The following is a 254,592-nucleotide window of genomic DNA, read 5'->3' as shown; positions in this document are numbered from 1 at the left end:
TTGTATTCAAATAGTGTTTTTGTTCTAGTTTCACTGAAGGGCACGACTAAAATGTGATGTTGCGTATCGGTGACATCTATATAATTAATAATAAATACTTGAGTGAATTAAGTATAATTAATAAGCAAAACAGGTCAGTTTTTAATAATAGTGAATTTTCATAAATAAAAAATTAAGTTTGTTACAGGGGCCTGAACTTACGTTCTCTGTGTTACCATTCTAGGCCATACAGATTACGTTTTTCTAATAAAATAAATCGAGATTGTTTTTATATAAAACATTAAAAACATTTGCAAAATTATGCTTGATCATCAAAAAACCAGCACAATAGATGAGTGGTGTCGGTTCCTAATACCTGAAAGACTTAGATTTTAATATTATTTAAAGACCTAACGCTTTGCAATTTTTATATAATTATAATTCTTATTGAACATCACGAATTAGTTATTTTTTTAAATTTGACTAATCTTGCGAATGAATATCATAATGAATAATTAAAATTAAACTAAACTAGGTATATAAAGTGACATATATAGTTTGTAATCAATAATAATGTCCTTAATTTACAGACTTTAATTCATTATGATGTCTCACTGTTATTCCGTTAATTTTAAATTGTTCCGTTTATTTCATTGTAATTGTAACGCATTGCTCAGCTTTATTTTAACAAGGAAGGACTAACGAAACTAGTGAGTGACGATGTAAAAAAATTATTAAAACTGAATTTTACGTTAGGAAAACGACTTTTGAATGCACAATTATATAAACACACAATTTAAATAAACGATACTTTCTTTTTACTAGTGTAGTTACCAGCGAATAGCGGTTATTGATTTTTTTAATATCAGTGTATATTATATTATGGTAGGGCTTAAATGCTGCTAATGATAATGAATTAAAGATTGCATCGAAAATTTTTCCGCTCTGTGAGAAATTTATCAATGTTTCAACAATTTTTTTAATAAATAATTATATTATTTAATTTGGAGTAACTCACTTGTTTTTGTCATCATTTTTGGAATCACAATAATTATTATTATGCTTCGTGAACAATTCGTCGTCAAATAAGTCTTTTAAAGACTTCGGTGTTTGAAGAGTTGTTGTAGTGTTACGTTTGTCGAACGAATTGTCGAAAGCAGTCGCGGCGCGGCATACCAGAGTACTTGCCAAACTTGTGGAGGTACGCACACATTCGCACATATAGTGCATAAGTGTGTCCGTGCGCCTTTGCTTGGTTGCTTGTGTGTGTGCGTGCACACGTTATGCACTCGGATGCATAGCACGGCACCGGGTGACCGCGACGCCTTTTCCCGAACGAAGCCTTTTCGTTTCGTTTTTTTTTCGTTTTCATTCACTCTCGCCTGAACTTTATGCAGCTTTCAACCGCACATGGTGTGTGGATATATCACGTGAACTGTTGAGGTATAAAGCTTTATTTTTGAATTCTGATATAATAATTTCTCGACTAATTAATGAATGAGCTTTGGTCAGAACAATGATGTATAAAAATAAACAAAATATATAAACATATGAATAAATATTTTTTTAAATAAATTTGACCCCCGATAACGGAAAAGTACCTAAAGAGCTCATCTTTTAATTCAATAATTATTAAAAAATGATGAAATGAAGGATTTATTAGCAAATTGTTGTGATAACAAAAGTTGATGTAACCAATTTACTTTTACATCAAACCTCCATATAATATAATTTAACACGGAGTTGGAAGCTTTCTAGGGTCATTTTTTTATAATACACAAATGCTTATTTTGTGTGTTTCTTCTCGAGTATTTTTCAAGAAAAGTGCCAAATTTAAAATTCTCATTTTTCCAAAAAAACTGCTGATGTTTCAAAAATTTTTATGGAGCCTTTTTTGTTAAAAATAAATCTGTACAAATATTTTAGAATGTTTTTAAACCGCTGCATTTTTTTAATACAGCTGCACAAGAAAAAATATGTCTGTGCTTGATGCTTTTGAAGTATTTGATTGGCAAAAAAATCTTTACGATTTTTTTAACTACATATTTTAAATCGGTCTTACTTAATAATAATGCTTTAATGATCTAAGAACTACATTAATAATTAGATAAAAAAAGACATTAGGAATTGTATTAGGGCTTTTCATAGAATTACACTATAAAATTTGCCTGTCGGAGAATTTAAATCTCGTTTTATCAACTACCTTTATCTTATTCCTAATAAGGAAAATGTTATTGACAATTTTCTCTTTAACTATATGGGTATTCGATTGTTCTGATCCTTTGATTATTCGCGTTCATTATAAGAAATCATCATCTTATTAAAGTTTATTTCCTCAAATGACCATCCAATTCTTTGTTAATCAGTAATATAGGATATTTACAATAATTCATTTTTTTTATTATTTTCACGTACATATATTTTTTATTAATAAAAAAATCTCTAGGATTCTCAAAAAAATCAAGAAAAGAAAGTAAGAATTTTAATTTCTTTAGAAATAAAAAACATTGATAAACTAAAATGCTTCTTATGGTTTAACAAAATTAAAAAAAAATATATTACAGTAATTCATTTTTTTTAAATATCATATTTTTAAGATGTAGAAAATTACATTTATAAAATGTAGGATATATATTTTATTGTCAACTTAAATTTAATGAATATATCTTAGAACTTCTAGACCTTGTGTCATAAAAATATGTATAGACTAAAGATATATATTTAATATAAATAGCGCAAAAACTAGACAAAAATTTAGTAAAGCCTTTGAAATAATTTAATTTAAAAAATAATAATAAACAACATTTATCAACGATTAAAAAGCACACTAGAAAATAAATATTTAGCGTAACCGCATTAACTTATTAATCTCAAATATTATTAAATACTACGAAAAGAAGAAAGAAAGGGAAATTTAAATATAAGCGCATATTGTTTTTGAAGTACATAAGTGGCTAGCAAATATATCTTAATAAGTCCTTTTATCTGTTTAACCCTTTTATTGTAACAACTATTTTTTCTTTTAAATATCATTATTTGTAATAAAATATTACAGTACCATCTTTTTTATTTACATTTTATTTATATAATAATAAAGTAACCTTTGATAAAAATAGAAAAACCATGGAAATTATTTTAAGGCTAAGGGAGAAATCTGGAATTACTAAAAAAATGAGAAACTTATAGTCAGCTATAGCTGGTTTAAACATCACTATAGTAGGCAAGTGCAGAATAAATGAAAGGGATAGAAAGCTTTTTGACTGTTCTTGCAGGCAGTTCTAAAAAAATTATAGCTTATAAGAAAAACGCTATTTCTGTGCTTTAAGTGAAAAAGAAGAAATTCTGTAGATCTATCGATTTAAATACTAATCCCCCTGTGTAAGACAAAGTTCATATTCCATGCTAAGGTACAATACCTATCTAACGATTATTCGCTTCAGCAATACTTGTGAACTTTGATCGTAGAAAAAACACCTTAGCATTGAAACATAACACATTTAATTTAACCAATGGACGCATATGTGATTTAAAAATTCAATTTAGCTATTCTTTTTTTGTCTTTTGAACAGTGAGATAAACATTGCATTCTTATTAATTAAAAAAATTCTGAAATATTTTATAGGCTTATTTTAAAATGTAATATTCATCATTAATTTAATTGTCGTTGCGGTCAAAATAGACGCAGGAGAAGCTGGTTACAGTTTATTTTTTAAACATATATAAAATACCACATGTATATAGATACATGTATGGGCCCCTATTAGGCGGTGGAATTGAAATGGCAGGTCTTGGAAGTTGTAGAGTCTTCGCAGGCGTGTCGAGTTGTATTATTATCGACTGTGATTTTGTGGAGTAGCTGGGATCGTTATGCTATGGATCCAGCCACGGAGATATGACAATCTCTCCTAGTACGTTACGTTTCTCACCGAACTTCTGTCTTTGTGACAAAGTATCACATATTTTATAATACTGATTCGAGACAACTCTAGCAAATCGCAGATAAGAATATTTGTGAGACAATTTCTGTATTTATACCTTCAAATAGAAACCGTGCAGATGACCATTCCGGTGATCAGTAACCAAAGGGCCGAAGAACAATATTATGCGCAGGGTAGAACGCACTGTCTAGCGCGCATCCTTTCCAAACAAAGAGTAATCTTTTAGCTGTACTTATAAGTGTTTACCATCTTGGGATAGATATGCTATTAGGTGATCTGTGAATTATTTCCAATTATTAATAAAATCGTAAGTCACGATATTTTATTTCCATTGCTGTAAAAATACTGGATGTGGCCTTAGAATGACCTCAAAGTTATAACTAGTTGTGCGTGTGGTTCAGACACACATAATATCATGGCATCTATTGCTTATAAATTATATTACACATATTTTTTTATAATTAATAATATACGTATATGTCACCGATTCACAGACTTTCAGTCTGATGGTTAATACTTACTTGTAGGTAATCATTATGATTGATCCAGTTAGTACAGATTTACCCCGTTGTAATGCATTGGGCTTACGCCTGTCAAATTAAAACGGAATATTATATATATAAACAAACACAACAGCAGAAAAATGTAAGAAAAAATGTATACAGGCGTAAATTAATAATAATTTCACAAGCCAATTAATGGAGTGAATAACTACGTATTAAATATTAAATATGCCTAAAATAAGGATCAAATTCAAACAGTAATTAAATTGTAGTATAAAAAGCTTAAAGCTAGTAATAAGTAAATCTTATGTTCTTTGTTTTATGTTTGCCTTTATTCGGTTTTCGTATGGTAGTGTTTATAATTTATTAAGGTACAACACATTGCTCGTTAACTATTTTTTTATTTTAATTTAACATGAAATTTTTAACATTTTTGTTTATAATTATAAGAAGAATTGAATTGTAATGTTATATCAGCATATGATCAATAAGATTAATCTAAATTAAATCTTGATGTGTATATTGAATAATAAAAAAATAGTAATAATATAGAGAGACAAATAGGTATGGGAAAATAAATGTTTTTTGAGGTTGAAGAATATTACAAAATGAACAGGGATTGGCACACTCAAGTAGTTTATCTACTTTGCAAAAAACAGGTGATACTTTTTGGAGTTTTTTAGACATCATGAAGAGTATACGTCAAAGTCAAACACATGTAATATGCATCTCTTATCTGCCTTAAAATGCAATAACTGACTCAAATGTGTTTTAGAATAAGCTCAAAATAAATACATATATACGTATCAATAGTATGCACTAAAAATAATAAGTTGTTTGTGGACATTTTAAGCGAATCAGAGTTTCTGGATAAATGTGTTAGATACGACACAGTTATTTGCGTTCCCAAATTATCTAATATTATAAAACTGTTCAAGGTTTGTATTAGATAATTTTACGATACAGCTATACTAACTGTAGGAAAAATTTCATTGTGACTTAAAAAGTATTACAACTAATTTTGCAAGTTTGTGTAAAATATTTATTAATTACAATTAAAGTTATTTTGCTATACCGCATTTAAATGATTAAGAGATATCGAATAGAGAGGGAATGATTATTAATTTATTCGAAAAAATTAAGAGGCGACTTTGTGAACACCGAGTGCCAAATAAACTGCGAATTGAGTACAAGTTTCGGAGGGCCAAAAGGTGTATCCACGTCTGTCAGTGCATTCACACTAACACGCGGACCTCCGTCACACACACAAACTTACAACAACACACACATACACACAAATACAAACGTCTGTTCCTCCGGACAGGCCCTCTCAACCTCGACGAGTCCTTTAAACAGGACAAACCAGGATACGTAACGTGAGTGTATCATCAATTATGTCAATCACCGCCACAGATAGGGCCAACTCTTTAATGATTTCGAACTCTTTTGAATACCTTTTTTATTATTTATATATTCACTGGTGGTATTTTTAATCACACGTAATATTTTATTAAAACAGATAATATTTTTGCGAAGGTATTATAATGTAATATATTTTTAGGTGAAGTAATTATAATAAGAACACATTTGTGTTTATAAATAATTTATTAAAAATATAAAAAATAATATTCAGATTAATTAAACACCTCTGATTGATGAGAATGTGTGCTTGTGTAACATAACCAATCCTATTGCATAGAATCTTGAGGTGAAATGGACGTAAAGGGTTAACAACGCACATTTTTTTGGGAACGCATTAAAAATTTAAGAAATACATTTATACATACGTATAATAGATTAGATATGCAGATATATATTATGCAACATTAAAAATATATATTTAAATTAAGGTATATTAATATGTAGAATAATAAATATAAAAAATATCTTTGGCTCATTAGATAGCATTCCAGCTCTCCAAATGATACATCAAATAAATATATCTGTATAGTTATCTTGTTAATGAGTCAGATGACTTTTGCTAAAGTTTAATTTATTAGTATACTAGTTCTTAAAACTTTTAAGATAAACAATATTTTATTAGGTGATTATAGAAAAGCTACGTGAATCGTTGATATTTAAAGGGAAGATAAAATAATAAATATCAAAAATATTAGGTAATCCCAAGATAAATTACGTTTTTTAATGATTAAAAAAACACATTTGTGTATCTATTTTAATTTTAATAATGCAAAATATAATTTATTTCTAAAGACTCCTCCAATTTCTCGAATACGTTTTTATTCCATTAACATTAAATTTTGAAGGTGTTGAGATTATTTTCCGATTCTTTTTTACACCGCCTGCATTTTGAAGTAGTAGTCGAAAGGAGCAAGGTCTGAAGAATAAGGTGAATGCAATAAAACCTTACAGCCAAGTTACTCTATTTTATCGAAAGTCAATTTTGCCATATGGAGGCGCGCATTATCGTGTTGACAGATTCAAAGCTATTTTTAATTTCTTGGGTAAAAAAAAATTATAGTGAATCTCCCACATCCAGCTAACGTAACTTCTTATATATATTTTAATATTTGGATATGGAGTCCAGATTTAACACAAATATAACAAAATACATACTTAGGTATTAACGGCCAAAATACGACTGACAAATATTTCGGAATTACCGAATAAATAATTACAAACATTTTATTAAACTAAGAGAAAATTGTACAAAATTTTAAAATGTCAAATATTTTACAGCAATAATAAAAAATTAAAAATACAAACATTAAATTAAAAAATAATTCAATGATATTGTATTATTATAAACTTTTAGGTTTACCTAAATACGGAAAAAGTGTGGTTACGATATTTATTAACTATGCTACACTTTAATTATAAAATTCAAGAATTACTGTTCAGATTTTCACAGGTAGTATAAAAAAGTTACATCGAAAATAGTTATGGGTTATGATATTTAAAAATTTATATATGTAATAAAATAATATCACCAGAGAAATTCAATATCGCCACTTCCTTCACCTACTAATTCATCAACATTTTGTTTTGATTTGTGAATTCCGTCCACAGGATGTAGATCTTCTGAATACAGAAGTTCTTCAACATCTAATTTTTGTAAATCTTGCATTTTATGTTTTACAGGTGCTTCATTTCCTGATGCTGAAAGTTTTTGCCATGAAACTGAATTTGCTGTTTAAATACAAATACATAAAATTATAAGTATATATATTTAAAAAAAATACAATTTTAAAGGCTGATAAATTAAAAATAAAATAAAGCGAAAATTATACACGTTTCTATTTATATAGAGATACATACCCAAACTTTTAATCAGTAACCTTTCGTATGGATTATAAGTATTTGCTTTACTTAAACCAATGAATAAAGCAAAAGCAAGTAAAATTTTAAGTACACCCATTGCAAAATAATGATATATAATATCAACAACACAACACTGCTATTAATATAGTAATGATTTAGATCATAACATCTCAATGTCTTATATAGCTTACATATTGTATTACGCGTAGTATATATATTATATGATATATATATATATATATATATGACGTCATACTAATCTACTCTACATCAATTAACATATTAAATCATGTATATCTAGTAAATAATGAAATAAGTAAATGGCGATTTACGCCTTTATACGTTGTCCTGATGTAAATATTGTAGAATGACGTATTATAAGGTCAAAAATGCATTTAAATTAACAGTGGTACCGTAAGTGGTAAGTAGTAGTAGATCTTAATGCGACGATGCAAAAATTAAAATAATCCTATAGAATATGTATGGGCTGCTTAACATTTTAAAATGCGACCAGTATTTGTTACGTTTTTCACGTTTGCCTTGAGCGTTGATATTTTACTGTTATATATTTTGTAATCTATTATATATCTTATAATTATTATTGAAATATATCTTTAAAATTATTATTATAAATAATAAAAAAATATTTTTGTAAGTGAGGGTTTTTTATATTTAAAATAATAAAATCATATTTTTTAAGCTTCGTAATTTCTTATTATATTGAAAATATTGAAAATTTGTATAGGACAGATCAATAATAGATATATAATAATAATACATTTAAAGAATTTAATAATTGTTAGAAAAAAATAATTATTTTTTTAGAAAAAGATACTGTTGTTTGTGAGTTAAAGTTAAGACGTGATTTTTACAGTAATTTTGTAAATTTTCAATATCCTTTAAAACTTATAAGCGTTATATGAAAAGTCACATTGTTTAAAAAATAATGTTAAGCTTAACCATTAAATGCTTTACAAAAAACTAAAATAAAGTTTAATTTTAGTTATACAATATTTATCAATGATTAATTATGTATTAGTATAATAGGTAAAACTTGGACAGTTGATGATAATACAAATATGTAATCATACTTATAAGCCCTTAAAAATATTTAAAAAAATACGTATATATTTTTGGCAATAACGTACAATTATAAGTTAAAATAGTTTTGAATTAAGAGCTCAGTTTTTTAACAGCATCAATTACATTTATCAGGTAATACCGAAATGAATGTCGTTTTTATTTATTTAGGTCTTAAAAACCAGTCGTGTCGTATGACCGTTGATACCTTAGTACGTATTTTGTTGAATCAGAGTTGATACATTCTGTCATTGAGAAAAAATAATTATGCTCTAAAATTTACAATGGCAAAATTTTTACCAAATAAATAATTAATACAAAATTGCATGCTATACGAGTTTCTTAAAAAAATCAGCAACTAACACCACTAAAAATATTTGTGAAGTATTCATTAGATATCCTTTAATGTCAAAGATAGGTTAAAGAAAATCGAACGGGAGATTACAATATTAAAAATAGTCCTGAACGTGAGATATCAGTAAAGATAGGCTGCAGAAATTGAAGCAAATCTCATCATTTGGTCGTAACAGTACACAAACACTTGAGAAGGCTTGGAAACAATGTGTATGTATTTCCCACGAATTGAGCCAAGAAAACTAGTAGGCGTATATCGACATATTTTGAATCTTGTTGCCTTTTCTCGATCATTTTTTAACCGGAGATGAAGAATGGCTGTTGTACGAAAACAATCGCTTTAAAAGACAGTGGTTATCCACAGATCAAGTAGCAAAACCTAGTAGTCAAGGCTTAATCATCTGGATCATTTGCATGAGGTAGTAAAAAATGCCTGTATTTGTCAACAAAAGTCGAATAGTTTTACAACACGACAATGTGCTTTCTTATTTTGCGAATTGACTCTTGATAAAATCAAGGAAGCTCGCTGGAAGGTTTTTTCTTATCTACCTTATTCTCTAGCCCTCGCTTTTTTCGATTTATTTATTTTGATTGATGAAAACGATGTGAAAAGGGACTATTGGAATATTTTGCATCAAAGCCAGAAACATTAAATGCTAATGGAATAAAAAAGTTGACCGAGAAGTGGTAAAAGTTTATATCTTTAAAATTAAATTATATTTTCAATCGTTAAAATAATAATAAACATTGAAAGTGAAAAAGTTGTTTTTTAGTCAATTGTGTATAAAAATGTCTATTTAATATAATTTTATATAAATTTAATGTATCAATTTAGAAAAGAAGTTGATTATTTAATTCATTAGATAATTTTAATATTATTGTAACTATTTAGCTTAAGAACAATATTTCAAATGAAACAGTTATTTACTACCAATTAATTAATATTATTATTGTACAAGTTTTAGTTATTATTATTAATAGATCAATTCAACATTGTCTATATGCATCGTTTATATACTCATTGTTGCGTATTATTGCGAGCTAAGTAGAATATTTTTTGCATCGATCTCGAGATGCGTGCAAGATTGGTAGTCTCTATTGAGGTAGAGTAGTGTATGAAATAAATAAAAAACGAGCAAGATTCGTCTCTGAATGGAATTCTATTTATGCCGGTTCCAATTAGCAATAGGCTCTTTGCTATAAGACCAAAGAGGTTCGCTTTGTCCGCATTTCGGTTCTATTGTTTGAGCAGCCCGCCCGTCTGTCTGCCAAATGTATTTCGGTTTTGTTCCGAAATTCTCTCACATGCCCTCCCCTATGAGGTTTTGCCACTGAAATCAGACGTTTTCAATTTTATTCGCACAATAAAATATTGATCTATGGGATTGGTCATTTAAAAAACGTCTGTATAAACAATTATTGCATATCGAATTGGCATTGCTTACATATTTTTAAGGGTGGCAAAATAACGCCAATGATATTTTTACTACTAATAAAGGACTATGGAGATATAATTAGGGTTTGAAGTACTTAAGACTTTTAATAATAATAATAAAAAATCTGTACTTTGTGAATCGATAGTAATGTTTAAAAATTCATGTTATGCATGTAACAAATTTATTTAAATTAACCAAAAGTTTTCTATATGTATTACACAGCAAAAATACTTTATTTAAAATACATAATTTTACTAGTATAAACTTATTTTAATGATTGTTTCAATATCAAGTATTATAGCTTAATTCTAAGCATTCTGGTTTCAATGTTTTTTATTTCTCGAGAAATCAGAATTCTTATTTTCTATATTTATACCAGAATCGTAGAGAAATTTAACTATTATAGCTATTTCTACTCTAGATTTATTAAATTTTGAATAAGATACAAATATACAACCTCTTTAAATTATTAAGAAATAAGATTTTGGTTCGCTGACAGACAAATTATATGGTGTAGCTCTGTGGAAAGCCCCCATATATTTTTGCAATCTGCCGATTCCCACGCGGAGTGGAAATCGGCAGAGATCTTATTTTGTTACTAATATAGATTTTAGATTACCAAATAAAAGTGATCAATTAGAGTGGTTAAGAAAATTGTACATAATTTTGCCATTCTTTCAACCTCTATTAAAAAAATTTAAAAAAGCATGAATATTTTTTTAATTTTGGCATAAACTTTATTATTTAGTGGTATATAAAAATACAGTGGTAATAAAATATTTCTAAAATTTTAATTTTTAACAAAATAGAGCTCTCTGAAAATTCTTAATATATATCAGCAAATTTCTAGATATTATTTAATACAAAAACTAGTTCAATCCATCTGAATGAAAAAATAATAGCTGCTTACAAAAATAGTGATAATATCTTTAAATTAATTGAACATATATTGTTTGCAATTATATATACCTAATAATATGATTGTTAGACTATAGATATGGATTGTAAAAATAGATACAGTAAAAATTTTAGTACAAAATACAGATTTTTTAGTATTGTTTTATAATAAAATAAAATTAAAAACTTATAATTATACATTATTTAAAGACAAAGATTTGTTTTATTTGAGAGATAAATTAATTAATTACTAAATTTTTATATATTAAACTGGCTATTTTAAATTCATTTACAATTACATAAGAGTCAAAAATTTATTGACCGTAATAAAAAAAATACTAGCCGTTTATAATTATTAACTGACCACACAATAATTACATTACTGATAGTTTATATTTTGCATTATTAATATATGGTCAGTTACTAATTCTATATGTTCGGTAGCATCGTCATAAATTGTCAGTAATATTATAAAAAATGTTATTGACTAACCATAGAAATAATACTAAAACTTTTTTTACTAAATATCATATTATTATTAGAAATATTGTGCGTGATTTTAGTACACAAATATCTTAGTCGAGTCCATTTTTATGGATCAATTTTTAATCGATCTTAGTCATAAATTTGTCATAGTACCTATACTAAATATGTTTTATTTTTATATACATACTAACAATTTAATTAAATAAATATTTTGATTTCTGGTTAAATATATTTTATATTTTATTTGTACGAATCATTATATTTATTGTATAGCAACGCAAATTATTATTCTCTCTTAAAACACCCCATCTGGTCAAAATATAACTAAATATATAAATTAAAAACAATACCTGTATTATTAAAAAATATTCGATTAATTAAGTTACTGACCCAATATATACAAGACAATTAAAATGCTTGTCAAAGAAAAATTGTTGATAAAAGTACCATTTAAAAACTGATTTATCTTATCTTTATTTATTTCGCATTTTAAAGTACTACTTTTTTCTTTAAATCTTCGATTATAAATTAAATTTATTAACAAATATATTACGTTTATAAACTCACACGTAATATGCTCATTAAAGTGCACATATGTACGTATTATGTTACACGTAACACTTCTCAATGAAGCTATCGCGTGATCTCGCAATATAACGGAAACTCCTGAAACGGCCACAAGATTGAGCAGTCATGGTCGGAACCTTGAACCTGAAATAGGTTACCTCACGGCCAAGGAGGAGGGCGAGTATCCAGCAGCGCAGCAGCAGCCCTAAGCTCCCTTTCGCGGGACCTATTGTGCGCAGTCTGCAGCAGGTCCCCATTGTTTGTTTTTCGGGAGACCTCTTGCAAACATCGCCGAGCTACTGACAAATGGGCCTCGGTTTCTATTGCTCTGCATACTAATGCTATGCTTCTAAGCAAAGCTCTCTTTGCAAAAAGCTCTGGCTCTCGACCTTGGGCATCCGAGCGGAACTCGTTCAGGAACTATGTACTGCTGACGCGCTTTTTCTCCAGCCTATGTGAAATAAAAAAATGTATTATATGAATATTTTTTCACATACATAGGTCGATCGTCGCTTGTTCTCGTTCTTGTACAATAAGAGAAGAGGACTTTTGTATGTTAACTGACCTACTCAAACGTGAATATATTTAGAACATTACAATAAATTTTGCAAAAAAATATAGTACTGCATGCTAGACATTGTAAATGACAGAAACGAATAAATAATTACACTTATCAAACCCCTATTAGCAAAAGAGATGCTTTTTACTAATTTAAAAGAAAAATAATACCTTTAAAGATAAAAGTTGATATAAATGAAAAGCTTTTAAAAATATATTGTTTTTAAAAAAATTGTAAAGGCAAAACTATTGCAAAATCGTTTTACATAAGTCATTATGGATTTTTATTATTTTAACCCTTTGAGTGGTATCGCCGTACATGTACGGCAGTCGATCTTTCATTGTTTTAAGGTACCCCAGATAGTACAAAGAAATAATAAATAAAGAGCATTATATTATATGTATATATTATTTTTTTAAATTTGGTTTATTGTAAATAATTACCATAGAAAGTAATATCATATAAAAATAAACATTACAATTTTTATTTATTAATAATTTTATAACAAATATTTAGAGATTCTAAAATGATATAAAAAAATCCACAAAAGTCGAATAATATAAAGAAAAGATGTAAACTAAATTAACAAAATTTAATATTAGAAAAGTGTTAAAAAAAATATTAATAGATAATAATAAATCAAAGCAATAAAACGTTGAAAATCGCTAATCTTTTTTATAATTTACTATAAGTGCAATATAAAACAATAATAAATAAATAACAACAGAAATATAAACGGAAAAATACGTAAAATTAACTCACTCTCAGATGTATATAAATTAACTCAACGGATTAAGAAATCTAATATTCAGTATTCATTAACATTAATCACTGTTTGTTTACTTTATTTTTTATTTTATTATTTAAAAATTGTCGGACCTCGTTTGCCGGATGATTTAACTCGGTTATTATCGGGTTATTTGAGCGATCGTAGACAGTTTGTAGCACATAGTGACCAAATGTCATAATAAAAATAGTAAGTTTCATTAATATACGAGTGGCAAATTTGATGGGCAAATGTCACTCAGAATCATCAACTATCACAGAATGTTCACACGAAGGTAAATAATGACCACTAGCGCAAGATTAGATCCAGATGATATTAGAGGAGGGTATTTTTTCTTGCATGAATAAGGTTTGGGGAGTAAATTAAAGAATTATGCAAAATATTTGACGCTAAACAGCGTGGAAAGGGTCGGTTTGCAAACAATTTGCATAATGGACAAACGCGCGATGCTACAAAACTCGTTCTATACAAACGGACAAATGCGATCTCGTTATTATATACACATAGTATAAATGTGTATAGTCTTTTTTCAGGCTCTGGGATGCTGGGTTCGATCATTAAAATATACATTTTTCGCTCATCTCCAATGTTACTTTTGTGCGTTGTCGGTGAGATAAGCTTTGCTTTTTCGACTTTTAGAGGGTCGTCGAGAATATTTGACCACAAAAGAGTTTAGTAATCCAAATATTATATAAATGTATGTATGTGTAAGTATTATCTATATATGTAATACAGCTGCTTAAGCACAAAGCTTCCACCCTCATGAGAGATTTGAATTATAAAGTTGTTTTATAATATATTATTATCAATTAAACGTAATAATAATATATTCAATGAAATAAATATTAGTTACAGATAAAAAAAACTTAAGATTGACATATTTTGTAGCAATAACAGTTATTAAACAGAAAATAATGTCCTGTATTGGTCGTTTTTAAGCATAAATTTAATTATACAGGTAAACAAATGCAATATGAGACAAGGCTAGATAGTTCATTGCAATCTATTGTGTGGCACATATTATTTTCCTTTCATGTGCTAAGTTTACTGAGCAAGTAAATATACATATTTAACCAAGTATCAAGATACATTTTTTTCTGAGTTATTTCCTGATTTGTTATATAGAAACGCAATATTACATATCTCGTTTGTCTGGAAATAATGGAAAGTGATAAGATAGAACTGCCAAATAAACTGTGGGATTTACTAAAATACATTGTTAACAGGTTATACTGGTTACGAGCAAAACTCAAAAATATTAAATAAAAGTTATTTATTAATTGATACAGCTGTTTATAATATTTATTTGTCCTAGACGTTGATGAATATTAAAATATGCCACACAAGTATTTAGAATAGGTATTTGCTTATTATCTTTATGCTTTAACCTTGTAATATTATTGCAGTTATTAATGCAGCTCCATTAAATCAATCAGTTCAAATCAGTCAATTATTTTTTAGATATGCTAGAAGAAGAACTAAATATAACTAAAGACGATACAACTGTTGAGTTAAGGGTTTTTAATAAGTTAAAATTACCATTGTCAGTGTCCTTAATTTTAATTTTAAATCCATCGTGGGTATGTCCAATCCTTTCCAGTGCATCAAAAACCAAGATGAGGTTTATTCCAACAATGCATTAACAAGCTTTGACGATTTCACGCCTTTAAAATGCATTCATTCATCGACCGAGCGACATGATACGCATATGAATCTCATCTTAACCCTATATTATTGAATTAATGATATTACCATAACCTGTTGCCTTGCTGCTATTTCGATTCCGAGGGTGAAGACAACGCCTGACCCCCGATAGCCAGGACCTTGCGTCTAATTAATATGCAAATGTCCTGGGATCGGGGTCGATGGGTTATCGCCTTTTTCTTCGACCATCCCTAAATTTGACATTCACAAAACGATCGGGGGCAAAATGACCCACGAATAGAACGAGCTGGTGTGCTATTGTTAATGGGTCTATTTTATAATAGTACAAACGCGACAATGCAGCTACATTATTGTATTTTCAACGTATTGTAATTATTGTGGAGAAGATGAAAGTGAGATGAGAGGTGAAAAAATGGTATAACTGTTTAAGTTATATAATTTTTTATTGGTTTTATTTATTATATTATCGCCTTATTATTTTTTTTAATTTATACTATATTAATTTGATGACTTTGTTTAAGAAGTTTGACAATCTGTTATTTATTCGCGACTTCTATGACACTTTGGTTCGCAGCATTTTTAAATCGAGACCTTGAATTAGGAATCCCCGAATAATCAAATACTCACTCTTAATCAAAAAAGGTTCTTGAGATACTTTTATAAGTAGACTTAGTACCATAATATTTTTTTCTCAAACCGAAACAATCTTAGGATTTTGCTTAGTCTTTTAGTTAAAGTACTAATTTTTTTTTAATTTTTAACGAAAGAACGCAATTTCAAAATTTCATAAATTTGGCATAGATAAATCAATTTTAAATTATATTTTTCATATAAATAAACTTCAAATCATCATCATTATATTTTTAGAAGTAATCAGTAAATCAGTAGTTTTGCAACAACTGTCGTTAACGGGCGTGTAAATTGTTTCGTTATATTTTTCTCGAAAAAGAGTTTTTGTTCATATTTTTTTATAATAATATCCCTTTCAATGTTTTTAATTATTGTGCATTATAAAGTGACTACATATAATGAATATTTAACCATTTCAATAGTGCTTAATTTTGTGTTATTATTCTAGTGTTTTCATTCATAATTTTAAAATAATTAATTCATTCCTTTATTTTAAATTATTGTGTATTAAAAAGAAATTTTAAATATTATCTAACCATTGCTATATATATATATATATATATATATATATATATTTAAAAATACGTTAGGGAATATATGATTTTTGTGATTTCGTCTTAATTTTATTAAATAATATTTTCATTCGTACATTTTAACCTTTTGTGCTCGTAAGTCGACAATGTGTCGACATCGTATTTCAAGCGTTGCACTCGTACGTCGAAAATATGTCGACAAAACTTTGAATGCATTTATTCGCTTTGTGTTCAAGCAAATTTTGCCAATTTTAATTTATTAATGGTAAAAACTTCTGTTAAACACATTTCAGTAATATTGAATTTTTAACTTATGCAAATAACTCAATAATATTAAATTTACGAGTGTAAGTTTATTGTAAAATTTTTCATCGGTACATGGCCAGATCGTTCGGTATTAAGACTACGACGCGCAATGCTTGACAGTTATACGTTGTCATTATTCCGCTAAAACTGATTTTTTTTGCCTTAAACTCTTAAACTGAAAAGAAACAATTTACATGTGCAAAAAATGTCAAGTTCCTTTGCACATCGGGGAGTGTTTCTCAGCATATCATTTAAACAATAAATATTAGTATTTTGTGCTCTAAATATAAACAAATTTCAGATGTGTTAGAATTAAGCAGTGTATAATTAAAATTAGTGTTTATAATAAATTTTAGTGTATATAACTATATAATTTAGTGTATGTGTTAGAATTAAGCAGTGTTTAATTAAAATAAGTGTTTATAATAGTGTTTATACAAATATAAAAAGTGTTACAACAATTTGTTATTTGTCTACTACGTACAAAAATATGAGGCGCTTCTTTCTGGTGAGTGTCAAAATAAAAAATTTGCCTAATCTAATGTGTTTCCAATAATTCGTTGGTTATAATATTTTATGACTAACTTCAGTACTGTTGAGAACCGTTGAATAAAAACGGAATTCAATTTTTGTTAGTATTATTAGTTTAGGTTTCATAAGTTTTTTTTATTTTGGATTTTTTTAAATAACATCTAATTATTATATCCACTCTCGACGACTAAAATTTTTCACCAAACATCCAAAACAAGTTTATGTATTAGTGAAGCTAAAAAACAAATAAAAAGTTCGATTCGCACGTAACGACAATTTGAAAGTGTGAATGACTCGGGTCAATCACACACCAACCAAAACCGACAGTCAACCAACCAACCGCCTTTTCAGCTGTTCGGAACGTTGAACCACATGTCGAGATGTAACAGCCGGCCCCGACTCGGTGCATTGATAAACGAAATTGTCACGACCGATTTATGTACTGTAGTAACAAATTATACACCACCATACGCACTCACACACTAGCGAGGCTAACTAACGAAAAAAAAGATTCGGTGATGCAAAATATTGCATCGGCTATGGCCGCAGAATGTCGTGCGTAGGCCAACGTAGATGCATTCGAGACGCGTAACCTAAAAATTTGCCATATTATGCCTCATAAATTATTACAATTAGAATTTATATTTCCATTGCTTTTATAAGTTTTATAAATAGTTGTCAAAAAAAATAAAAAAAATACAAATCTCGGATTTCAGCAATTATACCTTATAGGACTTGTCTCGAAGTCCAATAGTTCATAGGCCATCTGTAGCTTACCATAATATGATATCATAAAAAAATAGAAATAAAAACACTTTTTATAAATCATTGAGCATTAAAAGGATCTGTTTTAAACCAAATGATTTATGTATTTTTTAAGAAACAATATAATCAAAATAATTGCATTTTCATGGTTAAGATATATATTATTTAATTTGAATTATTAATCGTTTGTTAGAAAATTGTATAGTCAGTTTTAAATTTGAACGACATTTGCTCAGTATTTTTTTTATAAGTGTGTTTGCGATTTGTGTGGCGTTTGTGTGTATGTGTGCGTGTTGCAGTTTTTCGACCGAGCTCTTTGCTCATATATGTAGGTGTTAGTGCGATGGTGCAAAAATTGGTGAATGCACTTGGTGCGTCTGTATTGGTGAGTGCACGCAACTTGTTTTTTGGCAGTGCATTGGCCTAGCCCACTAGTTGCCTGGCAGGGAATGCTGGCCAGTGCCACTACGTAGGTGCATAGCCGCCTTTTGCATCGTTTTCGGCATTATTAGCAATGCTTTTTTGCTTAAAAAATAATCAAAACAAATTAAGTTTAGTCACAGTGTTATTAAAAAGTGATCACTTGTCATGCGAATGAGAAATTATCGACACTGTTTTGATTATTAATAAAAAATATTTTTCTTTCATCAAGGTCATACTTTTTAGCGTATTTTTTGTTTATACACAACATTGGATATGCATTAAATAAAAATATTTAAATTTTTGTTTTTTATCAGTTACATAAATAGTAAAGATAACAACTATGATTGATAGTTTTTTGAAGAGTAAAAGAACGGAATCTATTAAAATGCATCAACGGATCAATGTTCAGTATGATGATGTATGCCTGCCACACTCCAGCAAGTGTACGAATGGAGTGTGGCAAAAACTTACCAAATTACATGAGTAATATAGTTAATTTATTTCTACCAAGCACTGCAGCAGTTGAAATCCTCATAATGGAAAATCACTGTTACTCTATATATATATTAGTTTTTTATATAATTAATCAGCGTAAACGAAAATAACTAACAAGTAATGGCATTAAACCTTCTTACTAAAACTGTATACTATTTTTTACGATTATCTGAGAAAAAGAGTTTGCTGATTTTATTTTGAGATGATTGATTATTTTTTGTATTTTTTGATGTCGCAGCAGAAACGCTAGTTAACCAGCGTACCCACTGCGCCGGCACAATTTTATTGCTTTTGACGTGGATTTTTGACTTCTGAGAAAGGATAATTGGTTTTTGCGTCTTCCTATTGGTCAAAATTTGGTTTTGACATGCTAAGTAATAAGCAATATATTGATATTAGTCTCAATATGAACACTGGATAACCTTGCGTTTCCACAGTGACGTAACGATTTTATTGCTCTTGGTGTATATTCTAATAACGGATTCTCTTAAATTTTGTCATTCATTGCAATTGTATGAATCCTAATGTAATATAAATACATAATAAAAATGACCAATGAGGCTAACTTTAGTCCCGTCTCTCGAAAAAGCTGAAATGACGTCCCTGCACTTAAGTAGAGAAATGTAAATGCCGTTATCAGGCAGTGGAATTTAAATGGCAGGTCTAGAAAGTCAGAAAACTTTCGCTGGAGTGTAAAGCTGAATTATTGTTGGCTGTGATCTGTCGTGATGTAATATTGTAATGCTGCTGATGTGTCTCGCGTCCATGTTTTTGTTTTTGTCGTGATGTTTTCGGGCAAATAGCATCGCTTCTTGGTCACATAAATGGTTTAGATGGCTACTCTGGTGATCGTCAAGCAAGTAATATTGCCTAGCTAGCATAATGACACATAAATATAATGATCTTTCATCCATGAGCTAGCATCCTTTCCAAACAAATAGTAATTTTGAGGGGTACTTATGCGTGATTAAGTAAGTAGTCCGTAAAATATTTTCAATTATTTACGTAATTGTTTAGTCACGAGATCTATCTTCCATGGTAGTGAAAAATACACTGTGTAGCCTAACTTTGGCATTGATTGAGACATTGTTTGTATCTCTTGTCGTTAGAATGGCTTCTTAATTATAATAAATCGTGCAGGTGGTTGAAACCATCACATAGTAGTATTAATTTTAATCACTTTCATATTGATCTAGAAAATTAGCGAATTTATTTATTTAAAATTTTTGCTTTGTATGTGATTCTTCTTTTGTTCTCTTAGTAGTATTTGACACTAGCTATTCAAATCAAGTAGCATTATCAGTATACGAAATATATTTTTTTAATAACAAAATATAATTTTGTAAATCAAAATTCTTAATTTAATACAACAGAACTCTTTCTTAGGAACTTTGTTATTATTAAATTTAGTTTAAATATAATTATTATAAATGCAAACAAAAAATATCTAGGATTTTGACTCATTGTTTCAATGTGCTGATTGTTATAATATTCCTTGTGCGGATTTTAACCTTTATATAGACAGTTTTTCAGATATCATTCAAAAGTATTTGTTATTAAACTTAGAATATAATGCATGTATGTATTTATGTGTATATTTCTTAATTACTTATTTTTTTTAGTTTTTGGAAATGGGACCACAGTTAATTAAGCGTTTAGTGAAAATAAATTAAAATAAAACAGGATTTTTATCATCGTTTTATATCGAGAATGTCGACAGGAAGGTTGAACGCATAAAACTGGCGATAAAGACGCCTTTGAAAACTTCCACGCCGTTTGACGATAGCGTAATTTCACGAAATAATATAATGCACGGTCGTCCGCTCTCGAAAATCTCACTGTCGTTACAACCGAGATCCATTGTCTGAGTTTTGGTGACGTCACTGCCGAAATTATTCTATCAGCGAGAAAAAGAATCCCACGGCCAATGACTGCGTCGAAGGTTTTAACTTGTGCACATATAGACAGAGAGATGCGCGGATGATGCGCTAATTGCGCGTCCGGTGCATCAGAGGCGCTACTTTTGGTGGTCTTGCGAAATCTCAAGGACATACCAACTAATGGATCAGATTTCTTATCACATCCTGTATACATATCTCGTATCATAATGCATCCTGTATATGCAATGGTCTAATGGTTTTGTGAGGTAGTTTCATACTACTTAACAAAAAAAAATTCTAAGAACATCTTGATAATATTGTAAATTTTTTGTTTTGAAAATAGAACTTACAATAGTAATACTATATATTATGTTTGTAAGTTTCATTTTTCATTAAAAAAATCAAAAATCACTCTTTTAACTGAAAATGTGTTATTATATTTAATAGACTAAGTTTCACAGGTTCTTTCATATCAACTAGTATTGTTTGAAAATGGCTAGAACCATAAACCAGCATATAAACAATATGTTAATCGTACTTTTAATGGGAGCCAAATATATAGGGATTCATTGTCGTACTTATAACAAAATTAGGTGTACTATATTTTATTTAATTAATGATCAAAATTAATTAATTAATATCATATTGTTATTAGTAGTTTCATAGGTAATGTATAAATGCGGGTTTAACACATAGCACAACATATAATATGATTAATTATTAAAAAAACCACTCCCACATATACGATCAAAGTCATAAAACTATTAATCATCAAGACCCTTGTCTCTTTAATTGACAATTTGAGCTAGTTAGCAAACCCTTCCGTTAAAGGGACCGCAAAAAGTTATCCGCATCCGGTTCGTCTATTTTAATATTTAACGACGTCGCGTTGTCAGCTCTTTGGCAAAAAATCCGTTCAATTATTAATCGCAATCGTTTAATAGACACGTCCTTGCGATTGCGGTTTTTCCTAATTACCTAACCCTTGTAAGCGTATTTTTGCAGCCATTGCGCGAAGTTATCAAGAATATGCTAAACACTGCGGCTGAAAGCGTGAAAAGGGTCGTGTCCCTATTTGCACGGCTCGGCGTTGATTTTTGAATAAATTAAGAGGACGAAACCGGGATCCCTCTGCCACATTACAAGGAATTATCCCGACATTAGGGCGGACCATCTGGCTGCCGGCGACCTTGGCAACCCTTCGAATTACTCCCGAGACCTGATCGGAATACGGTGGCGGTCCTAATTAATTCCTCCGCTTTTGACTTGACACAAACACGCACATGAGAGAATGTTTTGACTTATACTCAAGAAATCGTAGGGATTTGAAGATTATTTTCGTCTACAAGCTATGTATACTATTTCAATTACATAATCTAAGGATTATAAATTTAGCTGTACAACGATGTTGTATTTATTTGGGTCACAAAATTAAAATACTGCAATTAACATATAAAATTATAAGTTTATTTAAAACGTATCTGTAGTTTTTGCAGTTGTTGATTTTATTTAAAAAAAATATAGGGTTACAACCCGTTCTTAACTGCTTTTTCCCCCATGATAAATAATTTGCTAATTATATTTTTATAATTAATTAAAATATAATATGATACAAAGTACATATTAAACTAAAGTTTGAACCTATGTAGAAATAAACATTTATTAAAATTATTTATTTTTATATTTATACATTTATAAAAATAAAATTATGATAGGTTTTTGCCACTTATATATTTTTTATTCATATGTGCGCTGATTTTAAGTCTTTTAATGAGTCCCTTTAAAGAAAAAAATACTCAAACTAGCAAAAAAACAGACAATAGTTTTTAAATTAGGGTAAATATTCACGTATAAATTTGCTTATTCATTACTTTTAGCAAAAATGAAATATCAATAAATTTAATTTTTGGCACTTTAATTAATTTAATAAATATTAAAATTAGATTTTACTAAATTCATGAATTTAATAAATTCCTAATTCTTAAATAAATTATTAACTTTGATAAATTTAATGAAGTAAATAAACTTTAATAAAATAAATTTCAATAATTTAGCCAGCACTACGTAATACGCTAAGTTTTAATCAAAATGTTGAAAAATAACATTAATAAAAAAGTTATAAATGCTAGCAAAAAAATAACTACAGAAGTAGACTATTTACATAAATTATATTAAGTTTATAAAAAAATTTACTAAACAATTTTTTATCTTAATTTTAATGCTAAAATATTTTTTTTAAGAAATAAATAGATAATGTAACTTAATTAAATTGTGTTTAATAAACACTATAGTTTTATCAAGCAGTTATAAAATGCAATGAAAAATAAAAGCAAAATCATAAAAGTTATTTATACATAAGCAGCATGTAATTTTACTTTATCTTCTATTTTATTATCTTATTTTCATGGCAAAATGTATGTATGGCTTTTAACTATTATTTGTAAAATTGTAAATATTAAACACAACCCATTTTTTATATTGTTTAGTTTTTCCAATACACTTAAGATATTTTGTATGAGCTGAAGCAGCTCATTTTTAGTGAATTTTCAATACCTAATATGTACGACATTTAATTTTTTTCTTAAAAATTATATATATAGCTTTGCATTTTCAACGTTTTGATCTTAAATTCCTAAAAAATAGATGTGATGCTACATATGGAGATTACATAAGAGCACATTCTTATTATCAAAAATTGTGATTTTATTATACTCTGAAATGATTGATGATGGAGACTTTCGTTTGGTTTTTGTTTATAATTAAATCAGAAAAAACTGTTTTCTAATATTCAGATGTTGCTTGTTGCTAACTAATTTGAGTACCAAAACCTCTAAAATAGGATCAAATACTGGAAAGTGGTACAAAATAACCCTATTCAAATTTGAGTGTAATTAAACTAAAAGTTACTACTGTTTATTGAATATATTAAATTTCAGCTACATATTATTATTGTTTAATGAATGGTTTAACTAATAAGAATTTTGGGGTTCAACTGTACCCCGCTTAGGGATGGGAGAATTATTTAACATATTTTTTATTTTTATAAAAATATTAAATATTATAAAAAATAATGTCAAGTAAGTGTCCCTTAAATGGAGCACGGAAATCAGATATCGCGAATAGTCTTCGAACATCGCGTTTTGGCCAAAAACAGGGCCCTTCACGCTCGGCTGCTTGTCATGTCTAGATGTCGCGATTGTTGGCCGCAGACCTGCCTTTAGTCACACTCGGCTGCCGAAAATTCGTCTACCTAGACGCCGATGCACTCTGCAAAGGTCAAGGGAACTGCAGCGGTTCCGAAACGATGCACTTTTGCAACGAATCGCGTTTTTTGGCAAGCACCAGCGAAAAATCATAAAAATTAAACAGAATTAAAATTATAGTAATAAAAATGATAATCTTTTACAAAGCATTATACTGTATAACTGAATTTGCTGAAGAATGGCAAATAATATTTCAGATAAAAAAAAACTATATTGATCAATTTTTGGTTAGTAAATTTAAATATAATACGTATGATTAAAAATATTATTTTGCCAATTTTATTATTCAGAAATATTTACAACTTAAAAAGTATATTTTTGAAGATACTATCACTCGATATTACCATAAAAAATAACATTTTATATAAGTTTGGTTGATACAGCAATGCTAAATAAAACATGATTTTGAGATCGGAGTTAATGATTATTATATAATTGTAATTCCGATCGATCATCACATATTATGGTCTACTTAGATTTTCCTGATCTCACGAATGAATATTGTAATAGATAATTCAAGCTAGATTCAGCGGCGTAGCTAGGGTATGTGTCGCCCAGGGCGATCCTTAAAATTGCCGCCCCCCCCATACATTTTTTGCAGGGTCATAAAATCAGCATTTCTTAAAATAATAAATAAATTATTATTAAGTTCTTGTTATTCGTGGATTAATATATGTTTTAGTACATTCAGGGTTAAGAACCGCACTAGACGATCCCATCGCGAATATGCCGCTCCCAAGCAAGTGCCGCTCGGGGCTCTGGCAAGATTTTACATATACGGTATTAAAAAAAAAATCTCTAATAATTTGCTACTTTAGCTAATAAAGAATATTTAAATGTATTAAAAAATAAAATAAAAAGATCAATTTAAAAAAAATCGGAATTTGAATATTAACGATAATTTAGACACCATGATTTATAAAATGGTAATTATATAATTTTTTATTACGTTCAAGTTGTATTACTTATAAAATAAAAAATATGTAAAAATTCAGATTTACTGATAGTGTTTCTTCTGGAAAATTTCTCGAGAAAATGCAAAATGAAACGATTTTTGATAAAAATTTAATTTATATAAATAATTTGCGATTTGCAAACAAGTAGTGGTTCCATGAATTCACAGCTGCATTCATTGCAGATAGTACAAAAAGGGACAGAGATTTTAAACAACTTAATATACCATTTTTTTTAAATTAGAAAATATCGAGGAATGAAAAACACTAATTACTAAACATATATTGATGATATTATTGACTGTTTTTTTTAAGTTTACTATTTAATAAATATGTTGGCATTCATTATTCGTTTTTATGACTTTTACAAATCCCATATAAGGCTTACGAACTTATATAATCTTATTTTATAGGTACGATAAATTTAGTAGTTTATTAAAAATGGCAAAATGTGCCATGTAGTGTAATGCTTACAATTTTATATATGAAAATATTAAAATAAAGTTAAAAAAAAAATGCCATATTAATTTTTTTTTAATGTACTTTTTATTAAATGTGGCACGAAATCGAAACTATTTTATTAAAAGATACAATATTGACGGAGAAGGCTTGAATATAGCTTTTGATGTAAATTTTATAGTAAGATATTAGCATTTAAATTGTAGTTCTATTTTTTGCCCAACTCAGTGTATAAACATAAATTAATTGCCAAATAGTTTTTAGATTAATATTGATAAGATGAAACACGTATTTTTGGCAACGATCATAATTTATTAAAGTATTTTTTTATGAATTCAATTGCTTAAATTTGGCACAATATATCAGAGATAATTTATTTATTGTAATATGATTTTCCTTAAAAATCATGTTTATTTTTTGTAGTTGTTTTTCCGGTTTGAACAGATAATATTATTCTTCAAAAAAATTAGTGCTTATTGCAATATTAAATTTTTATTAAACTAGATAAAATATGCTAAAAAAAATTCATTATATGATATTAATTTTTCGATAGCATCAAAGAAAATTACATTTTCATATACCTTTTATGCATATGTTATTTTTTTAATAACAATGCATTGTAGAAAAAAATCCATTAAGCATATTGAGCGTAAAAAATATTTTGATAAATAATAAATTAAACGCTAATAAAAAAAGAGATTTTTGTAGAATTTATTTTTCGTTATTTTAAAAAATAATTTTACTAAAAAAATATTATACATTTAACCTAACACAGATTTTAAAATTATATGTTTATTTAGCATTTAAATTGTTAGTCATAATAGAGGTGATGTTATGCGTTGGACACATCAGATTTTTTAAGCATATGCTAATCGAGTAATCTTCCTGAAGCGAAAGAATGCAACGACTCATATTCGAGAGTGCATTAGCCCAAGTGCACGAGCTATAAATCATATTGATTCATTCAACGACCGAAAAAGTCGTTCGCCTCTCGCGTATTGAATTTGTCATTATTTACATTTGAAAAAAAAAATGGTGGTCGTTCGCCGAAGAGTGTTAAAAATCTTTATAGAAGGAAGAGAGAGAAGAGCAAAAAAATATATGCATGTGTTTGGAAGGAACAAAAGGCGAGCGCGGAGCGATGGGATTATGTACACAGCCAAGTTCCTTGCCCTCTAGGGCCGAGTTCAAAATTCACCAAATAAAAACGAACAAAACGAGCGCAAGAAGGAGGGAGAAGAAAAATAACACAAAAAAGAAGCAAAACGCCAAGCGTCCATCGCCAAACATCACGGTCCGCGAAAGTTGTTCTTAGGCAACTACAACACAAAACGCACACACTTACTAGAAAGAGTGTGGTGGTGTTTGCTTGCCGAAAAGTCTTCATGTGTGTGCGTGAGTTCACGTGTGTGAGCAAACGCCTTTTAGAGCTTGAAAATCCAACATGGCGGATGAAAACGGCGGATGAGGTTTCGCGCTCGCCCGCCCGTCGAAAGCTTTCGGTTCCGTCATTGACGAAATTGACATTAATTAATGAGGACCCTGCGTGTTTTTCTGATTGGGGAAAAAGCGTAAAGATACGTCGTGTATTTATGATAATCGAAATAATTGATATCGTTGTATATTAAGTGAAAAAATCACGCGATTAAATTGCTGCTTTACCACTTCCGGTTAACGATGATGGAAAGGGTGTATTTTTTATAATTGAATAACAATAAGATGCAGTGGTTTTGAAACTTTATTTGAAACAATTAATTATTTGATAATAAATCTGGAATACTATAAGTAATTAGTTATCGAATTATGATATCTTAAAGTAGGTAATCGTATGATTTAGTGTTTCAGGATAATTTTTTTACTGACTATTTATTTCAAACACCTTTTACTAAGTCTATTAGATGTCCACACATTTTTTCATTCTTTCAAATATCTGTGTGAAGTAGTAATTATATAATAAAATAAAAAGGCTCTCAGAAAAAAAAACTATTGGCGTAATATTCCAATTTTTTAACTGTAAATTAAAATGTTAATATATCACGAATTGTTAGTTAAATAAACTATAGCTTAATTATATATTTTTTAATTAATAGTAAAGAAGCTAAAGAATAAGAGTAGGAATATATTTCAGGACATTTTCATTCAATCATCTACTATTATCATCTAATACAATACAGATTTTTTCCTTTTTTATAAAAAAAAATATTTTTCGATTCAAAATATATAAATACCATAAATATTATAAAATTAAGTACGAATTTCTGTTCTAATTTTTCTTAATTAGCTATAAAAATGTAATTTTATTTATTTTATTGTATAACTGATTATATATACATACATATACATTGGTATACCAATAGATACCATTACTTTATTTTTATAAAAAATACTTCTTTAATTTTTTTAGTTCTTAATTCAATATGTATAGTATATAAGCGTTATCAGAAAATATTAACAACACTTTTGATATTTAAAAATTAATATCTTAATGGAAAAATATTATTTAAGATTAGCATGGAATTTAAGCATAAATCTTATTTGTGGAAATATTTTGACCTTGAAATTAAATAAATTATGACAAAGACTAGACATAATATTTGTAGAGTTGACTTAGGTACAGCTTTTGGAGTATTATTTTTTTTATATTGAGAGATTAGCATTTAAATGGTAATTCTATTTTTCATACATGTATATTTTCTGCTGAATAGTTTTTAGTTTACTACTGATAAGATAAAAAACATACTTTTAGCAATGATCAGAGTTTATTTTTAGTAGTTTTTTATTGTCTTAGTTTGATTTAATATAAACATATATATATATATATATATATAGTATGTATGTTTATATATTGTTAAATATTTTAAAATTAGTTTGCTTATATTTGTTATTGAAATTCAAAGTTATACCCACTTGGAAAAAATAAAATAAAAAATTACCTTTAATAATTTAATAAGGACTATTTTCTATATTAATGAACACACACTTTTCATATGCTACGCTTAAAAATATGCACCAAAATTAATTGACATGCGATTTACACGATTTACGACTTTCTACATGTACTTGATTATGCATGTAATAAGAGAAGATATTGAATGCCTAATAAATGGCATTATCATTAATTTACATACTATTAAAATAATGTATCACTTTATAATTAATATTAATAATCACTTAACAGCTTAACCTTTGTACAAAATATATTTGAAAAACACCGTCGTTTATGACTATCGGCACAAATTATTTATCAAAGCCTTTACAAATAATCATGACCTCAAGTCACAGTGGAAAACCGGATGACCTAATCTCAGAGATGGTCCTCTGTCTTGAATTTGGCCACGAAAACGATCGATGTGCCCACGCTTTTGTACTTGTTACTATTATCAGATCAGGTTTTTTGTTTCTGTATGCGTGCGGGGAGAAATCGTCTTGCGGCCATTTATTTGGCCATAAATCATTGAAACTTTCCCATTCGCCATTTTCTCGTGCTAAATTGTCTGTGGCGAACCGATGCGATGCAACGACGACAGTGCTTTTGGGTATTGGCATTTACACGTTTGTTTCGGCACAGTGACACTGCCCCGTCGTTTGGGGGACACTGTCATCTGTGGTTAAACAGGGTTACCAACAATGAATTATAAGGTTCATAGGATTATTAAACCGAAACGAGAAAAGTATTTTATATAGATTATCTGCTTGATCTAATAATTGCATTTGATCCTCTCTATTTGGTATTTTACAGTTTAATCAGAAATCAAAACTAGAAACATTCTGCTTTAGCCAGTTTTAGTTTAACACTTTGAGTAGTGAGTTGCTTTAACACACTTGTTAATTTGTTAGTATACACCTGGGAGTGTGTTAATCTTTTGTTATTTATTTATTAATATTTTATATTGCATTTGTAGTAAATTATAAAGAAAAAAATTAATGATTTTAATGTTTTATTGTAAGATTTGTTTTACTACTTTTTTGTATTAGTATGTTTTAATAAAATTTCTTAACGCTTTTCTATTATTAAATTTCGTTAATTTATTTTACATATTTTTCATATAATATTCGACTTTTTTGTTTTTTTTTTATTAATTTAATAGTTCTCAATATTTTTTATAAAATTAATATAAAATATGATTGTTAATATTATGTATTTTTCTTCAGTAATATATATGTAAATACATAGCTCTCTGGGGTACCTTAAAATAGTGAACGTTTGATCGCCGTACATGTACGGCGATCAAACGTTCACTATTTCATCAGTTTAGTTTCGTTGAAGACAGTAAAAACTGCTCTATTTCTTAAGCATAATGTTAATTTTATAAGTTTAAAGTTATTTTTATTGAGCAATAAATAATATATTGCAAATCGTATTTAATTTTAATTTTTTTTTGTAATGTTTCTTTCATTATTAAAAATATATTTTTTTTTGTTACTAATTTATGGCCAATTTAATGTTTACATTTAGTTTTTAGCTACAATTTAAGTGAAAGAAAAAAAATTGGAAATAACAATAGATTAAGTAATAATTTAAGTACATTTATATAAAGATTTGGAACCATTGATATGTTGTCTTTAGGCTATAAAACAATATGTGTTTTGACATTTGGGCTTATATTTAAATATAAGGTCGTTGTTTTTGGTTATATTTGGTATGAAAATAACAGTGTTCTTTAATTGTTGGTATTGCAATGCAATTATGATGTTTTTTAAGATTAGTATTTAAAAGTGTATTTTATATTATTCTTATAGCTTTATTTTGGATGACATATGTTAAAATGCGTCTGAAAAATTGTATATATATATTAGATTATTTTTTGTAGTAAAAGCGCTCTTTCTGTTAGATATCGGTCTAAGGATCGCAATGATGACAAGCCCTTTAGAGCAAAGTACTAAAGTATGTTATTAAATTTAAGCTTAGAGTCTAGATGTGAGCCTAATATTTAACGCTTGTTTTTCATTCTAAGTTACTGCTCGGCGTATTTAAATTTAATTGCTTAATTTTTCTGGGAAATTCTAATTTTCCACCTCTTACAATATTTATTTAAGATTTTAGAAGATTTATGTAATAGTTTCGCGGTTAATTAAAGATAATGAGCACTTGATAAAATTGTCAACAGAACCCTCATTAGAAATGTTAAGTGACATACAAATATTTGCGAGAACTCAGTGAATTGCATTCCTTCAAACCTGGGATATAAAAACGGATAATCACAAAGGTATTTCAAAAATCTTTTCTAAACTTTTCCAACTAAAAGTGAGTATTTGGTTATTAGGGAACTTCAAATTATAGATCCCGATTCAAAAATCCTGCAAACTATAGCTCTATAGAGGTCACGAAAAACTGATGGATCATCAAAGTAAAACGCGTTCTTCATAACAAAGCCGAGCACCTTGAATTTTTTTTTGCATACGTCGTTTACGTTTTGAGAAAACCTCTACTCAAAAGTAATTCAGGAATCTTTAATACAAGTTTCTCTAGCCTAAATGCTTACACCAAGATCGTAGCAATAATACTATGGCGAATGAGATAGAAAAAATTACACAATATGATACTTTCAGAAATTAAAGGGCAGACGGTTGATGGAAGCATATCTCCATAGAGAATCTAAATCATTCTGTAGAAGTCCGCAGTAGATCTAATGCATTTAAACAATTTTAAAACATATACATACGGAAGAAAATGATTTGTATCTGCCGAATATATTTCAGTAATAAATAACGTGTAAATTTTTCATAAAAGGTTGCCAGACCCATTTTATAAATAATTAAAATAAAATTATTTATTTACCTGATATTACTTTATCTTAGACAGTATATATATTTTTAACAACTCGAATACACATAAACAATTCTTACATATTTCTATTATTGTTTCGAGAAGAGTATACAAAATATGAAATACTTTAAAAAAATAGTTTATACTAGAACTATGCTAAAATTTTACCTTATGGTAAGTTTTTAAGACTTGAAAGATTATATTGAATATTTCAATATTTCGATTATTTTTTAAGCAAGATTAAGATATGTGTATCGACTCTAAAAATACTTGTTTATTGTTGCATGTTTTCAACATGAAAAAAATGTTTATGTGTACAATTTTTCCGCTCAGAGTACGTAGAACTTTTGTACGCAGAATTTTAGATCAATGACCACGATGAGTTGATAAAATTTTCGTAACTTTCAATTGGCGCAATTTGTTTATCGTGCACATAAATAAACCGTAGGGTTAAACGACAGTTTAAATATGTACGTATGTGTATGAATAAATAGCAATTGCTCATCGCAATTTGATATAAGTATTAAATGATGAGTTTGATGTGTTAAATAACATTTCTCTCTCTCTCTCTTATTTTTTTAATTATATTGTTATCTATATAACTTCGCGACAGTTATCGCTAATTGAAATGAGAGGTCAGAGAGTCTTTATCTTTGAAATTTTATATTTAAATGACCAAGACTGTTTCGTTCGATTTTGCGCAGTGAATCATCTCGAATTTCTTAGACAGGAAAATTAAAAAAAATGTTTTTATTTAGTTGATTGAAAAATAATACTATACAATTTTACAACTATAAAAGAACAATATTTTAACAGTATTAAAAAAAAAATTTTCGAAATTTAATTTTATAAAATTATAACTGCTTTTCATAATGAAACGATTGTTGTAGTTTAATGGTTTTATACCTTTTTTATATTTTCATTAAAATTTCTGTGGTATATAAGGGTTAGTTTTGTAACTTAGCTATTTATCCCTATGACTTAATTTTAATATATAAGAAACAACTAAACATGTTAAATAACAACCGAATTTAAGGCTTTACATAGCAACAAAGATGATGAAAAGTATTTGAAGTAAATAATTTTCTTTTACCATGATTACGCAAAATAAGAAACAAATAAAACACTGGTTCTCAAAAATTATCATCATTTTTTTATATTATCAACGTTTTTTGTGAATACTGAATTATTCGTGTGTATACTAAATTTTCTCAAATTTTCGTCGTCGACAACCCTGTTTGGTTCTTATCCACGTCTAGTTTTTTTAGCATTCGAACACGCAGGTGTTTGCTAGCTCCCTAAAGTTTTGCAACGAAGGGAAGAGCAGGAAAGGGCTAAGTGCACACAACTGCCTCATATCTCGTTTTTTGCAATCTTTATTGCGCTCCAAAGTCCCGTGCGAGCCGGTGCTCGATTTGACCTCAACGGAAGCTTATAGCTAAGCAACCTCATGGGCGCATCTGTTGATTTCACATCTGAAATTCTATGCGCATAGATCAAAGCGATTATAATGCGATCATTATTTCTCGTGATATTTTGTGGGTTTTTCGTACAAAAGGGGATGAGAGGAGTTCCGCGCGTGAGCTACCGCACAGTGAGCTGAACATTTATATCGTATCATAATCTTAGCATTAGCCATATATATATACTTATATATATATATATATATTATACATATAATGATCAACTTTAATAAGTAAGAATAATAAAAGCTTTAATTATATTACACCACATTTTTCTAGATTAAAAATATGTAGAATCACACGCTCATTTTAACTGTGTGTTTCTTGAAAAGTCATGTTTTCAGAGTTTTGACACTAAAATTCATTGTGCTTTGAAACTTTGGCTTTGACAAGAGACATAAAATTATTTTTAATTAGGTTGTATGTTGTATACGTTAAACTATTTTCAAGTCTGTGGCTTAATTTGTTTTTACAATACAAAAAGTGAGTTTTCTGACACATATTTATTTACCTAATTTATATGTTAATTAGCAATTGATTGATATTTTTTTTGTCTTTTTAAATATGTATTGTATTTTAAAATATTTTTTCTTTATGCTATTGGGTGAGGTGAAGGGTGAGGGATGACTTATTAATAAAAATGGCGGAAAATTGAGATAACAGTCGCAGTTGTGCCACATATAATAACTAAAAACATTTTAGAAAAAGATAAATACTAAAGTTCGTGGGAAATTTTTTTTTTTAAATAAAGTAAATATATCTAAGAAACAATATTTATATCAGCATTTAATATCAAATAAAAAACTAGATTATTTGACTATAAAGTGTTATTTTTGGTAAAAGATGAGTCATTTAAAATGGAGAGTAACTGATTTGCTAAAATTAGTTCAGCTAACTTTTGGAAGACTAACCATGCCGAAGAATGAGGAGTAATACAATTTCAAGTTAAGTAAAGTAAGAACCGTTTATCTCAGGATATCGGCTGTTTTGCCACACTGTGCCCCAAGCCGACAAAAATATGAGAAATAAATAATAAGGTCACTAGACCTCCGGAAACGTGGGGGCAAGCGGGAGCGATTCGCTTTGATCGCATTATATAAATCCCGAGAGCGAAGGATAACGCCGGGATACCTGCGCGTTTACAAATGTATCGGTATTAATAGGGAAGCTGCGGGTTTACGGATGATAAACTCGCGCGAGATGAACACAACACGAGCGATGGGCGGGCCTCGCGTGGGGGTGAGTAAAAATAAACAAATTCAACTACCCCGTAGATCCTCCCGAACCACAGGGTGGAGGTGGTTGGGGTACATAATTCTCGGCCAGCACGTGGCAAAAAGTTGCGATTTGTTTGCGTGGAAACGATTAAGATTTTAAAGTTTTTCAGTGAGAATCAAGCGGAATTTGAATCATTTGACAGAGTGAAAAGTTGAAATCTTAGTTTCGAAGAGTGTATTGTTTTTAATTAAAAACAAACGTGCCGAATGCTAATAAGTATATATTGTATATAAGGACACCGATTGCAAATACAATTTTAAAATATCAATTTTACATTAAAATGTGCTACAAGGGTAGATAGTTATACTACATAAAAAATTCTTATATAATATTTAAAAAATAGTGTTAGTTTTAGTTATGTGTATAAAGTATTGTCAAAGTTTTTAAATTTAGCATAATTTATTAATAATAATAATTAATAATTAGTTTGTCATTCTGTTAAAGGCTTATTTTTGTCCTTAAAAAAATATTTTATTGTAAAACTATTGCTTAATTATTATTATACCTAACTATAAGAGACATAAGTGTGTTTTATTTCTCAAAAAAATAAAATGTTAAATTTTTTAACCTTTAAAAAATAATAACTATACGATTACAATAGTACGAAATCTATTCTTATATCAGGTATTGTATTAAAAAAGCTTTGAAACTACGTTGCAGTCTATGTATCTTAATTTTTTAATGATAAATTCATCTACTAGCTATTTATATAGATTGTCCAAAATACCAAAATAATGTGGTTTATTTAAAATTTTTTTTAAATTTAAATATTACAATCGTCTGAAAAATGTTAAAAAAATATGTTTTTTTTTTTTATTTAACATTTACATTTTAAGAAAATTTATAAATGTTAAAATATACAAATACCATACTTTTAGTGTAAAAATCACTATCATTTAAAAAATATTAATTTAAAAAATATTATTATATTATATTAATCCGTTCAGAAGCTTAAGTAGAAATAATTGATAAGAATATTTATTATGTTACTTCTATGATTAAATAAATACCGAGATAGTGAGAAAAATTAGAAATTACTAATAAGCTTTATTTTCAAGAAGATATGTGGAACAGATATTTTAATTAAATCAAATAAAGTTGAGCACATTTTCAATGGCAAGCAGCTCCAAAAAACCGCTCGCTAACTATGCGCAACTAGTTGGGTAGGAACCGGCAATTGCAGTTTTCGGTTTTTGCCAATGTGTTGGTAAGTGCATTTAGGCAATACCTGTTTTCGCACACACACATTCACAAGTAAGGAACACTCGCATCCGCTTCAAAGTTTCTCTCGTTGTTCCGACGACAACCTTCGACTAGCCAAGGGCGAAATTCATATTTGCCCTAACGATTGCGTCCGCCTTTCGAGACTTCTTTTCCCAGGGAATTAATACGATTTTAATGATACATAGTATTAAAGGTCGTTGAGCGGCTTCTTATTTTGGCTACGTACGAATTTTTCGATGTTTGCTTTTGTGCACTTGAGTGTGTATGTGTGCGAGTGATTTGAGGAGCTTTCTACTGCACCTACACCTGTTTGCTTCAGCAGATTGCAGGTAATTTGCAAAATAAGTATTACACGTCGTTTATTACAGATTATTGCTGTGTTTAATGAAATTGTAGTTTTTTATGCAAAGTGACATTATTCATATTTTTATAATAATTTTGCTACAATATTTTTTTATTACGAAACTCATATATTGTACTTCTTAATATATAAAGCTTTGCGCGTTACTTTTTTTACCTAATAATCAGTGTTTCTTAATGTATTTATCAGAAAAAAGATTAATTTAATTTAGCGTTTTTTTCAAACTTAATTTCAAGTAAAACTTATAAAGACTAATAAAGAATTTGATCTCGTTTGTCTGAAAAATATGAAGCGGATGTGACAACAAAATTGTAAAATAATTCTGCACTACAACCAAATAAAGACAATTAACTGACCCAAGCTTAATATTGCGTGATGTCAATAAGAATTTGTCCCATTTAGGATGCTTATGAAAATCAAAAAAAAATTATGCACCTTAAATTATTGACTTTCAGACAATATTTTTAGGTGCATAAAATGAAAGGAGTATCGTAGCCAAAAATAAATATTCATAAGCGTGTTAGCAATAAATCTGGTATACATCCTCTGAATAGCAGTAGCATTTTTCTAAAGTCCGCGAGTTAAGAGTAAAAGGAAAGACCTAGAATATTCCAATTTTAAAACAATTTTCTGAATAAAAATTATTTGGGACAAATTATATGTTTTCTTGCCTTAATAAAATATCTGTTACATTATGATATAAAATTATCTTTTCATATTATTTTATACTATAATTAATTTTATAATTCATAGAAAAAATATCAGTAATTTTATAAAGTACTACTATTATTAAATTGAACTTATTTTATATATTATATTCAGATGCAAAAGATGGTAAAACGACAAATTCTATTTTGTCTAAAAATCAATAATATATTTGTGTTACAAATTTTGTTATTCTTGAGAATTTCTGCATTTCAGAATTTATGCTATAGATGTATTTAATATTTACTTCTTATTTTTTGTAGTAATGTGTTATTTATAAAAGGTGAAATATTACAAACGTACTTTTGGATGAAATATATGTTGCAATCACTTAAAAAAATATAATTTTTTCGTTTATAGAGATATAATATTTATACAATTCATGAGATTTTAAGCCCTAACACACCACAAGGAAGGCTTAATTAAGTCAACAGCAAATTTAAAAAAAATCAAAATATCAAAAAAATCAAAAAAAAAGAAGACAAAAACAGAGCTTTTGGTCGAAATTGCAGTAGCAAGAAATTCAAAGCAGGAAGAAACAGGAAGAAGTCTTCGTCATAATTTGCAATATTTTGATCTTTGATCTACACATTCGACTTCGGTTGATCCTTTAACTATATGAAGACAGTTATTTAAAATACAGTACGGCTAAAAATATGTTTATTGAGTAATTATAAGCGATAGCTTCCGAATAATGAAAAAAAATAAAGATCTAAAATTGGAAAGAATCAACATTTAGGAATAGATGGACAAAAAAATTCTCAAACAAAATTGTGAGCAAGTAAAATTTAAACACGGTATTTAACAGTAAAGGGTTTAAAATATATTTTGATGACTTATTTACGCAATGAAAATAATGGATTAAAGGTGCTCGAAGGAGAAAAAATAATATATTCTAGAAATAAACGTTTAGAAAAATATCAGAGTGAGTTATTGCTGTTATAATATTTTTTTTTTCATTTTTAACCATTAAACATAGTAACTTTATATTTTTAGGTAAGGTGCTATTTTTCGGCATTTTGAGTTAAAGGTTTAGTCATAATCAAAAAATCATTAGATGCAAAAAAATATTTGTAAATTATTAAACATCACCCACGACTAGGGATTCCAATCCCGGGATCCCGGATCCTGGGATCCCGGGATCCCGAACGATTTTCAATACCCGATGAGTCCCGGGATTATAAAACATATTCCCGAATTTTTTGGATTGTTTGATTTATCAAGCACAATCGAATTATTATTTTAAAAATAGTTATATTTCGTGTACAAACTTGCGCCAGTTGCACGTGTCATCTGTGAATCTTTGAGGCTGTGAGTCTGAAGTGCTTTTTCAGCAGCAGGCTGCTTAGGAACCAAAATCAGATCAAGGCTAAATGATGAAACGCTTGATGCTTTGATGTTACTTCGTGAGTTGTATTCAAATTAATGTTTTCCATTAATTGTGTTTATGAATGTACATTGTACATACATTGTCAAAAGTTAAATTTTTATCTTCTCAAATAAATATATAAGACCTTCCCTTTTTTATTTTTATTATATTATTTTCTATTTTTAGCCCAAGACTAAAATTATATGTACTTTATACATTGTACGCTATAAAAAACAGATGTAAAAATATATCGTATTATTCATTTTAAATTATTTTTATCGATAAAATAACAGGAAAATTATCCCGGGACTGGTCCCGGGATCCCGGGATCGACTAATTGCAATACCGAAATCCTGGGATTCAAATTTTGGCCCGGGATTGGAATCCCTACCCACAACCATCTATGCCCTTATTTAAATTTTTAGTGAGATAGCGACTTCAAACACACAGTGAAAATGATAGTAAACATTAAGAACCTAGTTATGGCCATTACAAAACCCTACTTTTAATATGATCAAGTTTTATGGAAACACTAATTAAGGTTGGAAAAAAGAGCACTACAAAACAATAAATAAATGATTGTAAGTTTTTGCAAAAAAATGGCTAACAATATTAAGAAATACAATACAAAAACGTATCTGATTGAAAACTGCTTGTTACAGACAAATGGTCGACAAACGCGATTTTATTTTTAGTTAGGTTTTATATATTTTTTATAAGATATTTATACTTAATAAATAATAATTTACCGTTATTTTTAATTATACTTTTTATACACAGTTGTGCCAGGTGGCCCCTTACTTTTGCACAAAAGTACTAACGATTGGTTTAAGCCCGTTAGCAGCTACTTTAGTTTTAGTTTAAAACGTTGATATGCTTGTGATTATATTATTTAATTTTAGAATGGTATTCGTGTGTATGATAAACAGAAACGGCTCGAAAAAACTTCACTAAAAAACTCCTGAAAAATACGACCGTCATACCACACTTTTTCGAAAGTTTTTTTTTATCTCAAAATTAGGGGCCTTTCGATTTTCATATTTTTTTAATATATCAGTGCACTGACGATGAAAATATTAGGAATATAAAATAAATTGTTAGTGATTTTAATTTAAATAAAAAAAATTAAAATCCTTTTACAATTTTTACAAAATAAAAAGAAAGATATAGGAAAAAAATTTCAATTAATTACGTGATAATTTGGGTACTTTTCAATAAAAGATCTGGAACCATTGATATGTTGCTTATAGCCTCTAAAGCAATATGTATATGCTTTGGTATTTTGTGCTTGTATTTATTTTAATTTAATTTAATTGTTGGCAATTAAAGGCTATCATGTTTTTAAAGATAAGTATAAAAAGGTGTATTAAATAATATGCTTAAAGCTTTATTTTAAATGACTTTCAATTTTGAAAAAATGTTTTACTGTTGCAACACTGAGCAAGCACATGTTAAAATATGTCTGAAAAATTGTTTATAAATTTAAAAAATGCGTTTTGTAGTTGCCGCGTTTTTTTTAATAAATATCAGTTTAATGGCCGCAATAGCGGCAAGCCTTTTAGAGCAAAGTTGCAAAATATATTTATTAAATTTAAGCCTAGAGTCTACGTATAAGCATAGTATTTAAAGCTTGTTTTCTTTGAAACTTTATTGCCCTGCTCATTTTAGAAAGGGAGTAGCAGAGTTTGTCTATATTTTGTTAATATAATTGCATCTGTGTTAATTTGGTTAGTTTTAATTTACCGTCTCCCAAAATATTAAATAAAGATTTTAAAAAAATTATAATTTATTCGCGATTGGTTTAAGACTATAAGAACTTAATTAGTGAAACAACATAGCATTTGCTTCTCATGTATGAGCTTATTAAGCGTTGCAGATTTTCGGGGCTTTTGTATTTGTATAGTTTTATGCCATGTCAAAAGCTTTTTCTATATCTAACTATTTGTTAATAATTGTATTCTATAAAGATTTTCAAAAAAGCATAAGGATTATTTTTTTGAATATTGTACAGAATAACGGTAACAAATTGATGGGGCGATAATTAATCGCAATTGTAGGATCTTTGTCGATTTTTTATTAGATTCAAATGGTTGAAATGTACCCAAAAATATATGCAGGCGTTAAAGATGTTTGTTATGTAATAAATGCAGATTCCAAAAATTATTCAATATGTCAATTCCAGGACTTCTTTTATCAAGTTTCAATGACATTTATAATTTCCCGTGAGCTAATTTTGTGAATTGCATCATTATATATCGCGGATGAATGAAATTGGTTATTAAATAATTATTAATAGTAGTTTAATTTCATCATTAATTACCATAAATAGTATATATCTAATTTTACAAACCATATTCTTATGTAAACATTCCTGATTTACGAAAATATGTCGCAACACAACGCAATCGTTTTTGTTTATTATTTAATGAATAGCTATTGTTATTTTGTTTTAGGTCCTTAAAATACTGAAAATCCATTGTATAAAGCATCTTGCTGAAATAATTTTATAACCGAAAATATGTTACAAAATTCACGTTACTGCGTAATAAATTTACATCAAAAGATTTTGTTTGGCCAAAAATATGCAATAATATGTTTTGGGCGGTGATTTGTTAAAGAATTTTTGTTCTATTTCGCAACGGCCTTTTTCATTATTCTTTACTCAAATCAAAAATAAATTAACAAAACAAACAAACAAGCTTTCTCCGTACGAAAGTGTTTACGGATGGTCAAAGCTTTAATTTTAATATATCCGAGGCATGTAGGTGGCAGGTGCTATATTTATATAGCCGTGACAAGTGTCACGAGGGAGTCTCGTAATCGAAAACGTAATAACGAAAATAAACGGTATCATTTATGAGCATTGTTATGCAATCGATTATGGTAATGGCGGTTAAGTAAATTTAGATCAGAAGGTTCTCGTCTCGGCTTGTTTTTCATCAAGAGCTTTTCCGTGAAAAATAGTGCGAGCTTGAAATAGATTTTCCGACGGCGCTCGTTACGGCCTTTTACGGCTTATCAATGAAAGTGAACTTTTGACGGAACGTAATTCATTAATCAAGTTAAATAATATCAATTTTGGTTAAATTAGAGTAGAAAAGGCTTACAAAGCAAGAGCTCTTTAATTATTAACTTTCATTGTATTCATTTTTGAAAATTTCTATATTTAGTAAATTACACAGTTTTGCCACTTTGACTTGAGTTTTTATAAAATCAAGCTTACAATAGAAACACTTGGATCGTAATTATGATGACATAAGGAAACGACTCAATATTATTTTGTATTCATAACAAATATTATGTAAAATTATTATTAGATTAAATTCAGTGCAAATATTAATTAAGTTTTTATAAATATAATATACAATATTTTTATATAAAGCTTTTACAAGAAAATAATAATATTATTGAAGTTTTTTTTGAAATGTGAAATAATTTCATTACCATTAAAACTATACGATAGTTTTAAATAGCTTTAAATGTTTCGTAACTTTTAATGAGACATAGTATATGGTTAGTTAATAATTGTTAAATTTTATTAACTGTGTCATAAATGGTCAGTAATTTGCTAATAATGCTTAATAAAGCAATAAAATAATATAATTATTATAGAATGTGAAGTGGGGAATTCTACAGGGTTTTATTTTGGTACCATTATTATTTAATTTATACATAAATGCTTTAACCCTATGTAAGCTTCCAGAAAGAATTCAACTATATGAAAATGATACAGTTCTAATATATAAGACATGCAAAGAAACATGCCAAATAATATAATCCATATTAGTGAAGAGATGAGATTAAATAAATTAATAAATATTGAAATAAAAACACCTATATAATATTTAATAATAATTTTGATATTACAATCATTGAAAATAATTCTCTCATTACAAAAAGTAATAATATAAAATTCTTTGATCAACTTCTAGATAGAATTTTTAATTTTTATTACCATATTGATTATATAATTTAAAAAAATAAAATTATATTGATAAATAATACATATATCAAATTACTAAATAATTGTTTTTTTCCCTTTAACATGCCTTTTATTTTTCTATTTTTTTTTTTAATTTAATAATAAATATTTTATTTGTATTTTCTATATTTTTCTAAATGTGTATGTATTAAATTTATATATTTTAATTTTTATTTTTAAGTTATTTCTTACTTATGCAGAATTACATAAAAAAATAATAAAAATATGTGATCTTAGTAAATAAATATATTATAGTGGATTATAGGAGCAATTTTATATTTCTTAGAGTACAGCATATTATTGTTCTCTGATTAAATATCAAAACATAACTACCATTGAATTTAAATGCAGAATATTAAATATCAAAAATTGACCATTTAATAATTTCTAGCCATTCAATTTTAATACTAATAGTTAAAAATATTTTTGCCATAATTGCGCTTGAAGTCTAGTATTTTACTTTTTAAATTGTGTTTTGGTATTTTAAAATAGCAGTCAATAAATAAACAATCTTTACATAAAGAAAAAAATACTTACCAAATAAAATTGAGCTTTGAATTTAATAAAATATATTATAGATGTATAAACATATAAGATTATTATATTGATTAGTGTTTTATGTGCTTTTTCTATGTAAATAAAAGTTAATTTTAAGATAAAAATTGGGGTATTAAACTTCACTCTAATACGTTTATTAAACGTGTTTTAATAATATTTTTATTATACACTATTTTTACCCTTATTTTTTAAAAACACTGACCATTTAATAAAATTACTGACACAATAAATCTAACTAATTTTATTTATAATTATAATTATCTGTTCATTAGTTCTCCGCTAATAATTCACTTCTGGATATTTTGGTTGTGGCAAATATTACCTAAATATTATTTTGGTGGTTTACAAATTTTGATATATGTAAATACAGTTAAATGCGTAATTAAAATTTTTGCTCTCAATGAAAAAATGAAACTAAATCCTAACTTGAACTTTAAATTTTTATTTAACTTTGTTTTTGATATAGTTGAATATAGAATAATAAATAAATATTACTATATTAGCAATTTCTAAATGCTTTCCTGTCCTTTTATTATCTTTCAGTGCCTTAATAGTAATGTAAACAACCCTTATTTTCAGTAACTCGTAAAATATGCTTAAGATTACACCGACTAGCTGTTTTATAAACTATTCAACAATAAATGCATTACTTATCAATTAATACTACGGGATTAAGGAAGAGGTTCTTCTACTGCACTTTGAAAAATATATTTTTAATGAGAAGCTGGAAAAAGATAAATATCATTGATAAATTTCATATATTTATTTAGAATAAAATAAACTTTGATATTTGTCAAAGACGCGTTTAAAGTGCAATAGTTATTTTTTACATCGTGTTTTAAAAACGTTATCACTGATATAGGTTATATAATATAAGGTGCAGTAGCTTTTAAAAAAATAATAGTAAATAAATAAATATTTTTTTTTAGAATAACAATTACTAAGTAAATAAAATAAGTGTTAAATTTAATAAGCATGTTTAGTATACTAAGGTATACTGTAAATTTATTCTAGGTTTTCCAAGCATTTTCTATTTTCCCGGATTTAAATTAAAGTAGAATAAAATCTATTAAAAATGCCTTGATCATATTTTTTAAATTATAATTTTATAGTACTATATGTTTATACAATAGTATATAAAAAATAATGAAAGCTTTATACAAAATCCTTTAATTTGGTTTATAATAAAACTCTAAATATAATTTAATCTATTTATATATGTGTTATTATATTATTAATACATTCTTGGTAATGATTTTTTTCAGAAATGTAATCCCCTCAAGACATTTATTCAATGTATATTTATATCGACACAAAAATTAAAATTACATAAAACTCCATTGCGTTTTTACTTATATAATTTTACCCTTTTGCTATTATACGTTCTAAAAATATATTTAGATTACGTGTTATGTTTTTAAGCTGAGTTTTTCGTGTAGCTTTTTAATTTGATTTAAATTTGATTAACGATATACATTCATCGATACTTAAATTGTATTATACATGTACATTATTTTAATTTGATTGATTGAGTCGACAGTTTTTTGATAATAATTTATAGCTTTTGAGCTTAATGAGCAATAATAAAAATGCAAATCGGTTCGATTATCGACTTATAAATCATTCCGTCTATTAACTCATTTCGTTCGATTTATTTTCGCCGCTCGTGAGCTCACTGGGGAATCTCACACCCATGACCCTCGCGGAGAGCGAAAGCGGCTTAATGCGAGAGAGAAAAAACTACAAATTCTATAGATTTAGCGTCACAAGTATACACATATAAACGAGCAAATCCTCTTGTCATATGTTTGCAGAGCATTGTTGCCGGAAAAACCGGGTAAAAGAGCGGTTGGGGTTATGGGGGCGCCGGGTTGCGGTGGGGCCCCGGGAGGGCGCGAGCCCCGGCCCCGGACCGAGGGGGCCCGACAAAAAAGCGGGGCAAACGCCCCCTGTAATTCCGTTACCCGCATCCGTGTACGGTATTAATTGTTACACGTGCCACACTAATACGCAATAGGTGGATGTGCGTGTGTTATGGTTTTTTGGTTATGTTTTAGTCATTTTTGTTGTGTTGATTGAAAAAATGGTACGGGTCACATTGGTAAAAATACTTTTTTTTTACTAAACATAATCATATCTAATTGTTTTAATAATATTTTTTTTTATTACCGATTAAATACTTTTTCTCAGTAAATTTAATATTTATGAGCTATAAAATCGTTATAAATCTGAAAGTTGTGTTTATTTGATTATATTGTATTGCACCATTTAAACAATTACATTATAATGGTTTTAAATTAAAAAAATGATTTAATTTTAGTAATATCAGTATCTTTAAAATCAAAAATATAAATATAGTAGAGTTGATTACATAGTATACATATTATTTATACAATGATATTTATTTTTACACAGTCATGTTTTTTTCTAAATCATCACTTTTATTTTCTACACTAAACTAAAATTATTTTTTACGATATACATAGTAAATGTTTAATTAATAAAATTAAAAATATATAATAGTAAATTTTAAAAATAAAAATATTTTCTTAGTAATAAACTTGCTATATATAGTTGTTAAGTATGTGTTTAAAAATTAGTCATTATTATTATTGTAGTTAAGCATAAAATTAAAAACTTTTGTAGGTTTAATTACGTACAATTTTTGTTCTAATTTCTTAGAATAAACTTAATGAATAGTATATTTAAATATGTTTAGTTTTACATATGTCTCCTAATTAAATATATGCGGCAAAAAAAATCATGGTGAAATATAATGAATATAGATATTAAATAATAATTAAATAATATAATGAATATTAAAAGCATAAAAATAGCTATATTTAAAAAAAATTATCATGCTGTGCTACAGTGAATGTCCATAACCAGTAAAGTTATATTTTTACAGGCGTTTCAGTGCAATTATATTTTAGTACATTTTCACCAGTAGATATATAAATTTCTACTAGCAAAAATATATTTTAACCGAGAAGCGCTAGTCAAATTATATGTTGCTCTAAACTGTCGTTGAAACTCAATTTAAAAGTTGCCAAATTTTAAACCCAAAACCACCCTCAACAAATTAACCAAACCCGATTTGATCTATTGTAAGTTCCAAGCCCTTTATGGGTAAATTATATTTTTTAAATATAACCTTTTTCAAACGTACCGGATAAATACAGCTTCACTGATATTGACTGTTGAAATTAAAAATTAATTGCTTGATATATAATATATTATCTGGCCTAGTTAGTGAAATTATATTTATTTTAATAAAAATATTACAGTTACATATACACTTATATAAAAAAAAAAATTTTAGTGAATTTATTATATTATAATTCATCCCAAATCATAATTAAGATTAAATTTAAATTTAGTTTTAGTAAAATTGATGTTTAATGTTATTGTTAAATAATATAAATGTACAGTGTTTATCATTATTAATTATAAAACTTAATAATACATTTAATCATAGGCCAGAAATAATTTCAAAAGCTTTTATGAATATTTATGTCTTTGTGAATCATACATTTTTAATAGAATCTTATAATAAATATCCTTATTATTTGTGTTAAAAATTGTTTCACTTTTCGCTTATATGGTTAGTTATTATTGACATATTATTAATCTTTGTTCAGTTAGTATGTGTTATAATACTTGAATAGCGCGTATTTTAAAATATATCATTATGTGCTTCTTTTGTGTAACACAATGTTCCATTTTCTTTTCATAAAAACAAGTAATGTATGATTATAACAAGAGGATAATATACATTGTAGTATAGAGCAATGAAGTATATTTTTTTAAAGAAACCATGTGAATTTAATAATAAAAAAATTAAAAATAATTTAATACAAAGAAATAACTGTAGTTATTAATAAATAATCTTTTATAAAATAAAACTGTGCTTTGTTATATTAGTCATTAAAGACATGTTTATTGTTTGTATGTAAAAGATAATTTGTCGTTTTTAGATAAATTATAATTATGCTTTTTATTAAAAAAATAATTTTGTTTATTGACTTACATGGTTGTGAAATTTTCTAATAAATACATGAGCTTGATTTCACTACATTTAAAAAAAATGTTAAATAACTCAATTTAACAATATTTTATATGCTGATTTTATCTGTAATTATAAATTAACTACACTAGTGGACCATATACTAATAATTATATTTTTTTATAATTTTTTTCTAAATAAATAATATAAATTTTGAAGAAATCGCATATAATAGATTACTCTAATATTTCTTAATGTGTAATGTTCAGTTTAAAAGAAGCCTACTATATTAAAATTTATGATTGCTTGTAAAAACATATTTTTCTTTTTAAAAACAGTAAAAAAGTTCTTTGAAGACAATGAAGACAACTTTGCCTTATTATATTTTTTTGTACAAAAATGTAATAAGTTATAATAGTTTAGATATTTAAAAAGTCTTTATAGTTATATTTGTGTATATTTTAATACAAACATCACAAAAAATACAAATTTCGTTTTAAGCAAGCTAATTATTAAGCAGCTCAATTAATTAGTATAAAAATATTTGCTTTTATAGTATAGTTAACTGAATAATCTAAAATATATATTGATCATATTCTATCTAAAGCATAAAAAATAATAGTGTAATTCTGCGCAAATTTGTCAAACTAAGCTAAGCTTGTTTTTTTTCTAATTTGCAATCCTGTTTTTTTAAAAAAGAAGTTTCTGCAAGAATAAATGTATATTTTTCATATAAACGCCTTTGCTATTATAGTTTAAGAGCTGTCAGTTGCTGTTATAATTAACGACTAAGCAAAAAATACATATAAAAATATAATTAATTTACCCTTTTCTAGTGTTATTAAAATATATAAAGAAAAACTTCAAGAAAAGACAAAAAGGAATATATAAAAATATTTACTAACATCAAAATGTTATCTAATGATAGTTACATTCTAAAAATATATGGGTAAAAAATATGACGAAATGTTAAAAATCATATATTTAATCATGTATATTGATTTTTTAATTATGAAGCATTACGAATAAGCCTTTTTGATAACTTTCGAATGCGATTATAATAAAGGTAATATATTTGTATTTTTAATTTAAAAATCACATATGGTAAAAATACATTTTAGACTCTTTCAATGTTATTGCTATAGATATTAAAAATTTAAGATTAGCCAAAAAATTTTTATTCTAGTTCACTTTTAACTAAAAATGCATATAATATGATTATTTTTAAATAGTCTGTAAGATCTTTAAATAATACCTAATATATTTACATTAGTAAAATAATGAGGTTATTTATAAAAAAATTATGCCACTGTAATAAAAAATTTGATTTTAAATTGATAAAAACATAAGATACTCTCAGTCAAGTGTCCAGAAACACATATATAAAAACAAGCATTTTTTTATTTTATTTTTTTCCGCAGAATCCTTTTTAGTGATTTTTCGTATAAGAATTTTTTCAAACGTTATACCAAATATTTTTTAACATTGGGAGAAGGAGATTGTATGTATTTTTTTTCGTTAATATTTTTTTGCAGTTAATATCAGCTTTACGATAGAATATCGCTAGTTTTAATGTGTCACGCTATATTTATTACATATATTAATATAAACAAATAAAATATCAAATGTACGCATTTCAGGCGGGTAACGTAATAACGCGTGCGGCACAGCCTCCCCAGTGGAGCAACAGCCGCTCTACGCATAGAAACGCAATAAATTAATTTCCAGAGTCGTTCGTGGGGCCGAGGGGGTGGCCTGGGGGCTCGGCCCCCTGAATCTGCCGGGGGACGGGGGCACCAGTGAAAAAAGGGGGGCACAGCGCCTGTTGAAACTGGAGCGCGCAGGGCCGCCTGTACACTGTTAATTGGAAATTAATAATATTCTATACACAAAACGAGTTTCGAGCCGTTTTTACGCACATGCGTATACTCGTAAAAATTGTATTATTATTATTATTGAAGAAATACTATAAATGCGTAAATTAAATGTTTATAATGTTGCAGCACATAACATTAAGGATTACTATATTTAAAATTGATATGATTAGCATATTAGTGATCATTTTTTTTAATGCTAATTAACTTTTTTAATAATTAATTATATTTTTTTTAAAAATATTATTAGCTATATATAGTAACTATTTAATTCAATGTTTTTTTAATACATAATAACGTATAAGAAATTGTGTTTATAATTTTTTTTTCGTAATTTGATTGCTTGCGATAATAATTATATTAAAAATAAATGATCTTGGATAAAAAAAATACAATACAAATAGTATATGATATTATATTAAACATTTTAAATCTCAATTTTTTTAATAATGACTAGAATTGAGTCAATAATATTTATTAATATTTATTTGAATAAAAAGTAGTAGTAAAAAATTTGTTTAACCCACATAATCTACAGCTACAAAATACATGGTTTTTCATGTTTAAATAATAACTTAATGATATATGTTTCATCAATAAATTAATACTATTTTTTATTCGAAAAGAACTTAATATAAGTTGTAAATAATACTATTTCTGCATTTTAATAAATTATTCACGAAAAATATTGTACGCTAAAAAACAATAATGAGTATAAGAATTAACATAAAATGTCCTATATTAATTTAAAAAATATAATTTTTGTAAAATACTTAATGTTTAATTAATAAACAGTTTAATATAAATATAAATAATATTATATTACAAATATGCAAACGTATAAAAATAAAATTATACAATAATATTGAAATATTTAACTAATCAAAAATTATATTTTAATATTTCAAGTATAATGCCTAGAATATTTAAAGTATTCATATTTTAATCTATCAATTTGAGTATTGTTTTCTTGAACCTTTTTTTTCATATACTTTTACTAATAAATGTAGCAATACATACATAATATTTTATTTATTTACTGACTCTAATGCTTCTTTGAGTTTAAATATCAATTTGGATCATGCTTTAATTTATTTGCGTTTTATTTAAAGGTGATAGCAACAAATATATTATTACGAGTATAATGCGTAATTTTGTCATCCCTGTTTAAAAATATTGATGCAATGGAGAAAATTATTCAATAAAATATCTGTTAAATATAGATCATTAATAATTAATTACATAGAAAATAAAAATAAAACATTTGTATATTTTTAGTAGCTGTTTCTAAAAATATTATTTAAATCTTGAACTTGTACAATTTCACTGGATCGTTAATGATACAGAGAAACTTTTTCGTAAAACAATATCAAATTAATATTAACTAAATAAAATGCGGGATTACAACAATATTTTATTATTTTAGGCTAATCAACCTATAAATTATACTGAAATACGTGTTTTTGTTTATTGTTATATTCAGTGAATTGTATATCATTGAGTGACTAAGACATTATAAACGATTGATTAATTTCTATAAACTTTTGAAGCTTTTCATGAATTATTTAATATTAAAATATAAATAAATGTTATTTTCAATATAATTTTTCAGAAATAACAATCATATTTCAAAATAAAATGATTTTTCATATTTATTTAATCTAAAATTCGCATATTTGACAACGGAAACATTAAAGCTCCCGCGGCGTTTGTCCGCGTCGTCAAAAAATCAGTATCGGCCATAAAAGCTCGCAAACAAAACACCGACCCATTATTATTATTATCATTTTTAATTAAAGTTGCAAAAATTAACAAAAAAACTCACACATACATACATTTTACGGCGTACGGCATTAGTTCGCAGATTTCCCGGGGCTCGTCCGTGTTTTCATATCTGGCAAATGCCATTTTGTATATTTGCAACACAAAGCGAAAAACTTCCTTGTTGGCTGTACAAGTTTCGCCTACGCACAGTAATTTCTGGCCGGGTGGTTGGGGGCAAAGGGAGGAAGGATCCCATCCCTTAAACCCAAACCACCCTACCCCCTCGCACCCACCGAAAAAAACCTCCTAACCCCATTATAAGTACCATTATACGACTATGCGATTTCCATAGCGTCTCTCTTTTTAACCCCCGCTCGTGTGGATGCGGGGCGAGGGGGAGGCTAAAAAAGCTCACTCCCCCGCGCCTCTAAAAAAGCTCGCCTCTGCCCCTGGACCTGGCTGATGAACCTTCGAAGGCTGTGCGTATCTCTCTCTACGACACACCTGTAGCGGGGGTACCCTCTCCGTAGCTTAATTCGGATCCGCACTTAATTTCACTTTTGGTCCTGTTCTTTTTTTGCTTTTAATAGTTATTTGCGTGTTTTGTGTTCGAATATATATTATATTTTTATAAATTATATATATTGCGTAAATTATTTGGTGCATATGTATATAAACATGCATTGAGACTAATATTTTTATATTTTTTCGACAGTGACAGTTTGCCGTAAAATTGCATCACATGTAACTTCTCTGCTAACTTTTATTATTAATTATTAATGAATCCTTTGCTTAGTAAAATTATTTTTAGAGAATGCTTAGAAAATAATTGTAATATACAAATTAATTTTAAGAAAATGTATATTAAGTAATATTTATTTTCTGTCAAATATAATCTTTAAAAATGTAATATCAGTAAATACAGTTGGCATTAATTATTTGTGTGATTATAATGAGATATTAAAGTCTAATTATTATTTTAAAATGTGCTGTATACATATGAATATATTTTTACATAAAAATCGCATATTTGCAATATAAAAATATTAGTTAAATATTAAATAACAATTACAATCTACAATGTTTTTGAAAGTCTAGTTATATCAAATATTAATTAGTAACGCCTGAATTATGATTTAATTAAATTACCTTAGTTTATAATTATAGAATAAATATAAATATTAATTTGAATGTATTTATAGTGAAAATGTTTGTAAAGACCTCTTAGCAATCAACATTAATAATTAGTACATTATATGTTATAGGTTAAATATATTTTGCAAAGATATATTTGTGCGCACATTATTTCTTCAAAGTAAACTCATGTATTATTTTCAGATTACAACTTTATGTATTATTTTGACATATTATTCAATAGTTAATTGAGATATTGTAACTGTGTTTTATTTTATATTATAGAAATAGCTTACAGTCTACAAAGTATATCAATAAGCGGTAAAATCTTAATCTTTAAACGATTTAGCGCATCTGTTTACTTATGTAGCATTTAAATGATATTTAACGAAAAAATAAACTAATAATAAATTAAAAATAAATTAAGTCAAGAGAACCTTTTAAATATTTGTTAGGCGGTCGAAAAAGTATAGAGCCGATTTTAACTGCGCGCTTGTGGTCTTTAACTATTTTTTTTGAAAAATGACGCTTAGCAAAATATAATACTTATGTAGCTTGTAAAGGCAGCAAATTAAAATCAGAAGCACCGCTTAAACATTTCTTAGGCGGTCGAAATAAGATAGAGCCGATTCTGACCGCGCTCTTGTGGTCTTTAAGCATTTTTTTTGAAAAATAATATATAGCAAAAAATATTAGTTAGTATTTAAGTTAGCTTGTCAAGGCAGCAAATTAAAATCAAGTGCACCGTTTGTTAGGCGGTCGAAATAAGATAGAGCCGATTCTGACCGCGCGGTTGTTGTTGTTTACCTATTTTCTTAAGCCTTAATCGTCATGCCACAAAATCTTAAATTTTAAGGCTTTGTATAGAATACATAGTATTAGACAATTTCTCAAGATTTAATAGGTAACTCTAAAAAAATACAATATTTTAAGACGGAATACCGAAATGTACATATGTAATAATTATTGCACTTTCACAATAGTAATAACTACGTTGGCCGATTAAAAGTTGGAATTATTAGATATCTCGTAAACTTTTCATACAACAAATAAGCAACAACGATAAAAATAGTTTTATAATATATTCGCTTAATTTTTGTTTGTATCATATAAACCCATATTTTCATATTTTTTTTATATATATATTTATATAATATATATAGAAATCTACAATATGAATATAAAAAATCAATAAAATATCTTATATTTCACTTAGAATTAATATTATTATCTTCAATAAGATAAGATATAAGATTTAGTATATCAGTCTTGCACAAATTTGTATGTGTGAATGAAAAAAACAATAATCTGAATATATTATAAAATAATATAAAAAAACGATTCTATTGAGAAATTTTAAGGTTTTTAAATTGGGCCAATTTTTTATAAATCCAATTAAATAAAAGCTAAATGCGCAATAAACACCAGAGAACTGTGGCTTACTAATAGCACTAAATTATATATTGTTTCCTTAAAAACACGTGGTCGAGAATCTAAACGTGTTATTACGAGCATTAATTAATTATTGTATTACTTGTATAATGTTGAATAAAAACCTATTTCTGTATTTTACGCATTGTGAAAATATAAATAAAGATTTTTTAAATATGATTCAACTCTGGTATTATAAAATACAAAGTAATATTATATTAAATATTTTTTTATTCTCTTTTGCTTAAAAAATATTTTTCCTAGAAAATAATATTATTTTGCCTTAATTTTAACGTGCGCTTTTAATACCAGTACTCCGTTTAAATATTTAAAATGAAAATACTGGTATTTTAGTATTTATAATTTAACTTATTTTATGTGTAGTACGTAGCAATTTATTATTGGTACATTGTATATATTACCAAATGTTTATTACGAAATAAAAAATTCGCTCTTTTAAAGATAATCTCGTGCAAATATGTTATTTTTTTTATGTAATTGCGTATAACTGGAATGCCTTTGTATGATTTTTAAAGAACAGAGGATACAAAAATAGTTGTAGTTTTCAACTAAATATAATTTGAACGGTGTAAACCCTCAACGTGATAACTGTAATTGTAAATAAACTATAAATGTGAGTCAATAGAATGGTTGGTCTCGTAACTAGTACTTATCAACATTCAGCTTATTTAACGGAGCATCGACACCACTCTACACAACAAACATAACGTTTGTTATGTAGGGTGGTGTCGACAATCCGTTGATGCTCAGCGATTTTCAGCTGTGGACTTTAGAGTGGCATAGAGCATCGCGATCGCGTCCCTTATTCTTGACTGACTTCAGCTGCAGTGACATATATTGGTTATAAATTATATTACACATAATAATTTATAATTACTAATATAGGAATTACATAATAATTTATAATTACTAATATAGAGTGCACCGATTCCAAGAGTTTTATTATGGTGGTTAATACTTACTTGTAGGTATTGATTATATCTGACTGACTTACTCAGTCGATACAGATTTTCCCCGTGGTAACGCATTGGGCTTATGCCTGTCAGGTAACATAAAAATTAGTAAATATAGAGAGAAATCATAAATATATTTGTACGTTTATTTCAATCATATAAATAATTTTATAGACGTACTAATTATATATAATATAATATACATGTTACTGGTTTATAACCATTTTTATGTTTAAAATTAGTGATTAAATTAATTTAATAAAAAAAAAATACATATAAGATAAAACGTATGTGGTTATATAATTTAGGACAAAAATTAAAAAACCTTTTAGAATTTAAGCGAAAAAAATATAATAAAAACAATAAATTTAGTGACTGAGTACATTTCATTAAAGAAATATAATTATTGATATGTTGTCTCTAAAGCAATATGTGCTTTGGAATTTTGTGCTTATATTTAATTTTAAAGTTTTTTTTATCGTAGTGACCAATAAATGAGATCAATGGGTTAGTGTGGTTTTGTGAGATATTTTTATTATATTTTCTGGTATGAAAATGATTTAGATGATATTATTTTTATAGCTTTGTTATGTGTTATTCCACACCAGGCATATATTAAAATGAGTCTAATTAATTGTTTATAAATTAAAATTTTATTTTTATATTTAATATCGGTCTAGAAGCCGCAATAGCGGCAAGCCCCTTAGAGGGAAGTTCTAAAATATGTTTATTAAATTCAAGCTTGGAATCCAGATGTAAGCCCAGGTATTTGACGCTTGTTTTAAATTTTACGTTATTGTCCTCTTCATTTAAGAGAGGTGGTGGTTTTGTAAAAGTAATTGCTTCTGTTTTAATTCCGTTGATTTTAATTTTCTACCTCGCAAAATATTTATTTAAGATTTAAAAAGACTTTTGTAATTTATTCGCGATTGGTTTAAGATCGTAAGCACTAGTTAAAATAGTTGTATCGTCTGCATAAATAGATAATGCATATTTTTCATTTTTGGTATAACGTTCGTATATAAGACAAACAGGAACGGCCCGAGCAAACTTACCTGAGGATCTCCAGCTGGAATCTTACGCGAATTCGAGTATTAGTTATTTAGTGAAATAACATAGCTTTTACGTTTGACAAGAGTTTTGTTTTTATATAGTTTATGAATCAAACCGTTATGCCATACCGTGTCGAAGGCTTTTTCTATATCTAACATTAAAAGTCAAGTGTTTTTTTTCATTTTAAAATTATCCGTTAAACTATTAAGCTGATGTGTTGTCGAGTGACTCGCGGAAAACATACTGTTCGTTAATAATATTATTCTTCAAAGATTCTTTTAAATGCATAAGGATTATTTTTTTAAATACTTTACTAAATGACGGCGATAACTAATCGAGTGTTTTTTTGGAAATACTCAAAATATAAACAGGCGTTAAAGGTGCTTGTCAAGTAATGTATGAAAATTCCAGAAAAGTGTTTAATCAATGTGTTAATCCAATTTGATTTTTTTTCATGTTTTTAATAACATTTAAAATTTCCCGTGAGCTAATTTTGCAAAGTAAATCCTTATCTACCGAGGGAGAGAAGTCATGATCTTATCAACTTTGACGCAGATTTTCTTTTTGCATCGTTTTGGATTTGAATGGCTTTCTAATTTATTATAATTTTGCAATATTTAGGCTCATCTTTTTATAGAGTAATAAGTTATATTTGAAAAAAAAAATCTTTTACTCTCTTAGAAAATATTTTGTATTGCACTTCTTGAAATTTAGTTATTCATTTTTTCAACACGTAGGAAATGTTCGAAAATCAAAAGAATAAAAGAAATAATAAAAATATATTATTTGAATCATAAAAATAAATATACATTTCCTTATAATCCTTATAAAAAAATCTGTTGCTTTGAAAAAAATATTCAGAAGAAAAAAATATTGTGTCTGTGGCGAAATAAAGGAATTATATAGGTTGATAGGAGATTTATACCCGTATATATTCATCAAAACACCTCATATATAAACACACATACACAGAAACGTACGCATGCAAAAGTTTACAAATATGCCGAGTGTTTGTTGATGTAAAATCTATGCGTGGGGGTGGTGTACGTTCCGAAAACGTTCACGGTCGTTTACGTTTGTGTGCCGGGTCGCTCCGCCCCCTATCCTTTCAGGTTTCATTCAGCCGACGAGCCCGGTGACCGGTTTTCAGATTTTGCCTTACTCCTTCGATCCTACTGGATGGGACCACTCACTATTAATAATCATACCTTTCCACGTATCCTCCCACTTTCCACATTTATACCAATGCCCAAATTATACATAATATAAACATGCCGCCTGCCTGCCTACCTGTGTGTAACTTTCTACGCTGCACGTGTATTTGAAAGGTTCTATTTTAATGTGTGTATATGTGTAGTACATGCACGATCGCTTTTCGCAATTTGCAAATATTGAGATGTATCAATAAAATATGTTTATTCGAGGGAATATCTATATTTCTAACGTTATTTATTAATGAAAACTAAAATGATTTGGCTTGACTTATTACTCCATTTTCAGGTCGACTCTTATATGTATTTATTAATTATTAATTATTTTCAATCTAAATTGCCTTTTTTATTTTTGGTCAAAAGCGAAACGTCACTTAATGTTTAATAATACTTTAAATCAAACAATCCTACATTTCACAGAAAGAGTATTTTACTTATTTTTATCTAAGCAATCTCTTGTCTACATAGATTTATTCAATTGAACTAAACAGCTGTTCACTGTTGCTGATAAGTACTTAACTGCAGGTGGTCTTAGTACAGTGTAGGGATTGAAAAGATTTTTGTTTATATATTGATAGTAAATATATATTTACTTTTAAGTAATAATGTAGTTTTTAGTATAGTTGATGAGGTTATTGTTAAGACAGAATCAGATGTATGACGTTTAAAGCCAAATAGGCAACAGACATGCGGCAAAAAACAGCATCATCCTCTTTCGACCGCCTAATCTAAAAATAAATACGACATTGACTTTGATTTTAGTAAGCTCTACATACATATAATAACAAAAAATCTGATTTTATAAATATATAAAATAATATTGCAATTTTTAAGCCTCAAAATAAATAAAATTCATTTGTTTTAGAAATAATTTAGTCTGTGAATAATATACGATATAAGTTTTAAGATTTGTTTATATTACTTGTATGTACCTTTTGTTGATTTTGTAACTTGTAGTACAATAGTTACAATATGAACATGATACGTAAATGTGTGATTAAAAACAACATATTATTTGTTCAAATCAATATGCATTAATTGTTTCCAATTTAGTTCTTGATTTATTTATAAGATATATTTTACAACACCCTTTATTGACCTACTTTTCTTGAGTGAATGAGTATAAATGCATAAATATAAGGTATAATTACTTATTAAAGCGCGTGTCAGTGAAAATTTAGTTACATATTGTGGCGCTAATGGCTACTTTAATATTAAGGATATTTAGATACTCTAGTTTTAAAGGGGTATAACTGAAAATCAGGGTTGCTGAAAAAATTCATAAAATTCACGTAAATTTATAATTAAATAAAATGGGGATTGATATGGGAGTTATATTATTATGTTTATTTGTTTTTATTTAATAAAAACAAACTTTTTATTATTATTTATAATTTTTTAATAAATATTGCAGAGTAGTCGATAATAATTATTTGTTTTATTGTTATATACAAATAAAAAAAGAATGCAATTGAATTAAAATATTTAAAATTATTTTTTTAATAAGCACTCCTATCGGCAACTTGCGAAAGCTTCATTGAAAAATAATAAATAGCTTTTAGATAATTTATGATTATTTAAATATTAATAAATAATAATACATTAACTGTTATAAACCTCATAACAATTTAATAAAAATAATATATTTAATTTTGTAGATTTAGATGAATAATAAATAATTTGTGTTATATTAAAATATAATAATTTTCTATGTTTTATTTTGTAGAAATAAATAATAACTATATATAGTTAAGATACAGGAGAATATACTCTTATAAATTTATGTATACAATGCAACATATTTATAAATATATTTAGTGTATTAAAACATAGTTGACTTTTTAATAAATAACTAAATTTACACGATTATATTATTTTATATGAAAAAACTGTCTATTACCTTTTTTAAACGTTGCTAAAAATTTTCTTATTTTTATAAATTTTTACATATATGAAACTGGTATTTTATTTTTATCTATTCATAAAAAGCGTTTAACAGTAAGCAGACAATATTAAAAAAAATGCTACATAAATGCATAAAATCCAATCGACACTAAAGGTGAAGTATTTTAGATTAAAAAAGTGCTGTTTTATAAAAACAGTAAAATAATATTATTTGGGTCAAATAAGGATGCACTATGTTTGTTGTCAAAAAATAGAAAAGAATGTCTTAGGAGTATAGTGCAAAATCCAGAAAAATAAATTATCTGGGATATTTTATTATATTCCATGATAGACTCTATCGAGGAAAAATTAAATCCAGTGGGTTATATACAGTGCAACCATCCCATTTTTTTTTATTTTTCCATGAAGTCATTGTTGTTAAACACTTTATTTTCTTAATCGAACAAAATTCCCACAGTTGAGTTAAAAAACCTTCGAATTTTTGGAATCTGGGTCTATTTAAGTTCATACGAAATCGAGCGTGGATTTCGAATGAATCCCTGACATTCCAGCTCGCTTTTCTGCAATCTCGTACATTTTAATGAACACGTACGTGCCCCGGTAATAAATTGAGATTTTGTGCTAAAACTTTACCATCAAACGCTCCACGGTTAAGGTCAACGTAATAAATAAACTAAATGCAACAACGTTCTGATAAATATATAAAAAGTATGTATTCTTTATACATAAGGAAATTGCTAGAAATATGACAGCACATTATGCGTGGTAACATATTTTGCTTCTATTTACGCATTCGCCTAACTTTTTCTTTATGACTTTTTCTTGCTCAATTTTGCTCATGTTGTTTATTGTTTTGCTACATACTACATACAAAATATAGCATTTACTTAATATGTTTCAATGTAATAAAAATATTATATTTTATCCTAAGAGCTTATTTATACCGACAAGTATATATACAAATATAATAATATGCAAATGTACGAATACTTCATTGTACTTTTATTAATATTTTTTCTAAGATCACGTACGATAATGATTTATAAATAATATCTCTCTTTAAAAAAAATGTATATCATAAAAATATGTATTTAATAAGGGTTTGTTTATAAATTTTACTATTTTGATTTATAAATATAAGTTCATTTTAATAAATGCGTTAAGTTCAAGGTATTGCACAATAAAAAATAAAATCTCATAAATAATTAATGGGACGAAAATTCGTAAATAATTGATATTTCTAATGAATTTTTTTTAAATTTAATCTAAAAAAATAAAAACCGTTTAAATTTTAAAAAACAGTTGTTTTATATTTCTTTATTATGGGTAATTAAACAAATCAGATTATTATTATTTTTTAATTTACAGCTGCATTCTGTACAGCTCAATTGTACTCATTTTGATTCTATGAATTTAATTTTTTATGATTATTTTATTTAAAATAAGAAAATAAAGACTTTTTAACTGCCTAAATTCCAGAAATTACTTTTATTTTTAAACCAATATTGGCAGCTGTAGACTTTCTTATTGACTGGTATTAATAAAATAATGTTGAATTTGAAGTCTGTCTAAAATAATTTAAGACGGCAAAATACGGCAAAATTTTTAGGCATATCGAGCTGTAGTATTTTTTTGCAGGTTTAATTATAATTAAAGCTTAAAATAATTAATGCTCTATTTTTTTAATCAAAAATAAATAATCTTGATACGTTTTGTTTATTTATTTTTTTATTTTTTATTAAATTTTTCGTTGTAACTTGACAGGCGTAAGCCTAATGCATTACAACGGCGTAAATCTGTATAAACTGAGCTAGTCAATTAGATATAATTAAACCTACAAGTAAGCATTAACCACCAGACTAGAAGTCTGGGAATCACTGACATTTATAATAATAATTATAAATTAATATGTGTAATATAATTTATAACCAATAGAGTCAGTTTTTTTTAAATATCGCATTTTTTTAAATAAAAATTTGAGTGCTGCTGCCGGAGCTCGAACCTACAACCTCAGAGTTACTAGTTTTAGACGTTACGGATACGCTATTCCGTCCTTGACATGTGTATAAACACGATTCGATTCTTCATAACTTTAGGAATATAAACGTATATTTTGATATTTTATCGTTTACTATTCAATATTAGAATAGATAAATATGAAAAATATTAGGTATTTTCACTATATGTATTCTAGTTTATATTGATTATGTTAAAAAATATGTCAAGGGGTGTTTTTGATATATATTAAATTAGCTTCGAAATAAAATTATTTAGAAATATTTCATAATATCCCTCGAACACACGAAGAAAGTTTAATTACAACATAATTAATTATAAATTTCCTTAATAAAGTTTAATAGTTAACGACACGTGTATTATATATACGATTGCATGTTAAACTGTAAAAAATCATATTATTGTTTGGCATTGACTGTTGGATTTAATTTGTGATTAATAAATCATAATTGTATATGATTAAACGGATAATTTATGGTTGTGTTGAAAGTATAATGTATAAAGAAAACTACTCGAATTTGGATTACGATTGTATAATTTTTACTATTGCGTGCGTTATTAGTTAACAAAACGCTGATTTTTCATCTGATTTATTATACATATACATGTATATGTTATTTAATTTTGCCTTTAAAATTTATCGAGTTTTATTTATATTATTAAGTCATTTTGAAGCGATTGTGATTTTATTAAAAATATTTTAATAAAAATATATAATTTTATTCTTAAGATTTCTTTGTCCCACCTCTCGGTTTATTTTTTAATTTCATTACCATAAAATGTTTGATACTTTGATTCAAGATATTCCGATAGCCCCCTTTATACATCGTCTGCATTTTAATTTTTTTCTGTCTAGGAAATGTTGCATCCATCAAAATAAATAATAGTCGGAAGGAAAAAAGTCTGGATGATAGTAAACATTTCAGGCAAGTTCCTAGATTTATCGAGAATCAATTTCGTCACATGAGGACGCACATTGTTGTGTTGTAAAATTATTCGAATTCTGTAGCCATATGCAAGCCTATTTTTTGTTACTTTTATATACAAACGATTAAACTGATCACAATATAGACTTGTGGATTTTGCTTGGCAAGGCTTAGAAGTTTCATAATCTATTTTTCCAGGCTTTAAAGTAGATTTTGACACTCAACCTTTAGATAAGTACGGTCTTCTACGATTATTGTAGTCATACAACTCCTATTTACGCCAGTTATCAAATTATCGAAAAATGGCGACCAACTTAATGATTCAGAATATATTGGTGTATGATCTTGAGATATACAGATATCCACCGACTTGTTTTCTTCGTTCAATTTGTGTAAAATTCATACTTTTGGTGTTCAAGCATTTCTAATTTGTTTAATACATTTATACGCTATTGAATCGGACAGACTTAGTTTCTCAGGCAGTTAATAGATAATTTGAGTAGGATTTGATTTGATTTAGGCAGCCAGGACATCATTGTCACCTACATCTAGGACTATTCTTGATGTCGCAATATCCCATCACTTCACAAATGTTTTTAGTATCCGTAGTTGCTCATTTTTAAATAAATTTATTTAACATGAAATGATGTATAAATTGTAAACTTAAAAATATTTTACCATCGTAAATTTTACATCCCAATTTTTTTAAATTTTATAAATTGCAGTCATAGATATACGGCCATAGCACTACTAACTGGCAAATCCTAAATTTAAGTAAAATTACATTTATTTTGGGATCACTAAATATATTTTTTAATGACAGATAAATTAAAAATTTAATTTACATACATTTTTAGTGAATTTTATTTAAAAAAATATATAAGTACGTAGAAAGCGCAACAAGCATTAGAGAACTGAAGGAGAGTTTTCTTATTTTAAGACAATGTTCGACCAAACGTTTCTTAATTGACGCTCTAAACTCTGAAGCTTAATGAATTGCGTTACGAAATTTTACCCTTTGGAAAATAACAAAGAATGTCATTTCTCCGAGTTTTGCAATTTTAAGTATTGCATGAAAAGCAATGTATTTAAGAAAATGTTATGCTTCTCGTCTCTTACATTGAATTGTATAACATGACAATTTCACTATTAATTGAAATATTTTCATAGAGAAAAAATATGATGACCAAAAATGTTGAACGAGTATAATCTGAATGACAAAATGAGTGTTTGATAACATCCCAATCGATTTATTTCAACTTTAAAATTCTAAGCATATTTTTTACTAAATCAAGTATATATTTTTAAGGTCAATATTTAATTTTTAATATAATTGTTTTGTAGCTGTATTTGCTACTAAGCATTACCTTATTTGTTTTTAGAAGCATCTAGTAGAACTTTGCGTTACATGTTTTAAAAAAAATCTTGTTTTATTAAACCTGACAACCAAAAATTTTGTATCGTTAAAACCATATATATTTTAACATAAGTCAGAAATTATTATGATCCTAAATTTCTCAATATAAGGTTTTATTATTAAATAGTCAATGAAGTTTTGATACCACTACCGAGTCCGTTTCAAAAAAAAAATGCACATTCTCTATAAACTCAATTCACAGACGAAACAAAAACCAAGATGTATTAAAAATATTTAAGATGCACTTCATTCATTTTATACAACTTTGTTGTATTAAGAATGTAATAGATAAGTGCACAATAATTTTGATTAAATTTAAAATAAAGAAATTAGTCATACAAATATAAGTTTAGGAAAATTGTAATTTAGTTGAAAGTGTAATTGCATATATTTAAATTAAATTGAACTTTTAAAAGGCCAGGTTAACGGCCTTTTTTCAAATGCATTTTACCCTTCCATGATACAAATGTTTTTTGGATAAAACCAAACTGGACAGAGGGGGAGAAATGAATAGGGTTCTCTAATGAATGTTGTGTACTTATGTACATATATCGTAGTGTCAGTTTATTTGTGTATTACTGCACATACACTTTTGCATTTTATAAATTTGTTTTTGATTTATTTTACTGCTTAATATGCAAACCAACAGTGGTTTAACTGTAACGCTACTTTATATAATCATATAAGTATGAAACAGACGTTATTTTAACGCGCATTTTCCGCTGCTTTTTCTACGTTAGGATTCCCGAAGTCCTTTTTATTTATCTGAATAGAGTAAATAAAAAGGTGTTAATGGTAATAACAATCGCAGATTTTTTAAAACTCGTGAGTTATAAAAGATCATGCAAATAAAAGTCAAATGTGCAAATACTTTCGGTCTCTTTTTGATCAAGGTTTGTCGAGGCGAGCTACGCATTTTTAATGTTAATTGACAATATTTTTTTACAATCCCAAAATATCGTAATGATCGATAAATGAAATGTGACTCCTAAAATAAAAAATATATTCGAGAACTGCATCCACTAGATACAATGCATTACTTTTAATTTAATTGTGTCAATATACGATAGTATTTACAATTCAATTTTTAATTGCATTGTTTTTGCAAAACCTTATAAATAATTGAGTTATCAGATATCGGGTAAAATATTTATTAGTAATTCATCAAATTTATGACAAAATTCATTATATTTATTATAAAAATACTAACCTTATCATAAAGCTAGACATAATCGAGTGTTGTAGCCAAAGAAATGTGTCTTGAGAAAATATATACATATGTATATATTTCAATCTTTCATCCTTTCGGTGAGAACAGTTGCTAGAAGGGTTGAGCACACTATGAATAACATCAATAGCCAAGCAAATGATTTCGAGTGTTTGAAAAGTTTAAGACGCTTGTGAAAATTTTAGGTGTTCAAGGCCAGGAGATTCTTTGTGGAAATATTTCGAACTATTAATAGCTGGTTGTCAGTTGAACTTTATTCGCTTTTGTAGAATTAATATTTTTTATCAGAAATGGATACCATGAATATCTTGACTAACAGAAATTTGATTTTCTGTCATACTATACAGCATTATGATGGTTGAGTCACCATTAAGTTTTATTGTTTTTTTAACTCGAAAGAGCGATTAAAATTTTTCTCAACAAAAAACTGGCGATAAATATAGCACAACCTAAAGGAAAGAAAGACAGAATTGCATTCGTACCAAAAAAATACAGGAAAGAAACTATGAAGAAGTATTAAAAAATTTATGTTTATCATTTGACCAGGAATCTTTAAAGGAAGAACTAAAAGATAAATGTCATGTTGTAAGAAAAATCTTATTTTACAAAAAATAACAAAAAAAACACTATCACTTGTTTACATCGATCTAGAACCAAAATAAAATAATAAAGATGATGTATATAAAATATAATTATTAATAAATACGGTTGTAAAATTTGAAGCTCCACACGTTAATAAAATAAATACCACAATGTATGAAAAGCCAAACATATGGTCACACTAAAAATATTGTAATAAATCACCAAGGTGTGTCAAGTGTGCAGGGATGCATTTAACTAGCGAATGTCAAAGGAAAGACTAATTGCAAAGATGACAAAAATGTAATGGAAACTATCCAGCAAATTATACAGGTTTTCTGGTATATAAGCAACTCCAACAAAAACAGCATCCACAACTTTGAACAAAAAAATACAAATAGAACCAACCGATGCAACTGTGTTAACCGAGAAAAAACCAACAAGTGGACAGACAGTTAGAAAAGACGCTAAACAACCGACCGACATTTTAAAATAAAATAATGAATGATAAAAGAGCTAATACAACAAATGAGTACTGTGCTTAACCTATAACCAGTAGTTGTTTTTAAAATTGCTAAATATTCGTCTTACTACATATTGCCGTATGGAACGCCAACGGTATATCGCAACACACACAATAATTTTTTTTCTCGAACAACACAAAATATAAGTTTATCTGTTCTCCGAAACTCATTCTGTACTGTCTAAAATATTCGAAAATCTGTTACTTTAAGTAATAAATCCGATAATTGAAAAGAAAATAATTATTCTAGATCACCAATTTGGATTAAGAAATCGTTACGAGACTATAGAGCAAGTTCATAAGATTATAAAACCAATCACAAACATATTAAGATTAAATTTAGCCAAAACTGTATTTAAGTAATTTATATACTATAAACGTACATTTATGTATATATATATATTTTATTAAAAATCAGCGGTTAAAAACTTTTATTTCAATTATTCTCAAAGCGACGATTTACCAGTTTTAATAACAATAGTTATTTTTAATAATTAATAATGAATAAATTTGAAAAGGGTAAATTTGTTTTTGCTGCGGATCTCAAATGTAATCTGATATCTTAATTGTTCCTTGCAAAGATTGTTGAATATTTTTTTGATTTTTAGTTTGAAAATTATTTTAAATATTTTTTAAAAGTCTACGAATCATTATGCCATTGTCGCGTATTTTTAAAATAATACACGAAAGAGTCGAACGTGCGTGTAAACACGTGTTTATATTTATGTGTACATCTGTAGAAGCGCGCCTGTGTGCGTCGCGCAGGAAGCTGGCGCGCTCTCATTTGGGGCGCATTTCCCGGCCACTAATACAAAACTGGTTCGCGGAAAAACCGCCCGAAACATAATGATATAAATAATACCGGGACAGTGCCAGAGGCTCGGGGGGCGCACTCCCTTATCGGCGGGACGGGACGGGGTTCGGCGTGGCGTGGGGCGGCATGGGGTGGCGTCGGCGCCGGGAGTGACACGGGGAGAGGCAAATTGCGCTAGTGTTAAAAAGTGCCGATCGATAAGGAAATGCCTCTCGCCGGCGGTGATGCTGTTTAAAATTGTGTGAGTAAGATTTTATTTCAAAAGTCGCGGCGCGCGCGGGTGTGCGTGCGGCGTGCGCGTCGGTGAGCGTGTACGCAGTGCATGTGAGCGAGTGTGCGTCGTGTAATGAGGGCCGCGCGTGGCACTGCGTGGGATGAGGCCCCCTCTCCCCACCACTCTCAATATTATTATTTTGTATTGATGTGCGTTCAATATTCATCTCAGGTTGCTGTCACTCGTCATAAAATGGTAGGCGACTTACTTTGTAACAGTTTGCTACACAGTAAGCTAACAGAAAACTTGTCCTTAAACTTCCTCCTATTGTCATTGAAAGAAATTTTTTTTCCTAATAGTGATAATCCTAAAATAATATTACTTAAATTTGGATGCAGTAAAACTAAACTATTTTACTAAAAAGCATTAAGTTAAAACTTTTATTAATTATTATTATATTTTTTTATCATAAACAAATAATAATACTGTACGAAAAGTGATATGACCCGAATAAACCCCAGAAACCTAAAAATATTGTCTCTGATACATATTGATCATTGTGAAAGCTTACTAAAAAATGAAATCTTTTAAAGTTAAAAGGCACGATTTTTGATATTTTTTTTTTTTAGCACGGGTAATTAAAAATTTTGCCTCAATTAAAACTGGTAGCAATGTTAAAATATAGTATAAAAAAAATATTATTTTTTAACTGCAACTAAATTGTCAAGAAACTCTATGGGAAAGTGTACTATTTGTTTACCATAAAGTTTTTAAATATTCGATTTTTTAAGCTATTAAAATTTTAAATAATGAATTATTCATATATTCGAACATATTTGTAAAGATATGAAGAATAGAAAAAATACAGTTGGAATATTTTTTTAACGTAAAACGTTTATTTAATTAATATAAATGAATTTACAAACATACTACAATATTATATACAACACATGTTACTGGGCTAAAACTATTTTTATGTTTACAATATGGTGTTAGCTATAAAAAGTAAGTGGTATAATTTAAAGGAAAAATTTGAATAACCTTTTACAGTTAAAGTGAAAGAAACAACAAAAAAAACAATTAATCAAATGTTAATTTAAGTACATTTAGCTGAAGATTTGGAGCCATTAATCTCTAGCCTCTAAAGCAATATGTGCTTTGATATTTTGTGTTTATATTTAAATTTAAGTATACGAGATTAATGATATTATTATAAATAAAAATAAAAATGTTTTCGTATTTATATACGAAAACATTTTTTAAATGTTTCTATTTAAAGGCTATTTTAAAGTTTTTTTAAAATTAAGTAAAAATGTAAATATTGGTCTTAGGGCAACAACAGCGGCAAATCTATTAGAGCAAAGTTTCAAAATATGTTTATTAAATTAAATCTCAGAATCCAGGTGTTAGTTCAGGTATTTAACACTTGATTTCCATTTAATGTTACTGTCCTGTTATTTCAAAGAGGCGGTAGCAAACTTTGTCTACGTTATATAAATATAATTTATTCTGTTTTATTTTTTCACTTCACGAAATATTTATTAAGTATGCCAAAAGATTTTTTCAATTTATTCGCGATTGGTTTTAGACTTTAGGCACTTGTTAAAACATATGTATCTTCAGCTTTAGAGATTCTGTACCCGAGATTTCGGATTTGTTGCTGTTTTGAATTCCGGGAATTAAAAACAAAACGAAAATCGATACTTTTAAAATGTATATAATATTTTGTACATGTAATGATTTTAATAAAATCTGCATAGTAGAAACACGTACATAATCTGTACTCACTCGGTCGACAATGATAAAGAAAAAAATCTTTTATATTTAGATATTTATCAATCGACAAAAAATATTCTGAAAGAAGCAGATAATGATTTGTTACGACAGGGAATTCTTTCGTATTAACAATAAATCTTTTGATGTTGTTTGTAAAGTACGAGTATCACTATATAAATAAATTAAAAAAAGGCAATATTTTGAACTTCACGATCGTTTTCGGCAAGTAATATAAAGTACGATGCACGTGTTATACACCTAGAACGATTCAAAAGAAAAATATTCTAAGAAAATTGCTTTTGTTTATTGAATGTTTTCTGCTTTTAGTCAAATACGTTCTGTGCTTAATGATCTTCGACCGTATAATTGTGAACACAGATTTCAGAGTAAAATTTTGAAGGTTACTATTCTTTTATCTTATTTACAACGGCCATTTACAATACGTTCAGTATTATTTTTATAATTCAACAATTTTCCTAATGATTATTTTATATTTTATCATAATAAATAAATGTCAATCGGAAGTTTAAAGGCATTTAAAACAACTGGAAAAGAAATAAAGTCAGCTCAATGCATTTACTGTCTGAAGCAGATTTCGAGTAAGGGATCAAATCAAGTGGATTATTGATATAAAATTCACATTGGAAAAAACCAAAAAATCATCGAAAATTTAAGAAACAGAATGCCTTATCTATGCAAAAATAATGAGATTAAAACATTACTATCAAATTGCGTGAAAAAAATCGCTCAATGAAATGGTCGTTTACAAGTACGTTCGTTCGAGGATTCTACAGAAAAAAATAAATTAAATTGTTGAGAGATATTATAAAATTTATTTTAAAATTTTATAACCGTTTAAAAGAATTTGGAACTATGTTGAAACCCGACAGTGTGTAAACAACAACTAATGGAACCAGTGTAATGAAAGAATCCGGGCAAAAATTAACTATGCATAAATCATGAAATCCATTTAGTCGTAATAAATGTTTTATACCGAAAAGAGGATGAATATCAATCAGATGAAAATACTGATGAAAAGGAAGACGACAACGATGAACGAGATAATCTGGAAAGACTTTGAAAAAAATGTAGTTTCAGAAATTACAAATAAAAAACTACGCTTAAAACTGAGCTTTAATAACGCTTTAAATACAACTCGTGAAATTATGAAATAATTTCAAAAAAGTTCCATGAAAAATGCAATTTTACAAAAAATTCGAAAAGAGTAAATTGATTATCAAAATATTTTTTTATTAAGATGTGATTTCTTGTGTGTAAGACGGTGATTTCTAAGTTCCGATGATCGAAAGATTTTTAAAATTACGAAATTCCATTTAGAAATTTTTGATTGATACTGCTGAAATTTGGCATGAATAGAACATTCGCGTATTGATAAATATTTCTGATGTATAGACACCCAAAAAATAGAGGTTAAAGCTCTGAGTTGCCAAGATGTTAATTTCTTTATTTAAGACCAGCTTTTACTTATTTTCGTGACATCTAAATAAATGATTCACTATTCTAGAAAGATGCCTTTTTTATACTTCATAAATACATTTTTTTCTAATTTATTTATTATAGTGGATATTGTATTGTCAAGTTTGAGCGTTTAAAAATAACTATAGCGTATCATAAATTGTCAGCATTTTTTTAGTTATATTTTGATAGTGTTTTCAGTCTTTTTTTTATATAATATTTATATGTAATTTTATCTATAAGCTAAATTAGCTTATTATTTAGTATATTTTTATAGTACATGCGCAATTTAGCTTGATTTTAATTAAACTTTGCAATTAAAATTTATCAGCAAAATAAGAAAATTCTAAGAAAACAAATCTGTGATTATTGATTGAAATTATAATTATATAACAATCACTTATTCCGAATTCTTAGACATTATTTAATCACCACTTTTGGTTTTTACCCTTTAGGATCATTCTTCAGAGCAAACTTTTAAATTAAAATACAAATACAAAAAATATTTTTGTAAAATACATACTTTTTTTTTATTTGGAATACATTTTTCAATTGCAAATTAAAATGTTTTATTACTTTTTCAAGGTGTTTAAAAATTCTCACTACTTTCAAAAGAATTAATACGAAATTCAAGACTCTAAGATTTGAATACATGCTATGCAACATATACTAACAACTGATAGTAAACAATTGTCAATATTAAAAATGAATCAAATCTTTCTCTTATTAAATAAAATATATTTGACGTGGCACACAAACAAGTATAATATATGCAATAATAAATATAAATTAATCCTCAATTAATAACCAAACAACATAAAATATTTTGAACAAGATGGTTTTAATGGCAAACAAGGGTTAAGTTTTAGTAAAATTTATTATAAATATTTATGATAAAATTTAGTCATATATTGTAAAATATAACAATAAAATAATTTGCCATAAGATTAAATTATTTTGATTTACTCACGGTATTTAAAATCAAGTAAAAGCAAAATATATTTTGTACTATTTTAAAAAAATATTTAAAGGCTCGTTTTAGTAATAAGTATTAGTTTGTTCCTTGATTTCAGTCAAATACGTTATTATTTTATTTTGCTATCAGACTTATGTTGGTACTGAAGATTTTTAAAATTTTGAACAGTTAATATTATATTTATTGATCTTACATTTATATCAGTTTTATTAACTCGCTTTAAGACTTTATTTTAATGTTTATTTAAGCCTATAATTAATATAAATCAATCCAAAGTTTCGAAACATCTCAAAAACTTACTCAAAAGGATACACCCACTTTACAAAACAAATCTCTTGGTGGTCAAATACAAGCGTATTGAAAAGACACTTCCAAAGTGTTCACCAAATACACATACATTAAACTAAAATACGGAATACTCAAATAGTGGCAAAAAATTAAACCTCGATATTTAATTAGATGAAAAAATCACTTTCTAAAATTTTTGCCAAACTAGCTACTAAAGGTGAAAAAAATATTTTAATTCGTAAATATATAATATTTTGCTAGGGGGAGTAAAATTGTCAAATTATGAATTGTACATCATGAAGATATGAAATTTTAGGACAAAAAATATATAAATAAATACCAAATAAATGCTTGGTTTTAATTTAACCATAGATGAAATAACAGGTTTGATAAATATAATATATTTTAATTTTGTCGTACAAGCTAAAAACAATACCACTAATTAAGGTTGTACATATCAGGAAAATGTGATTATTTCCATCTTTGAAAAACTGTGGAAAACCGCTTAAAATGGAATACAATGAGAAATAAAGTAAAACTTTTAAACTTTTACAGTTTAGCACTCTCATCAATAGTAATTATGAAAATAGTTGTTTGTTATTTTATTTAAATATTACACAAACTAATTGCTTTATCCATTTAACGTAATAATTTTTTTTAATTTAATCGCATCATAAAAATAACAAAATAATTAATTTTTTAACATTTTAAGTATCGATAAAAAATCGAAAATTGTTATTTATTATAAAAAATTGTTATAAAAAATTATTAATTAATTAATGCTATATAAAAAATATTTCATTATTAAAACTTATTTTAAGAATGAACAGTATAAACATGTTAAAAAATCCACGTGTACTTAAAATCACATAAATGTGGGCTTGTAGGTAATTATGACTGCAGAAATATTTGTATGTAATTTTCGTGTGTTTTATTTTTCGATGAGCATTAAAATTACTCAATTTGTGTATTTAAAAATATTTATTATTTTTTTATAACTACAACGTAATCTTAATTATCCGGGTATGGATTATCCGTGCCTGAAATATTTTTTTCTTAAGTATTTAAATTTAATTAATTTCAATATTGTATGAATAAAAATAAGCGTCGTTTTTTAAAATAAGTAAACGGTTGCTACAGATAGCAGTATTGTAAATAAGAAACATAATGCTTTTTTTCATCCGTATGAAAGTATTTTGAAAATAAATGATGTTTTTATCACTGAATTTTTTGTAACCTCTAATGTTACAAGCTTAATTTAACCCATTAAAAATGTGCTATATCATAAATGAGGTTTAAGGTGCTGATCTTTTCGAAACTCATGCTAAATAAGATAATGGCTTGATAAATTTCTGGAAAGAAATGACGACATTGGATGCTATACATCTTGGTAAAAAAAAGAAATAGCACAATCTCGGTCAAAAGAAAAGCAAGTAACACTTGTTCGATAATGGGGAAAAATTCTTCCCAGCATGGCGATAAATGTATTGGGTTCTAAAGAGACTAAGGCAAATAATATATAAGTTTTTTTTACCCATAACTCTTACTGAATTATTTTCTATTAATTCAATATTGGTATTTTGTTACTAAAGTTGTTTTATAATACTAATTGCATATGGTATATCAATAAATTCATAACTATATAGCTGAATAGAATCAAAAATTGTTTTTGAAAGCAGATTATCAGATGAAACTAATGTTATTTTTATCAAGTTGTATCTATCTAAGAAAGATTTATTTTTAGTCATACTATATAAATTTTAAAATCCACAGTCAAGATTTAATTTTGTCTTGAAACCAAAGTAAGATAGTAAGAATGGCAAAGAAATATTTCAGAACCACTCATGTTTCTCCCTTTGTCCGTGGACGTTGGACAATTTTAATATATAAATTTGCTTGTCGTAAAAACACGTGAGACGTCTTACCCGTCCCAATATATTGTTGACTACAAAAATGTGTTTCTACTATAAGTCAAAAATTGAAATGAAACTTTATGAAATGCTAACTATTGTCAACATTTTCGGATTATAAACTTGAAAGCATCATAAGATTTTGAATGAAAATTTTATAATCTTCTATTTATGAATCACATTTTTTTATTAACCAGCAAATGCCGAAATAAAATGTGTTTGCTTATCAAATCATGAAACTACCAGTGTAAAAAAATACTTATGAACTGTAAAATAGGAATTTCTTATCCCTTTTCGATACACCGCTCTCACTACCTGGTCTGAATGCAGCTGTGAATTCAGCGGACTTTCTAGAAGCACCAAATATTGTTGCGGGAAAAGGTGCAATAAATCTCTAAATGCGTTTTACAAATTAAGAGAATATCCGGAAAATTTTGCAACTAAAAAAATTGTGTGAGATATATACATATATAAATATAAATGTGTAGTTTCTTGGATATTATCTAATAGACGACATTTTTCAATGAATAAAATATGTGATTGCATACCTGGAATAAGTTGCAAACCTATTTTTTTATTTAAAAAAAATATATTATATTTAAATTCAATGACAAAATAACAGGGTTTTCGGTTCCTTCAAAAACGTATGGGTATCAGGGTCCCACTCCATTTTCTCTCAAAAGTGATTTAAAGATCTTTGGTTAAAGTTTCTCTAGCCAAAATTTTACTACCGAGTCGGAAGAATAAACTGATGGTGAACGGAGTCGAGAAAATGACACAGAATGGCACTTTACAACACTAAAGAGCAGACGGTTGACGGAAGCCCATCTCCATAGATAAACTAAATCACTCTGTAGAGAGAAGTCTGTAACAATTTAAATGCATTTAAACAATTTTAAATCATCGACAAACAGACGAAAACTTGAATTTGTAAGTGCCGTATTTATGTCATTAATAAATAACGTGAAGAGCAGAGGGCCCAGCTTGGACCTTCGAGTAACCCCCGAAGGGATGAAATACTCTTGCGACAATCGGCCGCCATTATATTAAAGAACTTAACACAAACCTTACCCTTATACTTACATTGAGATTTTTAATATATAAATAAATAATTTATGGATAGAAATATGTGTATTGATCTTAATTAGATTTAAACCACGACTTTGAAGAAATAAAGATGTCATTATACATTCATGGTGAAAAATAATTTAGAACTTCTAACTTCTTCATAAATATAATATAAGTTCTGAAATTCTATTTAATACATTTATTAACTATTGTAACATGAAATTATGTATGGCGCTACATCTGAAACATAATGTTGTCTGATAATGCATAAGAAAATTTCAAGATGCTGTAATAATATACAGTTTACTTAATAGTATCACCATTTTAAACAAAACTGTATATCCACAACGATCTATATTATCTAATTTTCGTCTATTAGATAACGTCCAAGAAACTACACATTTATAAGCTATATATATAGCATTCCCACTGCGTCAGCACCGATTTGATCGACATTAACTTTCAATCCTCATACATACTAATGATATATTACACGTTCACGTTTAAAATGTACCTGGTTTATTTGCAATTCTTAAAATCTAACGTATATGTGCATTAAATCGGAAGCAATGATAATGTTTATGTAATATGAAAAGAAAAACTCACGTTTCGGCCTCAGAGTCCGGCGACGGGAATTCAGAATTTGAAGATTTCATTACGAAAATTGTTTTATGATTGTTTATCTAATTTAATCAATGTATTCTTCTTATCCTAAACACATTATGTATATATTTAATTTTCATAGTTATAACACACCTAGTTAATTTGCAATCCGATTATTTATAAAAGGAAAAACTCACTTTTCGGCCTTGGAGTCCGTTGCTGGGAATTCAAAATTTGAAGATTTCATTACGAAGATTGTTTTACGATTGTTTATCTAGTATAATCAATGTATTCTTCTAATCCTCAACACATTATGTATATATTTAATTTTCATAGTTATAGCACACCTAGTTAATTTGCAATCTAATTATTTATATTCAGTCAAATAGAACAACGCACATGACGAATTAATGAAAATTATTGTCGCGTAGCAAAATTTTATTAATAAATAATAATTATTTAAAACTGTTGTCATAGTACTGTCAGCCATCTTGTTTTATATTTGAATGCTTATTTTTTATTGGTCGAAACAACAGAATAAATTACGTAGCAAATTCAATTTTTATTTTTATTTTAATAATTAAATATATTTCCTTTGTTTACGTGTATTATTATAAACACCGTTCATACAAAGCGATACGATTTACAAAGTAGAAAATTGAGCATAGAATATTTCATTTTAAGTTATGCGCGTCCGGAAGCGGAAGCGGAAGCGACGGCTTAGAACAATTATATATAAGGTATTTTTCTAAATGTATACGTATTCAATTTATAATTATAATGTATTAATTTGTTACTGCATATTGAATTATTTGTTAGTCATGCGGATTTACGTAAATAAATAATAAAAAAAATAAAAGAATAGAAAGGATAGGCTTTTGTAAAATATCCAGAGGCGATAATTTAATTGATATTTTTTTCATATTCAATAAAATATATCAAACGTTCGATTATTAAAAAAAATCCGCAGATATCCTTTAATTTGTGTTTTATTAAAGAAAGTTTGGAAACTCAAGCTAGAACATCCTTTATTATCAACTAACTATTTAAAATAATTTTATGTTAATTATTTAAAGGAAGTGTACAGTGGGAGACTTTCTACATGTTATTCATATTTTTCCTTTCTCAAAAATAATGAATTATGTACATATATTTAAGAATTGCTTATTGTTTAAATATACGAATTGCATTTAAATATATGTAAAAAAATACTACCAAGCTTGTTTACTACTAGATTATGAACTACTTATTTGATGTGTCACACGAGAATTTTTAAATAAAAGAAAAAACTACGTTGTTTAATTGTTGTGCGTTATAAAAAAAGTCCTCCTTTAAATCGGGAATAATTCATTTATGCGAATCATGTGAGCGAGTGTGCGTCGTGTAATGAGGGCCGCGCGTGGGGTCGCGCGGTATGGGGCGCGGTGGCGGCGCTACCCTCCCACCACCACTCCCAATATTATTATTTTGTATTGATGTGCGTTCAATAATGCCGTGTATTTTTCCGCATGCCGCGGCGGCGGCGCGGTGCGCACACTCATTTCAGATTCATTAGAAAAAAGCGCGATTCGAAAATTTATGCGCACCCCCTCTCGTCCCCCGCATGAAAAGCGCGCGCCCGGGTCCGCCTCTATGACGGATGACGTAGTACGTAGTACGCGCACCGACACACAATTAGCCAATTACGCGCGCGCTTCACGGAAACAGCTCCTGTCTTGTTCTCGCGCCATAGGGCTCGGAGGCTTCCGGTCAGATGACGTAGCACCGCTTCGATATGATAAGGCGCAAACTTTTCACAAACAACTTTTTGAGTTACACATTTTCACGTTAATTGATTATATAGAACATTTTTTATCTTGGCAGTGAGGATATAAACCTTAATCTCTTAAACTTAGGGATCAGATTTTCTATATCAGTTCTAATTTTAGATGTGTGCGTTGCCAATTTGCGATATAAATTGTATTATGTTTATCAATTAACAGTTTATATTAAACAACAAAGATTAAGGTGGTAGTTGTTGTGTAGCTAATAGCCAAGATGATGCACAAATTTTATTTCTACTTAAAAATTTTCGCGTGACACATCAAATGAGTAGTTTAAAAGCTAGTAATAAACAAGCCTTGAGGTTTTTTTATATGTATTAAAATGCAATCAGTATATTATAATAAAAATGATGTATAAAATTCATTATTTTTTGGAAAAAAAAGATGAATAGCATGTAGAAAGTCTCCCATTGGTGGCTTTCTTTAAATAATAAAACAAAAAAATCAGAGTATGTTAAATAAAATTAAATTAAAATATCATTAATATTATATGTTAGTTGAAAATGGTGATATAACTTTAGTTTTCGATTTTTTTTAAAACATTAATTTAACATAAATTATGTTTCATTAATTATGAAAAAACTATTAAATAAATAGCCGCCTCTAAAAATTTTTCAGCAGGCTATTATTTTAATTTAATTTTTGATTAATTGATCGTACATTACAGATGTTGGTTTTTATGTGCTCCAACGATTCGTGTTTGTCGGCGTAGACACGACTCTTAGCGTAACCCTACAAAAAATTAACAGCGTATAACGCATAATCTTAGCGGCTATTTGACGTCACCAAAACGTAACATATTGCGACCTGGAAACTTTTAATGCAAAACATCCAACATTGCACCCGATGTTTAAAAAATTGCGCTGTATTGTAAAAACCACATATCATCAACAGAAATTTCTTCAATTTCGTGCTAAAAATAATAAGTTACCATGCGTCTACAGCGCTCAACATGAACTGTTACAGTCCGACATTCATTATTTTCAAAAAAGTAAGACGCAATGACGCTGCCCGACTACCATGTGCACCAAGCAGTCATTTTTTATTCATGTTATGCTCTTTCGTAAATCACATGATAAATTTTCTTATCCCATATATTAAAATTTTACTTATTAGCATATCCAGATCAATAAAAATATACCTCATCAAAAAAATATATTTTTGAAAAATCAGCATCAACTTCCTGCTGCTCTAACACTTAATCTACCTGTATTCTTCACTGTCAAAACAATGACTTGGCAGCTTTGTCTCCCTTCCAAAAAAAAATCTGTAACGAAAGCTATCTTTATCTATATTACTATGGATTTATGATATAAGAGTATTGGTCAAAGGGTATTCAAACCGAATTTTGATGAATAGGAGGGCGCAAAAATCAATTAACCCTTCTCAGAAGTCAAAAATCCACGTCAAAAGCAATAAAATCGTGCCGTCGCCGTCGCAGTGGGAACGCTCGGTAACGAGCGTTCCCACTGCGACGGCGACGGCACGATTTTATTGCTTTTGACGTGGATTTTTGACTTCTGAGAAGGGTTAATTGATTTTTGTGACCTACTATTGGTCAAAATTTGGTTTAGGTATGCTTTATTCTATTCTCACTAATTGTAAGTCGTGATATTTATTTAAAAAAATGTTATTAGATAACCGAGCGTTACTACTGCAATGGTGACGGTACTATTTTATTACTTTTGACGTGGATTTTAAGCAGATTAAATTATATAGTAAAACAACAGACTATATTATGTAAACTATTATATATAACAAAACTTGGAACTGAAGAAATAAAATTTAATCTTTCGGATCAGATTTTTCTTATTTATTCTAATTTTAGATATATCATGTTTATCAATTATCAATTTGTATTACACAACAAAGATTTAATTAATTGTCTTAAGTCGGTAGTATGTCTTCATAGGTCCAGTCGTTATTGTAGTGAATAGTATTAATTTCATTATCAAACTCTAGTTACTTCTTGGGTTTTATTAAAATCCAAAGAGCACTGTCTGACTGCCTAAGCCTGAATATAATTGTATTGTTTGAAGCGGAATATTATCTTTTATACTCAAAATCTCTTTCGTTGCGAAAAGATAAAGTTTATTTGCCAATTCGTGCTTCTTAATAATCAATGATATTTTTAGCAAAATAACATTTATTAAGAAGTGTTAGATATTAGTTAAATTGACTCGATATTATTCCTGTCGTTGTAAAATGGGTTTAAAGTGGTATAACATTTTCTTTGTTGTTGTATTTCTTGCTCCTTTTTATTGTTTTTAATTAATCATTTTCTTGTCAAATATTAAATATGATAAAAAAATATAAGCAATTTTTTTGGAACAATAAGTATAGGAAAGTATAATTTTATCGAAACATAGTTTTTGATCAACCGCGCTTAGATCCTTACCAAATATTTATAATAATGATCAAAGCCTTACTTGACAATTTATTTTAATAAAATATATTTTGTCAGTCACAATTATTAAAAATAACCTTAAGAGAATTTTAAATCCGATTGCTTAATATGCGACATATTTTTTCCTAAAAACAGATTTATGTTATTGATGATTGTGATATTTATGTGATTGAGATGTAATTTATTTATATAATAATATATTTATTATTGCACATTTATTATTAATTTTAAAATATCAAAATAATATTTATTTTTGCAAGATTTAACTTTCTATATATTATTATTCTGCATAATATTATTCTATTTTGATATCCTACGCCGATAACACTATTTAGGTTAATCCCTTACAATAAAAACATTATTTTATTCTTCGCTTCTGCTTTCGAACAATCTAGTCATTTTCGTTTTAGTAGTTTTAAGCCACGGAGATGGCATTTTAAACAAATAAAATGTATGGATCTGAAAATGGAGGTGGAAAAAGAGCGGTACTAGTTTTTCATTTTGTAATACCCGTATCGATAATATTATATCCCGAGTCGCCGCTTTATATTAGCTGTAAAATATATGAGGGATTATTTTATACTTATTGTTTTATTTATGATGTAAATATATTGATTTTGTATTCAAATACTAATTAAACTATCAAAATTCTTGCGTAATTCGCATTTCGTTCAACATGATCGAATAACATAACTTACAATTTGTCGTTAATGCAAGATGATAAAATAATATGGATGCTGTCAGGGAATGTGTCTAAGAATCGTTTAGTAATATACAAATATGTTTTTAAAAATGTCAATATATATTCAAGTATTGATTACTAGCACGTTCACTATCCTTTGACTACTATTGTTTTAAAATTTAACATATGCATTGTATAGCCAGATATGTAAAAATATTTTTATTCAGTTTAACGGATATCTCAAAATGTTTCTAAATAAGGGTTTGACCGCATGATTTGGACTTTTTTACTTCTGTGCCTTTAGGCGCTGTACAATTTACAAAAAAAACAATTGAGCCCCAAATTTGTTTAATAAATGTAGAGAAAATTTAGAAACAGAATATTTTTATTTTATCTCAACATTTTAATTTTTTTAAAACAGTAATTTATTGTTTTTTTATTTGAAAATTTTTAAAATAAATACAATATAGTTTTTGTGTTGCATGACCAATTACATTTTTTTGCTAGAAAATAGCAGTTTTTAAAATTCTTTAGTTGTTCTTGTTTAAATAAAAAAAATCAATAAAATTATCAAAAAATATATTTTTTGTGTAAAAAATAAATTAAGATCCACCATTAAATTCATTAAATTTGTTTTCATAAATAATTTTTAAATTCTAAAAACTAAAACTGCTACAATTAATATTTCTTTTATTATACTAATTTTAATGTGATTTATAAAAAAAAACATTTATAATATAATATTAAAATAAACCACAAAAACATAGTTTATCGATTTCAAATTCGAAAAAATAATAAGTTATGATAATTAATATATACTAAGTTATGACAAAGATTAAAAAAAGTTTATTGTCCTTAAAAGTCCTATTGTATTGAAATAAAATAAAATTTAAATAATTATTTCTGCAAAGTTCAAAATATTATTTATGTAGAAACATTTATTTAGATTTTTTTTTACTTCATTAAAATGCAATCTGTCTATTTATACAATAGTAAAAATTTTAGACAATAAGCAAGTCTTATAATATAATATACGTATGCAGTTACTTTTCTCTTTTTTCCCCAGCAACAATGAATTAGAAAAAAAGTCTTCTACTAGATGGTAAAAATATTATATAAAATTATAGTATATTTCATTGAGTAGAATTACAGTCGTATCTTTATCTTTTTAAATGTTAGTTGGCAGTACTTTTTGCATATAACATTAATGATATATTCTAGTTTGGAAGTCTATATCTTTAAGGTAAGATTGGATTATTATAAAGATATGTGAAAGCAGTCTCTTAAGTTGTAGTAGAGTACCATACTTTGTCAAAAATCTTGTAGTATTTACTTTTTATTTTTTATTAAGTCATTATTGCTTTATTTTGCCAAGCAATGCACTTCCACTGTGTAAAGTGTTTATTTCTAAATCCAAATTAATAATTTGGTAAAAGATTAGGTTTTTCTATTAGCTTAATTATTTTTAATAGTACTTTTTTGAATTATTATCAATATTCTAATATTTTATAATGGAAATAAAAATATTTATAAATATTATTTTAATTAGAGATATTCAAGAAATTGGAAATTAAAGTAAGGTCCTTGCATGCAACAACTAAAAAGAAATTACGCAAAGTGAAATTGGTTATAAAAATAATAATATATAATACAATATATTATAAAACAATACCAACCCATATAAGTTTTCTAAGAAGTTTCTCTACTGTTGAGTCTGATTCAAATATTTCTAATATCCTAATTTTCCTATGACTTAAAATTGTTAGTGTTCACAAATTTTATTATTACCTTATATTGCGTAATATGTTTAATTAAAAAATGCAATGTATAGTTTTTTGCGTAATTCATCCTTACACATTTAAAAATAATTTATAATATTATTATTATTAAAATATAATATTATAAATTAAAGCTGACACGTTTTTGCTGAATTGCGTGCTTCATACTAAAGCCAAAAGTCTTTAAAACTTTGAAATAACTTGATCAAAGCGATGGCCTATTTGATAAATAGTTTATTAATTATTTAACCGCTTTGACGGATAGAAAAGTTTGTTTTATAAATGGTCTAGTTCGATAAAAACTACTTTTTAGAATTTCACAAATATTTAATATATTTTAATAACATAAATCATAATAAAGCCATTTTTAACCATGCATGTACATTATATCAGAAATTTAGTTTATTCTTACCTTTTAGCAGATTAACCCATAGGAAGTATTTATGCATATGAGTAGTATGTAAATATAAATACTACTTGCAAGGTATACAGGTGGATTTATTTTTATTTCCTGTAACGTAATATGAATCCATTGAGTCACGTCAACGTATAATTATATAATTAACCACTTCTCTAATACGTTATTCAAAGTATCGAGTGCCACTAACGCTTGCATTCATTTTTATTATATAATTTTCCAATAAATTTTAAATTAACTGAATATTTTTAATTTATTCTTAGTAAATAGAAGCACTCATATATTTGCTTAGCTTTAAGCTCTTGTTATTATTTAATTTTATATTAGCATGTTTGCCTTTTTACACACCATCTTAACTTTATATTTTTTTCATTTTATGTTTACGATTTTTACTTTTCATGAAATAAATAAAAACAAACGAATTTTAAATTGTTGAATATATTGTTTTATTAAATATATAATTATACTTTTTCTAAATCTCTATGGATTAGAACTCAATAGCTCTTTCTAATCACACCGATTCTTATGCATATTAATAAATAAAGTTAAGTTGGAATGTCTTATACATAATATATTAATAAATTATATGATTAATAGCTAAATATAACTTATGAGAGTACTATATATACATTTATAAAAAATAAAAATTAATCCCAGTGATGACTCTTCATAAAAAAAATCCCATACACAACTCTTACGCATAGTGACGAGTGAAAAAGCCGATAGGTCTCCGTGTGTCGGTGATATTGGTTATTTGTCGTCGGGGCCCCCGTGTCATACGTCAAAGGGGGGCACATACTCCCCCCCTAGCAGAGCCTCACATCCTCATTTTTGGGCGCTATGTGTGTGTGTGCGCGAAACGAAAGCCCGCATTTTAAGTGCGTAATGCGTAATCAGCGCCCGCGGCCCGGATCGCCTCCACACCCCTGCACGTGCCAAGCCACAGATTCACAAATCTCATACTAAACATTATTATTTCAAACAGAATCGATACATTTTTACGCACACACACATACACTCGCAAGCAGAGCGGGAAAGCGGGAAGCAATGAAAAGCTCGCGAGGTGGCTGTGGCTCTCTCTCGCTCTCTCGGTTCGCTGTAAAGTATTATTTATTAAAAACGCGCATATCAAAGTGTGCTCGTTTTTTGGCCGACCCAAAAAAACGAATTAAAATTAGCAGCGTTAGTAGAAAAAATGGAAATGTACAAATATACCGGTGCATCTGCAAGAATTACAGAATTCGTAATCATTTTTTTATTTATCATCATGAATAGATTACACAAAAGCGTCACGATATTCTTTATATAAACTAGTTTAAACATTGCATATCATGTCGCCCACACATAACAGTGATGTGCACCATACCATACTAAATAAATTGTTCCAGCTCCTCGTAGCTATCGTCAAACACATCACTGTGCCTGGCAAGCTCGTTAAAAGTTAGCGCCCTGATCATCATAACGAAAAGTAGGCATCTGAAAAAAGTTAAGCTTCAACGGATTGTCGACACCTTTATCAACAATTTTCAAGAATATTTATTTAACACACTATATCAATATTTCAATCAATAATTAAACCAAACGCTTTTAGCAGAGAAGAACTATAATACGGAAATGATTCATACTTTCTTTTGGTAATATATCTAAGACATATTTTATCTACTCTATAAAATAATTCTCTCTATATTTGAGGACGTTACAAACTAACATATTGTATAAAATGCTAATTGCAAATACATTGTTAGAGTGACACGCGCTCCGCGTAATGAAGCCGAGTATTTTTTATATAAGGACGCAATAGCGCATACCGCCTCTAGTAACTCTTACATTATATTAAACCCATTTGCAAACAGTGCACAATTTTATATAAAAAATCTAGTTATGGAAACTTTGTACTAATTATTTTGCTTTTAAAGACATTTTTAAAACGTGTAGCAAAAAATTGTAACAATAGTAATTCTTATAAATCTCCACAGTAACTTTTATTTCAAAAAAATTACTACAGTGTTTATTTATTAAAACAAAAACTTGTGACTTATGTAGCCTGTAAAATATATCTCAAAACATCTAAAATTGCAAAGATTATATATTTCCTAATATTTAAAAGTTTTTAAGTTATTTAATATTAAGTTATTCAATTCAATATCGATTTTAAAATTAAAATTAGTAATTAGTAAAGGAAATATTGTTACAGTAAAAATGTATTTTTCAGTAAAACTGTATTTTCACTAGTAGAAATACTATTAAACTTACTATGCCATCAAACAATCACTTGTTAATATCAGTGAAACTGTATTGTTCACAACATTGTAGCCTAAAAATATGATGTGACCCTTTACTGTCGTTAAAACTCATTTGCAAGTTGCGATATGTCCATTTGCTAATCAAACCCAAACGAATATAATATTAATATATTGGTTAAATCATTTTAGTATATTTTAGCTTTAAACCACATATTCTAATTCTTAAAACACACGTTAATTTACTGTAAACAAAATGATCATCCAGCAGCAAGTTAATAGCGTAAAGAATTGGGACCACACAATAGCCCTCGTTACGACCAGAAAAAATCGCATAAATAACACGCAAGTGTTCTTACTGTAAATATTCTCCGTCATTAAAAGACTATTTCTTTGTTATGAAACGGTCACGGATATAATAAATCATCGGAACCACAATATTTCCGTTGCAGTATACAACCTTAGATAATGCCCATCAAGCAAATGTAGCTTTCTAAAGGCGTATATACATTTCACTGTTTTAAGAAAGTACATTTGTGATTAATTGGCAAGCTTTGCAGCCCTGGATACTTTAGCCTGGACTCCAATGAGGAGAGGTCATTTGCAGACTCGGCAGACATTTAAAGAGACTAGCGAAGATACAACCTGAGACTCACAAGGGCGATCATCACAGCAAGAGAAACAACCTCCAGACGCTTTCACTGCATTCACTGACATCATCCTTCCGCCGGCTTCTCCGCAACTGCTCGGAAAAAAACATCAACATGTAATATAATCTAATATAATTTTAACTGCGTCTCACTGGCTACGAAGTCACACGATTTAAAATGAGATAAAATTTTATTTTCGCTTGTAGCAATATGTATCTACTAGTAAAAATGTATTAAGATATTATTTCACTACACATATAACTTTAATACACATTTACTGCAACATACATTGTATATACTTTTATAATATTTAACATACCAGTAGTGTTATAGCAAAATATAAATGGAAACTATTGAGTCTGAAGACTATGAAGGTTATTTAAAAGCTATTTAAAAATGATTAAAACAATATTTAACCTATTTTTGTAATATCTAAAAAAAATGACAGTAATATTTATATGAATTTGTGATTTTTATGAGTTGTACGTTTTATATATTTTTTTAATATATATACATACATTAAATTAGTGACTCATGAAATATTTTTTAAAAATTCTAAAATTTTTTAATTATCTAGATTATTTATAGATTTAATATATATTTTTTGTAAAATAACATTAATTTTCGAAAGAAGGTTATATGATATGATGGATTATTATGATGCTTTATGAAAAGATAAAAGTATGTTTGTATATATTATTTAGAATAATTCATGTTGGTATCTTAAAACACAAAATGCTCATTGTATTCTCGCTTTGATATCAAATATCAAAATTTCGAATTCTAAACAAATTCACGAAATAGACTACTGTATAACTCGACGTTATCTACATAATTCAAAACAACAATGAAATGCCGATAGCAACCAGCTTCTTTTATTATTTAACGTAGCGTTTTATATCTCGAGAGCACATTGTCAAGATATTGAGATGTGTAAGCATAACATGCCACACAATAAACGCGTATTAAATAATACATGTGATTATTAATAGACAAAGTTTTGGAACCGCCCTTCAATCGGTGGGGATGAAAATTTTTGCGTGGGCGGATGCAAAATAAAAACGGGAGCGAACAGCCTTTACCATATGGTACAATACTTGTTTACTAGTTAGGTACAACTACATAAAGGGTCCCTTTTCATAATATTCCTTTTTTATATCATCTTTTTTTCGTATTTAAAAAAAAAACACACTGGGAAAATTCGTGAACGAAAACCCTCGTTTATACCATTTTTCACAATCGCGAACGGCTCCGGCTTCCTGTTCATTTTCGCCCTTAACACACTCAAATGGGCTAAAGAATTTTTCCTCCTTTATTTCTCGACTCTCGTGTTATTTTAATGTTCAACTTTTGCTATTATATATATGTATATATATAAAATAATAATATAAAAGTGGGGTTTCGGTTATATGTATTGGTTCAAAACATAATTACGTTTTATTATGCGGAAGCGTCGACGTTAAAATTCAGCACTCGGATACCAAATTAACTCCGTTTTTAGAGTTATTCGTCGTATTTCAGTCTCTTCCTGGTTAATATAATATCTTTTGTTCTATTAATATTTAGGGCAGCGATCGATTCTATTTGTGTAAACAATAACATAAATATGTGCTTAACGTATTTTTATTTTGTTTTAATAAAGTTTATCCCCGCTTTCCAAGTTGAGGTTCAAGATTTTAGTTATTCAATTAACGTGGTACGAGAAAGAATTTCAAGTATGAAAACTAGGATCCATCTTTCGTTAAAGTTTTCGTTGCGAAAATAATTTACGTTAATATTCGTTTAATTAAAAATTAGGCATTTAAATATATTATATATACAAAAGAACAAATAATAATAATAATATTTATACTTAATTTAATAATTATTAATATGTATTATAAAAAAATTAATTATAATTATAAATAAATATTAAATCCTTACTAACTAAATACTAACTCAACATATTTTAATCTAAAATATTTATTTCATATAATATTTAGATTTAGTTGATTTGTTTCAAAGTAATTTTCGAAATTAAGTTAAAGTGAAATATGTATATTAAAATATAAGAGATTTTGATAAATATAAGATTAAGTATATTTAAAAAGAAAATATTTTATTTTAATACATCAGTAAATGCATTTTCATATATGTATATATTGCATTATTTGCTTCATTTTTTAATAATAAAAAAATTAAATCAACAATATTGCTCTTTAAATGTATATAAATCATATACATGTACATAATTTATGTATTCTATAAAAAAACATATTACCTTTTAAAAATAAAATCAAGGCCATAACTTATGTCAAAGCTAATTAATTTATTTTTGTGGTAATTTATATTTTGAATAATCGTTAACAAAATACAATATGTTAAAACGCTAGTAACGAGCGTTCCCACTGCGACGGCGTTGATACGATTTTATTGCTTTTGACATGAATTTTTAGCTTCTGAGAAGTGATAATTATTTGTGTGCCCTCCTGTTGACCAAAGTTCTAAACCAAAGAATGAAGCATATCTAAACCAAATTTTGACCAATAGTAGGTCGCAAAAAACAATTATCCCTTCTCAGAAGTCAAAAATCCACGTCAAAAGCAATAAAATCCGCAAGTTACCGAGCGCTCCCACTGCGACGGCGCTGACACGATTTTATTGCTTTTGACGTGGATTTTTGACTTATGAGAAGTGATAATTGTTTCTGCGCCCTCCTATTGACCAAAATTCGGTTTGATTACACTTTTACCAATACTCTTTTATCAAAACACCATAATAATATTAGTAAGGATCGCAGCGGGAATGCCTATTACCGAATGTTCTCACTGCGACGACGTCGACACGATTTTATTGCTTTTGACGTAAATTTTCGACTTCTGAGAAGTCATTGTTTTTACGTCCTCCTATTGATCAAAATGCAGTTTAGAGCAACGCTTTTATATCAGAAGTGGTTTAAATATAATTTGATAAGCACTCTTATATCTATGGAACAATATGTGAGATATTATACCTGTCTTCCATTTATTTTCCCCAGAGAAATGAGTTGGCTTAATTTGTATTTTAGACTTGACCTAATAAAAGCTTTAAAACTATAATTAGTCTTAGAAAATAGATTTTTTGTGTCAATCAAATTGAATTTTATAGACATTTAGGAGCAGATTTTAATTTCACTAGCAGAAGTATATTTTCACTAATTAAAAAATATATCTACCGATGAAAATGTATTTGGACTTTACTAGAGAAAATATAACTTCACTGAAAGATAAGCATTCACTGTGAGCATGTAAATACATAATGTATATAATACTACATATAATTTTACTAATACCTGCCAGATAAATTATATTTTCACTGGTAAAAATATATATTTACCGAAGAAAAATGAAATATTTTAACAAATATTTTCAGGGTAGATTTTTTTAAATAAAAAATGGTTCTTTCAATATTTTTTTCACAGTTTTTCTGTATGACTTTAGACTTTGTCTGGTAGTAAATACTTACTTGTAGGTACTCATTATGTCTGATTGATTTACTCAGTTGGTACAGATCTACCTCATCTGTCAAGTTAGCAGGGAAAAATTTTAAATAAATAAATGTTTGGTTGAAATAGATAATTTGTTGACTTAATTATTTTTGTATATATATTTTTTCATCCCTTGTTTTAAAAGTCACGGCACGCCACTGTAATAGTATCATTGAATTCCTTCAGTGAAATATTTAATACTTAAAAATATACTTCTAAATTTATTTGACATCAAAAATGGACTAATTTAAACGAAAGACCAACCCGTTGTTTCGCAGAACATACGTTAATAATAAAAGGGTGGATTTGACAAAATTTACCAGTTGAAACGCTTCCACACACATACACATATATATGTATGTAAAAGAGTGTTTGTACTTAAAATAAAAGCTCGCGCTTGCGTTCGGTAGAAACGGTAGAGAGATAAAATGTAAATAAACGGCCGTAGCCATGTTGAAGGGTGTCCTGTTAATCTTGTAATCGTTATCCGAGCCGACCGGAACACGACAAAGTACAAAGTATGACGACCCTTTTCTATCGGCATGCGAATTGCCCTTCGCACTACCGAACGGGGATTTCCGGGCACCGAACGGACGGAGCGGATTAGGGGAGGGTTTTTGTGAAAACTCGCGATTAAAACTGACGCGCACATACTAAACACACAACATTACACAAGAATAAATTTTTACGATTTTTCCTTTTAATTTGCTTACTCAAATATTATTATTTGTAGAAAATTTAAATTTTATTGATAGGCTTAATTTGAGTTTGCTTTTATTCAAAAATAATTACATCATTATAGGTTTTCTCTAGCTCTTTTTATGCTAATAAAGAAATATCTCTAAAAACTACTAAAAAAATCCCGTGTTTTTATTATATTATATGATATGCGCTCTACAATGAAAATGTCAATACCATATATAAAATATAATAAGTACATAAACAAATTTTTATTAGTTTTTCACTACTTCATAGAGATATTTTAAAAACATATTAAAACCAATTATAATGAATAATAACGAGAAAAAATTCAACACACAATTTGCTGGGAGTCTTAAAGAAAATTGAACTTTTAAATTACGTTTTACATATTTTTGATGCAAAGATTTGATCCAAATATAAAAAGATACGTTGATTACAAATGTTATTATTTCTTTCCTTTAAGGTGCCTTCGTAAAACTTTTTGGCAAAAGTCTTAGATTCTTGTTCTTGATTGCATTTTATTATTAACTAAGATACATATTATATTGGTCTAAAGGTTAAGTTTTATTTAATATTTATATGTTTTAAGTAAAATAATTAATATTAAATAAAATCATTTAAATCCAATTTTTTATTTATTTTAGTAGTATGAAAAATATATATATATATATAAAGTATGAGAAATACAAATTACTAGTTTTTAACTATTTTTATATTTATGGTTGTAATATTTTTAGAAAGAAAATAATCATAAAAAAATGAAAACATAGCTCGTTACAATTAAACCCAAATAATTCCTTTATAATGAAGTAGATTAAAAAATAACAAAGATTTATGATGTATTTAGCTATTGATGGTATTGTGTTTCGACTTTTTTTACGACCTTCTGTTGTTGACGTTTTTAGGATTCCAGATTAGCTATAAAATATAGATGACTTGTTACTTCACAAGCTTTATACAATCATAATAGACTAGTGATATAACTCAGTGACTAATATTGTACTTATAATACCTGGATTTCAATTTCATATAAGCCCAAGTGTTTTTTTAATTTTAATCACGTCTGTTAGATCAGAAATAGTGATTATTATGATATTATTAAAATTTTGATCGATTTTAACAAAAAAGTTTTCCTTGGTTTTCCAAATATCACGGATGAATATCGTGAAAAATAACTTAAATAAAATCCAGCTAGGTCGTGCATAGTAAAAATATATTAAAATTATTAAAATATAAGTAACTGATTTACAGACTTATTTTAGTCGTATCTCACAATATTATTTGTTGAGTTATTTAATTTTATTATATTTGCCCCATTGTAACGTATTGAACTAACGCCTGTTATGTTTTATGAAAATATTGACAGTAAATAGATTGTTCAAAATGGTCTGATATTTTTTGTTTAGATATACAATCAATAATTTAATTTTAATGAAGAAGTGTAATATTTTTTATTTTTTATTGTAAGTCTTTTTTTCTTTATTTGCAAAAGGTTTTGTATTATTTTTAAATCTAAACTAAATTATAAAATTGCATTTCTACAATTTATTTGAAAACAATAAAATGGTTATAAACCAGTACCTTGTATTTTATTACATAAATGTAAAAAAAATATTGCATAAAAATTTTTTTTTTTACTTTACGCGCAATTTTTATAAATTTTGCTTTTTTAAAGCGCAATATAAATTAATATCAAGTAATCAATACATATATAATTTATTTTTATACATTTAGAAAATTTTTAATCTTTAATTTTAATTATATATTATTTTTCTACATGCGATTGATTATATTCGTAGTAAGCACTCGTTATGTTTATTTTGCAAACGCATAAATAAAATCACATATTTTAAGATGAAATTAATATTTTTATTAAGACGGAATAGCGTAGTCTGTAACGTCTCAGACTAGTAACCTTGAGGTTGCGGGCTCGAGCCCCAGCGACAGCAATCGTATTTTTATTTATAAAAAATGATTAAATCATAATAAAAACCAGCCATATAAATTATTTTACACATAATAATTTATTAATAAATTAATATAGATGTCACCAATTCCCAGGATTTCCCAGTGATAAATACTTACTTGTAGGTATTCATTATCTCTGATTGACTTACTCAATTGGTACAGATTTACCCCGTTATAACGCATTGGGCTTACGCCTGTCAAATTACAACGGAAGATTTAATAAAAAATAAATAAATATGTATAATATATCAGCATTTTCCAAACTATGTTTCGTGTAACGCTTATGTTCCGTCTAATGTAAATTAATATTTTGTTAAAAATTAGCAAATAAATAAAGTACAGAATTTAAATATAATAAAACTTTCCCAAAAATATTGATAAAACACAATTACTTTAACATAAAGAGTAGCAAGAATCATTGCTGACAAATCTATGATTTGAGTATAAATGGAATTACAAACTATGCTTTCTTTAAAATCTAATTATTACAGACAAAATGGAAATATTTAGTATATTAGCTAAAACACGTGCTTCTAATGTGCTTTATGTTATAAAATACTTGTTCAAATTTAAATATTAATATATTTATGGTTCTTTAGCTAAATTTCTTATTCACTTCGAATACACAATACATATTAATTACAAAGAAAAAGTCATAAATTTTTAAATGACTCACTAACATGGTTATAAACTCAACGTTGAATGATTACAACTATAACTGACAATCTCATCAGCCGTATGTAAAAAAATAAACGAGCAGGATGCCAAAAAATTTGCAGTACAATATAATATTTTTTTTATGTAGATATAAATTATAAAACGACGACTTCTAACATTGTATTAAGATCGCATGCCACGCGAAGAGCGATTTGATGCAAACGATTATTATTTATTTCATGAAATCTAAGAGCATGAAGATTTTGACTGGGTGGTTGTACCTAGCGTATAATATAGCCGTAAATATTCGATTGAAATACAGGATTTGTCAAGTGTTCCATCGTAAAATAAGTTGGAGAAACCGTGTTGTATAATATAGCGAAACGAGATTTTCACGGAGTATTAATTGTTTATTATTAAGGACAATTTTTATTTCTAATTTTTAGAAATAATATATGAAGCTTAGGAATTAGATGTTTTATATATGTATATTTCGTAAATCAAATCAAATCTTTAAAAAAAACATATTTTTTCAATATAATTATTAACGCAAATTACCCTAAATAATACATTTATAGAAAAGGTTTGGATGTTATTAATATTCAATACAATTAAGGTCATTCAGGTATTGATTATTAAACAATGAATATTCTATAAATAAGGAAGGATTGTGCTTAAAAATAAACAGTATTTTGATTTTGTTAAAAAGAACAATAAAAATAATATTTTGCATTCAAACCTTAATATATAATTCATATTTTCATTTTTACAAAATACCTGTTTTTGATTTTGATTGGTACAATTTGCTATTGTATTTAAATATAACTCAAAATAAAGTAACATGTTTTTGCAGATAACAATAATGACATAACAAAGTGCTATTTTGATTCTTTATTAAAAAATGAAAATTATATTTTTATAAATTTTGTTAAAACCTAATTAAGCTTGATTTAAAACCGGTATCCAAGTATGCGAAATTACTCAGTTTAGTTTTCAAATATAAAATAAGTCTATGTATAGTTGAAACCAGCAAAATGATTTTATATTTTGTACATTTATAATAAAGGATAATAAAAGCGTCCACTTACGTCATTATATAAATTTACCAATGATATATTTATTATTCTCAAAATCCGAAACTTAATAATTCAATTCAATCAAAATTGTTAATTTTGTTACAAATATAACAATGAAGTATTGTTTTCGATGAAAATCTTATGAAAATAACCGCGATATCGAGTGTCTCAGCCACTGCTGAAAATAATAATTATGTATTTTTAAATTAGATAACGTTTCATCTGCGCGTTATTATTACATGTTGATATAAAATAATTTAATTATTGAGAACTTATTGTTTTACAATTTATTTTAAAACATATAATGCAAATAAAACTGATTTTGGGTATACTAGTTAAGGGTTTGTTGTGCACTCGCTCGTCGAAGTCTCCATATTGTTTTTCTTCTATGGAAACTATCCTCACACTAGGCGCACAAAGTGGACGAGAAATCATGTTTTATTTTTTAAGCTAATAGCTATTTATTCATATTATTATTTACTATTGTAATATGACAAACGTGAGCCTAATGCGTTGTAACTGGGTATAAATAGTATACAAAGCCCAAGAATCAGAGACATTATTTCTAAATAGATGTTTATTTGTAGCTACGGTACGTTTGTATTAATAACTTGTATACAAGTATTATTAACTGATTCTCATGATATGAATCAAATTCGGAAACCTTAGTAACGTTTTGAAATATGAATTTATATTATTATTATTGTATACGTTGATTTTATACAAAATAAACAATAATTGACGTAATATGAATGCTAATACAAAATACCTGTAATTTAAAAATAAGATAATGATATTGCTTATTAGTTTGTAATTTTTTTAATAAAATAAATAATAATATACCTAGTTTTAACATATTTTTAATTTTGATTAAATTTATTCTTTATTAAATTATTATATAGTAATAATTTAATTACGATTGAACTTCTAAGAAATATTTATTGGTAATTAGAGTACTTGAATAAATAATAAGTATATCAATCAATTCATGAGTAGCTTAAAAACAAAACAGTACAAGTTATAAATATAAATATAATAGATTGTTATGTAATAAACTTTTATATTTAATACATAAATATTTTGGCAATTTTTTTATATTTTCCCGAATTATAATTATTAATATTTTAGCAAGAAAAATATGATCTTCATAACAGAAAGATTTGTTACGTGATGGATATATGTATTGCACGTTTTAACTAATAGATTATATAAAGAATCGAATCTATGCTTAAATGAGTTCTTAAATAAAGTAATTTTATATTTTAGAATAGCATATATCTGAACTATATTCAGATAGTATGGAAATATCTTTGTCCAATGTCAATAAAACATATTCTTAAGATATAAAGTAGATAAATATTATATTTGAGCTTCTTTGCTATCAAATTATTATATGCCTATGATATTTTTTGAAGAAAAAATACGTAATATACAATTAATTAGTTATGTTATTTTTATTATACAATTTCATATAATATTTTGACATACTTGTGGTTTAATCACAGAAAATAACTTATGTTATGGTTTTCTTTAGTTGCTGGTTATTCTAAACATCGTTAATATCTTAAAATAACATTTTATTTTTTTAACCGGATAGTATTTTATTAGTTTATTTTATTAGACATGCTATTGATATTAGGCACATTGGCAACCTAGTCTTAAATAAAATACAGCTTCATCACGCTGTTTGCTGAAAAACTACGCAAAGCTTTGGCTTTCATTGTTTAAATACACTTAGTCGTATAGTAATTTTAGATATTCGAATATGGATGCAATAAAATTTACTTTAATGTAAATTAGCTGCAAAATTAAATAGGAGGGGTATTATTAGATTTAAAATTAAAAATGGTAAACATTTAAGAAAATCATTCTTTTTTACAAAATGGGTAATGATGATTCAAAATGAAGCTATTTTTTGCTATTTTTACTAAATGATTTACTTATGATGAGAAATAGGTTCATTACTATTAGTCTGATTTAAAAAAATAATTGTAATAGTGAAAAACTTAAGGTTGACCGCCTCTTAAAAAACTTTCGCTGGTAAAGTAATTATTGATGGTGATAAAACATGACAAAACTAATCTAACCTGTTATTCGAATAAATAAAAATAAAGCAACTAAAATTATTCATGTTCCATCACGATGACTGAAATTTATTTGTGCAAATTAAAATTTTTAACTTGTAATTCATAAATTTAAACACATATATTTATAAGCTTCAGTAAATACTTGAGAAAGCATTGTTTTTCGTCACTGAAAAAGTTGTAGCAGTTAATACTTAAAATAATAATATTTTAAAAAATATTGTAAAAAATAATAATATTTTTTTTTTGTGTTGGGTTGTAAAGTTATGACTTTTTAATGTTTACTAATTAAGTGATTATTATTGTTCTATCAAAATAAAAACACATTATTAGTTTTATTTTATATTAATAATTTAATGTATATTTTGTAAGCAAATATCCAAGTTATTTAATTGTAAAGTTTGAATTTCTCTGTATAGATTTTATATATTTATTTTATTCAATAAAACGAATAAGAAAAAAGTGCCTCTACAAAACTTTGAGGTATTTCAAAATTATTTGGCAAAACTTATAAATATTATTGCTTATTAATTAATACTTCCTTAAGCTCCTTATTACCAAAAATGAATCATGTTTAAGCTCTTTATTACCCAAAAATTATAACTTTTACTTTATTTGGAACAATTATTAAGCACGTTGAAACTATTACACTCACTATTTATTAATTAAAAATCTCATCACTTTTTAGTGAATTAAATTTTAAAATACTTAAATACCCAGAGAATGACCTGATAATAAAATTTAGCCTGGAAAGTGCATATTAAGACTCTTGCTTTTAAACGCGGGGTGGGTTGTCGTGCCGTAAATTATCTCGAGTGCGCCCTCGCGGCCGCGAGCGCACCCCTAAGGGCACCAGTACCCTAGTTTGCTAAAGTGGCTACTGCATCTGAATGGCCTATATTTTTATAAAATAAAAATCAATTCTGAAAATAAACAATTCCATTAATTACGTGTTGAGTTTGCTGAACTTTTGACAAAATAAAATATGTATATAATGCGACAAAAAAACTGGGCATCAAAAGTCGGCCGAGTGTACGAATGCAAATAACAAGCGGAATATTAATTTAAAAATAAATCCAGGTTTCATAGCGCAGGCCCCGAGCGCAGGGTGGCGAAACGCGGGGGCCGCGGACCGGAGCCGGGGGCGCTAGTAAAAAATGCGTAGTTTTAGCTAATCTGCATGGGTTTTGCGCAGAATTTGCGCTCTGTGCGAGCCCCCGGTGTGAGTTAAAAAGGGAGTCAGCACCCGTCCGGGAGGCGACTTTCCCACACCGCTCCGGAGGCTTCGGCGGGGTGGCTTTTTTAACGAGGGCGGGATGGATTTAGGATACGCGGGGCGGCGGGGGGTGGGGGCGCCGGCGGAATGGTGGGCTTTTATGTTTTAAACCTAGTTTTTCGGCGGTGGGGTGAGGTGCGAATGAAAGTGGGTACATCCCGGGTGAAAAATTATACGTTGCTTTGTATAGAGGGGCGATGAGCGAGGGGAGCGGGGGAGGCGAGAGGGGCGAAGCGCTCGGATGAAATATACCCCCGCGCGCATGCCTATGTATTGTCGTACATAATTGTGAACTTTTGTAGATTTTCTCTTTTTGCTTATTATTTCTGTTTGTTGTGTACGGCGGCGCGAATGGGGCCCCGCCGAAAGGGGAGCAATGTGAAGCGCCCCGGAGACATTAAGCGCACGGCTTTATCCTTTTCTCCCTGTGCTGTATACGCAACATGTACAATTAGCAAATATATTTTCTTTTATATGCATGATGAAACGTTCTTGTCGTGAGAGTGAATCAGATTCAAAGCGAAATATCATCTCTTTTGTATCGGACCTATCGCGTTTCAACTTCACCATCACCTCTGCCGTCAAAGCCCTGAAAACGACCAAAAGAATTTTTATCATTCTACCGAATGGAAAAAAACAAAATTAATAACGAATAAGAAGGAGTTAACAAATTTTTTGTAACAATTTTGACAAAATTTATATTAGAATTAAAATTTCACAAAAAAAGACAAAACGCGATAAAATGCTTTGATTAAAAATCAATTTTAGCAAATCACACTTTCAATGAAAATATCATATAAACTTTGATACCACTAAAACTTTATGCAAAATTAAAAAAATAAATGTAAAAAATTAAAGATAAGCAATTGAAATCGAAATTAAAATAAAACTAGCAATTAATAAAAAAGATGATGCGAAAACAATTGCAGATACTTGGTTACCAGATTTAAACCAAGCTAAATTAAATTTAAACAAAATTAATAAAACTATAAATTTATTTAAACAAACCAAATCGAAAATTAATGCACGTAAGTGCACAGTAGCAAAAAAACAGGAAAATACTCTTCGAAACGTCAGACACTCGCGATGGCATCCGTAACCAATATTTATAAATATATTAGTTATGTATTGTATATGTATTGAAGAGTACGTGTCTAGCGTCTTCGTGCGTCAGTAGGTCCTTAATACTTATTGAAGTCGTTAGTACTTGTTCTCGAGCGAGTGTCCTGTAAGTTAGGTTCAAACATATAGCTAGACATACGTAATTCCGTGGAGAGAAGTAGTAGTCCGAGTCGAGTGAGTCTGGTGCAGATTTGTGCTGCATTATATACACCGTCGTGCAAGTAAGCCGAATCTCCACCACATACGCTAGAGAAGATAGTAAGAAAGATTACTATTCAACGGCTGTTAGGTCCGCAGACACAGCTCGGAAGCTCTCAAACGCGCGTGCCCCGTATCTCTTGACTTTTGTTAATATATTTGAGTCGCTACAATATAATTTATATACATTAGAATCGCTTCTAAAAAATAATATTTTAGATATATGACATTTAATAAGTAATGATATAATTATTTATTTATTACAAATCTGACCGATATGACCGTGTTTTTCTATGCGTCATGATGGCTTTGTGCTTATATAAATATGCAAAACTATACTTAAATATACACTCGCATACATACAGACACATATTTAATTATATTATTTATACGTATATAAAAAAAATATAGTGCATACTTTTCATCCAAAATAAATTATAACAGCTCATAACTATCGCCAAAACAGTTTTTGTAAGATAGAAATTTTCAAGCTCTGACTTTCTGGAGTAAAGGATACGATAGTGACTCTCTAGCATTGTGGTCTTAAAACTAGTTTGACTTGTTCGCCTAAAACAAATATAGTACATACCATTAAATATATACATTGCTAAGAAAATCAAATTTTGCTACATAGATTTGTTTTATAACTATTTTACGAGCATCTAATAGCATCGCAGCTGGTAAAATCGCATTTGTTTAATGTTTACAATCATCTAAGGTACTCTATATTGTGTAGCTAAAATTTGCAGAGCACTAGCGGATTGTCGACACCGCCCCCCATCAACTTTAAAACAACAAGAAATACTATACGAACAAGCGTATCGCACAGAATGCAAATCTTCAGTAAAATGACACACGTTCCGCATAACAAAGTAGAGGATTCTCGTCTACTCAAGATTATTATTGATATGTTTGTTTATAAATATTTTTTCTATATTTTAAATTACCATAAGATATATACGCATAAAATGGATTACACAATATTAATCAAATAATTCTCTGCAATTTAGGATAAATAAATTAAATGCATAAAATTTAAGCTGGATTTTTATTATAAAGACATCTATCGAGCGTGCATATTATATTGTTATGGATAACATGTGCCAATATGATAAATTAGAAGATACTCGTACATTTATACATATGTATATTATAACTAACTCGCATTCTGTGTTGTTTTATATTCATGGCATCGTTGGAAAAACGCCAAATATGCAAAGGGATGAAACGTCATAGCGGATGTGGGGTACAATGTAACACTTTATTAATCAATATGTTTTTTTAAATGCAAAATATACACACAAATAAATATTTTAAGCCATTTCACATCGTCGTTTGTTTGTGTGTAAATTTCCCCCCCGATTCTTAAGGTTGTATATTTTCGCCGGAAAAACGCTTTCATTCATTCACGGTCTTGAAGGCGCTTAAGTTGCGTAAGACTTTTCTACGTCGTATTTTCGTTATTATAATAAATAAATAATGTAGTACACGTGTCTCTATATTTAAATGATTTTAATTTGACATCAGCATTTATATAACATATACATATAAACAGAGTATTAAAATATGTTGAAAATAAATACGTCGTTAATTTTTCCTTATATTGTGACAATATTTAATACTGCGTATAAAATATAATATTAGGTAATATTTTGTAGATTTAATTCAGCAAATACAGTGAGTGTTTATACTTTAAATTTCTGAAGTAATCTTGAAGCTCTTATATTATAGGTTCAATTATTATAATTTCACCTTGCTATAAAATCTCATCTACAAATCCTTTATAAATTGTTGAATGTTAAAATATTTTATTGAATTGGTGCTTTAATTTAAATTCAAGTTCATGATTTTTTTAAATTATCGTTGAAATCGATTACGACTGATACTGAATGCAAATATAAATTAACAGTAGCAAGCCGCATTTAAGAATAAGCTCGCAATTTGCAATCGAAAACGGTCCATTTTTGACGGTTTATCTGTTACGGGCGGACATTAGATTTTTATTATATCCATTTTCTTATAATTAAATTTCGATTTAAACAGATATCTCTAATGGTTTGATCAGGCCCATCTACCCATAAATTTAAGGGATGTATCGTGTCCCCTCTACACTGTTTGAAACACAATATCATCGGATTTAAATTGTAGGTTTTTAACTTGGAAGCACTTGGCCACCGCCAGTGGCATTTGAAGTGGTCCTGCAGAGCGTGAACGAAGATCACATGGTGGGTTATCTGACGAGTACCGATTCGATTAAATTTCAAATTATCCGTCATGTGAAAAAACCTTTTAATTGAAAATAGCTCGTGATTCGCCAAAGGCAGGTCGGTAAGTCTTTTCGCGTCTCTTCTTTCGGGGGGGTGCGTATTTTCGTTGTCGTTTGCATATTTTTAGACTTCGGGGCAATTCGTATATTGTGTTCATATGTTATTTTCTACAATTTAAGATATGTCATTGGATGATTAAATATATTGTTTTGATAGGTTATTCCATAAATATAAAAAATAGTCGAACTTAACAATCAATTTATTTAGGGCAACGATACTTTGAAACAATTGGAATAGTACTTTAATGAGTTATTATGATTTTTCAAGATGAACTACATTTATTTACTATGACACACGAAGTCAAGCTAAACTTGTATTTGCATAATGCAAAGGAAGATTTTAAATATTATTTTAGCAAGAGAAATTGACTAAGTATGTCAAAGAGAAACAATTGCTATTCATATAACGTATAGTTCATATTTGGAATCAATGTGTAATAAAATTGTAAATAAGGCAAAGATAAAAATACAAATTTTATGCATTTTAGCTATTTATGTATTATTTAATTATTTATTGCGTTTTTCTAAATATTTTTTTTCTTGGGTTTTTTTTATTTAAATATTTTTTATTTAAATAACTTTTTAATGATAATGTTTATTATAAAAGTTTTAGCTGTTTTGTATAAATTATATGTAATGGTAATTGTTTAAGAGAAAATTTTAGTAACCTATTATATTTCTTTATTTTATTACTAATAACGATTGACAATATAATTTAAAAATTTTCAGGAAAATTATGACATTTTATTCTTCACTTAAGTATGTAAAAAAAATTTAAGAATAATAAATAGATCTGTACTTTTATATATAATTGATAATTAAAATTAGTAAGTAATTGGTTTCAACATTTTTTATTATAAATCACAAATATTTTAATGTAGTATTGTACATTAGGTGTTTTTTACAATCTTTTACTAAAATAGTTATATTAACACATTATAATCCGTTCACACGTTTTCGCGTGGATAGCGATTTTTTGTGGTTAGTCCGTTCACCCATTTTCGAGGGTTAAAATAATGTAGCTCAAGCTTACAAAAATATTGCGCAAATTTAAAATTCCACAAAAATCAGTCCGTAGTGTGTTAATAATAATTCAATAAATAAATAAAAATAAACTTTTAAGTTTATTTTCAATTCCTGATTTTAAATTAATAAATTATTAAGAAAGCGCTTAAATTATTAAATTATAAAATATTGTATTTTTAGTTACTTTGGTTTCACACTGTGCAAAAAATATCACAAATTTTTAGTATTATAAAGTTTATTTAACATGTCATAAGTTCCACTGACCATTGTTTATTTTTTTTTACTTTTCTGTATATTTAAATAAATATGCATTAATATAATAAGAATAATAGTAATAACATAATTACCTTTTATTATATAATTATATAAAATATATACTTACTTAAAAAAAAAATAAAATAATAAAACATTTCTTTCAGCCTATTTTTTTCTTAGAAAGTTGTAATTGAAAAAAAATATTTAACAACCTAAAAGCATAAAAAATTGCCTGTTTATTTAAAAAATAATGTTAATAAATGATTCATAATATTACATATTTTTCGTATTATATACAATTGTTTTTACAACCATGTTACCATATTTATCATCCGCGTATTTAATTTTATTTATTATGCATACTTAATTTTATTTAAATTAGGTTGCAAATTATTAACTTATTACTTTTTACAAATTTGTTTTTATATGTATATATCATATTTTTTTTAACATAAGTTTTTGTATTTAAACTTGAACATAACTGAATATGTTATTTAAGTAGTTTATTTAAATTTATATTTTATATGATATATAAATGTACAAATATTAAATTATAAATATGTTTGAGTCCTACAGTAATTGACAAATTAAAAATAAAATTTTGCATTTATAGTTTTTAGAACATTGCCTACAAATAAATATAAAATACATTGCCCCTTAGTTAATCCAACTCATATGTATTTAAATTTAATTAAAATCGGGAATCAAATCTAAAAAAGAATTTGTCTAAACCCAATTTTCTATACAATAAACAGATAACATAATATGTATAGTAACTATCATTTATTTTCTCAATTATGACCTTAAAGTATTCTTCAAAATAAATTTTATAAAATTGATGTGCGTGTTCACCTGTTAATTGCCTATTTAGTATTGAAAAATATGAAATCGGTAACAATGTGTTTCATCACACAGAAGTAGTAACTGAGCTGTGTATCATATTTCAAACGGATTACAGATTCCATCAACATATGCAATAAATCCTCTAAGGTGTGTTGAGAATAATTTTGCGATAAGATTCGAGGACATTGTGCTTTGTATAATTACTTCTCTGGTCTGGTCGCTAAATAAGTTTGATAGAAACGATCTAAAATAGTTTTCTCTGATATCTGTATATAAGGGGTTTTAAATATCATCTATTTCTTATTTCCTACAAATTACTATTAGGTATATTGAGGTATGATTACCTTGAGTTGACTAGTGTACTCGTAAAAGCACTTCTTTAAACTCCTAGTAAAGAATATACACAATTTGGATATTCTAGTTTTTGAATGCCACTATAATTCCTAGTGCTTTGATATTGATTTTTTCTCATCCAGGTACTCGCAGTTAGTATGTGCATTATGGTATAGCTATTATTATGAATTTATTATTATTTGAAATAGTTTTAAATGTTTTTTTTTTGTGCGGGGTTTATTGGAGTACATGGATATTAATAAATAAGTATGTTAATGAACAATTAAAATAAATAAATTTACATTTCTCTATTATGTATCGGTGTCTATTTTTTGTCGCAGCTATAAGAAATTTGCTTACAACAAATTTTTTTGCAAAGCATTAAAAAAAGGTAAGCCTTTTCTGAAGAACTGATTTTTGGTCCATGTATGTAAATATACCCATAATGGTTTTCTCAAATATAAGATTTTTCTGCGTTAAGTCTTAAGCCTTGGCAACAAGGGGTACGGATCGCTGGTGAGAAATATATACATATATGTATCTAAATATATATTGACCGTAAAAAAAAATATATGTCATAATGTTTTACCGTTAAAAAATAGTAAAAAATATTACATAATCCGTAAGGTTCCCGTACCATTTTTACAATTATGCTAAAGACTAGAATAAAACCATATTTTTGATTTGTATTATCATCATTCAATAAGTTATTATCATTCAAGCAGCGTTATGTTTTATTTTTGTACCTGTGTTTCAGATCTTGATTAAAAAACTTAAAATCAAAATACAAATTAAAAACTGTATTATTTAATTATAGTTAATAAAAAATATTTTTTTCGGAAAACTATAAATTAAAATTTATTATTGCTAAATTTTATTTTGTAAGGCTGTAATATAATAATAACAGATTCACAAAATCTTATTCAAACTATTTTTTTTAAAAAGTGTTAATTAGGTTGTAGATGCTGCAACTTTTCGTACCAATTTGATAGGTTGTAAGTCGCCCCACACACGCCGCAGCGCCCGTTCATAACCGCGGCCACCCACACACGTTCCATATCCGCTATGTAATGTTTAATTTACCCTTTTATTTACTTTTTGCCATGTTTTTTGTCATGTACATTCGTCTCTTCTCGCTCGCACCTCCCGCTCGAGCCTCCCCCACCACCTCTGCCCCTCACCTCTGCCACCGGTCGACTAATCATATAAACGTACGCAAATTTTTCGTACAAACACACACACGAACACGTGTGCAGGTTGACCAAAAATACATGCAAAAAAAAAGGTTCATCTGCGATGATAATATTTTTTTGGTTTAAATTTGAGTTAAAAAAATGGGATATTTACATTTTTGAAATTGAATTTTAATAAAACTTAGATAAGGGCAAATCGCTTGACCCTATCTACCAGTAGAAGCGACTTGGTGATCTATAAATTATGACTGTTTTACCCTTAGATTTTATTAACGACTATTTTCTATTATAATAATCGTTTCTAATTATCACTTTCGCTTTGATAAAATACTTCAAAATAATCTGTTGCGGACTCCTTCTCTTTACAGAGAGATTTAGATTCTCTATAGAGCTTCTTTTGACCGTCTGCCTTTTAATGTTGGAAATTGATATACTGTGTAATTTTATCAACCCAGTTCGCCATCAGTTTATTCTCGGTACTTTTAAGAGCAACTGGGGATTCTCTCTACACGTAAACGACGTCCGCGATAATTTGTATAAGATGCTCGGTTTTGTTATGAGGAACGCATTTCACTTTAACGATCCGTCAGTTTCTGTGCCACTTTAATTTGCAGAATTCTCAAATCTAGATCTATAAATTTTAATTTTAAATAACCAAATACTTTCGCTCAATCGACTTTAGAAAAGGTTCTTAATGAACATTAATAATTGATTATGTGGTTATTATCCATTTTTGTATCCTAGCGGTTTTCTTTTAGGAGCGTTGGGATACGATTCACTGAGTTCTCGCAAAAAGCTTAATGCTTCTAAACATAACTTCAAACTACTGACAATCTAATTATTTTTAGGAATCCCGGTCTTAGGTTCCAGAACGTCTTTAAGAATTACGATCGCGACGACCTATAGCTGATTTATTAGAACGATTTTTTTAAATTTATATAGCTCAGAATCGGATACATTAATAAATAATTTAAAGAATACTGATTATGGTAATATTTATATAACATTCACAAGCACAAAATAATTGAACAAGCAAGTAATTAGTCACCAGAATATTTCTTCAAAAAAATTTATAAATGTAGTCGACGATATGAATTTGAAATTTTGCAACCAACTGGAGAACGGATTAAAAATCTAAATATATATAAATCTTTGCTCATTAAGTCAACATCAACAGAAAGCAAGTGAGTATTCACAACGTAAGAAATATTTACTAACATAATTAGAAATAGACTGATTGGTTGCTAAATGCCTTAATTTATCTAAAAAAAATTATTCAGCAAAAATAAAATATGTAATTTTATTTTTTTAAATATAATTATACAATTACTGCTTTGTATATATTATTTAAATTGCGTTTTTTGTAGTTGTTATAAATATTAAATAAAAATAGCTAAAAAAATATAATTTTAAACTATTTTTATAATAAATTAATATATTTATTTATTAACAATAGTTTTTTACAATGATTTTACTGATAAGCGAATCTAGGTCTAGATTCTTGGTAATTCTTTAGACTTAAACAAAGCCGAGACTAAAAGCTTATTTAAGTTGTCGATAGTCGGATTACGCAGGTAATAAAATTGAAAAAAAAAAGTTATTTTTTCGGGTCACTCTGCATGTATACTAATACAAATGGCGCAAATCGACGGCGGGGGTCGTTTTTCCGCAAAAGCCTCCGCACGCACACAGGCGTCGGGGCGCTGACCACAGCCTCCCGCGGGTCCAAAATGGGATATAAAATTATAACGGCATTCGGATGACGCACATAGACTTTTTATTATTCTTTTTTTTTGTAGCCACCCCTCGCTACCCCCATTTACGAGCGCTTATTTATTCACGGAATTATTGAACCAGAAGGGACACGCCGTCAATATTGACCGGTGACGAATCATTTTTGACGATGCGGCATGTTATGTAATAATATAAAATATATATAGCAAATGCACATGTGCAAAAGCTTGCCAATCTATTTAAAAAATAAAAAATAAAATAAAAAAAACCATTTAGATGGCAAAAACTAAAGATGAGTTGCTACAAAATACTGAACTCGGTTTAATCATTTACTATCTAAGTAAGTCAGTCAGTATGAAATAAAAATAGATCAAAGACAATATTTCTGGTTGTAAACAGACTGTTACGTAGTTTGTTTATCCTAGATAAATTATGGCTATCTTCAAAATATAAAAAAAACGAATCGGGATGGCAAAAATTCAATGCTATTTAAATATTAAAATGCAACGAATGTTGCATTTTAATTTTTTTTAAATGCAACATTTGTTGCATTTTAATATTTAAATAGCATTGAATTTTTGCCATCCCGATTCGCATTTAAAAAAAAATAAAATGCAACTAAAAATAAAAGACATTACAAAAAAGATTCCTAAAAATTCTGGTTAAGATGTTTTTAGCAAAGACTTAAGTGTATATACATACATATGTGTAAAAATCTTGATAAGAGCCATTAAATCCTGAACTTATTAAAAATGCTAAAGCACAAATAGATCGATTCTTCTTATCAGGTTAAATTTTAAAATTACAGAAAACTCACTTCACATGTCTTTGTAACAGCATATATAATTGCAAAGATGAGAAAGTCTAACAAAATTATCAAATAGAATACAACTCAGCTATACTCCTAATTACAATAATAATAACAATGCTTATTCCTTTCTATCGTGATCCACTAAAACTGTATTTTAACAATTTTGCCCTATAGGTAAAAAAAATATTTTTCATACATTATTAATATTTTCCGGGCCTTGGAGTCAGATGTGTTTATTTTCTAAACATAAATATTGTTGCGCAACAATTGATACGTATGATCCGTGGGTACGTCCGTAGGCTGCAGGCGTCTCCGAAATTGGTTTGCTTTGGATTCCAGAGGCAGAGCTAAACTAGTGAGGCTTTTGCTATTTTCGACAGGTCTGAAGTTGAGTCGGCCTCCTCTCGGTTGCAGTATAAGTTGAAAGTCTCTTGAAGATCTGGTCTTGAACTCCCATGTGGAGATTAAAGTGTAATGTCAGAGAAAATCTCAGCCCACGTTTTAGTATTTATGTAGATGAACTCCTCCATTGTAGATTTATTTGTCTGCTCCTTTTTCGCTGAAACGACAGATAACAGAAGGGTGTTTAGTTTTTTAAATACAAATACCCATTGGCTGCTAAGGCAGGTCAGAAATGGTCGTTTAAATAATAAACCCAAATTCATGGGTTATCTTTTCTCAAAGCGACGGATTTTAAAATCCTTTCTAATTTATTCCGTGTAGCGTAATCCGTTAAAAGGTTTTCCATTGTGTTTTATTTTAACGAATAAACCATTTTTTTTGTTAAATGGTTAAAATGCTTTATTACTTTTCATACCGGGTTTTTATGATTAATAGTATAAGTTATTTTTTCGAATTGTAAATAAAGAAGTCGTTTAATTAATGAACCCGACAATATATGTTGTGGGGGGCAATTTATTTGGCCATGACGGCACTCATGTAGCGGCGGCGAGAACAACATTCTTCTGGCAACAGGAGCACGGCGTCAGACGGCGCCTCGTCTGCCAATCTCAACCATAACGTTCATTGACATTCTTATAAATTGGCGGTGCGTCGAAGTAAATTTGGCTTTAGAGCTTTGGTGAAAGACAAAAATATGTTGGATTTATATGGTGATATATCTTTTCCAACTTCTGGCCAACTCCTGGCCAAAACTATATAAGTTTTGGCCAGTAGTTGAAGATGCATTACATAAAAGTGTACTGAGCGCGTATTATTGAATTAAAATTTTATATATTTTTTGACAGTAATATTTTTTTATTTTTTATTTCAGTCTAAAAAGTGTAGAATCGAAAAATGTAGTAATAAAAAGTGGAAAGGAAAGAAATCTTTTAAGTCGTTCGGAAAACACTAAAATAACTGAAAATAACGGGTATTAAATATTTATTAACCCTTTGGAAGCGTTAATCAAAAATAAATATTAAATTATTTTTTTGAAAAAATGCAAATTTTACCTTGATTCTGTGTTTAAATGTTCTGATTTTTTTATATTTTTTTTTAATAATAATTGAGGTTTATTCACAAAAACCTTTTTTTTCTACTAATTTTTGCGTAAAAAGGTAAAAAACTAATTGGGCGACTTTAGTCGTAGCTTTAGTAAAAAATATGATATGTAATTTTTTGACACGTAAGAAGAAAAAGAGATTTTTCAGATACATTTATTGATATTATGTATGAAAAAGATTGACTAATCATTTAACTGGTTTATCCATAATAAATTAATCTTTAGTAAGGCGAAGTATCTGAAGTGGAGAGCCATAGAAAATGGATCAAGACCATCTGCAATGAAGAAAACGACGGAGAAGAATAACTCTCAATTAAATTTGGTAGTAATAAAATAAAACTTGAAATTCTTTTATATTATATTTTTTAACTATATGTTTTTATAATTAATATTTGATATTTTAATTATATATATTTTTTAATACGAAAATGCCAATATAAATTTAAAAAAAAACAATGGACAATAAAATATCAATGTTGTTGCGCAATCTGAAACTAAAGCGGATAACCGAAAAAGTAATAATGAATAAATTCGCATCGCATTCGCATTAATTCTGCTAAATATGGTAAAATTTGTAAGATATGTGAAAACTTGAATATATGTAGTTCGAAAGTTTCAAACTTTATATGGCGACGGTGGCGCCACGAGTAGATACAAATTGAAACGTATGGCTGAGCTTTAAATTGTTATAAATAATTTAATAATAATAGCATTTTTTTGTGAAATGATAATTAATCACGATATGTTAAAAATAATTGGATTATTTTTAATTTGTAATCATAAATTATATTTATAAATGTTTGTTAAAAATATTATTTATATTATTATCATATTTATATATGTGGTATGTGCTTGGTTTTATTTTTAATTATTATTATTAGATTTATAAATAATTAGATACAACAGTAAATTTATACGGAGACATCTGTAGGAAAATAATGTAATCTATGAAATTATCTAATTCGGAAAATCTATGCGCCATATTTTACTATTATAGATAGGTTTTGGAAAATGCCGCTAGATGTCTCAAAATAAAATAAAAAAAATATATGAATTTATTATAATATTCCTTTTTTTAAATTTCAATACATTATTACGAATTTAATTCTTAGGATTTAGGTTATCAAAGTTTTATTATTGATTTTTTTCATGTAAAATTAACTAATTATAAAATTTGTAAATTAACTCATCTATCCCATTTATTAAGTTTTCCGTGCAAAATTAATATTATTATTTTACTATCGACTAAAAAAAGCTCATTTAAATGCAATTACAAACTCTTCATTTGCACATAAAAACTGTATTTTTTTTCTATGAAAAAAGCTATAATTTAATCAACAGCAATTTTTTTTTACTTATCATTTTGAGTAGAAATATAATATATAAATTAGCTTATCAATTCTATTGATAAAATTTTGAGCATATTTATTATATTTTAATCATTTAATTATAACTAAACAGAAAAATTGGTACCAAAAGATTGATTTATCGTATACGTATAATTAATTAAATTATTTGATTTATATGCCATAAAAAAACATTAAGTCATACGGACCCGATTCTTTACTATTTTAAAAAAATTTGAACTAGGAAAACTTAAATATCTTCAATAATATATGCTTCTCTGTAAAAATACACCACAACCCTTACTTTATTTATTCCCTTACCAAAAAAGTCCAATTCGAAATTATGCAGCGACTTCAGACTTAACAGCTTAGCTCATCTGTAACTCTTTGAAAATACTGTTTTCTGAAAAATCATACAATGAAGAATTCACACACGTTGAAAAGTAGCTATTAGCTGGAAATAATTTGGATTTAGGAAAAGCCAAGGTATACGAGAAGCGCTCTTCTGCATGCATGTGCAAAGATGTTACGAAGTTCTTAGACCTGTTCTTCGTATATTTTGATGAAGCATTCGACAGCGCAAAACATGATAAACCACTGTATTAAATTCAATTAAGATATTTCAGATATGTTTCAGACAGAGATGCGCTCTTTCTTCTACTATTTTAAATTTATACTGTAAAACCATATTAAAAAAAATCACGCAAAGGAAAAATTAAATAAAATCGACGAAAAGACTATTAACAATATTCGTTATGCTGATGACACGGAAATATTTTCTGAGACTTCTGAGCTTGCTTATAACCATATAATTTTTTTATTGATGTTTATTCGTGAGTCAATTTTCAGAATAAATTAAACTTTTTGTATGATCTTAACCTCCAAAAATATTCACAACATTAGATCTTAAAACAAAATTTTAATATTTTCTTTATTGTAAGACAACTGTACTTATAAGAACAGTTTGACAAAGAATTATATAAATAAAATATTATGATATTGTACCAGTATTTCATAGACTGCAGTATTAATTATTACTATTTTTAATTGAAGAAAGGGCTCAACAAAAAAACAATATATAAATGCTCTTATTAGTAAGGGTCCTTCAAATATTAAAAATACTATTGCTACCAAAGGCACATACAATTAAAATAAAATATAATCTTATGAATAATTTTCCTGTATATCCTATAAAAAAATCTGTATATAAGGCAATAGAAAACCATTACCTGATCCTGTACTTTTCCATAATAGCTTTTTTATTTATTTTATATATTTAAGACAAATTATCAATGAGATTAATAGTTAAAATATTTTTTTATAACTTTGTAAGACTAGTGACGCTGTGAATAATATATTTATAAATTATTTTTTGATCTCAATGAATGTTCTTTAAGCTATAAAATAAAATAAAAATCTATTTTGAATAAAAAAAATTGTAATTGCTTTCTCTTTTATAAAGATTAATGAATTTATTTTAAAGAACATAAATTAAATTTGTATTATTGTATCTAAATTCGAGTTTATTATTTGATGGGTAAGTGTTGAATATGATTTTTTTGGTCTAAATGATATTAGTCAAAATATTATGATATAAATTATGTTTTTATTTTTTATTTACCGTTACAGCTGCATACGAAATTAAAACAATCTAAATTGATTCGAGATGAAAAGGAGCATCATTATATTTTATGCATTTATTGCACATAATAACACACCATCTTCGGATAAGTTCGCGTTGTAATAAAAATAACGGTTAAGCGCCATGTTCATAGTTAATTTATTTTTGCTTCATTAATATTTATAAACTGTCGTTTATCATATTATGTTTTCTATACATAGTAATAGTTTATGAAATTACACGTTCTAAAGATACAATATAGTATTCATAATAATTCACAAAATATTTCGATTTTTCATATAATTTATTATCCAATCGTTTCAGATTCTACTTATGCTAATGCCAAATAATGGAGAAATTTTCATTAATTCTAGTCATAAAACATCAAAAGCTGAAAAGGCTCGTTTTTAACCATATTGACAACATTTTGCTTCGCCCTTTAGGATAAAATTAATATTTTTCCGATTGACTCTGAGAAAAATATAAAAATACGCTACCTAACATTACTATCTATTTATATTTTCTCATTAAAACCTATGCAATTTTATTAATATATTTACATTTACGCTTTATTAAGAAATAATTGGTGCAATATTAGGAAAATATATAGTGATTTCCTTAATCTTTTCTTCGCTAGGAATTTTATCGTATTTGGTATATATGTAGTTCATTTAGTACTAAAACAAACTATTTTACGTTGTTTAATAGAAGACGAATTTAGTTAGATTATCTATCTAATGAAATAATAGTTTTCTTTTTTTAGTTAAATTATTTTGGACGGGCAACAAAGCAGTATATAAATGTTTTCCATATACAATCACAAAAAAGCTTCTGGTGTACTTTCACAAGTTATTTAAAAAATGAACTAATAAATACATAATTTTGGTCTTTGCAATAAAAAGTTATTTATGACATTAAAATACAATACAAAAAAGTCTTTTCACAATATGTAATGTTGGTTATATCAGCTTTGGATTCGTCGTAGGGGAAGATGCCACTACGGGGTGTTTATCAAAAAATATTGCAAAATTGTACATTTCGTATTGGCGAAGTTTAGTTATTTAAAAATAGTTAACTAATGAAATATTTTTTAATATTTATAATATAGTTTTTTTTATTAAATGTATTCAAACACTTATTTGAGATAAAAAAAATCACGCTACACATTGACAAACACGATTCTTTAAATTATACAATAGAGAATAAAATAAAAAGTACGATAAACATTTTCTAAAGCTATGGTAACAAATATTTGGCACTAAATTCATCACAACACCAAAGATTGGTGTATTGTTCATTACATATTGAAGTTTTTCTCATTCATGCACAATCATGTACAATGAACAGCAGCCACTTATATACAAAAATATATTTATATTTCCTATTACTGGCAACTTCCCCTTTTGTTAAAACAGTCAACTTAACTAGCTGCCACGTCTTCGGTAGAGTTAAATATATTTTCAGCTTCTTCGGTAACGGTTATCAACGGTGGGCCTATGTTTGGCTTTTCTCCGTTGCTCTCCATCGGCGAATTTTCATTATTGAACTTCTCAAACTTTGGCGATAGATTAGGAAGAATATTTTTCGTTGTTTCCTTCAAAGTCGTGTACAAATCTGGCGTGATTATGGGGAGAGACGCTCTTTTGCCTTTCATTCCAGTTGGCATTCTAGAACCCAGCAACGGAGAGCCTGAAGCTATATCGCCAGGAAAGCAATCGCTGCTGTTTTCTTCTTCGATAGTATCAAAATCGTCTTCATCCACATTATTCTGCTTTTTACATTCGTCCTTCAATCTCGGCGGAAGACTATCTGCCCTATGAAGGCATTGATTCGATTTATCGTGGTTAATTTCAACGACAGTCTGTTCTTTTTTAGCCACACCGTTACCCAACTGTCTCTGTTGTTCTTGATAACGATCTTCTTCAGTATCAGAAGAAGGAACACTATCAATATTCGCTATAACCCTCGTTTGATGCTCTATTTTATCTTGCAACTTATGAAGACTGACTTCTCTTGCTTGTATGTCAGATAGCAAAGGACCGTCCGTTGAACCTTCGATACTATATACAGGAGGCTTGACAATTTCATCTCCAGCTATGATAGAATCTTGTTTGAATATAGCCGCTGTTATCACTGGTTTATCCGGATCGGTGGGAGTCTTCGTCACCAAAGGCTCACAAGATGATTCATAGGGAATGCGAGATTTAGGTGGCAGCACATATCCGGTATAAACTGGGTATCCATAATGTCCTTGTTCATATCCAACTTGATTACCATACGAATAACTAGGATTGTGGGAGCTCGTCGATGAGAGACTCAAGTCCGAAGTGGATAATCCCGTATTACTGTTTGCAATCGGTCTGTTTTTAGAACCACTGTCGGATTCTATGAAGTTTGTTTCTTCTTCTCCTTCGGTCGATCCGTGTATAGGAAGAGGAGATCTGTGAACTTGGACGCGTTGCTGAGGAGATCTCCTGAACTTTTCATTGCTTTGCTGAACCTCCACGACGAATACTCCATCGTTGTTGGCCGAATACTTCATCTTTGTCTCGCGAGCCCCATGAGCGATATCCTGAAAGCAAAAAACATATTTTATAAATTTACTGTAGCGCTATAACCCAAATTTTAACGTCCGTATACATCGACAACGTTAATAAATATTTAATTTAATACCCCATAAATAATCTGAATATATGTTTTGTAACGTATATCAAATTTTACGATACCTTAAATCATTTAGGCACATGCGTTTATCCTACGAAGAGTTTCCGTTTAAAATGATTTATAATTAGGCTTAATATGTCTCAAAATATGAATAACTTTTGAAAGTATAATCACAAAGCTATAAATAATACATTAACATAATAAATGACTTTTTTTTTCAATAAAAATAATTATTTTTATCTTAGCTTATATATATCTATATAATTTACAATTTTTTTTAATACATAACTGCGTTATAAATTCTTGTAATAATAAATATTAGCTTGTTTATATTTTTAATTATTGATATCAACAAACAACTTTTACTGATAAGCTTAAAATATACTTCATACGCTATCAATACATCAATATATGTATGTACATAATTAATTCTCTGCCAGAATTATACCTCAGATAATTAGAGATTTTGTGTCGGTACAATTCTGTATCGATTTATTTATTAAATCAATATTTTTTTTAATCAGCAATAATATTTATTAAAATATTTAAATAAAACAGGATCTACTTTATTATATAATATATAATAGGTTCCATGGAATATCGACATAATTACTGTTTTTACTCAAAAATAATTTCTCGAATATTTCTCGAAAAAAATTCTATATCGATTTTAACTTCGTCTTTTTTTGTTGAAAAAATATTTTGTTTATATATTTTTTAATGTATTAAAACTGCTGCATTTTTTTAAACCGCTGCATAAAAAGAGTGGATCCGTGCCAGATGTTTAAAAATATGCATGCTTTTATTTGAGATTGAAAGTCTTTGAATGCTAAAAAATAGTTTACAATTTTCTCAACTACTCTAATCGTCTTTATCTTTGCTATGGTAATCACATAAATAATCAGATTAAAAACGCTTAACATGGAAATCGGCAGATTGCAAAAATGTATGGTGGCTTTCCATGGATTTTACGTAATAAAACTTGTCTGTAAGCAAACTTAACCCTTGTTTTTTTTTCAATAAAATATAAGATTTTTGTATCTTGTTCAATATATGAAACATCTAAAGTAACAACTAATAGCTGTAATTTTTAATTTTCGCAAAATTATTTTGTAATTCCTAATCGATGTAGGTGTAGACCGATCCGTTCTGGCATTTGATTATTCGCGTTATTACAAAAAATCATTATCCTATTGCAGTTGTTTTTCTTTAACGATCATCTAATTAAGTGTTAATTTTATTTAACAAAATTTCTCGAGAAAATCGGAAACTAAAAATAAAATTTCTCATTCTTAGAGAAATGAAAAATTTTATTTCTCTAAAAATGCATTGTGCATCACAGCATTGTAAAATATGTGACACTACAGCAGCAGAAATAAGCTAAGTGACCCTATCCACACGCTAAATATCCAGAGAGCATCACGAGAACACATCACGATAATTCCAGCCGTTCTACTGAAATTTCACACAGCCGACAATAATACAACTTTCATAACCTGCCATTATAACTTCACCACCTGATAACGGCATCTTTATTTCTATACATATATATGTCTATAAAATAAACTGTTACTAGCTTTTCCGGGGTTTATTTAGCTGCAAAGTCACGCCCCTTCAGCTTAAAAAACTGAAAATGCCGTTTAACTATTATTTAAAAATAAATTAATACGTGTGTTTTTTTTTACAAATATATACACAAAAATCAACTTTGATTATTCAGTGCGCATTTTTTATAGCTTTAACTGTCCATTATATGTTCATAAGCTTTCAAAAACATATGTATTTGACAAACACCATTAAACGTACATGACATGACACGAGTTAAACATCGTGTGACTAGCAAAAAAATCATCGTCAGGTCTATCATGTATTTTTTTTACTCTACTTCCGGCTTGTCCATCCATCATGGTGCCACTGTTCCAACAAAAAATTCCAGCGCTTGTGAGTTGGGAATAAATTGCCAGAAAAAAATTAGCAATATCAATTTAGTGGAGCAATCTCGTTGCGGTTTGATACTCTAGCTGCGTTGTAATCCGATTGGACTTTGACAAATGGCTGAACAGCAGTATTACAATACATCATAACGAGGATGTATATAGGAAGCGTGACGTTTGGAAACAGACGCAAGTAAACTATGTTGAATATTATTATTAATTACAATCAAAAGAAAAAAAGTATGTTTTAATATATATGTAATTTCACGCTAATTTTGGTTAAATACGATATTTCGATTTAAATTTGATATTCTTTTAATTCATAAATGATCAAAATAAATACAGTACTAATACATCTAATTTTATAAAATACAACAATACTATTCTTACACGTTTTTATCGATCAAGAAATACTTAAACATAAGTTTATTAAAACTCATTCAAAAATAAATATTGGATTAAATTAAATATTATAAATATTAATAAAATATTATTAGAGCTCATAATTTATTTTTATCAAATACTGACGAAAAAGTAGATAAAATAATTAATAAATAAAAAGGGTAAGAAAAGTCAGTTTGTAGAAGTAATCATTATACAAAAAAAAAAACATTGCTTACAACTGCGAATACTGTAATGTAATCTAATATGTTGGAAACAAGATATGACTACATAAAATAAATACACTAAATACTATCATGGTGAAAAGGTTTTACACAGCCAATTATATGTGAGATCTACAAAAGGTTAAGTTAGCTATAATGTATGGTTATGTAATGAAAAATGATTTGATTAATAATCTTCATTACTCTCGAATGGCGAATGTTACGTCCGATACAATATTTTGTATCCGTGTTACTCACGTTGCGAACTTCCGTTTCCACAATAAGGTGGTTGTTCTTCAAGGTCATAGTGATGATCGATCCGTTGGCTGGAGGCTGTGACGGTTGATCTTCTCTTCCGTCTCCGGTCTCTTCGTTGGCGTCGTTCCCTCCGGAATATCCAGATTCTGCAGCTTTAAGCTGAAAGGTAGAAAGTCGAGCATGATTTATGATGTCTAAAGAGCAGGTGTGTTGTTTAAAATAAAATTGTGAAAAAAGCATCTAACGAACATTGGAGTTAAATTCGTATTCAGCGCATCTGATACTTTATCAATGAGTGATATCTTTGGCCGGGGCCTTTGCGTAATGGCCAAACCCTGAAGGGCCCCTAATGACATGAGTGCAATCTGCGAGGAATCCGCTTATCGTCGTCCGCTGCAGCTGCCTCAAGCAAGTGCAAAATTGCACGAGGTGCCGTTATGTGAATAAAATCAAATTTCTTTATAAGATCAACTGGCAGGACCGAATTGTAAATATACAGTATTTCTAATTGTATAAAATGATTATTAAAAATAAGGTATATGAAAGAGTTAAATATAATAATTTGACTCTTTTATATAAATTGTTTAAAAACCTTTCGAAAAATGTACATTGTGCAATCATGCAAAATATATGTGAGGATTTTCTACGCAAGAAATTCAAACCATAAAGTACTACTTCAATTTTGTTATTCTCTATGTCTGTGCCACTAAATACTAGGAGCATTTTTTATTTAATATGACTTCTTAAAATTATATTGTGTATGTAATATCAATATAATTGATGTATAAACATAATTTTCATTATTTTTTTGGTGTTGTTTAAATTAATAACATATTCTATATTCAATAAAGTTTTTTATGCTTTTTGAAATAAAAAAATACTCAAACAGGTGCCCTAACATTTCATACATCTGGTATAAAAAAAATCTTAACTAACCTGAACAAAACATATGCTTGTATTTTTTAATTGGGATAATAAAATATCTACAATAAAGGAACATTAAATAACGTTTCTTTTATTGTGTTATAAAATATTAAAATACATGTCAATATATCTTGACTACTACTTTTATGTCAGTTTCCATCTGCTTGGAGAAGCAGAAATAATGTGAAAGATAATATATTAAATTTATGTTTGTTGTAATTTAAAAGGAATTTACAATTAACAAAACAATAAAAAAAGTCTAACCAACAACAACGGGAGAGAGATCGTGTGACCAAAGAATTGCGTTAATAATTAAAAATAATGCATCGTATAAAATAATAAATAAAATATTGACAGCGTTATTAATTTATTTTTATTAAATTTTCCGTTGTAACCTGATAGGTGTAAATCCAATGTGTTACAATGGGGGTATATATATTCCAACTGGGTAAGTCAATCAGAGGTAATGAATTAATTACCAAGCAGACATTTTATCGTCATGTATTGCAGTGTTACGTTACGGCACTTTTTACAGTATTTTTAATGTTAAATAACATTGACAATCTGCGTAAAATTTAATTTCTTTATTTTTACGTAAATATGACGTCATTGTTTTTAAGTGTAAAAGTTTAAAAGTTTGGTATTTTCTCAATCGCCGGTCCCACTAAAAAAGGACCAAAACAATAACAGAAAATATGTAAATATTAGTATGATTAGAAGCTATGTAATATATGGATATGTGGCGACCACACAAATAGGTCCAGATTTAAAAGAGTAATTGTCTCATTGTTGATAACCGTGACCAAAAACGTTCATTTATTAACAATGAGACAAATATCATGGCACAAGAGGGATTTCTTTTGACCATACAACACGAGTCGTTAAGAGAATCCCTTTTGTGACAAAACGGTACGGACGATGCAATAAATCACCACATCGCAAACCCTTTCCGAAGAATTCGAAAGACTGGACAAGCAAAAAAACTTGCTTTCGAAAATACAACATCCGATTTCTCGAGTTCCAAGAAGCAACTGCAACGATTGGCTAGGAGATCGATGCACAATCGCGATTGGCCAGCAAGCGTGCAACCCCTAAAGGATATAAGCACGGACTCCGATGAGGAGAGGGCAGACGATCGGAGGCACCATACGAGACGGCTGAGGCACCAGACAGGCCCAGAAAAGCAGAGAGCCAGCGACGCAGACTGCTTGGAGACAGCAGAGACGGGCACAGACGACCAGAGAGGCAAAATCTACCAGCAGCCATCCGGAGGAACCAGGCTCGCGCCCCAACCGACAAACCATAAAATCACTCCTGGAACTCCAGAACCACTCGCCGCACGCAGCCACAAGAGCCCAGAGCATCATCTACGGCCATCATCACCTGCGCCACCTTCACCTTCATCGCGAGAAACGTCACGCCGTAATCGTCCATTTGTCAAATGTAATTATAACTTAATAAAAAAGCCATCTAGATTCACCGAAGAGTCTCATTGGCCGCGAGGTCAACCATCCCTAGGGCTACGCCCGCTAAAGATACAAAATATGTAAAGTAACACCTTATTTTACAATATTACGATTTTAAATGGTTAAGAATCAAATGAAGAACATCTAAACCGAATTTTGACCAATAGGATTGGGCAAAAAATAATTATAACAATAACAATAAAATAGCAACAACAAAGACAAGTGATACCTTTTTTCTTCGTCACGAACGCACATTTTATCATGTTAATATGAACATAATACAACTTAATACGTTTTAACCCTATCGATCGAGTCAAGCATCTTTTCGTAAAGATATTGTTAACTTTGACATAAATGTCCATTTTGTATTGATTGTGCTTTTTTTTATAAAAATCACACACTCTATCTATATTAACATCGGCAGATTTTTATCATTCCTAAAAGAAAGCTTTCGGGACGTAAAATATATTAAGGGAAATATAGCTGCTGAATTTAAGTCGTTACATATTTCAGCTCATAACTGTTTCATAACTATTTTTTTAAACGTATTTTTATCGTCGGTTCTATTTGAAAACAGCAAAGAAACTACTAAAACACACGTTTGTTTTTATTGGACCATCTTGTATATTACACAAGATTGTAATATGAGTATAAGATCCATTTCTCTTACAATTTATTACCTAGTAATACGGAATACGACCAGTTAATTTGCATATATAGTCTATTAGCCATCTGAAAACAGAGTTATGTATATATTTAGATTTATTGATACCCTATTTGAGATACTAAGCATCTATTATGTACGATATTACGATGCTTTAGAATGATTTATCCACTGTTACCCAGTATATTATATGTATTATTACCTCCATTTTATAAATATTGTATAAGCTTTAACTAAAACACTATTTCATTCATTTTAAACTTTTGAAAAAAATCGAACTGCTTTAACACACAATTGAAATTTGTGCCAGTTACTGGCTTATCGGATTCACATTGTTGGAAAAGTTTGGACAATCGTTTGAATAGTGCCGATTTTGGAAACGGATATTCCATTATTACACCGCAACGACTAATCCACAATTGGGGCGAATGGATCTGATCCGTTTGCATTTGCAGTTATTGTTTCGAATCGGGCGATGCGGTAAGCCTAAATGCAAACATGAACAAGCAAAACCGAATTTGAAATCTATATATAAAATATTAATACGACGTTGTTTTAGTCAAATTGCTAAATCGACCAACTATGCTTAACATAGATGATATTACATAGGAGTGACATAGCTATTGAGGAATACACTTAACTCGATATTCATCAGCAAAATTGAATTTAACCGGCAAACTTAGTGTAGTGTATTTTATTAAGGAAGAAGTGATATTTATTGTGAAGGAGTTACAGGTTATTTTTAAATGTTTATTAACAATGCAAATAGGTGTAAGAAATAATTATTTATAAAACGATTGCCGAAGCATAATTCTCTACGAACTAGTTCTTAGCTCAAAAGTAGATTAAAATATTTGCGACATTGTCGTTTATTATTTTGCAACATCCTTTAAGTCTTTATTTTGTACATCGATAATGTAATGCCATGATTCTGATCTCATATAATTTTTTATAAACGAAAATCGATGCCTTCTTAGTTATTTTTTGAGGTTCGGAAATACATGTAAGTCTAATGGATCTGGTTTAAAAGGAGGATGAGATATTTCTGAAGGGTTATCCGGATGGAACAGTATCTTTTGCAAACATTTCAGGTCCCTTTATTTTTTATTTATTCACAAAGTTAATTAAACAAAATAGAGTAGTCGCTATATTATTGTATTCCCTAAAAATGTAATTTAGTAGCAATAATCAATATTTCTTTCGCGTCCAGAAAAGAGAAGCTAGCGAATTTGTTTGGAGGTGACCAATCCTTATTTTTTATCTGTTTCGGCTAATAGTGATAAACATTTAGAACAAGTCTAATCAGTAGGAACAACTCTATACTATAAAACAATAAATTCATGTTGCTGTATTTATGTATTAAACAGATCAGTCCGTAACGTCTCAGGAACACTAAGGTGGCGGGTACAAGCCTCAGCAGCACACTAAAATTTGTATTAATAAAAAATGCGCTATTATTAAAAAAACCGTCCACAGCTGCAGTGATATCTATTGGTTATAAATTTTAATACCAATTCGCAGACTTTCTAAGTGAGATTTTCAACTTTTGTACATGGGTTAATAATAATGTAGTTCAGGATATTTCTCTTTTCGTTGTTCAATTGATCGTTATAGTGCCCTTGTAATTATAATTATTGTGGTTACTGTGATTTTAGCTTTTCACTATTATTTCAGACTTGTCAAACTTATTCTACAGTTTGCTGCATTAAATGTTTTTGTGCTCGACTGGTCTGTTAAATAAGAATGATCAAGGTTGATTTATTGAGCTCAACTAGAAATACTACATACTACAAATCAATCGATTTGTAGTATGTAGTATTGTAGTATGTAGTATTGTTTATGAATATTTGTTCAAATTCGGCCCTGTGCCTTTCGCTGCGTCTTAGCCCATAAAAGTGTCGACTAAAATCGACTGAAAGGTAATGCGGCCCATACACGCTTTCCGTTTTTTTTCATTCGACTAACTAGCCAAGGCCCGAGAGTTTCGGCCCTCCTACGAAAAGTTGTCAGGGCGTTAACCCTACGCCTCGCGGATCTTTTATGTGCTCGCCAAGATCACGTTTAGACCAAAGTACCAAATTAACAAGTTTCGCTCGGAACGAATTCAATTTTGGTACGAAAGCGCAGTGTGGGAAAACAGGCGTGAAGATCGCAGCAAAATTTTCATGCTATTACGGCGCATTTTTGTGAACAGACACAAACATTTTGTGGTGATTTTGTCAAAAATAATCAGTTTTATTTTATGAAGATCTGAGACATCATAATATATGTTAAAATATGTTGGTGTCAAACAGAACCTATTCTTTGGTTGTATTACAAAATATTTAATAAATATTATACAGAAATATGTAATATATCTGTTATATTTTTTATATTACATTTATTCAAATGAAAGTTCTTTGGAAATACATATTATTATATAGTTCCTAGAAATATTTTTCCTACAATTATTTTTGAAAAAAAAAATATGATTTCAAAAAAATCATATTTTTTGTTGCTTTTTTTTTGTGGGATGAATACATCGCTTGATTATTCAACTAACAAAATATGTTTTCACCTTCAAGTATAACTTTTGAATATCGTTAATTCAAGGGATATATGACAATAACGGTTTTTACTCAGATAGACGCATTGTCTATCACGCATACATTACAAAAGGGTAGTTTTTCTGATTCTAACGAGTGGTTAACGATACGGATGTGCTAGCATGTAGATGATTTGTGAAATATCTAATTAATACGCAAATGTGGTATTGAGTATTATTATCTATTTTTAAACCTTTTATCTGGCGAATTTCCTTTTCATAAAATTTAATATGGTCGTTAGACGTCACAATAGCAATCTTAAAATACTTCATAATAGCAACAATGAAAAAACAATATCTTTAGATCTTTAACTATGTAAATGTACTTTAATTTAATGCATATTTTTTCTTTTACTTGAATTATAAAAGTTTCTAGTTTATTTTTCTCTTAAATTATAACCACCAACGTTTTATACTATATTCATATTTTTTATTATATAATATTAAAAAAAAAATTTTTATTAATTGGTAACATGTATTATATATAAAGTTTGGTTTTATAAAAAACAATCGTTTTATAAATAAAAAATTAGATACGATCTTTTGAAAATGATTTTCGATTTTTTTAAGCAAAAGTATAAAATAGTTCAACAGCATATATATAACTTTTAAGAAATACCTCTATAACTATGTTAGTAAAACTGAGGAATAAGGAAATAAAAATGTGTATTATCAAATCCAATTTTATAAAAAAAATAAGCAATTAATAATTGCTAAGTCAATTTATTATAAATAAATAACCGACTTTAAGGAAAATTAAAAAGTTAGTGTATTGTAATATTATGCAATAATTTTTAATTTATATGATATACAATCATAAAATGTTTTGAAAATCATAACGATATAAATTCTGGTTTTGTCATTTTTAACCACTATAATGAAAGAAGAACAACCCACAAAGCAAAACGTACGAAACAGTTACAAATTCCAATTAAAAGTTTAATGAAAAATCGCGTCACATGTTCAATATTTAATACAATAAAGAATTTATTTTTTGTATGAAAAAATTGTTTGTAAACGCATTTCAACCCTACACATTATTTTTTTTATTTCTATTGAATACAAAGAAAAAAGTCAGTTACTTTTATTACACATTCAACGGTTTGAATAATAAATAGTAATATTTATTCTTGGTTTTAAAAACATCCTTTTGGTTCAATGAATATTTTATGCTCAATCATGCCTATGAAATTTTTATGATGCATAAACGATAGTTAACAAAGCGGTTTTAAAAATATAATCCTTTTTTTCGTGTACGTGTTTAAGTGGTAATGAATTTTATATTGTGGTTTAACTTTGCCTTTCACTAAAAAAAACTATTATTTGATAAAACATGACATCCCTTTGACCAACATTAATTTTATTAATTATCTTAATTATACTTTTATTTTTGAATTTTGACTATAAATAATTTTAACAGATATACATATATAATAAAATTATTTAAATAAAATTTTTCCGTTCTGCGATTATTCGTTATAAATCCGACATAAAGCACGCCCGCACACGTTCCATACAATAATTTGCATAAAAACGGTCCAGAAAATCTGCGTAATTGCGCCGACCTAAACTGCTTTAATACCATCTCGTCGCCATAACCGCGATTATATTAATTGCACAATGGCTTCCTCTGAATCCCCATTTTAATTAACATATGAGTGTAAAATTTTAGCGACGCCGTTAATTTTCGAGCGCAAACAAAGATGCATACGAATTCCACATTACAACGAAATAAATATGTGCGCGACGTACACGTGAAATTATTACGTGTTTTTTTGTCGTACTTTTATGTCATGTGATAAATTTAATTATTTCTAATTATTTCTGGTGCAGAGTCAAACCGAAGGTATTGCAGCCGTTTTAAGCTGAAGTGTAAATCATGGGAAGGGATGGGAGGCGAATATATAATAGATAAGAAATCTGGAGTAAAATCTCATATTAGGTTGCAAGCTCTTAAAACGCATTTATTTATTTGTTAAAATATACGTGACTGATATTGATTTTATATGTGATTGTGCCACAAATAATTATTTTCTCAAATTATATGTAACTATCAGGATAATTTACGACAGATATTAAATATGACGTGCATTGAAAATTTGTATAACAGTCATTTATTTAACACATAGTGAATAAATTATATGAAAATATGATACAAAAAAATATTTTGTATATAAAGAAAAAAGCTAAATGTAAAATGTTGCACTTAAGTACATAGTTATGCAGATGCACGTACGTTTGTAAATAGGTATGTCCAAAAGAAAATTAATGTTTGTTTTTTTGCTAACAAAGAACTGCATCTGGTGTATTTAACTTCCTGTCATAATAAACAAGCACCTGCAAATAAATTATACTGTGTATATAGTATATATATATATATATATATAGTTTTAATTAAAAACAAGCAATTGTATAAATATAATGTGATACATTATGAGTTGCGTTTCAAACAAATATTAATGATTAAAATTTTATTTTCAATTAATTTTTTTGACATACTTAATATTTATATTATATATAATTGGTTAAATGATTACGCCTTCAAATTTTAAATATAAAATCAATGCAAAATAAGTACTAAAGACAAATCATTTGTAAAATTTTGGAAATTATTTTGTATCAAATATTTCTCTTTATCCACCCTAAAAATTTCAATCAAAAGCATACAAATCTGGTTTTAAATACATTTAGGATAAATAATTTAAATAAGCATAGTCTGATATTGTTTTAACATAATAAGTTGTTAAATCGTTTATGTAAAAAAATACAACATATCATTAGATTATAAAAACAGATTATGACAAAAATGTATGTATTTTTACATCAAGGATGTATCTGTTAAAAAATTTTTATTCGCTCTAAATTTAACATTAGACATTAAAAACATCGTTAGAATATTAAAAAATATTTCTTTTTGCAAAAAATATATTGTTACGATTATTAGCGATTTTTATACAAAAAAAAATAATTAAAAAATATAAAGAATAAATTAGCTTGAAATCAAATCAATATTATTTTAATTAATTAAAAATAATTCTCTACCATTTTGAAGTCACAAAAATAAAATAAATTCAGCTGAACTAAAGCAGCGTTTTCACCTTATATTTATGGCAGCATTTTCAAGAGATGACAAATTTAAATAAAACTTTTTTATAGTTATTCCCCAGGGCCCTGATGAAAATATAGGCCGACTCTCAGCTCTCATCTTCTGATTTTGTGTCTTTAAATTTGGGGGTGTGTCTTTTAACCCTTTGTTAGTCTGAATCACCACGCTTCGCTTTTGTTAGTACTCAGATGGTTCATCAGAATCAATCAATGAGAAAAACTTGTCGCATAATACTCATTAAAAACGCAATTTACGAATCATAGAATGCCTTTTTTATGCATACCAAGAGCTAAAATCGCATATTTAGTATCTTTACACATACACAAAATGTATTATATTGGCAAGGGTAATGCAAAATGATAAGTAAAAGATTGCTAAATGCTTTAATTATTTAAAATCCAACGGTCATAAAATAACATATATATAAATGGAAATGTAGCTGCCGTTATCAGGCGGTGGAGTTGAAATAGCTGGACTTAAAAGTTGAATAGACTTCGAGTATCGAGTTGAATTATCTGACATGGAGCAGTGAGAAGTTTTTTATGATGATGCTAGACGATCCGCTAGTGCTGAGACTCATTAGAGTTAAGTCTTGAGAAGTTTTTTCTGCATCGTCTGCATCTCTGTGACCAGGTGTCGCATCTTTTATATTGCTGATTTGAGACGGCTCTATCGAATCGCAGATGAGGATGTTGGTGGGCCAATTGCATTATCTTTTGAACATATTTACAAAATATGTTTACGACTTTAAGTTAGCCATCGTAAAATTACAAATGTATTTTTACACAGGGTAAAACGCATTGTATATCACTCAAGTTTTTCACGCAAAATGCTTGTTTTACTAGTACTTATGGGGGATTATAAGTGATTAACGTCTAGGAACAGATGTGGTTCGTAAATCTAAACAGTTATTAACTATTTCATTGTTATGCCTAACTTTTTAGAGGAGTTAATATATTTTTATTTGTTACAAATGCCTTATAGAATGCTAATTGTGGAGGTGGTTGGAACCTCCAGAATAATTTACCAAACTCACACTAAGAAACTGAGAAGACCGCGGAAGCATCCGCTTCCCTCTTCACGTAAGGCTACGAGAATTTTGTGTATTTATAGTGAATATTCAAACTGTAAGTGTATAAAAAAATACACAATATTAATCATTTATAAAAAAATAATATTTTGACACTTAATAGGTCAAGGCAAAACACTACTTTTATAATATTAAAACTATTTTTTATGACTGTCTCGCTTTAGAGTAAAATCGAAGCAGGTAATTGATTATTGCTACAAAAAAATGACTATTAGAAAATTTTTACAAATATGGTTAAGTTTCCCTACCCTTATTATTATTATGACTGTACATTTATATATATGTTTAGTATAGTCAACCTCTTTGCTTCTATGCGCTGAATGTGAATCAGAAGATGCAACGAATTGTCTCTAAAATTTGAGTTTTAAGAATTTAATAAAAGTAAGAATGAATATTTAGTCTATACTCTATTTGCGTTACACAGTCAGTTCTAGAGCTATCCATTTCATAATTATTTATAATTGAGAAAGAGATGGCAAGTTTGAGTTTACGCCCTAATATTAGCTCTAAAGCACACGATACGGATATACGTTCAATCATTACTCCATTAAAAGCATAAATGATAAGTATATCGAACGTATATCAGTAACTTGTGCTATAGAGATATTAGTAGAGGCGAAATGATGAAATGAATAGCTCTCGAACTGACTGTGCTAACTCGAATAGAGTATAGTAGAACACATTACAACAACAACAACAACAAAAACTCTTCTCTCAAGTCAAGAATTTATGTCAAAAGAAGTGAGAATGCTTTGTTATATTGTATGTATGTATAACATGTACATCTTAAGTCTATACAATCCCAAAAATATTCAGAAAAAATAATCAACTAGACTTTCATACGTTCAAAGCTTTCATAGGTGTAGATGTTTCATAGCGAGAAACAAAATAAAAATCACAAACTATGGCAGCCATTATTTTGGAAAGCTGCATACACACGGTCCGATTGCAATCAATTGGGACAAGTTGCGCGCATTGCCAAATTAGAGTGCATTCTGGAGCCGGTCCTGGCAGTTGCTAGTTCGTCGGGTCGACGACCTGCCTTCTCTCTGTTGGCAACACCACAAATCAACTTATTTACCAGACTGTGAAGCGGCCATTGTTTGGCCGCTTTGGCCCGCAGATTCGAAGGTACTCGAGTGCGGCAGATGGGACCGCAGATTTGGGAATCACTCAAGTATATTTCAATGTCAACGTGGAGCGAGAATGCAATTATAACACACATGTGATATAATATATTTTTATGAACACCCATCGACCCCTTGAAATTCCAACGTAGCTGTTTATTTTAATTATCAAATGATAATAATGAGACAGCTACCCAATTGGCCACGTTGGGATCTTTATAGCTTGATCTTTTATTTCACAACATGAATTTCTCTTTTACAAAATTCATCATCTCTCAGATCGACGTCAATATGGATATATATATAAATTTGGAATACATCGTCTGAATACACTGTTACTATTAAGGATCTACTCTTTGTTTAACTCCGGTTAAAATTTATTATTTATATTAAATATCAAGAGTGAATCATCTCCACAATACATATGTATATATGTACATAGACTGAAAGACGGTTCTTTATGAATAATTCATATGTATGTATAACTCTATTTTACATTAGATACATTATCAAATAATATTTTATTTATTTTAATATATTCAACATTTAATATGTTTTATGCACTCGAATTAATAAAATAAATGTTTTGCGTATCTCTATACACAAAAGCCTCAATTTCCACTCCAATCAAAATAAAAAATCCTGCAATAATAAATAACGCTTTTTCATCGCATATTTCACCCTCGAAAACTGGGGTTGATGCATCATAAAATTTTTATGAAATTATTCCTGCACCCTCAAACCAACCCAGGCGCGTTCACCTCGCCATCAAGCCAAACACTGCGCTTTAAACGCGAATATAACTATATTTGCTACACAGTCTGTATAAAGTGCACACATAAACATTTCTGAGCCACCCAGTAGTGGCGATAAAGATTGATATCTGTGCTGCAAATGTGCTCGGCGGAATATTCGATGCCATATTTCGCCAGTGCATCCAATGTCGAGTTATTTGCGCCGAAGTCGGATGCTGTCTTCAGTTTGATTTATACGGTGCACTTGCGAAACCTTGGCGAAGCAGAAGAAAGAATACAAAAATCTAATGCATCTGCGGGGGATGGTTCCACTTATCACTCCAGGCTGGAGAGTGTTAAATAATATAATGCAGTACAGTCCGTTGAGTAGTGGTGGAAATAAATAAATGATTCTAGATAAAGTGATGTGTAAGTGGTCTTAGAGTATGTATTTTTTTCTGTATAGGACCAGTGGCGTGCTATGTATGAAAAAAAATATATAAAAAAATAAAAATATGAACAACAATCGGGATTCATAGAAAAACATTGCACTGAGACTGCATTACAAGTAGTTATATTTGATTGATTATTAGGCAAGGATGCAAACAAAATCAATTAAAAATATATTAAATATATATGTATAAGTTAAATAGTTTAATAATTATTTAAAAAAAAGCAAAAAGTTGAAAAAAATTATGCGTATTCTAAAGAGAAAATAAAATGTCACGGTGTACCACAGAGGTCTAAATTCGGACCATTACTGTTTATATTATATATTAATATTATAAAAAATTGTATGACACATTAAAATATTGCATATTTGTTAATGTTAAAGAAGTTATAGATAATTTAAATAATGTATTAAGTGTAATAGAAATATGCTTTAAAAATAATGTACTAAAACTAAACAACTATAAAACTGAAGGTATGTTTAATAATTATTAATAATTATGAAAATATGTTAGATAATTCTAAAAAAATAGTATTAGATAACTCTATGATAGAAATAGTTGATAATATAAAATATTTAAAAGTAATTGTAGATAAAAAAAATTTTTCAAGAACACTGTAATTATCTATTTAAAAAAATGTAGAAAAATAGGATTATTATCCAGAATTAAAAATATATTAAGTATAATGACAAAAAAATGCAATAGTATTATATTGCCACATTTTAATTAGTTTGCAACAATATTAGATATGTTTAATAAATTAGATAAAATTTATTGCAAAAATTACAAAATAGGGCAATAAAATTGGAATGGTTTAAGAAGTATTTAAGATCAATGTTTTAGTATTTATATATAATGAGTATTTTAATCCCTATGTATAATAATATTCCTAGAACAATCCGAAAAAATAAAACTGTAGCGTGTTTTCTAAATGGAATAAAGAAACACCTTCGTGCATTAAGAAATAAATTATTAATGCACGAAGTAAATATTTTTATGTTTAGTTAAAATTTCTTTAGTGTAAAAATTAGCTATATTACCTAAATAAATTATTAAAATAATAATAATAATCCCTGATTATTATATGATGATAATTAATTTAAATCGAGTTTATATTAGGTATAACTTTTTTAATAATGAGAATAATATAAAAAAACGTAATTGGGTCTAAACTATGCAAGAAAAAAGTAAGCGAAATTTTGTTCTTCTCTTCATAAAAAATTAAGCGTTAATAATATTAAGTGAAAATTTTACAAATAGGTGTTTTAAGTGTTATAGTATAAATATTAAATGCTAACTTTTTTGGTAAATGAAAAGTTTTTCATGTACTAGAGTACAAGTTTGCTTATTATTTTATAAACATTTACAGGTATATTATAGAACGATTTTTTACTATGCTGCTCTTCAAGTTTTAATTATTAATATTATTTAATAAAAATATTACTTTTTTGAGTATATGCTTGTAACACTAAACATCCTTAATATTATCAATTTTTTATCATCATCATCACCACCATGATACATTTTTAGTATATTTTTAAAGATTATAAAGAGACATATTAATTTAAAAATAACTAAATATTTAGATGGCAATTATATCAGTTAAAATTAGCTTATAAAGAAGTCCAATCCTGATTTTTGCATAGTTTGATATGAAGCATAATTTTGTTGAGATCAAATAATCGCATATTTATCGCAATGTTTTCTAATAGACTATTTGTGAGAAATTTTATTAAGACTGCCTATCTACCTGTCTACTATGATATTCTTTTTCAACTTTCTAAGCAAATATACATCAATAGATGATATAAACTACAGCAAAAAAATGTTTTTAGCTTTAAATATTTACAGATACTTTAAACTGGTCACAAAATAAAATCATTTGAATTAAATAAATGGTTCAGTCTTAGTATTATTGAACTCATTCTAGATTTTTAATATTATTTTTTCTTTAAGCTTTTTTTGGCTTAAGTAGAGCTTTGAAACCTCTCGATCCTATTGCTTTACTTTTAGAATTTTATAGCTTATCCTTAAAAAGGTATGTCAGACTTTTTTTACCGCATACTAATGTTTGTACAATATATTACACAAGGCTGGAGTTTATTGTGTACGTAGTCTTTTATATAGCGATTGATGCTTTTTTTCTCATATAAGTCGAATACCGAAATTTATGTATGTTTCATAGCATCATACAATCAGGCTAATTAAAAAATTTAGATATGCTTCGCATTTACTGTAATTTTTAATACAAAAATGCTTATTATTGTTCCTATTTTATAATATATATTGATAGTTTCAATGGGTATTTATTCCATTCTTTCATGGTTGAAAATAAATGTGAGACTTTTTCCGCAGATATTTCATATTAAACTAGCTATAAATAATATAGTAAAAATTTGCATTTTCAATTTAATTTAATTAGTAATAAATTTAATATATATTTAGTGTTGAATATTATATAAAACAATTAAATATTTTCATGATAAATTATGTAATGCTCTTATTGTATTTTAAGATACTTTAAATCTATCATAGAATACTCCTACTTAAATAATAATGTGAAAAAATATGTTAAACTAACTAAGCTCCAAAGCTCTTACTTAGTACCTAGTCCTTCTAGAAGGCTTTCACGCGTCTCTGTAGCCAATTTTAGACTGAGATTTGGCTTTCGGGTTCGTTGTCCGGTCGACGACCGCCGAACACATCCCAGCCGGTCCAAAAGCTCTATCGCCACGTAGACGACCCACAAAACCAGGTGCAACAGGATGCAATTGAAACACTTGACCAAAAACCCGTTCGCCATTTATTTTGCCAAAGGCGACCGGTTTGAATAGGAGCCCCGAAAACTTAACTCTCGACTTGCATCGTCATTATTATATTGTGTGCGTCTGTGTATTTTTGTTAAAGCACTATAATTATATAGTGAGTATAACACTAATATCATCCACTTCGTGCTGCACTTGAGCTTTCTCTTGTAAAGCTTGAAACTCGACTCGGTCTGCGGAGAGCTTTAGAAAAAGCTCTATGCATTTTTCTTGCGAGTTTTTATCTGTGCATATAAACCTTATTAGCATTCATTGTGTGCTAGTCATTTTTAAAAATAATAGGACTTGTGTGTACAATTATTACACAGTATGTTTTTGTAAAATAAATTATTATTTTATTTTCTTACAAATATGTGTCGCTTTATATCTCCTTTTCTAAATGTGAAAAATTGCTACTATTTGCGGTCCAGAACGTTGAAAGCTGCTACAATATAACATATTGTATTATATGAAGCATGCGGTATGAGCGAGCTTTTCATATATTTAATATCGTACAATGCTTTTATTCGTTTTGCGACGCCATTGCGATTATATGCAAGAAGAAGTCAAGCATCTATACAAAGTGCATAGAAATATTTATTACGTATTTACGAATGCTTTATGTAGCATATAACTCGATTTCTATCATACTAAATTGTAAAATATGACTTTTGCCTTACAGATAATTAAATTTTAATAATACTCTTTTGGTTTAAATCTTCCAATGTCGTATAACAATTGGTAATATATAATATAGGTATAAAATTAATGTTAATTAAGTTGAGAACTAGTTATGTTATTAAAAATAATATATCATATAAATATTATGAATTATATATCATATTTACTGGAATAAATACAGTAATAATATATAAAGTTGAAGGATACTGATTAAAGTATTAAATTCATATAAACATTTTTTTAAATATTTTTAAGAATCTTTAAAGATTTATTATTATTAATTAGAATTACATCAACTTAAACATTTTTTGCTAAACTATTTTTTTATGTGATAAAAGTAAATAAATCAGGAAGCGGTCTTTAGCTGCCCTAATATCTAATGATTAACCAAGAGGACTAGACAATGCTTTTCAATGCAATAATAACGGTAGTTTTTTATGCTGCAGTAATGGGTTATTAATGGCTTTTGAAAGTTTGTGGTTATTATGCAATACTAGGTGTCCTGCACATTTTTATTATTTGTTGACGCACTATTGTGGTTTCAAAGTCTGTTGTTATATGTTAATTTTTGCTTGATTTTTAAGTTCATTATATGTTACAAACTATTGTTATTTAAAATATTCAATTTTTATTGTTAAATGCCTTCATTGATGTTTCTAAAATTCATAAAATTATAATTAAAACCTGTAAATTTACTTTTTAAAACAATACGATATTGATCCACGAGATTAGAAAAATCAAGGTAAATGATGATTAATTGCAATAAAAATTATATATCAGTCTCTAATTTTATTATTTTAATTTCAAACCCAGGTCATGTTTAATAACATTAAAGGACAATACCTAACCTGTAATAATCGATTTTAAATATAGTTATATAATAATTAAAAATTATTATGGAAAACTGTATATGTGATTCAAACCTAGATATTTCAGGCATTAATAATCTGACTTCAATAACTAGTCTTTCATGCTAGTTTTAGCTGTATTCGATAAATGCGAGCTCTTCAAAAATTATATACGAAAATTCGTTTGATATTACAACTCGTATTTGAAAAAATATTACTTTACAACCCTTGGGAGCTTAAAATATTTTCATATTGATAAAATTATTTACTTGATTTATACTCAACGATAATAAAAATTGCCTTTTTACAAAAAAATATTTATAATATATATTATTCGATTTTGAAAGCATCTAAAAATAGAAAGAGCAAAAAAGAATCAAGAAAGTTTTAGTATACCCAAGTTAAAAAAAACTAAAATTATTATCATTAGGTACTACTTATCAACATAAAAGAAAAGAAACCAAAAAAACGTTTTTCAATAATTCATATCTATTCTTAAAACGTATATATTTTATAAATAAGCACAGTAGATCAATCGTTTATTTAATACATTTAACCTGAAAGAGTAAGGTTCGAATCCCATATGAACTCTAGTCAGTGGCGTAGCTTTGGGGGGGGGGGGCCGCCCCGGGCGGCACTTGCTTGGGGGCGGCATATTCGCGATGGGATCGTCTAGTGTGGTTCTTAACCCTGAATGCACAATAACATATCTAAATCCACGAATAACAAGAGCTTAATAATAACCAATTTATTATTTTAAGAAATGCTGATTTTATGACCCTGCAAAAAATGTATGGGGGGCGGCAATTTTAAGGATCGCCCTGGGCGGCACATACCCTAGTATCTGTTTAATGTTTCGTAGCACTTCATTTTAGAACTTTTTTTATTCAGATATAAAAACAAAAAATACTATTTTTGCTTTTTTACCCAAGTATTTTCTTACATTCCTTAGACTAAATAAGTGCAGTAGTTAGGTACCAAATAATTTAGACATGGCCAAAATGTTTTTATATAATTGGCTTCGTAGACAACGGAGGAAGAAAGTAGGCGAAGTTTGGCTCAGTAGAATATAGTCATAAGTACAGACAACTATATTTAGACCTTCAGGCAAACACCTTTAAATTTCGCACCTTGACAGCTGAGCTGTGGGATTCAATCAATCAATAGCGTATGTATCAAATATCGCATGACACAACTGTTTATTAGGTTGATATACCTACGCCACTAATAAGTAAACATTATAATGCTAATACCGTATAGATTACATATTGTTTGGTTAATAATTATTAGCATTTTCATGCAAGATTTATTCTAAACATTTTTTTTCCTTATTTCTAAATTCTTGAACATACACTGTGAGTTGCCCCAAAGGGAGTAAGTATAAAAATTGTGTTACATAAATTTAGATTCCTTTTGTTGAGCCAATCAGGAAATAAATTGCCACACCTCGTATCTCACATAAGTGAATTTCATAAAGCCCCTCCAGTACGTACATAGAAGTCAGAAAGAAGTTGAGCGTTAAATCAAATCATTCTGCAAACGCGAGACCGTCCATATTCGCGCCGCTGTGTTCCGGTCCGCAGAAAAGAACGACGGTTCCAAAATTTAATACGTCACGCCGCGTTAAAGCTCAATGAGTTCACAAAAATGACCGCCGCTCGCGAATCTCCCGTTCGCTCGTAAAGTATAATCGCGAGCGCGCATCATAGAGCGGACGCTAGCGATCGTAAACGTTTATGAGCTCGCGAAAAACCGCGTCAAAACGCGCAGAGCGTTTGAAAAATATAAACTTGCCTTTTTTTATACAATTGTAACCGAAAAGGTTACGAACTACAATTGTGCTGCGTGATATACGTTTGATACTTTCAGATTTTAGGGCTGAGTTAATGTGACTTTGTCAACTAGTGAGATGCTTAAAGTTATGTTTACTAAAAAAATATACAATATATAAATTAAAAATCAGGAGTCATTGGAGTGAGGATATCTATGCGCTGTTTGAAATACAAGTACAGAATTGTCTTTGACAAATAGTGAACGGGTTTATTTTTGCAAATCAATCAGAAGCAACTTTTTTTTTGTAACATTTTTGAACTTTTTTCAGAGGTAAATTTAAATTTTAAAACCAAAAAATTTAGCACGTCACATTTTTTAGTTGAAATTATATACACATATTTTATATGTATATGTATGTAGGCTATAATTTTTCATTTTTGCATCAATCATGAAATATTTTTATTAACTATTTTATTTATATTTGCAACACAGTAATATTGGCAACACTACTGTCAACTGACAGACAGATTGATTTTCAGTCTTAGTGAGAAAATGCACCTTAAAATAATACGTCAAATCAGTAAAATGTTCAAGGGCAACTCAAGACACTGCAAGACAGTTTTTATTACATATATGGAACATATATATCTGTCAAACAGAAAAATAATATAATTTCAAAGATTAAAACTGCATATTTTCACTACTTCGAGTGCTATATTGGCAAATCATGGGCTCCTCATGTTTGCTGCATACCTTGTAAGGTAAACCTATCTCAGCGATTACATGGAAAAGGAAGAATGATGTCATTTGGTGTTCCAATGGTGCGGAGAGAAACAAGATATCATATAACACATTACTATTTCTGCCTCAAGTAAAAATAAACATTGCAATTTGTTTCCGAACCATCCATCTGCCATAAGACCAGATTTACATAGTTCTGAAATACCAGTGCCTACTCCGCCATTCAATATAGAAGATATTCTTTTCCATGAAGAACCTATTGCTTCTACCTCGAAGAAACTGTCAATAAAAGCTATGACAACGAAAAGCAACCACATTAAATTCAACGAAGTGAGTTTAATAATCTGATAAGGGACCTTAATGTATCAAAGCAACAAGCTGAATTGCTCGGCTCAAGACTGAAACAATAGAATTTACTTTCAACTGAAAAATTAATGAAAACCTTACTGTTTATTTTGATATGAAGGGTGGCGTTTTTTATTGCAAGGTATACGTGGATTACTCTAAGAAATGAACGAAGAATATGATCCTGGTGATTGGCAACTGTGCATAGATTCACCTAAAAGCAAATAAAAAACAATTCACTCTAATAGCTCATGCCGTCAATTAGAATGTAACCTACGACGGTATGTCTCTTCTGATGAGTTCGATAAAATACAATGATTTCCAATGAAATATTTGTGGAAACTTATTGCCTTACTGCTAAGTTTGCAAGGAGGATTTATAAAGTATTGCTGCTTTTTGTATTTATAGAATAGCAGAGCAACACATGGACATTATAAAATAATAACATGGCTCTAGAGAATAGAAGTTGTGCCTGGAAAAGACAATATTAAATTTAAGCTAATTGTAAATTCAGAGTAAGTTTTCTTACCACCTTGACACATAAAGCTTGGTCTCATAAAAAATGTTGTAAAGGCGTTAAACGAAAAATCTAGAGGCAGTAAGTGAGTGATTCCATCAAGATATGGCTATTATAGAAAACCGTTTTTAAGGGAAATGTATTGCTGAAATGATAGCAGATTACTGCTGGTTCCTGCAAAGAAAAACTGACTAAGTAGAACATAAGGGAAGAAAATATCCTAAGAAGCATTTTTAATTCTGTTTTAAATTGATGTTTATCTTTATACACTTGTGATCGTTTTTAATATGAACTATTAAATATATTATCTACTATAAAAACATTCCTATGTACCAATCAGAGGTACATGTTTAATGTATGTGGTCACCAATGATACTGACTATGTATGTATGATAAACTTTGTCCAAATCAGTCATCAAAATCCTAATTACAAAATTTTTGATCACCAGTGTAATTTTAAATATAAAAAGGGCCATAAAACAATGCCTTCATGATTGCCACTTCCAAATATGTATTTGAGTTCGTTCCCAAAATAATAAAAATCGAAAACGGTAAATATATGCCTTCGTGAGACCTGAGCCTGAGGTCGCCATCTGCAAGCTCTGCTGCTGACCTCACGAATTCAACTCGACTCGACATAGTTCTGTCGGTTAACACTTAACACCGCAAAACTTTTCGCTTCCGCAACTATTTCGCCAACTTTCAGACCTGCACCCAAAGTTTGGCAAACCACGAAAAAAAGCATCCATCATAGAACACGGCTACCTCGTGACTTATAGCTATCTATAATACATTGCTCGTATATCGATATATGTTAATATAACACGCATCAAAGACCTTAAGTGTAAATTAGCCAACTTTATGATTTGATAATTCAACTTTGCTCCCATAAGCTATAAAAATCTCGCAGGAAATTCTGTAATAAAAAATATAAAACAACCAGATATTTTCCAAAACTTGATTCAAAATCATCTATTTCACAGATCAGTGCTTTTCTTCTCATGTTCATTATTTAAAGACGAGATGTTTTTAAAGCGTTGGCCAAATACTTTGTTGTCAAGTTATTTTTGTAAATGTATTTGCTCGCTACATGGTGTTTAATTTTTTTTATTTTGGACTGAATACTTGACTTATGAAAATTACATAAAACTTCTAAGAGACATTAATGATAATTAAAAAAACCTCATTATCTCTTCGTTGTAGTAGATCTAAAACTGCGGCCTAACTTTGTAATAGAAACCAATATTGTAACTTGGTACAATGGTAACTAAAATAATAGCGAAAATATTACAATGAACCATTACTAGCCAACAAAGCTCAGCTAAAAGCTGAACCCAGGGTTTCATTCTAAGGAATGCACTTCTTGTCTTTCCATTAGAGCTCTTGCTTCTTAAGACAACATTATGTCATAAAGCACTTCTTATCAAGAAAAAACTGATTCTTTTTTGGTATTTTAAATATCATTTTCCCAAGCTTCTTTATCTAAAAATATTTTGCCATTTCTTTCTTTTAGTATAGATTATATTTTATTTTTGCTATTAATTAAAGTTTCTTTAATTTAAAAAATATATTTGGTATACGTTAAATCAAGTCTAAAATAGGTATAATAAATATATTTAATTTATAGTAACTTTATTATCAACAACGATTGATGTATTTATAAAGTAAATAAATAAAATATATTTGTTGCGACCTCTCCCCTTTGGAGATGGCCGTCTTTTCTTTTCGAAGAACCACCGTCTCTCGACGGAATTAAACGCCTCTAACCATAGAAATGCTTTATTATCAGAGTTTACATCCTCAGAATCCTTGCTGACGCACGACCACACGCCGTGACAGCTGAGGCGTCTTCAGGTTATTTATACACAAAAAACCACGCACGGCCATAACACACTTTTATTCGGCCATGCATAAATATATGTAAAATTGTCGGAACATTCTCCCCCCTTGAAGGAACGTACATACTTTGAACAAGGGAAAAGTATTGTTCTTTCAAAACACTAGTTGAACAAACTTATTGAAAAACAGTTGGCTGAACGCAATTATATTAACTAATAAAAAAGGTTAGCCACTCGGCTAAATAAAAACTCTGCCACATAGGCGCAGAAATTATAACACATGAGTATTCCCAACCGAAAAACAATACCAAATTATATACAACAAAAATTATAATACACAAGTATACAGAACAGATAACACGTACAAACATTGTAACATATGAACATTGCAAAAACTTATGTTTGGACATTTTTTCCTCCCTACACTTCAAGTAGCTTTGTATCTTATTTTGAAACGATACTTGTTTACTCACTATTTTCTAATTTCATCGCCTGAGCGATGTTTACGCTCATTTGTTTTATTACACTGTGTCCTGTTGCTGCTCCACTGGTAAGAGTGCTAGCCTGCTGACTGCACGTTTGGTGATGCCGCTAGGCGTTTTTACCGAGACAACGCGTACAACTCCATCTTCTCCTGGCTGCAACCCGATCACCCGTCCAAGTTGCCATTGAAGAGGAGGCAGATTGTCCTCCCTCAACAACACCATGTCGCCAATGTCAGGATTGGAGGAACCCGATCTGAAGCTGCGCTGCTGCATCAATGTCACATACTCCTTGGACCACCTGGCCCAGAAGTGCTGCACCAGCTGCTGCAAACGTCTGTACTGAGACAGCCGTGACTCCGGCACGTCGTGCACGTTTTCCTGGGGACAAGCAGTTAGTGGCTCGCCGATAAGGAAATGACCAGGAGTCAATGGAATGAGGTCATTTGGATCATTGGAACTTGGAGTGAGCGGACGCGAATTTAATACTGACTCGATCTGCGCAACGACGGTACTGAAGGCCTCGTATGTTAAGGACGCGTTTCCCACTACCCTTACCAGATGTCGCTTGGCTGATTTGACAGCCGCTTCCCACAGACCGCCAAAATGCGGTGACCGTGGTGGTATGAATCTCCATTTAATCCCTTGTTCAGCTAACGAAGCCGGAACTTCCTTGAAGTCGGCAGATCTTAGAAGCCTTCCTAGCTGACGAGAGGCTCCCACAAAATTCGTGGCATTATCGGAGTGCAACTCGGCAGGTTTGCCCCTCCTCGCGATAAATCGTCTCAAGGTGTTCATGAACTCATTTGTAGTGAGTCCCGTGATAACCTCCAGGTGCACTGCCTTTGTCACAAAACACACAAAGACACACACATAGCCCTTCACCATTGATCGGTTCCAATATGCTTTGATGGACGCATCGCAGAATCCGACCAATTTGATCTTAGACAGACACTGCGCAAACCCATGGCGTGGGACAACTATTGCCTTTAGGCCATTTAAACCCCCGTACAACAATTGCCATGAGCTGAATAAAGAGCTGGGGACTTTATCATCCCAGCCAAGCTTCTCCTTCCACAACTGCTGCATGTATATTTTTAATATTACAACAACGGGACCGACTAGACCCAGTGGATCAAAAATTTGTGCGATCGACTTGAGGATCTCCCTTTTGGTCACTGGGACTGTCTCCGGGAAAGCTGCCATAAAAAATAACCTATCTGTTCTCGTTTCCCAGCCCATTCCCAGTGTCGTTGACTCATTCGTCTCAATGATATGGTGAGAGATCTGTCCCTTTGCGTCCTCCTTGAGATCGCTTATCACCCTCGGCTCGTTTGACAGCCATTTTCTCAGGGTGAAACAGCCCTTTCTCAATATGACGTCAATTTGAGACCGTAATGCCTTAAGGGCTACAATGGAATCTGCTCCGGTGAGCAGGTCATCAACATAGAAATCATTTTTTATGACTGCAGAGGCTGCAGGAAAATCAACCTCTGCCTCAGCTGCAAGTTGATGCAGGCAACGCACCGACAAAAATGAAGCTGGAGCTGTCCCGTACGTTACTGTGTTCAGCTGGAACGATTTCACGTCGTCCCGTGGGTCAGATCGCCACAAGATTTTTTGAAATCTCCTATGGGAGGCGTGAACCTGAACCTGCCGGTACATTTTCTCTATGTCAGCCGTAATGACATACGTGAACCGACGAAAACGAATCAACACGACAAAAATATTCTGCTGTAGTTTTGGACCAACCATCAGTAGATCATTGAGCGAGGCACCGTTGCTGGACTTGAACGATGCATCGAAAACCACTCGGAGCTTGGTTGTGAGGCTACTTTCCTTTATCACAGCATGGTGTGGAATGTAGTAACCCTCGTCCCTTATGGACGGATCGGTGGGAAGCTCAGACATGTGACCAAGAGAGATATACTCTTTAATAAAGTCAGTATACTCATCCCGAATCTTTATAGACTTCGCCAGCTTTCTCTCTAAAGCAAAGAACCGTTTAAGCGCTGGCTCGTATGATACACCCAAAGTGCGGTCATCAGTTTTGAATGGAAGGCGTACAACAAATCTACCTTCCGTTGTACGACTTGTTGAACCCTTGAATTCTTCCTCGCACTTGTCGCTGTGACTAGCTCTTAGGTCATTATTGACCTCTTCGAGCTCCCAGAACTTTTTTAACTGCCTGTCCATCTGCACCAAGCTAAGATTGCAGGCAGGATCTTTAGCGGCCGGTGCTAAGATGCTACCTGACACTATCCACCCAAATGTGGAATTTGCCAGAATTACTACTGACCCATCCTCAAGTTTGATTCTTTTGCGCCCATTGCGCATTGATTCAAAGAACCAACTTGCGTTAAGGATGACATCCACCTCTCCCGGCAAGTCAAATTCATTGTCTGCCAGTTGAATATATCTAGGGATGGCCCTACGTACATTGCTGTTGGCCATGCTTGGAATTTTTGCAGTCAATTTCGGCATGACCATAGCGTCAATTACCGACCACTGCGTTTCCTTCCTCGACGCTATTTTTAGCTTTACAGAGCCTTGACTAGCAGCCACAGACTCCGCTACACCCACTATGTTGGCGCTAGATTTGCGGATGTTCAAACCCAGCCTGTCAACCAGTGCACATGATACAAGGTTCGTCTCAGCGCCAGTGTCAAGAAGGGCACGGCAGACTTGCGTGGAATCATTTCGACCCCGGATGGATAATTTTACCGTCGAAAGTAAAGCTATTTGCGATACTACCTTACCGGTTTGACCTGGCCGGCAGGCCATTACAGTGGACATTGTCGCTTTTGGAGCTTCTGCTCGATCCCTATCTTCATGGAGCAAAAAGTGATGCCTTTTTGCACACACTGAGCAGCAACTGCCCCTGCAATTACCAGCACTATGACCTTTCCGCAGGCAATTAAAACATAGTGCGTTTCGTTTCACGATGACCCACCTTTTATGGACATGCAATTGTTTGAAACTGGGGCACTCACCCAACTTGTGAGTCCCCTTGCACTGAGGACATACCTCGCGCAACGGCTGATGGCTCACTTGGTGAACAACTTTAGGCTCCTTAATGGGGACCTGAGTCGGGATAATTGTGTTTTCCAACACTTGATGTTTCGTTTTTAGGAATGTTAACAACGCCTCGAACGTTGTCAATTTGATTGTTAGTGCTGTCGCTTCCCATTCGCGGGCCAGCACCACTGCCAATTTTGACACGATGACCTGCACTAGGACAAAATCCCAATGCTGCACTGGCAGCCCAAGACCTTCCAGTGCTCTTACGTGCAACGTAGCCGCATCGATCAGCTTCCTTAACCCCACATGGGAGCTGGCGCTAACCGTCGAAATACTGAGCAGTGCTCTCCAGTGCTCAGTGGCCAAAATTTTCGGGTTGTCGAACCGTGATCGCAACAACTCCCATGCGAGATCAAATGACTGACCTGCGGACTCTATACCGCGAAGGACCTCAGCGGCTTCTCCCTTGACCGAAGTCAACAAATAGTGGACTTTCTCTTCATCTGATATGTTTGCCTTTCGGCAAACAATATTTAGAAAAAGGCTAGAGAAATGCGGCCAATCTTTGTAGTTACCTTCAAATGAAGGCAACCGTAGGGCAGGTAATGAAACATTAGTAGGCGGCGCGACTGTTGGGAGGGGGGGTTGCCCCCGTGCATATTGCACTATTAACTCTTTCGCGGCGTAAATGGCTTTGTAATAATCCCTTTCGAACGCCGAGGTAGCTTCATCGTCCACCTCACCTATGGTGCATTCGATGTCTTCCTGGACCTGCCTGAAGGTCCTTAAGACATCCACAACGTCATCAAGATGTACTTGAAGACCCGACGCGTCTCCTTTCGACACGCAGCCCTCAACAGCGTCGGCAAATCGCTTAAGCTGCGACTGCAGCCTAGAACGCTTCAGTATGTCGCGTTTCGACATATTGACTCAAGGGAAAAGTTTGAGGTTAGGAAATAACAAGTGGGGAACGGCTAACCACTAACCTAAATGTCCTCTCCTCCGTCTGCGCAGCTTCTCGACCCGGCGGCTTCCCTGTGATGCCCCGCAGTTGCTCAGCTGCTGTTGCCCCGAATACTTCCTCAGCGAAGCTCTGGTGGTCCATCCGGCTCGTAGGACCAAATGTTGCGACCTCTCCCCTTTGGAGATGGCCGTCTTTTCTTTTCGAAGGACCACCGTCTCTCGACGGAATTAAACGCCTCTAACCATAGAAATGCTTTATTATCAGAGTTTACATCCTCAGAATCCTTGCTGACGCACGACCACACGCCGTGACAGCTGAGGCGTCTTCAGGTTATTTATACACAAAAAACCACGCACGGCCATAACACACTTTTATTCGGCCATGCATAAATATATGTAAAATTGTCGGAACAATATTATTGTAATCAACTATGGGCTATGTGTTGTTTTTATTTAGCAAACATATCACGTGGTCTTTCATAAAGGCTCTACCCATTTCCTCGATTGTCCAGAACGAATTCTAGGATAATTACAAGATATTTGTGGAGGCCATAAATTATCACATCCCTCCAATCTCAAATGGCCTATTCCCTACGTAACGATCGGAATTGCCAAATTAGAGAAGATGGGAAAAAAACATATAATACAATAACGACTTCCCCATATAATCAAGTGTCTGATTACAACGAGGGTTTTTTTTATGTACTTCTTTATTAAGACTTATTACGGGAAATATATTTATAAGGGTTATTTCAATATTTGTTCGAATAGTTAAACTTAAACGATTTCTCGAAATGGAATGATGAAAAAGTGTGCGTGCTTTTTGTTGTTCAACTTGTTCAACACACACGTACTCCGCGAAGAATGCATGTCCAGTACTAAATTTCTCCATAAAACCACACGCAATAAGTCTTTAAATTTGGTCAAACACAAAAAAGCTGCCGGCCGAGTATTTGAGCAAGTAATGATGGCGGGTGAAGTTGTATTAAAAGTGCATCGCCCTCGACCAAACAGTGCAACTGCCCTAACCGCACTACACCAGTGACGACTCGTTAAATGAAATCATATTATTTTTAACAGTTTTTTTTCATTGAAAAGTAATTAATAAATTCAGATTATATTTTGAATAACTATAGATAGGTTATCGATTAATAAAATATAACTAAAATAAACCTACAGCTAATTTAAAAGATACGTTCCTGTATTATTTACATACATATATTTAAAAGCAGTTTTTAAGAAAGAGTACACGAAACAAATTTATCATAAAAATATCGAAGAAAAGCAGAGGTTTCTTTATATTTTGTTAGAATTAAATACGTAAACAATTATATATTTTTTTCTCAAAATCCAAGTTTAACTCGCAAATTAATTACTATAAATTTTTGTATTTTATTCTTCACTCATTCTATCAATTCTTTATTTGCTCTTATCATAGATTCGAGCCAAACTAATTTTTTTATACTTTTCTTATAAGTTTTGGTCTTAATTGCCAAATAAGTCATTATTGTTATATTTTATAAATATTTTTGTAGTAGTAATATATACAACTAATATTAAAAAAAATTGGGCTAAATACTGTGGGTTTAACTTTTTTATAGTAAGTAGTTTGCTTATACGACTTGACTCGAATGACCTCTAAATTATAAAAGTACATAAAGTGCCAAAGTTTAACGTTCTTTAAAACAGTTTATGTTTCCTAAACATTTAAGATTCATAAGGATGTGCGCTTTTTTAAGTCACCTGTGTATAAAAACTTCGGGTTTGGCTATTTTATTCCAATTGTAATATTTCATACCTTGATACTTAAGCCGATTATTATAAAAGTGGAACAAATCATAAACATGTATATTGTTTTAAAATAATTACACTTCTTTTTAATTATACTACTTCAATAAATAGATATAGTATATACGATAATTAGCATTATATTCTAAGTAATCTTTGATGCTTTGGCCGTTTAAACCTAAGTACTTCTTTAGATATTAAATCTATGTTAGTGCACATCTAAACTCAATATTCTAATATTAAAAAAAAATAAGCTGCAAAATTTTTACCAAATAAACAATTAAAAAAAATTGTATGATATATAAAATTCTTTAAAAAAATGGATACTATCAAGAAGCCATCAAGAAATTTGAACGATTTTTGAAAATTAGAATATCATGAATAATCCTGACTAGCAAAGAGAGATGATAATTTTTTGGCAGCAGAAATGGAATCAAATCGTACTCAAACTACCTATTAGCTAACCGAGAAATAAAATCAATCCGATTCAAAAGTTCTACAAAACATGTTGCAAAATTGCCTCTCAATAAAATCAAAGAACTAGGTTGATTCAGACGATGTTAAAAAGCGCCTATCGAAATATTTTCAGACGCAACAAAGCCACATTATCACAGACGAGAGACTGCATCGACACAAGAGACACAAAAAAAAGATTCAGAGAGCATTGCCGGAACACACACGACAAATCCAGCTGCTCTACAGAATTTACAGCCGACAATAATACAACTTGACACGCCAGCAAAGACTCTACGACTTCCAATAGCTAAAATTTTAACTTCATTGCTTGTAAGAGAAATTACTATATCTGGTATTTTAAATGTGTTTATAAAATAAACTATTATTAGATTTTCCGGTGTTTATTTTGTTTGCAAAGTAACAACTATTTGGCTTTAAAACACGAAAGTATTACTAAATAAAATTATTTGTTATTATTATTGACATTAAAAATTAAAAATGAATATATTTAGAATTTCAATAGATCTCTTTAGCTATGTTTTTTTCTGTTCTCAAGAATTAATATGAATATGATTAAATAAAGCAATATCGCTATATTTTTAGTGCGATGTAACAGTATTGCAAATTTATCCAATGTTCTGGTAAATATTTATATATGTTATTTAGATTGCTTTTATTGTATATTTGCAAAAAAAGTCATCCAAATGTTATTAACCCAAATACATTAAAGTTTCTATTTTTATTGAATTTGTCTTGAAGTAAAAAACAAGTAGGAAATTAATAAAAAATCGTATAAAGTTACGAGACCTAGAAATGTTTTATTATGAATTTGTTCGAAAATGTTTTATCTGTTTTTTATATGAAAACTTCTTGTTGAGTAAAAATCAAGAATTTATACATTTCTTACATAATTAAGAAAAGTGTTGTTAAGCTCTTAAATTTCTTTGGAATTTTTCTCCAGCTTCCAAATAAAAATATATACATATATATTATATAATATATATAAGATGTTTTTAAAGTAATTATTTTAATATAATTTTTACGTTATTATTAAAATTACTTATTTTGGTTTTAGTGACGGTATATATTTCTATATAAGTTTGGATTTAAAATTAACGCATACAAAACAATGAAAGCCGAAATTTTAGTAATGTTCATTAACATACCAAGAACATATTAATTTTGCTCAAAAATAATATACTAAATAGTTTATATACGTATATATATTATATATATTCTCGATATAAATGTAATTTAACGTTCAATTGCAAAGGCTCAAGATTTTATATGATATTTGTAATAATAACAAAGCACCTAATTCACAAATAAATTAAACTTTAAAAAATTAGGTGAATCGTGAATTTATTTGGCAAAAAATATTACGCATATTTCTTGTATTTTTATTGTATAATAAAAATATTAGCTAATCAACAGATAACATGTTGTTTGTAAGTTAACTACAGATTGCTTACCAAAAATTTGAAAAATATATTGTTTTGGTCCTTTTACCAGAAATTTTGTATTATATTATTTATTACATATTGCATTGTATTTTTATTACAATTTATTTTATTAATTGTCTCCAAACGAAAATTTTCAATATTGTTTTCAAGTGCAAGAAATAATTAGGTATCCAAGAGAATTACATTTTATAATGCATAAAATTGCTTGTAATCCCATGAGTGTATATGTTTGCAATTTCATTTCATCATAAAGAGAAGTTTGAATTTATCATTATGCATAAAATTTGCAAGGATACCACAACTCCTTCTGCTACGGACGTTGACAAAATTATATAAGCAATTTTCGACGACGACGACGATGGCGTTATTGCAAGTATGCAAATCCGCATCACCGAAAGAATATAACAAAATTCTTATTTTCCCTCTAGCATTTCAAGTGAGTTTTTTTTGTACAAGTCATATTATACGTTACACTGCATACATGCACGCCGATGCGAAATACTAAAATTTAATACATGACCTCACATTAAACACTCGAAGGCTTTGGAGGACCCTCGATCGAGAGAAGAGTTCCCAGAAGCGAGCGCCGGCAAACCATGAAATTTGACAGCGAGGAACCAAAGGTTGTGTGTCTCGTTTTATTTTTGGGATCGGCATTGATCGATGGCCGAACTCTGATGATGGACGATCTCATTTTCCGGATGAACGCCGATTCATATTTCATACTGATTGCACGTGTTGTGTTTTTCTCCTGTGCGAATGTTTCGATTAAATAATAATGGATTAACATTTTAGATGCTCTTTCGATTGAAATTATCCACACGTATATATTAATACGCAGGTATAATTAAATTTATTTTTCCAGTTGGCTTTATTGTGATAATATTATTATATAATTAAAAATTTGTATTTGTATCTATATAATATCATTTAATATTCCAGGCACTAATACTAATTAATTTATATATTTGATTGTAATAAACAAATTTGAATAACAACAAGCACACTACTATCAAAACAACATAAACGTCCTTTTGACAGTATCATAGGCTAACAGACGCGACAGGCTGTAACGGATTAAGGAAATTATGTAGGTTGATATTACATTTATTGTATTACCATTTGTAACTGTATCACGTTTGAACTAAACCACAATTAAATTATAGTACTATTATACATATGAATTTGTAGATACGTCTCGCTTGGAAATCTTTACATAATAGACGTAGCTCAAAGTTGAATATATACATACACAGAGTGTGCGAAAAGTTGAGTCGGGACGAGCGAAACTTATATTCCTTTAGCTAGCTAGCTAGTTGCTCGTCTTCCGGTCCAACTATTCCCAAAGTTATCCCATCTAGGACGTTTTCGAATAAAATGAACCCAGACGTTTTCTAGGGCGCGGTCGAATTCTATTTGCATATCTCTCGCTCTCTCGGTTAATCTATCCCTTATAAATGGAAAAACGACTTTTAAAACTGCTGTCAATTTCATGTTTAAAATTGTATTTATAGTAGTAATAATCTATACTCCTTTTTAATTTAAAATATGTATAGTATAGTTAAAATATTTTATTTATATTGATATTGATACTCTATTCTTTAAAAGCAACCACATGCGTGAAATTAATAATCCCATCCGATTTTTTTTTATTAATCTCATCGAAAGAGATGAGCGCACAAAACGACGTGGAATCAAGCTATCCGAAATCTTAATGAAGAAATCCGAAATATCAAAACAGAATCAGTCAAATCTTACCCAAGCGAACTGTCAGCCGAACGTTGCACAAATTACTCGCTATGGAAAGCAATGAAATGGATCAAACGTCTCATCCTACAAGCACCGCCACACAAAATGGATTGATGACAAACAAAGTAAAGCTTATCTCTACGCAGATTATTTATCTGACATTTTCACACCTAACCCAGGTAAAGAAAACGAACAATTCAGTGCTCCATTACAAGACACATAAATAATAATTCACAGAGACACAATCAAAGAAGTACAAAAAATGATGAGATCCGTTATCAACCCAAATGAATCCCTTGGCTATGACTCAATCACTATACAGATATTAAAGGAGCTACCAGGTAAATTGTGAAAAAAAGTGTAAGGTCGCGGAAGTAATCATGATCCCTAAACCAGGAAAACCGCCGAGTGAACTCACATCACATCACAAGCCAATATCCCTGCTACCATTACCATTACTTTTGTAAAAAATTAGCTATAAAGCTAAATAAATAAATACTCTCCAAATTATTCGCAAAAAATTAACACCCATAGCAGAAGATAGAAATTGAATTGGTTGTCAACTCCTTGTGGCGTAAGCTTCGGCGCGCACACTTTGAACGTTTGGACCTGAGTGGACAGTGTGACATACGCTGATTCGCGCACACTTATGTCTAAAAATCCTCGAGCATTTGACATCTAACACATCCCGCAACAATAAGCGTACATTTAAGGTTACCAGATGTTCTCCCTTAAGGAGGATTGTCCTACTTTGTTCTACTCGAACAAAAAAATCCGAGATTGCCTTTTAACAAAAATTTTCCTTTATCCTGTTTGAACAAAAATTTTTGAGATGAAATTCATACATATTAGAAAATAAATATATTTCACAACAGCATCTATTACTTTTTATAGTATTATTTTTTATTTTAGAGTACGCTCGGGATAAGGATTCCGGTTTGTTATTGTGTGCGTGAACTGTGTGGCTCAAAACAATTTCGCTCAGAATATTTTTTTTTTTTATTTTAAAAGAAATTATATGTTTATTTAACATACATACATCTGAGCTAAGTTGAAAATTTCAACGGACAATTAAAAATATATTATATAATCGAAGAAACCAGACATTGATGTCATTAATTAAATATTTGCAAAATTCAAAATCTTTCACTAGTCAAAAAAATAATGAAGTCTTTAGCTATTCTTCAACGGCAAAAAGATATAAAATGGGGAAAGAAATTATTCGCAGATTGTTTAATGGCTCGACGACTCTATTAAATCATTAGAATCCATTGAATAAATTAAAAAATTATCATTGACGCAACGATAAGAATAATGACTTTTTTAAGCCTTACAGAGAATAGTGTAAAAAAACCAACAACAAAAATAATTAAAATATTTTAATCCACGGGTAAGAGAACGAATAACTTACAGTGTATATTTGAAGCCTTGATATCAATTAACCCAGATATGCCCAAGAAATTTTGTTTTCTTAAAATTTCATTTATAAATAAAAAACAGTGGCACGAGTTTAGTGACCTACCCATGGGACAGTGGGCATATCTGGGTTAAACCAATATCAACACAAAATTATTTAAAATTCATTACTAGAGAAGATCGAACTTCTGTGCGCCACACTGCACTTTAATGACGAATACCAGCGTTGACGAATCAGCGACTGTCCTTAAAAGAGAAAGCGAGACAACGAAGTACACGCTACATCACCTCTCCTTCTCATATACATGTACACGCACACAATAACAAACCAGCATCCTTATCCCGAGCGTACTCTACAGGTAAAATCTGTTATTTTTTACCTGCAGGACTCGGGATAAATCACTATTGTGCAGGACTGTCCCGTCCATTGCTGGATGCCTTGCAACCAGCAATGCACGGGATATGACACATAATAAATATTAAATAGTAAATTAGTAGATTTAAATAAATTTGTATTATTTAAAATAAATTATATTTTGTAAAAATACATATGGATGTTTTTTTACATGCCAAAATCACAATAAAAAAAATACGTTTTGTTGGTTAGAAATTTTTTATAATTTAAAAAAGTTAAGGACTATATTAAAAACTGAATTTAAATCTTAAAAAAAGTTTTCATTTTTAATTAAAATGAGCAGCGAAGTTTTTATGAAACTTTAGGCAACCGAAAAAAAAACTGGTTTAAAAAAATAGCAAGAAAATGAGAGGTCAAATAAATTTTAACCTAGAATATAACTTAACATTTAAAAATGATTGAGAACAGCTTGTGAAAGTGTCAAAAGCATTTCATGAATAAACTTAATTTATATGAAAAAAACATTGCATACATATACATACAAGCTACATGTTTTTTCAACTAACATTTCTTATAAGAAATGTTTTATAGGTGGCGTAGCGAGATTTTTTGTAATTTAGCTCATAAAATTTTTAATTTATTAAAAGCCGATAAACGTATTGTATGGATTATTTAAATTCACACGCCACATAAATATAAATAGCATTAAAAATAAATTTAATCTTTTTTTTTTTATATTTTGCCGGTTGCTAATGTCTTTGTGGTAGGAGTCATTATTAGTATTGGAACGTTAAGCAATTACTGATTTATGAAAAATAGGATTTATATTTTTTTTACAAGGAGCAGTTAATATTTTTTCAAAAGCATTTTTTTATAAATATAGTTTTAGAAACAGTTAGTCAAACATAAATCAATACCCTAATTTATAATGTACTTATATACATATAGTTTGTGATTTTTATTTATACAAAAACCTTTGTGCGAAAATTGCCAAATTTTCAGACTTATTGGACAGTTTTATTCCCACGGGTTACCTAAAAGTATTGGTGGTCGACAGTACAACCGCGGTCGACGTCTTAGCAACCCCTGCTTTATTTCATAATAATTCATTCAGGATCGAGTGCAAAAAATATTATAGGGTATAAAATCGTTACGCGGAAAAATGTCAATTAAAAGTTTTTAATTAAAGTCCGAAGCTAATTGTGTTCGGATGTTGCTGCTAAAACTAAGCGGGAAATTTTTCGTTTGAAAAATGTGTCGCAGTTAGCGCCAGCGTTAAAAGTTTCAGTCAGCGTCGCGAGTTTAAAAATTAATTTATTAGAAATATAAAAATATTTTAATAGATCGTTATTTACGCTCTGTTGGATTTTATCGAAAAGGGTTTAAGCTATATGAAATTCGGTGAATTTTCGGCTGCGTAATAAATTTTCCTTATTATCAAAATATTTACGCAACAATCGGAAACCATTGTGTTGTAAAAGCATACCGTGTTGAGCAATTATCAAAAATTGATTATTAAGAACTATGAGCAAATAGTTTTAAAATATGTATCATATAACCTAATTTTATCTACTGAGTTATTAATTTCTGGGAAAGGAACAGGCTGTCAAAACATAGTCAAGAAGACGATACGTCAAGACCAATACAAAAAGGTATTGCAGATACACCTTCTTCCACAACTCGAAGATTTTGTATAAATAAATTTGGAGAGGTGTTTAATGAGACATGCCAATACCGTAAACAAAATTGTTATATATAAAAAAAGATTTTAAATAAATATATATTAATAAAAAATACACAACCAATTTTCATTCATTATTTTTATACAAAATTGACTTCGTCATATTACTGTGACTAAATTCTACTCACATCACATAAATAGATAGAACTTTATAGATACCCTGTGTTAGATTTAAATATTAACGAACGCCACTAAAGGGCTCAAAGTGGCCTTGTCTAGTCTGCGTGTAGACAAAGAATACGTAGTATGTATATAGCAAAGTCCCGTTTTCGCACAACACCTCTCAATGAAAATGTAAATTTGCCGTCACGAAATTGCGAGGTCGATAGCGTAGCTACGGGTCCAAAATTTGGTCTCTCACCGGAGGTCGAGGTCCGCTGGGAAGGGTTTAGTGCTTATTGTGGCTTTGTGAGCCGGAGGATGGCTCCAGCCCGACAAGGCCCGTTGTCTGACCTCGTTCTCTAACGACGCAGGAAAAGGTCTCCATTGTGCCTTTGCATTGTGAGGCGGCCTTTCGCCGAGAGGAAAAAATATTTACAAGAAACGCACGCAATCTCGCAAAACAAAGGTACTCGCCGATGATTGCATCCTGGATATCTTCTTCTTTTGGGTGCCGTGCTCGGACGCTGGTGACTATCTGCATATTTATTTTATGACTGAGAAACAGGCTTTTTACACTATGATCATTTTTAAAGCCACTAAAAGATTCTCAAAATTTAAAAGAATCAATTGTCGCTAAATTCTAAATAGTATTTAGTTTGAATTTGATATTTGGGTTTGGATTATGGTTAACAATATATTTTTTACATTTATCTAGTACATAAAAAGTTTCGTTTTTAGTACAAGAAAACATTTTTTTTTTAAAAAATCAAATTTAAATTCATTTATATTTGCGCCAAAAATATTGATGTACAAGGTACGGTGAATGAATTTTTATAGCAGCAACTGCATTCGCTACATTCATTTGAAGTCATAAGTCCGATTGCTTGATCCGTTGAGATAGTCAGTGTCACGTTTGATCAAGTTTGTGACTTGTTAGCCGGCTTGAGTGGGATCGTTTTTACCGTGTCTGTCGCGCATCATGGATTTCGAACAACGCGCTTACATTAAGTTGCAGAAAAGTACCAAAAAATTAAGATCAGTGTATTGCGATAACGCGGTGACTCTGAAGACTGTTTACAAGTGGTATGAGCAATTTAAAAGCTGAAATTAGTCGGTTGAAGACGAGCAATGGTTGGGACGCCTTTTGCCCTTAAAAACAGACAAAAACATGTAAAAAGGTTCGTTCAAACAGGAGATTGACTATTCAAGAGCTTACCGAAGAACTAACAACCTCGTACGGTTCCGTGAGATCATTAAAAATGAGACGAGTGAATGCGAAATTTGTTCCTAAACTTTTGACTGGCGAACAGAAGGAAAATCGTGTGTCAGATTGCACGGAATTGAAGGATCGGCTTGATGCAGATCCGGACTTCATGGTTAAAATTATAACTGGAGATGAAAGTTGGGTGTATGGCTATAACCCTGAGACAAAAATGCAAGGTTCCCAATGGAAAACTGGTGGGTCTCTTCGCCCTAAGAAGTCGAACCTCTACTTTTTTTTTCGATAGTGAGGGCTAAGTTCGTTTCAAGAGAAACCACCGTAAACTCCGAATATTAGTAGGGAATACTGCAACGTTTTCGAAACAATGTACGGAGAAAAAGACCAAAAAAATGAGTCAATGGCGCTCCTTCATCACGACAACGCGCCGTGCCACACCTCACTTCTGAACTGCAAATGTGCGAAAAAAAGGTTACTGCCTGTCCACATCTACTTCGGACTTAGCACCATGCGACTTCTCAAAAATAAAAACCATGCTAAAAGGAAACGTTTTGCCACCATTTCTGCCTTCTAAAAATGCTTCTAATCATGCAATCGAGGATCGGATAAGTGCATCGCTAGCCAAGGAGAGTACTTTGAAGGAGACTAATTCAAATATGATCTAAGCTTATTACTTTGTTCGTAATAAAATTATTCACCGTACTTTTTAATCACACCTCGTACATATAGCAATATTTACTCATTATTGTTGATCGTTGCTGTTGAATATTTGATTTAAAATTTTAAAGGATTCAAGAAATACTTCTTAATGACCTTTTAAAAAATGTAAAATAATGGAAAAACTAAACTTATTTATACTAAAATATCCAAAATGTATATTAACAACAAAACCATTTGCTTATATAATATCGTAACCGAAAAAACCCAATTGTTAATAAAAATATATATAAATTTATACATAAAATATGCATAAGGTACGCTACTAATATTTACGAGCCTTCAAGGATAAACAAACAAAATAATAATATGTAAACAATTTCCATAAGAAAAACTTTTTATTTATACTCAAAAGGGACATATTTGTTGCTTTAGTATATATTTACGCACTTAAGCTAGTAAAAAAGTAATTTGTTTATCGACTTAAAATAAACATGTAAAAATAGTCGTAAGTAAATATATTTTAGGATTTGTATATAAAAAGTACCGATATCCGTATAAGTATTTTTTGTTAATAGATGTCTACATATACGAAAAAAATATTTTATTTTACATTAAGCTGCAAACAGTGCAGTTTTTTGCATAAAGTACAACAATATTTGAACATATTTAAGTACGTATAATTGTAAACAATTTTTCAGATTCAGGCTCATCTAGATATATTTTGTCAATCCAATGAATTATACTGCTTGAAAATGGATCTGTGCCACTCCTATTTTTTCCCAGGCTCAATATAGTAATAAAAAAAAGAAAAGCATTCAATGAATATCTCAAAACAGTTATCAATAAACTAAAAAGACTATGATGAATATTCTCTATGAGCTGAAGTAGTTCATTGTTCGATCATTTTCAATACCTAATATGTATGACCTAGCTCGATTTTAATTATTCATCCGTGAGATGAGGAAAATCTAAATAAACATTATCTGTTATGATCGATCGGAATTTTAATTATATAATAATTAATAGTTCTGATCTCTCAGACACGATAGAAATTTAAAAAAATTTAATATAATGCTTAAATATATTATAGTCAGAGACTTATAATATATTTAAGCATTATATTAAAATTATTTATAAAAAATTAGAAGCGAGTTAAAAAAGCGTTTAACTATTGTCCGACAACATGACATGAAACTAAAATAAAAAAGTAAGCAACTTATTTTTTCTAGCTTAGGGCTAAATACTTTTTGATAAGCATATGTGTGTATAATTGTATTTATTTTCGTTTATTTATGGATTATAACTGCAAATTGCATAATTGGCTTTAAATTATATTACACATACATTATAAGGGGAATTTCCGCATCTTTGGAACAGCACCTGGATTTTGCGGTTTTCGTTCAGTCGTAGCAGTTTCAACGTTTAAACCGTCGTTAGCAAGGGTTGCCTTGTATTGCTATGCTAGTTTAATATATCAACTGCAATCTTGCAAAGCAACTTATCATAGAACTTTGCCACGTGTTGATATCATGGAAAAACAAAAATTCTATAGACAATATTAGGTATTAAAAAGCTAAATTTTATATGCATTATATACAGCACATATATATATTTCTACTAGTGAAAATATAATTTAACTTATAGGCGCTAATATGATGTAACTCAATTTGACAGTTGCGAAACGTCCATTTACTGTTCAAATCCAAATCTAAAAAAATCTAAGGGTCAAGTCTAAAATATAATACAAACAAAGCCAACTTATCTTTCAAGGGAAAATAAGAAAAAGAATAAGTACAAACAGACATCGAATCTCACATATTGCTCCATAGTTTGTCTGCATTTCGATATTTCACTATCTATCCTTACTGATACTATGGACCTCTAATATAAAAGAGCTGATTTAAGTATTTTCAAACCGAATTTTGGTCAATAGGAGAGCGCAAAAACAATTATCACTTCTCAGATGGCAAAAATTCACGTTAAAAGCAATAAAATCGTGTTGGCGCCGTCGCAGTGGGAACGCTCGGTAACGAGCGTTCCCACTGCGACGGCGTCGGCATGATTTTATTGCTTTTGACGTGAATTTTTGACTCTGAGAAGTGATGATTGTTTTTTGCGCTCTTCTATTGGGCAAAATTCGGTTTAGATGTACTTAATTCGATTTTCACTCGTAATATTGTTATAAAAAGTCTTGATATCCTAGCTGCAGAAATGCTAATAAATTAGGGTTTGCTTGCATTTCTGCAGCTTGGACATCATCGTCTATCATTGCTGATCTCTCACATCTAGGGCCGCCGAGAGCGAACCCGGACCCTGGGAAAACGATGATTCCGGGCCTCATGACAAAAATAGCATTTTATATATTTTTTAACATCGTAATATAATTTCTTGAATGGTCTAATCCTAATCTAACAATCCATCAGCTGCCCGAGGAACTAAAACAATCTGATTCAACAGTACATAGATCCATTAAGAGGCAATGTATATAGATTCCACACGAATTAAGCAAAGAAAACAAGTCGGTTTGTATCTGCATTTTCCAACAGCTTTAAGCTGAGTATTTTTTTATTGATCATATGGTAACCAGATTTAGGAAATAAGTGTTGTACAACAACAATCGTAAAAATGGCCTGCACTTGTCAACAGAATTCGAATAGTTCTACAACGTTAATCAAGGAATTTTGATGATATGTTTTATCTCATTTGACTGATTCTGCAGAATTTATTCATTCCCACTACAGTTTATTTCGATCGATGCAACACTTTCTGGACGAAAAAAAAACAAGGGTGCTTGCTAACGGAATATTTTAAATCAAAGCCTCCAACATTTTATGCTAATGGAATTTAAAAATTGACCGAAAGGTGTGAGAAGGTTATACCTTCAAAAGAAAATTATTTTTTGAATCATTAAAATTAAAATAAACATTTTAAAGTGATTTTTTATTTTATTAAAAAACGACATTTATTTCGCGATTATTTAATATAATACATCATTCAATTTTATATATCCAAGATATTCAATCAAAAAGTATCTAAAGCTTAATAAATAATATTAAAACTTTTATTTATTGGTATACTAAATCCTAATTTCCTAAGTACAATAATCAAGTTACGATAAAATAATCAAGTTATGATAAAATAGTATTGCCCTTAAAAATTAAAAATTTACATAAAAAAAAATCTGAAATTTAATGAACTGATTTTTTTCTAAAAAGAATACTCAATTAATTTAAAAAATCATAATAAATCTAACTTTTATTTAGAACCACCGATATGTATGTTTGTATATATTTAATTTAATTATAATACATCATACATATATGTTCCGATTTTATTAATTATAAAAATATTAGATTAGAAACTATTGCTTAACGTCTAAAAATAACGTATCATGAAAATAATTTATTATATTATATCACGAATTAATGTGACTTGTGAAGAGACTGCGCCAAAAGCTCGCATGTGTAAGTCATCATCACGCTGAGATTCCCAGTTACAAACTTTCGAGGATTTTGAAAGTGCATGCAAATTCTTCTCTCTCTCTCTCTCTTTCAACACATAATCATAGTGCATTAAATATAAGCATTTTTCATCGTCGTAGCAATTTTTCCTCGACGCCTCCTCGCTTCTCGCGCACGCCTTCTACTGTATTTTTCTTTCTTTTTCGCACTTCAAATTTCTCTTCGACTTACAAAGCTGCTGCCTTGTCCCGCTAGTTTACCGTTAACTCGCCATTACTTTGAGAACCATGCGGGGCCAGAAACAAGGCACATTCCGCGTACGCATTCAATTTTGCTTCAAACTCAATTAAGACGTAATTACCGTCACGAAAGGCGTCTTATATATTATATATCAAGGTTCTACATTGTGAAATTAAAAAATAATGATGGCTTACTTATTAAATAATAACGATATTACAAGTCACATTAATAATCATATGATTCTGTAGAATATAATTTCTAAGAGATAAATGCGAATGGAACACTACAATATTTTTTATAGGACGTTTTACTGTAAATTTCAAGAGCAAGGCGATTTTGTATGTACTAAGATGATTATTTAAATTTCATGTAAGTACTAATACAATTATTTTCATTACAACGATAATGTGTAGATCATAAAATCTCATTAATAATTCCCTAATACTATATTTCTGTAGAACTATATTAACCCCCAAAATAAGTAACAAAAATTATTATTACCACATATAATAATCAATACATTAACAAAAATTTAGACTATTTTACTTTCAGTTAACTGAACTGAATACCTTAAATAAAATTTACAAAAAATGTTTTTCATTAAAACTGCAATGCGGCGTAAAATATAGGAAACATTCATAATCGTAAGATTCGTTAAAAGATTTTTTTACCTCTGCGTTTGCAAAGAAATGGTGTTTTAGCAGCCTCACTAAAAGGAATTTTAGGACAGAATAACACCAGCTACGTGTCTTATTGCTTAAAGCCAGTACCGCTAAAACAGTATTTATATTGTGAATGACTTAAATAGCGAACAAATATAAATGGAACACAAAAAAAAACGTTCTCCGATAGTAAAACTACCAATTCCATTGTTGCCGGATTTAAGCAACATCATAACAAAATAATTTATTTAAACAACTAGAGGGACTACAAATATATTCATTAGATGAAATCTGAGCTTGCAGTTTGATCACAAGCGTCTGTTTTATATTTGTGTAAACCTATAATTGAGGAGCTGTTCTTGGTATATTTTTTTCTTATTGATGCCATCTGATACGTAAAAAAAGTGATCAAAACAAATCTAACTCTTCAGCACACGGGGAAGTATAAGAAATATATGCAAATCAGTACTGTATAAACGTTACAAACATTTCTTTAATTTACAATAGAAAAAAATATTTTTTTCGTTGCACAACCATTTAGAAAGATTAAATTTTATTAACCGATAAATAATGAACTTGTGATGATAATTATGGCTACTAATATCGGGTCTAATGGCTGCTAAACTGTTATATCTTCATTGAATTTGAGTCAAATAATATCAGAGTGAATTTCACTAATGAGAATTTGATTGGTAATAATTTATTTCGCAAGGTAAACTGCCGTTATAGTTTTTTGTATTAGGTAAGTAAAAGCGTACTGTTTGACAGAAATAAGGAACAGTTCATTAATTAGAAGTTAGAAAAATGTAGGAGTGGCGTCTTTTGTTGATTTTGGAGTCATAAAAAAAATGTTCCAAAAAATTATGTATATATTTTTATAAATATTTTATACCCTTAGTGGGTAATTAACCTCGGTTAGCCGACCACTGCCCTAGTGTATATAAACAGTAACGTTTTTTTACCATGACGTATATAAACAGGAACTTCTCACTTCGTTTTTAATTTAAAATATGCAAAAAATCAGCCTTCAACTTACATTTAGTACAGCTGTACCCAAATCATCCATATAATGTTCCATTACGTTCGCTGTATCTGTCTGATTCAAATAGTTACAATAAATCTTAAATAGCTGAGCTCAATAAGCGATACAACTTAAAGATCTTAAAGTTTTTTGCTTCAAAACAAGCGATGTATCAGCTCGATTGGACCCCCATACGAGCCATTTTGAGACTTTCAGAAGAATTAACGCTCTTAAGTGTTTAGTTTTAAAGATTAAAAATTACATTTTTGGTGTCGTATAGAACTACCGAGCACCCCCTATACGTTCTGTATGAAAAAAAAACTATAATTTTTTTTTACAAAATGGCGGCCAATGTAAAAATTAAAAGTGTCATAACTTTGCAAAATAAAATCTTATTGAAAAATATCGTAAGCAAAAAGTGTTTAAAAGCTTAATTTTCATTTAAAAAAAAAATTAATTATTTTTTTTAATAAAAAACGACTCTTATAGTAAATTGACCGGGCCCCCGTGAAACATTTTCAAGTCATCAGTAAATAATAAATATTCCGAGTGAATAATTGCTGCATGTATGTCGTAAATAAAAATCAAAAAGAGCAGAGGATCCAGATTGTATCTCTGTGGTACTCCAGAATGAGCGAAATATTCATCGGAGCAACGATTGCCATAGCTCATATTGACGGTGGCAAGAATGTGATTATTAAGGCAAGGAAGTTTCTAAGGGTCTGCATTTTTTAAGTGACTATGCTCTTTTGTGTATATCTGTTTTTCACAGACGGATCTCCCAAAATATATATTTATATTTAAAAAAATTGTTGCATTACCAGCACGTCTTTCTTTATGAAAATATATTACATGTATTTTGATATAAATATATACATGTTTATTTTTTATTTTTGCACGCTTATAAAATCCCACATCGAAGTAACTTTCTCTCCGGTGTTTCCTTCAAGCGCTAAATATCTGTGACGACTAAGCCACTGCAACATCACTGTAGATGCATATTTATGATAATGCAGCAACACGAGAAACGTTGCACGCGACCGAACATTACAATATTTCTTTTCGCCCAAAAAGACCGTTCAGATTTTCTTTTATTTTGCCATTCTGTTCTTACGACTTCAATTGAAACAAAGAATCGCATTGAACATAAGAACGACGTTGACGAATTGTTTCGTTCGGAGAGCGAAAAGAAAAGACTTTTATATAGTAACATAAATCAGCAACGACGAAAAAAACATACGCGTGTATTTTGTATAAGGAATAAAATAAAATTATACACAGCAACGTTTATTAGGTTTGATAAAAAAATAATATAGGGTGGACCAAAATATTAGTATTTCTGGTACTATATAGAATCATTTAATCATAGAAAAAACAGGTGTATTATATATTAGTTAATAATATTAAAAATTACTTGTTGGTACTTAGTAAGCTATAAATAAATTTAAAATAAATTAAATCAAAGAACACAGTTTTGATTATTGATATTAAGATGTATCCTGATTTATTTCTCAGGAGTATTTATTTTTTTATGACAGAGTTTGCTGTTATTTAATTTTTATGCAAGAATTGAGATCATCACGTACAGTACATGAAATTTTATATGATGCGTACGTAAGCTCCCTGGACCAAGGGATGCGAAGAGAGAAGCGGCAGCTTCTGCCGTCTTCTATGGTTTAAAATTGGGTCGTTTATTTGAAGTTCGTACAACCATAATGAATCCAAGTTAAGGAACTCGTAAATTTCTAATACTTTGAATCACAAAGTAGTGTGAATGTCACAGAGGGAATATCTGATAAAGTGATCGTTGGTTGCGCACGTTCTTGTATTTATTCCTATGGCATTCTCCATGGGAGGTTTTGTTTTTCGCTCTTTTCGATAAAACGAATTTAAAAAAGTTACGAAACTTAAATATGAACATAGCAATCCCGAATGTACGTGCTATTCTTTCTCGAGTTTTTAATGATGTATAATTTTCATTTTTTCTGATTTATATCAATTACTTAATCCGCAAAAAGGTTTGCTCACGGTGGTGTCCCATTTTAACGAAAAAGATCCTTTATTGTCGCCCGCGTTTCCGTGTTTATACCTATTACCCCCTTCACAAAATATGTTTATTCTGCCCCTTATAAAACGATGGTTTTTAAAAAAAATCGTTCCCCGCTAAAGCATATTTTAAACGGCGTTTTTATGACAATCATAAATGCACATACTTTTTATCACAAAGCATTTGCGAAGGACACTTAATCTGTCCAATTCATGGCGATTACTTTAATTTAATCAGCAAAAAGTCTCATTTTAAGATTTTTTTTGGTTTAAGACGTTTAAAATATGTCTTTGTAAATCATTATACCGGGGTTTATGACTGAATAGCATAATATTTGTATTTTCACGCCTATAAATATTGCTAAAATTTTATTGACCGTTTTTAGCCTTGCGGATTTATTCCTTCCATTGTAGGCAAATTAATGAATGGAAGGGTGTTCTATTAATGAACACGATAAGTGTATAAATGGATTAGGTTTGTAACTATATATTTATGCAGGGATTTTTTTTAAACAAAAAGTGTCAAAACTCACTTCTTGTCAAGCGTTTTACTAAAAATAATTATTAATATAATTTATAATAGAATTAAAACAGTGCATAAAAAAATATATGAGAGATTTATTTATTTCAAAATTTATTGATATTGGGAGTACTGGTCAGTGTATTGAAACCAAATTTTGGTCAAAAGGAGGGCGCAAAAACAATTATCACTTCTCAGAAGTCAAAAATTTACGTCAAAAGCAATAAAATCGAATCGGCGATGTCGCAGTGGTAACGCTGGTTCTCACTGCGATATTAAAATAAATAAATTTGTGAGAGAGAATATGCAAATATAAATAAATAAAGTGTGAGAGAGAATATGAAGATAAGCATATTTTTTTATTTTAATATTATTTGATTATAGGTCGTTAAAAATATATTTGAATAACTTGATAGTTATAAATAATTATTTACAATACTAATAACATAAAAAAATAATTATATAAGAAGATAAAACAGTCTTTTCTATACAAAATTGTTAATATGAATAATTAATTGCCAAAACAATTCAAGAAACCCAAATACTTGACCATCTCTATTAAAGGATTGAATACCATACAGAGAGAAATATATTTTATAATATACATTTAGGTGTGTATATACGCATAATATGATTTATATTAAGCGTATTTATTTACATTGTAAAATAAAAAGATATAATGTTTTATTTAAAGAAGAGGAAAATACTTCTGAGTATTGTGATACATCCTGTCAATATATGAATGAAAGTAAAATACGATAAAGAATTTCTTAGACTCGTTATTAATAAATTGTTATTTTTAATCACAGGACTAAAATATGCTGCAGGATTTTCTGTGTGATGTATATATATATTTAGCATATAAGTATAACACATGACATATTCATAAAACAGTTAATTTTAATGTGAAAACTGACCTTTACCTCGTATTTTTTACGACTTGTAATCATTTACGAATTTGTTCATGCGTCGAAATTATGTATGAATGCAAAATGTAAATATAGAGCTTGGCGCATATCAACTTTCGTATGTAGACTGAAATTTGCATAATGTTTGCATTGAAATGAACTGGCCCCGGGCGAAACACCAGGTTCATTAGACATATTTGGAGATATGAAAAGTTCTTATTTTATTTTTTGATTACTGAATAACCCGCTTTGGGTCTGATAAACGTTCGCGTTAGCAAATTGTTGTGCCAAAGCGCATAATACAACACATTTCAATTTTAATAATATGATATTTCTATTATAAGCTTACATCTGATCGATTTGAAGCATCAAACCTATATAAATATGAGAATTTTTGTAATGCATGTGCCTTTCTGTCTTTTTTATATAAAAATTTAATAATACTTCATAAAATTCTCGAGTACTTTACGTTTATAAATGTGTATAAAACCGGCATTACTCTTTGAAAGTGGTGCTTCAAATCTGTTGAATATTGACCTGATAAACATTTCGAATAAAATATTATTAATTTAGTTCAGGGCTATTTTATCAACTGCCATCCAAATAAACGATTTATATAAGTTATGAAGCCATTCATGATGTTCCAAATTAATTTAGTGAAAGATATTGGGGATTAAAGACTGTTTTAGATTCGTTATTAATATAAATACTTGTAACGTGAAAAAAATTATAAATTTTACTACAAATATATTATTAAAAACATTTTACTGCGAATATTTAGCTGAAAAAAGCAAGAATATGTAAAAAATTTAATTATAAAGCACAGATGTGTCAAAAATTTGAAAATAAACAATGCTACTACATACATATTAAATTCTTACAAAATAGTGTAATATTTTTTTAAAGTAAAAACTCATATTTTAAAAAGTATGCATTACATACACAGTATTTAATAAAAAAATATTGTAGTAATTTTTAATATTATTATAAAATGCTAATAAAATCCACTTGAATTGAGCCAGGAAAGTAATCCGCATATCACAAGACCTTCTGAATTTTGAAGCTGGTCATCTTTTCTCGATCATATGATAACCAAAAATAAGAAATGGGTGTTGTACGATAACAATCGTAGTGATTATCCAAAGGTCAAATAGTAAAAGCCCGAGCTCACTATAAAAAAATATTTTGTTTGTGTGGTGGGATTGTAAAAAGACTGTGCATTATGAAACTCTTAAATCTGGCCTAACAATAACATCAAGCTTTTATTGTGATCCGCTGGATCGCTTTCACAAGTAAATAAAAAATAGGCTTGCATTTTTCAATGTGTCGAATAGTTTAACAACACGACAATGCGCGTCCCCATGTAAAATTGACTTTTGATAAAATCAAGGATCTTGGTTGAAATGTTTTATCTCATCCACCTTATTCTACAGACCTTGCTCCTTCCAATTAACATTTATTTCAATCGATGCAACACTTCTTAGATGAAAAAAAAACAAAATTTAAACGATGTGAAAAAGTGACTATCGGAATATTTTTATCAAAGTTTCCAACATTTTATGTTCATGGAATTAAAAAATGAGCAATAATATAATTTTTTTTTTAATTTTTGATTTATAGATTCTAGTGCTTGATATCAAATAACGTATATTTTTTATGGTCAAAGCAAAAGTGATTTACAAATATATTTTTTACTGGCAAATACTTTTTCTAAAAATTAAATAACAATGTAACCAAATTAATTTATTTGTGACAAATAGTGCAAAAAATATAATAATAGTAGATATGAATAAACAATTGAATACAAAATGATTCAAAATAATAATAAAAAAACAATAATATATCAGAAATATATAGACATCTGTGGCTGAAAATTCGCACTTCAATATTATATTTATAAATTTAATTTCTGATCAACAGATGGATTTTATTTTTGCAAAATATTTAAGACTACATTCCATTATTATATAAAAATATAAATAAAAACATAATCTTCACAGCCGTTTATAAAGTTCGATTCGTCAAAGTTAATCGTGCCGTCATTGACATGTCGTTTTATCGCCAAACCGTTAATCCTGTTTAATGCCAACTTCCAAAGGCGACGTTCGAACGGATAATACACAAAATAAAATTCCCAACAGCGAATTCCGGTTCGATTTAACCTTTTCAGCTTAAAAGATTAATGCTGTCGCAGCGTTTCCGAAAAACAATGAGAGACTTCGACGTTAATTTAAACAAAGTCTCTCTTCGACGACGTTCAACGGAGAGAGGAGAAAAAATCAAGTACCAAGCTCCCTGAATAAAAATAGTGTGCGCTCAAGAGATAAAATATGCAAAAACACTAGATTATGGACGACCCTAATATGTCAAGTGTGTTCCAAAGGCCGCAAATCCGACCTGGATTATATCAGAATATTGCGGTGGAAAAACAGCACTAAATCGCGATCAGGGTTGCGACGATATGGTAATTTTTTTTAGAAAAATACTATGAAAACAGAGCAATTTTTAGAAATTTCGTAGACTAATATCTGTACTATTGCGTTTATAATAAATTGACGTATCATAAAATAACAATTTATGCATTTAAAAGCACCTTTTTAGCAATGAAAAAGTCATGAAAATTCACCGAGTAACAGGAAAAAATAGCTAAACATCTGATGAAATTAAATAACCAATTCTGAAGCTATTAGTCTGTTTACGAAAGAATTCGGTATATTCTATTATCTAAGCACCGTTTCCAAAAGTCCATTAGTAAGAAAAATGCTGCTTTAGCCCATGATTGCTTATATTTACGCACTAAACGTAATGAAATCGTTTTTTGTAATATAAAATGCACCTCTTTTTTCATCGACATGGTAACATTTCGTACTTTTCAAGAATGTTTACTCGTAAGCGTTATTTATTATTCAGTTGTAATGCATTATACTAGCGCCTTTAATATTTTATTTATAGATTTATAATAGATACATATACATATATGATTATATTTTAATTTAAGATCACCAATATATACATAAATCATACTATAAATCAATAACTCCTCCCAAACAGTAGTAACGTGACATTTGCACATTTCATTTTGATAGGTGCAAATGTCATGTCGCTATTTCTGTGTCAATTGTGCTATTTAACTTTTAACTTTTAAGTTTAAAATTGAACTGATTACGTGCTACTGCAATAAGTGTAAATAAAACTGCTGAAGAAACTGCACAACGACGTGTTTATGACTGATTATGTGATACTGCAAAATGAGAAGAGTTTAAAAATATTTTATATATCTAAGTATTGAAATAAATTTGTAATAACAGGATGAATAAATTTAAATAAAATTAATAATTTATTCAACTTAGGACCACTATTATAACTAATGTTAATAAATGACGTAGACACTGCCATTAAAAACTTGAACTTTCTATTGTATGCCAATGACTTGAGGGTGTTTTTTTTAAAAACGATTTCCAAATCAATGTCTTTGCAGATTTATCTGGATTATTTGTAAAAATGAACTGCAGAAATAGTTCACCTTTCAGTATTAAAAATTGTCATGTCATTTCGTTTTATAAATCTTTATTGCCAGTAGAGTTTTATTTCTGCTTAAGTGAAATTGGATACAAAAATCACCAAAGACATTGAAATTCTGTTCAAAAGAAAGTAGAAATTCTTTACTTTGTTCTACTCTTGACTTTGTTCTATTGATCTTTCACTTTGATAATATATCAGTGATTTGCATTCTTTATCACATTTACAACCGTAGCCATTTAGGAGCAGAACGGTTAATTTAAGATCCTTGGAAGGCCAAATATTATCTCATGATTAGGAAAATTATGAAATGCTTTCCGAAATAACTCTGTATAGGGAATTTTTATTATTTATTACCATAGAAAGGCAAACATTTCTCAAAATTCTGAAACATCCTTGAGCAACGCGTTCAAGGCAGCAGTTTTCCTGACAGTTTCGACGAGGACAGCTTCTTTATAATTAATTATTTTCTGATAAGGTGTGTCGCTCTATTTAATGTCTGCTATGAGGAGCTTGTCTGATTAATTTAATATATTTTTTTTCTTTAATTTTAAATAAATATTTCATGTTCAAACTTATTATGTTATTTTTTTTAGATCACCGTGACGCATGTAATCTTTAAGCCATGATGACTGTATTTTAATAAATAAATAAATAAATGTAATTGATTTTTGATTATATGGGAGAAGAGTATATGCGGAATTTTGTTTTCCACACATCAGCGAAGAGAGTATATTCGCCAGAACTTCACATTACATATTAAGTTTAGCTGGATAGTTCACAAATATTTCACTAACCATCAAAACAATGCCGATTCAGTCGAGTTCAGACCTTTAGGCACATTGCACACACCTAACTTCAAGCTCAATCACTTAAGAGCAGCCAATATGTGCTTTTGTACATCTGATACTATCATACTGTACTAACAAATCTTTTAAAAATATAAATTCACAGCAGAGCAGAGTTTTTATTTAGATAGGCCAACAAATAAACTTTAACCACAAGTGTAAAATGACTAACCCTAATTACAAAACATATATAATGCTACTTTACTCTACCCGGTTTAATAGATTTGAATACATTTTATTCCTTAGCATTACAACATCTCTTTTAAGGCCTCTTTTTATTTTCTTGAGTAGTTTTGATTAGTCAATTATCATTGCATTCTCATCAGAGCCTTTGCGCCTTACAATTATATTTATATATATGTTATTTTATCCTAATTTGTATGCTATTAAAATTCATTCTTTTAATATATGCAGTAATCACAATAACAGCATCTTTGAAAAATAAAAAATCTGCATTTCTTACATTTAAAGTAAGTGTGCATTAATGAACTAAAAAAACTTTAACGAATAAATCTATAATACCATACTATTACTTGCTTTTAATAAATTAAAATAAACATACAGTTTTTTCCCCGTAAAGTTTTAGACAATTTACATTGAGAGTTGTCGATGTATAAGTATTATACGAGCTATATTTACAAATACGGAAAAAACTTTACCGATTGTACTCAAAAGCCTCTGTAAAGTTCTCCCTGAACCACTTGAACTTTACTTACTGATCCAGATACGCATACCCTTATTTTTGATTCATCTATTTAAATCACAATATAGCATAGCTTTTCGTTGTCGATGTTATCATTCACCTTACGACAGTTGAAACAAAGTTACAATGTAACTAATCCATACAAATGAAACGCAGAGATCTTTATCATTTTACTAAAATATACGTTTTATTTAATTGAGTAAGGTATAACATTTTGATCTGATAACAGTATGTTTGTATACTTTTATGTATTATAAAGATATTAATTTCAGGGTTAATTCTCACAATGGTACAACATCGAAAAACGTTTTATATGCAAATTAAATAATGAACGTTTTTTAGTGCGACTTGCTTAATCTGCATTGATACATAAAAATTTAACAGTTCACTCATTAATGAATAATTCATTACTTTAAGCTCTTGTATACATCACAAGCTTTTTGTATCGAGTCAAAGAAATAAATTTAAATAAACTCTTTTTGCTTGTCTTTTTAATCTCTTTGAAGTAACGGTATATACAGCGTGGCGCGTAAGCGCATTCTATGTGTATTTTCCGCAGGTAGCTTTTCAAATTAACGGAAAGGCACGTGAAAAGCTCTCAATCGCAGCGCATCTCGAAATGTTTACCCTGTGCGGAAAATGCATTCAAAGGCATTGATTTGAATTTTAAATCTTGAGTGCGCCCCTGACGCAAGCCAATTGAAATTCAACGGCCGTGAGAAAAATCCTTGTATTACTTAAATATGTATGTAATATGAACAGAGCCGTACTAAGGATTTTTAATAGCCCTAATTTTGAATTACAAAATACCTATTTGCCTAATCTCACAATATTGCCGTATAAATAACACTTCTAAGCATTGTTCATAAGATGTATAAATTAAAGAGTCCATCAAAAATATTTTTCCACATTGCCATAAACGAAAAGTAGAACGGACATATTTGCTGCGATGCTGCAACACGCAGGATCTAACATAAATATCGTTTTCATTTTAACTTTCCGAATTCACATCGAATCAAGGGTTTGCTTTTATAGCTAATTCAAATTAATTCTAAAGTCATTATATACCCATAAACCACCTTATACCGATACCCAAACATAAAACGAACTATACAACATAATCCGAAAATCTATACACATGCTGCGACAAAAGGCGAGCAATAAAAATTATATTGTTATGATCGTTAAAATTATATAGAGCGGAAGTTATTTTTATATCCGGAAAGGACGAGATTTGTTGCCGCCTTCGGAAAGCTGCGTTTTTATTTATTTATACATAAAATATGAATGAAGGAATGCCCCACGTAGGGGCGAAGGGCGGGCATACCGCCCTCGGGGAAAGCGCAGGTCTACTTTATTTGTTTACTACCTCCGAACAAAGCCTCCTTCGGAGATACGGGTAACATACATACTGTATAGATATGCTTCTCAAGTATACGTTCCGTAGCATCTTGGCCGCCTAAGCGAATTAGGGCGGAATCTCGATCGGATAGGCTTAATTAAACGTCAGGTTCAACAGTGACCTGGTGGCGAGGAGATAGCAAGACGAGGTGTTGAATTTTCTCTACTCTCGGTCCTTGGTGTGCAATTGACGAAATCGGATCGGTGTGTAAATTTCGGATCTGTTGAATAATGCAAAAGGATGACTAGGCTTTTGAACGTGGCGATTTTCGATCTAAAATAGTATCATACACTGCATAAGAATCTTGAATGTTGACTCTTATATTGAACATTAATAATTCATCTGAATATATTGTGAAATCTAAGTGGCCCAAGATATTTGGGCACAATAATATGTATTATACTGCAAGATGATATATTAAAAAGTATTTAATTCAATCTAATTATATTAACAAATTATTTTAAAGCATTTAAGGTAAACATATATGTCATTAAAATGGCTACTAATAGGCTCTGGCAACTTGAAAACAAATATGGTAATTTAGTAAAACGCATTAACACATATTGCATTTATTGTGATGCAATTAGTGTTTTGTGATAATATAACAAAAAATATGCAGTACAAATTTCTAAGGGATTTTTATTCCTTCGAAACTCTACAAAAGCCTTTGGGTATCCTTTTTCAAGGCAGAGTTACGACAATGATAAAAATATACTAGCATTACTCCGACCTTGAGTATATATTTTTTAAATAAGTATGGAATAATAAATACATAAAGATTATATTTAAAATCTTTTTTTTTTCAAAATTTTTGTAATAGATTCTAAATATATATTATACTATAACTTCGCAATTTGTGTTTCTTCTTAAGAAATATTTTTAAGAAGAAATGATCGAATTTACATTTAATTATCATTAAATTAAAAATATCATATTTAAATGGGTTAAAAAAAATAATGAATTTAATTCACAAAATTCACAGCTGCATTCAGAGCAGATAGTACGAGAAGGGACAAATATTTCAGAAAACTCTAAAAATTTGACAATAATTTTATGAACGACTGTGTATTACGATTTGCTAAAACTTCGTTTTAACTTCTTTGAACCTTGCTGTTCAATAAAAAAAAATAGGAATGCAATGATCAAGAACGCAGGAAGGCAAGTTTATAAGACTAAACTAGCTTTAAAATATCATTAAAAGTTTTTAAACTCTAGATATTATTTTATTAATAAAGTATAAATAGTTTGCTTATAATTTAATAATTTACTTTGTCGCTGTGCGAATCTCATAGAAGCACAAATATTTTTAATCAGTATAATATAGATATAACTGATCGTCTTACTATTTTAATCTGTAAAAACTTACACGATACTTTTTAAATTTTAATTTAAAGCAATGTTTTTGCTTTTTTTATTTTAACATATTGATTAATTTGTGTTTAGAACACCTGCATCATTAATCACAAATTGAGAGATCACCAAAACGATCACTTGAACAACGAAAAAAATATTCACCCACACTACAAAATTACAAATGTTAAGACCTCACACATCATACAACAGAAGAGATTACTATCACAGACAAGCATCAACAAAGAAAATATTTTATTCAACGTTAGACGTTAACCCTCCATTACCACCGCCAATAAAAACAATCATGTGTATGAGAAGAAGCGCGCTAGAGACAATACATTTGTTTTCTCTTAAGGTGTGAACACATTTTGGAGGCGTATTCAAGAAGCAATGCATTTGGTTCCTCAACATTCTTAGAACTATATATATACTACGATTCGCTAGAACTATCCCGAACGATCAATATAAGATATGTGATACTAGGTCACATCAGGGGCAGACTCTATAGAGGCTTTGAGGCGAAGACTCGAACAGACAAGAGCAGAGCAAACGAACGACATAGACAGATTGACACAAAAGACTTCACGGTGACAATCCTAGCTACTCTTCCTATACTCAGCCAATATTTCTTATATTTAATAAAAAGTTGTTGCTATTAAATAAACTGTTATCATATTTTTAGACGCCTATACAAAGTCACACCCTTCAGTCTCAAAACCCATAAACTTATTATCATTTAAATGCATCATTGTTTTGCCTGCTATCTTAATTAATAATAAATTTAAACTTAAAGGTATCTTTACTTTAAAATTCATGTTAAATATAAATATAAATGCTAAATAGATATTTAATACAATATTTTAAATGCCTAATATATAACGCAAAAATGTAAATTTTTCTAACGGAACTATTATACATGACCAGGTAAAACACTTTTTTAAATACGCATTGACCGTGAAATTGCACTTGTCGAATATAAGTGGTAAAAGTGCAATAAAAAAATTTAAAATAATCTTCACACTCGCCAGTAAGTTTATTTATATGTTATAAGAGAATCCAGGGATTTAGCATCCAAAAATGCATCAACAACATCCGTTCGTAATTTTTACAAAAACAAAAATAAATATGACATTGATAGGTGTTTTTTTTTTTAATATTGTCAAATCTCTTCCTGTTTTAACTCAAACGGTCACAGCGCGACGGAAATAAAAATTATAATTAACCTCGCAAATGAGAGTTTATCCGAACTCATTCCAAACAATGTTACGCCAAATATAGACCGAAAAAGCTGCCGCTCTTTTTCCCGACAACTCTAGACCAAAATCCAGAGTTTATCATAATAATAGACGTTACATAAAAATATATTTTATGTACATACTACATAGTTATATTCCGAAAAAGATTTTCTTTATGTAGCATTCGCAAAGATATCAAAGATCCGCCTATAAAACACATAATTATTTGAATTCAATAAATATATTTCATCTTGTAAAATCCAAAAAATATTAAAATATAAATTTGACATATTGAGATATATTATATTTCAATTCTTACAGCACTCGTTAAAAAAAGTCGTGAAAATCTGAAAAATTGTAATATAGTGTTTTCCACGAACAAGCGAACAGAGAAAAAAAGGAAATATTGAAACAATATATTATAAAAGAAACCTTCATAAATTTAATCATATTAATTGGCACAAGATGGAAATATAATACTTGCTGAAAAAGGCTTTGCACGATGACGACTTGAGTACGACGCAAAAAATACATAAAATTTTGCGCGAGACATTTTTAATCTTTCAAGCTCGTAGTTTTTAATTTTGCGTTGCTGCAAAGTCTCAGGACAGAGAAATTTGATTTCTGACTATGTAATAATTTCACATTACACTTAAACGAGAAATTAAGGACTTTATTCTTATATGAAAAATGTTACTTTAATGTATATTTTTATACGTTTAAAAAACGTATGTATGTATACATTATACAATGATGCGAATTTAATATAATATTTTTTTAATTATATTCACCGAAATTGACAGGGTGCCATAAATTACTTTCCCCAGTATGGTAATTACCCATTATTGATAGCGAAAGTCGTTAAACGAAGACTTTCAGCGGGAGATAAAGGCAAACGACAGTGTAGACGATTTTTCTTCATTTTCCCACACCAAGTTTATTCCTATATTATTTTCTTCTTCGTCTTTACTCTCTCGCCTCTCTTCTCCTAGTAAGGATCGGCATTTCATTCAAGACGTCCGTCAAACGTGACAAAAGATCACATCTCGTCGCCTAGTGACGAGACGTGACCTTTCATCATTTGGCCCGTTTGTTTCGTATTGGGTTACATGTAAAAGATATTTTTTAGAATACTCCGAATAGGCGTATTTAGTAGTTCCTATATTTAGAATAAAATTACTTAATTATTTTTAACAATGATACGTCACGTGGTACATGAGCCCGTAATAAATGTTTAAAAATATACATACTTTCTTAGAAGCTTATAAAAATATTCGAATAGTAAAATATTTTTTATGATTTTCTTTACTACCCTAGTCAGCCTTATCTTTGCTTTAATAATCTAAAAACTAGATACATTAATAATCTGACAAGAAGAAACCGATCATTGTGGGAATCGGCAGATTTCAAAAATGTATGGAGGCTTTCCACGAAATTACGCCATAAATTTTCCTGTTAGTGAACCTTAATTTCTTAATTAGCAATATCTGTTATTAAGATTTTTTGTTTACGATTCGGGTATAAATACATAAAGCTAAAATTTCCTCGCAACTTGACGCTCTGCAATTAATCAAAAAAGATCAATACGTTACAAATTGATCTACTACGTTAGGGATACAAATTTAACGGGCTTATTGCCATTGCAGACCTATGAACGATATTTAACAGAAAAAGCGCATTAACAATATTATTATCAATAATATTTAATGACAACTAATTAAGCAAATAATAATATATATGTAATACAAACTTCATGAAATTAAAAATCAAGTAATAAAAATAATATATGCGGCATTTAAAATTAAAATAAAAATATATATAAATCAGAACTCTCGAAAAGTAATACTTATTCTATATTACTATTATAGACTTTCTAAATAATGAGTTTAGAAATACTTCAGATGATTATTTCGGTCAAGTCTGTTGATCGATACGAAAACAACCAAAAGCAAATTTGTCAGTAAAATAGATATTAAAAAGCACAAAACTTTGTTATGTTTGAAACATACAATACATGCTGCTTTAGGTTTAACTATAACTATATAGTTATTTAGAACGTTTTGTTTTTTAGCAGACATTGATAAGTTTATCAATATCTTATTTCATCATTTAAAAACTACATTATTTATACAGTTAGTATTTAACTGTTTAATAAATGATTTTGTGTTTGAATTACGATGTCCCTTAGTGCAATTTAAGATTTAGTCTGTAATATATTACAATTATGTTACTGAAGTGTCTTTGGTGGTTATTTAAAATGTAATAAGAGGTAAGAAATAGCTGTTATTTAAAAACAATAAAATATATAGAAGGTTGTATATGAACGTATTTAATTTATTCAATTCTTATACAAATCTATTTTAGATGTTGTCATTTTCTTTAACCTTTATATTTCTACATATACAAAGTCTGCCTCTAGACGAATAAAATAATATATAATCCAGTTCTATAAATTTAATAATATTATTAATTAAAAATATATTTGATTAAGCTCAAATAATCAGACTACCTTTACTTAAGATGAATTTTATACATAAATGTAATTTTTAAAAACTCATTTTTTTTTTTAAAAAAAGTGACATTGAATGAAAAATTAAATGCAGCAATCTGAACCATCTCATATTGCAATCTTCAGACTACAAACCAAAGTAATTGGACACGATTCTTATTGCAACGTTTGAATATTCTCGGGAGCTTTTAAAGCTTTCGCAAAAGCTGACCGGATTTCGTCGCATTTTTGAGCCACAGTCGGAGTTTTGTTTCAAATTTTCCCAAATATCGACACGACCACCACCCCTCGTTGGGAGCCGTGAGTCGAATTTCAAACGAACACACAAACACACGCCCATCCCAAATTCTCCGATGCGCCAATAGCTTTTACGGAATACATTTTCCAGTTTTCCTCTAATTTTTACCCTCCGATAATCGAATAGCTCTTTTAATGCGCTTCCTAATTGGAACACAAGCGGATTTCGAATAAAAAAAATATCGCTAATTTTTTGTCAAGGGTCAAATTAATTGGTTTAGTACTCGAAAAATTGACTTTTGAAATGGTTCATCTTCCATCTTTGAATATAGATCCTAATTTAATTAAATGATTCGCTATTTAGCCACTTAGCCCGTTTTACCTCTGAACATCTCATATGTAGTATATCGACCGCCTTTAAGCTCGCCTGCGAATGAAAGCTTTTCAAGGTCATTCGCACGGAAATTAAACGATATATGGTCGTATAAAGAGAGAAATAGTTTATAAATAAGAGAGAAATATTTTCAAGGTCATTTCGAGGATGAAAATTGTTTTACATTACGCAACATTTTCTCTTGCCTTATTTTCTTACACAAAATGTAATTTATGTTTAAAAAGTAAATTTAACGCTCAAGCGAAATTGGTTTTTAAAATCAAAGCATATTTTCAATACCGGTATTTCAGTATTTTTAAAATTAATAAAACAAATGGACAATAAAAAAATTACGTAGATAAAATAAACACAATAATGAAGTTACTACTATTTATTAAAAAAAATATTTTTTTAAAAATATTATGCAAACTTTTGCTAGTTAGTAACAATTTTGATCTTGTTTTTATTTTTTTCCCAAAGAAGGTAATATAAATGAAATTACTACACTTATAACATTGTCAAGGTTCAACCACCAGCGCAATTATTTTTAATTTAAATGTAATTTTAACAGACATTCAAGAAGATCAAAACTCGAAATAAAGCGCACAACAATAGAAGAGAGATCTTGCGACCAAATATTTGCGCTAATAATTGGAATATTATACAGACCGTACTTAAATGTTACTATCCATATTATCGCTAAAAAACTACTTTTTGTTTGGAAAGGACGCGCGCTAGACCTGTGCTATTGAAACTTTTTTTTAAATAATGTATTTATGTAAATTGTTTGCTGTCGATTATTCTGAGAGCAAGGGACCCTTTTTGGGTTAAAACTCAAACCCTTGAGAAAAAGTGACCTCTCGGGCTAACCGTCTGAAGTAGAGCGCGTACCTTACTTTGGAGATACACACATTATTATTATTCTTTTACTTTGATTACCGATCGCTGAAGTGTCCATCTAGATAATTTCACTTGAAGCGTAAATCTTAAGTTTTAAATCTTAAGAAAAATCAGCACGTCTCAAAAGTAAGGTCACATAGTATTTTAGACACCAATAAGATAAAAATTTCATAACCAAAATATTGCGTTAATTTGTTTTTAAAGGACTCGCGCTAGCTAGACGATACATTATACTTTTCGAATAATACCCATTGGTTCCTGATCGCTGGGGTGGCCATCTGGATCGTTTCTTATTTAGGCGTGAACACATTTCATGGGTGGGTCTAAGAAGCTTTTGGAAGCAATTGGCTCAAAGACTGTCTCAAACCAGCATTATAAAATAAGTGACATTTGGTCACAAAAGAATTGCAAAAAATAGATGACACGAAGACATCATGGAAAAACAGTAAAAGACGAGCAAAGACGAACCAAGACAACATATCGAGCCCAAAGAAATCAGCAGATTGTTCATAGAGTATCACGAGTACACATCACGACAGATCCCAATTATGCCATTAAAATCTCAGCCGACAATAATACAACTTGACACGCCAGCAAAGAATCTTTGTATTCCATCGCCTGATAGTAGCATCTACATGTCTATATATATTATAACTCATGAATGTTAAATATAAAATAAACTGCGACTAGCTTTTCCGGCGTCTTTTTGGCTACAAAATCAAATCCCTTCAGCCTTTAAGCCCAAAAAGTATTAAATATAAACATTCTATGTAGTCAACCACATAGTATGTTTGTGTAATTATTTATAAATATCAATAAAGTACTTTATTGTATTTTTGTAACAAACAAAGGTTTGCTATATAACCGTTATTTATGAAAATATGTTGAATTATACTTTAACTTATTTGTTGTTTTAATCCAATTATTTTATGAAATTGAAACTAATATTTTGTTAGTTATATAGCCATTAATACAATATTTATTATTTCACTTATGACTAAACTAATAAAAGCGTTCCCATTTATTTTGTAATAATATTTTACGTGATCATAAACATACGTATTTTTTACGCATTTTTACGCATATAAATTATAAACATTAATAATAATAATATTTTGATTTTTTACAGGCTACAAAACTATTTTTTTATTTACAAATTACTACCCACTTCTAATTCATTGTTATTGAAATATAATACGGTAAATATATCGAACACAATGAGTATCAAATTATTGCTAAAGACATCTTATAAATAAGAGATCTTGAGAAACATGTGGATGATTCACGAGAGATAATACTGTTACACATCTCGCTAGGTAAACAAGCGCAGATCTTCCTCTGATCTAATATACAAATAAATTTGGGAAAGAAAACAAATTTGTTTGTTATACTACGCACTCGTGTTCCGATCCCAATTCAAATGACATCTCATTATTCACAAGCAAAAACACACAGCGTGCGGAAAGTCTTTGCGATTGTGACCCGAAATCTATTTCATGATATTCACCGATACTTTTTTGTATGACTCGAACGAAAAATCGGTAAAAGTTTTGAAAAACATTAAAGTAAACATAGCTGGAAATATCAAGGAGTCTGCTCTATGAATTGCTCCATTGGAAAAATAATAAAAATTCACGTTTATTGTATTTTTCATGAACGCGAAAAACGTATCGCGTATCGAAAATATAGACTACGCATATAAAGTACGTTATTATGACACGTATTTGAAGAGGAATGTTCTGTGGAACAGCGTTCGATATATTATTATGTACGACATGTGTATGTTTACTGTAGAATACATCAAATCAGTAGTAGTTATGACTTGGTTTATTGCAGCTAAATAACGTTGGATTCAATACAATGCATTTTATGTTACTAATATACTGCTAATCTATGAATATGACATTAATAATAAAAATTAAGAAACCTTTCAAGTAATTAAACTTTGAGATAGATAAAAAAAATGTAACGGACATGCGAGAACCTATTTATTATTGCCAAAACTAGGCAAAACTCTGGCAACAAATTCTTTGGCGGGTCTCAACGGTAAGATGACGATCGGCGGGACCTCGTCCACCGATCTCTCAAATTATTATCCAACATATAACTAATTAAAAACTATAACATTTGATTTAATAAATAATACTGCAGCGGCTCAATTGTGTATAATTGCCACTCGTCTGTCAAATACATTTTTTTATATTACAGTTCATATTAAAATTAACTAAAATAATTTAAAGTGTATGATAGTAATATAGTGTCACATAAAGTTACATATTTTTCTTTAAGGCAAAAATAAGCTTATTTTTTTAAATGAAACACCACCATGGCACAACCTTTTTCTGCAGATTACGTCATAAAAAATAAAAATTAAATAAATCCGACGCAAATGCCTTGACGAAAGATAACCAGTGGAAATTTGTTATATATTCTATAAAACTACGCAGCGGCCACCCTTTCGTAATTGTCCATCCCATAGAAAGAGGCAGAAAAAAACTTTTACCAAGAGGAAGCCGACCTAATTTCGAGAAATCTAAAATCACAAAAGCCACCGCTTCTCTCTTCGCATCATCGGGTCTAACTTGACGTACTAAATTCAGAGTTAAACCAGCTTTTAAAACATCTATAACCTATGGACGCATCCATGGAAATTTTACGTTTAACTAACATAATTAAATATAAACTACGTGACGATTTTAATTGGTACACAAAGCTAAAATAATTACAAACCACGAACTTAAAAATAAAAATAAACACCACTGACAGAAATATATGGGCATATATGATTTTATTATTAGACCGCGTATTAAATAATGTTTTTGTCAGATAACATTATATTCTAAATTTATATGTAAATCTGTAAAAAAAAATTAAAATTAAATGATATATTTTTCACTGCAAGTGTCTAATGAGTTACAACAAGGTAAATACGATTAAACAACACTACTAAATAAGTAGTAAAGCATCAAGCTGAAATCGAAGTCAGTATATCAGTGATATCTATTTTAGTAATTATAAACTATAATTAACTAATAATCAACAAATATCGCTATGCACGACCTAGCTTGATTTTATATTTATTATTTATCTGAGAGATTAAAAAAACATTGATTGTAATTAAGAGTATATTATAGTCGATACTTTCGATCTACCAAATATAATATAAATTAAAAAATACTAAGTAGTACATCTGCGATTAAAAAAAAACACAGGACTTTCTTGTATTATTCACCAATTTATGCTATTACGCTATTGTTCTGGATATACATATATAATATATGTATGTATATATATATAGATATATATTTATAATTGCCAACCACATTATGCAAACACTGATTTATTTAAGACGTGCCGTTATTTTCTTAATGGTTTGCATAAAAGCTTTTCTTGAAAGCTTATTTTTATAAAGCTAACTTTAATATTTTTTGTGCTATAGGTACAATATTAATCTTCAACAATCAAATAAGTACTTTTTCATAAGCGAATAATTGAAGATAAGATTTTTATTGGATGTTTTGTAATGTGATATTATAATCTAATCGTATACTTTGTTATTGCAAACAATACTATTTTTGTGTTTCTTAATTTTCCCTTATTTATGTAAAGCTTAATAAACGAAAAAAATCAACTATATCACTTTGTGGGATTTAAGAAACAACCACAACAAAGTCGCGCACAAGGCTTAAAATTAAAACATAATTTGGATTGTTTTTATTAATTGTTTAGGTAAAAACATCGTTTAGTGATAATTATTTTTTTTAATTAAGACTGAATTTTGTAATATTTTTAAGGTATATATCTATATATAAATTTGTTATTAAGCAAATGTATACAATAAATTTAGTCGAAAAAGGCTATATATATATTATAAATATAAATAATCACTTCAATCAACCCTTTCACTTTCAATCCGCAAACTTTTTGACATCTCCTCGTAAATACAAAGGTACTTGTGTCCAAATCGAATACAGAAATAAATTAGGTAGAAATGGGCTTTTTTTATTGAATCGTCAAATGTGCGTAAGGTCATCTAAGGGTCCCACAAATAGGTTTCCATCATCAGAAAGCGATTTGTGCGGGTGATAAGCCTTCCTTCGATTGAATGCGCAGCTTCATCCAGACGCGATCCGGCGTATCGCTAGCCCTAGGGACATTTTCCCTATCCGCCGACAAGAAACTCCTCTACTTTCTGAGAAACGAGAAATTGAAACGGAAAACATTGTGTTCCGTGTGGAAGTGCATGACCTCGAAAAAAAATGGAATTCTCTTTGCGCAGCGCGTTTAATATTTCAAAGTCGCTTTGAAAACATTCGCGTTGGTAATCGTTCAAATTTCGCCTGTTTTTCGTCGGAGTTGCCTCTGGAACGTAATAAAGTGACAGAATTTACTGCTTGGATTTTGCGCAGACGAGGAGACAAAAAATAGACTTAGTTATTTGCGAAAATTGCTGGAAAACATTTAAACGTCTTCCGTCTCTGCTAATTTTCTCGCCTACATTTGTTTAAAATTTATGTCGACTGTTATTGTATAAATTATTTAAGTTAAAGTTTAAATGATAATATTTTTTTAAACTAGATTAATTGAATAAATCAAGATAATATATCTCTTAATAAATGTATCAACGTAATCTTGAACGAATTTCCGTTATTCCCATAGATAATCGAATTTCGCACTTTTTGCAATTATAAATTGGCTGGTAAACTATGTATTAAATTTTCGACTATCTTTCGATGTTAAATGTAAGTTTTTTATTATTTAGTTGCTTTATATAAACTAAGTTTGCAAGTATTGCAGCATCACAATACGAATGTGTATTTTTAAACCCTGTGAAGTAATAGCTACAAAATATGTGAATTAAATATACGACTAAAAACTCGCATTAAAAAGCGATTCAGTTCAGCTGAAATAAGTTATTTTATGTTTATCCTGGACTTAACAAAAACCAGAAAAAGAAAGAATTCATTTTTAAATGCAATTAGGTTTATGAGAAAGCCATTTATATATCAATATACAATTAAATAAGTGTATATACTATTTACTGTCTAATTAACTTCACAAACTTAAATCGGTATAAACAAAAGTTATTCTTCAGAACCTTGCTATAAATGCTAACTTTTCATTCGTAACTTTTAATTAATACAGTGATATTATTTTTAATTTAAACTATCACTTTAATTTTCATGTTTACAAGCTCATGTATTTACTAAAAAAGTAAAAAGTTCCACGGTAAAAAGGTATTACTGTAATATGTACACAGTGAAACAGACACGGTAAGAATTCGGGAGTTTTTTATATATTATTTTATTTTTCAATAATATTATCCCATTTTCTCTTTATTTATTATTTATTTTAAGGAACCATTTATTATATACAATTTATAATTCAGTATTTTATATCCATTAATTAATCAATTTAAAACCTTTTGACTACATCCACAATATTATTCATAAGTATCACAAACCGTAATGGACACAACTAGGGTTTTTCTTTAGGCAAAAAAGGTGCCGGAACCTACTACTTGTCACACATTTTACAAAAAAAAATATATTCAAATATCATTTTAATTAAATTAAAAGCAGCTTTTTTTATGCCACAAAGCTCATAAAAAAAAATATTCCTGTTTTTAAAGAATAACTAAATAAGTCATACTTTTTTGACTAGTGAAAGATTCTGGATTTTGCAAATATTTAATAAATGACATCAATGTCTGTTTTTTCGATTATATAATTTATCTTCAATTACCCGTCGAAATTTCGGGCTTAGCTCAGAATTGATATTTTCTAATTGTTCTAACAAAAAAAATTAAGGTCCATTCGACTGTCAATAATAATCGTGAATCAATTGTTAAAAACAACTGTTCCTACTTTACAAAAACATAATATAAAACCGGTTGGATTATCGAAAAAGAAAATATCCCCAAATCGTTATGCATTCTGCCGATTCCCATGCGTATTTTTTTCTTATCGGAGCGGATTTTTAGATCACCATAGCAAAGATAAATCCACCGGCCGGTTAGAGTAATATAAAATTACAATAAAATATCCAAATACTTTCAATCTTCCGAGAAAGTATGCATTTTTTCAAACATCTGCCACGAATACCTTCGGAAAGGTTTCTTATCCGAGTGTCTTTATTTATTACTTAAGCAAAAATAAACAATTTTTCGTTATTCCCAGACCCCTATTAAAACCTTTCAAGAAGTCTGCATATTAGGCTTAAGCCCACCTTTAATTATGCAGCGTTATAAAAAGGCAGTGGTTATAAGCCTTTTAAAAATATTAATATAAAAAATGCTTTATAAAATTGGATCGAGAATCGAGAATTCTTGATTTAACATTTTTCTCAAGAAATATTTCTCAATAAAAAATAAATTTGTCCAGAAAAATTTATGTCATTTGATAGATACTAAGAATCTAAATTAAATCCAAATAATAATAAAAAACGCTTAATGTTGTTTTTTTTATTTTTGGATTCCCTCCCCCCCCCCATCCTGGAAAAAACGGGAAGGACGTCAATCTAAAAAAATATTATTTAAATTGTAATTTCAATAAAATTAAATTAAAATACATTTTCACCGGTATATTGTAGTTTTACCAGTAAAAATATATTTTATCTGGCAAGTTATATTTTCACTAGCGAAGTCAAAATACATTTTCACTAATAGTTATATATTTCTATTAGTGAAAATATAATTTAACTTGTAAAATTATTGCTATTTTATAACGTATGTCGCGAAACGTCTATTCGCTGCTCAAACCCAAACCTAACATAATAAAAATTCTAAAACGAATTATGGTTTTAGAATTGTTATTTGGTCTCATTGGAATAGTTATTAAGTCTAAAATACAAGCAATATTAGCGGAAGAGGAAATATAGACAGATGTCGCATCTCGCATATTGGCCATATGCTTTAAAAATATGATCGCAGTCCCCACTGATATTTCTACAGATTTCTGATATGAGAAAGTGTATTCAAACTGAATTTTGGTCAATAAGAGAGCGCAAAAACAATTATCACTTCTCAGAAGTAAAAAATTCACGTCAAAAGCAATAAAATCGTGTCGGCGTCGCAGTGGAAACGCTCTTTACCGAGCGTTACTGCGAAAATCTCACTCCATCCTAATGGCATATATTCTAAATATTTCTCAGTCTTAAAGGCCATACGAAAATATTGTCGCGCTCTCATCCTCAATAAAATAAAAGCTTATATCATTACTCTTAAATACTAATGCAAAATAATTATGAGGAAATAGTTATTACTTATACTGTCGAATTTATAACAGGTTTATTAGCATTTAATCTTGATCCCTAGCAACTATAAGTATAGACTACTTGTATATTATTTAAGAAAAATGTAGCACACCAAATTAATAGTAAATATTATTTATGAATTAATAAACTGTAAATTTATTAAATTAAAACAATACTTTTGCTGTATCTGATAATTATCTAATAAAAACGTCAAAAAATAACCAAACTCTTGCCTAACTTGAGTACATTTCAGTAATAATATGTAATTGTATATTGTGCCTAATTGAATTTCACCAAAACGTAACAAAGTGACAAAACTTACCGCCGAGTTTCCCGCAGACAACTCTGAAGGAAAAAAATCGCACTTCGTTATTTGCGAAAATTGGGGAGCAAACAAATTTGCACAATTAAATAATTAAACAGCTACAGGCGGTTAATTTGCCCGTTTCCATTTATTTTGGACTAACGGAACGTCTTGAAGCGCTTCTTTTTCTGGATAACGAATGTCAAGATAGAATTTATAACTGTTGCGAAAAAAACACAAAAAGATGTGTAAATGTACACTAAGTTAATCGAATTAAAACGAAACTTATTTTTGTACTCATTGTGAAAAAAATAGTTATTTAACTTTTGAAAACAGAGAGATAGTGGCGGCTCTTGATAAAACATGCACAGCTTTTCTATGAAATGCTGAGAGTTTTAAAATAACTGAAGCAGCTTACTAATTGCTCAGGTGCTCTAACGTCATTAAATACAATTTTTAATAAATGAAATATGTCTGAATTATATTTTACTAATAAGCTTCAAGTTTTTTTGCACTTGAATCGAATTATTTTATAAATGAGGAATTTTCAAGTGGTCCACTTAATATTCACCCGTCACGAAAATTCAAACAGAAAATTTGTCACATCACATTTAGATCAATAACCATCGAATTTCCGACTACGTCAAAGCCGTGCCTAATAACGACTGGAGAGAGAGAGAGAAATCGAATCGCGAAATTATTTAATATTTACGCTTCGATTTGCGAGCTTATAAACGCGTACATTTGAATAAACGATATATTTATGAGCGATGAAGAAAAAAATGCTTCTCACCTCGGTAGCCGGAGAATGGGGCTTTTTATCTGGGAGAGGATCTGCGCTTCCTCCTCTCAAACCACCCTGATAACCAGTTCCTCTTCGATCTCGACGATAGCGTCGCCATATAAATCTGGAAAAAAAATATTACATCATTATAATGTTTGTGACCTTTGTGTGACCTACAAATAAATTTAATTGAATACAAGTATCTAAATATATATTTTAGAATTCAATGATAAATGCGATTCTATTGAATGTGATTTACTATGAAAAATATATAAATCTTATATTTTGTACAAAAATGAAAGATAAAGTTATATATCTAATAGGTTGTAGTTTATATTATTTTCATATTTTATTTTAAAGATCGTTTTTTGTGGAATTTTAAGCATGTCATATAAACTTATTTATACATTACTATCACATATAATTCGAAACATATACAAAAGCTTGAGATGATCAAGAACACTTAATTTAAAAAAAAAAAAAACGCTTTTTAGACAAATCCTCACTGAGGATAAAAATTGATCCAATATAACGTTAATTTGGAAAAAATAATATTTCTACTAAGCACCACTTACAATTAACGAAACTGAAAATAGCAACAGACAGTAAAAGAACAGAGTTATCCGGTTGAAAGAGAATTGAGTTTCACCATAACAATGGCAAATAAAAATTGTTACAACTAAACTGTACTTTTTTATGCATCCTCGCATATTTAAGCTCTTATTAACTTAGGGAAGAATCCTCTTACTGCTTAAATTTTTTAGATTTAAGCTGACATAATCACTGAAATATGCTTGAAATTTATCAGAAGTGAATCCTTAAGCTATCACAAAAATGTAAGCAGGTTATCGGTCAAAAAAGTACATACATAATTAATTTAAATTATTTTTTAATTTACAAATAAATCATTTAAAAAACATATATAGTTGATTAATAATTTTTTATAATCAAAATTACCTATAATTTTTTAAGCATATTACAACTTTTTATTCTAGGGAGATGTTCTTACTAATGTAATGAATTTATTTAAAATATTCACTAAATACGTACTATTTAAAAAAATAAAAATAATAGATTGGCTATTCTCACCCAGTAGTACGCTAACCACTTGTAGTACTTTAGGGAAAAGTAGGTGGTACATAAAATATAAACAGGTCGAACCAAAAAAAATATGTTTGTAGTATATTTGATACTTCTAAGCTATAGCTATAACCCAGAATCTGGGTTTAAGGCACACGGGCACGTAGGGTTGTCAATTTACAAAAAATGTGTTTGGTAAAAAAAAATCCAACATACGTTTATTTTCAGATCTAAAAATTCTTTTATAACCCGATCTTATTTAAATTAAAATATGTTAAGAAATGAGAATTAAACATAATATCTGGAAAATATAAAACTACTGAAAGATTATATGCTTTATTTAAGTAATGTTTAAGTCGTGATTTCGATTTTTTTTAAGGAATCAAATTCATACTTTTGAAACCATATAAAAACCAAGAATTATCACAAAAAAAAAGTATTGTGCTTCTTTTTATAAATTTAAAAAAAGAAAAAGAAAAGCTGTAACACGCTCCTACATTTCCAATTTGTGACTTATCGCATTTTTCCCTTCAACGGCTTTATATCTGATTAAGTATCCAGTTAAATCCAACGTATAATCAACTCTATTTGTGTTTAAGAATTTAATTTCAAAAATAAATTTGACACAATTACAGAACCAAATCAATAAGGCTAAATATATCGAATAACGATTCAGTTAAAAATAACTGTTCACCTATTTTACTTCCGCATCGTTTAACCGGAACCCCTGATCATTGTAATTATCTGAAATTTCAAGCTCAATTGAACGAGTTTATTCAAGAGTCGATGGTTAGCTCTTAAATTAATCTATATTTTATAATATAAAATCATATTGTTTGATGCAAATTTAATAAATAAAATCATACATATTGATATTTAAAACGATAGTTTTAGTTAATAATTTGTAGCTATTGAATAATTATATATAAAATGTTGTATCTTGATTATTAAATATGCATTTAAACAATATTTTTACATCTTTGAATTATTTATGCAATTCAATGTATTTTAATAATACTTATATATGTGAATATAACACATCATGTATTCAAAAGGAGCAACTTTAATTTGCTCTAAATTTAACATATTAACCATTATATACTTAGTAACTTTTTAACTTAAAACAAGTGTGACCTACATTTATACAAGCGCTTAAAGTAAACCAAATACATGGATTAAACTGCTCTTTTACACCACAACATGCAGCAGCTCAAAATTAAACACAAAGTTTCCGTATATGCAAATGTTAGATGCATAGCCATGTTAGTTAACTATGAGAAAATGTTTGCAAGTGACTTTTTAATTGCTTCTGATTTATTTAAATATAATAAGTTTGTATTAATAATACTCCATTTGTAATATAAAAATATATTTTGGGATAAAAAAATTACTTGCTTTGATGCTGCAAATATTACTTTTAAATAGCAATCTCAATTTTTTTACGATAGCCTTTAGCTGATTTTTTTACTGACTTTCTAAAGCTCATAATATTTTATATGCTTTATACAAAGACAAATACTAAAGCTCATAATATTTAATATGCTTTATACAAACACATTGAAAACACCTAATATAACTTACAGTCAATAATTGCAAAAAATGCTTATATTTTAATCTTTAATTATAGAAATACCTTGAATTAACAGCCAACAGTTGATAAAACACTCAATGTCGTATCTTCGAAACTTAAGTAAAACTTTAATTTTAATTTTAAGAAAATAGTCCTATTTAAAAATTGTAAAATAATATATTTTTTAACTAGGATAAAGCTATTGTGGATAAAGATTTAATCTATCACATGGGTATAGTAGAAAGCTAAAAAGGTAAACACGAAAAAAGTGAATGTTAGAAAAGAATAAAATAAAATATCAAATGAATATTTTATTTATGTTTCAAATACAAAAAATATATTAATATTGGAAATTACGAACATCTTTAAATTGCAAATTCTATTAAATATAATTAAAGACAAATCTGTACCCCCTCCCCTACATGATTAAAACGTCATGTTTATTAAATATTAGTTCGAATAAATAATAACAAAACTTTGTTCTTGAATTTTATCAAGTTAGATAAAATTAATACCTACATTAAATGAGTTCAAGTGCATTGAACGGTTTTTCAAAAATATTGAATATAAGAAAGAACGTATTATATATAAAAGATGTTTTAAAAATAGCATAAAACCATATGAATATTATCAAAATAGGGTTCTTCGAAGAGCAAAAAATATTATTTTGTTTATAAGTATTTCTTAAAGATGGTATATTTTACTTATTATGCAAAAGTATAAAATATTTTTTCGCTAATTGATGGTCTACAAAATTAAATAAGTAATAATAATATGTAAGAAGTTGACCCAGTTGTCACGTTAAGGCAATATTGGTAACACTGCAGAGGTGGAAAGACTCGTTTAGTGACGCGACGGAAGGACGTCTTCTACTTTTATAACCAACAATAAATATTCCGTAGTGCTAACCTGTGTTTTATTGTCAACACAACACATTCGTCAAAACTAATTTTATTTTGAAAGTATCTATAGTTATGTGTATTTTATTTTTAATAAAAATAAGCAGGCGTATAAGATTTTTTCCAATGCGTCATGCTGGTAATATTTTACACAAATATTATTTATATCGTATTTTTTTATTAAAAAAAATTAAAACAATAAATTATCCTGAACCCCCTAAATAAATTAGCACTATCTCACATATATTTTTTTAGCTTCTCAAAGCTGTCGCCGAAAACATCCTTGTGTTTGTCAAGCTCGTTGAGAAGCTATATGGCTCGTATAAAAGGAGCGTTCTCGAGCGTTAACATCATGGCCGCAACGGTCAAGAATAAGGGACGCGCTCTAAATCTTGAAACTAAAAGTCGCCAAATATTGTCGAATTGTCTACATTTCCTCATGGAAACGCCTTAAACGTTACGCTAAATATTAAATTTTTGTATCTCTAAGCACATATCAAAAAGCACTAGGGATGAACCATACTTTTTCTTGTGTCGCTTTTTTTAAATGTTCTTTATCAACAAGGAGTACTTTCTTTCTTTTTTTTCATTTTACATTTTAATACGCTACTGAAAGTGAATCGTCAATAAATGATTTACGTTACAGGCGCTCCACATAACAACCCCGATGTTTTATCGAAAACTTCTGCCTAGAAAATCTCTATCTTTGATCGAACGTCACTTACAAGATATGGACGAAAGTATTTTTGCTTAAATCACCTCTGCTCAAGCTGTAAAAGAATTACACCGGGCGAGAGAATATAAATAATGTGACAACATGACAATTAACGATGTCAAAAGAAAGTTTTTTGTCAAACAATCATTTCCATGGTGACTCAAAGTATTTTTGTAAAGAGAGCGAATTTAAATTTTAATATTCTAAAATACTTTCAGTTCATCAGTATATATTGAATACTCAGAATTATGAGAAGTTGTACTCCAGATTGAGCTAAATATTAATCGGAGCGACAAATACCATAGTTTACATACATTCAGTGGCAAATTAAGTAACTTGAAAGAAAACTAATCAGACTATTCGACAAACCAAGGTTGCTTAACTTTCAAAGAAGTATATTATGACAAACTTTGCTGAATACTTTTGTAAAGTCGGTTTTCACTACATCAACCTAAATTTTAAAATCGATGGATTTTGTCACCACAAAAGGTTAGCAACTGTGGACACGGAATAAATTCGTACTTTTAGTCTACTAACGCTCGTCGAAAATATGCAATAGAATAATTCATTGTTCGGGAGATTTTTTTGTATAATATCATATGATATTAAAGAAAAATCTCATCTAATTAAATAGTAACCCTTTTATTTTCCAGTTTATTTTTATCGTTACAGATTATTTTATCTCAAATATAAATTTATCTCGTATCACAAAATTGTATTTTAAACTTTTCCGATCCAATTATCCTGTGCGTGTTATTAAATAAATATTTACATTTATAATTTCTTCATTATCGAAACTCGTGTCCCTTTCCATAGCAACATTATCGACCCAAAGGGCGTCAAGGGTTCATAACGACTATCTTCCTCGAAAATTTATTTAAATCAACCAAAAAAATACTCACACGTGTGTTTCTGCGTTGGAACAGTAAGGTTTCGCGAATTAGCGGCGTAAAGAAAAATAACATAATGGAGCCGAAGCGAAAGCTTAATCCCAATATTTTTCAGCCAAAAAAAATACCCCGGCTCATAATTTATGGGCCGACATAATATTGCGAAAAAATGTGTACGTATTAAAATTTCTCGAATTATTCATCGTATTTTCGTTGCTTCAATTTCAGTGCTCAGATTAAACTTGGTGCCGAGTCCGCGTTATTCATAAATCTTTTCCGCTGAGCGCCAAAAACGAAAATATTAAATCAACGCATAGATTTTCATAATTTTAGGGAGCGATATTTCGCTTTAAATAAATGTGCTATATATGTATTATAAATACTGATATTTTAAAGCTAATAATATTTTTTATTGCATTTTATTTGTTTAAATGCTGTTTGAAACAATGCAAAAACTTACAACGTTACTTTACAGCGCCTGAAAGGGAAAGCGTGTCGGATTTGGCCATCTGCCATCTTTTGCCTCTAAAAGCAGTACTCAGAGAATGTTCACAGTGAATTTCACTATATTTTTTGGCATGGACTTGAACTCTTAAACCATACACAAAAAAAACATAAATAGAAATAAAAAAGTAAATGCTCTTAATTTTAACTTTCTTTGTATATGTGATACATAAATAAAAAACATTTTTTTAATACCGCTGATTCACTTAATAAATAAATATTTTTTTAAATTTTTATTCAGTTAAATTATAACATACTGTGATCGGTTAATTCTTGTGCATAATTAGATATTATATATTATAAATTTTAATTTTAATTTAATATTATTATGTTTTAACCTCAATAGTTATAACAATATGTACTACTTTTCGCATGTTACATAAAATATTTATAGTGTGGGAAACATCTGGTTTAATAATTACTTGTAAAGAGTTGCTTATGAAAGGTTCTGTAACATATTTAAAATATTATATTTTGTATTACTTTTGATAATAAAAAGATGACATCTATAATAAACACAGTTTTTGCTTTGACGTATGATATAATACATATGTTATGCTTTTATTTTATAATGGGTTTAAACCAAACTAGATTAATTTATAAATTATTTTAATATTTCTGTATCTTCATAGATAGCAATATTAATTCACCTGGGAAAGATTGGAGTTCACTTTACTCAAAATATATAGTTCTTTTGGAGAAGCATTTACACAATAATTAAACATCATAATCTCATCTAGAATAAATAATAGCAGCAAGCTTTTCTTGCAAATAATATGCAGGCGTTTCAGGCAAAGTATTGCAAAATTCATTGATAAAGCTTCTTACGATTATATACAAGGCAATGACATTTTTGTGTTGGGTGGCATTAAGACATACATAGGTTAATAAATTATTTACTTTAACTAATTGTATTTTTTTTATTTTATAAACTTTATTAAATTATAATAAGAGTTTACTCAAAAATAATTGTAACAATCAGTGAAATAATTAAATGCTGATCGGTGAGGCACCAACCGGCGGAAGATTCTTATATAAAAATAACGGTTATAAATAGACCATTAGTTTAACAAATACATATAGTTTTTATTTTTTAATGACGTACCTAATACCTATTCAGTATTAGCTATATATATATATTTTTTACGTCTTAGATTCACAATACATTTTTGAGAAAAAAATACTCTACGTGTCTCTTTCATGCAATTTCAACTTCATGTTTATGATTTTGCTACTTCTTCTTCTGAGTTTTCAAATGATAATCTCAGTGATAATTTCTCAACATATTTATTTTAATAAAATTGGTTTACTATTTTAATTTTATTTAAACTTTTTATATATATTAAACATTTTTTTCAACCAAATAAAAATACACAATACGGGTGTCAGTACCGGGCGGAGGTGTCGAATTAGTTAGAGTCAGGTTGCTCTAAAAGAAGAAGAAACATGCAGTTGGAAACGATGTAAAGTAGTAGAGCAGTGTTTTTTTTTAATATGGTTGTAGTCAAGTCACATAGTGTTCTAATTGTCAAGTATTTTATACGTTTTTTGACGTACATTTTAAGTTTTTATACTGCGGTAATGGATCAATGTGATTTTTGGTTATTGTGCAATATTTGGTGTCCCGCACAATTTTAATATTTACCCAGTGCTTCCACCAAAATCTCTATAATATCTCTTTTTTATTGTTTAAAGTTTAAAAAAACATAAAAAAAAATATTGTCATCCTCAAGATCTTTATTTCATTGTTTAGCGCCATTTGTCGCTTCCAGGATCTAACTTTTACTAATTAAAACCCCACATCACACCGTAATTAATGATAATAGCTTTCTAGATGTCTTCGTGTCTGCGTGGCTAATGTGAGTGGTTAACCACTCATTAAATTCTTAAGTAAGCTAAAATGACGTTTTCATTCCTGTTTTGTTTGTCAGTAGATAATACCACAAGAAAGAACCTATTTTATTTATTTTGTTGTTTCTTGCGTTTCGTGCCAGTTTTAACAGCACTTAACTTCGTTACTCTTCAGCTGGTAAATATTTAAAATGAAAACATTGAACGTTGAATACGTAATAATAGAAGAAACACTGCTGCTGAATCATAAATAGCTACTACACTGTTTAAAGTTTTATCCTTATTTTTTTCTCTTTAAGATAGTAAGATCTAATAATATTTTTTAGATTGAAAATGCAACCTTAAATGCACACACTCATATATTACAAAGATCGAAGCACAAATTACATGTGCTTTAATACAACTGATAACACAAATTGTCACAAACGCTATTAAGCGATTTACATTCAAGTTATAACTTCTACTCATAAAAATTTTGCCTTCACTATTTCTATGCGTCTTGGGTTTAATTTATTTTAAATATTGTAGTATTTTTTCAGTGAAATTATATTTATACAAGTGAAAATTTACCTTCACTGATAATACACATTCACTGAAAAATTATTTTTATAATCTCTACTTCATTTTTTAAACTTAAAACATAACAATATTTTAAATCATTCATATCTATAGAAGATAAAATCCTGTAACGGCTTTTTAACGAGAATCGTAAATACTTAATATCGAATACGTGCAAATCACGACAAATCGAATATTAGATAATATTAAATCGGTATTTGAAGCGGATCATAAATTAAACATTCCGATCAAATCTTCGAAAGAGAAAGGGTAAGTGGAAATCAATGATACGCTCCAAATAAACTTGTGTAAGTAACTAGTTCAAATACGTATGATAGATAAGTCAATTTAACTAATGGCAAAAATTGAATAATAATATTGTATTTACCTCAATCCACAGGCCAAAAACAGCGCTATTAGTAGCGGTACTAGTGTTGCAAAACAGGCCAAGAACAGCGTTTGAAGATCGGTGAATCCTGCGAACAATGCGAAAACTGTGCGAGAATAAAAATGTCATAATAATTCAGAAAATCAAGCAATTGCATATATTTTTATGGTTTAGTAAAATCTGTTTAATATTTTTTTACGGTTAAAACGCTCGAGATTGCAAAAGATTTATTTTTCATTAGTCGCATTTTAATGAAAATCGGCCATCGTAAAATTAATTTCTTTTGGGGCATTCGACTTAATTAAAGTCGAAGGGTTTTTTCATGAAAGAATTTATTTTTAATATTGAATTCTACGATTTAGCAATCTAAAGGCAAATTTTGGATATAAATGATAATATTTATATAAAAACATATATTAGATAAGAGAAGAATATATTAATTGATGCCGATATTTTAAATACATACTTTGTCTCATTTTTATAAGCTTAAAAATTCAATGTTATAATAATAAATTTTTACACATTAAACGATACTACAATATTATTTTTTTATTAACTTTTTCAATATCTGGATGATTTTTGTATAAAAATGTAATTTTTCAAAAGATACTGAATTATTTAATATATAAAATTTTCCACTAAAAAATACTATTTTTTAGTAATAAACAATATATTGATAAAGTATTCTCCTTATAATTTAAACTCATACAAAATATATATTTCACTCCAAATAATTTCTAACGGTGTTTCTATTATACGAAGGGTAACAAAGGTGAGTGAACACTACTCAATGCTTAACTATACAAAATGTATGAATCTGAGGTCGAAGTTTTAAATATTAAAAAATTAAATACATTAATAAAGCATTTTAAAAATTTTTTTTCACTTTAATCAATTTTATTTAATAAATGTATAATTATTTCATAAGCTTTATTAAATTTTAATAAGAGTTTATCAAATAAAAATACTACATTAAATTATAGTATCAACATTCAAGTACAAGCAAGCAATATATGTTTTATGTAAAGAAAAGAAGACTTAGTCTCAAATATATAATAGCAGAATATTATTTTGGAATAAAATTGTATCGATATTTACAACCTTTATTATAGAAGTTCAAAGGAAGAGAAAGAGTTGTGAACAGTTCAAAGCTATATATTATATTTAGGAGTTACAAAAGATATGTTCTAGAAAATATTTTCTCGGAGGGGAGACATCAATTCGCCTCCCTAGAGTCCAGATTTACACCACAAGATTTTTTGTGGAGATGTCTCAGATAAATCAAAAACAAGGTGTACCATAAATAAACCAACAGACTAGCCAATTGAAACACAATATCCGTGTAGATATTGAGAGGTTTCCAAGCGAAATGTATCGACGCGTCATCCAAAATTTATTTCATCGGCTTAAAGCTACCATTCCCAAAATGGTTGACATTTCAATGACGTATTTTTTCCACAGAAATTTAAAAATATTTGTTTTAATAATTTTGCTATACAACAAATATTTATATATTATAATGTAAATTCTGAATATAACATCATATAATATGTTCAGATATGCTTAGCCTTAACCCAATCTTGTCACAGGAAACGTATGAAAATAATATTCTACATGCATTTCGTAATAGTGGGGTTTGAAAAAAAATCTTTCCGCCTACCAACCCTCATCAGAAGCTCACATAAATTACAATATATAATTTTTGTATAAACTTTCTTTACGCGAAAAACGTTTTACGGTGCTTCCAGATTTCACGGGAGCGTGTTTGCGCTTAATTTCATACTCTGTGTTTATATTGTCAATATACGCGAACGTATAAAATAAATAATAAAACCTTACGTGTAACTCAAAGTTTGATACATAACACATAAAAAATAATAAATTATGAGATTCTGATAATATATAAAAATGCAATATGTATGTTAAAACAGTGGTGCTTATTTCAATGCGATATTAAAATGTATGTAAACAAAATTAAGTAGAAAGCAAAGTTTGAACACACCAAAGCAAATATGCTTGTTTACATATTTGTTTTTATTGGAATACCTTTGAAAGTTTCATTTGCTCGCTAACCACTCGTCGATTAAAAATTTTATTTACACATAACAATGAAAACTGGTTGAGCTATTATTTGATTCGAAAACATTTTGGTTATTTATGTCGTTATATTAATATTTAATAAGATTATTTGGTATCATAATAATCGGATTTATATATTATAATATATACAATAATACCAAATAATACCATCAAATGTTTACTATAATATAATAATCTTAAAACTTGTCGTTATATTTGTTTATTTAGTAAAACTCTAGCGTTATAATTTCATTAAATATTTTTTAAGAATATATAATTTAACGTATTTTTTTAAATATATTTACTGACGTAGAAACGTATTTGTATTACAGATGTATAGTATGTTAAATTATCATTTTTTAACTATGGCTTATTAGGATTTTGAGCCCGTATGGTGTGACTTTTCAGCTAAAATAGATAATAAAATATAAATGAAAATATAACTGCAGATATTGGATGGTGAAATCGAAATAGCAGGTCATAGAAGTTTATTGACTCTTTTTCTCTTTATATGCCCATCTGCGACTAAGTGTCGCATCTTTTATATTGCTGATTCGAAACATCTTTGGCGAATCGCATATTAGGATTCTTGCGCGTAATTGCATCGCTTCTTGTATATACCACTAAATGTGTTTACGCTTTAAAAGTATAACTGTCAGATAGATTTATTCGTCAATCGTTAATAAAATGGTAAATATAACAATTAGAACGCATTTTCTATCGCGCATCCTTTCCAAACAAAGAGTATTTTTTTTACTTAATGCTACTTATGAGTAAATTACGTCTCTGGATGAACGTATTAATAGCTGTTCCGTGAAATGTTAGCAATTGCTTGTTTTATAAATCTCTTTTCGCTTCCTCTTTTTCATTTTTAAGCCTTACTTTCGAAGCTTTCGAGGTAAATTGTTATTTTCTTTTATTTGTTCAATGGTGCAGGTAGTTGAAATGATGCACAGCTTGAAAATGAGCCTTGCGCCAATGAACATAAAAGTCAATGCACAAAATAATTACAGTTGTATTAAATTTATTTTATTAAATTTTTAATTAAATTCAAAAAGAAGAATCTATTACTTAAACAGATACTTTGATGAATTAATAACAGTCAAGGTTGATTATAATGTGCAATGAAACGAAAAATGGCATGTTAATACATAAGTCACATATAAAGTCGCTTACTCTGAAAATAATTGACTAAATGTCGATGATGAATGCTTCTCTCAATTCTATGGCACAATGTCAGAAGCGGAACTTCTCAATGCTAGCATATTGTTGAAGTTTTCCGTGAGATTATTTTTCTCATACTAATTTTCTTTCAACAAACTTTTAACAGAACTCAAATCAAATTGGTGACTCGTCTGGATTCAAGTGGCTTGTAAGTTGAATTTTATACAAAAACAAATCTCAATTCTCGAGCAAAATACGCAAAATATTTCTTTGAGTGACAGCTGTATTCAACGCACATTGTCTTCTTGACAAGTAGGGATGGTTATAAATCGCTGTAGCCACAACAGCGACAGTCTATAGCAGGGATGGCCAACTTGCTAAGAATTGCGATCGACTATATTTTTTTCTGACGCTCTGAGAGCAACTTACTTTAATATTTATGAACTAGACAAATTATAAACTATTTTAATATTTTTAGTACAACATATAACTTTATATATATGTAAAAAATGAAAATTTTTACACTTATTTCTTTCGTCAAAATAAGAAAATCAGGAGAATTGTTGGTTAACGATAACCTTAAAAAATCTTCAGTATGACTATTAATCAAAGTCACTCGACTTTTACGTTTTATTATCTTAAGATTGAGTACATAGATCCAAAATACGAATTAAAATATTCACAGCATCTTATTAAATTTTGGTATTTTTTGTTACAAATATATTTCCAAAATATTTGCCCGAATATCACATTGCAAAGAAATCATTAAATTTTCAAGCGCTTATTATAAAAACTAAATATATCAGCTAATTTATTTGTATATGATTGAATATTCACGTCATTCTTGAGAGGACTGATAATAAATTTAACCCGAATTCTACTGCTTTTTCATTATTAAAAGCTAATAGAAAACTCAAATTTCTGAAAGCTTCCTATCATATCAGAAACGCCACATATCAAACAAGAACATTTCTCTTCAATAATGATTAAAAATAGACTAATTCCTATTTCTCATAGAAATTATATGATTGTAAAAAGTTGCGCGCTAGACCAAATATTGTTATTCTAGCCTTTGGTCACTGATCACCGGAGTGACAATTTGAACCGTTTTTCTTTAAAGGCATGAATACCATTTGTATGTGTCCAAAAAGCAATGCAATTGGTTAACATCTACATCTACGATTCCCAAAAGCTATCTTAAACCAGCATTATAATATATATGACACTTAATAACAAGTGGGAGAGACAAAGAAGGGAGACGCTGAAAAGACTCCACGGAGTCACAGAAGTAGAGACTGCATCGATATGAGAAACATCAGCGGATCGTTCAGGGAGCATCACAAGAAGACATCTCGATAACTCTCAGCTGCTTGACCGTAATCACAGCCGTCAATAATACAACTCGACATGTCAACAAAAACTCTCCAAGTTCCAAGACCTGGCATTTCAGCTCCACCACCTCTCTATATGTATATTAATGTATTGTATATATAGTAATAACTGCTACTAACTTTATGTATTTAAAAAAACGTACAATAAAATTAAATTCGGTAAATAAAAATATCTTCAAGATGTTCATTATTTTGTTTTTAAGTATAAATCTAGAATTGCCAAAAGCGTATTTTTTAATATTGTTCATCATAATTTTGTATTAAATATGAATGTATTTGGTGTTTATACATAAAATATAATCTCACTAATTATATTATGAATAAAAGTTAAACTCAATTAGAAACTTCAGATTGAAAGTCGTGGGGTAATTAATGATATTATGATTCTATACAAAATCGCGGAAAATTTTATCGATTGTTATTTAATAAATGTAAATAAATTTGATGTATAAAATACACCATGTAATTATTAATGCCTCTTTCTAAAAAAATGTTTGCTGTATATTCATTTGCAAGACTAATTAATTATTAGAATAAATACACATTAAAATTATAAATAAGACTTGACACTATTTGACACTTATTTGTATGTTCAAGTAGTGCTAGTTTTATTGAAAAGTTACCAATTGTAGTATTATTATTGTGTAGTTACATGTAATTACTCAGTAATAATTTCAGTTTACGTTCAAACTTCCTAGTTCATTTCTCAACAGAATCACACATATGAAAATATTTTACTGTGGGGGGCGATTTATTTGGCCACAAACTAGACGGCACTCCGGCAACACTGACGCGATATTCATTGTTTATTGGATCGCAACGAGAGCGCAACGGCCAGCGGGACTTCGTCCGCCTAACTCGTTCATAACATTCGACACCAATATACCCCATCGCTTGGACTACTACTACATAAACATGTACCGAGAAGGACCTACCGTCACAATTGATCTACATATGACCATTTTATTTGTAATCAGGTGCATCAATGACCAGCTTAACTAATATATACAGACAATAGATCAACGAAATCTTATTTTTTTTCTACTCCATCGTATTAAAAAATACCAAGTCTCTATTTTTAACTTATACTCGGTGACCACAGCGCAGATAATATTTTTCTTTAAAATTTAAACATCTTATATATTTTTTTATCCTTGGTATCGTTTTTCACCGCATAAAAAGGGTCGTAAAATATTTTATCAACCCTTTTCTGCGAACGTAACGCAAATGAGCCGTGAATTATTTAAGACGCGACATCAAAGCGCGCGGCATCGTCGTCTCACTAATCGCTGGGTTTTAATTAACAAAATCTCTGACGTCTTTGCTCTTTGGTTTTTCCGGTTTTCTGGCGGCGTCCGGATAAGTCAGGATCGATGCGGATTTCACGCACCGGCCGTTTAGCGCCGACGCCATTTGCGACGCCATATGGCGGCGACGCCGGAAACGGATGAATGCGGCCCAAAGATGAATGATGTGCATAAATTATCGACGCCCGAATAGCCTCGGTGACTTTTCAATGGCATAATCCTACGCCTTTTATATACTCATCGCGTTGTATATAGCCTTTATGGAAATGTAATTGGGGCGAAAATCCTATTGGGTCGTTCATGTTATACAGGATTCGGATAAAAACTTCACATAAAAATTAATTAATGCAGTGTCCTATCCTTAATGTAAAGAGACATCAACAAAAAACATTAAATCATGCATTTCTGTATGTAATTAAAATTTAAAACTCCAAATAGAAATCTTGTACAACCATGATATTGGTAACCACAAAAATTTAAACTGTTTTCGTTAGATTTCAATGGAATGACTTGTCGCATATTATTGAGACTTGATAGATGTGTTTATTAATGTATGTATAGTCATTTAATTGAACGTTTTATAATCGCATTCAGTTTAAATTTTTTATTTTTCACCCTTAATTTTCTGTAATATTTTTATCCCTAAAAATCAAGGACCATGCGAGAAAAAATATGCTTTTTAGTCGCTTAGCATATATGAATTATTTTCAAAAAATTTGGAAGGTTTGGAACTAGACTCCAATCTGAATTTGTACGTTTTTTGACTATTCGTATTTTAAAATATTTATATGTGCAATTATTAAAAAAAAATATTTTCAAAAGCAACCAGAATGTAACTTACTTTAAAAACACAATTTTATTATATTTCTTTAGCTTGTAATATTACAAAAACGCATATAGTCATTTTTTTAGATTTTCCATTAAATTATTTATAGCACAGCTGTGCCCTTTTGATTCTGCGAAATTTATATTTTTATCTCATACCAACCATTACCATAACAACTAATAACTGATAAACAAAATATTAAAAAAAATACTTTGTAACTGCCGAAATCACAGAAATTGCTCGTAAATCTGAGCTAATATTTCTGCTTTATAAGCTTAAACTTCAAACAACAGTTTCAGAACATTATTGTAACATTTACATAAAATGTGTTACTTAATAAAATTGTTTAAAAATAAAAAATGCACCCTTAATTATTGATACATCTTACGAAACGCCATTAAAAATAATTAGCTGTTAAAAACTCTTCAAAATATCTTAAGTAAGCAACGAAACAAATCGTTTGCATATAAATCAATTAAGAAAATTATTGAAACTTAGCAAATAACAGATAAGCTTCAAAGAGTAAAAGTCACTTTTTAATGACTTGCTAGTTTGAAATAAAAAAGTCACGACATGAGATTTTTTTATAACCTTGTGCTAGTTTATCGGAAGAAACCTTTATTTGCCTAGGATATAACAAGATTTTAAGACGAATACAGAAAAAAGTACAATAAGATAGAAAATCTTACTTAACCCTCTACATTCGTTTGACATTTCCACTTTTTCTGCTGTTTATCTCGATGCATATCTATTTTATTTCACTATTTATTTATAATCTCTTGTTCATAATCTCACGTAAATACTTTTTCCAATTAGGTTTAACTGGTATTTTAATTAATAAAAAGTCCAGAGATTGCAACCGTTTAATTTAGTTCCATAATTGTGTTTTTATTTTCCGTTATTTAATTTTTATAGTAATAATTTATTTTAAATATTACATAAATATTTCATAAACACTAAAACATAGTGATTTATCAGTGACAAAAATTAACAAAATTAATAAAAACTGTTTATAAATACAAAAATTTCAATTTTGAAACCATTGAAGGACGCCTTTAAAGCTGTTTAATAGAATTTTGAAGACTCAAAAAGACTAAAGCAAGGTTTTAAAAAAATTAAATGACTTGTGTGACAAATATTATTTTGTGCGATGAACCTAAAAGAGTTTACACAATATGAATATTTATAATTAAATTTAAAAAAAAATTAAGACACCTGGCTTTAAAGGATCATATTGCATTGTGCAATCAAACATCAGTGTAGATGTGGTAAAAATTAAGTTAATAAGTAATAGTCGCATGAATATTACTGCTTATATCTCAATATGAAAATGAACTTCAATGGTTTCGTTCAACATATACATTTTAAATGCGGTTTTTGATTGCTCTACATTCTTGGCAAGGTTTGGATTGACCTACATTTAATGTTTAAAGCCGATACAGCTCTAAATCCTAATTTGAACTACAGTTAAATTATATACAGTAGAGTAAATTGTTTCTATTTATCTAATGCCACAAAGCCTCAAAATTAAAAATATATGATTTAAATAAATTATTTTTTGTAGTTATAATATAGTAAATTATAATATAAAAATATACTATATTGGTAATAATGTCACCTTTATTTATATATCAATGCACTCCGCCACGACACCTTACAGATTAAACAGCGCTAAACGTTCGTACTGCACACTAATTTTTTTAAATCAGTGTTTCTTTAAGAACACGTGATTTATTTTTAAAGTGCTTGCATAAACTTTTACTAGGAATACTAATTAACAACTTACATATCAATAGCATAGAATTGAGGTTCTATTAATTTTAAAATTTAATTTACCCTCTTAGTATTTTTGAATGATGATAAAATTAGTAGTTTGATAATTTAGTTTAGATACGTTCATATTTATTTTTCATTCACAAATCAATCTAAAATTAAATTTAAAACACCTTAAAAAAAATCGAATGTCTGATTGGATCGAGGGTCCTAAATAAACGGCCTAAATTGTAAATTACTATTTATTCAACTCGATATTCAATAAAACCGATCGTACATATCAATATTTTACGATCGCTCTATTTACAATAGTAATTGGATTTACTACGGGACTTGAACAGATTCTGTTTGACCTTAAGCAAATTAATGGACCCGTAAGACTGGATAAAGCAGATAAGGAAGTCGAAATGGCTCAATACAGGTACTATGTATCTATAGAGCCATTCGTAACATAAACGTATACGCATAGAATGGTGATAAAGTTAAACTAAATTTACTTTTTAAAACACAAAATATATTTTTTTCTTAAATAATATTTAAAATGTGAATAAGTAAAATCAACGATATTTGATAGCAATCCCAAATTGTCAAGAAGATAATCACATTAAATAATAATGTCAGTCAAAGCAGTAATTTCCGTATAAGATTTTTTTATTACAAGCCACTTGAAAAAGTGTGCTACAAATTTGGAACACCATGCCTGATATTATGATAAAAATGTGTACAAAGCAAAAGTATCAATAATATCGTTTTAAAGCAATATCTCAAATAATATTAAAAGCCGCAATAAACGATATTTTGCTCGAATTCCATTATTGATTATAAGATGCGTAATTTAAGTCTCTGTGGCAAAAAGTATTGTTATCTTGACGATTGAAACAAAAACATATTATATTTTAACCATTATTCTTGCCTCACCCTATACTTTATAATCACTTGAATGATGTACTTTGTACGTGTTACATTAAAACTCTATCAAATTCCTCTAAACCGAAATATCACGTATCTCCTCTCGGCACACGTTCAAAGTGCGCCTTAACTAATATCGATTAGCCACAACTATTTCATACATTCCCCATAATTTCCGTTAACAAATTGGCCCCAGTCGGGACACGAGTGGTGCCAAGGGGAAACTGCTACAAATATCAAAATGTCATAATGGAGACGCGGCTGGGAGATGCCATTATTGAATCACATCTCTCTCACATAGTAGATACCTACATATCCGTATATTATACATCACAAAGTGGTGTGTTTTTCTCGGAAGTCGGGTCCCGCTTCCTGGGAAGGGTCCTGACCGCGTCCCCCTGGCGCCTTCGCCCCCTAAACTTGCTGGCGAATTTATAGGGGTGCCGTTCCACGCACGCCCACATTCATAATTCTGCAATAATTTCATTGTGTATCATAATCCACGATTTAATTTTCGGCGCTCTCGACAAAGCTCGTAAAGTTGCCTTTTAAAATCCTTTTTACTGATTCATTACATGACTTCTTTTAAGAATTCAAATATCAAATAAAAAAGGGTTAACCTCAACCTCACAGTCATGAAAAAGTATTAGGTTGATTAAAAAATGCGCTGTTTTAGATATTTAGATTTAAAAGACATAAAAAAACAGATGTTCAAAATATTAAGAAATAGTGAACGTTCCACTCAGTGGCAGTATTTTAAAACTACATTTCTAAAAAATCATGAAAAATAGACTGAAATTCCAGATAATTTTAACACACAGACACACAAAAGACGATTAACTTTTTTATGCTATAAGTGTAGTAAAATTTATTTTATTAAAAAGAGAATAAGGTTAAGTTTCTACACAGCGAGAATTATTTTGGTATAATTTAATAGAAAATTTCAAAAGATTACTAACAAATAAAAATACTCATAACTTCACAGACAAACTGCCTGTTAGCACATTAAACACTTATAAGCACTAGATAAACTACCATTTTGTGCGTAAATGATGCGAGACAATGCGTCTACCGACATAAAAACCGCTATTGTGCAATACTAAAAAGTCGACAACAACTCCCTGTGTATACGTTTTTATTAATAGCGAATAATAATTAGCGCTTTTTGGTCATCATCATATAATAAATATGTTGTAAGAATATAACGCACCTTCGTGGGTTCCTCAAGGGTTAAACCTATGCCCTCTACTATTTAAGTTATTTATTAATTATATAAATACAGCAGGGACATCTATTCAAAGATCCTTTGATGTGTTACGGACTTTACAGAGTTATCTATATTCTCTATGGAGCTGTGTTATCCATTAAGTGCGTGTCGGAAAATTCCATATTATTTAATTTTCCCGATTCTATTTATTTTTTATTTTATTTTAATAAATCTTCCGTTGTAACCTAACAAGGGTAAGCCCAATGCATTACAACGGGCAAATCTGTACCAACTAAGTAAGTCAATCAGACAAAATGAATACTTACAAGTAAGTGTTAATCATCAGACTGAAAGTCTGGGAGTCGGTGACATCTACATTAATAATTATAAACTAGTATGCGTAATATAAATTATAATATATATGCAGCTATGCCGGTTTTTAATAATAGAGCAAATTTTTTATAAATAAAAATTCGAGTGTCACTGCCAGGGCTCGAACCCGTAACCTCAGAGTTACAAGTCTGAGATGTTACAGACTACGCTATTCCGTCCTTATATTTACAATTAAAATATTTTGTATGAATATTCTGGCTAGAGAGTGTTCTCCTATAGATCTCGGAATCACTTTTTAGATCAAGTAAAATCGGTTTTCGGTACAAATAAAAACCGGTTAACTTGAAAAATTAAGATATTTTATGTTTAAAATTTTTATTTAAAAAAATAAATTTGAAAAAATATTTTCTGAATATGAGTTAGAAACCTCTTTTAACTTTATAGCTTTATATCAAACTACATAGACACAAATGCGTTTATTAAAAGTATTATAAATATAGTATTAATGGTAAAATAACGAGGAATAGATATTTAAATGCACGAGAAAAAGTACGTATTATTATATATTTGAGAATGTACATAGATTAATTATTTATATATTTTTATTTGCATAGTAGATGTACAAAATAAATAATAAATTGTGATAAATTTGATACATAATACAAAAAAGAAAAAAATATTTTTTTTGTCAAGGAAAATACTAATTGATTATTATTTTTACATAGAAAAATTTGAAGAAAACATATTTAAAATATTACAATAGAAAAATATTACGAACAATTAAACGACATTAAGATTAGAAATTAAAAAAATATGTATTGTAGTCTATTTATTACAAAATATATTTCAAAAAGTCATACAAAAATTATTTGCAATGCTAAAAATGATTTAATTCTTAATAAGAAATTGTATAATTTCTTAAACTTTCAATACGCTAAGAGTTGCTATTTACAACTTTACTATTTTCAAAGAATTCTAGTTTTGGGTTCCAGAATGACTTTGAGTATTATGATCGCATCCTCTTTCAATGACCGTTAGAACAAGCACTAGCTATCCAGCTCCTTAATACGCTGGCAATGCACACTGATTTATTCAAAGTTAGCTACATTTATATGTATTATTAATTGTTTTTTACTATTGCGACTCATTACAATAAGTTCATAAGTCTTAATTTAAATAACTACATAATTTTTTGTTCTCAATTCATGTATGTAAAGAAATGATTAATGAGAAGAAAGAGCAAAGGACGTTATTAGATCCCTGTGGTACTCTAAAATGAGCGAAATACTAAATATTCGATTACCATAGTTGAAGACACATATAGCCGTCTGCCATTTAAGTGACTCAATAAAAATTGGACAAGAAATTAAGAAGCCTTATTACCGAAAAAGCTTATGATGTTTTTCCATTCAGTTTATTTTAATTGCTCTCTAAATGCGTTGTAATGTTTTATTATATTTAACTCTTTCTTCATAATTTCTTTGTTCGTTTCAGAACTTTTCTCGCAATATGAGATGTATTGTTCCGTTTACACTGTTAAATTACATTTTTTTAAATCTCAAACTGTCAAAGCCACAGTTCGCTCACCCGTGGTTTTGAAACTTTCAGACTGCACGTAAACCCTTTTTACAAAGCTTTTAAACGCAAAAATTGCGTTGAATATTACTGTTTCGAATAAAATATTTTCAGCATTTTTACAGAATTTTTTTCAATCAGCTTTATTAAATGAACCACAAATGCTACTAAACAAGAAAATCATCACAAAAAGCTCGATTTAAACGCAGCTAAATAACCTTTTGAAAAATATTACAACCCACTAAAGCATTTATTTTCAATTATATTATGGTCCGCTATTTTCGCAAATTTTTTTGCCAAAGGGTAATGTTAAAAATGTATTCATTGCCCTTTCTAGAAAAAATATATTTTTATAAGCATGATTTACATTATTTTAAGCTCTCAAAAATGCGTAAACAAACTGATCACAACATTTTGCTATCACGCGAAAACGCGTGAACGGACCGTAATACGTTAAATGAGAAGATTTTTTTTCTTTTTATGATCGGTGCTAATCCGAAAATGTATATATTAATTATTCACGAATTTATTCGCTACCCTGACATTTAATTATATTTATATTCCTATTTAATTACTGGCAATATTTTTTCTCTCACCTAAATTCTAAGGGAAGAAAGTCTCGATCGAGGATTATCTTTTTTATGGGTCTTTCATATTGAGGCTTTAATTGGTAATTAGCGCAAGGGCCGTGATATATTTTTTCGAATCGGAAGCATATTTTTTGTTCGATTGCTTTGAGAGCTCAAACGCACGGGTTTCAGCTTCGTATTAAACAATGTGTGGCAATAAAATTCCTGGTTCTTAATAAAATATTATATGATTTAATAAAAATGGTTTTCACCCCTATCTCTACAAAATACAGCAGTAATGACCCTTTATAGCGGTGCCAAGCCATTATCATTCATGGGGACACCCTATTGAAACTTATACAACCCCTTACTTATATATATTATATAATTTTTTTTATTAAATATGAATCACTTTAAGTTCGTATATTTGTTAAAAGCTTATGTATGTTGGTTAATAAACGAGCAATTTATTAGTTTGTTTGTTATTAGTCCTTGAATTTTCTCACCACTCTACTTTATACGTGTGGTATGCTGACCAAAATTGTTCGAGGAAAAAAGGAAAAGACATAAATTTCCTAACGCTCGTTAGCGTCACGTGACCAAAAAAAATTTGGAGTCTACAAAAAAGGTGTGACCGTAAAGAGCGTTGTTTATGCTCCCCGCCGTGAACATTTCACGTGCAATATCATGCCGATTTACCCCCATCTCTCCCTTCCAAGCTATTGCTTTCATTCGTTTAATAACGATCCGAGGATTAGGCGTTCTTTTTCCCGGCAAATTCGCATAAAATTTTGCGTATTCCGCTCGCAAATCTTTCCCGTGTTGAAAAAGCTATTGGAGCACTTCAAAGAGCAACGCAAATATCAAAATGTTGAGTGAGAGATTTTCGAGATTATATTAAATCGAAATATTCGCATTAAGAAGTATTCAATATGCTCAATTGGCCGTGGGGAAAAGTTGGAGGCAATAATTATTAATCTTGGTACTGAGGTGTGGGTTCGAGTGCCCTAGAGGTCTCTTTGCGGCGAGTCAAAACAAATCCTTGTGCGAAATTTTTGCTAGCTTTGCTTCTGTATTTCGGAAGTGAAACACATTTATTTGGACAAAGGATAAGGGAACGCAACGCGGTCACTGAATTATCTACGACCGAACTTATTTAGTGATATGGTTGTTACGGTCCTCTGCAAATTGGAAGGTCGTGTTATTAACCCTATAATGGAGATTACGGTTAATTTACCAATTATGTATTGTACCGTGTAGAATGATTTGTTTTTCAAATTTAAGACACTATAAATATTAGATGCTCTTATAATTAATAAAGCTGACGAGCACACATCTCCATAAATATACAATAATTTATTATTTATTAAATTACAGATCCTTTTCACGATTTATTTAGTACTGTTCTAACTTGATAGAAAATCTATAAATATTTGTATTATTTATAACTACAAAAAAAATCCTAGATGGAACTAATAACATTTGCATTAGTATAGGTGTACAACCATATTTTTAAAATCTCATCAATTTGTGCTTGATATTTGACTTGAATAACTTACTTTTGGTGTTCCTAATTTGATAGTGACAGATTATTTGACCCAAATAGATGATATTAAAATCATTCATAACACGCTTTTACAAAATATTAATCCAATTTTGATAGAGAGGTTTTATTATGTGTTCGGATTATAACAGATCGACGTTAAATAAGTTTTGACACTTCTCGGATACAGCGAAGCGGATGCAAAATTTGTTTGTGACATAATCGAATATGACTGCATATGAGAAGTTACATCTTATATAGCCATATCTAGCTACACGTGAATAATATAATACGTTCAACATACGACTAATAACGCTCCAGCATTTTTCAACGGTTATACGTGCCTTTTTATCAACTTTTTCATTGAAATAATACCGCACGCCGCTGCATCTCTTTTTTATTCTCCTTACATACACGAACTGTCGTCTTCGTCAAAAAAAAGAGAGAAACTCGCCCGAGGATTCTTCCGGAAACTGCTCCATCAATCTGGCGAAAGAGGGAGAGTTGCAAAGAACTTTTATGGTGAAAAAGGAACGCGAAATTCCACAGTAGAATAAAAAAACAGCTCTCAGCGTATAGCTAGGGGTGAAGGTGAAAGCAGAAAAAAATAATATCTAATCTCGTATTCACGTCGCGAACGGGTTGTTTTAGAAAAACGTCCATATTTTATGATTTTAAACGCGATGCGACGTTTGCTCTTTATTGCCTTATAAGCAAACTCTCTATTGAATTTTTAAAAAATATTTTATTAAATTTTGAAGAATTGAGTAATTCTACATAATTTACTACAATTGTAAATAGTGTATTAAGCCACAAATAATAGTGTATACAATACGAACGTACTTTATTCTCGTACATATTTTAAAGGCATTAATATTTTGTATTTACATAGTTAAGCTGGAAAACGTTTAAATTATTGTAAATATATTTTACTTCCACCTTAGTAAGATTCCAAGAATAAATAATAAACGTATTTTATTGCAATGTTATATAATAAAATCATATCTGAATTTACCTTTACGTTTTTGTACGTTTCATGGAATTTATTATAAAAACCAGCCATTCACTAGTTTCTTAAACTGGGTTTATTTAAAATTATTTTATTTAAACGATCAGTTAGTCAAATTTTAAGGAGTCATTTTATAATGCCCATAAGTAGGTCATTATTTTAAATATACATATGTATGAAATTATGTAGCGTTTCAGTGAAATCAAAGTTATTATAATTATATAATAATCAATAATTTCGATTTTCCAGATACAATAGAAATTTAAAAACACTGGGATTAAAATGGGAATCGAACCCATGTCTTTCAGGTGTTAGTCTCCGACTACATCACTAATCAATTGTGCTGAATTTGTTATACATTAAAAATTGAGCAACGTTTTAAAATATAAAAAATATAAAAAAGGCAAATCATTTTTGGGCCATGTGTTATGGTAGATTATTAAAATAATTTTTGTAATAAATGTAACAGTATGCCAAATTATTGTAAAAATATAATTTATCTGGAAGGTGCTAGTAAAATTATATTATTTCAACTTTTCCATATGCGATGCTTAAATGTATTTTTCAGTAATATTTGTTTTGTATATTAATGATATAGTTAATAACGTGACCATTGTTATTTGTTTTGTATATTAATGATATAGTTAATAACGTGAAAAAATGTAAAATTCATCTATTTGCGGATGACACATTAATGTATTGCATAGGTGATAACATTAAAGAAATTGTAAATAATTTAAATAATGAATTAAGTATATTAGAAATATGGTTAAAGAATAATGTACTTAAATTAAATGAGAATAAAACTAAATGTATGTTTATTAATTATAAAAATGTGTTAGATAATAGTACCAAAATAGTAATAAATAACTCTAGTATAGAAATAGTGGATAATATAAAATATTTAGGAGTAATTGTTGATACAAAATTAAATTTTAAAGAACATTGTAATTATATATTAAAAAAAATTAGTAGAAAAATAGGTTTATTATCTAGATTAAAAAATATATTAAGTATAAATACAAAAAAAAAAAATTACAATAGTATAATATTGCCCCATTTTAATTATTGTGCAACACTATTAAATATGTTAAATAAATTAGATAAACAAATGTTGCAAAAATTACAAAATAGGGCAATGAGAGTAATCTTAAATAAAAATAGATTAACTAATTGTAAAAGTATGATTGATAGATTAGAATGGTTGAATGTTTAAGAAATATTGAGTATGAATGTTTTAGTATTTATATATAAGTTAGAAAATAATATGTTACCAGAATATTTTAATAAGTATTTAATAAGAAATAAAGATGTACATAAATATAATACTAGAAATAAAGAAAATTTAAAAATAATTAAGTATAAGAAAACGAGTACGGCTAGGGGAATTATGTACGGAGGTTTTGATTTATATAATAGTCTTCCAAGAGAAATCCGAAACAGCAAAAATATAACGGGTTTTATAAATGGAATAAAAAAACACCTACGTACATATAGAAATAAATTATAATATTAAGACTTTATTATTGTATATTTTTATTTTTTCTTTCTGTTATGTATTTTTTATATATTTTTATATATGTTTACTAAATTTGTTAGATGTAAAGATTAGCTATTAAGCTAAATAAATTAATAAAATAAAATAAAATAAAAATAAAATAAAGTTATATTTTCACTATTGAAGTCCAATACATTTTCACCAATAAATATATATGTATTTCTACTAGCGAAAATGATATGCTCGTGTTATCCCTTAAGAAAAAACTAAATAAAACAGTCTATCTTGATTTTTTTTTAAATATGCAATTTCAGCGAAATTATATCGGAATACGTTTTCCCCGGTAGATATATATTTTTACCAGTAAATATATAATTTATCTGGCCGGTGCTAGTAAAATTATTTGAATTCAACTATTCTATATGTAGTAAAATATACATTCACACACTAATCATTACATGCGATTAGGGATATACGTACTTTATACATTGTACGTTATAACAAACAGATGTAAAAATATATAGTATTATTCATTTTAAATTATTTTTATCGATAAAATAACATGAAAATTATCCCGGGACTGGTCCCGGGATCCCGGGATCGACTAATTGCAATACCGAAATCCCGGGATCAAAATTTTGGCCCGGGATTGGAATCCCTACATGCGATGTATAAATTTTACAGTGAATGTGTATTTTTTGGTGAAGTTATATTTTCACTAGTGAAGTTCAAATACATTTTTACCAGTAGATATACGAAAATATAATTATACAAATGAAATTATATGTTGCTTTAAAAATCTATGATACTCAATTTGCCAGTAGCGAAAATTCTATTTGCTGTTCAAACCCAAACCTAATCTTATGAAAGTTCTAAAATTAATTAAAGTATAGTCCAAATGCAAACTAAGCCAACTCATCTCGCAAAAGAAAAAAGTGGAAGAAGAAGTACAGACAAATTGCATCTCACATATTGCTCCATAGTTTGTCTGCAGTTATGATATGTTTTAAAAATACGAACCTATGATATAAAAGTATTGGTGAAAGTGTATTCAAACTGAATTTTGATCAATAGGAGAGCGCAAAAAACAATTATCACTTCTCAGAAGTCAAAAATTCACGTCAAAAGCAATAAAATCGTGTCGGCGCCGTCGCAGTGGGAACGCTCGAGCGTTCCCACTGCGACGGCGCCGACACGATTTTATTGCTTTTGACGTGGATTTTTGACTTCTGAGAAGGGATAATTGCTTTTTGCGCTCTCCTATTGGTCAAAATTCGGTTTAGATATGCTTCATTGAATTCTCTCTTATTGTAAGTCGTAATAAAAACTAAGCTTTAATATTATAAAATCGTATATAAATCCAAGAATTTATAAAGTCAAGTATCACTAATATTAAAAAATAACTGAATAAATATGAAAAAATAACTGGTTTAATATAAGCAAAAATACTCACTCGTATCAGGAGCGTCGTTGTCAAGAAAAAATCCAGTGGCGTTGGCGTGAGGCAAATACGTCACAGCACTTTTGTTCGCATTATCCCCGTGTTTCACAACCTCCACTAATTCCACATAATCTTCGGCACCACCACCACCACTACCAACAGCTTCGACATGCTTACCCTCGTTCGGTTTCACTTTTTGCACCTTGGTTTCAGCGTCGGGCAGCCCTGTGGTGTGGTTAAGTTTCGGCTCGGCAGTCAAAAATTGAGCCTGAGGAACAGGCCAGGCTGACTTTGGAGGCACAAAGGGCTTCCTCGTGTGATTTTCAACTCCATCTTTACCCACCAACGCCTGCCCGGTGAAATTCTCGATCGGCGACCCGATCAAAAACTCGAACCTAGGACCACTCCCGTACAAAACTTCTCGCTTTTCTTGATTGTTTGACTTTGCCTGTGACATATCGGACAGAGTGCCGTCTCTATCAATCTCAGCGTCCACTATCCCTTCTTCGTAATGCCTCTGTCTGTTTTGCAGAGTCGCGTTTATTTGCTTTTCCAAGTCGTCCGTTGATTCTTGAAAGGGTAATCTATCCGAGTTATATCCCACGTATCCAGATTCTCTATTGCGCTCGGCATTCAGCATGTCTTCTTCTAACGGCGCCGTGTCCTCTGGAGGGTTGTAGTTATCGTAAGCTTCCTCCTCCAAGGGCGTTTGGGTCGCCTTTCCCTTGGGATCAGAGTTTAAAGCGACCTCTTCGCTGGTCACATCGTACGAAACTGAATGATGAGTGTTGTTGCTGGCCAAGGAATGGAGTGTTTCTGAAGAGTCATTGTGTCGTGACCCGCCGCCGCAGGCAGGACCGATCAAGAAGACCAATAACCAAAGTCTCGACATGTTCTGCGACGTCATATCGGTGTTCTTTATTTTGCCAATTCGATGTTCCCTTCGTCGTCGTACATTGTCGATTCGCGCACAAACACACTACGTTTTTATTTTTTCCATTTTGAACACATCAACAATTGCTCGGTGGAGCTTTCCCCTAAGTTGGCAACGCACGAGCAGAGCCTTTCATATTTTTTTAGTCGAAATTTATAGAAACTATTACCGGAGCGCACTTGTATAGACGCCACTTAACCATTACGGAGCCAGTCGGTTTGTTCCATTAAGATTTTTTTAGAGACTCATACCACCAGCACCTGAAAAAATAAAAAATATATATTAACACAAAAATATATATTGTAAATAAATAAACATTAATAAAATGCATTATTAATTTATTTTAATATCTTATAAGCATTTCATAAATACCAAAAAACCTATGTTTAAATGCGGATATTTATTTTAGTAATTTTCCTGATATAAAGTCAAGTCCCGGTGCTTTTTTTGGATTTGTGTCTGTTTATATAATTTGTCTTATTTTTTACTTTAAATTTTTTAATTATTAAATGGGTGCTTTTATATAAATTTCTGTCGCAGAATCATATGGTGTGAATACTTCCTGTGAGTTGCAAAGGTGTCGGCCTTTTCCTTATCACTTCTAGCCCATTTATTGTATCGTTACAGTTTGGGTTGCCTTTGCTAATAAATTAGTTAGTAATATAAAATAATCTTAAATATTTTATTTAAAAATAAAATTTAAGCAAAATTAAAACCATATAATCAAAAAAATATTATCTAGAATAAAAAATATGCTTAATGTTTATACAAAAATATATTTTATATTTCCTCACTTAAATAATTGTGTAATAAATTATATATGTTTAATTATTAATTCAAGATGTCTTATTATATTTTATATGTTGTTTTTTTTTCTATTTAATATGATACTTTTCTGAGGTTTGGAAATTATTATTATTGAATCTTATTTAGTTCGCTTTTAATGTTCTGGATTGATGTAGAAAATATATATTTGTAAAAATAGGATAACGATAGAAGGACGAAAACTATTCAGCATACACATCGTCATTGTAATCAGCAATTTGAACCCTTATATTCATTGTGATAATAATTGTTATCTGTAAAATTACTGAATCGAGGAAAAGGTTGAAATCGTATATCTTTGGCAAGAATACTTATAATAAAATGTAAAGGGTTTCCAGTATCAAAGATAAGAAAAGATGTTTAAAAATAGATTTTATTTAACTATACATGTTTTTATTAAAATATTAAACCGGGAACAGCTTTCAAGCGTATGACAAAAAATTAAATGGCATGCAGATTATTTCAACGACGGTAAAATGTTGGCAACAAACAAAATTTGTTTGTTTGTCTACAGTCAACTTTAGCGCTACTAAAAGCGACTAATGGACGACAAAAAAGCCTCGAAAAATTCATTGAAAATTATATAAATCATAAAATACTATACGGTGACAATATCTGTTTATTTATTCTTGCTGAAATATATCCGTACGAAAAACAATAAAAAACTTTATTTTGTGTATCGTTAATAAATACGAAATTATTGTTTATGTTTTGCCACTAGTTAAGTTCATAGCTAAAATAGAATTGTTATTAACCCTTTCACCGCGGATGGCTTCTATAGAAGGCATCAATAAAATCGCCAGTGCTCATTGAGCACCTAAAGATGCCATAAACCTTTGAGCCTAATAATGTGGTTATTTAGTATAATTTAAGCTGTAAATCACTTTAATTTATTGAAACATAATATTTTAAAAAATATGACATAAATTTTTAAATGACGCGCAAAAATATCACCCGCGGTTAATGGGTTAAAGCTGTTTTTATATTATATTATTATAATTATTGATAAAAATATATAGATTGTAGCATGACAGATACGCGTTTTAACAATATACTTGACAAAGACTATAGAAAAGTAGTGTGGATTATCGGTAATTTTAGAGGTAATAGATAGAGTATTTTTTAAGGTATTAAAATTTGGTGGTGATTACTTTAAAATTAAAATACAGAACAAGAAATTAAATAAAATACATATTTTACGTCCCGTCCGTTCTACTGTTACTAACCGTCGTATATATGGATTTTGAAAAGGCCATTGACAAGGTTTGTCATGGGTTAGTAGTAAAATAAATTATCAGAATTTTTCGGATGATTTAACTCGGTCACCTATGGTGACCGACTGTTAAAATAATATTATACCCCTCCGACGGTTTTTCAAAGGTCCAATCTGGGCTCTTTGTTTCTCGCGTTATTTATTAATTACATAAAAACAGGAGGTACGTTTTTTTTTTTGTATACAAATGATTTTAAATTGTTTAGATGCATTCAATCTATTTCGTACTCATTATTTTTACATTTACTTAGATTAGTGTCGGAAAATGCCATATTTGTCATTTTCTCGATTTAGTATGCCATTAAATTATTTCAACGATCTTGGTAGAAACATTTTGGTTAAAGATACCTTCATTAAATATCTCAGAATAACTTTTAGGAGCAATTGGTGGTTCTATTTACACGTAAACGACGCCTGCGAAAATATTTTCAAGATGCTCGGCCTTGTTATAAGGATCGCGTTTCACTTTTGACGATCCGTCAGTTTATCGTATCCTTTATAATACTTTAGTTTGTAGCATTCTTAGATAAAATATATTATAATTAGAGAAACATTTTTATTTATAATTTAGAACCATCAAGTAAGCAAATACGCCTTGAAATATGTACATAAATATTATGCTATTTATCTAAATCATGTAGCTATCTAAATATTATGAGCGTTGATATACGTATCGTTTAGTTCTTTCAGACATGTCACTTTGAATTTCTTTAAACTACTTAAAAAATTGTATGTAGTATAATTTATATTTGTAATTAAAAAATCATAAAGAACAACAAGAATAAAAATTTCAATTGAAATACAAAATGTTTACTGCTGAAGTATTTATTAACTTTTTGAAAGTAAAGTACAATAATATGTAATTTGTATTACTATCGCAATATTAAAGGGGGTTTAATTAAAAAATAAAAAACATATCAATATGTTTTTCATGAATTTGATTTGGACAAAAACTGTCTGCTAAATATTTTTACTGTAAACTATTTTTTTAATTTACTTTTTAATATTGAATATAATTTTGAGTAAGATAGAATGACTATCTAAAAATTAAATACATTTAAAGAAAATGATAACTACGCAAAGAAAAACATTTTGTATTGATTAAGACATTTCAAATATTGAAAGCAAATAATTTGCATAAAACATTGCTTACATTACACATGAAGTAAACTATATTTTTACGATATTTATTACATATATATTATAAACAAGTCTGCAACTAATGTTTGTAATCACTAAACTTAAATACATCGATTTAATTTAAAAAGAACTTTAAACGCTTAGATACATAAATGTATATATACTTAATAAAATCGGAAACCCAAAAAAATGTTATAGTTATATAAAATCAACATACGTTTCATACATAAATTTATTTATATTTTTATAATACACCCAAAGATATTTATAAAATTTTCTCTTTATGTTTTTCTTTTTAACCGTAAAATATTTTTAACACATAAATATTAATAAAAATCTGTAAACCTGGATTTCATTTGTAAACAAATATAAATCCCAGGAATTCCTGCGATTTATAAAAAAGTAGCAATTTCTGGAATTCAAAAAAGTATTAAAAACTGAAGCACAAATTATTAAATCGCTTTTAAACAATTACGAACACTTTTTTTCAATTTCGTGCATGAGTTAACATGAGTTATCAGTGAGAACGAGAATCTTTCATTACATTTTACGTCGTAAATATTACATTTTATTTATTTTAATCTACCAGACAATTGCCATATATAAAAACCATTGAATTTAAACATTAGTTTATGCTTAACCACATAAAGCGGTATAATTTTAAACGTACAACCAGAACAATGTCACGCAGACCCTAGCAGGAACAGCATTGTTGTCAACCGAGTAAAAATAATTTACGTCAACTTATTTATATATATGTGATATAAGCTAGATTTAGCTTTGATTAGAAAATTTTAGATACCGTATACACTGAACCGAATCTGATCATAATTAATCACGACAATAAAAAACTAAGGTACCGTATTTTTAATTCCTGATCGTAATTATAATTATATTAATCATTCATTCTGATCTCCCAGATAAATACATTAAACTCTTGTAGGATTCAAATCCAGGTTTTTCAGATGCTATTCATCGACTTATCTTGTATCTGTACTCTCCAAATATACAATATTATTTTGCTTTTTTAATGAGAAATGAGAACTTTGAACTTATATTATTCATGGAAATTATACTTATAATTGAACGTCTTCTAACTAATTTTAGCATATTTTTTGTAAAAAATAAAGTTTATTTATCAACGTGAGTTTCAAGTTTACATTTACAAATACACAATATTTTAAAGCACTTTATTAAAGCGCTTCTCTCTGAATATTTAAATATCGAACGGGTAAATATGTATGTACCTACGTATAAAAAGTACAAGCGGTAAAGCAAGGGTCTCGCATTGAATCGATTGAAAATTAGCCAAAGGGTCATTTTTCCCATTTTGGTATAAATTGACATGAAACGGATCGTTTCAAAGCTGTATTTTTTTATATTCGACGTTTGTTCGAAACTCATCGGTCAATGTAGGGCCGACGTTAAGGGCATTTTTCACTTCGACAATACCACTCGCGACAGAAAGAGACAGAAATATAGGACATTTCCTCGGTTTTCTACCATGTATCATTTTCTTTTTATGAAGCAACCAGAATGCTCAGACATTGTGACGTAATATACCATCATGGTTGGATAGCTATGGTTCAGATCGCTAGTTATATACGGTTCAATATTGGAGTCCCAAAGCACCGTCCCTCCATTACGTATTCCATCTCGTAACTCATTGTTTAGCTATAACTTTAATATAAAATACATTTTTTGTATTCATTCAAACATGACGTATTATCAATCTTCCTTGTTTGCTTTAGAAAATTGGAGTCGCTCGTAAGGTGTACGGTTTCGGTTGTAACGAACCAAAATAATATGCATAAATAACGCTTTATGTAAAAGACACAGCAAAATTGTTTAATTTAAGCATTCGTATCAAATATCATGAACGATTTATCAGAAGTGGTTAAAATCTTTTTATACGTAATACAATACAGGGTTTTTCAGTGAAAGATTAAAAAAAACTGTCAGGCGAATTAAAATAATGGTAACGAAATTGAGATATTACGTTGCTCCATTTATTAATCAAGTTACCTTTTTTTCCAACTAGAGAATCCAATCATGGGATCCCGGGATTTTGAGCGATTTGCGATACTTATTCCAGGATTATTAAACATAATCCTAAAAAAATCAAGATTTATGTGTCAAGAACGATGAAATTGATATCTGCAAAAAAAATATTGTTTGATTGAAATTACTGAAAAAAAGCCCTAAAAAGTTTTGATATATATTAGTTTGTATTTAAATAAACGAGTAGCTTATAAAAACTGTATATTGAATTAAAAGACTGCTAGTAAAAAAAATGTTTTGGCTGCACAGTATAAAGTATTTGAATTGTAATGGAATTCGGACCATAACAGTTACTGCCTTAGACCTTTAAGCGTTCAACCGATTGCCCTATTTTTAATCCGCCAGCGTATCGCGTATTTGCACAAGCCGCAAAAAGGGCAAGGTTGACCGCATGCGATCTACAAACTGTGTAATGGAGCTAAGTTATCTTATACTACAGATTCTTTACTGTAGCATTGTTTTTTTTTGTTGCTTGTTTATATTGCTAAAACATTAGTAATAAATATTTTACAGAATTGCTGAAAATTTCTAGGTAGAGTACGCTCGGGATAAGGATTCTGGTTTGTTATTGTGTGCGTGAACTGTGTGGCTCAAAATAATTTCGCTCAGAATATTTAATTTTTTTTTATTTTAAAAGAAAATATATGTTTATTTAACATACATACATCTGAGCTAAGTTGGAAAGTTCAACGGACAATTAAAAATATATTATATAATCGAAGAAACCAGACATTGATGTCATTAATTAAATATTTGCAAAATTCAAAATCTTTCACTAGTCAAAAAAATAATGAAGTCTTTAGCTATTCTTCAACGGCAAAAAGATATAAAATGGGGAAAGAAATTATTCGCAGATTGTTTAATGGCTCGACGACTCTATTAAATCATTAGAATCCATTGAATAAATTAAAAAATTATCATTGGCGCAACGATAAGAATAATAACTTTTTTAAGCCTTACAGAGAATAGTGTAAAAAAAACCAACAACGTACGGATTAATGGAAAATAATTAAAATATTTTAATCCACGGGTAAGAGAACGAATAACTTACAGTATATATTTGAAGCCTTGATATCAATTAACCCGGATATGCCTAAGAAATTTTGTTCCCTTAAAATTTCATTTATAAATAAAAAACAGTGGCACGAGTTTAGTAACCTACCCATGGGACAGTGGGCATATCTGGGTTAAACCAATATCAACACAAAATTATTTAAAAGAAATCACTAGGGAAGATCGAACTTCTGTGCCTCACTGCACTTTAATGACGAATATCAGCGTTGACGAATCAGCGACTGTCCTTAAAAGAGAAAGCGAGACAACGAAGTACACGCTACATCGCTTCTCCCTCTCATATATATGTACACGCACACAATAACAAACCAGCATCCTTATCCCGAGCGTACTCTAAATGTAACAAGAATTAACTTGCAATAAGCAATCTGTGAAGCACGTTCAGAATAAATAGTTGCCACAATTGCTACCAGAAAAACACCTAAATGTAGAGCGATTTACATTCTACAAAAAAACAGTAATGTAAAAACAATATTTGTCAATAGGAGCCATAATAATGAATTATTTATTCTTTAAAATAAAAAAATAAACCAAAAATGAAATCATTCCCGGATCATCTGTAGAAGATTTTTCTAACAAAGGCAACTCTATTTATGTTTAATATAAATTATATTGTAAATCATTTTTAAATGTATATATTACAGTAGATGTGTATTATTAGTGAAGTTATATTTTCTCTGGCGTTTCAATGAAAATTGACGTTTCAACGAAAATTGAATTTAACTGATTAGCGCTGGTAAAATTTGAACCCAAACCTTATATACAATGAAATAAATATACGCCTTTAAAAAGCGACATTTGCTTGATGGATATCTATAAGGTCGAATTGCGCAACGGGAATGTTGTGGCCTTACAGTGATATATTGATTCCTGTGAACGTTTCATAACAAAGTAATATTTATTCAATGCACCGGAGAATTGTGTTGTAGTATTTATGAGAACCCCTTATTTTTTCTAGTCGTAATGAGACCCTTTTTGTGATTAAATTATTGTCTAGTTTATCCTTATTAGTAAATAATCACTTTTTGGTTACAGTAATTAACGCGAGCTAATAGAAAATATGATCTCCCATGACTATGTGTGTGGTCACCCACAACAACATTTTTTTAACTTTCGTTAGGTTAGGTTTGTGTTAATTTTTTTTGTCAAACTATTTAACAACACTTCTGTGATGTGGAAATATGCTTACTAAATCATTTATTCCTGAACAAATACAGTTTTACTGATACTGAGCAATGAAATTTTAAATGAATTGTACGATACATTTAACTGATATATAGCTTAACAGTAATACACAATTATTGTAACATATAATAAATATTATATAAATAAAAAATGGTGTATAAGAATAACCAATAAACATGAATTGTTGTCATAGAAAACTCATTTGCCTCAACCCACAAGTAAATGCTTATTTAGTGATAGTCTGGTTTTACTGATATTTAGTCTTTGAGGTTTCCCGAGGTAATTGTAAAACGTATACCTCAATTCAATCATCATAGAGCTCTATACATTTATGGTCGCAGTGAAAGGCTCCGAACTAATCCGATATTCAAATGAGCCATCACAATTGATGCACTCAACTCCAACCCTTGTTGGATTGTGGCAGTTCTGTGGTATTTTAGACGCATAAATTTTCCCTCGCTTCTCTCTCATGGGACTTGCCAGTCTCCGTGCATCGAGTCTTTATGAATATTTAATATCAAGCCCGCCGATACGTCGCACGTTAAATAATACCTGGGTGAAAAGCCGACCCAGCCTTAGGGGCCGCGGTTTGTTTGCACCTTGACATAACTTGATTCCGCTCAAGTTTTTCACTCTACCTCACACGAACAGTAAGTATAAAAGTACGATTCGTATAAAGTTTTCTAGAGAGAGAGACGATATTTTTCAATAACAAAATCAAACTTCAAGCGAAAACACTACCTATTTTTAGACTGTGCGCTTTACTGCGTCATTGACCAGTTAACGTCGTTTGAAATATGAGGGCTACGAACTATAGGAATAATGTTGCAAATGAGTATTATCAAAAACTCGCAAGCAATAATATGCATATAATAATACTTGAATTAGTTTGTTAATTTATTAAAAAGTTTGTTAGGGTTTTAACCACCTGTACAATTTGTAATAATTTAGAGGTCACTCTAACGACCATTTGAACAAACAAAAAGAGAGATTAACCCGTCTCGAAAGTAGGGCCTCATACATTATATTCGCACAACAATGGAATAATCTTGTGAGCAAATAATAGCAATAATAATTTGAAATATTTCACGACTACCTAATAGCACATCCCTTCCGTAACGTTAATCATTCATAAGAACCACCAAAAAAACTACTCTTTGTTCAAAAAGGACGCGCGCTAGATAATAAATTCTAACTTGCGCACATTACTTTTGTTTTTCGACTCTTTGTATACCGATTGCCGAAATGACCATCTGGACCGTGAACATATTTCGGTGGGATGTCTAAGAAGCAATGCAATTGGCACTCAAACACCCTCATATGCGATTCAGAGATGAACCATGAGACGAAAGACATCAGCGGATCGTCCTAAGATCATTACGAAAACACATCACGACAGATACCTGATTATCCACAAAATAACAGTCGATAATAATACAACTTGACATGCCTGCAAAGACATTTTTATATATGTTTATATATTAAACTGTCATAATTGAATACATACAGTAAGTATTAAAGACCAGACTGAAAATATGGGAATCGGTGACATTTATATTAATAATAATTATAAATTATCATTTGTAATATAATTTATAACCAATAGATGTCACTGCAACTGGGGCCGGTTTTGTAATAATAACACAGTTTTTTAAAAATAAAAATTCGAGTAACGCTGCCGGGGCTCGAACCCGCAACCTCAGAGTTACTAATCTGAGACGTTGCAGACTATAGACATTCCGTCCTTATATATTTTTAGATTTTTGAAGTATCAATGTGTCATATTTTTTACACTTAGATGTTCCGAATGATTTAAAAATTAAAGATTAATTTAAAACAAGCAATTTTTTTTATCAATAGCGCCTTTTATAAATACAAATTCGAACCTGCAACCTCAGAGCTACTAGTCTGAGACTTTACGGACTACACTATTCCGTTTATACAAGGAGGTTTTCTACGTGTTATTTTTATTTTCCCGGTGCTTAGCCACTAAGAAAGGTAAAAAAATTATTGCTAATTGTCCCTGGACAACTTTTAAAATACTTTTTTAAATTGTTTATATTTTCGATTTTTTGAATAACATTTTTATTTGAATTTTTATATTTTAGTATTTGATACATTTTGTGGATTGATAGTGCAGCAAAAGCATTTAGTATATTTTATGTGCTTTATGAATTTTAATGAGCTGAAAAAACTTTCAGCATCATCTCTACACACTTTCACACTAACACTATGTCTAATAATTCAATAAATTATATTTTTGATTAGCTATGAATAACTCAGAAGCCGCGGGCTTAAGATACAAATTTTTATTTATAAAACTGTGCTAATAATAAAAACTAGTACTAGCTACAAAGTGAAATATATGGATTATAAATTATACACACAATAATTTATATTTAATTATATAGATGCTACAGATTCAGTATAGTGGCTCATATTATGTCTGAATGCCTTGCAGGTAAGATTGCAAATAAAAAAAATACAATTCTAAAACTAATTTTATTTCTGTTTATAATAATTTTTAATTGAAATGAAATAAATAGTTTTGTAGATTATTTTTTTATAAACTTAACTGTTGTCAATGATAGCAAATACATAAAAAATTTCAGTATATCCAAATATATTTTTAATTTCAGTTAGTATTAAAGTACCCACTTTTTTCATATGTATTTCTAAAGTATCTGGTTTTATATGAATGAATTTTTTTTTTCTCCTTGATCGGAATTTATGTATCATTATTAATTGCAGTTTGGTGAATCTCTTTCAGAGATTTGAGTATTTCATTATGCAATATGCAAAAAATGTGTAATTTAACAGTATTGCGGTAAGTATAATAATATATTTTCCTCTCATAGTTTCTGTAACATTTTTGCGGAATTGAAAAGAGCACAATTTTTACTAAAAAATATCAGATAACATGTTCTCGCCCCGGAGTTATTACATACTGGAACACGTCAAAAATAGATGTGTTTACATACACATAACTTATGTTGTTTCCAGCAGCTTTCTCTTTTAGTTCCTAAAATTATTCCAGATTTTCCATGACGGCCCTCACGTGGGATCCTTATCTGTTCATCCATCATCCTGTCACGTGTCAGAGATACGATGCGGCGATATAGCACGTTCACCTCCATTGTTCGACGGGTCTCTAACTATTCTTTAATGCCCTCGAATGGTGACAATTGAAAAAGTACTAAGAGCTGGCTGCTAGCGAATTTGCGACGCCATCGCTTCTTACGCTATCCGGATCAAGGTGACTCGCGAGGGAATTGAGTCAATTCAATTTCGGTGCATTTGCACCCATGACATCGACAATTGTATAATTCGAAGAGCGGAAGACATTTTCATAGAAATTCAATATACAAGATATTGATATTAATAATAATAGAATATTAAATATACAGTTGTGAAAGCAATATATACTGTTATATAAATGTAATAACGCCTGACTGAGATAAAGTCTAGGAAACATATATTTAATATTAAAAAAATATATTTTGCTGATATTATATTTGTGAATCTACTCGTATATAAAAAGGGAAATATATATGCACTTAATATTTTATTAAGGTGTGTTTGCTATGTGATATTATATAAAATTTAATTGTGCTTCGTAGAAGTATCGTTTTGCTTTTGGTCGAGAACAAAATCGATTCCGCTCTCGAGACAGAGAAGCACGCTTAAGTGGAAGCTTGGAGTGGTATCTAAGGAATAATCTTTATAACAGATGCTTCAACTCGTTCTTTATATTTAACAATAAAAGCTTATTGCATTGAATGGATATTTGTAATCAAGTCCATAATTAAATCAGTGAATTTAAATTATAGCACTGAAATTTATTTAATTTACTACACATATTTTTTTAGTTAGGTTTATATTTTGTATGTGTGTCTACGCTTTTTCTTCAATAAATTGTATATTTGTGTTAACAAAAAATATGATTTTATGCCATTAAATCGAATATTATAAATATTATTGATAGCAATGATATAGGTCTGTACGATTTTACTTCTTTAATGGTTTTCCTGGATTGCGAATCATTATTACTTCTGCTATTTTCTAGGCACTGGGTACATGTTTTAATTAAATATATTAGTTTAACTATTGCCTTTTTTAAAAGCTTCTTCATAATTTCGCCACTTATTAAGTCAAATCCGGGTGCGTTATTTGAATTAATATTAGATACTATTTCCTTAGTATCTAATATTATTGTGTTTCTTCATTGTGTTTTTTTTATTATTTTATTTCCTGTGTCGTTGTTGTGTATTTCAATTTCATTGGGTTTGAAGATTTCCTCAATATGGTTAGCAAAAACGTTGCCTTTTTGTTTATTTCTCGCCGAGTCTCGATTTATTGTTTTCTTTACTCTTTTTGTTGTTTTTCATAAAGAAAATTCTGAATCGTTATCTGCTGTTAAATAATTCAGATAATTATTAATTGGATTCTACTTCAGTTTTTAAAGTGTTATGTTTTATTATTTAAAATATTTTTATCATTAAAATTCCTGGTTTGATGCCATATTCTCCTTGCTCTTCCTTATTCATTTACCAGATTATATTTCATTCAGAATTGTTGACAATTTATTAATAGACAGACATAATTAATAAAATAAAAAAAATGTTTGTTTATACTGTAAAACGTTTTACTAAAAATTGGTTAAGATTAAAGTTTATTTTTAAAAATTATTTCAGTTTATTAGAATCTGTCTAAGAAATTGTCAAATCGAGAATTTCCGTTTGTTGTGTAAGGAATCTTATTCCTGAAACTCGCGTTAATGACTGTGACCAAAAATGATCATTGATCAATAGTATAAAGGATAGTACCACACAAAGGCCCTCTTTACAACTAGAAAAAATGGTTTCACATAAATAGCACGCAAATGTTCTCCAATGCATTGAAATAATATTTATTTTTTGCAATATATTACCGCAATACTCCCGTTGCACAATTCGATCTCCTAGATGTCCATCAAGCAAATGTCACTTTCTAAAAGCGTATACATATTTCATTGCTCTAAAAAGCGAGTACAACGATAGATTGGCTGTGATTTGTTAGCAAGCTTTGCAGCCTTGAATACTTAAGGCTGATCTCCAATGAGGAGAAAGCAGACACTGGCAGATTGGCAGACAACATATGGTCATGGACGCTCTCATCCTGAGAGGGATCAACCTACGCAATACTGTTGCTGCTACACCAACCAGAATCCACTGACAACATCCCTCCGCCAACTTCTCCACCATCGCTCGGAGAATAACGATCTCGCCCATCATAGTCTTTCGCAATATGTTATTTTAACTAATAAAATCTTACTAATTTCTACCTTTCTCTTACTTAGGGTAAGAAAACTTTAAAGTAAGAAAAACTGATTTGATAAAAAATAAATTTGTACAAATATTTGTGAGATTTTAATAGAGGTCAGAAGTATTTGATTGGCAAAAAAATATTACAATTATCTCAAGTACTCTAATCGACCTTATATTTTCTTTGGTAATCTAAAAACTACATTATTTATCAGATATGAACCACTCCGATTGGGAATCGGCACGCTGCAAAAATGTATGGAGGCTTTCTACAGATTACGTCATAAAATTTGCCTGTTGGCGAACTTAAATCTCATTTTTTCAATAATCCAAAGAGGTTTTTTGTCTATATTTTGCAAAAAATATGAAAAATGTAAAGTAGCAGTTACTAAAAAAATTCTTTCGATCTATATCTGTAATCAATCGAAGTAGATTGATTTGTTTTGAACTTTTAATTATTTGCGTCCATATAACAAATCATCATCCTATTGAAATTTGTTCTCTTTAACGATCATCCAGTTCTCTGTTTATCAAAAATATATAGATATTTACAATAATATACTGTATTAATATAATCATATATATTTATCGAAATATCTCGAAAAAAAGTGAAAATAAAAATCCAAAATGCTTAGTCAAAACAGTGTATGATATTGCAAAGCACAATTGTGTTCCAAAAAACTTAGCAAACATAAAAAAACAATGGCTTAACCCCTATTATTAATAAATAACGTGGCAAAAAAATTAGCGCGTCATGTTAATTTATAATTTTACTCAAAACTTAATAAATATGTTGAAAACGGGAGCATGCTAATTAATTTAAGCCCGTAAAATAACTTTTATGTTAAGGTTTGCGATCATTATAATATTTTTAAACAAAATAAGTTCAACAAACGTTTACCCAACGATAAAAATATAATGATACTATAATATACAATATTATATAATATTTATGATCCAAGCAAACAAATTAAATATAACAATATGTACACACGTTCCATTTACATCCAAGATTTTGATCCTCGGTAAGGGTTGGCGAAATAATAATAATCATCCGCTCATAATATGATTATTTTGCATTAAATCCATACGAGTCATATGATAAGAACAAATATTTATACAAGGCATATAGATGTAACCGGCAGGTAAGGGTTTGTATCGGTAGAGTGAATAGGTACATTTGCATTATATCCATTAACTGTATATAAACACACGCACATACAAAAGTTGAATTCGGAACGAACGCCCATTATGAAAATGTTAAACATCACTGAGCTACAATATTTGGTGTAAACATTATTATAGAACAGTGTACATACGTGTTAAAATATATGTGCATACTAAATATGTGCACGCGATGGAAACGTGGAAGTATCTGAGTAAATTAAAATCAGGCATACGTGTAAATATTGTAACGATATTAAATATAATATCTCTAAACACCTAGGCGTATATATATGTATGTATTCGTATCGATCGATACAAAACATTGCGTCAGAGTTGACAGTTAATATATATTAACCTGTATTTTATTCATTGTAAAATAACTTCATACGTAATTTTAAGAAAATATTTTCAAATTTACTTATATACCTATATTCGTTATACTTATATACAATGTGACACTTGACGATTGTCATACGACAACTTTTTGTGAAGAAAGTGAAGCTGAATTTGTGCGAATATTCTGAAGCTTTGAGTCACTATTTCAAAATTTAATTGGAAAAAGACTTTAAAATGTATATAGATGTTATAACAATTCATTTATACAGCTCACCATTTAGTCCCTTCGTGCATCTCGTTCAAAGTCACACTTGAACTAGAGCCGCCTGGACACACACACTACAATTGCACATGCATGCATCTCATTTGGATTCACGGTGCATATGCAATAATGGCGCCCAGTCCAACGTACGTGACCGTACATTAATGGAACTCGATTCGGCGTCTGAGTGATAGGAGAAAAATGTTTAGCGCCCCTGTCGAAATAAAATTTTACGTGTGCCGTTCGCACGCACAGCGCTCGTCTCATCGGACGAATTCGTTTACGACTCTCATTCATGTAAATGTTTTATCTTTATGTGTGTTTGTATCGTTGGGCTGAATGTGTGTGTGTTAATGGTGATAGTAAAAGAGTATTTGGGTTGAGGGCTGTAAATACAGCGTGGAAATAATAATGAGGTTCACTTAGATGGCTTGCAAATCGTCTGAGATGCAAGTCAATCCAAGTGTAAGTCGTGGCGAACGACTTTATATACTTAGATACTATCTACTTATATGTTACATTATTTCATCATATTTTTAAATAATAAGAAATCATACGCTGACGCACAGCTATAATGCACCAGCTCACACCACAGCATATGTGACATTATCTACAATTCAGCGACTTATTGCTACAAATATTCAGCATTGCATCATATAATGATGTAATTTTAAATAGTTCTACAAGCAGTTTGATCCTGTTTAAAGTGAAAGAAACTGTGTAAACCAAATTAAACTACCTTGGAAATGTGGTAATTAAATCGATACTAATATCTGACCCTCCAACTCCTATCTTATCCCTTTCTCTTCTAATTAAAATACACATTAAAACTACAGAGAAACGATTTATTAAATAAAATATATTTTTTTTAAATAATTTTAAAATACTACTATTTTAATTCAGCGTTTAAAATCTATGGTGCAGATTCTAATACCGGTCCTTAAAAATACAATCCACAGAAAATATGCCTTAATTTTTAATGGTATATGAAGATGAGTTTATATAGAATATTAGAATTCTTATGGATTATACAAATTATACAAATAAATATAAATTATTTTTTTTTACATTCTAAAATCAATGAATTTTAAAAGATAGTTTTGAATAAAGAATTTGAAAATTTAAATTTAAGGGATTTTGTAATAATCATTTTAAAAACGTTTAGTAGCATATTTATTATAAATTTCATATAATCTAAAAAACTAAAAGTATTATTTTTATTTTTGAGAAAAAAAGTATTATTTTCTCAACAATAAAAAAAACATTATTCTTAAAATAAATACTATGCGCGACCTATCTCGATTTAATATTTATTATTTATCGCAAATATTTACCTGTGAGAATAGGAAAATCTAGGAAAACCTAGTATGTGATGAACGATCGGAATTATTATTAAATAATAATAATTAATTCCGATCTCCTAGATACGACAGAAATTGAAAAACTTTAGGATGCATATGGGATTTGAACCTTACGCATAACCCTATGCTAATGCATTGGGCTTTCATGTATTTAGGTCACCAACTAAATGGTCTATCGTACTGGATATTTTAAACCTATGTAAGTGATGTTATATTTCTGCCAAAAATTCAATATAAAAAATGAAGATGAATCAATCAGAATTATAATTATATAATAATCACTCACTTTGATCTCCCAGATACGACAGGAAATTGAAATAAACAAGTTTCAGATGGAATTCGAATTCTGAGTTTTTTGAGTGATAGTCACTGATCTATATATCTGTGTATATCTGGTAGGAGAAGATACAGGTTAATCCAATTCGAGTTTTCTATGTTGACAGCAATGTAAATCAGACAGCTGTCAATAATCACGCGTGCTCAAAGTATCAAATGTTAGTTTGCAACAACACATTTACATATGCTTAATTATAGCCGAGATACCACCCGAATTATACGAAAAAGTATTCAAAAATTACATCTGAGGTCGCCATTTCAATAATATTATTTTTTTATAATTAATGATATACATCAAATAATTAAATATCCAAAGATATCTTTAGATTTGTGTTTTTTTTAATTGAAAAACTGAAATTTGATCAACTTATATTTGGCACTAAATTAAGGGCCAACGGCCTAAGTGCACTTTACAAAAATATTGTAAATTAACAATTAAAATAATATTTTATTTAGTCAGAAATTATTTTTTTATATTTTTCGACTAGTTAGAAAATTGTAACCATTTTCAAAAAAAAATTGCTAAAATATTTAAAATTACAAATCATGGCTTAAGAACCATCAATAAAGATAATTTATTATTAATTAATTAAATTATGAAAATACACTTCAACAACTTTTTATGACATGAGAATAAATCAATCGGGATTTTTTATATATATTGCAATCATAATATACAATGAAGTGAAATGATCTAAAATAACTTACAATGCAGTTTTTTTGAGTTCAAATTTTAACGAGAAGTTACTGCTTTTAAAAATATATATATATAATGGAATTAGAATCGCATCTAATCATATTGTAATCGGGAATATATAATGCATATTTATGATAGCGGATATTCCCTTTCAACAAGTAATTCTATCTTTTTTCATGTGCTAAATAACTCTGTGCATTAATTATTATCCCAGTTACTGATAGTATAATTTCTGCGAATTTATGAAATAGTCCTTTTTTTCTTTAAAGCAAATATCCCCTATAAATTTAAATGAAACTTATTTAAAAGAACTACAAAATGTATTGCTGTGCTTCAAAATAAATCATGAAAAAGACATATACATACATATAGTCCAGTAAACATTGGGTTGAAAAATATGTTATAAATGTATAATAAAATATGTAATATATTGTGCGGAAAATAATATATGAATAAAAAACATCGTTCGGTGGTTTGAAAAAGTTCAAGAAACTATGTTAATGTATCCATGTATTACATAATTCCACCAGAGACTACATAACCTATTTCAATACATATTACATGGGCGATCCCCGAGCCACGAATGCATCCGGCTCCACACATACCCCTTTACCTTTCCTCCTATCCCATATCTCCTACAAACCCTATCTCCTCCGCGTCTCCATGTATGACTGGCCAAATTAGCATATCTTGATTGGAAAATGTGGGATGCCATCAGCAGTCATGGCGACGGGCGTTCAAAGCCATCTCTTGTACCATATACCGCGTTATGTACCCATTACACGTTCCGCACCGGGATACGTTCATTTACACCTCGTTTTATATATTGTATAAAGGCCATCGTCAAAGTTCGATGGGAAAAGAATGGACGGAAAACTTTATGTGCATTGTTACCTCCACATAATTGACCCATTATGTGGATCGTATCAATTTTATGGATCGAATGCATTAAATTAAATCATGTTTATATAACACATACATGCATATATGTAATATTATCATGTATCAACTCAACAATAGTAAAAGTACGTCGTTAAACGAGACTGACAAGGGTTGGTATAGGGTCGAGATGACCCAGAATAATAATTACAAACGTAATATCACAGACCAGTAACAGCAACTATTGTATTGTTATATTCATAACAAAGTGACTGTCACTCCGCTGCAAAAATTGTAAATTCCGATATACACATTGTTGTGAAAATTCGTGTACATTTTTACATCAATGTTACATATTAAACCGGTCGATTGCATCCGATTCAGGTATTTGGATATCGTGTCATGAAATATTTTTTCAGTCTATTTATTGTGTACCATCCCATCAAAAATTCAGTATATAAAGCAAAGCGTATTTTAAAACAAGTATAGTACAACTCATTCTTTCAACGAAGAACCAGCTCTTGTTTATATCAAACTTTATCATGAAGGTATAATAATAAATATTATTTAATAATATTAGATTAAAAATATTTTTTTATTTATTTTAGGTGTTCAGTATTTTGTTCCTGTTTGGTGCTGCTGCAGCACAAGGTGGGTTTGGTGGAATCGTTGGACAAGGCATTGGTATCCAAGGTGGTTGGGGTGCTTGGGGCGGGATTCATAAATATGCTCCAGCACCCATTGGTCACGATGGACGTGTAGTCGATACACCTGAAGTAGCACATGCAAAGGCCGAACACTTCAGATTATTTACCGCTGCTGCTACTAAAGGAGGACTCGGAGGAATCGGAGGAGCTTGGGGACAAAACCAAGGTATCTATGCACAAGGATTCTCGGGACCCAAATGGCACGGACCAGCTGCTCATATTGAATTGACCCACGACGGCAAGTTTATCAAAGACACTCCTGAAGTAGCTCACGCCAAACAGAAGCACTTGGCCGTTTTGGCAGCTGCTCACTCTGGCGCCAGTTATGGACAACAGGGGCAGTGGTATGGTGAGCAACAAGGAGGTCAATGGCAAGAGAATCAATCCGGAGAATACAGAGGAGAAGGAGAAATGGAAGGACAATACAGAGGAGAAGGCGAAGAAGGTGGAAGGTTCATCGGCGAAGGAATCAGACGCTATTGATTCAATTAAAAGATAACTTAATCGACTAAAATATCATGCTGAATATACCACCGTAGTATTAGATTTAAGACTCACTAACATTGTGATAAATTAAATAAACAAGGTTACGCAATAATAGCTTTTTATTATATGTCTACGATAAGTAATATATTATACAATGAAAAAATCAGGGACATATAGACAAAAATGCTACTAAACTATATTTTAATAATATAAATAATAAAAGAGATATGTGCAAAAGAGAACAAATTTGCTACTACTTAAAAATTTATAACGAGTTCTTCTCAAATAAATGTTGAATCTGCATTTTAAAATTTGTTTTGTCTAGAAAGTATTGCATCGATCGAAATTAATGATAATCAGAAAAAGCAAGATCTGAAGAATAAGGTGGATGAGATAAAATCTACAAGCCAAATTGTTCCATTTTATTGAGAGTCAATTTCGCCGAAAACTATTGTTGAAGTGCAGGCCGTTTTTACTTCTTCGTGCAAACAATCTAGCTGATCACAATAAAAGCTTGCTGTTATTGTTTGTCTAGATTTAAGTGTTTCGTAATGCACAATCCCTTTGCAATTTCATTTCAATCAAAATATCTTTTTTTTTATATTGAGCCCAGGTTTCGAAATAAGTTTTACTACTTGACATTTTGATTACAACTGTCTTTTAAGACGACTGTTGTCGTACAACGCCCATTTCTCATCTATCAAAAAATCAAGAAAATGTGACCAGCTTCAAAATATACGGATACGTTCCGCCTTGTTTTATTTGCTCAATTCGTGTGGAATCCTTCCAAGCCTTCCCAATCTTTTTAATGTGTCATGCACTGTTGATCGGATTTGCTTAATTTCACTGTCAGTTGATGGATAATTTGATTAGAATTTGCTTTCATTTCTGCAGCCAAGACATCATCGTCTATTTTTGCTGATCTTTGATCTTGATATCATAATTTTTTTAAATATTTTACGAATTACCTGGCACAGAACAAATATTTTTAGTTGTCTTAGCTGCCGAATTTTTAAAAAAAAATCATATAACATGCAGTTTTGTATAGATTATTCATAAATTTGGTATCAACAATCAAACCAAGAACATAACATTTATTTCTGGACTACTGATAAATTCATTTAATTTTCACAATGTGAGTCTTAACTGTTTTAAATGTTTTTTTATGTAATTTTTACTAATTTAAAACATTATTTTAGATTAGCTAAAAAACGATCCTTTGCCTACCGTTGCAATCAAAATTAATTTAAATTATTAACTTAAATCATATAATACTATAAATTTAACATTTAACACTTCAAAATTCCCGTGCAATTAGTTCAAATATTGAACTACGCTTAAAGACAAATTTTAAAGTTAAAGTTCAACTAGTAGCACAGTAATTAATGTCGACTGGTATGAGATTGCGATGTTGTTTTTGAATTAGCACATACTGAATTGCAAATTTTAATTTGCATAGTTGGCGCCCGATTTGGGTTTAATTTATATAATGAATGAGGTTTCGCGTTACTAATTTGTCAGTGGTCATTGCTGACTGCGATTTCCGTAAATTTACTTTTGTGTCAAATAAACGACCATAATTATTGATAAATAATTGCAATTAGGATTCCAAAATTGCAGTAATTCATAAAAAAATTAGTTGTTATTAAAATATTTAATTAGAACTATAATATATCATGATATAATTGAGTAAATGTTGAAAAAATACGCAACTTGTGTTTCAGATATTATGATTAATAACAAAATTATATGATTTTGTATTTAAATTAATTTTAAAATAATTGTCATCCTGATTGATCTGATGACAATTAAGAATCAAACCTATTTTATCACTATAATATATTGAAAATTATTTTTTGCATGATAGAACATGCTAAAATTATAAATAAATAGTTTTTTACTTTTTATACATATGTACTATTTATAGTTTTTCGTTAAATTATTGCTCTTATTTTTTCTGCATTTAATCTAATGCTACTTGCTTGTGAAGAGGCATCCTTGTACCTTCAAAAATCCATTCCTTCGTATCCTATAATGAAATCTGACTTAAGAGGCTACGGAAAATTACTAAACTTAATTAAATTCCCAAGAAAACTCACATGCTTAAGCACTTGAGTCATCAGCTTCAATACATAGAAAAAAGGATTATGTATAATTATATAGAAAGCAAGAAAAAATATATTTGTAAAGATCGCTCTTCCTTGACCCAACAGTATTTGTGAGACGTCTGGCGAGATTATCGAAGGGGTCCGACATTGCTGAGGTGTAATTGAACGCAACCCTTTTTCATCGTCACAAAAGTTCGCTGCGGGAAACTTTAATTGAAAATAGCTACGAATTTTCCAAGGACCTCTCGATCATGGTCGAGCGCCTCGCGATAGCTTTCAGAATTCGCGACGCGTTCGTTTCTCGAATATTCCATTGAAATTTTCTTCCTACGCCACAATGTCCAATCAAAATTTCATATTTGTTCCATAGCGTGCTTTAAGGAGTTGTTTACCAATAAACATCCCTATAAACCTCATTAGCAATCATTCAATATCGCTTCTCTTGGAACTTCTTCAAGAAATTATCCAATAATCAATAAGACGGAAAAGTTATTTGACGAACTGTATAACTTGATAAAAAAGTGAAACTTTTATTGTTAGAGTATATGTATGTATATATTATATATACATATATAATGCAATACAACATAAACAAATCATAATATATTATTTGTAGAACTATAGTGACTGATATGACTAATAAAAATCATTTAGGATTCAATACGTATATCAAATCGATATCATTAAAACAAAACTGACTTAAATAATTGCATATTAACGCACATTTTTACTAATATATTAAAAAATATAGGTATGCTGCTGCTAGATATTGAAAAGGTATTCGACGCAGTTTGCCACGTCTGAATACAAAATTTAAATTACATAAAATGACATATTTATATGTAAAATAAACGATTATTTCTAAAAAAATGTTAATTAATTTTAAAATCGCCGATTTTATTCTTAGAAAATACTTTCAATATATTTAAATTATTATCAATTATATTTTATAATGATAATGCTCAAATTTTAATTTCAAGTTTATTTGCAATTATTTTTTGACAAAAATTGCTATATTTTTTTTATTGTAGTGATGTATTTAATCTACCACTGGAATTAATTTTTATGCTGAAATGTTATAGTTGTTTTTTGATATCTAAACATATGTATTACTTTGCTATAAATATAGTTTATACAATTTTAAGCTAACATTATTTTTAGTTATGCCCTAATTAAAGTTATGCTCTAATCAAAACATGTTTCCTTTTAACATATGTAGTTTTTGTTGTTGTGCTCGAATTTATTAAATAGTATATAAAGGAAAGGTTATCGAATCTTTGTGGTAAAAATATATTATTTATCAGGATTATTATTTGAAGCACACTTTTATACACTTTTGATTAACTTATGCTTTTAAATCATAGATTCTTAAAATGGGAAATATTGCCCACTGGGGGGCGATGGAAGAGCTATGGAGGGCGATGGAGAAGTGATCAAAAAGTTTATTGTACGTAAATGTTTTAAGCACTTTTTAGTACCAATGGGTTATGCCCAAAGCATTTTTAATTTTATAAGTAGCACTATAAAAATAGTAAAAAATAATTATTTAAATAGCTAAAAAAAAAATTTTTTTTATATTAATCAATAATATTGGGGAAAATATTGTGTAAAAGTCTTGTGTTATTAGTTTTATTTTATTAAATAATATTATAATAATATTTTATTTTCACACTTGCTATTTGAAATTCTAAAATTGCATAAGCTACAAAAATATTTTACTGGAATCTAAATATTTTACAATTTAATATTAAATGAGATAAAAATAAAATTTTACAAAGGTGGGCAATTATAAATTTTGTCATTTAAAAGTAGGCAATGAGTCAAGAATATTTGTATTAAAAATCTAAAAAAACTCCAATCATGAGTTTCTTTGCTAAAATTGAGCACCACAGTGGAAACCTTTTTAACAGCTTAAGTCACGAAGTACCTGTCTTAAAACAGAAAGGATTAATATATGTAAAGGTAAAAAATGCGCGTTTGTAAACTACTTTAATGGCCAACAGCAAATTTTTTAAAAAATGTCTCTACACTTCTGTAATTAATTGGTCTTCCCACTGAAAAGTGGCAGGGAGTAATATCGTCTATGGATATAAATACAGAAAAGCGGCATTCTATTGGGATTTTTTTCACTAACATTCACATTTAAATTTCCATTCCAAACTATGAAAGTTATCCAACCTGGATTTCAATCAAAAGGACGCCAGCCTAACTTAAGGACATCAAAAGTCGCAAAAGCCGCCGCTTCTCTCTATTCATCCACCGGTTTAGAAACGCCGGCAGCATACGAACATGCCCACGGAAAATATTCCATAACTGTTTTTTTTTCTTAACAAACTTTATCTTAAGCAAATTAAACCCCTTGACTCAAAAGCCTGGACATATTTTTTTTTAGTAAAATAGAGCCATAGACATATAAAAATAGAAAATACTACAACAACAAAAAATACATATGTAAACAAAAAATAAGTACAGTATTAGATTTTTATTTCCAAAATTCATAATCCAAATTTAAGCATAAAATGAAGGTTATATTATGTCATTTTTCAAAAAACTTTTCAAAAACACTTAAAAATAAAATCGACAATATCAAAAAAAGATACAAAATCAAATAATTAAATAATATATATTATAGAACAATGACAGATACTGTAATGCTTAATGACCCACAACTAATTTTAATATATCGTAAGATATATTAAAATTAAAATTAGTGCTGTCTATCGTTGTTCGTGCAACGTATTCAATTTCAAAAATAATATTTATTAGTCAAAAATATATGTAGCGTAAATAGATAATGAAAAACTCAGTTGGTGTCACAGAGTTACGATTTGAAGCCTTATTTTAATTACAGCCTCGCAATCTAAGTACACATCTGCACACGTGCATAATATATTTGTGCGCATAGAGCTTCGGAATTGTTTAGGGCGTGTTAAATCACACGTGTACGAATCGTGTTGGATTTAAGCATGTGTTACCGAAATTTATACAGTTTGCCCAACTCGAGAACACGTACACAGGGCCGAATTGTACGAGAGCGCAAAACTTACTCAAAATTTTCGCCAAAGCCCGAGCTTAAGTTCGCAGCAATGCTAGTAGTCTTTATCCGACACTCTGGAAAGTTTTCCATGAATTTTTGATGAGGAGCTCGTTTTCCGGCCAAGAACCAATATTAATAAGAGATAATGGCCCAGGGCGTTTGATTTATGCGGGCGACGGTTTTAATTAAATTTTAACATCGTGTTCATTACTATTATGTATTCATCACCAGAACTATTGAAGTTTTAGCAAGATGATATTTGGCACAGCCCTTAGAAAATCACATCAAATACTATGCTGAATCCTTGATTTCTTATACATATATTCACATAGGATACATGTTGAGCTCATAGCATCTTGAGACTAACAGCATCGATTCTACATTTCCCGCAGGACGCTCCAACGTCCACAGACATTCGACAAAATTAGTATGAACAGCAGTTCTTTGACCTTAGTATCTTATTATCGACTCTGCCTTGCCCTTTACTCGGTATAGTCAAATGCGTAAAAGACTAAATGTAATCTAAGCATATAGACAGGCGCAGATGGAGCGCTAACGTCGTCGTCAGATTACCATAAAGTCCACAGGATTCTTTGATTTGAGCCGTTCCAGCGAGTGCCGAGTGCATATTTGATGTGCGATTTTGTTTGAACGACATAAAATATAAAAGTCTTGATGCGGCACTACTCTTCTTGGGGTGGATAGAATATTACATAGCAGGGCGGCAACCTTTTTAGCTTCGCAGACCACAGTCAATTGAACTTTAATCGACGGAAGCATGTCTTAAAAAAATTTTTAGATATTTTCTAAAAGAAGTTAAGATTTTTTCCATAAATCAATAATAAAAAAAAACATTGAGATATATTTGGTCGAATTTTTGGAATTTTATGCAACGAATTTTTAGGAAAAAATTTACTCATCGATAATCTGAAACTCATTCGCAGAAACTATTGTTTTATTAAACAAAAATTTTGGAGGCAACCAAGCTTCAAAGTTTTGTAAAATAAAACACAAACTGCTACTCCTTATAAAAACTATGATGTATTCGACACAACTAGGGATTTTCATACCGGTATTGTGGCAAAAATCAATCTTTGATACTACCGGTAATACAAAATGACCGGTAAAAATATATTTTTGACAAACAAATAAATATACTGCAATTAAATATTATTGCGATATTCTTACATAAATATTTAATATCCAATAATTAAGAAAAAACAAAATCAAAAATCATCTTAATCACAATCTAATATTATAAAAAAATATGTCGCATTTTGAACAAACAGATTCGCATTTTTCTACGCACTTTTTTCTCATAAGGTTCTTTTGAATAATCGTTACTGACAAAAAATTATAAGTAATATAGGAATATATTTTATTGTAATAAATTATCTAGTGGTGCTCTAGCCCTTGATATAAAAACTTAAAAGACATTCAGAAGCGGACCATGAAAAATGATATTCTATCAAATATGATGTTTTCCTAGATTTATTGTTCCAAAATAAGGCAGATTTCAAAAATATTTTTTTTTTTGATAATATAGTAAATGAATGAAAGTGAAGAAAAATAGCCTTATTGACTTTTAATTGTACTTATAAACAACACAATAAATGATCAGCGTATAAAATATTTTTAGAAGTACCTGAATGTAAGGAGGATTACTTAAACGCTTCTTATTGTTTAAAACGTGAAATATGCATAAATAGTGATAATTGGTGACAACTTAAGTCAAAACTTGATTAGCTTGTTTATTATATATTATTATACAAGAATAAAACATGAAGACGACAGTAGTTAATACGTCTTAATTCAATATTTTTAAAGAAAATATTCTGACTTTTTAATACGCAAAATTCGCAAGCATGTATTAACATTCAAAAATATATATTACAGCAATAAAAAAATAAATGGACATCTATCAGATTGATCGACTAAACAATGTTTAAAGGTACTAAATATGACAATTAGTTGTAATTCAATTGAAATGTAATAAAAAATACAAGTCAAAAATTTCTACGAAACATAATTACCCATGCTGGATGATAACATTGTAAATATTTAAAAGGATAATATTATAAGTAAATTATCTAATATATCGAAACAATAATTGCTGGGGTATTCGTATGCTTTAATTTTACTAATCAATAAACATGATTATTTTTTCAGTATTTTTTTATTACTAATTAATTAAAATAATCTTTCTTTTTCTCGGTAATTTCTGTAGTGAAAATCCCGGTATTATTTCAATCCCTAGGCAAAACACAAATAATAAAATAAAATAATACTTTAACGATGAATTTAATATACTCAAGTGTTAATATATACCTACAAATATCATATGTGACGTTATGGTATCCCCCTGATAATGTTAAATTATATATAACTATATATATATATATATATATATATAGTTATATATAATTTAATATATATATATATATATATATATATATATATATATAAATATATATATATATATATATATATATATATATATATATATATATATATATTTATATATATATATTTTTATATATATATATATATATATATATATATTTATATATATATATATATATATATATATATATATATATATATATATATATATATATATATATATATATATATATATATATATAATACACTATACTGAATAAAGTGACCCTCAAAAATGCTATATCTAATCAATTACTACTAATAATCAATTCAAGTAATAGATTGTATCTCTGCACATTAATTTCAAGTAAATAATCTAATAATTGTAACACCAAATTATTATGAAAATTTACTTGAGTTATTAATATACAGGCGGCCCTCGACTTTCGAACGTTCGACTTTCGTACAATTCGCTATTTCGCACATTTAAAAAAAAAATTTTTTAAACGTTCTGATAGCGGTGAATCTTTTGCTTCAATCGAACGTTCGTATGATACAAACAGGTCTACGATATGTTCAATTTTGCAAAATAAAAATATACAATAATTAAAGAATACGTTCAAAATTGTGGAAAATAAAGATATATTTCCACAATCTTTAATGATATGTTTTCAAAAACACAGCAAAAAAAAAAACATGGATGAAATGGATCATCTTTGTCATTGTAGATCGATGACGAACATCAAAAAGATGTCCCTCTGAGTATTTCAATTATTCAAGCAAAAGCTCTTAGTTTGCACAAAGATTGGAAGGTTAGATTAAAAAAATATTTTAACACGGTTTTTCAAGCAAGTAACGGTTGGTTTTACAATTTTAAAATGAGGTATTCTTTTGATAATATTAAATTTACTGGAGAATCAGCTGATGCGAATAAAGATGCTGCAAAAGAATTTATTTCTCAATTATCCAAAATTATTGAAGATGTAGAATATTCCTCTAGCCAAATATTTAATGTAGATGAGACAGATTTATTTTGGAAAACTCTTTAACAATGAAAAATATGAATGAAGCCTTCACGCACCTTGACAAATTTTTAAATATTATGGAAGATTGTGATCCCAATGGAGAACGCATATCTCAAGTGAGTGGGGCGATCAATGAAATCATAGCATGTTATAAAATACTATATGAAGAAAAGAAAAAGAATAGTGAAAAACAGTTAACTCTTGATAACTTTTCAAAGGAAACACCCGCAAACCCCACTTAAACGTGTCTCTTAAACGCCTCTTAAGCATCTTATATTTACTTGATAAATAAATATTTTAAAATACATACAATTTCAATTTTTTTTTACTTCCCTTGACTTTCGTACATTCAACATTCGCACACATTTTCAGGAACCAATTATGTGCGAAAGTCGAGGGCCGCCTGTATAATATATAATACACTAAAATCTATCTGAACTATTATCTAATTATTCATAAGTATGTCTAAAAAAGTTACGCCATGATACTATAGAAGTCTGGACTGAAAATGAAGACTGTCGAAAATACAGCAAATTTGCATAGTTGTAGCGTAGGACTAAACCATGGAACTTTGACAACCCCTGCGATTTATAAATTGCAGTAAGCTTAGCTAATTGTACGGTGTCGATGTGAATTTATGCAAAACACGAACTGCAGCCGATGATATACGATCACGTTGCGAAACACTTTCTCACGTAGCCCCTGGCAAATATAATTTGTGAGCTTGTTTCATAAATCGGTCTGTTTACGATACTCACGTAGAAGGGGAAAAGTTTGGAAGTAACGTATATACGAGTAGCTATATATAATAACAACAACAACAAAGGCAGCAATGGCGCACATGAAATCCAACGGAGATTAATTAAATAACGCCTGGGCAATGATGAAATGCGATAAGCATCTGAACGTGTCGCTTTGAAATTAATTTGCGAATTGAATAAATACACTGGCATAAATTTGTATAATCAAGATATACATTAGCATTCACGGTCTGGCGTGCGAATAATTTATCAATCGTTATTCCTTCAGAGTGATGGTTATGCATAAAGATTTAAGATAGCCTAAGCCTACACGTTGGACAGAATGTACGGAAAATACGAGGGATATTCGTAAAGAAAGTATTTCTATAGCATCTTATTATGAGATTAATTTATAATACGTTTTATACAGTTATTTAATTTTTGACACCAAACTTGCGAGGTGTTTTTAAGTCGGGACAAACCTTAATTATTGCGTATAAATTAGTTACACATGACTGATGTAGTATATGTGTCCTTCGAATTTACTAATAATCGCATCTCCAATTTGAGATCCATTAACGTTTGAAAAAAAAAGAATGTGCACTTCATCCTTAAAACAAACCTAAAAAACCGTCACTGAGAACAAGTAGCGATCATAATTTCTCCGAATTGCAACATTTCGAAGCGTAATCATTTTTGCCAGATTTACACCATTTTATATGTAAGACATAAGCAAAGATTCTAGTATCGCTACAAATCATATTTTAATAGCGAAATTGAACTCCTCCCTCTTCCCAGTTGTATATAAACAAGAACGCTTCTATATTACATCACTTCCATATAAAACTTGACCATAGAAGCCCGAGAAAAACAATACTTTCACTTCAACCGTTCAATCTAGTCTAGCTAAGCAGTCATCTCTAATCATCAATAGTATAACTTGGTCTTCAATACAACCCAGCGACAATATATGATATTTTTAACAAATTTTACAACCATATTACGAACTATTATGACTTAAATAAATTATAAAAAAATGTATAAGAAAAAACCCGTATGCTGTACTTAACAATTTATCGATTTTTAACGTCTATCAAATTACAGTTTTTTATAAAGCTATCCTACCGGATAATAATCGTTTTATTTAGCAGTGTTATGACTGGAGTACATCGCAATAAAACTATTAGGAATTTCGTAGAAAATAGTATTGTATAAAGTAGTATTTGTATAACCTCATATATATAATATATACAGTTATCTGAGAAATCTATTTATTAAATCGGTTGGCAAATTTTCTATAGATATGAAGAATCCAATTTTATCTCGTGTACGTTCAATACGAATATGAAGATTGTGAAGTATGTACATATGTATATTTTTAAGATCATAAAATAATTTTAATTTAAAAATGCGATTTTTGCGAAATCGCGTAAACTTTATAATATATAGAAAAAAGTTTAGACGAATTAAGCAGATTGAAAAACACTGATATATTATAAACTGTATATACTAAAAAATAATCAGTTACTTTTAATTATTATGATCATTTCGAATGAATAATAATAAATACTAGCTTATTTCTAAAATAATTCTTAACAAAGGAAGAAAGATCTTAGGACTAAATAATTGCGTTAATAATGATTAATATTTCATGGACCCCCTATTAGAACATCCGTTTCCAAACATTGATCACATTTAAGCACACATTAGTACCGTAAAAACTACACTTTTAGTGAAAAATATGAGTGATAGATGTGTTCCACTTTCATCAAAAGACTTTTGTTTTGTCTACATATTTGTAAACGACTGTCAAAAATGGTCATCTTGCAGTGTTACTTTTAAGGCGAAAACATTTTTTTGTGTGTGCTTCAGAAGCGATGCAATTGACCAGCCAGCATCCTCGTCTGCGATTCGCGAGTGTCTCGAACCAACAATATAAAATAAAATGACCTTGACCATAGAAAGACAAACGGATAAAAACGCTTTAGAGACTTGACCAATCACAGCATAAGATACATCAGCGGATTGTCCAGCATTATTACGACAGATCACAGCCGGCAATAATTCAACTCGACACTCCAGTGAAGACTTTCTGGATCTGCCATTTTGACTTGACACTTGGTAGTGGCATCTACATTTCTATATACATATGTATAGTAAATTATAAATAATCATAAAATAAACTGCTCACAGATTTTGCTGCATAGTCACACATTTTGCACTCAAAAACCCGAAAGAACTATAAACAAATTAACCGTCTGTTTGAGATCAAAACTTTAATGTTTTTATTTTGATATATAGTTTTTTTTAAATTAATTTATTTTACCCAAAATAAATGACTTGTTTTTCAAGAGATATTTTACACTTCTAACTTTCTAGTGATATATTGACTACTGTAATGTAAAATGGAACTCTATAATTGCTAACTTCACAGTTAAAAAAATTAGAATATACCTGTATTTACCTTCCTATTTTTTTACATAAAAAAATACTAATTTTATTTTTGTATTATTACTATAACTATAACATGGTTAATGATATATCAGCATTTAAATTAAAAACTTTTTTATAATTTTATATTTTTCAATATATACTTTGCATTTTAATAATTTATTCATTATAAATTTAATATGTACAAATTCAACCGAGTTACTTTAAAAAACATGCGTATCATTATAACCCAATAAAATTATTCAAATATACATACATACATACAATATACATATGTCGATATATGTTTCTAAAATGTCTTCCTCCTTATTTTGCAAATATTAATGTCAATATAATTTGTATGTTTTTATTACTGATGTATCACATGAATATTATATTATGTCAGATATTATATATGTATTTATGTATAATATAATATTTGATATATGATATTATATTATATAAAATGCATTTAGGGGTGGCTGTGTGTTTGAGCAAGGTAAAGGATGTGGCCGATCAATAGTGTCTCTCGAAAACCCAACATTTGGAAATGGCGTAAAAGGATGAAGCAATTTAACCCTTTACGGATGTCCATGAAATATATATGCGGTGAAAGATCGATTATTTATTAAGAACCCAATTCAAACTAACATGTATAGTTTATCAATATATACGCTTGTAATGCATGTACTATGTGCATATTGTATCGTTTTACTCTCAACGGGTTTGAAGTGAAGAATTAATAAAAATATTTTGTATAACCACTTATGATCCTTTGTTTGACTCATAAATATTTTTTTAATAAAATCTACTACGTATAGGAGAGAACGGACGAAAATGGAAAAAAAAGAATCACATTAAGGGCGAAATCGATATGAAAAGTGCTTATCTGCAACCCTCGACGGGGTTGTCTTAAAAAAATATTGACGATCCCTTTTGAAAGGAACTGGACTCTCCACGATAATAAAAATATATAGTCTTCCGTACCATATAAATGTCGATACTCTTAAGAAGTTTGCTTTTTGGCTGTGTATGTATTTATTTTAGTTTGTTTCGTAAACATACTCATGTATTTATATTTTAGTTTATAAATTGATTCAATGAAACTATTAAGGGATATTAATAGTTCATATATACATTTGATTAGACTGTAATCGATTGTTTACAAATTAGTTTCAAATTAAATGCAAAGTTAATTACATTAGCTCGATCTGAGTTCGCAAGTTATCTCATTTATCTAAATTTATATAATCCTACATCAATGTATATCTATAGTAGAGATAAAAGTTTTTTAGCTTTGATCTCTGATCCGATAGAATCTAGATTACAACTCATTAATTCAAACTACTTGGGATTTTAAATCTACTTTATTTTATAAAACACTTAAAAATAAGGTTTATTTAATAATCAAGCTTTTTCATTGTAATGAAAGAAAAATATCAAATATGATAATAAAAATCACTACTTTACTTAATTACTCCTCCAAAGCATAAAGACTTTTTCTTCGTAGCACAATTTAGCATAATAATATAAGATCATATCAACTGACATTTTTAAAAATTAATAATATCAAAATGTGCTCTTTTACATTACACATCAACGACTAAAAATGGTAAACCAACTACTGAATTTTTTTTATTGTAGCCAAATATTTACCATTTATTTTTTTATTTACAATCTGTTTATATATGTCGGAGTTTGTTTTTTTTGTGAATTAAATTCGCTTGTAATTTTGTTACTATCAGCGAGTGATCTAATAATAGTTCGAAATATAATTAGCTAGAATTCGTTTCCACGAAAAGAATTCCATAAATATGTATCGATTTTTAGCTACATGGGTATGTGTGTATATTATTTTTTTATAAAATAACTTTATGTGTAATTATTGTACATTCTCATAAAGACATTATTAAATTTATATGTCATGTAAGTGATTGTTTAAATACATTTACAAAAAACATTACTGAATTATCAACAGTTATAATCTTCACTTATAAATTTAATGTGTAAAGAAAGTTGCAGTCAAGATATTCTTACCTTATGCAAAAAGTATTTTTTTGTGTAATTTACTGAAAATATATCTTTATTTTCTAGACAAAACAGGGTATATGTTACGTCCATTCACCTAGGATACTATATAATATAATAAATTAGTATATATATACATATATAAGAAGAAGATAAACATCATATTATGTCACACTGATAAATAATGAACGTGCAAAAAGCAGTTCCGAGGAAACGCCTCATAATTAAACCCTGAGAACTTCCGTTTCGGAGAACCAGTACATCCCAATCTTTAGAACATAGGCGAAACTCTTAAGAGGAAACCTGGGTTAAACGTATGTTATATGTTTTAACTCTTTGAACGATCAAAACGACTAAAGTCGTTCGATTGATTTTTTAAAAGTCAGTAAAAAAAAAATGATTTTGAAGAAAAAATAAATTTTGGTAAATAAATATAAAATATAATTTTAAATTAATAAAAATTAAAAAATCGGAACATTTAAATACAGAAACAATGTCAAATTTGCAGGTTTCAAAAAACAAGAAGTTTAAGATTTTTGTGAACTTGAAATATTATTAAATATGTTTTTACTAAAATGCAGAACTATTTTGTTTAAAAGTATATTACTGATTTCAGATTTATTGCTTACAGATTTTCTCTACAAAAATATATTTCTGTATTTGACTTTTCTAAGATATCATTGTATTATCAAATAATGCTGTATTAAAATATATAATTAGCATATTTAATTTATATAAAACTGTATTTTTGTGAGCAAATTTATGATTTATGAATAAAAATGTCATTTTTTCTGTATAAAAATCTCTACAAAAGCACAAAATTTTTATCGAAAATATAAGTTTTTAATAATATTAAATTGTTTTATAAACATGAATGGCTACTTATAATGCATAGATATTCGCATTATTATTATAAATCTGTACTATTTTTACTTTATTTTTTTTAATACCGATAAAATTAAATCGTAATTAATTCAGCTAAAATAAATAATAAAATAATCAATAGAAAAAAATAGAATCAATATCAGTAAAATAATGCATTGATAGCATACTTTACTGAAACTACAAAAAAATACGATTTAATTTTTAAAATGTGAACAATTTTTGCATTTGTTTAAAAACGAAAATGCTCATTAAAAACTAAAATTTAATCAATAAAATATATAATTTTAAAATTACTGTACTATTTTTACTTTATTTTTTTTAATACCGATAAAATTAAATCGTAATTAATTCAGCTAAAATAAATAATAAAATAATCAATAGAAAAAAATAGAATCAATATCAGTAAAATAATGCATTGATAGCATACTTTACTGAAACTACAAAAAAATACGATTTAATTTTTAAAATGTGAACAATTTTTGCATTTGTTTAAAAACGAAAATGCTCATTAAAAACTAAAATTTAATCAATAAAATATATAATTTTAAAATGATTTTTAATTTTAATTAATAATATTTATAAAAAAAAAACTAAATGAATATATAATGAAAGATAGCTAAAAACTTAATATATCAAATTGTATCAGTATTTGCAACTTGCCGAACAAGTGAATTCGTCACGCCGATGTACATATATATTGGAGGTTTAAACTCATTAGATATATGCGTTTTAAAAATACAAGGCGGTAAATGTGACATATCGTATTACAAGCGTCAGAAAATTATGCTTATAACGCAAAAATATTATTATAATAAAAGTAAAAGACAATAACAATCGGGACAGTAAGAGTTGATGAAGTGGAAGCAGCCGTTTTCCACTTCACCATTACTCCAGCTAAGTCCGAAATCCAGAGTTCGGATTTTGGAAGACGATTGGATTGTACGAGGCGCAGACAAGGCAAAGATCACATCACGAATTAATTAATAATTTAGAACATAAATAACTTTGACCACTAAGTAATTATAACTTTAGATTGCATATTTTAATTAGTCTGATTTTGATGTATCTTTTCTTGTCACACGTCTGTATTTTAAGTACCGCACATATTTTTATATTGGTTTTATTGTTATAACTACAAATAATACAGCTAAAATCAGTTCAATTCTTCATATAATGCATGACGTCATATCTTTGTGACAAAAGAGTTTTTATAGATATTTTTGTCATGCATAATAAAAAATCAATAAAAAGCATTAGGAATATTTTATTTTAAATTTACTTTTGAACCGATGTGTTAGTTTGATAATGACTTTAATAAAACTATGATACTAATAAAAAACACAATTAATATCACAGTGACGTCATGAAAATAATCAAACATCATATAGTTATAGCAGATCATATAACCATTGGCTAACCTTTGATTGATTGTTTTAATTTGTATGAGTTTGATATATCTCTTCCTGTGACTCATCTGCATTTTAAGTAGAGCGCTTTTTTAACGCACAAATCATTTGCTTTACATTTTTACATATATAATATAAAAATGAGTATGTTTAATATTAATGTATTTTTAATTAATAAAAATCCCATGTTGTAGCATGATAGGCGTTAGCCTAATGCCTTACCACGGAGTATACATATTTAAAACTTACAAGTAAGTAGTGATTGTGATTCACTAGTTACTTATAGATGTTGAATTGTTTACCATGTTGTAACGTATTGGACTAAAGCCTATAATGTTACAGCGGAAGATTCACAATAAATAAAAATTTTATTCTGGTGAGACTGAAATCACTGTGTAAAGTAATAATTTTAAACAATTAATAAATATCACTAAAATTCATCCGTGAGATTAAGTCGATTTAATAAAATCTAATCTGTAATGATTGATCTGAATTTTAATTATATAATAATCAATAATTCCGATCTCCAAAATATGAGGGTTCATATGATATTCGAGCCCATGTCTTTCAGATATTACTCAGCAACTAGTGCTGGTAAATGTGTATTATGAACGTCACGATTAATGTTTTACAACGTCCCGTTTTGCATCGATAATTGTCAGTCTATTAATGAATGAAAGCGTTCACGCGAAACTGTTGACGATCACTGCCCAGCGCGGAATATCTCGCCGGCATGAATTATAACACAATATTTCAGCAAACACTCAATTCTCATGCGGATGAACAATTACAACGGAAGAGTGGTTCGCTTTGATGTAATGGCGGACAACAAATGCACAAATGAAGGGAGCGAGTATTATTTAATGGCGGCTTTGTCGGCGAACTACTGCTGGGACGAGGGACATCTCCACCGGTTCGCTAAAAACGGAAGTTCTTACGGATTAATTGCGAAAAGTTTGCCCCCCAGAGGATTTTCTTTTTGCACGTTAGTTATTCATCAACTTGACGTATTTTAGTTACACGGTGAGACCAAAAAGTAACAGTATTTTTTGTGTCATTTTTTTAGCCAGACTGTGCAGACCGTCAGTCGATAGCAAACAATCGTTATAGTCAGACTATCGATGTCTATACTTGTACATTATTGTTCAAGTAATGTAAATTGAATTGCATCTTAAATACCTATACCACTGATTTAAATAATTCTTTAAGTCGTATCCAATTTGATTTTGACATTTATTGATAGGATATTGAAAAGGACGTCAAAAGCAATAAAACTTATAATAAGTGAGAATCAAATGAGGCACATCTAAACCGAATTTTGCCCAATAGGAGAGCGCAAAAAACAATTATCCCTTCTCAGAAGTCAAAAATTCACGTCAAAAGCAATAAAATCGTGCCAGCGCCATCGCAGTGGGAACGCTCGTTACCGAGCGTCCCCACTGCGACGGCGCCGACACGATTTTATTGCTTTTGACGTGAATTTTTTACTTCTGAGAAGTTTTAATTGTTTTTGCGCCCTCCTATTGACCAAAATTCGGTTTGAATATACTTCGACCAACACTTTTATATCAGAATTCCGTAGTAATATTAGTAAGAATTGCTATCATATTTTTAAAACATAGTATAATATTGAAATGCAGACAAACAATGGAGAAATATGCGAAATGCGACGTCTGTCTGTTCTTTATTTTCCGCTTATTTCCTCCCAAAAGATAACTTGGCTAAAATTGTATTTTAGACAACATAATGAAAGTTCTAAAACTATTGTAATTAGTTTTTGAACTTTAATTGGGCTAGGTTTGGGATTGAACAGCAAATCAAATTGAGTAATATTTTTACTAGTAAAAATATACATTTACTGAAAAATATAACATTCCCTGCTTTTATTGACATTTACATATCGCATGCAAATAAATAATTAAATAAATAAATGTATATATTACTACATATGGAATAGTTGAAATCATATAATTTCAGTAGCACCTGCCAGATAAATTATATTTTCACTAGTAAAAATATATATCTACCGGTGAAAATGTACTCCGATATGATTTCACTAAAATTACATATTATAAAAAAATATTTTCGGGATAGATTCAATCGAATATTTGATTATATAAATTATTCGCCTGATATTCGACTTCATGAATGTTTGAATAACTGATGGAAAAATGTTAGAATGAAACATTTTGAATATTTAAGCAACAAATATAATCCATTTTTCTTTTAATATACTCGAGTGACTAGTGCCGCTCAAAAATCAATGGTCTTGATGCGCCTCTATTTTGTTTGAAAATGCGAGACAATGTTTATTTTTAGAAATTATCAGTATATCTGGTTTAAAGTCGAAGACGGCATTTTTACTTTTTCCATGAATTGGGGAATGTTGGCCAATCAGTGGTTATTTTTTTAATATTTCGATTTCATTAAGATTCATTGAATGACATGCATTTTGCTGGCAAGATTCAAGTAGGGGCAAATGCCCCCACCTGCCCTCCCCAAATGACGTGCCTGATGGGATATGTGGGAAAGGAATTTCCCACACAGGTTGACATTTGATCATTGTTATTATATGTAATATTACTAAAATGTACATATTACTAATTTATTAGATAACTGTGAAATAAATAACACATACTTTCGAAAACCTCAATACATTTTTACTAACATAATCGCAGTTTAGAAATATTATAACATATTTGCAAATTTATATGTTTTTATGAAGATGATGATTTAAATTTACAGATATTTGCATTTTAAATATACGTTTTATTCGAATTTTGACTATAATTGTAGTTGATTCCAAAACTACAGTTGAATCAATCTATAATGTATTTTTTTCAGTGGTAGGTTAAGTCAGATAAAAACCAAATTTCGTTAGAAATATATAACGATATATTTTTGAGGGTATGTATGACTTAACTTATGTCTTACTTTTACGAATTCATTTAAAATAACAAAAAAATGAACTCATACTGAAGGGATCTTTATAAAAATGGAGCGAATTCGCAAAGTCTAATGTTAAATCACATTTATAACAATAACTTGTATTTGATATATTTAACTGACATAAAATAATGTTAAATCATATTTATGACATGAACAAGTATTTGATATATTTAACTGATATAAAAAAGTGCAGAAATTGATTTCAGCAAAAGTGCAGGAATTTTAGTATAAATATTTCTTTTCAATTATAATGTGACATTTATAATCGATTGCTAAGTATAATAAAGCACTAAAACGTTTGTTTTAATAAATACTGAATTCTAATTACATATTCATGTGCTGGTTTTTCGGCTTTCAGTATTACTTTTCAGACTTATTTGACAGTCTTACTCCCGCGGGTTACCTAAAAGTTATTCATGATCGTCGTCTTGACTACTACATTATTTTGAACTATATTTTGTTCGTTTTTTTATTACCTAATAGCTTACAAATATTCAAATATTTATTTAATTATCTAGATATTTATGGATAAATTTAGGAAAACATAATGAAGTGTTAAGTGATGAATACTATCAGACACATTTGGGCTCATGTTGGATTTACTAAATCAATGACTTTTGAACGTAATCTATCGCGTTATTTTAAACACAACTCACGATATGCTAAGGACACTGTTGAACTATCGATATGACCTTGAAATTCACAAGTACATCAATTTAAATTTATAAAAATCATTACCTTGAATATTTTCTCGCTGCTATGCCACAATAAGAGATCCACGCACCAAAAAATTAACAAAATACTAAATTTAACGATCCACTATTACAATTCGGTCCACCGCTGTGCACGCTGCGTTTCGCTTTAATTGAATCAACCCCGTCGCCTTAGACAGTGTTTTGAGATATCGCGAGCCCTCGGAAAACCGGCGGATCTCGAGGCAGCGAAGGGATTTAAGGTCAGTGTTACTCTGACTGGAATGTCGGTCAAGCGTGTGTCAGGGTTGTCCCTCTCGCGTGACGGGACGCGATGTCCCCGCGTGGCAACCCTCAGTCGACTGGCCGGCTGTTTCGCGGATCCGGCCGGCTTTTCTCCGCTAAACTAGATTCGTCCATTGTTACACTCCGGAACGGCGTTCCGTTCGAACCTCGCCACTCTGGCCCCCAGCATCCGGAAAAATGAATTTCCCGATACACACAAAAATACACAATTTGAATCGTATCGAATTTTCGTTCCTAACAAATAAATATGTTCATAAATGTCTACAACAAAATTTTTGCCACAAAGATAATATAATTAAAGGTGCATATACACTTCATAAAGCTCAATATAATATTTTGTACATTTTTAATTGCATTTGTGGCGGTCATTGTGTCACACGGACGGAAAATAACAGAATCGAGTGGCCCGGAGAGATAATAGATCACTCATTATTAAAAAATCCTATAAGTAAGTTTAATCTCATTATTCCACTTCCCAAGACAACTAGATGAGATAAAAGTTAGTTGCTCTTGAGGACGTAAAAGTAGGGCCACCCACCGGAGCTCCGCCCTTGACTGTCCATTAAACTAGTACAATTTAAGAGCCTATCTAGGGCTAGAACTACACCCAGACTCCGAGAAGATCCAGTGTCGTAGAACCAACGCCCTCAAAAAGATGAACGCCACTAGAACGCCCACCAATTACCGCACCTCCAGAGCCTGCGTTTCTTTGATACTGCGCCCTATAATATTTGTATCGTTGTAATCTTACAACATAACAACGCTACAAATAATTGTATTAGGCTTAAATTTAAAACTAATTTTAGTAAGCAACAATATAATCATATTTTTTATTGAAATTAAATAAAATGTATTTTCAACCAATATTTGTGACTTTTTTAATTGAGCATTTTTATTAAATTACACTAAGCATTTTTTACATTAAAAAAATTCACTTTTTTTACTTTTACAATACAGTGTTTAAAAAATATCAAATGGACAAAAGTTTAATCAAATTGTATGTGTTGTAGTCTATCATAATCAATCATACAAATGTACAATGTAATTAAAACAATGTACAGAATAAAACGAAAAGTATGCTAACGCTAAAATCATTGTGTAACAAATATGTCGAAATAGTGTACTTTAATTAGGCAATAAACTTAAAGGCTTAGTAACTCTAAGGGGGGTGTCTTCGCAGCCAGTGAGACGCAGGTGGAAACTAGTGAGAATTTTATTTGATTATATTATATTACATATTGTTTTATTGCTTTTTCCGAACAGTGGTGGAGAAGCTGGCGCAGAGATGATGTCGGTGGAAGATCATCAGATGTCTTGTAGGTGGCAGGGCATTGGGTGTATAGCGGAAGTTGATCCCTCTCTGCTACGGTGCTCGTATGGTGGAGTCTATTCTTCTCTGATGCGAGTGCAGCATGTTGTCTTCGGGCGGACGGGCATCTGCTTGTCTCTTCAAGTGCCTGCCGGGTGATTGCTTGTGACTGCCTTTATGCCATGTGTATTCAGGGCTGCAAAGCTTGTTCGCCAATCAAACTGTAATACCATTCTGTTTCGAAAGCTTTTTTTCAAAAAAATATTTTTTGCTTATTTTTTTTTTTGTAGTATTTTTACAAGCAGCTGCTGAAAATGTTTAAGATGTATTGTTTATATACAATTATTAAAATCATATGCTCTATAAAATGTTATATTTATAAATGTATGTGTTCTTGGATGTTCGAGAAAGATAGACGCGTAACAATGCTTTTAATACCACTCAAGTTGAGATCAACCGCAACCTTCAACAGTATCAATTGGTGAAATGAATCGTAAATGGTTATTGTCGTGTGTCATGTCATATTTGCGAATGCGACTGGATGTTTATCTACGTCGCAATATATTTATCATTCATGGTCAATCACCTGGGCGGAACTAGGAATATAACCACTTAAATATACCATCTTATTAAGTAACATCAAATCAAATATATATACATATTTCTTTAGCACAAAGTCTTTAAGATATGAACATGCATGGATCAGAAACATAATTTTATTCTCGAATATCGGAATGAAAAAAAAATATAGTGATATTTAAATATATATCATTTTAATCTGTTATATTTTAGGTGTTAGATAAACTAATTTCTAATCAAAATCAATTTTATTTTGCTTATATATCAATATTATATTATTGTATTAATTGTGATAATCACTACATTAAAAAATAAATATAATCCATACGTATAATAATCTTATAACTAGCACCTTTAAAAACGTATTTATTGAAATAAATAAAAGGGGAAAATTCTGAGACATTCAGAGCTTGTGCGGAAACGCGGAAATTTTCCGAGATGCTGCGACGACAAAGCGCATGCTCAGTTCGGCAAAAAGAGACTAGGAGGAGAGAAAGAGAGAGGGAAAGTAAAGGGGATAGAACTTAACACCCTCGCCTCTAACACGTCGTATGATGGTTCAATTCCCGGATAATTTGCTTTTTTCCAATACGCCTTTTTGGCCCTTATATTAAATGTATGAGATGCATACAGTCTCATTCAAATACAAACTTTGTACATATACACATAATATGTGTGCAATATATAATGTATTTATATCAGATTTTGTATATAAAACCCTAACAATTCATCTACAAAAAATGTGGAAATTGTTAAAAATGGTACACGCACTAGTACACATCAACACCAAAGGAAATATATTTTTCCACTGCATACAAAATAATTTATATTGAAAATTTCTCGTTGATTACAATATTTTTTTCTATATGATCTTATTTCCCAGAAAAAATCTTAGATATTATTTGACAAAATACTTATTATTGATTTTTTTTAAATTTAACTTCTACGGTTTTCACAACTTCTATAGTTTTAAAAATATATAAAAACATTCCAATATTATGCACTGTACCAAAAAAAAAGCCTCGCAATACTCTCATTTAAAATTACGCAAAAACAATAATTTTTCGAAATAGTGCTATGCATTTTTGTGTAAAATATGGAACAATTATAAGTAACCTATTTGCAACGGGGTAAATCCAAAAACCAATAAATTCATACAGACTGTAACTCTAAGAAAATGATATAAAATAAAAGTTGGATTGCAAATTCTTTTTTTTGGAATTCAGATGCTTTTTATTGTTCACGCAGCCAAGACCTTCATTAATTATTCGTTCACTTCGTTGCAAAAAGTATCTGTGTCCCGAGAAAAAGGATCCGTAATCCGAACCTTAATAATGAAAAAACGTATTTTAAGTAGTATATTTGCTGCATAGCATCCTTAGAGTCTTTGTTACAAAAAAAAGGGTTTCCAAGGCAAATTATAAAAATAATCGCATGATTTCACTCATTTTACACACGAGTAAAATATTTCTTTATATATTAAATATGAATCTAAAGTACTTTTTAAATTAGGAAATCCTTAAAGTAAAATTTGACAGGATTTCTGATAACATTACAAATGAAAATGACTAATTTTCTCACCCATTAGATTTAATACAAATATGGGAAGAAAATTTATTGTACGTAAAATCATCATATTTTTAATTCACATTTAATAAATACAACTATAGATTTTAATCCGAATATTTGTATAAGTGCTCGTTCATATTTGTAATGAAATATTTTAATTTTCAGAATTTTGTATTAATACTTAAAACACAATTCTACAACGCAAGTAATTAACTTTTTCCCCCGATGTACGCTGTAGTATCTATAGCTAGTAGGTCCTTCCCGGAATTTCCCTACCGAAAAATCTCGGAAAATTCTCTAATGTTTATAATCCCAACTCCCGAGAATCATGTTTAAGAAACCGGAACGTGAAAATATCAGTGATGATTCAACATCGATAATTTTACAATATATCGATTATTTATTGATGATATTATTCCGTTATAAATCTCAAGCTCTTTCTCATAAAAACAAGATCAAGTTTCAACTAAAAATAAAAAGGTCGTTTCGGATTTTTTTAATTTAAGGGATGCTGCGAGAGCTAAAAATAAAGTCACTTCGGTCATTTTTGTTCAAGAACGACAAAGAATGAGAAAAGAAAAATAATTCTCCTCAAAGAAGAACGTCTGGTCACCTTAAAATTACTCATATTTTTGAGTTAATATTATGCAGCTGTATACCTTCGCAATGACTGATATTTATTTTTTTCTTATAGATCAATACGAATATTGCTTAATTTTAAATCTGTTCAAAGTAATTTATTATGGCTACATTTTCTGAGTTTACCAAGTTGTAGTTACAGCAACCAATTGCTGGCAATAAATAAGTCTTTTCGGCAGCCTAAATAAGTAAAATAAAACTTCGTATCATCCGTTGTCAATGTTTTTTAAACGCATCAATATGTTTTACTATTATAAAACGTAATGAGCTGAAAATGAACATCTGCTATAATTTTTCCGCATTATTTTATTAATTCTCTATCCAGTTTAATTTTAACAAAAATATTATTTTACAATGTTATTTTTCCTGAATTTCTGTTAGCAAAGTCAGATCTACATGGTAGATCTTTATACTGCATACTTGAATTGAAGTGTATAGTAACTAAATTCCAAATACTACTTTTAAATAAACTTCAAAAGCTCAAATAATTTATTTTTCACGTCTGGTACATTTTACGTAACATCAACAGTAATAAAACTCGTTTTTCTGTCAATGAGGATTTTTTTCTTAATAATGGTATTGTGATCATGATTTAATTAAATGATCTTCGTATTTGTCATTCAAACTGTTCGACGGTATAAAAAATGTTTTTTCTCAACAAGAACACTGCTGAAAAATCTTAGTTATTTATTTGATTATTATTATTATGCAGAAAAAAACAATTCTCTTCTCAACCCAGTTTCATATGGCAATTCACCATCTTGTTTTTGAACAATTAAATTTTATATATTATGTGGCGGATGACAGCATAAATGCATATTTCAGTGCTGCCAGTATAAAAAAAGAAGAGTCAACGGTTGACAACCCTATGACTGGCAATTCGAGGCGCTACGCCATGCATCACGCACAAATAAAAAAATATACATAAATTAAGGAGCCACATGTCCCACAATTGTATACTTAAGAAATATAACGGTTTTGTTATATTTTCATTTTTTTATTTTTGTAGTGAGTGAACATCGTTTTTCAAAACTAATTATTAATATACGGCGGATTTATGGTGACAGATGAGCAAAGAGACGCAAGTAAACCATTGAAAAGATTTATATGGTAAATAATAATATGTTATATGTTATTGAAATATTATTACGGACCGGCGGATACAAGTATTTTTGTCGCGTCACCAAACGAGTACGTTTCTACGCTGCTACGTTGCTTTTCAATATTTCTTATAACTAATAAAAATTACTATAATTATAAAATTATAAATTCAAAAATATTTAAAATAAAAAAAATTGTATATGGCATCTTATACTACCCTAAAAATAAAAC

The 254,592-nt window shown here is 29.1% G+C and overlaps 2 protein-coding genes across 5 annotated transcripts; one reads left to right on the top strand and one right to left on the bottom strand.

Annotated features, from left to right (window-relative positions):
• Positions 1 to 17,095: 17,095 nt before the first annotated feature.
• LOC148229412 (uncharacterized) lies at positions 17,096 to 229,288 on the top strand. 2 transcript variants are annotated; one of them, XM_088198943.1, is made up of 3 exons: positions 17,096 to 17,338; positions 17,420 to 17,510; positions 228,592 to 229,288. In XM_088198943.1, the coding sequence occupies exons 2-3, from the start codon at positions 17,493 to 17,495 to the stop codon at positions 229,171 to 229,173; spliced, it is 600 nt and encodes a 199-aa protein (XP_088055069.1). In that variant the 5' UTR covers positions 17,096 to 17,338; positions 17,420 to 17,492; the 3' UTR covers positions 229,174 to 229,288. The 2 variants fall into 2 exon arrangements, with proteins under 2 accessions (XP_088055069.1, XP_088055071.1); XM_088198945.1 differs by lacking the exons at positions 17,096 to 17,338; positions 17,420 to 17,510 and adding an exon at positions 228,475 to 228,531.
• LOC148229411 (uncharacterized) lies at positions 110,505 to 249,266 on the bottom strand. Of its 3 annotated transcripts, none has more exons than XM_088198940.1 (6): positions 248,905 to 249,266; positions 209,163 to 210,344; positions 190,527 to 190,632; positions 182,081 to 182,195; positions 114,684 to 114,842; positions 110,505 to 111,794 (listed from the first exon to the last, which is right to left on the bottom strand). In XM_088198940.1, exons 2-6 carry the CDS (start codon positions 210,055 to 210,057, stop codon positions 110,643 to 110,645), a joined length of 2,427 nt encoding a protein of 808 aa, XP_088055066.1. In that variant the 5' UTR covers positions 210,058 to 210,344; positions 248,905 to 249,266; the 3' UTR covers positions 110,505 to 110,642. The 3 variants fall into 3 exon arrangements, with proteins under 3 accessions (XP_088055066.1, XP_088055067.1, XP_088055068.1); XM_088198941.1 differs by having other exon boundaries at positions 190,527 to 190,614; positions 248,905 to 249,222; XM_088198942.1 differs by lacking the exon at positions 114,684 to 114,842 and having other exon boundaries at positions 248,905 to 249,222.
• Positions 249,267 to 254,592: the final 5,326 nt, after the last annotated feature.

The sequence above is a fragment of the Plectrocnemia conspersa genome, unplaced genomic scaffold, assembly GCF_051122295.1.
Source record: "Plectrocnemia conspersa isolate PC_06_02 unplaced genomic scaffold, ASM5112229v1 ptg000011l, whole genome shotgun sequence".
NCBI lineage: Eukaryota > Metazoa > Arthropoda > Insecta > Trichoptera > Polycentropodidae > Plectrocnemia > Plectrocnemia conspersa.
The sequence above is the reverse complement of the archived record's forward strand: the minus strand, read 5'-3'. Positions and strand labels throughout refer to the sequence as shown.

Bases quoted from the DNA above. Each gene is read 5' to 3' on its own strand.
- LOC148229411 (XM_088198940.1), bottom strand. From the start codon at position 210,057: ATGACGTCGCAGAACATGTCGAGACTTTGGTTATTGGTCTTCTTGATC. The intron at 182,196-190,526 runs GTAAATACAATA...TTTTTTTTCCAG, and splicing joins TTTTTGGCCTGTGGATTGAG to ATTTATATGGCGACGCTATC. The intron at 111,795-114,683 runs GTGAGTAACACG...TTTTGCTTTCAG, and splicing joins TGGAAACGGAAGTTCGCAAC to GATATCGCTCATGGGGCTCG.